The sequence below is a fragment of the Patella vulgata genome, chromosome 3 (assembly GCF_932274485.2).
Source record: "Patella vulgata chromosome 3, xgPatVulg1.2, whole genome shotgun sequence".
NCBI classification, from domain to species: Eukaryota; Metazoa; Mollusca; class Gastropoda; family Patellidae; genus Patella; species Patella vulgata.
The window spans coordinates 47,211,521-47,499,878 of NC_065881.2; the positions used below are offsets into that span (position 1 = coordinate 47,211,521).

Genomic DNA, 288,358 nt, shown 5'->3' on the forward strand with positions numbered 1-288,358 from the left:
AGCAGAGCGATAAGCAGTTTGATTGGTCGAGACTCTGGAGTTCGAAAACTTTGATTGTAATTGAGTGATAGTGGTGAAACTTAGTGTATATTTTTTTATACCTTAAAAAAGTTTGATGCTGGGCATTTTCTTGACAGAGTTTGGTCGTGAACATTTTATGGTTAAACTAAGCATAGATAACCAGTTTGATTACTCGATACTTTGTAAAAAATAAACGTGTAAATAATTAATGTCTCTGTTTATATTGGGATTTCCGCGGGGGATACCAGCCTAACTGTTGGCTTGTTATTATTATGGTGGTAAAGTGTCCAAATGTGTGTATAGAAGGGTCGGCTTCTTTTAAGGCTCAAGATCCGTTAGCGCAGCCAAATTGTTAAAGTATGTTTGTCCAAAAAGGACCTAGTCAGTGGTAAGCGGAGGTTAAATATATTCTTCGCTCTCTCATTCTCCCATGTTGCCAAATACCTTTCAAATAGCAGTTTTTACCTGATGTCCCTAACAGGCTCCCGTAGCTGTATTATAGAATACTGAGACGCCCAATTTGTCAACAATTATAAATCGGTCAAAACTACACCAATAACAATGTTGTTGTTGTGTCAAGCGGATTTTTAAGCGGATACATTATGTTTTGTTATTTACCTTAAGTCCCTAACATTATTACAGCCGCACCTAAATGTCAAAAATTACAAATATGACAGAAATTACGTCGGAATGAATTAGCCAAAATGTTGGTGTCAATAGCAATGTCAAGCCCATTGTCATTTAAAGCGGATACACTGAAACTAGCAATCGGATTGGTCCTAACCAGTTGTATATATATAACAGTAAGTTGTATAGTCCATGTTTTGTGTGAACTTTAAACTGCATGTTTGTGACATAATGAAGTATTTACTATTTGCGTTGTTTTTTGTATGTGGTAAGTGTCCATTTAATACTATATTTTTAAACATTGACTGACAGCTAATAATGTGGAAATTCAATTCCATTTAGGTACTATATATCCGTAAAAGTATAAGTTTTTGGTCATTGGCCGTTATCTTTTAAGACACCGTATACGATATTAAATCATGAAACATTTTCTTAATTTTTCTAGAATATACGAATCAATAACTTTGCCGTAGTGTCACCATATGAGATCACGACTCGATGTTCAAGCCCCACTTAATTCACAAGGTTTAATTCGGCGATATCAGAGAGTTCTACATTTTAAGTTACTCCAATGAACCAATCACAGAATACGAAATAAATATCATTGAAAATACTGCTCACAACCTTTACAATTCAAAACGCAATTTCCGGCGTGGTTTCCCTTTGTCAGTGGCGAAGGAGGGATGCCTGACAAGGACAGCTGTCCGGGCATTCGGATGAAACGAAAAACTGAGCTCCCGTGTACACATTGGCGTGCATGTAAATAATAATCAATAGATCATCAGTAGCTAATCCGTCTGCTAATCTGATTTTAAAAGTATGACCAAGTTTTCGATTTATTTACCCATCATAAAATAGCTTAGCAGACTAATTTGTGTCTTTCTATTTTATAGTGAGATCTCAGGATAACCCACGTTGTCCAAAACCAAGTGGTTTAACAACGATCTGTCTCTTTGATCCTAGGTTCAACTGCTTAAGCGATCGTGAGTGTGACGACGGTAAGTAAATCTATAAATCAATATATTCAATGTAACACAAGGTACAATTTTATGGATACACAATTTTAATACTAAGCGACGTTTCGAAGAGGATATTCTCGTCTTCTATTCATGCAATTTCTATATTAAGACAATGTATAATCCAACTTCTTTTTTTTGTTGAGTGTAAATTTTAATTCTGTTTCATCTTATTTCTATTATTAAGACGAAAAATCTCTACTTTCTTGTCGCTTTACATGTTAAGCATGAAAGTCAAACAAATTTAGAATTTTGATACTTCTACTTAGCAACCATCATTATGACGTCGTTTTGGTGTCGCCACTGTGTGATCGGGACCATTATGTTGATACCAACGACTCTCTCTTTGTCAGTTTGAATGGTTTGGCGGAGTGTTGAAATTGAAAACAACATCGAACGTGACATGGTTTGCAAATTGAAATATGTTGTTTAGCTTGTATTTGAAATAGTATTTGCCAACCATATCACGTTCGATGTTATTTTCAATTTCAGCATCGATTATCGGTTCGGGGGTTGTACGTGACATATATCAAAGAAGATATTCAATGTAGTCAATAAAAGGTTACGGTTTTTTTTTCTTCAAAATAATAATAAAATTAAATCCTTGTATGCACCGACATTTATACTGCTGTATATTTTTATAACATGAGTCCGTTCTTCCATCCTGTCATTAATCACTCTACTGTTCTTTATGGATTTATTTTTACAAATTTGGTCACAAGTACGAACCTTATAATTACACAATTTTTCGGTCGCATGTTTTAGCGTCATCTAGAATTTTAAAACAACAACATCATCTGAACACACCATTCTAAATAAAACAAGAAGTTGAAAATGCCAAGAGTAAAAAACATTTAAGTCTGCCCTAATTTAATTTCTCCGTTCCGTCCATGGCCCATACCGTTTCACTTTGAACAAGGTGTATCCTTATGTAAGAAAGATTATCTGAATAGATTACCAACGTACATGCGTTTTTTAAAGATCAAGCTACTTTGTTCGAAGAAATCTAAACAACCCCATCATAATTAAATTTAATTAAACTCCTTCAAACTATCTGGGAAACGACACAATGGATATGCTATAAACCTGGTGGATACATATTTTACAAATAATTTTCGACTGTACCAACAAGTATGTTGTATGCGATTAGTAGCGCGCAGGTTTATATCATCTAAATTTAAAAAAATATATCAAGATGTATATTCTTAAAAATATTCATATGTCCATTCTTGGCGGAAAATGACCAGTCTGTCGAAAACATGGGAATACGTAGACGGATTAAATCAATTTTCATACTAGCTGTGTTATTTAAATATGTACGTAGACTAATATTCATAACGCAGTAATCATTAATTGTCAATTTCACATCATTGGCAGGGTCTATTAATTATGACTTACTGTCACCTTTTTTGAAATCAGTAACTTTATTTCCAGTAGTGAAATTTTGATAAGGCTTAGAATATACGTTTATTATCATTATAATTAGTCTACTGCAAACTGCAAAATGTTATCTGGAGTTATCAACGGCAACGGAAATGCCATAACATTACAAATATATTATCGAAATTAATAACATGCTCGCTTAAGCTCAAATATATTTAATTAGCCTACAGAAATCAGATTGAATGATCCTTTAAAAGACAATAACATTACTGTTACTGTCATATAATAACTATTCATTATTCGCATACGCATTGGTATTTGCGTCATCGTAAAGTGTTTAGAATGTATATAGTTGCCTCCCTTTAGCTGTAAACCCTATCAAAGTCATGCTAAGTCATTAATGCCATTTGGCCACAGATCACCAAAGAAACGTAAATCTTGTTTTAGTCTGGCACCAATTTATATTTAATATATTTACTTTTCAGGTCAGATTTGTTGTAGGAATGGATGTGGCAAAGTTTGTAAATATCCCAGAAAATCCGAATTGTCAATCGTAAAGGAAGGTTAGATTGTTATTAACATGCTTCTGTTGGTTAATATAATATTCAAAAAAAGTAGGGGATATTTGATTTTGGGGGCATAATACTAAAATATGCAAATGACTACGAAAAAAGTCACTATAGAACCTAACAGAAGAAACATTTCCAGTTACATGTGACGCCCAAACGCACCAATAGCTACCGCATGGAATGCAGGTGATGCTTGGGATCATCATGGGGGTCCAACCCAAGATTTGCACGACTCTGACTTTGAATGTTACAGTCATTGTGGCATTGAATTCCAGGGTGGAAACATCAGTTTAAATGTTTTAGTGACCAGAAAACAAATTTTGATATGCATCGGCTTACCCAAAATGAAAGGTTACGTGCCCTTGGCATGCTACAGATCGGCACAACACAGGCGGTTGTGGCGCGGACGATGAATGTTTCTCAGTCTGTCATAAGCAGGCTATGGTCCAGATACCGTGATACACAATCGGTACAGGACAGACCACGCTCAGGTCGACCAAGGGCGACAACTCAAGCCCAGGATCGATTTATCCGTACCTTGGCCTTGAGAAATCGTGTCATCACAGCAAATCAGATCAGCGCTCGTCTTCAAACAGACACTGGTGTGAGAGTGAGTGGCCAGACGATTCGGAATCGACTGCATAGGGGTCACCTTCGCGCCCGACGTCCTCGCGTGATCCCTTGTTTGAGAGATCATCACATTCAGGCAAGACGTCGTTGGTGTAGGGGTCGTCAACACTGGGATAATCGACGCTGGAGCAATGTGATGTTTTCAGATGAGTCAAGGTTCACTGTTGATTTTTTGGACAGACGTAGGAGGGTGTGGCGTCGTCGAAACGAGCGCTTCCAAGACGTTAACGTCATCAGACATGATCGATTTGGGGGTGGTTCTGTTATGGTGTGGGGAGGCATCACTGTTGCTGGAAGAACGGCTTTACATGTTGTTGCAGGGCGTGTTACAGGCCAGTACTACCGGGACAACATCTTGGCAGTCCATGTTGTGCCGTTCGCACGACGTCATGGCCGCCGTTTCATCTTCCAGGATGACAACGCAAGATGTCACAGGGCCAGGATCGTTACAGGTTACCTCCAACAACAGAACATCACCACATAACCTTGGCCAGCACTGAGTCCCGACCTCGCCCCATCGAGCATGTCTGGGACATGCTTGGACAGAGGTTAAGTCAACGTCAACAACGTCCTGCCAATGTCCAAGAACTTGCTGCTGCGTTGCAACAGGAATGGGACAATCTGGACCAAAATGACCTTAGACGTCTCATTAGGAGTATGCCACGTCGGATCAATGCTTGTTTGGCAAACAGAGGAGGATTTACCCGTTACTGACTTGGTTGTGATGCTGTGGTAACTTTGCTGTTTGACCCCGGGTATCATTTTACCCTTATAATGGTCAGTCTGTGCCTTACTTAGTCTAACGATCATTTGGAATAAATCGATGAATGTGAACTTCATTTCATTTTGTCATTTGTTTCTTCGTCAGTTTCATTAGGTGACTTTAATAACACTTAAAAATCAAATATCCCCTACTTTATTTGAATAGTATATTTGTGAACGAATGGTCTGCAATGGTTAGACCTACTACCATATATTAGACCATACTAACGTCATTTTAAACATGCATTATGCAAGAGCAAAATCTGCTTATTACAAGTCTTTCTTTAGGCCTGAAATGTTATCTAAATTATCAATTAGACATTAATTAACTTTTCCAGACCATAATAAACCCTCGATGTCAAGGCTAGCCTTCGATGTAGGCTGGATTAGATTCCTATATGCCGCTAACGGCCAAAGATAATTAAATCAGAAAAAGTCGATAATCGAGACTATGCTGTTTATATTAATTATTTTAGTAATGATAACCGAGACTATGCAAAAATTTCACCGGCTTCTTTCTCGGCTCATAGTGGATCAATTTGACTGAAATTCTCAGCAAATTACCTTTACATTATCTAGTTTTTAACTATTATAGCGAGAACTGCCATCTCTTTATCTTATCTCCCATAATGTATCTTTAATCAACCGATTAGAATCAGTACACGCTCCCGCTGTTTAATAAGGCTAGGTATTCAACCAATGTTTTGGGCGTAGGGACCGAAAATGCAACAGAACACAAACTCCAACCATAGTTGTAGAGAATGGTAGTCCACCCGTAAGCTAAAAGCTTAAGAGGTCCATCTAACAAAAGTAATAATCTGTTATAGATATTTGGTGCTAAAATGACATATTTAGTAGTAAAATTTGTTACTGCACTTGTAATGGAGTTAAAACCCATAGTGTAATACTTTTACACTAAGCAGTATCATTACTCTAGAGGAAAGGGGGGCAAAATCGCCTTTGGGTGCCTTTAGGCATAGTTACATGTTTTTCAAGCAAGATTATGTCCCCCCTCATAAGTTTGCTATTTTAGACATGCATTGGCATTACCGGTATAATCTTCAATGGTTCTTAATACTGTACAAAAAAATTACAGGTTTCTGCCCGGAATTTGTTGCTGCCAAGTTTCCATGTTATAAATTCGACGAATGCAGTAACGACAGAGATTGTCCTTTTACACAGAAATGTTGTCGACAAGGTTGTGGTTATAGATGTCAACACCCAACAGGTGGTTTCAAACCTACACCTAAACCAGGTAAACATGAGTATATGCTAGTTTGATTCGATTTGTTTTTATGGGTAATTTGGGCTTTCTTATATGTATAGAAAAGATTGTCAAGGTCTGCCATCAGCCTATCTTTCTGTATGTAACCCACAGATCGATCTGGAAATGACCTTGTAGACTACACTATTTTATATATACAAACAAATAAGAATAATGGTATAAAATCAAGAGAACATGATAAACTGGACAATTTTCAAAGTGCTGTTGGTATAATCTTAGATGCCTTATTTTAATGCTGATACACCAACCCCTTTGCAATTCGAGATAAAAACGCAATAAAATATTATAACTAAAAACATTTAATTGATGGGGCTAAATTTTACACTTCAATTTTTAAAGCAATAGTATGCTTTTCCTCCTGTTTTTATTTTCAGTATGCCCTAGACTACCTTGTGCTGGTTTGATAAAGTGTCAGCATGGACAAGAATTAGATAGGAATAATTGTCCAACATGTCGGTGTAAGTATTAGATAAGAATAACTGTCCAACATGTCGGTCGGTTTAAGTAGTGGTTTAGATTTACTGTTTCCGTTTTCTAAAATTCCAATTTAGAAAAAATTATTAGTTATATCATATACTACACCCACAGAAAACGTTGCCTCCATGCAAAATAAGCTCCGATATTGTGCAAAATCTGATTTGAAATCAACACCTCTCCGGACAGTTACATGCTTTGATATTACTTGTAATATCTGTTTCCTGTCTACAGGTTTGTCTTATCGGTTTTGTTTGTGTGTAAGGCGGTCCTCCTACATTTCATATTATAGAGTAGAATTTTTAGCTCTCCATACTGAAGAATGTTCCCATGGGCGGGCATTGTTCCTGTTTACTCAATACACTTTATTTTTTTAATTTTAGCGTTGGCGTGTAGTATTGTCCTCCTGCACTTGCTATTTGCATATGTTATATCATTGGCCGCCTGGTTAGATCGGTGGGTTAATACTATGTTAATGTTACTTACATAGACGTACATAATATGTTCACAGGTAGACAATGTCCTAAAGGCGTGCAGTTGGTGAACTGTTTCATAGATCCATGTAGGTTTGCAAGATGTCCATCTCATCCAAATGCCACATGCGTGTAAGTATAAAAATACTTTTGCAGTATTATTGAAAACACTTTTCGACAAAGACAAATTATTGATAAAGTGCACAGTTTCAAACAAATATAGATTCGCGAGGTTTTTCGAAGAATTCGGCTCAACAAGTTAAAAAAAAGAAAAAATTTAGTAGGAAAACACCATTATAATTGTATATGTCGTTTTCAAACAATCACGTCATTTAGAAATGTACGCTGAATTTTTCACAGCATAACATTCTAGAACATTTAGAATATTTAATATTCGGCAAAATCATTCATTAGAAAAAGGTACATTAACTAATGTAAAAGTGGAACTGATATAATGTTATATTAACTGATTAATTAACTGATATATTGATACATTAACTAACGTAAAGGCACAGGAGCAGGTGTCATATATTGGATTTAATGTATTGGTACATTAATGGTGTCATATATTGATTTTATTTCAACAGCTCTAACTACTGTGGTGGGTGTATAGCAGACTTCTATGAAAATGGTGTTTTAGTAAAGTGTTAGAGAGTGGAAGAAATGCTAAATTTATATACCAACATAAATTTAAAGAAATAAAATTTTCTGTAATTTATTTTCATTTTCTGTTTAATAATTTTGAAACAAAAGGGATCGAGAAGGGGACAATCATTATTGTTTCTGTAAGAAAAAAATAGCCAATTAGTATTGTTAATTTTTGAAAAATTAACAGATAGAATTTCCAATTGGAGATATATAATACAAAAGCAACCTCATCATTAAAATCGTTAGTACTGTTGACGTGAGGATGTGATTAATAAGTAATTAGTCTCCACCCGCCAGATTGTTTTGGAACCAAACCTATATGTGAAATTTGGAAGCTTATCGAAGGTTTTGAACGAAATGGGTCAATCATTCTCACTGCCGTTATCTTGCAAATTAATTTCTCTCAAGTTTGAACAAAAATAATTTCTGAAGATTTTAGATTTTTTGAAAAATGGATCAGCGGCGAACCCGTATAGTCTAAGGGGAACCCTTATTTATAACAGTATAACCGTGTGAAAGCATCCTAATACGGGGATAAGAGTCAAGCAATAGTTTCACAACATCAAGTCGAATTAGCGAAAAACTTTTCCGCCATACATTTGTTAAAATACAACCTAAACTATTAAGTCATAGTTTAAACATATTTTATTACTTTAAAGTAAACGGATCAGACAGGAAATTACTAAAACTTACAAATGAGCTCGCTCCAATACAATATAATTGTTAGAGGTGGTCAGTACTCCTTTGCTCATTATACAGAGGACAATTTTGGAAGTAGTCATATATAGTCTTGTAATAATGTAAGATATTAAGTTTCCTGTTACATGTTCACAGATAATTAGGGGAGGTTTCGGTTTGATCAGATTTACTTATTTTTGATCTGAATACTGCTCTATTATATAGGAGCAACTTTAGTAGACGAATCTAATGAATTTTTAAACCGTGATGTTCGACAAAGCGGCGTCAATAATTGGTTGGTATTTTGTAATGGATATGGCATGTTACTGTTTCTATACTGCTGTAATATATTTATAAGGCATACAAGACAATTATTGTTGTATATATCGTAAAGAAAGTACCAGTTTCTGACTACAACGTCTGGTTAACAGTTTGTCCCCACTCCGTTTCCTGATAAAGGGCTTCTTTACTCGTAAACTTCCAAAAACCAGTAACTACGCGAACACTAGACGAATACTATCATGTTGGCTGCAGTTATCCCAGACCGGTCTAGCATATTCCAAGAACAAGAAATGAACTGAAATGAAATGCGGTTTAACGTCTTACTGTTCTGCTCCGAACTGGGCTAATGAAGACGGGCATACGTCATACAGTGTGTTATGAGGGAAATTTTGCCCGGACAGCGGCACTATGGCCTACTCTTATATCGAATTCCAACTGTCAAGGGATTTTTTACGTGCACGCCAATGTGTACACGGGGCCTCGGTTTTTCGTCCCATTCGTCCTGCATCACTGACAAAGGGAACCACGCCGGAAAATCGGGATGAACATTCTCGGCCAATGCAGGGATCGAACACCCGACCTCCAGGCTAGCGAGCCGGCGTCTTACCCACTTAGCCACCGTGATCCACAAACAAAGAACAAGAACGGCCCCACCATTAATACTTGGTGATATTGGTCTCTAATTTGCAGTTATATATATATATATTTGGATTATATTCGCGAATAACGAACAACGAATCACGCGCTAACTTCACGTCGCTTCAAATCAATATTGCTATAATATACAATCACTTCACAATATTGAGCAATCAAGAAGTTCAACTCCAATTCTACATGATATTGCATTTCAACTGTTGCATAATCAACCTCAAAGAACCAGAGGAAAATATTATATTATTTCGCAGATTATCAGACATAGTTTTGGTGATAGGTGGATAGCAACACTATCGAAGACAATGATATTAAAATCCCAGACTACCATTATGTTTTATAATTTACTCCCCATAAACTTTATGAGCCACTAAACTTCAAGTTCCGACCACGATCGGCATTTTGGTACCCCATAGTGGTTCTTGAATGTCAGTATTTCTTTTATTGTGATCGCTGAAAAATGTATCTTTTAATGTTATCGAACGCCATCGTTCGTGGACACGTCACTGCATCAAACCGGGGGCCACGGTGACTTAGCTGGCTAATTAGGAGGTCCAACAATCAATTACGGAGACATATCCGTACGAGCCTTTGGGGCGGTGGGGCGGTGGGGCGGTGGGGGGGGGGGCTAATTTTCGGGCAATCTGACTTTCCGGCAGACGGGTATTATTATTCCATCTAGTTGGGAAAATAAAGTACTTGAAATCTAATAAAACACTGATTTTACTTTTCTTTTAATTAAATACCACGAATTTGTACTGAATTTACTATGGATTAAAGCATTTTGTCTGGAGCCACGCTACTGGCATAGAGTGGGATTGCGGTTGCAAACCGATATGAAACGTTGAAGATGCTTAATTCACGGGCTAGAATAGCAGAAAAACGCGGTTAAATTTTCAAAATTTTCTCGGGGGAGTCCCCCATACCCCGCGACGATTGATTGGTTGTTTGGGATTTGGGATTCAGGTAAGTCACCTAAGGTAGGCTATATTGGACCACGTTGAAGTTGCTGTATTCACGGGCTGGAATAGCAGGAAAACGTGTTTGCGGCAGTTAAATTTTCAAACATTCATCGAGCTCGTACGCCTATGCATCACGGGACCATTTTTTGTATAAGTTTATCTGATATTTCTAGATTTATCTTGGTAAGGGGACACCGGTGAAACGCGAAACACCCTTCATAAAAGGCTTCGGGTTATTAAAAAATTTAAAAGTCGCGTCATAATCCATGTATACAATTTCACACACCGTCTTCTTTATATTGTATATTATTATTGGCATACTTATTCAATAAGGGCGTTAGGAGCATAAAGGTCTGACTATTCATTTTATTCGTGCAAACCAGTGAGGTGCTACATAGAAACCGTCTTAACGCTAGGTACTATCACTATCACGACTCGCACCATTTCCGGGCATTTCAGGCTCTGCCCCCATTAACATTCATCGAGCCCGTACACCTTGTACGGCGACGGTGGAAAAAGTTCCTCTAGATTTTCCAGCGTTGTTTCCTCTTGTCAGTAGTACTTAACAGTGAGCCTGGCAAGGACAGTATCTATAGTCGTGTGGATGGGACGAAAAACCGAGTTCGTGGACGTGAAAGAATCATTGGCAGTTTTAGTGCGATATAAGAGTAGACTGTAACGCATACGCCCGTCTTGATTAGCCCCATCGGTGCAGGTTAGTAGGAAATGAAATGAAATGAGGTTTAACGTCCTACTGTTCTGCTCCGACTGGGCATACGCCATACAGTGTGCTATGAGGGAAATTTTGTTCGGACAACTGCGCTACGGCCTACTCTTATATCGAATTCCAACTGCCAAGCGATCTTTTACATGCACGTCCGAACGACTAGACAGCTGTCCTTGTCAGGCCCTCCATCCTGCACCACTGACGAGGGAAAACAACGTCGGAAAATCCCGATGAACTTTCTCGGCCAACACCGGGAGCGAACCTGCGACCTCCAGAGTAGGAGCCAGCAGTCTTACTCACTTAGCCACCGTGGTCCCCGCAGGTTAGTAGGACGTTAAACATCATTTCAATCGCAACCTTCGTTTTCAGACATGTCCTCTAATGTTGCTTGCTCATTTTTAATATTTTGTCATCAGTGGACCATAAACTTCCAATCTACATCGCTTTAACAAGATCTAGAAGAAACACAAAAGAAGACATTTATATAAAAGGACAACCTTCAAGATAATATGGTCGTTTAACGTCAGAGACTTGCGCTAAATAACATTTCATACAAGGGAATATCTGACGTCAATGACTAGTGGAATTTACACTTTTATGTTGCATTTCCAGTATTTGAATCTCAACAAACCTTTAAGAATAATATTTTGCTGACTTAACCATTTGTTTATTACTGTAAGGAGGACCACACCACGATGAGACAAAACCTCGGTCAAGGCACACAAACTACACATATATCGCTTGCAATAAACAATAAATCTATATAAATATACTCTTCAAAAAAAGTAGGAGATATTGAAATGCAAATACCTATGCAGGTTGTGATATGACAAATAGCTATGGACATTTGACATGCTTTGAGAGTATGTTCACAGATGAAGAACTTATCGCCCCAACTGAACCACTGAGCTGCACATGCGACACGAAATAGCGCCATACACGTGGAAGGGGTTCATTGTCAAATTTGACACTTAAAGGAAGGGTTGATGAAAACTGCCGCGTAATGGTTTATCTATCCATATTTGCTTTCCTATCGGTTCTTGCATAAGATTTACTGTTTAGCGTATCTTTGCTTTAGTGTGTTACGTTTAATTTGATCGGGGGACGTGTTCGTCGACGTCAACGTCAACCGACAACACTGCAAGAATTGGCCGTGGCACTGCAAGAGGAGTGGGTCAGATTGTCCCAAATCGTGATTGGACGGTTGATTAGGAGCATGCCACGACGAAGTGCTAAATGTCTCAGGATTGGTGGAGCAATTACTCTTTATTAAGACAAAAATCAAAAACGTCTAATTTCCGTTTTGACGGTGTATCTCTTTGCGAGTGAAATGGGGCCGTCAGATAAGCGGCCCATATGAACTGTTTATGTTCATGTATAGGCAATTGGCCGGTTATTAACATACACTGGTTACCTCTAACAGCAGTGCATTTCCACAGTTATGTATTGTTTCTGAATATCCCTTATCTTTTTTTAAGAGTATATATCAAATCAAGATATTTCAATTTTATACAAAAATATTTGAAAGTAAGTTATTATGTATAATGACATTACATTACGTGAAAAGGTGTTATTTATTTTGTATGCTAGGGTTAGTAGGCTACAACTCTTATAGTTACATGGAAGACGCAACGATATGTAATTGTTGACACCTGAACACCGAGGAAGTGTCATTGTGTTACTTCAAGAGGGCATGAGTACGAACGCTATTCGAAGCCACGTTGTAGCCGGTTATTAAGCCGGAACCCTACAAATGCAAAATTAATTTCAACTATGTATTATTCAGATCTAAAAAATTGAAAAGTCAGGGACTACGTACATTTTTTTCTGAGAAAAGGAATCTTAAGTGTTTATGATTTAAGATGAAAATATATGCAATTACTAATCTTGGAACATGAGTGCAATTTACTATACTCATAATTTGCTAATTTACATTACTAGACTTATATTTATCTCCTTTAAGTCCCTGATATATGTTGGCTGATTGGTATCATGTCGTGATGTCCAACCCAACTAAACGATACCACGACACTTTAACCCGACATCACTAGATCCCGACATCCCGACATCGCGATATTTTAAACCCGACAATACGACATTTCTTGGGTAGAAAACGCTGGTGGAAAAAAAAGTTGCTCGAATATTTTCGCTGACGTTTTTTCTCGCGTGAAATATGTGGATGTGGATGTTTACATTCTGATGTACAAACAAGTGTTCTCTTCCACTAAATCAAATCCACAAACCGCTCTTTTTTTGTTTCTGCAAAAAATTGACAGACGTTTTGGAAGGGCGGTGCTATGTTGTATGCCGCACGTATGCTCGCACGTAAAACGAAATAACGGCATTCCCCGCTTTGATTCAATTAACTCGGCCAAAATTTTCAGGGTAAAATCATCGCGCAACGATCACAATATGTTGAAATATTACCTTATTAATATTGCGGTATGTATCGCGCTATTGACTGCTAAACGGTTCCATAGTCGAAGGCTGAAATATCGTTTGTGCCTTACATTCCATTCCATTCAAGGCATAATGTGGCAACTATAATCAGAGGTTGATTTTTCCACAACCTACAACAAAAATACGCGAGACCACTTTTGAATCTACACCAATTTTATACATTATTAACGTTAGGCCTGGCCGTTTTATGGTTCAAATGTTATCTATATTAATTTTTGTCACTGTCGTTTGTTTGTGTGTTTTTCAGTCTGTTATCAAAAGGCCAGTCAACTGGCGTGGTTTCCAAATCCCGGTTGTACGTGACAAGGAGTAGGGTCACCTGTCCAACCTCGTGGGTTTTCTCCGAGGTCCTCCGGTTTCCGCCCACTGCTAAAGACCCCTATTGAAAGCGAATTATTGAAATAAAATTAAACCATATGTTAGTCCCGCAATAACCCTCCCTCTCTCTCTCTATCTCTCTCTCTCTCTTGTCTGTCTGCTCGGGGTTGGCGGCTACACTGGGGCTCTCCCGTGGCTGAAAATTGGTGTATAGCGGCAACTCGGACTGGGGAGTAACATAGGCTTTTTGACGTTGGCCCACCCTTCCGTTTTCGGAGTTATACTACTTTCAACCAGTGTGGTGCCCGGTCATCCGCTAGTATGAACTAATAATAAGACATTTATTTACCAGAAAAGCCTATAATCAACTCTCTAAGCCATTGGCAATTTTGCCCTAACAGTGGCTCTCTCCTAGGAAGAAAAATAGGCTTAAGGTCCACTTGGCATAACCCAAGTTATTTTGGGACTAACATACGGTTCAATTTTATTCGCTTCCGCGTATGAAACTTTAGCAGTGTGTCTGTGTGTGTGTGTGGGAGGGGGGGTATCGGTGACCCATAGAAAACCCACGAGTACAGGCGACCCCTTGTCACACACGAGAAGGGAATCGAAAACACGCCACATAACTCAATACAAACCTTATGATCTAAAGCACGCGATTATGTGGTACTTGTCATAGAGTACGATTACCCAGTACCTCAAGTATGCCTGCACTACTGCCCCAAGAGTGCAAAGACCTTAAAGTATACACGTAATACGAACCTTTCATGTTATATCAGTTCGTCACTTATTAACGTATAGAATTTTTTTTTTAATTGTAGCAATTGAAGTATTGTATAAACATTCGCTAGATTTCCATTTTTTTCTTTGGTGAATTATAGACACCTTCGGTATTATTCTTCATATCTGCCTATGCAATCAATGACGACACATATTTCAAGGTGCGAACTCAAGATAGTTTTTAATTGTAAGAATTAAGAAAAAAAAATATATACTTCAAAACTTAAAAAGAAATCAGTTACTATGACATCAAACGTACAAAAAAATTGTAAGATAAGCGAATTGCATGTAACTATGATGTTATGAAACCGCCCTTAGATCCCCTATAAAAACCTGGAATTATTATGGAGATTCACTCCTGATTCGGAGACAGTCTAGTGAAGATCACAGAAAAAAGATTTTTAAACATGCTGACGTGTGTGGCCCTCTTTTTACTTGCATTGATACAAGTAGATACAGCAACAAGTGTGTGTAAGTAAAAATCAATTTACCCAAATTAAAAAGTATTCATTACAATTTATTTTTTATTTTATTTTTCCACTGTGTAAAATTTCAGATTTTTATCATGAACTAAATAGCTCAAAATGATACTCTCGACAAATAGATGTGTTATTTTCTTTTTAAATAATATTTTATTTTCATTTCTAAGACTAACAATGTTAATAAATTTAATTTTTTTTTCTTTTAATTTCTACAAAGGGATGGGCAATTTTACATAATTTATTTGTTTCAATATTTTAAACTATGTCAATAAACTAGGCGATATTTTACGGTTGGTTAGTTTTGTGCTCTTTTACGGTTGGTTAGTTTTGTGCTCTTAACATATTAAAGTATGTTTTTGGATGATATTGTTACACCAACTATATAAACTGTTATGTCAGATTTTGGGAGACTGGGTTCAATGATGGGTGAAATGAGTACGTCGTGTCCCTTGTACAAATCATTGTAAGTGCAAGTAAACTGCCTTTATATGGTTAGTCATTTTGTAGTTTAGAAGACAATCGGGAATTTAAATCAAATTAAAAAGTTCTTGCAAAAATATAAAAATTTTGTTAACAATTATTTCTTTTCTTATCAATGATTTATTTTTTCATAAGTTTATATTTTCATTAGTTTATCTTTTCATTAGTTTGTTTTTCATTAGTATATTTATGTGACAATTAAACATACATTATGCAAGCGCTAAATCTGCCTATTGCAGGTCTTTCTTTAGGCTTGATATGTTATCTAAATTACTAATTAGACATTAATTAACTTATCCAGACCATAATCAACTCTCCATGCAATCGCTAGCCTGCGATATTTAACAGATTGGAATACATTTTTTGAAAAATAATTAAACGTAAAAAAAAAAGAAAATCGAGATTTTGTTTATTTTCGTACCGACTTTAGTAATGATGATCGAGGCTAGCCTAAAATTCAAAAGCTAATATCTCGGTTCAGGGTGGAGCAATTTGACTGAAATTTTCAGCATATTCTTTTTGCGTTACCTATTTTTTAACTACTATATATTATAGTGAGACCTGTCAGCTCTTTATTTAATCTTCCATAATGCCCTTTTAATAAATGTCATATACATTGCGGAGTATAGAATTAAACAGCAAACATGTTCTTCCAAAATATAGACAATTCATTAAGAATTATTTATATTTTTCATTAGTGGCTCAGTGGGTCGCGGGTTCGCTCCCAGTGTTGTCCGCCAAAGTTCCTCGGAATTTTCCGACGTGGTTCCCCTTGTCAGTGATGCAGAATGCAGGGTCTGACAAGGAAAGCTGTCTAGTCGTACGGATGGGGCGAAAGACTGATGTTCCGCGTGCACGTAAAAGATCCCTTGGAAGTTGGAATTCGATATAACAGTAGGCCGTAGTCCCTCGTAGCACACTGTATGGCGTATGACCGTCCTCATTAGCCCAGTTAGAACAGAACAGTAGGAAATTAAACCCGATTTCACTTTATTTAATTTTCATTATTAAATTTCTAATTGTTTTAATTCTGTAAGAAAACCAATAAATTTATTGGCCTTCCATTGATAATCATTTCTATTTATCCTTCCGCTTATTGGTTAATTTATCGTATGTTTAATATTTACGTTATTTTTTATTCGTTACTATATCCTGGAACATTCGATAAATTTCTAATGGTTTTAATTCTGTAAGAAAACCAATAAATTTATTGGCCTTCCATTGATAATCATTTCTATTTATATTTCCGCTTATTGGTTAATTTATCGTATGTTTAATATTTACGTTATTTTTTATTCGTTACTATATCCTGCAACATTCGATAAATGTCATAATACAATTGTCGAGTAAATGAAATAAGGTACAGTGGAGTTTTAGGGTTGTTTTTTGTTGGTTTTTTTTTCGGTTTTTTTTTTGGGGGGGGGGGCTTGTGAAATGAAAGCTAGTCAATTGGAACAATGTAAATTTGTTATTGGAAATGTGTAGACCGTATCTTTAACATATGGTTGGTATTTCAGGTCGGGATTCTGAAACCATATGAAATTCAAGGGCCTAAGTGCAGGGCCTAAGTGAGAGATGGTTTTGAGTTTTTTGTACCCCTATACGTTTTTGCGCCACGTCGCAAATGGCAAAAACCACGCGGTTTCAATGCGGATTTCAACATTATAATCATAATCATAATGCTTAATCAGTATCAAACATATACCGTGGGTCAGATTTGCTATAATCGACTCTAGAATGTTCCACAAAGTCCGATATTACTCGGCGGCACTGGGAGAAGCTCCCCCCTTCCCCGCACACACATATAAATATTGTTTATTGGGAGCAAGGACGGGATCTTATTCCTCATGCAAACTCACGGGTCACCACTTTTGTTTCATTTTTATATGTTTACATAATCAAGTGGAATTTTTTAAATCACAATTTGATCAAGTTCTGACTAGAATGATCTGCCCAATGGTAGTCATTGGTCACAAGACAGAAAATATAATGAGGAAGGCGAAAATGGCTGCTCAAATAGGCTTAGGCCTAATATCCTAATGAACAGTAACTATCTACAGCTATCTATTCTTCTATGACTGCCAAAATTGACATCAACACATCAGAGCAACCTTTAGATTTCTATAGACATTACATAGATAACAAATGTCATCTCTCAACCCTCCGTGTTTCGAGAAATGAGATGGTCCTATATAGTTCCACGTAGTAAAGCCCAACGCGAATCAGATCGGGCCTCAGTAAGCAAAATTGACAATATTTCTCATCAAAACAACGACTGATTATTGTTATTTATAACATTTCTGCCACATCCAACTACAATTAAGCATATAATCCTACCTGAAACGGATATAAATCATCGTATTTAAAATCAAGGCGTTAAGCCGTTACTAGGATCGCCATTTTAAACGGGAGACGTATGACGCTATGAGATGTATATAAGGCTAAATATAAGGCTTTTATAACAACCAATCAAAAAGGCAATCGCAAGTGGAGAAAATGTAAACAAATATAATGACATCCACCTGTTCTAATCTATCCGCGAATCATTTTGGTAAATAAAATCAAATTACGGCGTTAACGTTGAATTAAAACCCGAACAAGAAATTATTTTGGACCTGATAATAAATGGCAAGAAGGATGTTTTTGCGGTATGGTAAAAGGGGCGTGTAGGGTTTGCGCATGTCTAAAGCATCGTAACTATGAATGAACTTCAATGGCGGTGTATGTCGTAGCTAAAAACAAGCACGTCAGTATATCTCAGTATATTAATTTAAACGCGGATATTTGGAGTTAGGCGATAGCTGTGCCACTACATTGGCCTCTGTAAGTTTAATTAGTCATAATAGTATAAAATTATCTTATTTTTAAGATGTTACATGCATTAATAAACAAATTGAGTTTGCCACTTGTAACTAAAGGCACCCAATCGCAGCTAAAAACAAGCACGTCAGTATATCTCAACGTTTTTAGCTACGTTCTCTTAGCCAGACATTACATTGTTTTACAATGTTTTGCAATTCTCTGAACAAGAACCAGCAAACAAATTGTGATAACGATCTGCAAATAAAATAGTAATGGCTAAAATTTCACCTACTGTTAAGTGTACTGTAATGAAACTTTGACAGCGAAGTCATCTTTGTTGCCAAAACAAAAGTCTCGGTTAGCAAGCCAGAAATATTTCAATCACGCTCAGACGGACGGTCAAAAACACCACAATAAGACTACTTTTTTGCAAGTATTCCAATTCACGTACCAGCGACTCGAGACTCAACCATTTTAAATTTGCAGGAAAGCGAGGACGGCCTAAATCTATTGAGAATATTTTGAAAAATGAACGCAAGCTCGTGGCCAAATAGGTACTCAATTCTTCTAGTAACAATTTGTGCATTATCTCTCTGCGGTGCATTATACCCCTGGCTGGAGCTTTTGACATAAAAACGTCCAGATTCAGATTCTGATCTTCATTTTTCATAATTAATCCATCGCTGAACTGGTGTCAAACAATATACTAGGACTAATACCACAAATGAACTCTACTTCACACCACGGCGCCTTGCTGGGACATTATCATACATTGCAGCATTCATATTCAAATCTTGATGTTTGGAAGAAATGAGATTGACCAAAACTAAAAGAAGGAACATTGGTATTAATGATAGGGTATCAAAAAAGCTGTTCAATATTCACTAACCTTGAATACTTGAATATAATTAACAGTGTTATATAAGTTGTAATAGTGACTGTAATTTATGTAATTATAACTCGTTCTATCACTTCTAATGGGACAAATAAACATTTTAGCTTTTCAAGTGCATGTTGCAATATAAATTGGGGTTTTCAATGACCCAATTCAGTATGTCTACAAAATCTACGTTTACCATAAAAATGATTTTGCATATGCATAACATTTTAATGGTTATTTTTTAATTTCTAAAACTTATTCACCAAATTAAACTGACTTTGTCGAAAGATTTTCAATCAATCAGAAGATTATAATATACGAAAAAGATTTTTGTGTTTAATGGGTTTTACGTTTACATTCACCCGTCTAGTAAACATACTATGTAGATTTGATTACTATATATAATGTATGATATTTATTTTATTTCAGCTTGGGGATATGATAATAATGGTGAGTTATGTTGGCTTTTTTATTGAAGATACTTACATATCACACAATGTATCTTCGACCATCTACGTTCACATTTGATGGATTCCTATATCTTTGAAACGTTTACACAAGCCTTGCTTAACCGAATGAAGTTTTCTGCGTTAAATTTATATTAGTTAACAACAATTACCCGGTATCCTAATATATTTTTGTATTTAAGCATACGATACAGCGATTATATATCAACATGGGGTATAGGAAAAGCCAAATTGAGGCGATAAATTAGATTGGCATGTGAGCTGCAGACGTATTTTCGTTCGTTCTTGGGGCTTAACATCCGCATCCACCTACTTGCGACACCTAGTTTATACCAGTATTGAGTGTAGATGTATGGTCATCTCTAGCCACTCAGAGCATAATGTACTTTCTTTTAAAAAAAATATCAACAGAAAGTACCATCCCTAACAAATCAAAAGGTATAATTAAGAATACATGTAGGGTCCCTTCGGTTCTCACTTCATAGTTTGTTGAAACCGGCATATGCACAATACGAATCTACAGAAACAGCCAATGATTATTGATTGCTGAATTCATAACTTCTCTATTCTTCATAATATTTCAAAACATAAATTAAAAGATGTCTTATACTCGTGGTTTTTAAATTTAGGATTGATATATTTGAATGTTATTGATACTGTGTATGGTCTTAAAATCTGTATTTATATTTTAGTCTGATCATTACAATTTATTACAAATGTTTTGCAGGGCCGTCTACGTGGTCGGATAATTTTCCAATATGTGGTAATAAACGTCAATCACCAATTAATATAGCCAGTTCAGAAGCCAGCGTACAATTAAGCCTAGAAGACATCACAATGACTGGATACGATAAACCAATCGCCATGAGCATAAGAAATAATGGCCATACTGGTAAGATATAATTTTGTCAAATTCTGTCTTGGTTTAGAGTCATGCCAAACAAACTTTAAATTTGCATACAATTATCCATTGCTATCAAATGCTGTTCTATGAAGTTTTTGATTTCTGTAATAATTAAACATACAAGAGCCAAATCTGCCTATTGGAAGTCTTTCTTTGGGCCTGAAATGGTATATAAACTATAAATTAGACATTTATTAACATGAAAAGACCATAATAAACCCTCGATGTCATCTTATGTGTCGGATTTTCACTGGATTTGAATCCGATTTGCTGCTCAACGCTCATTAATGACTTAATCCAAAAATGAATAACCGAGACTATGTTTTTTATCGTAGCAAATTTATGAATGATGATCGAGGCTAGGCCTAAAATTCTAAGGGTAATATCTCGATTCAGAGTGGAGTAATTTAACTGAAATTTTCAGCATATTCCCTTTACATTATCTAGTTTTTAGCTATTATAGTGATAACTCCCAGCTTTTTATCTAATCTTCCATAATGCCCCTTTAAGGATAAAACAATAATTTTAGGCTTCGTAAAATGTGTAGTAAATGTGCATATTTATCAAAAAAGCATACACAATTTTATTTATAGTCGCTGATCGTTATTTTCATTTTCAGGAAAATATATAATTTGTCACGGCTATTAAGAAATCAAAAGTCAAATATCAACGGCACATAATCTCCCTGATTTGATTAAACTGGGTTTAAAAAAAAATTATGAAAAGATTGCCCCGAATATAATGGTGATGACCATTTTTCAGTTCACCATATCTTTGTAAATATTGAACGGAATTGAACTATTTTTGGATTAATATTCCTATTAGAGATTGCTGCCGTCACAAGAATCCCCCAGATAACGATGCAAACATGTTCAAATTGACGCACTTGCTTCGTAAATCGGACTCTTGTCACGATCAATCAACCGATATTCTGAGAACGAGTCCATTCCATTTCAGAGATAATCTTGATCTGAGTTTCCGAGTCTAGAAGAAGTCATATTATCATATTAAAAGTAATAGGAAAGGGGTTATTATTTCAGCCCAGGTAGATATAACAAGTGGTGATGCATTTATTGAGAATGGAGGACTTCCAGGAAAATATAAACTGCTTCAGTTACACTTTCATTGGGGTTCTAATAATGATAAAGGTTCGGAACACACAATTAATGGAGAACAGTTTCCTATGGAAGTAAGTTGAAGTTTAAAAACAATATCCAATTGAGCACACCTGAGTATAAAAGAAAACTTGTACAAGAATGACTTTTACGGTGATGAAAAGAGGTTCAACGTCGTACATTTCTGTACCAAGCGGACTAATGAAGACAGAAGTATGTTATGATGGAACTTCTTCCCGGTCAGCAGGGTTTCAGTTCATCGTATTGAAACGTACTTGCACGGTCGGCTTATAACGAAGGGGTGGTGGTGGTCGAGTGATCGAGATGTCTAAAGACTGCATTTTAGATTATAAGGCCAGTCATTGAGTTTCGATCCCAACCTTGTATGTGATGATGAATATTGTCACATGGCCATTATAGGCTAGGCCTTATCCCATTTTCTTTTTTACTATTCTATAATTTCACAGATTATTCTAGAGGAAAAACGCCCAATTGTATCGCACAGTTAGTTATTTCTATGGTGTTCTCCACATTGTGTAGTCTTTATCTAAAAAATGGCTATTAACATATCTAAATATTCGTTCAATTCTTTTTTTCTTTCATTCTTTTTTCTTTAAAATAAAGACAACATAAAATGAAGAAATATATATAACAAAAACTTGAATTGAAGATAAATACCGGTATGCCTAGTTATAGTAGGCCTATAAAATAACTTTATGCCTGGCCTTGGCACCCGTTTAGATTTTATTACATACTTCGAGAAGGTATTTGTTGAGTAATAAAACCTTCTAGTAGTTTATCGAGGGCTGGCCGTCCTTACCGCACGGTACAAATATTATCACCACTAGAAGCAACAAATTCCAGAACAAGCCAGAACTCATACCATAATGGCCGCTTTATACAAATGAGTATTTAGGCGGCATTATTCATTTCAAAATTGCCGCGATTGTGTTTATCCGATTTTTACCATCACATTTAAATTTTTGTTTTCCTTCCAGATGCATTTGGTCCATTATTTAACTTCAGCGGGAGATGTAGGACAGTCGGTAACACTATCTGAAGGTCTGGCTGTTATTGGATTTATGTTTGAGGTAACTTTAATACATTGATATCGAAAGCTGGACACTATTTTGTATAGGTGTCAGTAACACAACGGAAGACCTAATCGATAATGAATGAATTATATAAAGCCTAATTCATTATATAAACTCGAATGTTAGGTTACCTATGGAAGCGTATAGGGGTCAATAGCGCGAAAGATATCACGATATTAATATGGTACTATGTCTACATATTGTGATTGTTGTGATGATTATATCACTCAAAAGACGGTTTTTGCAGAGTAAATTTTACTAACGCGCTATGTTAGATGTCGCCATTTCGTTTTAAATGCACACGTTTGCGTTATGATATTGCCTTTCGGATATTTTGGCAACATTCCATTATCACCGTGCGCTATGTCGACATATACTTCCACGAAAAGGAATATGACGACTATGCTTCAGAATAGCAATATCTTAACGCAAACGTGTACATTTAGAACTAAAAGACGGCACACAACATGGTGCATTGATTCAATTAACTCAGCAAAAATTGCCTTATCAAAGTTAAAATCATTTCAACAATCAAAATATCTTGACATATTACCATATTAATATCGCGGTATCTTTCGTGATATTGACCCCTATACACTTCCATAGTTACCACTGTCGTGCGATGCGTTACGATAGGATTGTCCCTATTGAGTCCACGATCTTGTACGTGCAGATACGTTCGGATACGTTTCGATACGATCAGCACGATTGCTACGACTAACCGCAATATATGATAAGAAATGATAGGATCACCACGATTAAAACTACGATTTCAATTGTAGCATGAATCGTGATAGTGGGAACCTAGCATTAGGCAATGTTTGTATAGGAAAGCCTGAGATATCTGAATTTATATTAGCCACTTGTATTATTTTGTATTTTTGTAGATTTCTGATGACGATAATGAAAAGTATACTAACATCATCTCTAAACTAACGACGATAACGGAATATAGTAGCGGAAGTAAGTATTTTCGTTGTTTTCTTTGATCGATATCTGTGAACTATCAGCACAATATGCATTTTAGGCAAATAGTATGCAAACTATTCAAACCATAGAGAATCCGCGGGAGTACCCGGTAACCTTTCTTTCATAATATGTACACAATTCGCAATTCATATAACATCCACTGGTGACATTTTATAGCCAATTCGCGACACTTAATTTTGTTAAAATGTATTTAATTCATTTTGTGTGATAAATTGCAGGTAGCGTCAGTGTACAATTGCCGGAGTTTGCTGTGGGGGACTTGCTTCCTAACAATCCACGTCATTTTTACCGATACTTTGGAAGTTTGACAACACCAGGCTGTGACGAGATCGTTGTTTGGTCAGTCTTCAAGGAAAAGATCAAAATCTCAAAACGCCAGGTACGATCAAAAATTGCGTTTTTGATTGTTGTTTTCTAACACTATTTATTCTATAATTAATAACATATTATAAAGACCGAATATGTAATTATTGGACCAGAAAACAAGCCGGAACATATAAAAAATCATCTCCTGTCAGAAATTATTTACAGAAATATACTAGTATAAGATACAAAGGAAAATACGATTATCTGATGTTCATGGGACTAAAAGGTAATGTGACAGAAAGTCAAAAGTCTTTTAAAATGGAACGTGAAACCCTGCTTTCCTATCCGAAGTATAGTGGAGTGATCGGAGTCTGCCAAAGATCTGCCCCGATCGATTTGAATCCTTAGGTCTGTCATTAAATCAAGAATAGTTGTTTCTATCCCAGATGTGTATGTGACAAGGAATAGGTCGGGCAGCCATAATTTCTACGCGAACAATTTATTGAATTAGAAATATTACATAATATCTAAGTACTGAAATTACCTCCTTTGTGTTAACCCGTATCCATTCTAATTAAATATTTCTAGCCCAAAAAGTAGAAGTTTTACAACATAAATTTTAAAAAATCGACCGTAACAATCTTATGAATTATAGTTTTATTTTACGAGATAAATTTGGATTTGTAGACCATGTTGTGCAGACAATGATATATCTTATGTTACATATTATTGAACAACATGATATTCCCGCCACTTATTCTTTCTTCAAATGAATGAATGAATGAAATATTGTTTAATGGCACGTCAGTCCCAACTAGGCTATATTGCGCTAAGCATATGATGATGTTACTCGCAATTTCCTCGACAATGACTACAAAACTGTTAATTAAATCTTTGGTGACCTCGCGTCTCGAATACTGCAACTCGTTGCTCTACAACTTACCAGCATATCAAATTAATAGACTATAAAAGAATCAAAACAAAACTGCGCGAATTGTTACCCACCCTACCAGAAATCTTCGTTCCGAAACTAAGTACCTTATTATATCAGTAACTGCTAACTCTTCTTTCGGTAGACGCTCCTTTGTTTTTGTGGCAGAAGAACTGTGGAATTCTAACGAACTCGCTTTCTTTTAACTGCTGATCACGTACCAATACTAATAATAATAATAATAATAAACAACCAATGGATGTAATCTTCTTATTTTGATATTCAAAACAATATTATTTATTTCAGCTGGGCGAATTCCGTAAATTAATGTCTTCTGAAGGCGGTAATCTCCAGAATAATTTCCGACCTGTTCAACCATTACACGATAGAGTTGTTCGAGCTAATTTTAACGTGGCGGATACAGACGTGAGTATATATAACCGTAACAATTCATATTACTATCTGAATATTTCTATTTAATTATCTAAGAATATATATTAATATACTACCCCATGTGATTCCTTCTCTATTAGTAAGTGCAGCGGGACTGCATCACACACAAATATTTACACAGGACAAATTTACGGACAGGGCATGCGCAGAAATCATAAACAAACGTACATATCAGATGAAGTGAATGAATGCAGGGGCTAGCCGTGGGCGTCATTTTACTACTTCAAAGCCAAATCCCGACATTAAATTCACTGTCTTTTATATTAATATCCAAGCCAATATTAGAAACTATCATAAATGCATATTTTCAGTTTCCCTTCTACTGCTGCAGTATAACACAGGAATCTTAGCTATTCTTAACATGTGCCCATGTATTTACCACAATTCAATTATCTAGCAATTTGTTTTCATAACTTGAGACCTATCCTTGGAACTTTGTAATGTGTCATTCTCTGATAATACCCTGGTTCTTCTTTAATTACTTTCTTTATCCATTCCCACTCAGTGATGCACCCAGTCATTGTTCTAGTTCTGTATACCCGTCTTTCAGTCTTAAATACTGTTGAGCATATTCTCTGAATCTTTTAGCATTTGGAGATATGGTTTCATCAGAAGCCCAACTTTTCACGGTAATTGAGTTGATATGTCGTGTTTGCAATGTCTCAGACTGAGGATGGTATTAAGTTAAAGCTTGGGTCTTTTGTTAAAGGCTTGGCTCCTTTAATGGGTGTTACCCCATGTATGTTATTCAGAAATCATGTCTTCTTTAAATTTCGTTTTTTTAACAGGACTCGGCATCAGAAGAAAAGTAAAATGGCGGAATGGAAAAGGGTGTTGAAGAAGACGAATCTTGGAGTATCGTGTTATGGATGTATACACAAGTAGTAAAATAGAAAATTATCTTCTTTGACAATTTTAATAAACACTTTTCAAAAAAGGTATATTATGCTTTCCGGCCAGATGAATCCCTAACAATACATGCAACTGTATGAACTCAAAATATAGACATAAAACTGATCCGTTTCAATGAGCCTCGACATAATTTCGTAGAAACTTTCGAATAGGACATACTAACTGTCAAGCGTTCGCTTATAATACAGCTTATTATAATGCAAATGAAAATGAAATGAAATGGGGTCTAACGTTATGATCGATTTTGTTCATAATGCTACGGGCATTAAGATGTAATACCGTAATATTGTCAATTTTTAGTATTGGACCCGGAGTTATTTATACATATTTGAAGAGAATAATATTATACTGAAAAGACAATTCGTATAGCAAAGTAATTTTGCTATGTTCTTTGGGTCCCTTTCTAGTCATGGACTTCGCTACATCTAAGATCTGGTTTCCGCTGCCTGGTCTCATTTTAAATACGCCGAAGTTCATATAATATAATGGCATCTATGAAGACAAATATATACAGCTATAAACACAATAATACAACACATTTAACAATAAAACAAAGATTGTTTTGTATTAGAATAAAGCAGTATAGGCAAAAGGATTACGATAATATACTTATTTTGATAGAGTTAGAGAGGGTTTTCGTCGAGGTATTTAAAGTGTGCCAAATACAGACTAAGTTATGGCATAGGTTTCCTATCCAATGGGAAAGTGTTATGATTTGCAAAAGTATTAGTCCTAATTTCTCGAACCATACTACTTACAGCGATAAACACTTGTGGAGATTACACCTCAAGTAAAGAATAATTGACAAGCTTAGGGGTCAGTGATGTTCTCAGAAGACCTGCTTATGTAATTAGATTGACTGGCATTTAACAAAACAATTTAGAACTTCGACGGAATTCCATTTTAATTAAAGCAGTATTTGGCTGGGGAACTGTTTCGTTTAAGTGGCCTACAAAGTATCTCCTAACTTCTATCATGATAAGCAATGGTAAGTATTAGTCGAGATCCACGGTCAAATCTGTTACCAAGGTGCAATACACCAGTAGAAAGAGATGTTGTCGACTAATATGAGGCATGTTTAGATTGTGAATGAACACACACTAAATGATATTGCACACTTCAAGTGTTGTTTATATGTTAAAAAGAGCTCAATAATGGTGTTTTAATTCATATAACTATGTTATAGTAGATTCTTAACCTATCCATTTTAATACGCCCACAGAGAAATGTGGACCTATATTGCCTTCGACCCCGTCCGTCCGCCCGGCCGGCCGTCCATCGTCCACAATTTCTTGTGAACGCTCTAACGCCAAAAGTTATCATCCAGTGATTTTAAAATTGATATATGTTGCTTGCATTAGTGAAATGAAGAAGCCTATTTAATTTCAATAATTTCCGTTTATTACGTCTTGAGTTATGGACCTCGTTTCACTTTGTTGAACCTTGTGAACGCTCTAATGCCAAAAGTTAACATCTGATCTTTGTGAAATTTATATGCAATATTTAAATTAGGGAAACGAAGAAGCCTATTGAATTTCAGCAATTTCCGTTTATTACTTCTAGAGTTATGGCCCTTGTATCACTTTGTTTAACCTTGTGAATGCTCTAACCTCAAAAGTTATTATTGTATCTTTCTGAAATTTATAGGCATTATTTAAATTAGTGAAACAAAGAAGCCTATTGAATTTCAGCCATTTCCGTTTATTACGTCTAGCGTTATGGCCCTTGTTTCATTTTATTGAACCTTGTGAACGCTCTAACGCCAAAAGTTATCACCCAATCTTTGTGAAATTTATATGCATGATTTAAATTAGTGAAACGAAGAAGCCTATTTAAGTTATGGACCTTGTTTCACTTTATTGAACCTTGTGAATACCCTAACGCCAAAAGTTATCATCCGATCTTTCTGAAATTTATATGCATTATTTAAATTAGGGAAACGAAGAAGCCTATTGAATTTCAGCAATTTCCGTTTATTACATCTAGAGTTATGGCCCTTGTTTCACTTTATTGAACATCAAAAGTTATCTGCCGATTTGATGAAATTTGCACGTGCATTTAAATTAGTAAAGAGAAGAATCCTATTGAATTTCACCAATCTCCGTTTACGTTATATACTTCTAGAGTTATGGCCCTTGTTTCACTTTGTTCAACCTTGTTAATGCTCGATTGTTCAAAGTTATCACCCGATAAGTATGAAATTTATATGCATCATTTAAATTTGTGAAACAGAGGTCTATTGAATTTCAGCAATTTCCGTCAATAATTTCTAGGGTTATGGCAGTTGTGAACCATGTGAACGTTTGAATGACAAAAGTGATCATCTGATCTGTATGAAATTTATATGCATTATTAAAATTAGTAAAACGAAAAAGCCTGTCAAATTTCAACAATTTCTGTAGATTACTACCACAGTTGAGACCCTTATTTCAGTTTGTAGAACCTTGTGAACCTACAAATTATAATCTGATCTGTATAGAACTGTCTGGTAAAGGCCCCCAATTACCTACAAAGGAATAAATATGCGAATGTTTCGTTGCATATCCAGATGAATGGAGGGTGTGTGTGTGTGTGTGCGGGGGGGGGGGGATTGGAAAACCGGGAGCGAAGGCTATTGAAGGGGGTACCGGCAGATAATTGTGGCGGGCGCTGCAAGCTAGACTCAAAACCTCTTGTGAATTTAGATCTTTTTTGAGTAGGTGTATAAATGGATGGTCCCTATACCAACCGAGACATGTGTTAAACATGAACACTTGTAAGTATAGGAGTATCATGAATTATATTTATGGTTGTAGTATTTGGATTGAGTCATAATGCTACTTGAGATAGTAGGACTGGGGTCATAATTTAGTGTCCATCCCTGACCTGGCTAAACGAAAAGTTTGTAAATATTTCAAGGACTGCATAAATCTATGTGTGTGATGAAAGCAGTATATTATAACAAAAGATGGACAGAGAAAAGTGATTTTCGTCCAATAAGGGGCCATATAATTATGGATGTTCCAGGCCGACATGCGTCAATATCATAAGGAACCGAGATCTCTGCGATATAAACATACATTTAAAGTTTCATCAAAATCAGATAAAAATTGTGACGTAAAGATGTTCCGAAACCTTGGTATAACATACCTTTACACTGTTTTCGTGCAAGGAGTGTCCACTTTGTCGGGCAGTTTCGGTCCTATAGTCACGAAATTCGAACTCACCGCCATTAGCGTGTAATGGGGATATATCTGAACGGTGTTAAAAATTAGATAAAAATTGTGACTTCTAGACAGTCCACACGCTAAAAACGTGATTTTTAGTACAATCAGGGCCATAATCCGTGAAGTTACGGTCCGATACAAGCCAATATCGAAAGGATAGGACATCTTTGTGAGAAAACCGTATATTTCACCTTTCGTCAAAAACTGATAAAAATTGTGACCTGCATTGTGTCCACAAACATATTCTGGACGGACATGGGCGACGACAATATACGTCCATACCTTAATTGAGGTCCTTTTAGTTTCAGTTTCGCCTGGCCCTACAGAAAGATAACCATAATGCAATACTAATCTATTGCTACGCGTGATGGATGAATTTTCTAATAGCACAGCAAGCGATGTGCCCAGATCGGTATTCTTGGCCAAGGAGTAATCTTGGCGAGTTCACCTCTTAATAGCAGGGGAGTTCGAGGGGATCGGATTGAAAAAGCGCAATCGCGGGACGTTTTTGCGCAGTTTTGCCGTTTTCTTAAATGAACTCTCCGGTAATTTATAATAATTGGAAATTGATTTGCCCGTTTTTCGTTGATACTATGAATAAAAATTACAGAGCTTTACCAAGATAAAATATTTTATGTCGGCGTTGAACACAGTTATGTTTAACCAGCCAGTCGATGAAGGTTGTAATACTTTCAGCTCGGATTCGTTGATTATTTTCTGCACGGACAGAAGAACTGCGGAACTATCGGCACTATAGTCTAGAAATCATATAACTGCCCAAGCACGTCTGTAAACTTTTTTAAGGTAGGGATCAACATTTGCAGATTTATTTTGTGTGCCTTGCAGTGACCTCCAATCGTTTCACATTTTGGTAAATTATCTGGTTGGGCATTTAGCTGTCGGGTTTGAATTTTTTTGTTTACGTACGACTCCATTGACTTGCACAATCATTTCGGTTTCCCCATCAGTGCCAAGTCCTCTTAGTTTATTAAACTCTGATCTCTAAGAAACAGAATATTATAATCATCGTTTGTAACTTTGTAAATTGAATCACTTGTAAACGGCCTATCCCTTTATAAAAGACCAGTGGCTAACAAATTAGTTTTAAAAATCATCATCCGATTTCTGAGAAACAGAATATTATGATCATCGCACGTAATTCTTTAATTTGAATCACTTGTGTACGGCCTATCCCTTTTATAAAGACCAGCAAGTTACATTGTTAACATAGTTTACAATCAATAGAAGGCAAACTTCAATATAGCTTCACGTTTAACCTGCTATATTTACTAAAACGCAATACACTCACAAGTGATAGAAATGAATGAATTTATCAAAAGAATATTTTTATTGTTGGCGTCTTAATATGGACAAATGGGCTGCCATCTGTAATGTTTATGTATATTTATTGACAAACTGTGGCCCACCTGTTACATAATATGAAACCAACCGTGATCTATAAATGAAACGAAATGAAATGAAATGGGGTTTAGCGTCCCACTGTTCTGTCCCAACTGGATTAATGAACACGGGTATACGCCAAGTAGTGTGCTTTGTGGGGACATTTTGCCCGGACAGCGGCGCTACGGCCCACTCTTATCACCAATTCCGACTGCCAATGGTTCTTTAACGTACACGCCAATGTGTATACAGGACCTCTGTTTTCCTCTCATCAGAACGACTATACGTTGTCCACCTCCACGCTTCGGGAACCACATTGGAAAATTCCCATGAGCATTTTCGTTCAGCACAGAAATGGAACACGGAAAACTCAGGTTAGCCAATGTCTTCCTCACAGTGGCTCCCCCTATGATCTAAAGCTGTGGGTTGGATATATATTATAGTCACAGGTATAAATAATTCCAATGCCGAATCTTTAGATTGCGAATAGAACATCACATTAATCATAGTACAAACTCTGTAATTAAATCTCCGTTGATACCTAGTTGAGAAATGTTCAGCTGCACAATGGGGATAGCCATGATAATGTTGATCTTAATTTTTTTAGCGTAAATTATAAATGGTGATTCAAAATCTTTATTGTTTACTTTACCACTTCACGATTTTTACCCTGGTTTATTGTTTATCTTAATCATCTCTGAGTAGAATAGCAGGACGTTAAACACCATTTCATTTCATTTCATTTCATTTCACATAATATATGAATAAAGGTTCTTCCGGCTTTACCTAAACAGCTGTTCGAAATTTGGATCATTGTTCAAATGTATCACACATGATATTATTGTACAAGACACCACCAACAAAAGTTAATCCTGAATAGTGTAAGACTAGTTTTCTATTTGTAAACCCGCCCACAGAAAAACACTTCACTAGTTGTAACACTAATGTCCTTTCAATAAGAATCATAGCGATCTTCAGTCATGTTAATAAATACAAAGATCAAGCTGCCATATTTGCACCATAAACAGTACAATAATACCCCGTTTGGTGTGAGTGTATACTGTAAACTGCAACATTCACAAGCTAAAAATGTTTCAGTTAATTATTAACTGTGCCTTGTTTTTATATTTGATGTCAATCACACCATTTCATTTCACATAATATATGAATAAAGGTTCTTCCGGCTTTACCTAAACAGCTGTTCGAAATTTGGATCATTGTTCAAATGTATCACACATGATATTATTGTACAAGACACCACCAACAAAAGTTAATCCTGAATAGTGTAAGACTAGTTTTCTATTTGTAAACCCGCCCACAGAAAAACACTTCACTAGTTGTAACACTAATGTCCTTTCAATAAGAATCATAGCGATCTTCAGTCATGTTAATAAATACAAAGATCAAGCTGCCATATTTGCACCATAAACAGTACAATAATACCCCGTTTGGTGTGAGTGTTTACTGTAAACTGCAACATTCACAAGCTAAAAATGTTTCAGTTAATTATTAACTGTGCCTTGTTTTTATATTTGATGTCAATCACACCAGGTAAGTTCAATCACTGTATTAAAACAAAGGGTTATTGGAACTAATAAATGAATGGTTACAAATTGTTTTTTTTTTTTGTTTTTTTTTTTAAATTATAATAATAATAATCTATTCATAATGCTCGGAATATCCAACAAACTAGTTGCTCAAGGGCGATATCTACATAAGATATCTTTAAAAGATGAAAATAACCATGACACGATAAACATTTAAACACATTGAAGGAATGAACATAATAAAATGTCCAAACTGGTAAAATTACCATAAACAAAATAGTTATTGACACTAAGGTAAAACAGATTTAAAGAGTTCAGTTTTAAGACATTTCTTAAACGATGTCACGTTTTTAGTCTTTAGTCTTTTTTGACCTTTTTTGATAGCCTATTCCATAATGTTGGGCCACTATGGGCGAAAGTTCTCTCGCCACTATCAGTTTTCACTGGGGACATACGAGAAGGTTCTCATGCTGTGAGCGAAGTGAACGCGAGGGAGTGTAAGGTGCAATAATTTCTTGAAGATATTTAGGAGAGTCGATATTATTCAGCGTATTATATTCAATAACATTTATCTTAAATATTATCCTTTCTCTAAGTGGGAGTCAGTGTAGCTGTTTAAAGATACACTATGGGAGATTTTTATAGAGAGTTGGCCATTGTTGCTATAACAGTTCGAAAGTAGAGGATGAAAGAAGAATATATTGAAAAATTCAGTCAAATTACTTTATTCTGAACATAGTTATCATCGTTGTAATATTTGACTAGAAATGGTAGCGAAATGCGTCTTCACCGTGGCCGATCGTTTGATTGACAGGCGTTAACTCCACCTACATATCTCGATTATCAAGTAAAGTTTTCAATGGCATACGGAAACGCTTTACAGCGGCCTCGCTAAGTACACTCTATCATTTAGCCTCGATCTAACTGACGTATTTTCATCAGGTTGCGCCATATTTGATTTAATCAGTTAGTGAAATCCTATTTCAATCCGAGCTGTAGCCGAGCCATCCGTGGGTCTACAGAGTTGAATTTGGGCTTGTTGTTTAAATAAAGATCTAATTTATAATTTCTATAACATCTGAAGCCTAAATTAAGACTTAGATTTGGCTCTTGCATAATGTATGTTTAAGCACAGGAGAAATATGTTCGCGTGGTTTAGTTTTAGTTACGAGTAAATTTGGACAGGGAACAAACTAAAAAGGCGATTTTCGTACAATAAATTGCCATAATCCTGGATGTTACATTTCGACATGCTTCAATATTAAAAGGAACCGAGATCGTTGGGTAATGAACATACATTTTCAGTTTCATCATAATCGGATAGAACGTGTGTCCTCTAGAGTGTCCACAAGCTAAAAACGTGATTTTTCTTACGAACTAGGACTATATTCCATTAAGTTACGGACCGATACACACCGAAAGGTACTGGGATATAAATACTCTTCAAAAAAGTAGGGGATATTGAAATGCAAATATCTATGCAGGTTGTGATATGATAAATAGTCATGGACACTTGACATGCTTTAAGAGGATGTTCACAGATGAAGAACGTATCGCCCCAACAGAACCACTGAGCTGCACTTGCGACACGCGATAGCACCATACACGTGGGAGCGGTTCATTGTCAAAGTTGACACTTCTTGGAAGGGTTGATGAAAAGTGCCGCGTGCTGGTTTATCCTATCCATGTTTGCTTTCCTATCGGTTCTTGCATAAATTTAACGTTTAGCGTATCTTTGCTTTAGTGTGTTACGTTTAATTTGCAATGAGAAGTCTTCAACATGATGAACGTCTACGTGCTATTGACATGCTTCAAATGGGTTTTACACAGCGAGCAGTAGCCAACATGCTTAATGTGTCACAGACTGTGGAACCGGTACCAACAAACACACAATGTTGATGATACACCTCGTTCAGGTCGACCTAGAGTCACTACACAAGCCCAGGATCGATACATTCGTACACAGGTCCTGCGAAATCGAGGACAAACGGCCAATCAACTTTCTGTAAACTTGATTACAGGAATTCGTGTTATACCCCAAACGATATAGCCCATTGCATGCGCGACGACCGCGTGTTGTGCCTCCATTACATCAGTTATTTCACAATTATGTTTTGGTCTCATACATCTCTTAATGTGTCAACAACTCCCTCATTCATTTGAGTACGTGAGATATGACCTCTTTACAATGCATGTAAGTGAATCCAATAATTAGCCTAAGATATTAATAATATGCCATTAATTTAAAGACCAAAAATTCTAGCAATCTTGCCATACCGTCCACAGCATGTTATGAATGATTTACCTAGAGTTATTCTTTTTCTTATCTCCAACAGTTTGTTATGGATGGTCTATTTGTGAGCGACCAGATAATACCTTCCCACCTCCGAATAATTTTGACCTATTCAAGTGTGACTCTGATTGTTGTGGTCCTGAAGGCGATGAATATTGTTGTGATAATGGTGATAGGAGTGATAATGGTCATAATGGTGGCAATGGTAATACTGGTGATAATGGTGGCAATGGTAATACTGGTTACACAGGTGATGGTCGGTACGACAGAAGATTTATTATCAAATAGTAGTATACCAACACATAGCAACATGGCCGTCATTCGTATTCCAGCTGCCGAAATTTATCGTCCGAATACCAACTTGTCATAGTGAATTCTAAATGGCTCCTTCCATGAGGACCCCAGATTGGGAAAGACTGCACTGCATGATTTTAATGACCTTTAAAACACAAGAGGGGGAGGGGGGCGAATGGTTAACGTGTGCGATTTGCATCATAAGGTCTGTCATTGAGTCAGGTGACGTTGTTTCGGTTTTCCGCTTAAATGTGACAAGGAGTAGGGTTGCCTGTCCAAACTCCTGGGTTTTCTCCTGGTGCTCCGGTTTCCTCCCACTTTTAAAGACCCCTACTCGCAAACGAAATAATGAAATAAAATTGGACCATATGTTAGTTATCGTCGTTTAACAGTGTAGTCTCGATTGTCATTGCTTCGATACTAAACAAAATCTCGATTATTCATTTTTAAATTAAATTATCAACTGCCAATCGTATTTAAATCCGTTGAAAATCAAAACCACCGGAAGTTCTAGAGAGTTGATTATGGGCCTGTCATGTAAATAAATGTCTTATTAATGATTTATAAAACATATGAGGCCAACTGAAAGATTTGCATTTGGCAGATTTAGCTCTTGAAAAATGCCCCTTTAAATAACAAATTCCAATTTTCTTATTCATAACATTGATAGTAAATTGCTTCGTAACTTTTAAATGGTGAACTTCACATTAATTAGGTACGGGTGAATGGTATTCAAAATCAAACTTAAATTGCAAATTCCAATTTTGTTACTCAAAACATTAATTGCAAATTGATCCGTAAACTTTTAAATGGTCTTAATTGACATATGTAGTCTTAATCTGGTATTCAAATGAAAGCCCTAAGAGAGAAGCAGGATTTAACTTTTCTTAAATCTTTATTTATATTTTAAAACATTAATGTGAATGTATCCATCTTCCAGCTCTGGTGAATCAAATTTTCCTTTGGTAATTGTTGGTTGTGTTTTCGGTGTGGGCTTATTGTTTATACTCGTGTGTTGTCTTTGCCGTAAGTATCAACAGGTAACTTGTATTTTACATGCCAGGTCATGGTGGCATAGTGGGGAAGGCATTGGCTCAAGAACCAGACGGCCGGAAGTTCGGTGGGATTGTTCATGGGGGTATCAAAAAGAAACCCGAGGAAATTCAGAATATTTCAATCGTCAATTTCAGAGTTATCTTTGTGTTTACATTTTGACTGTTAAATATTTCGAACGCAAAGCAGAGCATTGTGACCCGTACGGCGTACAACCGGATGGAATTATTCATTTGGGAACATGGAGTTAACACCTTGGTTACATTATTATTTTCATTTATTGTGCTCACCTAAAATGTGCGTTAATTACAGGTTATTGAAACAATGACACCCTCTCCCACCTTTACATTTTTCTACTGAGAATGCCATACTTATTATTGGATGATTATTTGCGTATTAACTCCAATGAGCTTCAGAAAGCATTTTTGTTTTCTGGGCACCAATGTTACAACGCCAAAGTTGAACATTATATTATGAGTTATATTCGTATTCTCGATTAGATGATTAGAACTGCTTAATACATTTTGATTTAACTCCTTTCATCAAACCATGGCAATACTTTATTTTAGGTTTAGCTCGTTAGCATAGTACAAATAATTCTAGAAGAAAGAACACTATCTGGAATGTTGTTTATGAACGGGTCACGAGAACACATTTTCATATGACTATAGAAAACACACTTTATGAACGCAGATCGTAGTGCTGGTTTTCTGTTATAGGTTTTAAATCTGGCTCTGTGTCTCATTTTGATCGATATTTTCTGTTTATCGTATTATATTGCAGCGAAGAGATCTAAGGTTGTTCCTGTAAATCAAAATAATTACCCTTTAAGAACCAGTCAAATAGCACATATTTCAGGAAACACCCCAAGTGCTGTCACAGAATCAGGAAGTACCAATGAAATAGCAGATATACCAGGAAATTATGATACGTTTAAACAACCAACTGCTCCACCGACATGTTCAACTGACCCGCCACCATCTTACGAAAGTGTCATGGCGTCTTATCATTCTTACCAATCATCAGGTAATTAAGACGGTGGTCACTGTTATATTCTTTATTCAAAGATTGCAACTATTTGTTATGTTCTATGAGTGACAATCAACATGGGCTTTCCAGTTCCACTAAATGTCAGGGACTCTTGATTATTTAGAATAACAACGTTTGAAAATGCAAAACTGTCATAAGACAAACTGGTGATAAATTATTTTGAGCATCTTTTTATTCCAAATGAAGGCCTTATATTTTATGTAGAGGTCATAATTGTTTCAAATTTTCATATTTTAGTGCTGATATATCATATAATTATGCATTGAATAAACGCAAGAGACAGTGTTTGTTGTTATTTTGCTGTCCGCCTAGCAATTATTGGATATGCATGTAATGTAGATAACAATTCTTTGCTATTATCGTAAAATATTTATATACTTCAAAATTTCATATGAAACGATCTGGACTCGAATAAAACATTTATTTTCATCAGCAACACCACAACCAACAAAAATAACAAATTTACTCGCCTTAAAGACAGAAAAGTGAGTGTTCTTTTTATAATACACCCACGCCACCTTCCAGCCCACTGTAGACAATAATTAAAGGTGCACAATGTTAGAGCTAATTTTGCCTATTACAAATTTTTATTTTGGCTTCAAATGTTAGATAAACATTTGTAGGAGCCCTAATTTCTTAGCTAGTTAGCCCGTGCAGACGTCACAATAATCAAAATGAGGTTGAATGAAAGAATGATTTGTAACGATTTGTGGGTTAGTCTGCATTTAAGGTACTTTAAACAATTGACACATTTACTGGGGGATTTTCAATATCATTAATTTTTTTTTATTCCATTTGCAATTTCGTTGAAAAGTTAAGCCTAAATGTTTGTGATCAGAGACCTCTTTTATAGGAGTACTATTTAAAGTAAAAGTATAGGTAAAATAGGATTTTGCTTAGTTAATAATAAAATAAAACGAACAATCCAAACCATTAGACAAAATTCGAAGTCCTAAAAAAAGGTATAGGCAAAATAGTGTTAAATCACTTCTAGTGCTTCGTTCTTCAGTGGCTTAAAGGATACCAGCCCATGAGTTTAAATATTTTCCAGGTCACTGTTTAGATTAATTGCACATTGAGTGGGATCATCAATTTTCAGATAAAGGGAAGTATCATCAGCGAAGAGTTGAACATTTGATGTTATATCATTCAGAATGTCATTTATATAAATGAGAAAATGAAGAGGACCGGGGAAATAGTTTTGGGGAAGAGGAGACACCCCAGTAACAACAGACCGCTTTCTTCCCTCTGAATAGTTGTGGAACCATTGAAGGTGTCTCCTCGAAGTTGGTAACATAGTCCCACAGTTCTCTCTCTGGGTTCCACTTTTTCCGCCAATTTTCCATTTTAATTTAATAACCATATTGTTTTCGCCACCCCAAAACAAACCAAAATACGAGCGTATCTATCTGGTTTTTCTCGTATAAATACATAAAATATACCCACGATGTTACAATTTACAAAATTCTTATCTCTTTTCTTCTTTGTTGAGGCCTATTTCTTGAAAGCTTTTGTTTAGTGAACTACGATGTGAATGCATTTATAAAGTTAGCTGATTCACATGTGGAACAAAACATTGTTTTGGTTGCTGCCTCATATCTTAACCAAGGATTTGAACATTTCCAACCATCCCTAAAAGATCCACCCTTTTCCAACTGCTCTTAAAATTTTACGCTTTTCGACATTTTTTTTCTGCTGTAGACTTTTGAGGTAGGGCATGGAATACCCTGTCAAAAACTTTACTCATGTCAAAAAATACTGCTCTCGTGAAGGATATATCGTCGTCCTTCGTATGCGTGCTACCTGTCGCTGATGATATATAGTTGAATTTCGGGAATATTTGAAACTGGATTTCAGGAACTACATATTATATATCATCTTCAATTTGCTATTATATCTCTTCCAGAAAGCCACCTTTATTTGCCCGATCGGAGCAGAACAGTAGGACGTTAAATTCCATTTCATTTCATTTCATCTAGAACAATTCCGCCTTCATTAGCCTAGTCGGAGCAGAACAGTAGAGCGTTAAAGGTCATTTCATTTCTTTTCATTTCCAGAACTCCCCGCCCACGCACCATCTGCTTCAAAATTAAACAGAAAAGAAATCAAATTGCATTTTTTTTTTTTTTTTTAAATTCACTTTCGTAGTTTTCCTTCCACTCTCTAACAGGTTACTAAATTACCATTTTCATAGAAGTCCGCTTTACACCCACCACAGTAGTTAGAGCTGCGGAATATAAAAATATTGGGTAAAGAACAGCTTCTATTCTTTATTGAAATTGCTCGACCCAGTTCGTCGACAAACCACATGGAGTGTCCTTTGCGAAGATATTTTGTCCTTTTCGAAAAGTGTTTTGAATAATATTGCAAAAGTTTTAATAAACGTTTTGTTATACTTACACACATCTGGCATTTGGACGAGACGGACACGTTGCAAACTTACATGGATGTACTAAACAATTCACCAACTGCACGCCTTTAGGACATAATCTACCTGTAAACATGAATATAAGTTAACAATATCATTACCCCATTGGTCGAACCAGGCGAGATATGATGTAACATTAATTGGTACGTAACTTTTACTGAAAGGTTTGTCAAATGTACAGGCTTCCACTGCAAGGAGGTAATGTTTTTTTGGGGTGCAGAATATGGAAAATATAATATGATGATTGAGAAATAAATATAAATACCAATTTTGAGAAATAAGTACATGTGTATTTGATAAGTTGAGTTTTAAGAAAGCAAGTGAAATGTTAACCACTACTTACACCGACATGTTGGAGAATTATACCCATCTAATACTTACACCGACATGTTGGACCATTATTCCTGTCTAATAGTTACACCGACATGTTGGAGAATTATTCTTATCTAATAGTTACACCGACATGTTAGACAATTATTCTTATCTAATACTTACACTGACAAGTTGGACAATTATTCCAATCTAATTCTTGTCCATATTGACACTTTATCAAACCAGCACAAGGTAGTGTAGGGCAAACTGTAATGAATTTTTTATTTTTATTTTACATGGTTTGATCTATAAATGGATTTTTATAAGTGTCTTTTGAAGTATCTGATCGGAACCATGATTTAATTCGAAGATGTTTACCACAATATGAACAAACGGAACAGCCATCTCTAATAGCATACCCTATATATAGTTTGCATAATAGTGCTTGGTGTCACGAATACTTAAACCGAAAAATTGTGCATTCTACAACTGGGCCCACGTGACATTTACCCTATGATGAGTCTCAAAAAAATATCACACCGTGCATTTTCAAATACTGACGTGTTTAACCCATTTCAATATCGACTCGCTTAACTTGGTTCTCCGGGTGATAATTCAAGTTTTGAGTCGACGCAAATAAATACCCGTGAATCAAGTTATTAATATTTATAATGGGTTTCACCACTTTACCTGGTTTGGCCACGCTTTGACATCTATAACCACAACCTTGCCGACAACATTTCTGTGTCAACGGACAATCTCTATCATTTTCACATTCATCAAATTTGTTACAAGGTCGACGAGCAGGAACAAATCTTGGACACACACCTTCAATTGAACAAGTACGAGAACATTTAAGAATTCTATTTGTTACATGATTGACTCGCAGGTACACACCTTCAATTATATAAGGCTGAGAACATTTAAGAATTGAATTCTTGTATAGTTAAGGCATATGTTGTTGGTCCTACAGTTGTATCAAAAGACATATAAATGTTAACATGGTGTGACAAATTATAGAAGAATTAGGGATGGTGTATTTAAATGAGTATATCTATTAACAAGACCTTGATATGGGGTTTGAGGTATTTATACGTTTCTATACTAGCGGGGCTAATATTGACAGACGTACGTCACGCAGTGTATTATGGTGGACATTTTACCCGGATAGCGTAGATTCAGTCCACTTTTCTGACCCATACTCACTACGCCACCACGCGGGCTTGAATAACCTTCGACACCTTTGTTATCTTATCTAGTTTATTTCAGTAGTTGCCTACAATAAACATTTTATATCCACGTGTGATAACATCATAATGGGTTATTGGATAACGCAGAGTGTGTCATGTCATTTTCATTGGCATATACGACCGTATGTATTCTTATTTTACCCGTAACCATTTGCATGACTAATATAAGAATTATCTGACCTGGTTTTGGTCTGACAAGATCGCATCTTCTTCCACAAGGATCTGGACAACATTTAAGGTCATCTCTACAGCCTCTATCATTGCTACATTCATTTGTTATTGGTAGAACACAGCTTGTCGCAGCTAGGTCAGGAGGGGTGGGGCATACTCCTAGAATTAAAACATTATGTAATACATAAATTTATGACAAATAAACACCTAAGTGTTACATGGGCTAATGAAGACGGGCATACGCCATACATTGTGCGATGAGGGAATTTTCTCGGCCTACGCAATACTCCGTGAATGGAAATGTGTTCTGTCTCAGTTAGAACAATCAATTATTCTGATGTCACTACACATTGTAACAAGCAAATTCAAAGGCTGTTAACATGTCTATAATTATCTTACTTGTAAAACATTATATGGTAAAGAATGTTTGAATGAAAAAGAAAATGGACGAAAAAAATCTTGATGTTCAAATAATATTATCGTACTCTCTTCCCAAAAATGTTACACTTGATACAAAATTACAAGAATTTCAAGAATCTATATCCCATATATTAAACAAGACCCCGAAAACATATATAATTCAAACGATTTTTACCTGGTTTTCTTATTGGTGAGTTAGTATTAGCATTAACACATTGTCTACCGCATCCACGTTCACAACATTTCTGTCTTGAAGGACAATCTCCATCATTATCACATCTACTGAATGGTACACATTTGACAAAAAACGCTGATCGTGGTAAGTTGGGGCAAAACCCTGTTGAATATTTTGTATACTTTGCAATTTATGAACATTTTTACGATATTTGGGTTGGGATAAACCACTCGTAATTGGTTCTCCATTTATTCTAAACGTACATGTCAGTAGCCTAAAGGAAGTTACATAATACATGAAGAGCTACTCTCTTAACATCCAAGATAAACCCACAGGTCAGAATGCAAATATATAAGGGGGAGAACTCTACTTTATGTCCTATTCTATGTTATCATTAATAATAAGCGAAATGGATGTTCAATCCGATATATGTTGTACGGTTTTGCAATAATACAAAGTCTTTATAATGAGGTGGTGGTGTGTAATTCTGATTATTTACGTTGTAAGTGTACTTTCACTTTTCTAATTAGATTCTTAGCGGGCTTGTGAAGGTATGGAACTCTATTTTATAACGAATTGGCACTTCTCTCAACTAAAATAATGGATTGGACTTACCCGGTTTGGGCTTAACGAGATCACAAACTCTTCCACAGGTACTTGAACAACATTTTTGATCACCACTACAGTCATCATCAATGTTACATTGGTTAGTTAGTGGTGGAGATGGACAACTTTCAACAGGTGGACCAACAGAAACAGGACATACACCTATAATACAAGTACAAATATGGTACTAACCGATGTATTTCTAAAGTTGAATTTATATTATTCGTAAATATTGATACAGTCAGGTTATGTTTTTAAAACCTAAGAATTGCCAGAAAATTTAGTATAAAATATCGAAAAGAAACTGATACATCCTTTTAAGATAAGTCCTTCAACATTGTCTATGGGTGCACATGGGTGTTTTTCGAACGTTGAAGCAAACCCCTATTGTCATTGTTCGAACACGCCAGGATTCTACATTAAGTATGTTAGTACTATGAATTTGGAGGTATTTCAAATACTTCCAATAATACAGCTATTAGAAACCGGAAATAACCAAATGAACACCACTTGCGACAGTCAGACAGTAGCTTTATAGCTATAACGATTCTTGCTTCCAGAACCATTCGTCGGCAAAAATCAGCCCTCAATCATATGAATTATGCATATTAATCTATACATTCTAACATTTTAAGATCCTGGTCCTGGTTTCACGAAATTTTAACTAAGATAAAATCCAAATTTTAGTAATTTGATTGGATAATATTAGATGATTTTAGTGCTTAGCCAATCAAAATTGAAGTATTTGGATTTTATCTTTAGTTAAGATTTCGAGAAACAGGACCCCGTACTAGCCATGTTCTCTAATAATGTATTTATGGATTGTGAAGGCTTGTTGTATTCAATATTGCCACTTTAAGCGGGTTGTCTCATTAAGTGTTTACCAATCTTCTGGTGAAAACAGTAAGGTGTAAATGTTTAATGATTATTGACCTTCTACTGCATTGTGGTTTTATAGAAATAGTTAATTTCAGTACCTGGTTTGGAAGGAGGTGCAATAACAAGAGCATTTTCACATCGAGTACCACAAGCCTGTTGACAACATTTCTGTGATAAAGGACAATCTCTGTCATTTTTACAATTATCAACTACTAAACAAATTTCAGTGGGTTTCGTTATTCTTGAACAAAAACCTACAAATTATTATAAAACGAATTATATTATAAAGCGTTTATGTAAAATTTCAAATATATTTGTTTAATTCAGTTTAATACCTACATGATATTTACACAGTTCGACCCCGTCACAAAGCGATCAAAACAAATTCAGTCCAAAGTACATATTTTGCAACAGGACGCCTACTTTCTCTACCAGAGTCCGTATCAATTCCTTATTTTCGCGCTACAAACCGCAAAAGGTGACCGACAAGGAAATAATTTTTGCAACAGGACGCCTACTTTCTCTACCAGAGTCCGTATCAATTCCTTATTTTCGCGCTACAAACCGCAAAAGGTGACCGACAAGGAAATAATTTTATCGATATGCATATTCTACTGTTCATTGTTAAATCTAATCTGTTCTTGTCGGTGATTAATAGTACCCCGAAGCCAAACATATATATCGAGTGATTACAATAATGTTTTTGCCAGTTTCAAAATTAAAATATATTTAGGATATAAAATATCTCACCTGGTTTTGGTCTGTCTAGATCGCATCTTCGCCCACAAGGATTTGGACAGCATTTAAGGTCAAGTCTGCAGTTTCCATCATTCCTACATTGGTTTATTATTGGTAAAAGACAACTTACTAGAGCTAAATCTGGAGGTGTTGGGCATGTTCCTGGGAAACGATAAAAACTGGATAGGGTTAAACAGAGTCCAAGATTGACCACTGCATATATACAACACAGATATCGATAATAGTCTCTTATTATAGATTCTCTATATAATTTTACGGAGCCCCTTAATTGAACGACCCCACTCTTAAAATTTTAATTCGTTTAAACAATATGTATTAACGAAATCAATTTTTCGTTTAAACGAATTAATTATTTCGTGCACTTCAGGGGCTCCGTATAATTTGTTTAATTTTAATGTGTATCTGACAAGTACGTATTATTGCACAACTCAGTTGGGTAAAAGAAATTAAGGGAAACCCACGAACCACGAACATACAGCAAATATATCAAAGTTTAATTTGGGGACCAATAAATGAGATACAATTTGTTAATATTGGAAAAAATAACCATTAAGAATTATATTCTTTCGATAATCTACGAATTTGTTATATCGTATCACCTCATACCCTTTAATTTATTACATAGAATAACGGAATGTGTCATTCTTGGTAAAACTACATTATCAACAAATTTAATAACTCTACCTGGTTTTTGGACTGGATCAATCGCAACATCAACACATCGATTACTACACCCAAGTTGACAACATTTCTGGGTTAAAGGGCAGTCTCTGTCATTATCACATTGATCTGATCTTCTTCTACAGAAAGGTGGAGGACGGATACTTGGACACATACCTGTAGCAATTAATATGCATAGAATTAAAGATATTGAATTATACAGGTATGCCCTGTGTATAAGTTTTCCAGATAGACGTGAACGTATGTGGTTAAGTGTCACTTTTATTTATCAATGCAAACATTCAATGTTATTGCATTGCAGTAGTACTAGTGAAATAAACCCACCTGGTTTGGGTTGCGCAAGGTCACAGATGCGTCCACAAGGATTTGAACAGCATTTCAATCTACCACTACAATCATCATCATTGCCACATTCATCAGTAATTGGCGGACGACACCTAACCACGGCTGGATCTATAGATGTAGGACATATTCCTGAATAATAATTACCATAATTAATACACCCGTGGCGCTTTGTCCCCTTTGTGAAAGCACACTCTCTTTAGTAGTGCGAGAAAATAAATTAAACATTAATTCGTTTGGTGAACCAACTCTTTCACATTGACAGGTTCCTGTAAAAATGTTTATAAAAGTTATTGGAACAAAATATAACTCGGTGACGTTTCTCTCCACAATGTAAATTCATAAAAGTTAAACCGTGTTCGTATTTCTAGTAGGATGACCTAATTTTCTGACAATAGCTGGAATAAGGTCTCCAGGTTAAAGTAAATCCAGTGATTACGTTTCTAGTGTAGGGAAAGATTTGTAATATAAGAATCTTCAATGAAAAAAATGGAATTAAACAGTTAGAAGGTTTAATGGATCCATGTGATTTAAAGCGTCGACACATGGATCCAAAATTTTCACAGTCTACAACAGAATACAATACAGAACAGCTGTATTCATCCGCCAAAAAAATAGTACCTAAAATTCATGTACATTATATAGGTTTAAACGTCAAATGAGGTCAAATGAATAGAGACGTCTTTAATATATACTAAATATTCGTATCATCCCAAATCGACAATAAAACAGTGAGAAAAAGGAAAATCTAAGTAATGGCAATCTAATTAACATAAAATTTACGACATAATCGATTCTTCAATGTTTTGATGGTGATCATGAAGAAAATACATCTGTTCTCTGGAATCCGATAAGATTTTCAAAAAAAAGATCACTAGAATTATAGATTGTTATTCCACAAAGTCAAAAGGTATGTTAGATTTTTCATTCAGTCAAGTTAGAGCGAGTTTATTGCCGTCCTTTGAGCTCCAAACCCGATAGAAATGAAGGCGGAAGTGGCCATAATAGTTTTAGAGATCACTACGTGATGGCGCTCCTGCGTCGCGACAAACGGGGCCGATTTGTCTAGAAACTTGGTTTTAAAGGATACGACCTCTTTTAAATTCCAGACCAATAGGCGGAGCCAATATTGAGATGTAACGGAAATTAATATTTAAAAAAATTCCGACTTCCGCATAATCTTTCCAATTGAAAATATAATTGTCGACGGTCTGCCAACAATTACCAAGTTCCTTTTTAGGAGGAAAGGGTCTGAAGACCGGGGGCGTTAACATTTGCCTTTTAATTCGAACTATCTAACTGGGTCATTCCATGTCAAGTGGAACAAATTTCGGAAAGTTGGGACATTACCCCCCCCCCCCCGCAAAAAAAAATATAAAAAAATATATGTTATAGAACATGGACTTAAGCTAACAAATCCAAAACTATTCCTCTCCAGGTCAGAAATTCGCTGAGATATGGTCATTTGAAATTAGGGTACTGATACGGATCATAAATTCAGTATTTTTTTTTTAGGTTTTCGAGTGCTTTAAACGCGCTCTTCTAATAAGAGTGTAGTTTATGAATTTAGCATCACACTCATTGTCCAATGCATACTGTTCGTGCCACCAGGTGGCAAAGTGATTTCCACAACCACTGGCAAAGTCACTGTTGCATACACAACCTCCAAAATTGGCATAGTTAATGTCAGTTTGTCTTATTTCAATTTACAAAAGATTCCGAGTCGATGGGATATAATATACTTTTTTCAAATATTCAGTCTCGTAGTTCAGTGTACACTGAAAACGTACAAAATATACCCATTTTCACCTTCATTTTTGGCCATTTAGAGTGACTTTTTGCATATTAATTACAAATATGTCAGCATTTTGGATGTACATTGTATTGTTCTAATTTTATTTTGCCTCCAAAATGAGAACAAAATGGTTAATACGCTTCACGAATTGGAATAATGGGTTTTGACGATAAGATTAAAATTAGACAAACTGACATTAACTATGTCAATTTTGGAGGTTTTGTATGCAATAGTGACTTTGCCAGGGGCTGTAGAAATCTTGAAAATAAAAGTGAATAATTCATTCTGGTGGCGCAAACAGTATGCATTGGACAATGCGTGTGATGCTAAATTCATCATCTACACCAAAAGTTGTCTCAGATTACAAAGTTAGGGAGTTCTAGTCCTATAAGAAATGTGAGTTTAAAGCATCCGAAAACTGAAAAAAATACTGAATTTATGATCCATTTCAGTGCCCTAATTTTAAATGGCCACATCTCAGCGAGTTTCCAACCTAGAGAGGTAGAATTTAGGATTTCTTAGTTTAAGGCCATATACTATAACATATATTTTTTTATAATTTTTTTGGAGGGGGTCATGTTTCCACCATTGGTCCAGTTGATATGGAATGACCCACTTTAATTACTAAATTACGTAATGTTGTAGTGCCATTTTTTATCAATGAAACAGAAAGTATATTTATAAATTAATAAACATGAAAACACATACATATATATTTAATTTATTTACATTAACCCCAATACACCAAAGAAATATATTTATACAATAAAATAAATACATGTACCTAAGTTATTTACATTAACCTTCATACATCAAAGAAAATGTAAAACTACATTAACATTATTAACAACAAATGCTATAACTCTACCTGGTTTTTGGACTGGATCAATCGCAACATCAACACATCGATTACTACACCAAAGCTGACAACATTTCTGGGTTAAAGGGCAGTCTCTGTCATTATCACATTGATCTGATCTTCTTCTACAGAAAGGTGGACGACGGTTACTTGGACACATACCTGTAGCAATTAATATGCATAGAATTAAAGATATTGAATTATACAGGTATGCCCTGTTTTCCAGATAGACGTGAATATCCATCATTTGTTTTTTGTTTTGTTTTTGTTTTTTTTGTTTTTGATTAAATCATTTGTAGAATATGCATATCTATAACATATCTTTCCTTGTAGGTTTCCTTTTACAATTCGTTGGGTGATATTGACAAAAAGCACTCTTGTCGGTGATTAATAGGACTGCTACAATTGGAACGTCATTTATATTTATAACTGGACTACTAACGATCAGAGAGAAAATGTCACAATATTATGGTCACATGACGTTTTTGTCATCACTTCATTTTGTTTGATGGATTTCCAACCACAACAAATATTATCTGCTAATCGCAGCTTCCATTAATTTCTTTCTTTAGAATTACGAAATATAAGACTAACCTGGCTTTGGTCTAACGAGATCACAAACTCTGCCACAGGGGTTTGGGCAGCATTTAAGATCCCCATGACAGTCGCCATCGGTGTCGCATTGGTTAGTACGGTCTGGTCCACAAAGGATGACAGATGGATCTGGAGAACTGGGACAGGTTCCTGTTTAAAATGTTTATAAAATTCATTTAAGCTAAATATATTTTGAGGACGCTGCTCTCCACAAGGTAAATATTTCAAATACACCAAAGAAATGTATTTATAATTTAATAAAATAAATACATATACCTAACTTCGGTTTTTGGACGGGATCAATCTCAACATCAACACATCGCCTTCCACAAGGCTGTCGGCAACATTTCCTTGATGGTGAACAATCCGCGTCATTATCACATCGGTTAACCTGTAAACATCTGACCCAATAAGCTGAAGGTGATAGGCGTGGACATCTACCTGTTGAATCAAGTACAATGTGTTGTCAACTTGCCATATTTAAACACAGGAAAACCCTTAAAAGGCATAGGTTACATCCATAACCCTATCCTGGATTTTATTGCAGATTCTATACTAATCCTTCTTTCTAATACATATATTTGTGTATAAAATTAGCGGATATACCAGTAAAAAACATGAATATACTTTACCTGGGGAAACGTGTATCGGATTTTTACACACACTACCACAACCTTCTTTGCAGCAAAGCTGACCTAAATATAAATTCAAATACATGTACTGAAAAGTTTGAGCTTGACATACACAGAATGGTGTTTATTTATTTGTTACTCTGGCTGAATCCAACTCTTATATTTACCAAATATTTCGCATTAAGCCTGTTAGTACAAGTCCGAAGCTTTTCTCCGGGCCGACAATGGTGTATCCAGGATTTAATAAAGGGTTAGGGCGGGGAAGAATTTGTCAGTTTATTAAAATGTGCACTAAAGAGGATTGAACATTATGGCAAGTTATATTTATTGCACGGCTTTCATGAGTTAACAGGTGTAAACATTGAGGTGTTATTGCTTAGAAAACCCACCCCACTTCTCTATAATGATTTCTACTAAAACTAATGTAAACCAGCAAAAGAGTGCAATAACATTCAACGAAAAGAACAAAGGAAGATTTCCCGTCCATGTTACAACTTTATATGTTCCATGTCCTGTTTATTTTACCGTAGATATATTACAAATGTGCCGCGCAGAAAATTCTAAGTCCATAAATACAAGATTCACAAAGCACTGAAATAACAGTAACACGTAGTGTTTCCGTGCAAAAGTAATTTCAAGTCTTTCGAAAAGCGTCAGCTGTCACATCATCATTGAAAAATTTCAATTCTTCATATCTATGTAAATACTGAACGAAATTAGTCCATATGTTCCTATTAGAGATTCAGTCAACCTTTACAATATCGCAGTTTGCAAGGGATTCTTATATCGCTAAAATCACACCCTAGGACTTCAATTAAACATAGCTTAGGGGCCTACTGTTAGTATGGTTACACCTTGCTACTATAGAGTCTTATCTCATATCATATTAGCGATACTAAATACACCTGTGTGTCATGTTTTCCAATAAATGATTGATTACCAAGATAGATATAAGATACTATAAAAAAAACTGGTTGTCATGGCAACTGTATATTACTAAACATAATTTAAAATGACTTCAATAAGATAGATTTACATAATGTGTTATGTTATAAGAACTACAGCCGGTGTGATTTTGTTTTCAAACTAGAATAATCAAAGTACAAAACATACCGTTTGAACATTCTGAATCACTTAAACAATTGATTTCAGGTCTAAATACACATGCTCCTGCTAGACCGCTTGGTTCTGGACAGTAGTGAGACTTGCAACTTCTAACTGTCAATACAACATATGCAGATGTACGTATTATGTCAGTGGCGTGGTGGCTGCTGCTTTTGTACGAGGAAATATTATGTTATCTGTGCACTTGAGAAGGCCGACAAAGAAACCAACCCACTAGAGTATGTAGTTTATCAAGCATGTCTTTTTTTTCATTTGAAACCAGCGGCTGCCAGGCAAGAGATGGATAGAGAATAAGCTAAAAACAAAAAACGATTTTTTGTACAATCAGGGGCCATTTTCGAGAAAGTTTAGGTCTGCAATCGGATAAAAATTATGACCTGTAGAGTGTCCACAAACAAATTGTGGACGGACGGACGGACGGACAGGGGCGACAATATATGTCCACATGAAAATGTGGGCGTATAAAAGAATCTAACAATCCATTGTCGATACATGAAAGTTTCTAGAAAAAATTATCTCGAACTCTAACTGAATGTAATAATGTCTCTTTAAGCCAAATTTCAGTAAGTGTAGCCTATCGTTAAAGCATGGACACGGGGTATACATAAACATATTGTATTTGAATGTATATAATACTATTATTCCTGCTGATTTTAAGAATAGCTATTTCCTACCTGTTATTAGCAGCAAAGTGACGACTATTGCCATCATGATTTACAAACTTAAGTCGCATAAATACACCTATACGACCCTGTAAGTGCTTTATATTTAAATCGGTTCTCTCTATGCATGAGAAGTTATAAAACATTTGTCAAAATGATTGATGGGTGACAGTTAATCAATAAAATCCCCCCGTTTTAAAAAAAAAAATCCAGGAAATATCTTTATTCACAAAAATATTGAAGCTTAGAGAAAGAAGACAATGGATTCTTTATAACCATACGAGTCCGTAGGTAATGCTTTGAAAATGACAGTAGAAAATTAAAAAGTACACTGTCCAACAAACAAGCATAACCATTTTCATGTCGATCTTACTTAAATTGTTGAAGCCCTATCCTTTTCAAAGTCTTTTTTCGAAGAGCGTCATATACAAGAAGGAACGTTATCTAACTTGAAACATCCATTTTGGCTTAGTTACTGCCACAATCTGCGGAATATAAGTTTTTAACATTGGCAGGAATTGTTCCTTGTCATCGGGAGGAACCCTGTCAAAATTATGAGACCTCAGATATCTTTTATACAGAATTATTGGACCTGTAACAAGAATGCACCAACCGGGATAATAAATAGGGCATTCGCCATGCATGTGCTACAATGGAAATATATATCCGTTGAGCGACGCTACGACCGCCTATACGAGCTACTTTCATTTCGAATTCCTATACTGCCAAGGGATCTTTTACGTGTACAGTTGGGCCTTGGATTTTCGTCCCATCCAAACGTCTAGGCGCTGTTCGTCGCCGGCCCCAGTCCCTCTGTTTTGCATCACTGAGCAGGGGAAACCACGCCCAGGAACTTTCTCGGCCATTACATAGATGAAAAGCCGGACACCCTCGTTAACAGGCCCGCGTCTTATCTCGGACACGGCAACTCCCCAGTCCCCACGCTCAACAGCTGAAAGCTATAAATTACCTGGGATTGCTTGGCTTGTCCTAAATGCTGTCTTAAATGCCCCACTACCAAAGGCTACGTCTTTTTAAATTTCAATAAAGGGAAGAACTTATCACTAAACCAATTCATGGCCAGTGGTCACAAATAGAAATATTACAAAATCATATTCTAAAAACAGGAAGAAGCTTCGGCTCTCCTAGGTTTTGTCTGCGATACGACTTTAGTGGAAGCAGACGTTAAAGAACTACGGTACTACTACTCATGCGGAGGAAATATATTGACGACTGTCTTGGTCCGTGCATCAAACTCATCTTATCTAGTCTAATAACCATATCCAAATTCAATTTTAGATGGGGCTATTGTCGCTGGAGCAACCTAGCTGGCACATATGATCGGCATGTCAGAGTGTGTGTTTAAACATGCTGGGATTCTTCTAAGCTAATTAATATTACACCAATATTTCATTCTATGTTTTTTTCGGCTTTAAAAGACATTTCTTTATAAAGCGCCTTCAGTAATGCGCCAGATGTGATAGATCGAATTACCAAACAGACAGTTGCCACACCTACATTTTCCAAGACATGGACAGAGAAATTCGACCTCAACCACCATTAGGTTGTAACGGTGATATATTTAAACGGTTTTTAAGATCGGATAAAAAAAATGTGACCATAATTCAGGATGTTATGATCCGACATGCGACAATATCAAAAAGAACCAAGATCTTTGGGATATAAACATATATTTCAAGTTTCATCAAAATCTAATAACAATTGTGACCTCTTGAGTGTCGACAAGCTAAAAAGATGATTTTTTTTTCGTTCAGTCATGAAGTTATGGTCTGATATGCACGAATATTGATAGGGGCTGAGATCTTTGGGATATAAACATACATTTTAAGTTTCATCAAAATCGGATCAAAATTGTGACCTCTAGAGGAGTCATAATCTTGGTATTACATACAAGCTTTTACACTATTTGCGTACAAGGAGCGGCCATTTCGTAGGACTGTAGTGACATATTTGAATGGTTTTAAAAATCGAATAAAATCATAACCCCTAGACGGACCACAAGTTTTAAACGTGATTGTTCTTACAATCAGGGTACATTATCCAAGAAGGTAGCCTACGGTCCGGTATGCACGAATAGCGCCTGTACATGGAGTGGACCAGGCGATTGATGAACGCCATTGGCATCTCGAACCACATTCTCAGAAAACCCTGGCGCAATCCATCTGCTGTGTTTGGTCTCGGTACGGCGTTATTAAGTCTCCTCTGAATTTCATACCAAAGATGTTCAATCGGGTTTAATAAGTACGGCGTTATTAAGTCTCCTCTGAATTTCATACCAAAGATGTTCAATCGGGTTTAATAAGTCCGGACTAAGGGCTGGCCAGTCCATAACGTCGACACTGTTCTGGTGTAGAAAGTCCCGAGTTACTCTGGTGGTGTGGACACGGGCGTTGTCATGCTGGAAATAGAAAACGTTGTTTCGATGACGTGCGAAGTGTGGTATGACGTGGGGTCTGAGAGCTTGATCGATGTAGCGCACTGCTATGATGCCGCCTCCTCTACCTGGACCCACTCTCTGGTTTAGGCCGATTCCACCCCAAACCATTATGCTTGGACCTCCCAATGAGTCTTGTTCCGTGACACATTCATCCGCATAACGCTGAACACGTCGACGCCATATTCTGGTCCTGCCATCTGCAGTTGATACGCAATACGGACTCTTCTCTGTGAACAAAACAGTTCTCCATTGCCTGTGTCGCCAGTTCTGGTTGTTTTGGGCAAACTGTAGACGTTCACGTCGATGGCGAGGGGTGAGGATCGGTGCATGGTAAGATCTACGGCAATGGATGTGCTCTCTGGTTAGACGTCGGCGCACTGTATCGGTACTGATGGGTCTTCCGTGTGTTCCCACTGTCTGCCGTGCTGTCTCGGATGCCTGTGTGAAGGGATTCTGCATGTGCTGTCGCACAGCATGGCGGTCTTGTCGCCTTGTGGTAACCCTTGGTCTACCAGTTCTGGGGCGATCATCCGTGGTGTTGGTGGCCCGAAAGCGTTGCTGAAGCCTGTAGATGGTCCGAACATTGACCTGGAAGTGATTAGCAACGGTTTGGGCAGTGTGACCAGCGTCGAGTCTTCCAAGCGCCTGGTTCCTCTGAGCTGTCGTGAGTCGTGGCATGCTGCTGACGTTGTACTTGTAGTGTGAATGATTCAACCAGGTATGGGGGTGCATTTTTATAGGGCTGGTCCTGGTGAACAGCACGTGCAGCATGAGTTACATGAAAATCATGGAGAACACATTGCCATCTCAGAAGTCATGTTGCGTTTTTGAGAACATTTCCTGGGTTCAATTCTGCTTAGTATACTTTATCCTTTCAGATAATTGCTTTGTTGGAGTCCATATTTAATGAACATTATTGGTAATACTGCGGAAGGATCAGGCAGTTGACCTTAATTTGGGGAATCCCCTCCGAAAAATGATATTCGCAATAAATTTTCATTTGACCGTCATAATATAAAATCTAGTTGTCGAGGCCATCTAGACTTAGATAATCAGGTAATTGATATATTTGTTTTCTAGCAGATCAGATTCTGATGGATGGTTAAGTTGACTATTTCTCTGCCAATCGACATTTCTTAGCCAATAAATTTGTTTTGAACATTCCGATGATCTTAAGAGTGTATCCGCGAAAAGACCAGGCAAAAATTGCAAAAAATGCTAAGATGGGGAAGTCCGAAGTTTTGGACCAAACTTATGCTATGACACCCCATGTGCTGATATGCTGAAGTGGTTTCAACCTGATGTCGCTATAAAGGGTTAGGAAATGGTCATTTGAAGGTTAATTTTTTTTATTTTCACGTATGTATTTTATCACTCTTTTTAAGCACAGATTACATTCTATGGTGAATTCTAAAATTCTGGTTTTGACCCAGACTGAGGAAACTGGTGGTCGACTTCAACTACATAACTAATTTAAAAAAAAAGAATGAGTACAAACACAGATCGTTGTGAACTTGTATTAGGATACCATATCCATATGTTCCGACAGTACCAAACAAGATTTACTGTAACTTGTTCTTTTATGGCCGCAAGTAGGATTGCTTCTGATGGTTTTGTAGTGCTAAGCACATAGTATTAATCAGCGTCAAAATATATTTATATTTAAAATATAAAGCATATTTATTGAAAAGTGTTCAAAACCAGCCTTTGTATATTTTAATTAAAGAAATATCAAACTTGTTAATTTCTCATCCAGGATTTAGTTCGACATAATCTTTCTCGGTCTGTTGTCGATCTTCAGGGTACTATCGACAGGTCAAAATATATTTATATTTAAAATATAAAGCATATTTATTGAAAAGTGCTCAAAACCAGCCTTTGTATATTTTAATTAAAGAAATATCAAACTTGTTAATTTCTCATCCAGGATTTAGTTCGACATAATCTTTCTCGGTCTGTTGTCGATCTTCAGGGTACTATCGACAGGTTCACTACATAAAGCATTATTGTCTGCGAGAACGGAGGTAAGTTTCTTGATCCAGTCTTCTTCCTTACACAGCTGAGTTCTACTGTCACGGTGATGTCGTACCTGTGTTTCACTATCAGTATCATACGAGTTATTCGTCGATTCAGGCTCTTTAGCCAATTCAGTTATCACTGGTGCTGTCACGAAATATTTGAGTAATGTAACTGGATCAGTTGTCATTCCGCTGATCCCACCGCTCCCTTTCAATACTTTGTTTACTTGCTCGTGTGCTTGATCCGAGACCCATGGGCACATAGGGGGCGGAATCGTTGTAATTGACAAGAGATCCGCCATTACATAAATCTTTCCAAGCCTCGTCATCAGATTTTTTTCAAGTCTTGCATCCTCGCGAGAAATTCTACTATGTTCACAGCATAGTCCTGTCGATTGAATTCAAAGAACAGGGGTATAATGTCTTCCAGTGCACCGAGATATTCTTCAAAATTTCCTTCTTGGATAGATCTTTGAAGGCGTAACAACTTCTCTACTTGTTCCATTTGTAATTTACATCACTGGAAGAACGTTGCTGGTAGAAAATATCCATCTTTTTCATACACAGTATTGCAAATTTATGAATTCTTTTTGAGCCGCGTGCAGGTTTACTCTCTTGAAGAAAGCATCGGAAAAGACTATGGATGCCTATTGCATTTTCTCTCGGATCTCTGGTTGAGTTTGGAGAAATAATTTGAACTTGATTTCAAACAGGGTTTGATACGTAACTAGGTGTCCGTGAATAGCTCGTTCATAGTTGCCAGTGTCCAATACTTGTGTTGCATTGCAGTCACGTTCGAATAAATACCAGCTTCCTGCCAGGCCTGATCTATTTCTGTACCCTCCAGCACGTTACCCAGACATTTCAGAACATACAACACTGAATGAAACGTACTTGGGATAATGACACAGGTCCATATCTTTTGATATAATGAGACGTTTTCCAGGACATATTTCTTCATTCGGTTGATCTATGGCTGCCTTTTGCTTTTTCAAGGTTATCAATAGTTGCCCTGTTGCGAACATTTCTCTGAATCTTTGGAGGAACGTATACCCCGTTTCCTTTCATATTGGCAGCAACAAGAGGTCGGAAATATTAAAAAGAGTACATGATAACTATGTACAAACCTGGTCGACTGAAATTAGTTCCACTGCATACGGTGTATATAAAAATCAGTTCATATTTGAATCATAATATTTAAATGAAAACATACCAAACAAATATAAATCGCCACTACTACGTCTTCGGTGTGGCAATCACAGGCTTGAAATAGAGACCGGTCGATGGCAAAATATACAAAAAATAAATAGAATTTGTAAATACTGCTACTCAATAGGCATTGAGGTAGTTGAAAATGAGGCCCATTTTATTGTTAACTGTCCTTTATATCCAAATCTACGAACAAAACTTTTGCTAGAAATTTGCAACAACCGAAAAGATAATATTAGTCAATTTAAATATGTTATGTCAAATGAAAATATGTGCGAAAACCTTGGAAAATACGTATTGAGGAGTATGAGATTAAGAGAAAAATTTATAAAACAAACCTAAAAATTTCTGTATATTATTTATATTTAACAACTTATATTACCGCTCATTGTTTGTATTATATTGATGATATTTGATGTCTTTATTCTTATTTAAACTATTTTATATGATTAACTTTATTATATTATACTATATTATACGTGTACTTTGGGCCGGAGGCCTTTGATACAGAATAAGTTATTATTATATTATTGCCTTCGATATTTGAATAGGCTGGTGTTTGGTCGCATCACTAATCACCAAATCTTCAATATTGGATATCATACTAACGATATCCGAGTTATTGCACACGACATCCTCAATATCTTTTTGATGCAATAGTTCAAGATAGAGCTTTTTAGCCTCAGGTATGGTGATGATCTTCCCTTTATCCAACTCATCGTCAATGATGGCCAGAAATTCCACTTGCGTATCAAAAAACTCCACCGCGGTATCAAATTCTTCTTCGTCGGTCCTAGAAGAGTTGCTAATTTTGAGATGACGTAGTTGACAGGCTTTGTGATAGTAGATACTGCTTCGATCTAACATCATTTAGTCGATATCTCCATAAGTTGTTTTGTGTGCGATCCACTATCTTCAGTATAGTATCGAGCTGAGTGATACCTGCTTTACACAATGTGAGGGGACAACCGTGTCGTCTCTTCTTAGAGCGTTCTTCATATGACAATAAAAACACAAATTATTGTCGAAAAGTGGCGTATTTTTGCGGGTAAGAACGAAACGATTACTTGACTCGAACAATACGGTTGATGACGAACTAGATGGTCTACCTTTCCCGCGGTTAAAGAGGCTACAATCACTTTCTTTAGATGCCTCTTCAAACCGCTTTTTGTCACGTTAACAGTGCTCTTTGTGTGTAACGTCTTTATAACAGGAAATATGCCATATGGCGTCATTCTTTTTGAAATAATCAGCTGTGATGCCGATCAGACTTTTCGCGAGAGAGATATAATCGGGATTACCATCCTTGGCTCGCTCCTGAACCTTCTCTAAGAAATTATCTTTTTACCTTCTTTGCTTTCCTTTACGCGTTTTATTGCAGTAGACTCATCGCCTGATCCGCATCCTATTGTACACTGACACTTGATACATAAATTATAGTTGTGGAACTCAAATGTAAAAAAATGATTATTTTCGCGCCATTTGCAATCGAACATCAAAATGGCCGCCGTTACTATAGAAACCAAAGCCCTGTATAGGGACACTCGGCAAACCTCAGCAGATTCCACTACCCTACATCTAGCCTCGGCTGTATAACGAAGCCCGCCATTGGAACTACTTTCAAATACCCAACGGCGTTGCCCATGACGACGCCTTTGAGGAATGTTTTATCATACAAATACTTCAAAGTCTGAAGCTGTTTTCTTTAAAGTTCCGATTTTCTTCAAACAAGGACAACATTGCACTGAAAATTATACACACGCTTCGAAAGACGCAATTTTGATAACTTCTTTTTAAAAGCGGCAAGTTTTCCTAATAAGTAAACCGGTGCAGCATCGCAATTACATAGACGTAGGTACATATCACTTACCGCCATACAGCCGAGGCTAGATGTAGAGTAACGGAATCTGCCGAGGTTTGCCGAGTGGTATAAGGAAAGTTACGACAACTCATTTACAGGCGCCATTTTGGGTCCCAACACGCCATAAAAACTATGACGTCATGGCGTCATATAGCTTTACCATGGACCGTGTATAGATGGACAGGCAACGCCCATGAAGCCTTTAGAATTCTGTGCCGCGGCAAAAGAGAGACCTGACAATCGTGACTAAATTAAATTAGCTCCCCTCCCGCAAATACCTGTATTAAGTTTAAAAGCAAAGAAACAGAAATCAATTCATAATATTTTTATTAATCTTATTAATTTTTGAAACCCATACATTGATAGACTACTAACTGATGATTGGGGTGTAAATATATCAACACATCGTCTTTGTTTACTTCGGACGCGCCTATGTGAATCCGAAAGAAAAACGTCGAGTTTTTCTTAAAAACAAATCTACTAAAACACTCTTTTAATTTTTACTTCTGCACAATTAATCATCATTCCGGACAGTATTATACCTGAACTTTATTTTCATAATTTTAAAATCCTTCATACATACGGGAATTTGGAGTATTAAGCAAAACCATAATGCTTACAAAACCTACGAAAATATTGAAATCGATAATTTCACAATTTTCAACTGCTGCATTTGGAAATTTCAAAGTTTCAAACTGGACAAATTCGTCACTACCGGATAGGAATACTTATCAGGTTGAAAAATTACCGTGTAACTATAAGAATACCGTAAATTCCAAGGAGGAGTTCGAGAAATTAATCAGTATAAAATCCCGCAATGTCAAAAATCACATCGCTTGATTTGCCGTTGACATTGAGATCTCGCCGTGTCTCGCGCGAGCGGCAGAGAATCCAACAAACGGGACTCGTTGCCTGTCCATCTATACACGGTCCATGGCTTTACTTAACAAAACGCTTTGTTGTTTTTCTTGGTATAACGTTTTACGGGCTACAATTTATCCTAAACAAATTGCAAAAGAAACCAATGCAGTTTGGTTCAATGATAAATATGTGAGACAAAATCATACTCAAAATCGGCCAAGGCAAAATGACATGATTAACAGAATTCAATTTGGCGTTCTTCAGGAATTATCGGAGAGCGATAATCGGCGATATGCCCCGATTCTATTGAATACTAAAACGTTTAATTGACTTAGAGCATTTAGTTTTAGACTACCTGTTTTTTTTATACATTTGTAACATGGACATAAATGTTTCTTTTCTTTTCGAAGAATAAGCAGATAGGTGGAGCTTAACCGTGCAATAACTAGACATGATCAATGTTAATGCACACTTTTGCTGGTTTACACTAGTTTTAGTAGAAATCATATAGAGAAGTGGGGTGGGTTTTCTGTGCAATAACACTAAGCATGTTGAGCAGTTGTCAATGTTACAAGTCATTTATAGCACGCTTCACTCGTTAACAGGTTAACCCCTCGGCCTTCGGTCTCTGGATAAACCTGTTAACTCATGAAAGCCGTGCTATAAATATAACTTAACCTATGTGGTGACTTGTATAGTTAAATTTTACTAGAATGTGCTTACATTCATATTTCGTGTAACATATAGCAGATCATGACTGATACTGGCATTACACAATGGTTTCTCTGGGTTTTATTCCTGATTGTTTTCAAATTTGAGTGACTCTGTATCACTACAGGCCCGGGACTGTACAGCGCAGTGGACGCTTACGACTGGCCCCCGGATCCATTCGCTTGATTTGATATTTGTTTATTTGGCGCAATGTCTATTTTCTGTCTTGTCCCCTGGTTTATCTTGTAGATTTTTGTTTTGCGTGTAGTGCGGTCCTCCTGCAGTTTTTCAGTGGTGGGAGGATAAATAATTTCTTTTTAAATTCCTCAAACACACAGTGGTTATGCAAGCGAAATGTGTCGAAAAATCGAATTTGACAAACATCAATTAAAAAAATATATTTATCATTTGGTGGCAGGCCTTTCTTTCAATATGACTGCCAAATTTGGTAATATAATACCATTTTAAAAAAAAAAAATAAAAATGAAAAAAAAAACAACAACATTAATTTGGTAATAAAAGGGCAGCAATAATCTCAAAAATTAATTTCGAAAATTCTTGATGGTAGAAATTCAAAATGGCCGGCAAAATGAAATCCAAAATGGTGGAATGATAATTAATCACAATTTCTTTACGTTGGCTATGACTTGTAATATGTTGTATATTAATCCCGAAATGACATAGTTACTCTTAAATGCATATATTGTTAACGTGCTTTAAACATCTAGATGCAATAGACTTGGTGTAGAAAAATCTAGGTGCATTGAAATGTTGGCAATAAAGATCCAATCATAGTTTTTAGTTACACACTGTTAACCACCCATAGATGTTTTAATGACAATAAATCATATACTTTTTTCAGCTCGAGGCAAGACTTAAAATGAATAGATGCAGTTCGTTTAACTTGATTGTAGATGTTATATATCTGTGTTGCATATATAGGACCTTTCGGTTGAATCATATCATAGAAGTATCTTATTTCATAGTTTTACTTATTTGTCGCCATTTAGCCTATGCATTTTCTTGTTTAAACATGCATTATGCAGGAGCAAAATCTGCTTATTACAAGTCTTTCTTTAGGCCTGAAATGTTATCTAAATTAGACATTAATTAACTTATCCAGACCATAATAAACTCTCGATGTCAAGGCTAGCCTTCGATGTAGGCTGGATTAGATTCCTATATGCCGCTAACGGCCAAAGATAATTAAATCAGAAAAAGTGGATAATCGAGACTATGCTGTTTATATTAATGATTTTAGTAATGATAACCGAGACTATGCAACAATTTCACCGGCTTCTTTCTCGGCTCATAGTGGATCAATTTGACTGAAATTTTCAACAAATTACCTTTACACTCAATTGCTAAATGCCACTAAAGGATTATATTCATCATCAGTATGGGGATGAGGCAGTTGAGTGTGTACGTCAGCTTAGTAAACTAGAAGGGAAATATATTCAAGTGTGTCACATTGTACATATATATAGACCCTCAAGTTTACTAAATGTCATTGTGCTTGATAACGATAAGAGAATACTTATCGAAACGTTGTGCTTGTGGATAATAAACCAGTGATTGTTGTCCCATATAACTGTGTCAGTTTTGTTACCTTTACACTATCTAGTTTTTAACTATTATAGCGAGAACTGCCATCTCTTTATCTTATCTCCCATAATGTATCTTTAACTTGACTAAACAAAACATTTTGTAGGAATGTAGGCTTTTATAGATTGAACAACAAGCTGATAAATGTTGAGATGTGTGGAACATGCTCGAGGCGATTTGTAACAAACCCTTAGACACGATATATATTTGATACTAGTTGAGCATCAGAACATGATTATTTCATTGGAAATGGGGCGCAAATACCCAAAAGAGTCGGACAAACTCTAAACTAACTGCGTCTCCTTCGCTGGGCCCTTTCAATGTCTGTCTACCTGTGGAATAACATGTACATTATTTGTTTATGTTAAATTTGTGCGGTTTATATTATATTAATATTATTATTTATACATGGGCGGGGAGTGATAACGTCTTACCCCAAACAAATTGCAAAAGAAACCAGAATGTTTCGGAGAGCGATATCTCGTATCACATGTCACTGATAAAACAAACATTTGCCCGAAACACATGTCACTCTAGACACCTTTTATTTAAATTACACTGATTTTACACTGATTTTAAGTTACACTGATTTTAAATATTTTATCCATTAGTCAATTTAAGGAAATGTCTATTTTCGAAAAATTGATGATACAATTAATGGCCGATGACCGGAAACTGACACACAATCCGGAATGGCTCAAGACCAAAAAATCATGGAATTTCAGGCATTTATTTTGCCGGCTAGAAGGAAAAAAGGTCTTATCTCCCAAATTACTATTTAAATTTTAATTTTTCACTTTACCCGTCTGCACAATAATCTGATTTTTAAAAGCGTATGCAAGTTAAATATGATTTAATAGCGCTTTTATTTGGTGTATCTTTTATTTCACTTTCTTATGAATTAGATTATTCTTATAACAATAATGTGCGCTTTTTTTTGTATAATAATAATAATAGTTTGTTCAGCTATACATTTCGTTTAATAAATGTAGGTTTTATCTCTTTTTCGCGGAATTCTATGACATATCTATCTACATCCCTGTCGGGGGCAGCCAACTTCGACAGTACGATAGGACATAAAATAGATAGTGAGTAGGTACAAATACTTGGGAGCAAAGATGGCGTCTTTGTACACTTGTCATATGAAATTTCTGGCTTCACGATTGTCGCTAGACTGGACAACCTGCTCTAAATGACGTCAGGCTGGTTCCTACGTCACTGCGCTAGTCTGACTTCAATATACATGTAGAGACAGGTAGCTGACAGCCATCTTGCCAGGAGGAATTCCTCCCGGCAGTGCGCATCACTTTCTGCGCACATTACCAATGTAAACAAAAACATGACGCTGAAGTGTGCAATAAAGATGTCAACACCAATTAAATGCAGCGGTAGTTTAGGTTTAGCTTGTGGATTAGAGCCGAAACTATGTAATTTTTTCTCAATAATGGAATTTAACGGAACAATAATTAATATTTTGGAATTTGAGAAATACGGCAATAAATCAAATGAAATATGACTATGATAAGCGATTTGCCATGGCAGCCATGTTTTGACGTAGTGTTACTAGAAATAGACGGGTATCCCTAATGATGGCGTTCAGCGTTAAAGTGAGTAAGCTTGAAGATTTGTTAATCTTTTCTTTAATGTCTAAGATTGCTCTAGACAAATTAAACGTTGATCGTGCAACATCTTATTGTTATCTTAAACCCAAACAAAGCGACAGTTTAAAATCAGCTCTTATAATCAGATACAATCGTAGGCCTACCGGCTATGGCAAATCGCTCATATTTCATTTGATTTAGGCCTATTGCCGTATTTCTCAAATTCCAAAATATTAATTATTGTTCCGTTAAATTCCATTTCCTTTCAGTACCATTCAGTCCAATGATACATGGTCCCAAACCACTTACACAACATCGTCTCTACACTTTAAAACAACAGAGGATTGGTCGTGGTTACCATGGCAACCGTATTTAAAATAGTATCTAGGTATACGCGTATAGTATGGATAGTCTCAAGGTACTACAAATGTTTTTTACAATCGAGAAGCATAAAAAAACGTGATCACCAAAACAATATGTCTTATTTCCAGGCTAAAAACGTTGAAATTGATGGTTGCTAAGGCAACAGCTGTAACGGTCACTTTGGCTGAATTTAAAAAATGGCACCGACCGATTCCGAAAAGTTTGGGTCATAACGAACATTTTGGTATACGGTGCCAAGCGGTTACCAATAAAGAATTCAATATATATACAGACTATATTAGACGTTTTCATCATATCGATAACTGTCATTTTTGCCATTGTGGTAGTGTGTATTAGTGTATATTTATTATATATTTGGTATTTGTCGCATTGTCCCTTTAATATATATGTTGGATTGTTCCTTTAAGGTTTCATTTTCAGAAAGGTCACCAAAAATGGCAACAAAATGCTCCATTTCACAGCATGTTTCCACTATTCATTTAGGGAATCATCCAGTGATATCCGGCGTTTGATCGTAGTACAGCACCGTCAGCTACGCCTCCAGGACCCGATATATATTCTAATTAAGAGATACCCTAGTCAATCGGTGTATCTTGATTAGTGAGTCAGCGCCTTACTCACATTTTGATAGTTGGTTACCAATTGGGGCATGACAGCATTGCTATCGATATAACGCGTTGTTTTCGTTCTCTAGTGTATAACTGAATATTAAATTGTGTATAAAATTAGTCTAAATAACTGGTTTGTTCAGAAGTTTTAGAAAATTTCAATACGAAGAACCAAAAGCATCAGACTTTCATCTGCAAAGTATAGCAATTTAACTGTCGATCGAATTCGGTTGGTGGTGCGAATCTCACTTTTAGGTTAATTTTTGTTTGGATTATTTTATTTAAGATAATGTCTATTTGAGAGATTTTGATATTTTTTGTTAAGATCATTTCGTTAAGCAAACCGATAATCCAATGGAAGTTCGTGGATGACTGCGGAAACCAAATCCCGTTAGTGCCAGGCTTTATAAAATTTTTTGATGTAACATATACTAATGTATATTAGAACATGTAATAAAAACGTTGATATTCTTTTGTGATCTGCTACCGTTCATTATGTCCAAAAAAGCTGAATTTCAGGTTAATTTTAATAGGTTATTGTTTCAAGTCGATTCTATTCATTTTTATTTTTGGTATGAAAGGATCTGAGGCTACTTGTTCATGTGAGCATAAATTTTCTAAATCCACTACATGAAAGAAGTAGCTAAAGGGGGTCAAACTTTGGATAACGAAAAATGAGGAATTTAGATATGCAGTCTGTATGCCGATCTCGTTGTCCCGAATAGCCTGAAATTAAGTTTGTAGTACCATCACTATGTCATTTACAAATTGTGTGAGTTTGGTCTTTTTACTACGTTTAGTAAAGGTGCCAGGGTTTGCCAAAATTGATGTTTGAGCAATGTTGTTTTTGGGGTTTTTCTTTTCAATTTTCTCAGTCAGGAATTGAAATATTTATCTGATATTGCACATTTATGTGTTCTGGGACTATCCCAACATAAAAACCAAATTTGGTTAAAATTCGTGACTGAAGCCTTAGCACCTTCTGTCTGGTGCTCTCGTGGAAACACTCTTAATCTCTATAACCACTAAGAGCCAAAAATGTCACAATCATCTGATAAAAATATTGAAGGGGGCTGATCTTTTCATTTTTTGGCTTGGTCTGGTAATTATATATATATAGGCAGTGGCGTCAATTTAGTAGGCGATTTGTCTAATTCATGCCTGTTTACCCCCTCGCGACTCAAAATCATGATTAGTCACCTAAACCTGGCTGAGAGAGAATTGCTATAATTAGAAGAACTATATCCATGGATACTGGTCCTAAATGTTTTAGACCCAGCAAACTCGATTGCCTCCCTTTAACATCGAGCTTAGTTTCATTTCGACACCTTTTACAAATTGAATGCAATGGAGTTTAACGTCTCATCAAAACAATTGTTCGATCATTTGGAGACAAACGTGACGTAAATTATATGGTTACGCGTGTAATGCGATGTAGAAGAACTTTGTCTGTACCGAGGTGTTTCTGTATACACATAGTATAGTGTTGAAATTCCAGGCTCTTTCACCGGCCGTTACGTCTTGGCCTTTTTGATAAAATAATGCTACCTCACACAAAGTAACGCCATGTTCTTATATCATTCACTTGGGGTGTTTTTCAATCCGTATGACGTTAGATCATGTAATTATTTATGTCAAGATTTAATTTGAATTTGCACATTGAGTTTTAATAGATTTACTTCAAACACATTAAATTGTTGTACCATTTTAATATATATAGAACCATGAATGAAAAATTACGGTTAATATACAAAGTTATTAGAAATAATATTAATAAGATGAGTAGAAACAAGACCATGCTGATCTTAATATTAGCGTAAACGTAACTGAAAAAAATACAACCACAATTTTTCTCACAGAGATCTATGCACTCTGACCTATCATTGTATAGGAATTACAACATTTTGAAAGAAAAACAATTATATTCCATTTTATAACATTTTTTTCGTAAAATAGTAAGACTATATAAAGACCAATTTGTTTGCCTTGTCATAAACACGTTAAATAACAAATCAGTCATATGGTACAAAAATACAACAAAAAACAAAAAAAGGGTGTTGTGGGGACTTTTAACCGCGATAAAAATTTGGGCTAACACAGCCTATTCCACACGGTGTTGCACAGCATTTCTTAGAATCCGGACAATTATCATCAGTCTCGCAGTCGTTTTGGTAGATTAAACAATATATTGGTGTGGGTGTGGGTTTAGGTGGACATTGACCTGGAAACATAATTATATTTTCAAAAATTTATTTAGATAAGAACTAATTACGTCATCATATGCAATAATATAATTCATGTGGCATTCCTTTCAGAGGGTCACCCCATTATATACTGTGACAGAAATCAAAGAGATCCTCATTTCGTGAAACAAATTAAGATTATAATTAACTATAGAAATGGGATTAACGTCCTACTTTTCTGCACCAACCAGACTACTGAATGATCTTTTAGAGGCATTTAGTAACTGGATAGAGCAATAAACTATAACACATACTTATGGAAGAACAATTGTTCTTCCATAAGTATGTGTTATAGACTACTGAATATTTCATACAGTGTTTTATGAAAACAAAATGCCTGGACAGTGGGGTGTGGCCTACTATTATTTCTAATTCTAACTTTCGATAGTTCTTTAACGTGCACGCCAATGTATATACGCAATGATACCTCTTGTCAGGCCCTCGGTTTGGCACTACTGACTAGGGAAACCACGCTGGAAAATATATATATATATATATATATATATATATATATATATATATATATATGAAAGATTGGATAGAGTTCTCGGGGCTATATTATATACCGGACACACCGAAAAACACCGGAAAACAACCGGAAAACACAGAGCATGTACAAGAACATCGATAATAACACAGGTATTGAAGCAGTTAGGAAAGCATTTCTTAGGAAACTGCAAGCATCTAGGCCGGACGAAGACGAAGAAATCCTCAAACTACTCGACATTTGTCTGAGTAGGAATGACTTTGCTTTCAACGACCAATTATACCTCCAGTCTTCCGGAACTGCGATGGGAAAACGATTTGCCCGGGTTATGCAAATCTCTTCATGGCGGAGTGGGAAAGGGAAGTTCTGCCGCGCTGCCCATTAAAACCAGATTTCTATGGACGTTTTCTAGACATGACGTTTTCATAGTCTGTACGTACACGCTAGACGAATTTTGGACGTTTTTCAACATTCTGAACAATCATCATCCATCTGTCAAATTAACCGCAAATGTAAGTCATAACAGCATAGATTTCCTTGACACCACCGTCTTTAAAAGTAGCAACCCCAAAAACACAGGCCAAATGGAAACTAAAGTATTTTTCAAAGAAACCGAAAAACATCAATTATTGTTTAAGAGCTCCTTTCACCCCAAACATACCTTCTCTGGCATCATAAAATCTCAGATTCTCCGTTTTCATAGGATATGCACTCAGAAGACCGACTTTGAATCAGTATGTATGCTGGTATTTAGCAAACTAAGAGAAAGGGGATACTCTAAACGTATAAAAAACAACACTCTAGCTGAACATGCAAAATCATAAACATATCCGACCATTTCTATAACAAAACATCTGGCACACAATTAGACCAACTTTCATGCTGTAGTTCAAACATAATTTATCTAATTTCATGTAGACAACGTGACAAACAATACGTAGGGGAGACTCAAAATGCACTTAGGGAAAGAATCAACGGTCACCGGTCACACATAGTCACCAAAAAAGACAAACCGGTCTCAATTCTGATCTCATTGTCACGCCAATAGAAAAGAACAAGAGCGACTTTGAAACTACAGAAGAAATTAAAACGTTTAGGCTAACAAGAGAAACATTCTGGATTGACAAATTGAAAACAACAGCCCCCTAGGTTTGAATATTCATACGGCTAGCGCAATAGCCCCTTTTGTAGTTCTATTTAGCGCAACAGTAGCAAGTGCATCCAAAATCATCAGAAATCACTATACTGATCTCCCAGAAAATCACCCGAAAATCTTCACACAGAAACTTATAATTGCATATTCTATAAATAAAAATCTGAACGACATCCTAGGGCCCAGTAACTTAAATTAAATAAGACCATGCAGTCTCCACCCTAACCCAAAACAAACCATATATCAAATCCTATCCCTAACCGTTAGTAAATAAAATCAACTAGATATTAGAATCCCTAGCCCTAACCCGGTGATGTGGAACAAACACATTTTTAGAAAATCCAATTCGTAGTAGGAAACACACTAATGTGGTGCTCCCCCTAGAGCCTCAAATTTATTCTTTTTTCATCAGAAACAAAAATACCAGAATACCAGAAGCACCATCCAAGGAAGGCCATCAGCGCCACCAAAACCAAAAATCAGTGAAATCACCTTTGTATATAATCTAATGTATTGAATGTATTTTTAATAAAACTAGGAAATATCATGAACTAATTTTTCATCATCCTAGGTCAGTGCTTATGTGGAGACTAACCTCTCCCTCAAATTCTTAAACCTAACCCTACACCCCCACCCCCGCACACAGAGAACCAGGCTCCGGGTTACCTATTTAGGGTGTTTTCCGGTATTTAGTGTGTTTTCCGATATTTAGTGTTTTCCCAATGTTTCCCGGTATTCAGTATAACATGGTGTTTTCCGATAGGTTTTCGGTGTTTTCCGGTATATAGTATTGCCGGAGTTCTCACTATAAATGTTAAAAAAATAAAAAATGTAAAAGGGATATGTTGAAAATTTCAGTAAAATTACTTTAATCTAGTCTGAGTTAAGCCCTAGACTGCTATTGTTACAGTTCTTATTTTAATAACAAAGTCTCGGTTATACACTTTTTCGGTCAATCATCAACGACTGTTGAACCTCAGATTGAATTCAAATCTGTGACAAATCGGACAAATCAGATGGCATCGAGAGTTGATTATGGTCTTGTCATTTTAATTAATGCCGATTTAAAAGTTTATATAACATTTAAGGCTTAAAGAAAGATCTGCAATATGCAGATTAAGCCCTTGCATAATGTCTGTTTAATATAACTTGTTGAAGCATTAAGATACACTGTTGATAATGATCTTTATATAAGCAATGTACTTCAAAAAGGTGGAGGAAAACTAAAACAACAACATTAATCGAAAGTGTTATTCGAATTTGTCACTGCGCTCCTTCATACAATGGATGCTTTCTTGTAATAAGTTCACATCTAACTGCTTTTACTTTCTTTTAAAACAAAAGTTCACGGAAAAGTTTCCCGATTAAATAAGATAACTCTGAAGTCAAGTGCACATAATACACCCGATTCTAAATACAATTTTATTTATTCAACGATAATGAAAGTAATTCAATATTTACATGCAGCAAAGAACCAGAGTTCCAGAGGAGATTCAAAAGAAACAAGCGGACAAAAAAAAAAGCGAGAAGAAAGTTTTTGTGCAGTATAGAGACAATAAAGAACTATGAACCCAAAGGAGGATAAGAGATGCGGGGTGAGGATAGAATTATTAAAGGTCTCATATTAAAGTGATTGTGCAACAAATAACCTAAACTGGAGATAACAGTATCACGTCTAATGCTAGGTTTCCACTATCACGATTCGTGCTATGATTGACGCGTATAACGTATGAGTAGCTGAGCTGAGCTTAGTTCTATTAACAGCATGATCACCATCAGTACTAGTCAAGTGTCTAGCCTACAAATTACTGGAGGGAGTGTTGTCGCCCGACAGTCGCTGAGCTATTAAAAAAAAAACTTAATGTCGAATCCCTTTAAAAAATCTTCGACTTCGACTCGACAGCAATTTTTGGTTTCACTAATGTGTCATTCCAGAGAGTTTATAACCTTTTACCATAGAATTACATCATTTACAGATTTGCAATGTGCACTCCTAAATTTAGTACGTAGATCAATCAGCATGCAGACAGACAGACAGGAAAAGTGTCAAAATCCGAGAAAAACTAATCAAAAATAATGATTAAATTCCAGTCTTTATAATGGTTAAAATCACACCAAATACACCTACGTGTTCTAGGATACACATAGATTCATAAAAACGCTATGGCACAACATTTCAGCGCCTAAAAGTAGCAAAAAAAGCGGTAAAAAGACGACGATGTTGTAGGACCTTTTCGGTATGAAAGCTGTGACATGTATGAGAAATACACACACATTGATGGCGTCACACACAAAATCAATACTGATACGCGATACGGACCAGGAATTTACGCTCGCCAAAAGTCTCTATTAGGGACAACCCTTTCGTAGCGCAAGATAGTGGGAACCCAGCATTACTAGACTGTGATACGGGAAATGTAAATTGGATGAATAGATGTCCATAACTAAGGTGTTAGTAAGTGCTCACAACAAGTGAACCACGTACCTCGCTTTGTTCTTCGAAGTGGTCGCCTACATCGTTTACCGCAGGGGAATTGGCAACATTTTCTGCTGCCTCCACATTGACTATCGTTCTTGCAACGATCTCTTCTTGATCGGCATCTGAACTTGGAGCGAATAGTTCTGCAGACACCTAAGAATTTCAAGAACTGCACTGAACAAAAGATGAAGCAAAACAATAGCTACAAAGATGATCGATAATGCAAAGCTATTGCAGTTTACCTTAATCTTATTCATATAGAAATGTGTTGTTTACCTGGTTTTGGAGTCACTACTGGTGGATCTGCTGTTGCTGTAACACAGCGGTTAAAGAAAAGTTACACGAATAACGGAAAATCCACTATGGTATGATATGGGTGAAATGAAATGAAATGGGGTTTAACGTCCTACTTTTTTGACCCCCCCCCCCATGGATGGCTACTGAAAATTGACTATGATAATGGAAACTATTCACGGTTAAACGAAAAGAGTATGTCATTAATTCTTTACCGTATTTATATTATTAATATACTTCGTCATTTATTAATAATATATATTAACCTAGATCCCCAACGCACACAGAAGCTTTAAACCCAGAGAGTGTCGCGATAACTCCACAATAATGAAAATATTATGGATAACCCAGCCTAAAACAAGCGCATAGCCTTCTGTGCCTTAATATATCAAATTCAATTGGGCGGATAAAAATATATTTAATGTGAGTTGTTAAGTTACACATAATAATGGAGGTCATAAATTTATCGAACGTTAAAAACGGATTCCCGTCTACACCATAGGACTATTTATTCCGTTATAAATATCTCCCTGAATTAGGTGATACCGCCCATATCACAAGACACAGCCAAAATATTGCAGCAAGAGAATCAGATTACCCATTAAATCAACATATTGAGTTTTGAATGTCTACAGATATAAATTCAGTAAATGTTTTATCTGGCATTAGCATCGTTTTCTACACCATAGTCACATGGTCCAGGGAATGGATATGGAAGACAATCGACTAAAACAATAAATAAATTTACTTATATAATATCCCAGACATAATATGAGAGTCTAAAACTTACAAATATATAAACATTGAATTTTATTATAGATTAGTCCATATTGCAGGGTAAATTTTTGACCACTAGTGAGCTAGAGACTATCCATGCCTTGGAATATCAACGCTCTACCGAGGAAAGAAGTTACATAATATGATCTTTGGTAGTATATGTTACTACCCCAATAATGTCCGAGACTTTGAAATCAAAAATGAAATAGTCATTTCCATAACATTGTTTTGAGCCGACGGATTCTTAGAAATGAAAACGCGATTGCCTCTATTCTTTTTATGACCTCTATGGTTACAGGATGGAAGCGCTAGTCATAGAGTTGGCGTATTGATCTTGGAGATATTAAGGGCCCGCCACTTTAAATCCATCAAAAATGCCTTGCCATATAGTGGTAAGCTAAAATTCAGCGTAAAGCTCTGAAACTATCAGATTTGAGTCAAAATAATATACCGAGATGTATCGCAGAATTGAATGATCTGATGTCTTATTTAAATTAATTTTTCCACTTATCATAATACTAAATTTAGTTTGGACTGTCTGTGTCGACAGTGGAACACATACATACTCTGCTATATCTCAATTCCCAAACAAAATCAACCTATAAATTGCAATGCATTGAACTCGACATTTTTTTTCTTTTTACCCATATCAATCACATCAAGATGATTGTTTATTCAGATTAGGTAACTTAGCAAAACATATTTTCTGAAAATTCTAAAATACTTTTAATTTTAACGTTACCCAATTATATAAATAGAAATGTGTTGTTAACCTGGTTTTGTAGGCTCTGGTGGATCTGCTGTTTCTGCTGCAACACAACGGTTACCACAACCTTGTCGACAGCATTTCTGTGTAAATGGACAGTCTCTATCATTTTTACATCTATCAATTGGTAAACATTTGACTAAAAATGCTGATGCGGGTAATTTAGGGCAGTTACCTGTTGAAGAAAATGTACATAAATAACGGCAACTCACTAGGATAATGAATGACATGAAATAAAATGGGGTTTAATATTCTACTTTTCTGCTTCATAATGAAGATGAGCTGTTCTCTGTGTAAACGAAAACAATATACCATCATTCCTTTCCCGAATTTGTTTCGTAAAGTTTCCACGTGATTGTGCAGACAAATCTATTCCGACAGCCTTTGTTAATGTTGTGAGAAATTTGAGTAACATTTTACGAACACAGAATACTATTGCTTTCAGACTTATAAATATAATAGAAATTAAATGATTTACTAATATTTTTATACTTTTGCAGGTTAACTTGTATATTTGTTTCATGGATCATTCTTGTCCTCTTACTTCATAATTGAAAATGACAACTTTGAATATAAGCCACTTTAAAGACATAAATCGTTAACATAAAATTTGACAAAGTGAAACGTTTTACACAAAAGTCTATCAATCATAGTAAAATTTTATGTGGAATTTTTTTTACCTCAAAATCATTGTCAGATAACGCTTTGGCAAGTTTTTAGTTCAGTTTGCACACGACAGCTACGGATGAACTGCGTTCTCAAATTATCTACGTCACATAAACTTTAACCGTGTAAAGTTGACTTTGAGTGAAGGTTAATTGGTCTTAAATATGGAGCCGAATCGTTGCCATATTAAGAGAAAATATAATAGTTAAAATTGACAAACTGTCATAGTCAAAATGGTTAAAAATGGCCATTTTCGAGATTTTTTTACTTGTAAATAAATGTCACATAACACAAAATGATATTATTAGTATCAAAACAAACCAAAAAATCTAGTTATGATTTTTCACTTTCTACTTTTCGCCTTTGCAAATTCACTGTAACTTTTTCATCTTTGCATGTTCAACCATGAGAATTTGGCGTCATAAGACGTCAGTATTTATCGTCTCGGCTAAAATTACTGCTCCATTGAGTTATTCATAACTCTTAAGAATTGTCCGATTTTATTTATTATTTTTTGGAGAAAAAAATGGAATAAAGTGGTTGTCATGTTAAACAACTTTTTGTTTAATGAGTTATATCATCGACCCTTGAGGTTGGTACATTGTCTTAATAGATCGGACGAATCTTTGACAGCACATCAGCATGGATGTGAGCGAATTGCTAGCGTTATATCTGAAAGAGGGGCCTGGCTGCCTTAGTCAATTAAGAAAAGCTCTACAGTTATTAGACAATGTAATAAATTGCAAACAAGACAGTTAGGACATAGTAGAGAGTATCATGTTTCGCCAGGAAGAGTTTATCCTCCAAATTTATTTATTCCATAAGAACAGTTACAATAGTTAATTGATAAAGATATGTAATTTGTAGAAAATAAAAAAAATAAAAAATAAAATATCCCTGAAAAGAGGTATGAATTATAGTAATCACTGGGTCGGTCTGTGTCCCAGAATATTTTAATTTACCTGCAACACATGCAGCAGACAGCAGAGCCTACCTGTCAAGTGTCAATATTAAAATCTAATGAATAATGTATACTGATGTCCAAAAGAAAGTATACACTGTGCATTTTGTCCTGCTTCAAACAAAGTCGTTTTTCCATTGTATGCGGTATTTGGGTACAATGTCCATTTGTTTTGCCATTTATTTGCTTAGAAATATTGAGTGTGGACGCACGAGACATGTTCAATGTAGTTTTTTTTTTAAACAAAACTTAGTCATATTTTTAGTGTGTATACTTTCTTTAAGACATTAGTATAGTTTTCATCAAACATGAAAGTAAAGACATAGATTATTTGTTCTTTCCACATTGACTGGGGTTAAATAATGTGAAACTAGAAACAAAAGTTATATTAATTAAAATACAAGTCGGGCCTAATTAGGCCTATATATGTGACAAGACTCAAGAGTTAAAAAAAATATATTATTGACGGTCGGATGGTATCATGTTAGTAATAGTTATTGAATTTTAATCATTAGCATTTTATACTTTTGCAAAACGGAATTTTTTAAAACAAGTATCCGGTTACCAATATATAGGCGTAATAAGTTTTACGTCGTCTTCAATAAATATAGGCCTACAGATGTGATGTCATCTTTTGATGTTGGCGTACTAGTATTTCAAATAAAGTACACCTCTATGGTACCTACACTTAATCAATTACCTACAAATAACATACGTTAAATATTGTTTTATATAATTAATTAATCAGCAGGTGTTTTTATAAGTCAAAATCCGGTAGGCCTACAGCGCATCCATTCACTTGATTTGATATGTTTGTTGCTTATTGTTTGAAATATATGTGTAGCCTATATTGTGTGTCGTGTCCACGGGTTTGTATTGTGTAATTGTTTATGTCTGATGCGGTCCCCCTGCTCTTATTATTCACTTAGCTAACCGAAGTACTACGAATGCATTAGCTGCTTATATCAACGTAGATTTATGACACAGGGTACAATTTATGACGTCGTGTGCTCATAGTCCTTATCAGGGAGTATTAATTTTAGTCCAGACAAGGTGAGTTAGATTGGAGACATTTTGATAGTCGAAAATGCAATGGAGAAAATCTGATAGTTGAAAATGTAAAAATGAAAAAATTACAGTGAATTCGCCAAGGCGAACAGTAGAGGGTGAAAAACATAACTAGATTTTTACACTGTTAATTCTTGTCGAGCAATTTTTGTTTTGTTTCTAATGGGGATTTTCATGATGTTACATATCCATTAAAATGTATTAAGTGTTATGTGATATTTACAAGTGAAAAATCTCGAAAATGGTAATTTTTACCATTTTAACTATGATAATTTTGCAATTTTAACTATGATATTTTCTCTCTAATATGGCAACGATTCGGCTCCATACTTAAATGGTAATCGAACGGTATTCATCGAAATACTCGAAATAAGATGTACTTTCTCCATCTGCACGCCCAGTGTTAATACTGTTATTAACATTGTTATTGGTAAAGTATTTTCTACGTATAATTTCTTAAGCGAAATCCTATACAGAATTGCAGTCTCAATTGCCGAATGAGTATTTTGAATTTCACAGAATTTCGATTTATAGATATGAATATATTTAGTTTCTGACCTGGTTTTGGTTTATCAAGATCGCAATATTTTCCACACGGATGGGGGCAGCATTTTTTGTCATCATCACAATCACTATCACCACTACACTTATTAGTAATTGGGAAAGCACAGAGAACCAGCGCTGGGTTTGGAGGAGGAGGACAAGTTCCTGTTCATAAAAAAAATATATTGAGACATCTATATAACCATATAAATACAATCATTACACTATGATTAACATGTAGCAGTATTTATGTTGGTCTTTTTTAAAAAAAATAGTATCATCGAATAAAGGTGGAACCTCGGGACGTAAGAAAGCTAGTAATTGGTATCAAGGGATAAAAAAAAGAGAGCAAACCTAGGTCAAAGAACAATAGAACTATTATTTTGACAAAAGCACCTTAATGGTTAAATAATATTAACAATACTATATACCTGGCCTGATGACAGCTGGTCCTGGGTCTGCACAGTATTTTGAACAAGGTCCTTTACAACATTTTTTTGATCCGGAGCAATGGTTATCCTGGGAACATTCATCCCTACTACCAGCAGCACACCTTACTGCTAACCCCAATGGTTGAGTGGGGCAAGTTCCTGATAATTATAATTAAAATACACAGAGAAGTGTTAAATGATAGTATTGTAGTATTGACAGAATGAATTATCAGTTTACTACGAAAAGTACTCATCACGGCTAGAAAATTATCAGGCAACCAATTGTTACATAATGCTAGCAGACATATTTTAGCGGATACTATGGATCATGTTATCGGTTCATGTACATGTATATCAGAATGTACTTGGGGTAAAGCTGCAATGCCACACATGTGTCTAGCAGTAAAAGATAGGGGGTAGCATCTGCACACACATACATATCAAAGCATGTCACACGTGTTCTAGTTCTATTAAGAATGGGTCATGGTAGAGTCGGTATCTGATGCCTGTATGCGCATTCCTGAAAAGGACAACAAACGACCAGTGGGACCCGACATTTTCGAAGGGAAAGCGTGGTCACGACGTTCAACAAATAAGAGTCACATATTAGGTAGGGCGATGTGGATATGGCGATCTTCAACCCACTATGGGGGCCTTTTTGGACACTAACCGTACCTCTGATATGGTATTAAAAGACCCTTTCAGGAACATTCGTTACCAATTCTATTGCATTTAGAAAGCTTCGTTCTAATTTTGTATTAATAATTATTGTTTTACCTGCTTTAGGTTTAACTGTATCTTCGCAGGATTTTGAACAAGGGCCCGTACAGCATTTCTGGACTCCTGGACAATCACCATCTTGTGAACACGTATCAGGAGTCAGAGCACATCTTACAACAACTCCCGGGGGTAATACTCGACAGACACCTGTTGAATTGTGCAAAAAGTGTTAGATTTTATTCCAAGATTTTATTCTCTATTTTCAGTACAGTTTGACCTTTGGGTCCGTATCACGAAACGTGTATTTTTGTGAACAGGTCCCTGTCCTTAAATTGGTTTCCTATTAGTTCAGTTTTAAGAGTCTTGTAAATTACAAATACTTCATTCACGTATCAATCTTGGTGTAACCCCTAAAGATATTTGTGTACAAAGATTACCCCGCATTGTGCTTCAGTATTTGAACGCCTTTTTCGATTGGCCGAACAGATGAAAACGTTTTTGATTTTTGTGTCATAAGTGTGTTGCGATAAGTGTCACCTTTATGTCAAAATGTTTTCCGACAATGATAACGATCGGCGAAATAGGCAATATCAGGAGCGTAGGTAGCTAAGAAGGTGGGGGTGGGGGAGGAGAGATACTCCACCGCGCTCGATTCCAGCATGTCATGAATCTGCCACTCCGCTGTGGTCATATAGTAAATCACACAAAACAGGCAGAATTGACAGGCAGCGCTCTTGATCCTGCCCCATTTCTGATTTGCTCAATCACAGGAATTTGCTCCAGGCAATAACCCCAAATGCCAGGAAATTGACTTCATCGGCAATACAATCTCGCAATTATTTTATGTATACATATTGTTTCTATAAGTTTTAATCTATATGAACAGTTACCTGGACGAATTATTATAGCAGTTGCAGCTGGTGCTAAACACCTATTTCCACAGGACGTCTTACAACATTTCTGGGTTCCTGAACAATCGCCATCTTTATAGCAGTTATCACCCAGTTGATCACATGCCGGCTTAGTATTAGAGGCTGGGCAGGTTCCTGTTATTCAAAATAGATGTTACGCGAGTGTGGTACGATTTTAAGGTGACTTTGATGTGATTATACAACAATATGCATACATGTGAGTGTGAGTGTCCCCAGAATTATCATATTTACTTTAAAATAATGCAGATATTAAGCTAAAAAGGGGTAATCCAAGATAAACGTTAGTGAATAAAAGTATTCAATTAAGGGGAAAAGACCCTTGCAATACAATGTCCTAGTACATTGCAAATATTAGAAGGTAGGTGATATTTTCGAAGAAATACAAACTTTAATTTTCTGTGAGGGGTTGGCCTATACTACGCTGTTAATACTGTTAAGCAAATGTTGCGATCATTTTCAAACGGATCAATATTTTGATTACACGTTTAAGACACGCTAAATGGTCTATGTCGTTACGGAGATAAACCCACTAATATTTCAATGTCCTGTGAAATCTGGAACTTTCCATTCAAATATTCGCTCATCCGCTGCAATCTTTTATATATCTGAATTCAAATAAGCAATGATACATACCTGATTTGGTTTTAACTATATCTTTACAACGTTTTCCACAAGCAGATTTACAACATTTCTGCGTACCGGGACATACACTATCTCCTAAGCATTGATCATTCAATGCACATTTTATTAGAAACCCCGATGCTGGAACTGGGCAACTACCTACAGTATATATGTATTGTCATTTGATTAAGGAAATAAATATTTAACTTTAGTTTTATAAAATAAATTAAATATACAAAAAACTCAATTGCCTATAATTATGAGCAACGTAAAAACAACTTTGTTGATCATTTTGCAATCTTTTCCACGCTATTTTGTTTTTTATTTTGCTCAAATGTGTAAAACCAGTATCTCACTGATTTTCCGCATAAAACTTTTAGTATTGAATTTGGTACTGACAGAATTTGCATTAAAATTAATGTATCTAATTTCTATTTTTAATTTTGGATTTTGTAGAATAATTTTGGATTTTGTAGAATAATTTTGGATTTTGTAAATTAATTTTTAATTTTGTAAATTAATTTTTAATTTTGTAAATTAATTTTTAATTTTGTAAATTAATTTTTAATTTTGTAAATTAATTTCTAATTTTGTAAATTAATTTCTAATTTTGTAAATTAATTTCTAATTTTGTAAAATAATTTATAATTTTGTTTTTCTCGAGGACCATTCGGCAAACCTCGACTGATTCCTTGATCATCATCGTGTCATATTGCTCGCCTGTACGGCGTAGCTTGATGTGCCTCTCCGCTATACGCCTGAGATTGTGGTACGGTCATAGGTTTACTGATTATAAACAGGTGTCGCTTAACAAAAACAGTTCTTAAAAAGGCATGTTAGTCGCAATTTTCTTTAAAGGCAGTGCGTTTGGAAGGTGTGCAGCCGAGGTCAAATAAAAGTATAAAAATAGACGAGGTAGGCCGAATACATGTATATACAAGCGTCTGTTATCAACGAAATGGGAACACTGAATAAAATAAAATGAAATGAAATGGGATTTGACGTCCAATTGTTCTGCTACGACTGGGCTAATGAAGACGGGCATACGCCATACAGTGTGCTACGAGGGAAATTTTGCCCGGGCAGCGGCGCTATACGGCCTACTCTTGTATCGAATTTCAACTGCTAAGGGGTCTTTTACCTGCACGCCAATGGGTGGGCTTTGAGTTTTCGTCGCAACCGAACGATTCAACAGCTGTCTTTGTTAGGCCCTCCGTCCTGCACCATTTACAGGGGGAAACCACGCCTGAAAATACCGATGAACATTCTCGGCCGACAGTGGCTTACTCGCATAGCCACCGTGGGTCCCATGGCGACAGGGAAATGGTTTAACGTCCTACTGTTCTGCTTCGACTAGACTAATGAAGACGGACATACGCCGTACAGTGTACTATGAAGGAAATTTTATCCCGACAGCGACGCTACGGCCTAAACTTATATCGAATTCCAACTGCGAAGAGATCTTTGACGTGCACTCCAATGTGTACACGAGACCTCAATTTTTTGTCCCATCGCAACTACTACCAGTAAGTGAGAGAGAGAGAGAGAGCGAGAGAGAGAGAGAGAGAGAGAGAGAGAGAAATGGGGTTTAACGTCCACTTGACACAAACTAGGTCATTTCGGGACTAACTTAAATTAGGGTTTAATTTTATTTCAATAATTCGCTTGCGCGTAGGGGTCTTTTGCAGTGGGAGGAAACCGGAGGACCTGGAGAAAACCCACGAGGTTGGACAAGATGTAAGTGAACCGGGGCGGTCTGATGGTTCTGAAAACAAATTTACAAAATTAGAAATTATTTTACAAAATTAGAAATTATTTTACAAAATCAGAAATTATTTTACAAAATCAGAAATTATTTTACAAAATTAGAAATTATTTTACAAAATTAGAAATTATTTTACAAAATTGAAAATAAAAAATCAAAATTAAAAATCAAAATTACAAAATTGAAAATTATTGTACAAAATTGAAAATTATTGTACAAAATTGAAAATTATTGTACAAAATTGAAAATTATTGTACAAAATTGAAAATTATTGTACAAAATCGAAAATTAAAAATAGAAATTCGAAATTACTTTTTTTCAAAATTAAAAATTGAAAATAAAAATAGGAAAAGAAATAAACAAAAATAGTTCGTATTTGAGCTTCCGTAGTATTGCTTTAAAATATACTTTGATTAAAACTCATACCTGGCTTGATTACTGGTTCTATCGGAGGAAAAATGGAAGGATCGCCTGGAAAACGAATCGGACGATCGTTATAGTCTAAAGTTTACTGTTTAACTTATAATTTACTACTAGAACACTAACCTTATTTACATTAAAAACAACTAAATATATTGTCGAATGAGCAATGTTTACAGTCTTATTTATTTACAGTCTTCTGGTTGACGACATACATGTAGTATTCAATATTAAAGTATAAATGGTGTCTAGGTCCAAAAACAAATAAGGCCAGCAAAAACAATTTACATTTACATCTCTGAGTTAAATAGATGCTTCACATAAACACTACATTGAGTTCAGCAATCAAACAATTAGTGAATGAAACGAAGATTAACTTGGTAATGGACTGACTATCTTACCTCCAGAACCAACGGGTGCTTGACAACGTTTACCACAAGGATGTTTACAACATAATTGCTCATCCGTGCAATTAGAATTAGTTTGACAAGAATCTGTTATTGGTACCAAACAAGACGTAGCTGCTAGTTCAGGAGGCACTGGACACAATTCTAGCAGAATTAAATATTGAAATTAAATATATTAATCACCATTCTTTTTGCAACTACTGTTGTCTGTGCTCCCTGGATATGAAACTATCTCAGGGAGACAATTATGTGTATTGTTCAAATACCGGAAAGGTGTCACGTGAACGTCTCGACAACACAATCCTGCAATAATTTTCATGTTTTTTGTTGGTTTTTTTTTTTTTTTTTTTTTTTTTGTTGATTATTCTTTTGCAATGTGACATATCGTCCTCTTTTTCAAATTCTGATTGTCTGGAGATCACTTAAGTTGAAATAAAAATATGGTCATGGGACCCCAGATTTACTTCCCAACAGAATCTTACTTTCCGTTGCAGTTTGGCAGACGTTACAAATGGCAAGTGGGGACGCGATCTTTTTGTCTCACAGTAAAACAGTTTTTGTCAAAATTCCAATTATCCATAATATTTTTAATCTTTGTAGGAAATCGGTTACACTTTTGATATGATATGTAGATTAAGCGTATCTATAACATACATGTCCCGGATGGACTGTGGGTCCACTCTAGGGGCTATAAATGGTGCTTTCTAGAGTATACCCCGATGTTTCTAGCGTATGCACAAAATTAACATTTGGCAATCTTACCAATTCATAAAAAACGACGTAAATTCCAGAACCCCTCATCTAAAAATCGGCCCAACACTTATTATCAACGTCTTTAGAGGCCCCGAACCTATCATATATACAAGTTCTTTTTCAGTCCATTCCTGTATATGTCCTCATTGGTAACTTTGAGCAATACTTGTCCGTAATTAGATGGGGCCCACTTGACGATGATAATAAATATAAGATAGTATTAGATTAACACCACAGAGTAGTTGAAATGTATATTGAACTTATAACTTACGTGCATTTGATAAAGGGGTTTTACATTCTTTACCACATCCTTCACTGCAACAAATTTTACCTGAAAAGAACATTATTTTGTTTGCAGAATCATACGAGAATGTCCTAAAGTTGCGGGATAACCCCATTATAAACAACATTTATCCGTTTACATTCGCGGCCGTTAAACCCCATTTCATTTCATTTCAGAAACAGCATTTACGTAGACAAAAGAAAAGAGGCATACAAATTACCATTTCTATTTCTAAATACAAAAAGATCCCCCCCCCACCCCGTACAACGTGCTTAATTTCCGTTGCTTCGTTTGAGCTGATGAGTAGAACGGCGCTAGCACACATCTTCAGTGAGTAGGTAGATCTGTTAACACGATCATGTCTCACACTGAAATGGTGCTTTAACTAGCCCCTTATTTTGTGTAAAGCATATCTTGGTTTCACCAAGGACAAAGAATTACCTAAGACAAACATACCGATATAACACAATATACAGTAACACCTCAAGCAACAAACGCTCATATCAAATCAAGTGAATGTAAATCTCTAACCATATTTAGGCAATCATAGCAAGTTTCACAAATCGCTGTCAGTGAGTGTGCATTACATGATATTAATCAATCTGGGGCCTGTTTCACGAAATTTTAACTAAGATAAAATCCAAATTTTAGTAGATACTTCAATTTTGATTGGCTAATTTTATCTTTTGTTAAAATTTCGTGAAACAGGGCCCTGACCGTTATTATTATCGATCGATTGCAAGTTTTCATATTAGTCATAGTGTGTTCTATAAAATAAAAAAGGTTTGTAATGAAACGGGTTTAATTTACTTACCAGTACCGCAATCTATATCTGTTGTACAACTATTTGGACCAAATACACAGATTCCTAATCGACCGCTCGGTGGTGGGCAAAACTTGTTGGTCTGACTTTGAGCCCTTACTATGAAACAGAATGATTGTATTAAGCAAGATTTAAAGAATGGTTGAAAATAACAGAAAATACATCCATGTCAACCCTAAAGTTAAATAGTACAAAACGACATGGGGTTCATCTTCGTGGTCATCTCTTAAACCATACAGGAGCCGTGGTGGTCAAGCGGTATGGCACTGACATCTCGACTAGAATTCAGGGGGAGTAGTGTGCTTTGTCGTTCGGATCAGAGGTCATCACGTGTACTTGTAAGATCCCCAGTCAGAATGCCCGGACAAAATTCCCCCTTTTTTGTATATTGCACACGTAACCATTTGTTAGTCTGAAAACGACCGAGGTATTGTGTTGATAATTAAAATCGACAATAACACAACATATGGCGATCTGAAATTCCACTACTTTTGTATGCACCGATTTCATGACGTCAGCCCTTCTCTCTTAGAACGTCAGGCTGCTATGAAAAGAATCGCTTCTATCAATGAACACCGATATCTAAAAAAAAAACTTTCAGTGTTTATGTTGAAAATAAAATTAAAAAAAGAAAATGTCAGTTAACATTCTGCTGCATTGACGCATCATCATATTTCACAATTCAACCGTAACTATATTTTGCCTAAAATGTTTGATTGCTTCTATCTGTAAATAAACCGTACTGAATTTCAATAGGTTTGTACTCTTAATGATATTATTATTATTAATCCATTCAGGTTTACAACGTTATGGAAGCAAGGGTCATAACAATATTTATAATCGTGGAAATGCGCCAATTTGGGCTTAGATCTATTCATAGAAGGTTTTTTTTTTAATTTATCTTCTCTGTTTACCAAGTAAATGTAAATGGGTTGACACGCAGAAGGCGAGGTGTGGCATAGCATTTCTAGGGTTCCTAGATTCGACATAATGATTAAAATAATAAAGCGTGGTCTGACAGAGATATAGAACAAAGAATAATGTTAAACCAAATTAATTATTCATGAAACCTTTTTGTACCTGCTACATCACCCGATAAGACTATGAAAGCGGACGTTAAACCTAACAAACATTGTGTGTGGTCAGCCATATTCGGAGTATAATATTTGAATTTGACAAGAATGCAGAGTTCAGCCATTTTTTGCGACGAATTCTACATAAATATGACAATATTCAAAATATATAAAAGAAACCTATAAATATAATATAGTTGCACAAAATACGGCCTGGCCTAATGCTAGGACAAAATTAACAAATTTAAACAAAAATACAATATAAAAAAATATAATTCTACTTGACCAACTGTATATCAGATTGATCACAAGCTAATTCTCTTTTTTAAAATTACACCTAGTTGTACAAAGTAACGCCTGATTCTATTGGGAAACAATTAACAATTTTTTAAATGGTATACATTATAAAACATAATACTACATTGTACTTGACTAATTGTATCTACTTCATCATTAAGTAATACATGTCTTTTTAAAAAGTACACCTAAATATTACCTACCGGCTAAAACCAGCAAAGTAAGTATTACGCACTTCATTGCCACAAGCATGAAGATTAAACCAATAAACTAAATGACATTTAGAACCGTCACTTATTTATATTAATGTTAAACCGGATCTTGGTTTCATTGGCAACCGCACTAAGATATCATTGGTTCAGACGTCACAATGCAACACGGGCCTAGAACTCTTAGCTAAATATAAACGGCAAACGTGTTTTTAGGGCAAGTTAAATGTTAAAGCTAGGAGAAACCAAAATCGTAAATAAATAACATTGCCGAAGAAATGGGGCGTAGCAAATTAATCAGTTTCAAAGTTAAATGTTTTGATGGCTAAGGTGTGACAATCAGACATGTTGCGCATATTGTAAAAACAAGTCATTAAATACGAAAATAGACAAAGACAAGTGACAGACATGTTTCACTTCGTTTTATGCAGTGGTCAAAGTAAATAATGAACATGTCTTGAGGTTGAGGTATATTCTAAAATCGACATTTATCAATTTGACAGTGTGACAGACTAGCTGTTCAAATAATATTTATTAATAAAAATAAATATGTACAGATGTTATGATCTGTCAATAAAAATCGACGTATTAAAAATGAAACCGATATTTTTTACTTTCTTAATAAACAGTCTGGTTAAAGCGTGTGCGTTGGATCAGAAGGTCCGTCATTGAGTCAAGTGACGTGTTTGTGATTCCCCACTTGTACTTGACAAGGAATAGGGTCGCCTGGGTGTTCTCCGGGTCCTCCGGTCTCTCTCCACTGCGAAAGACTCCTACGCGCAAGCGAATTAATGAAATAAAATTGAACCATATGTTAGTCCCGAAATTACCTAGTTTGTATCGAGTGGACGTTAACCCTCCCTCCCTCTCTCTCTCTCTCTCTCTCTCTCTCTCTCTCTCTCTCTCTGTGTGTTTATTTTGAATTACATATGGGGCTCCATCATCGTTTTATAGCTCAGGGCCTCCGAGGAACTCAATCCGACTCTGATCCGATCCTATAACATTAATCTTGACAAATGGGAGTGCTTTAAATTGAATGGAAAAATAGCCCAACTGGGGTCCGCCAAGGCTACGGTCTTTCTCCAACACTGTTTTCCATATCCAATTATTGACGAAACCTACGAACTAATTTCGCGAAAGTTATTATCAATATATATATATATATAGTATAACACCGATGGGTAGGAGAATAAAGCCGATTTTAAGATTAGTGTCTAAATACCTCGTGTTCTACTGGGAACGACTTGAACACAGCTCCGACCACAAGCATGAGCACAACATTTAGATAATCGAGGACAATCAGCATCAGATAAACAGTGATCTCTTCTAGGTAGATTACAATAAACAGTACTGGGCATAGGACAGGTACCTTAACCATAGAAGAAAAAGTAACAATCTGTGAGAAATTAAATCAGCTGCTGCCAGGTAGGATACGCCCACATTTTGCCATTTTGTTGGGCAGTTTCATTTCATTTTTCCCAAAATTCGAATTCAACCTTCAGTATGGTGGAATGGTGATATATTTAAACGGTTTTTAAAATCAGAAAAAAAATTGTGACCTCTAGAGAATCCGCAAGCTAAAAATGTGATTTTTCAAACAATCAGGGGTCATAATCCAGGACGTTACGTTCGGATATGCGCGATTATCAAAAGGAATCAAGATCTTAGTGCTTAATGGTGATATATTCACACTTTTTTTTAAATCGGATAAAAATTGTGACCTCTAAAGGGACCACAAGCTAAAAACGTGATATTTGCGTATGAGGGGTGGCCATTTTATCTGGCAGTTTTGACCCGTTTTTCACGAAATTAGAACTCAACCAACATTACGGTGTAACGGTGATATATTCAAACGTTTTTTTTTTTTAAATCGGATAATAATTATTGTGACCTCTAGAGGTACCACAAGCTAAAAACGCAATTTTTCGTACAATCAGGGGCCATAATTCAGGAAGTTCGAATATCGAAAGGAACCAATATCTTTTTGTTATAAACATGTATTTCAAGTTCCATCAAAATCGGATCAACATTGTGACCTCTAGAGGGTCCACAACCTTGATATACAATTGTTTACACTATTTGCGTACGAGGGGCAGCCATTTTGTCCGGCAGTTTTGGCCCGATTTTCACGAAACCAATATTACGGTGTAACGGGGATATATTTAAACGTTTTTTTTAAATCGGAATAAAATTGTGTCATCCATAGGGTCCACAAGCTAAAAATCTTGATTTTTCGTACAATCAGGGGCCATAATTCAGGAAGTTGCGGTCCGCTATGCGCGAATATCGAAATTAACCAAGATCTTTGGGTTATAAACTTACATTTCAAATTTCAACAAAATCAGACCTCTATAGGGTCCACAAGCTAAAAACGTGAATTTTCGTACAATCAAGGGGCCATAATCCACGAAGTTACGGTCCGATACATGCCAATATCGCAAGGAACTGAGATCTGAGGGTGATAAACCTATATTTCAAGGTTCGTTGAAATCGGATAAAAATTGTGACGCGGACGGACGGGAGGACAGGGGCGACGACAATATACGTCCACATAAAGATGTGGGCGTATAAAAATATATAAAAAGATCTCAAATATTGAAGATTACATGATGCAACACGACTGGGCGTAGGGAAAAGAACCTTAAATATATAAGAACACATAACAATCCACAGTTAATTATTAGAAAATATATTAAACGATTTTAAATGTTGAAAATCGAGTTGTCACATGATGCAACGTGACATTCCATACACATTGATATCGGGTTTAAAGTCTTGCCAATGAAATAATTAATGGTGAATTCGTATTTCTGTGGTCATGTGACCAATGCTAGGGAGTATAACCTGACAGTTGATGCGCCATGTGAACAGGTGGGGACCGGGTTTGATATATTTCGAACCATTTTCGGTGAACATCTCGATTCAAATCCAAGACATTCTAGTCTACAGTCCAATAGCATACTGTCTGACAGTAGACAAATGAATAATGGCGATCTTTAAGTTGGCTAAATGGTTATATGATTTTATTCTTGTCAGTGCATGGACAATACACAGATGGGCGATGGAAATACCTGATTTTAGCAGTAAAGTTCGACTATTGATGTTGGTACACGTTCTTCCACAGGGATGAAAACAGCACTTTAGTGTTCCAGTACAATCAGTGTCCGAGTCACATTTATCACTGACAGCGTTTGGACAACTAATACTATCTCTTCGTAGTGGGATAGGACATAAACCTTTGGAAGATATACATTAGAAGTGATTTCGTATCAGCCATTTCATCTTGTAAAGAAAAGGTCACCAAAAAACGACAACTTAGCAATTTTCCATGATCAATACCGAACTGGTCTTCGTAAAATTATTGTTGAAAATAATTAGTAATTGTTGCCTCTCCCAGAAGCATTTTTATTACAAATCACCGCGTTAGTTGATGGTTGATATATGAGCCTAATACATATATGAGGAAGTGAATTGGTTAAATCACACCAGCAATTATCATTATTCATGACAATATGTGTTAGCTTTATCGATTGCCCCAAAGGCGATGACAAGTGTTATACAAACGGGAAACTTATATTTCCTAAATACTATGTATTAGTGCTACTCTAATCTCTATCTACATTATACCTTGTTTAAGTAGTCTACTTTGAGGGTTAGAGGTCATGCATCGACTTCCACATGGGTGAAAGCAGCATTTTCTATTGTCATCACAATCTGTATCCATATTACATTCATGTTTCATAGGTGGACACATAACCAGGGCAGGTGATGGGACAACTGGACAAAATCCTGAACACGATAAAACATAGTGCTATTGATGACTAAATATTATTCTTCGAATTAACACTATATAGCACTAATATTTAAACACGAGTTATATTTTCAGACTTAGCAATTAGAATTGTTGTATTAATCCATTATCCAGTATAGCAATAAACGGTTGAAAAATTAAAAAAAAGTTTTTACATATTCGGGTTTACAATTATATTGGAGGGATCGGTTACCTGATCGAGCAGCAGTCCTCACAGCTAAATCTGGTTTACATTGTCTTCCACACCCTTCTAGACAACACAGATATCCTGTAAATATATTTGTTCACAATATCATCATCCAACTTTCTCGTTCAGAGATACAAAGAGAGCGATAGATAATCCGCGAACAAATGTATCGGACGGGTCATAAAATTAATAAATGGGAGTAATAGCATCCCCAATACGAGAGTCCCAATACGATATTAGTACATCTTCATTACATATTTGTTATTCAGACAATTCTTTATAGCTCTGGTTCATAAAACGAAACCTTGTATATATGGAAACTTTTAGGTCCAGGTTTAATTCCGATATCATCTTTCTAACCTTAAAACATAATAACACTTTTAAAAATTTATGAAGGCAATTTTGGAAAAAAAGTAAATTCCCAAACTGCGACCTGATCACGTTGTCTTCGATTAGGTCTTCGTTTCTTTTTAACTAGTCATTAAATACATTAACAGGCCCGAATTATCTCAGAAAGTGTCATCTCTGACATATGATTATGAACAGAAACACTGTACATTATATATATTATGTTGTTTGTATTTATATATATATATATATATATATATATACCTGGTCGACATTGTGAGTTAGTCACACATCCGGTCTGTTCGGGACGGACAGGACAAAGTCCAACACGGCGACTTGGTTGAGGACATACTTCTAAGGATACTTGAAAAAAAAATAGATTACTTTTGGTATTGGTACTGATATTTGACAGGATTAAATAAAAGTAAATGTCTCATTTCATTGGGATATTTTTGATATACGGTGACTTGGCTTAACTCGGTTCATATTTATCGGTAACGTTTGTTTCCTGTTTTTACAAGGAATCTTTTACATAACGTACGATAATTCATTTAACACTATTTAAAAGAGTGTCTTTTAGCAATCAAATTATGTGTCGTTATATCTGTTGCATACTGTATTGCATATTAGGCGTGCCTACTGTTTTACTTGCAAAAATGTCATGGCTAAGACAGCTTTTTTGTAACAGTGTACTAAATGATACGGGATATCCAGTCAACCAGAACACATCGTACATATACTGAATAAAGTTACCGGCAATTATTTAAAAACAAATTAAGTGTTTACGAAAACCAATAGAAAGATTGACATAATTCCACGTGGATTACCGAATGCAAATTTAATGAAATTTAAATCTTTCTAAGGAATCTTTTGTACCTAAATCTTGAAGTAAACTGCAACCGGGTATTTATGAGATCCAGTAATTCGGAACAAATTAACGTTTTAAAAGATGATAAAGACTTACTTTGTAAACTCTGAGCTACCGCTAATACCCCGATAAAACCTAACCACATACTGACACTCACCAAATTATCTCAATAACGGCTGTCTCGTTTAACCATGGTGGACATCTCAAATACCACTCTATTGGCGTTTCCACCTTAGTAAATGTCCCGCCCTTTCAACTGGGATCTACGTGAATAGTTTCGTAACCGTGTTAACTAAATTGACTTTTTTCAATTTAAATTATTTCTTTATTTTAGCTTTAAAATATCACAATGGCTAGAATTAGGCAGGATCGACTCGGGTTTAACTAAAATGAAAACCATTTGTAGTTTTTTTCATTCTTGGTGTTAATGAGAAGTTAAGCCTTGAGTAAATTTTGTGATCTCCCCGACATGTTCCATGAAAGAACATATTCGTTATTTAATTTCTGTTTTAGACGTGTTTAAACGGAATTTGATGTATTCGTTCTTTAATCAACTATTTGGTGTCATTACATATTTCCATCAGGTATAGTAACAGATTTCAGTCCAATTTTAAACCTTGTTTGTATTTGACACGGTGGTGTTGTTGAATAATTAGAATCGAGGAAACAAAATCATCCTGTTGTAACCTTGTGTTAGAATACTGATTAGTTATGAATAATTGTGATGTGCTGCATAAGGTTGTCTCGATTAAGTCTGGTAATTGTGTGCTTTTGCAAATCTGTGGGTCCGTTCATTAAACTGACAACGCACAACATGGTCAAAAACAATTTACATAATATTATGATGATCTGTATTATGGACTATATATATATACTGAGAAAAGGCATCACTGATTTGGAAGAACGTGCTGTCCAGAAATAATGTAGCTGAAATGGGATCTTTTGAATTTATAAGCTGGGCATTTACCGACATCAGGAAATAAACAACTCGCGGAGGCCATTAACAACTTTGATTTACAGTGAACTTTCGCAAAAGAGGTAAAAATCGAAGAAAATTCAGTAACATGTGTGTCAACTTCTAGTAGTCACCCAAACACGCCACTTCTTCCAGTGGATCTTGAACTCACCCCTTTTTAATTAACACAATGACGCGTTCTCGGTGTTCAGGTGCCATCCTTGTCGTATCATTGCGTCTTCCACAGAACTGTCGGAGTTGTACTTATGGAAGAGTATAGGGGTCAGTTTTATGCGCCATATATGTACCATAACATCGTGATTTTCAACACTCCCATTCTCTTTCCGCGATCGTGAAAACATCATTCTCGTGTGCTGATTTGATTTTGTTACATTCAGAATTACAAGACTAACACATTGTCTATACATAGATCTGTATTTGGGGGTTAGGGGGTGACTTGAGGAAACTATAGAAGCGTATAGTATGGGTCAATAGCGTGACAGATATCGCGATGTCAATAATGCAATATATCTACATTGATCTATGTTGTATGCTGCCATTTCATTATAAATTTGCACGATTGCGTTTTTATATTGCTATTCTGAAATTTTGTCAACATATTCCATTTATCCGATCGCCATGAGTTATGTCGACATATATTGCAGCGAAATGGATTATGTTGACAATCACTCAGAATAGCAATATCTTAACGCAAGCGTGTGCATTTCAAACAAAATGACGACACACTACATGGTGCGTTCAGTGGCGGATTAAGCTCCACCAAGGCCTGAGGCGGCAGTTGCTGGAGGGCCTATTTAGTTTTTAAAGTTAGAGCCAAGGTAGTTCCTGACATTAAAAACGTAATGTAACTTTATATGCCCATAAATGACGTCACGTGGATACAATATATAGGGCAAGACATAACCGAAAACTTACAAGAATTTAACGTACATTGTAGGCCTACGTTTAAAAAATAAGATCAGATCTCCAAACAATAGGGCCTATTTAAAATGGCGTGGGCCTAATTAATTTCGGGTCAGGGCCTATGTTGATTCCCGTTGGGCCTAAACCCCACCCCCCTAACATTCATTGTCTATGCGTTTTTAATCGTATCAGACAAGTCTAAAAAAAATTTTTTTTACAAAATCTTTGGGCCTGAGGCTGCAGCCTCATCCGCCTCACTGATAATCCGCTACTGGGTGCGTTGATTCAATTAACTCAGCAAAATTGCTTTTTTAGGGCTAAAATGATCACAATGCGTTGACATATTACCTTATTGATATCATGACATCTTTTGCGCTATTGACCCCTATACGCTTCCATGGTATGTTAATGTTGTATGCCGTCATTTCGTTTTACGTGCACACGTTTGCGCTAAGATAAAGCTTTATCAATATTTTCCATTTCGCTGCAGTATATAATATATCGACATATTTTACGAACATCGTATAGTGTTAAATCGACAACCCGTCAGAATAGCAATATCTCTAAGGGCGTACAAGGCTCTATTCTTTGGATCCTCAAAATAGACGAAATGGGTCTAAAAGCACTTATTAATGTAATACGAATGAATATAAAGTGATTTATATTGTAATTTTTAACCTATTACGTTAAGTGAAATACCTGAACAGTCCAAATTGAACGACAGTCGTTTGAGCCTGTTTAGTCTATGCTACAAGGATCTTTTTGTTATTATTTTTAATTACCCACACGTTGTCTTCCGGGGTATGTTTTCCTTTTTTCATTTCAAACGGAGCTAAAACCCATTATATCCGTAGAATACATGACTCGCGTACCGATTATAAAATGTTCATTGTGTCTTAAATATTGAATATTACGACCCTATATTTTCATTGAAAGATAACAACATCAATATTGATTGAAATGGATCAATGTTGAATTATAATTCGTGTTTTTAATTTCGACTATTTCAACGCAAACGTACACAGTTAAAACGAAATGACGACATATAACATGGCCCTTTTGACTCAGTTAACTCGGCAAAAATTGTCTTTTCAGGGGAAAATCGTCTCAACGATCACAATCTGTTGATATATTACCAATTAATACATATCGCGGTATCTACCACTCTATTGGCCCTTATACTTCCATATAAAACCCCAGAAATTTGGTTAAATTTGTGAAATATATATTTACTGTATAGTAAGTTCGGCAATATAACTGATGATCATATCACAAGCCCACAGTGCAGTGATTGGTCAGAATTCAAGAAGACGTCTAATAAATTTTGTAAAGTATAAATTGTATTTGTATACACCTTACTTAATATTGGGTGGAATTAGGTATTTTTTAATGTTTCTCTCTGGGTATCGTGGCTGAATAGTAATTAGTGTCTACTTACCATCTTATGTAACGTCAATACAACAGTGTGAACTATTAGTTTAAGTTTGTTTTCACACACCTGTAAAAAAACCAAATGACCTTCGGGTTTGTTTGATATGGTTCAAGCTGAACTTCAACCTTGATTGCAAACATCTGGGGTTTTTAAGGTTATCGTAAATACATATGTATATCTATATACTAACGGAGATCTAGTTTACATTATTTTAAGGTAAGAGCAAGCACAAAGAATATTGTTGGGTCATTAATGTAAAATTTTCATAAAGAAATCCATAACGTGAATATGGCGTTTTGATCTTCAGTGGCTTACAAAATGACTGTACTTTACCGACTTCTTCGTGTAATCGAATTTATTTATTTGTGATAGTAAATACACATTCTCTATTCAATTACCAAACAAATAAATAAATAAATGAATAAAATTTGTCATTTACAACGAATCGGGGGGGGGGGGGGGTAGCTGGGCTAGTGGTTGAATCATTAGGTCTGTCAATGAGTCAAGTGGCGTGGTTTCGATTCCCCGCTTGTACATGACAAGGAGTAGAGTCGCCTGTCCAACCTTGTCGAGTTTTCTTCTGGTCCTCGGTTTCCTCCCAGTGCTAAAGACCCCTACGCCCAAGCGAATTATCGAAATAAAATTGAACCATATGGCCTATGTTAGTCTCGAAATGGCCTAGTTTGTGTCGAGTGGGCGTTAAACATTATAAATCTGAAAATTTGTTAAGTTGTAACGGTTTTATCAATTGGAATAGGTACAGACGTCGTTGTTCGCGTAAATTTGATTGTTGGTTCGCACACCCACTCATATATCAATAGTATGTGACACTACAATAGACCTAATATTCTCATAAAATATATACGTTCGGCAAACCGTTAACTCGGTTATTGACAAAGGGTGTTCCAAATACACGATATCTCCTGACCTACAAATATATATAAATGTATTTAGTAGTAGCTATTTTAGGTTGTAAATAATTGTGAATATATTATAAGATCAACTTATGATTATAACTAACAATTTCTTTGGGGGCAACGGTAAACAAAATGTTTGGATGATTATTGAATTACAGAAAAGAAACCGGTTTATGCTGGATTGCTCCGCAATTGACGACTCACCGCTTACTATATTGACTGTGGTGTAATCTTATATTATATCCCGCTCGTTTCCCAATTAGTTATTGTGTTTTACATTACTTGCACAGTTTTGTTCACGGCAATTGTAGAAACAAAAAATAACCCAAAACAACATAAAGCATTATTCTAATTCTGAATATATAGTAGACTGCATGTCTATTTGACATATTCACAAGATTTGTTAAGAGAGGGAGTGGGGGGGGATGAGAGAGAGAGAGAGAGAGAGAGAGAGAGAGGGGGGGGTTAACGTCCACTCGACACAAGCTAGGTCATTTCGGGACTAACATATGGATTAATTTTATTTCAATAATTCGCTTGCGCGTAGGGGTCTTTAGCAGTGGAAGGAAACCGAAGGACCCAGAGAAAACCCACAAGGTTGGAAAGGCGACCCTACTCCTTGTCACATACAACCGGGGATTCGAAACCACGCCAGTTGACTCAATGACAGACCTTATGATACAGCACGCACGTGCTAACAATTCGGCCATCCAACCCCCCCGGGGGGGGGGGGGCATTTCGGGACTATAGTAATATGATTGCGCATAGGAGTCATTAGCATTAGCAGTGAGATGAAACCGGAAAACCCCACAAGGTTTGATCCAAGCTTGCATGGATCAAAATCACGTCAGTTGCCTCATTGACAGAATTTCTGATCTACATGTCCAAAAACGTCAGTTGGTGCTTATTTCAAATGCGCCATTAGATCGTCTCGACATACCGAATAGTGTGCATTCGGAGTTCAACAGAATGGCCCTTATTAATAATTGTTGACATCATTGTTTAACCCTTTTAAGATTAAATGGAGCCTCTGTTATTCAGTGAGTTAGGCACTGGTTCCATTCCCATGTTGGCCGAGAAAGTGCGACTTGTGCAGGGCGTATGGCCTGGCAAGGAACGGTGTCTAGTCGTACGTAATAATGTAAGTTAAATAATCTTTGACAGTTGAAATTCAATGACGAATGGATGGAAACGACGCTGTCCGAGCAAAATAATTCACCCCATGGCACACAACATAGTGCATGCTTGTGTTCATTGGCCCTTTTTCGGCAGATGTGTAGGACGTTAGGCCCTATGTTATGTATGGTTAAGCGTACCGTTTCAACAACAACCTCACCTCCTGATATTTAATGACGTCCTATATAACTATTTACTATAGTAACAATGGCACGACGTGTCATAGAGGATGTCTGGACGGTTAGGTCTAGATCACCTGTTCAGATGGTTTTATTATTACTATTATTATTACAGTATATTTACAGTGCGCCAATTTCATATAACATGTTCAGGGGCACTTTACAAAGTGACAATGTAATCATAAATAAACAACAAGATTATGGACATGTTAACGATTGTATACAGAGTCAGTTAAAGCCTGATTAAATAAATTTAAATTTTTTTTTTTAAAGAATATAGAGATGTACAACATCTTAAACTAAATGGTAGATTATTCCATAACACAGGTGCTTGATAACTAAAAGAGCGCTGACCATAAGAGACTAGTTGAACAGCTTGGGGCTTTAAAAGTAGTTTATCTGATGTACGTAATGTTTGGCCAGGTGTGTAAAGTTCTAAAAGATCCCAGGACGGAGGGGCTGACAAGGAAAGCTGTCTAGTCGTTCGGATGGGAGGAAAAACCGAGGTCCCGTGTACACATTGGCGTGCACGTAAAAGATCCCTTGGCAGTTGGAATTCGATATAAGAGTAGGCCGTAGTGCCGCTGTCCGGGCAAAATTTCCCTCATAGCACACTGTTTGGCGTATGCCCGTCTTCATTAGCCCAGGTTAGGAGCAGAAAAGTAGGACATTAAACTCCATTTCATTTCATTTCATTTTTCTAAAAGATCCGAGAGGTAAACAGGAGCTAAATTATTTAAACATTTAAAAGTAAGTAATAAAATCTTAAAATCAATTCGATATTTAACAGGTAACCAGTGTAAATTATATAAAACAGGAGTTATGTGGTCACATTTCTTAGTTAAAGTAACAAGTCTAGCTGCAGTATTCTGCACTTTTTGTAATTTATCTATAAGCTTTAAAGGTAAACCAACTAAAAGTGAATTAAATTTATCTAATCGAGAAGTGACCAGAGAATTAACAAGTGACTTAGTGGCCTCTACAGTTAAACATTTGCGTATTTTACCTACATTTCTGATATTAAAATAGGACAATTTACAAATATTATTTGCCTAGGCTCCCATAAGCATAAAACTATCAAAAATTGCGCCAATATTAGGAGCAGAATAAGATGAAAATATATCACAATTACCAATTACAACAGGGGGGTTATAATAATGTGCAAATTTACTTAATTGATGCCTTGAGCCTGATAACAATTATTCGGTTTTATCATCATTCAATTTTAGAAAGTTCTTTGACATCCATTTTCTAATTTCACTAATACAGTTCTCAATTTGCAATTTTGATAAATTGAAAGAAGATGGACAATTAGGTGTAAATGAAATATATAATTGAGTATCATCGGCATACAAATAAAAGCTGAGACCATATTTTCTGACAATATCACCTAATGGTGAATGTTAATGGTGATCTAACAGTTTTGTCTATCTGTGTATTTTGTACCTCACTACCCTTATATATTGTATTTTACTACCTTTATATGTTGTACTTTACTTCCTTTATACTTTGTGTATATTGTTTATTATATTTGGGGGGATCACGTGGCTAAGTGGGTAAGACGCTAACTCGCTAGCCTGCATTGGCCGAGAAAGTTCATCCAGATTTTCCGGCGTGGTTCTCCCTTGTCAGTGATGCAGGACGAGGGGGGGGGGGTTACAAGGAAAGCTGTCTAATCGTTCGGATGGGACGAAAAACCGAGGTCCCGTGTACACATTGGCGTGCACGTAAAAGATCCCTTGGCAGTTGGAATTCGATATAAGAGTAGGCCGTAGTGCCGCTGTCCGGGCAAACTTTCCCTCATAGCACACTGTATGGCGTATGCCCGTCTTCATTAGCCCAGGTTAGGAGCAGAAAAGTAGGACGTTAAACTCCATTTCATTTCATTTCATTTATTATATTTGCATTGTGTTGTACGTGTATACTATTGATTTAAATCAACGCTGTGCATATTTCTAAGTGCTAAGTGGCAAAATACGATCATATTGACCGAATAAGCTCTTGTTTGTGAAATGATTTGTGTGAACTCAACACGTGTGACAAATCTGTGTTACCATACGGTCTAATATTTGTTAAAGATACATTATGGGAGATTCGATAACGAGTTGGCAGTTCTCACTATAATAGTTAAAAACTAGATAATGTAAAGTCAATTTGCTGAAAAGTTCATTCAAATTGATCCACCAAGAACTAAGCGGTTGAAATTTCCGGCTAGCCTTGATCATCATTACTAAAGTCAGTACGATAAACAGCATAGTCTCGATTATCCATTTAATCTTAAATCGTGAAGGAAAGTTATGCAGTAAATCGGCTCAAATTCCACTAAAGATCGCAGGCTAGCGATGCCATCTAGAGTTGATTATGGTCTGGATAGGTGAATTAATGTCTAATTAATAATTTAGATAACATTTCAGGCCTAAAGAAAGACTTGCAATAGACAGATTTAGCTCATGCATAATGTGTGTTTAAGGCAATAATAAATAATATATAATAAATAAAAATGTCGGTGATTTCCTATAAAGTACAAAACGTCATAATGCGTTCGACTCGTGTCGTGTTTACTGTAATCAAGAGTTTTAAATGGCTTCGATATATATACTATACTAGGCAGGAGACTCTTCTTGTGACCTTTAGCCACGGTGATATCTTAAACCCTACAGCACTTGAAAGTACTGTAGCGCTCTCAAATCGGTGTACTGGAACCCGTTAGAGTCCTTCTCACCCTTTCCCGTTTACCCCCTTTTTTCATTGATATTTTCTTTATTTGTTGTTGTGTTTTTCAATATGCATGATTTTCAGACGGAACGATAACAGAGTTAAGATGTTTGTTGCGTTGAAATATGTTCTTAAAAGATAACAAAATTAGCCTAAACATTTGTCAGTCAAAAGAAATTTTGACTTTCTCCACATATAAAGGTCACATACTATAGTATCTGAAGGTCACTAATGTGGTTCGTTTTTGTGAAACATTCCTACAGGTTCTACTAGTAGCGTATCTTGATATACCCGAGATTTACACATTAAAGGAGCTAAATCGCTAATATTTCGGACCTAGAATTTGACACAAATGGGTCGCAACGCATATAATATGGAATATGTCTAGCCTCGTTCTTCGAGTCACTTGTTACAAATAGCGCTGAAACGCATTATGGTACACGAATCGTGTACCAATGGTAAAAGATTTATTTTGTCTTAAATAGTGGATATCAGAAGCCCATCTTTTCCCGGTGAGACCACAATATCAATGTTGATTTAAATTGACAAATCATTCGTGTTTTCAATGTCGAAGACTTTGGATGATATTGAGATAGAGAATTAGCTACTTTAAACTTCACAAAAAATAGCAATGTTTAAAAAGATTGTAACGCTAAGCATTAGTATTTACAAAAGCAGGTTCTAGAATCAACGACGAGTCTCGTGTAAGCTTCTGTAGAAAAAATGCAATTTATATCAATGAATCAGATGCTGCTACCGTTACGTTTACCTAAAAAAAAATTCGATAGACCACTTGCACATGCAAAACGTAAATCTAAAGAAAACTAACTATTTGGCAATTTGGTGTACTATTCCGAAGAAAGAAAGTAATGACGCTCATCAAAGTTTGTAAATGTACATAGTATTGCTACTAGATTGGCGGAAGAATAATGGGCGAGCGGACGCCCCATCTCCCATATTAGGTTTCTTTAAGTGCAATCTTCAAAGGTCTTCAATAATCATCAATATCAAAAGATAACTTTTTAAAACTATTTTATAAAAATCCTAAATTTGCATAGAATTATTGTGGGTAAATTGACATTGTTATAGTAAATACAGCAACCACATTATGGAAGATAGCCACACAGCTGCTGTGTATCGATAAAAAGAGAACAATAGACATAACTTTGATATTTTTTGTGTTCACATGATCTTCCCGACACGTAATATGTCTCTGGAACAAAATGTCCTAGAATGCTTAAAATCAACAGGGTTCTACCTCTCCGATCCCAATGCTTCACGCCACATGTCAAATCCAATAGGGTTTTACCTCGCACAGTCCTAATACTTAACACAAAATTTCAAAGAAAAAAACATTAAATTTGCAAGGTTTTCATAAAGACGTGGGATCTGGGTAACTCCGGGACGATGTGGCAATTAAGTGTTTTTTGAAATATCGATGTTGTAGCGATTCTCAGGATTCAAACTACCAAATCTAATAAGATTGAATTTTTTAAAATGAATCCAGATCAATCCAGATTAAAATTCATTTATTGTTGTTGGATTATACGCATCTAATATTGCAGTCCGAAAATAGTATGAATGTAACAGCTTGTATTAAATGAATCAATGAACGCATTATACAAATACGTATTTCCTTTATAGATTAATACTTTCAAATATGTTAATATATAACTAATTCTGCTTTATTATGTCCCGATTATCTTACTTCAAGTATGAAATTTATTTATTATGTATTTTCTTACCTAAGCAGTAAAAATGATTTTCAAATCAACTAATATGTATAAACGGGTTTACTTTCTCGACAAGAAACCAAATCGCCCATAATTGTTTTTAAATAATACGTCGGCTATCAACCGTTTTGAAAGCTAAAAACTCAGTAGTTTACAAATACTACGGAGGGTGAAGAAATCCCAAAGACAAAATCCAAAATGGTTCTCGCTAATTATATTTCTAAAATGGTGTAAATAATGATCGTGATGTATTTGGGTGAGGATTCGATTACATAATATTTCGTACAAATACCGAATAGCTATAGCCGAATCATCACGAATCGTTGATACTTCTATGGAACTATTGTTAAGAATGCTTTACAGTTACTGGCGATTGTTCCACTGTAAAGTAAGATTACTGTAAGGAAAGTCAAGAATAACCAAGGATTACATAAGATTACTGTAAGGAAAGCCAAGAATACCAATGATTACATAAGATTGGTCACGTTTTACGTACGACTGTATTTTTTGATAAAATTATGATGGGTTAGAGAATGTGAGAGTTAACCAGGATTGGTCTATATTTCGTAGAATTACGGGAGATTTGGTAGCATCAGTAGTAGTAGTAGCAGTAGTAATAGCAGAACAACCACTTAGTATTATTTGCAGCAGTAGTTGTTGTTGTAACCAGATTGATCTTGAGAAATGTAACCCAATTTGTAGTAATTGCCGCTGATTTATTGTAGCACGTCCATATCAGTCGTATACAGTACGTAGGGACCCGTAGAGCATTCGTACAGAGTATGTGGGACAGCTGTGGTAATAAACCGTAGTGGACAGAAATCGCAAGGGTGTGACAGGGGTCTTAAAAGTTCTGTATCGACTTAACTCATTAGTGGATACTCTTGGTCTGGTAAACATACTATAACACAGTGCTGTTTACACCATAATATCTATATACATCTAATAAGCTGAGAGGGATAACGTTTGTTTCAACCAAAACAAATTGCAAAAGAAACCAAAGCAGTTTGGTTGAATGATACATAATGTCAGACAACATCATATACTCAAATTCGGCATAGTGGTAATTTTGTCCGCGATTTGGAGATTAACCTCCAGCTATCTCCCTATACTAATAACTCTGCTTCTAATTGAGGTAGAGTGATAAAACTTGGTGTATAGTTCATTAGGTGAATGGCTTGACTCAGTTCCATTGTGCTCATTTTCTGCTTAGGCCAAGCAATTTAAAGGGCAATATTGGTGCCAGTCATTATCACATATGTGATAGAACTGTTCAAACACGTTCCAAATATTATTTTATCACAGAGATCATTCTTACGATAGATGATTAATCAATGTTTCAACAATAGGAAGTGACGAACCCCAAACGAAAAAACGACGTAATCCCCCTATATAACTGGCTGAAGTGACGGGTGATAACAGATACGTGGGCGAATTTCTGCTCACTAAAAATTCCTTCGAAGACCAAAAGTTGTTATATGAGACTGTAAGAGTATATCTGATAATTCAAAAAAGTAATTGAATGTCATTAGATAAGAGAACACGAGACAAATAGAAACAGTCCTTACATTCACGGGTGTTTATTCATTCTATACTTATAAAAACATGGTAATGCACGGACTTTTTCTATTTTTCTTTCATGTTCATCTAGTGACAGTCAATTTTGTTTATGAATTGTCAGACATTACACAGTCCCATACAACAACTTTTGGTCTTCGAAGGAATTATTAGAGAGCAGAAATTCGCCCATGTATCTGTTATCACTCGTCACTTCAGTCAGTTATATAAAGGGATAACTCGTGTTTTCCTTTTGCTTTCGTCACTTCCTATTGTTGAAACATTGATTACTCATCTATAGCAGCAATGATCTCTGTGTTAAAATTATATTTGGAACGTGTTTAACCAGTTCTAACACATATGTGATAATGACTGGCACCAATATTGTCCTTTAATTAGGCAAGACTCTAGGCAAGGCTTTTAATTGGGGTAGAATGTTCATTACATGTTTAATTCCAATGTTATTTGTGTCAAAATGTGGTTTTTCTATATGATCACATCTGCAGAGTTTTGGCACTTGCATGATACTGTATGTACGCTTTAGAGTTCATTTATTTGCCGATTTTCATAAGTGGTTTTTTTTTCAGATACAGGTGACATTATTGGGTAACTCTTTCATTTATAGTAATGGTATTTTTCTAATTCTGCATTGCTACTTATCATTTAGTTTATTGTGCATTTTTAAGATTATTTTACAATGGTTTCCGCAACACAGAGGGGAACATTAATGGGATGATTACTGGAAGCAGTGCCATGCGTTCGTAGAGTAATTGACCTTCACATGTTTTATTAATCCAACAATGATTGTACAGTCGGTCAACATTTTTTGGCCGGAGGTTTTTGAGTTCTCAGACGGACTAGAAATTCCCCCCCCCCCATTAACTTCAGTGTTAAATCCATGTTCTTGAGCTATAACATTCCGATGATCTTAATCTTTATAACCACAACGAGCCCAACATACTATATTTGAATAGAATATTGAAGGTGGAAAATGATCATTTTGGTAGACGATCAGCCTAATTCATGTTTACTTCATGATCGTTCCGCCTTAAAACCATGAATGTCTACAAACGCCTGGCAGAAACTGACATGCAAAAGGAGAGGGGTAGTAAAAAGAGAAAATTGCTAGAAATCAACACACTGCATTCTGAGATCAGGGGAAGGGATTGCTAGTCTTATTCCTGACAATAAGGATGCAGACCACCATTAGATTCGCCATTGAATTTAATGTTAATTCTTGTCTCTGTGCCCCCTAAATTTCCTCGGCATACAGGGACAGCAATGGAAATGTCTTTGTATCAAAGTTTGTATTAGTTTGACCTCTGAAATCTTCAGATACAAAAACTTAAAGTAGGTTATTATAAACATGTAACTACCCGCCGTACATATCACCGTAACAAACCACATTGTCCGGGTAACCTTCCATCTCTAAACCATGACGTTGATATCGAAATTGAGCTGGAGGATTTATCATGACATGATAAATCTCGATTGGTAAATTTAACAATTTACGACAACGCCCTTCAGGTTAATGTCATTAGGTTGGCAACCCGTGTTATTATTTTTGATTAGATCTTCGTTCAGCAGTACATATGATTAATAAAATGTGACCTAATGTTTAGTTGGTTGGTAGTCAAGTAGTTAGATACCTGGATTCTTGACTAGAAAAACCGTTTTGACGAGAAGTTCATCTCCCTTTCCCTTCGTTACTAAGGGAAGATAATAACGAAATGGCCATTATTTCATTTAAGTACATACGTGTTTGGATAATCTAAAAACACTACAACCAAACTGTTTACAAGTATATAGTTTATGTGAGTGTTATGCAAAGGACATTTATGGTCCACTTATCGAAAATAGGTGAGTCATATCAATAAGGATTATATAACACTACAGACGGCAGTGTTAGTCTTATTTTGCACACGGCACTCAACTTCATTGATTAGGGGACCACAAATTCACCCATGGGGGTTTAACTGGCAAAATACAATTTCTATATAATTTGTGATCGCCAAAACCGAAAAACTTGTTTATGTTTTGTTTACACTGTAAATAATAACAGATTTGGTAGTTATGTCTGCTGTGTCCATATGAAGAAGCGGGTCAGGTGGAAATTTTATGTATAGGTCCAAACAGACTCTGGAGTTAAGCTGTTGGTTTAATTTGTTAGATAATTATAAAAGTCCTTACTAGACTAAGTCTGTACTAAACTTAAAAAGTAGCAGCAGAGGTCTTTGATATCGGGGGGGGGGGGGGGGGCGAATGGTTAGCACGTGCGTGCTGTATCATAAAGCCTGTCATTGAGTCAACTGGCGTGGTTTCGAATCCCCGGTTGTACGTGACAAGGAGTAGGGTCGAATGTCCAACCTCGTGCGTTTTCTTCGGGTCCTCTGGTTTCCTCCCACTGCTAAAGACCCCTACGCGCAAGCAAATTATTGAAATAAAGTTAAACCATATGTTAGTCCCGAAATGACCTAGTTTGTGTCGAGTGGACGTTAAACCCTCTCTCTCTCTCTCTCTCTCTCTCTCTCTCGGGTGGAATAAATTGAATCCGAATAAGCTGCAAGTGACGCTATAGGGTACATAATGAAATACTTCAGAATCTATAGGGATGTTAGAATGCATTTGCTGGAACGGTATCATCTGTGATAGGTGCAGTGTTATGTGTATCAGTTGAAGGGGATATTTAATGTCCACATGCAAGATGTTTTCGATATAAAGAAGCATATACTATACACAGTCCCAATGACAAATATTAAGACAAACAATACAGGTAACAAATATTATGACAAACAATACAGGTAACAAATATTATGACAAACAATACAGGTAACAAAATATCACTATTTTGTGTTTAGAAAACATACAGTGGATTTCATGTAATCTTTATTGCCAATTAACAATATGAATGCACTTTATATTACCCCATCGCTTACATTGGATAATCTGCAAATAAATTAAATTAATTATAAATGTAAAAAACAAAACCATAGTTTTTCGTTTTCGTATAAAAATAAAATTAGAAGCCCAAAAATCTAGAAGCGAAGTTTCACAGCAGTTTAACCAGAATATAGGTAATGGGTTGGGTGAACACAGCTAACACCACAAGCCGTTGAACAGCATTTGCTTTTACCAGGACAATCTTTATCTGATCGACAGTCATTTTGCCACCTAACACATCGAAATTCTCTCGATACTTGTGGACAAATACCTAGAAATAAAAGAGACCTATAAAGCTGAATTATCCCCCAGTTGTGTAACTGTTAAAATACAGATCTATATTTCGTTTCGTTTTTTATACTTTCGATGGCCTATACTACATGAAGATCTGACCGGTTGTTGCGATAAATCACGTCAGAGGTCATACGAGCAGCAAGTGAGCAAATGACGTCAGACATTTGATTAACCAATCAGCATTAGTGTTACTAATGGATTACCCACAGTTCCGTGCAAAACACTCCTAAAGCTCGCCGTAACAGACCGTTTCATTGGCTAATACCTCTAACTATTCAGAACACGTCAATGATAACAACTCTTCCAGATCCTAGTGTAGTAAAGACAAGTAAAAAGAAATTTTGAACTATAAAAACGAAACGAAATAGGATCTGTGTTTTAATCAGATTGCCTATAAAGGGATATTGTCAGCTATTACAGTCGTGTTTAACCGTACAAAATGACTTCAGTACAAGGGCTGATTAAGCTGTAAATTCCAAAAGCATTCGTAGGTTTTCATCCTTATTCGGATTGAAGCCAATTTTCCCGGACCAATTTATCCTTGTATATCACACCACGCGCCTGGTTAATCAAGGTAATTTTTTTTTATCAGCTATGAAGATGCCAAATGTACTCCCGATAAAGATGTAATATTTTGAAATCTGATTGATACGTTAAGAACTTGTTATTTTCATTGTGCTGTGCAGTTTAAAGTCAATATCAAAATTTATTCAAGGTTCCAATATGTGTCAATACCCTTTTAAATTGTTCCAAAACAAATTATTGCGTTATATTTGGAAATTCTTTTAGGGTTAGAGTAACATACCGGCCATGCTCTCTAATATTCGCCTCCACCCCCGCCTCTCCCATCAGTCCTTTACAGACTTGATGATCACCCCGTAACCACAGGAAATCATTTTATATGTTTTCATATGTTATTTTTTCCAATCAGTAACTTGAAATTACCGTAAACATGGCATATTTTGAACGTGGCATTGTGTGTGTATGACATTCACAATCCTCACAATCAAATCGTTTACATAATTCATTTCGAAAGCCAGACTGTAATAAAAAAATAAAAATATATACCTGGTTTGGGTGGGGCAGCTGTGTTTCGACACTGGTTACCACAAGGGTGATTACAACATTTTTGTAAACCTGGACAATCGCCATCTTTATGACACTTATCATTTTTTGTAATACAGTACACAGCCGAAGGGCTTGGTGGTGCTTCACAGTGACCTAATAAAAGCGAAAACAGTTGGGGAATTAATTGCCGGGTTGGTTGTAACCAAGAAGAGGAAATTCAAAGTAGAAAATTATAAAACAAAATCCAAACCAAAGTCCATAAGGGTTTCTACAACATATCAAAGGCAATAGTTGTGCTATTCCAGACGATGCGCGCATAATCGTCAAATTTAAAAAGAAATGGGGTTCAATTGCAGGGCCGTATTTAGCGGGTGTGCAGCGGGTACATTGCACCCCCAGAAAAATATGGCGCCCCGAGAAATTGCGCCTCACCCCATCCAATAAAAATAAAAAATTATTTGACAATCTTTCAATTATAAAATAATGAACTTGATTATGATCACACAGTGATGCTCGAAACTTTCTTATATCACATACGTGGAGGCTATGGCGCCCCTCCACTCTGCTGCACCCCCACTTTTAAAATCCTACATACGGCCCTGTACCACTGCTATATATCGCATGATTATGGTACAATATTTTAGAACGTTTTATAGTGTGTTATTCCTACCTGGTTTAGCAGTAACAGCCCATATACATTGTTTACCACATGGATGATTACAGCATTTAGCAGTACCACGACAATCTCCATCATCTGTACATTTATTTACAACTCTACATTTATTCCATATACCAGATGGTGGTAGAGGGCACGTTCCTATTGAAAGGCGTTAAAAAATATATTAAATCAACACTAGATGCATAAGCACTGAAAGGAAAAATAGCCGTTTTCGTGCAGTTTCAGAAAACGCCAATATCTTTAGCGCAAAATATAAATCCATATGGAAATGGTCATCAAACAGTTTAGAGACGTTACGTAACCCATTCAGAGCGAGTGACTTGTATTTCTATGAGTGACCGACCTGATAACCGCAACTATTGATACTATTTGTAGACGTTACCAAGGGAAAAATTATAACAAAGCAATAAACTACAATAAATGGTATTACTCGATGAGAATAAACATTAAAGTAGGCATAAAACCGTTTTTATCCGTCATGTTAGTGTTTTATGTGATATATTTTGAAAATAATTTATTTTAAAAATGGTTTGTAAGAACAATAGGCTCGTTGATTATCTGTGAGTGTTTGAAATAATGTAACACATTATACGAGGGAATATCGGTGAAAAACATTTTGGACGGTCAGGTGAAAGTATCCAAAAACACCGATTAGCGACCAAGTAACCCTCGAATAACACCCAATAACATCCTGAACTACGAACTATTGTAGAAAACTAATTTATTCAATAATTATTATAAAATTTGGAGCTATGTCAGTTTCGGTCGTCAGCATACATTCAAACAAGAGCAAATAACTGGAAACTTGCAGATCATATGTTTGGGCTATTTTGGAGGCCAAGAACACGAGTTGTTTTCTGGTATTTATTTTCTATATTCATCAAAATAAAAAAAAAGAATGTAAATTAATAGCAAATATTCTTATTTACCTGATTTTGTTATATGAACCCGTTTACATCTATAAGCGCAGGGATCTCTACAACATTTATAATTAGCACCACAGTGGTTACTGCTGAAACAGCTATAGGCCAACGGTCTTTTACAGGTTACATACATATTAACATACGGACATTTACCTGAAAATTCATCAAAACCTTAATGTAATTAAATGTATTTAAAAGCACATTAAAACTAATTATGAAAATTAATAAGCATTATTACTGGTTTATTAACATGTAACGTTTGGACGATGATTCTGTCTGTAAATGCACGGAAGTCTTCTATTCATGATATTATTGTCTTAGGCGACAGGCTCGTTGGTAATTATACAGTTCTCTGTCTCTGGTTAAACGTGTAACAAACATTCGCTTCAAATTTTGTGAAGTGAATGTTAACTGTAACCTGTCGCCTTTCCCTTAGTGTACTAGCATATAGAGTATGACAAATTTCAACATTTTAAATGTGTGTGATTTACTAATGAGAATTATAGAGGGTGAAATTTGCAGAGTTTAATGCCTCGTCACACAAAATATATACTTAGATAATTTTGAGATATACATATGGTGATGGAATTATATTTCGATGGTACGAGACTAACTCGAGGTAGGAGAATTTTTCCCGGATACTTCTTCGTTGAATTCTAACGGACGAGGGTTATTTAAAAGTATCAAAGGTAAATTTGAAATATTACGAACGTTCTTCTTGGTCAACTTACCTCACTGCTCGATTACCACAAACTCTTTTATTTAAATTTAAACAAGGGTTTATATCTATATAAGAGCAAATATGTATTTTGGTCAGAATACCCAAACGCAGAATCGATAACATTTCTAGGTTTGTCTGAACAGATTCAATACATTACCTTTGTGTATCGTAACGGGTCGAGGTATAGGTGGTTCGGGGAGTGGTGTTGAGCTTGCTGTGGGAATGGGTGTTTTGCAAACTTTGCCACATCCTTCATTACAGCACAGCTGACCTATAATAATTATCAATAAATTATTGGTTTTTTAGTATCAAATTTTCAAAAATCAAGAAAGTGTGATTTTGCAGCGTTTGGTGTGGACAACCTTACCCGACTTTCAGATCGAGAAGTTAAACAGTGTTTGCACCGTCACTACTCCATGTCGGACTTTTAGGAATTTGTTTAAAATGTTTTAATCATATAAAATATATTCGGTCTATTTGGATAAAAGCAGCGATATTGACCAAATATTCAGATCGTATTCAGATTGTACACGCCATATGATAAAAAAAAGCAGCAAAAAACCAAAAAAAACCCAAATTACCTGGATCACAATCAGTATTTTCAAAACACGTTCCTTTAGCTGTTATAAATAAACAAAGTGTACCCAATCCATGTGGTATAGGACACACACCTGGTTTAATATAAAGAAAAGTTGAGAGTAATAATACTTACATTAATTGTTGCTAGGTTAAGGGGGAAAGAAAGGCTTGGATATATCAGAGACTGAAATATGGTCGTATCTATCTACAAAAGAATTTTCGCTAAAATAGTGGCTTTCTTGGTGCACTAACAAGCGAACACGGGGGCCACAGATTTCCAATCTAACCGTGTCACCAGAACCGCGTCGAATCATATTATAACAAAGTACTAATGATTCAAAAGTCTAAGCCAATCTGGATGCCTTTCATTGTCCAAACAAATTACCCGAAAAGGGGATGCTGAAAATTCCTGAACAAGTTCGTGAGATTGTGATAAAGATAACAGGAAAAATGAAACTACGCTTCGTTGATTCGTTAGTACGGGATATGTGAATACGATCTACGCACCGAAATGTGCTTAATATTAACAATATATGTTGACGTACCGGTTGTTGTTGGGACTAAGGTTGGAGCTGCGGTCGCCGGGGATTGTGCCTGGGATATTGTAGTATTTTGACAAATTGTTCCACAACCATCATCACAACATAACCTGCCTGAAAACATAAAACAAACCGTCGTCATCAATTTATCTCATATTATATAGCTATCCATGCAACGAAACAGTCGTCCATGGGCGGCTAAATCCCTCTTGGTTGTACAATAGATGTTGATTACATAGTGACTCTTGGATTTAATGAGTCGTGTCTTATGATAAGCTGAACAATTCTTGTACGTTCATGATATTCACAGTAGAATGTAATATAGGTCTATATTGGTCTTTGAATATTCTTATAAGAAATATGTGACCATATTGCCAGAAAATGCAGCACGTATATATGTTGCATATTCTGATTCGTTTCAAGTTAAAACATTTGTTAATCAAGCGCAGTTTGATGGCGACAATTTCGTTCAACCCAACAACAGGGCTTTTCTTGGCGTTCCAAAGAAAATGAAAAGGGCCTTATAGTTTATACCTTGCAAGCAAATGCAGTATCCAGAACCTTCCAAAGGCACCATAATCCGTCAACAATTAGTGTTTTTATTTTGTTTTTTTGTGTATTCGAGGTTGTTAGTACTTGTTTACATTATTCATTTATTGCCCAAGGACCTCATATTCATATTACAGGATTCACACTACGCATTATTTAAATTGAGGGTCGTTTTAATACGCCATAAAAGATGTGTGTGAAACGTAAACATGTGTTATTATCGTAATTTTAAACGCAGAAACTTCGCCTCTTAATAGTTTTAAAATAAAAAAAAACAATAACACACAGTTAACTGTTAAATGAAGAGTATGAAAAATGAGTACTAATTTTAAAAGGCAAAAGGACATGTTACGCGACAATTAAATATTAAGGCAATTAGACTGAAAAAATGCGCAGCGGATTTTGTATATGAATCTGACCACTAGAGGCGGGTGTGCCCCGCTTCAATTCTCACTCGTGCATTTATTTTTATACATCATCTGACAACCAATTTGCTTATCTCTCTGCTTAACCTGAGCAGAAAATGTTTATTATTATCGAATCTAGACAAGGTGTGATATAACCACAACCTTAGGTGCGTCGATCACGGTACCACTTAATTAAGAGTATGTAATATATCATAACCTCATTAATTAAAAAGATATTTTAATACTGGATAACATATTTACAGGTACATATGAACATCATTTGGTTGGGTATAGTAACGTCCGGGCCGAATTCCCTCTAGGTCTCTAAAGGTCTCTCTCCAGGTCTGCCTTCGTCTCCAATATCTGTCGCGTCAGATAGGCACGCCATAGTTAATAGCATTAGTAATCAGAACAATGAAAATTAATTATTAAGATTCACACATCTTAGCTCAAGACAAAAGGTGTCAATACGTGTTAAGCCTAAATCTTATATCATATAGACACTCCGAGTATACATGTTTGACAAACCCATTACATCTTACATAATAGTCAACACCCCACACCTGATATAGATTGAATCTTACAATTAATCTGTCACTTAATATATGTCCAAAATGTGTTACAAATAAAATATGAATTCAGAATACAATATTAAAATTTAGATCCCAAATGATATTGTATTACATTCCTCCCTTAACCACAATTTTAAAATAGTGGAAGATATAAAATAATTTATGAAACGATTTTAAAACAATAAAAGATTAAAGCATTATACAATAATTGAAGCATCCAAAAGCAGATGGAATTATTGTCTGTGGTAAAAAAAAAAATGTTCAGTAGTCCACGGAGTAACGCCGGGGTAAATATATTGTCATGGCGGACATATTTCGTAAAAGTTATATACAACATGTAACACAACATCGAAACTAAAAAAGATTCACAAAAGTACAAGAGTCATTGGTCACATTACGCGATTAGTCCTAGATCAGTATATTCTATTAATAACGACACACACTACGTGGGAACACCGTACGCGGAAAAAATCGTCACGCAAATGAATGTCATAAAAATGATAAATGAACGCACAAACATAATCATAACTAGAACTGCGATGCAGTAATGACGGGTTTCACCGGTGCCACGTTACCCTAAACATATGTCACTTCCGGTACCAATGAAACCATTAAACAGGTTTCCACCTCATCATTGCACACATCAAATAAAATGGACGCCGAATCAACCAAATCCAGCAATATCAATTCATTTTATATATTTGTTACATGTAAGTGTACAGTACTTCCGGTGATAATGAAAATATTCCATTAGTTTTATGAAATCAGAAATGGCATAAGGCATCACATGGTGAAAATTTTATGTAAATCGAATAATAATTGCCACTTTTATAGACCAAAAACCTTAAAATGTGACTTGTAGAAAACCGTCAATTCCTCTGCAACCATACAAGTTAGAAACCATTTTCTGGAATCTGTATGATCGTATGGGTTTATTCTATTTGTTGATTGGAATCAAATATCATAATTTTAAAAACATAACAACTCAGACTCATTTGAATAAAATATCTGTTTTGAAAGCTAAAAATACAGTTTTTGCCAAAATGACGTTACTTCCGGTGATAATGAAAATCTTAAATTACTTGTATGAAATCGTAAATAGCATTAGGTATCACATAGTGAAAATTTCATGAAAATCGAATAATAACTGACACTTTTATGGACAAAAAACCTTGAAAAGTGACCTGTTGAAAATTACCTATTTCTCTACAACTGAACAAGTTAGAAACCATTTTGTGATACCTATATGATCGTATGGGTTCATTCTATTAGTTCATTAGAATCAAATATCAAAATATTAAACAAACAACAAATACGACTCATTTCAATAAATTATTTGTTTCTAAGGCTATAAATACAGTTTTTACCCAAATTTCGTCATTTCCGGTGACATGGAAAATGTTAAATTGAGTTGAACTAGTCACAATTGACATTATGCATCAAATGGTGTCACTTTTATGAAAATCCAATAATAATTGACTCTTTTACAGACACAATAGCGTAAAGAGTGACTCATGCAAAATTGACCATTTCTCGGCAACTGCTCATATTACAAACTAATTTTGAGATAGATTCTCTTCGTATGGATTAATGCTACAAGTTTATGAAAGTTGCGAAGAAATATTTTAAAATATGAAAAGCCTGAATGGGTTGTAAATAGCTCATTTTTTCACCTTTTTTCACCTTTAAAATCAAAATGACCCGAAAACGAAATCGAAATTAAAAAAACTGAGCCCGATGTTTTCTGCGCCTTTACAGGGCACACACTTTCAGTCATACCAGATTTGAAAAAAATAATATTTGCTTTCAAAAAGTGGTACCGAACTGTCAAAATTGTAGTTTTTGCTAAATTTACGTCACTTCCGTTGCCGAAAGGTAACTTTACCGGTAACAAAAAAAATGACATTTTGGATTACGGAGCATATGAACTTTGTTTTATACAAATCGAGCAATAAATAATTAATCCAGGACTGAAAAACTGAATTAGCCAATGGGGGTCAAGGAAATTTACGATGACAAAAAATGGTGCCATTTTTGGTCAAATCAGATGACTCTTTAACCCTGGGTAAAATACCACATTAAAATATTCATGAATAAAAAAGTTTTTTGTAAAAATTTAAATTTTCAAAATTTGGCGCCTAATATCTCCGACGATTCGTGGAAAATCAAAAATCTAAAGAACCGTGGCTATGTGCCTTGTCTCTGGCACCATCAGATAATAACTTTAAGATACCAGACCATAGCCTACAAATGGTTCTGAAGGTTTTTATAAATCTTTCCAACAAATATGGTAAATATCAGCCATTTAAATTGGAGGAAAGAAAAACAAACACAATTTGCAAGAGATGGATAGAGAAGAAAGTTAAACAAGAAAGTTTTTTCATACAATAATATAATTCAGGAAGTAACAATCTGATATGAGCTAATTACCACAGGAACCAACATCTTTTGGTAATCAATTCATTTTATACATTTAGTGATCCTGACGAAATTACATTATATGCAGTGATAATGATAAAGATAAATTAGTTTTTTTAAAATCAGAAATGGCAAAGACCCAAAACCTTGAAAAGTGACTTGTAGAAAATCGTCTATTTCTCTACAACCGTACAAGTTAGAAACCATTTTGCGGTATATGTATGATCATATGTGTTCAATATATTTGTTGAGCGGAATCAAAAATCATAATTGTAAAAACATTACAAATCAGACTCATTTGACCAAAATATCTGTTTTGAAGGCTACAAATACAGTTTTTGCCAAATTGACGTTACTTCCGGTGATAATGAAAATCTGAAATTACTTGTATGAAATCATAATTGGTAAAAGGTATCAAACAGTGAAAATTTTATGAAAATCGAATAATAATTGACAGCTGTATGGTCCAAAAACCTTGAAAAGTGACCTGTTCAAAATCGTCTATTTCTCCGCAATTGACCAAGTTAGAAAGGAATTTGTGATATCTATATGATCGTATGGGTTCATTCTATTAGTTCATTAGAATCAAATATCAAAATTTTAAACGAATAACAAATACAACTCATTTGAATAAATTATTTGTTTCGAAGGCTATAAATACGGTTTTTGCCCAAATTACGTAATTTCCGGTGATATTGGTAATGTTGAATTGGTTTGACCTAGTTAAAATTGACATTACGCACCAAATGGTGTAACTTTTATGAAAATCCAGTAATGATTGACTCTTTTACAGGCAAACTAGCGTAAAAAGTGACTCATGCAAAATTGCCCATTTCTCGGCAACTGCTCATATTACAAACTATTTTTCACATACATTCTCTTCGTATGGGTTATTTCTACAAGTTTATGAACGTATCAAAGAAATATTTTAATATATGAAGGCGCTGGATGGGTTGTAAATAGCTTATTTTTACCCCTTTTTTTACCTTTTAATCGAAATGGCCCGAAAACGAAATCGAAATTAAAAAAACTGAGTCCGAGATTTTGTGCACCTTAACAGTGCGCATCTTTTGGATAATATCAGATTTGTAAAAAATAATATTTGCTTTCAAAAAGTGGTACCGAACTGTCAATATTGTAGTTTTTGCTAAATTTACTCGTCTTCCGGTTCCGACAGGAAACTTTACCGGTAACAAAAAAAATGACATTTTGAACCACGGAACATATGAACTAGGTTTTATACAAATCGAACAATAAATAATTAATGTAGGACTGAAAAACTGAATTAGCCAATGGCGGCCAAGGAAAATTACGGAAACAAAAAATGTTGACATTTTTGTTCAAATCAGATGACTCTTTAACCTTGGTTAAAATGTCATATAAAAATATTAATAAATAAAAAGGTTTTTTGTAAAAATTTAAATTTTAGAAATTTGGCGCCTAATATCTTCCAAGATTTGTCGAAAATCAAAAATCAAAAGTAACATAGCTATGTCCCCTGTTTCTGGCTATGTCAAAATGCCTCATATGCTAAAATCCAATGATTATTGTTAATATTACGGCAATATTTCAAAAAACGACATTTTCGGTGATTTCGGACATTTCGCAATGTCGCAGAATGCCGGGAATAGCTTTAATCTCTAAGTCACACCCACTTTCCCAGTAAAACTGAAGACATTGTATCGATCCGACAAGAAGTTGCTGAGATATAAGCAAATTGGAAAAAAAAAAATAATAATAACTAGAACTGCGATGCAGTAATGACGGGTTTCACCGGTGCCACTTTACCCTAAACATGTTACTTCCCGTACCAATGAAACCATTAAACAGGTTTCCACATAAGCATTGCACACATCAAATAAAATGGACGCCGAATCAACAAAATCCAGCAATATCAATTCATTTTATACATTTGTTACATGTAAGTGTACTGTACTTCCGGTGATAATGAAAATGTTCAATTACTTTTATGAAATCAGAAATGACATAGGGCATCACATGGTGAAAATTGTATGTAAATCGAATAACAATTGCCACTTTTATAGACCAAAAACCTTGAAAAGTGACTTGTAGAAAATCGCCTATTTCTCTGCAACCGTACAAGTTAGAAACCATTTTCTGGTATCTGTATGATCGTATGGGTTCAATCTATTTGCTGATTGGAATCAAATATCATAATTTTAAAAACAATACAAATAAGACTCATTTGAAAAAAATATCTGTTTTGAAGGCTAAAAATACAGTTTTTGCCAAAATGACGTTACTTCCGGTGATAATGAAAATGTTAAATTAGTTCTATGAAATCATAAATGACACAAGATATCATATGGTGAAAATTTTATGAAAATCGAATAATAACTGACACTTTTATAGACCAAAAACCTTGAAAAGTGACTTAAGGAAAATCGCCCATTTCTCTGCAACCGTACAAGTTAGAAACCATTTTGTGGTATCTGTATGATCGTATGGGTTCAATCTATTTGATCAATAGAATCAAATATCATAATTTGAAAAAAATAACAAATACGAATCATTTGAATAAAATATTGTTTTTTGAAGGCTAAAATTTAAGTTTTGAGCAAATGACGTCATTTCCGGTGGCAGCGCAAGGGGTAAAATGGTTTGACATAGTCCACTATGGCATTAGGCATCCAATGGCGAAAGAAAATTAAAAATCGAATAATAATTGATTCTTTTACAGCCAAAATTACGTGAAAAGTGACTCATGCAAAATTGCCTATTTCTCGGCAACTGCTTATATTACAAACTAATTTTCACATACATTCTCTTCGTATGGATTATAGCTACAAGTTTATAAAAGTTACGTAAAAATATTTTAAAATCTGAAAAGCCTGAATGAGTTGTAAATAGGTCAATTTTACGCCTTTTTTCACCTCTTAATCCAATTTGCTAGAAAATGAAAAAGAAATTAAAAAAACTGCTTCCGACATTTTTTGCGCCTTTAAAGGACACACTCTTTGAGTCATATAATTTTTCAAAAAAATAATATTTGTTTTCAAAAAATGGTACCTAACTGTCAAAATTGTAGTTTTTGGTAAAATTATGCCACTTCCGGTGCCGACAGATAACACTTTTGGTAATAAAAAAAATGACAATTGAGACAACGAAGCATATGAACTTTGTTTTATACAAATCGAACAATAAAAAATTAAGCTAGGACTGAAAAACTGAATTAGCCAATGGAGGCCAAGGAAAATTACTGAGACAAAAATTTTTAACATTTTTGCGCAAGTCAGATGACTCTTTAATTCTGTGCACAACACGAGTAAAAAATATTCATCAATAAAAAATTTTTTTGTAAAATTTTAAATTTCCGAAATTTGGCGCCTAATATCTTCGAATTTTTGCTGAAAATCAAAAATCGAAAGTAGCGCAGCTATGTGCCCTGTCTCCAGCTATGCCAAAATGTATCGAAAGTTAAAATCCCATGATTATTGTTAAAATTACCGCAATATTTGTAAAAACGATAACTTCGGTGATTTCGGACATTTCGCATTGTCGCAGAACGTTCAAAATAGCTTTATCCTCTAAGTCACACCGACTTTCCCAGTAAAACCGAAGAAATCGTAACGATGCGACAAGTAGTTGCTGAGATCTACTCAAAACAAAAGAAGAATAATAATAATAATAATAATAAGAACTAGAACTGCGAAGCAGTAATGACGGGTTTCACCGGTGCCACGTTACCCTTGAACTTATGTCACTTACGGTACCAATGAAACCGTTAAACAGGTTTCCACATAAGCATTGCACACATGAAATAAACAACCAAATCCAGCAATCAATTCATTTGCTACATGTCAGTGATCCTGTCAAAATTACATTACTTCCGGTGATAATGAAAATGTTAAATTGGTTTATGAAATCAGAAATAGCATCATCACATGGTGAAAATTTTATGTAAATCCTATAATAATTGCCACCTTTATAGACCAAAAACCTTGAAAAATGACTTGTAGAAAATCGCCTATTTCTCTGCAACCGTACAAGTTAGAAACCATTTTGAGGTATCTGTATGATCGAATGAGTTCATTCTATTTGTTGATTGGAATCAAATATCATAATTTTAAAAACATTACAAATCTGATTCATTTGAATAAAATATCTGTTTTGAAGGCTAAAAATACAGTTTTTGCCAAAATGACGTTACTCCCGGTGATAATGAAAATCTTATATTACTTGTATGAAATCGTAAATGGCATTATGTATCACACAGTGAAAATTTCATGAAAATCGAATAATAATTGACACTTTTATTGACAAAAAACCTTAAAAAGTGACCTGTTGAAAATTGCCTATTTCTCCGCAACTGAACAAGTTAGAAACCATTTTGTGATATCTATATGATCGTAAGGGTTCATTGTATTAGTTGATTTGAATCAAATATCAAAATTTTAAACAAATAACAAATATGACTCATTTGAATAAATTACTGGTTTCGAAGGCTATAAATACAATTTTTGCCCAAATTACGTCATTTCCGGTGATATTGAAAATGTTAAATTGGTTTGACCTAGTTAAAATTGACATTACACATCAAATGGTGTCACTTTTATGAAAATCGAATAATAATTGACTCTTTTACAGGCAAAGTAGCGTAAAAAGTGACTCATGCATAATTGCCCATTTCTCGGCAACTGCGCATATTACAAATTAATTTTCACATACATTCTCTCCGTATAGATTATTGCTACGAGTTTATGAAAGTTACGAAGTAATATTTTAAAATATGAAAACGCTGGATGGGTTGTAAATAGCTTAATTTTACACCTTTTTTCACCTTTTAATCGAAATAGCCCGAAAACGGAATCGAAATTAAAAAAACTGGTCCCAACATTTTGTGCGCCTTTAAAGGGCGCACAATTTCAGTTATACCAGATTTGAAAAAAATAATATTTGCTTTCGAAAAATGGTACCTAACTGTCAAAATTGTAGTTTTTTGTCAATTTACGCCACTTCCGGTGCCGACAGATAACACTATTGGTAACAAAAAAAATGACAATTGAGACAACGGACATATGAACTTTGTTTTATACAAATCGAACAATAAATAATTAATCTAGGACTGAAAAACTGAATTAGCCAATGGGGGCCAAGGAAAATTACCGAGACAAAAAAATTTCACATTTTTGCCCAAGTCAGAGGACTCGTTATATTTGTGTAAAACACGACTAAAAAATATTCATAAATAAAAAAGTTTTTTGTAAAAATTTAAATTTTCTAAATTTAGCGCCTAATATCTGCGAAGATTTGCCGAAAATCAAAAATCAAAAGTAGCGTAGCTATGTGCCCCGTCTCCGGCTATGCCAAAATGCATCGAAAGTTAAAATCCAATGATTATTGTTAAAATTACTGCAATATTTCTAAAAACGATAGCTTCGGTGATTTCGGACATTTCGCATTGTCGCAGAACGTTCAAAATAGCTTTATCCTCTAAGTCACACCCACTTTTCCGATAAAACCGAAGAAATCGTAACGATCCGACAATCAGTTGCTGAGATCTACTCAAAACAAAAGAAGAATAATAATAATAAGAACTAGAACTGCGAAGCAGTAATGACGGGTTTCACCGGTGCCACGTTACCCTTGAACTTATGTCACTTCCGGTACCAATGAAACCGTTAAACAGGTTTCCACATAAGCATTGCACACATGAAATAAAATGGACGCAGAAACAACCAAATCCAGCAATCAATTCATTTGCTACATGTCAGTGATCCTGTCAAAATTACATTACTTCCGGTGATAATGAAAATGTTAAATTGGTTTATGAAATCAGAAATAGCATCATCACATGTTGAAAATTTTATGTAAATCCTATAATAATTGCCACCTTTATAGACCAAAAACCTTGAAAAATGACTTGTAGAAAATCGCCTATTTCTCTGCAACCGTACAAGTTAGAAACCATTTTGAGGTATCTGTATGATCGAATGAGTTCATTCTATTTGTTGATTGGAATCAAATATCATAATTTTAAAAACATTACAAATCTGATTCATTTGAATAAAATATCTGTTTTGAAGGCTAAAAATACAGTTTTTGCCAAAATGACGTTACTTCCGGTGATAATGAAAATCTTAAATTACTTGTATGATATCGTAAATGGCATTATGTATCACACAGTGAAAATTTCATGAAAATCGAATAATAATTGACACTTTTATTGACAAAAAAACCTTAAAAAGTGACCTGTTGAAAATTGCCTATTTCTCCGCAACTGAACAAGTTAGAAACCATTTTGTGATATCTATATGATCGTAAGGGTTCATTGTATTAGTTGATTTGAATCAAATATCAAAATTTTAAACAAATAACAAATATGACTCATTTGAATAAATTACTGGTTTCGAAGGCTATAAATACAATTTTTGCCCAAATTACGTCATTTCCGGTGATATTGAAAATGTTAAATTGGTTTGACCTAGTTAAAATTGACATTACACATCAAATGGTGTCACTTTTATGAAAATCGAATAATAATTGACTCTTTTACAGGCAAACTAGCGTAAAAAGTGACTCATGCAAAATTGCCCATTTCTCGGCAACTGCGCATATTACAAATTAATTTTCACATACATTCTCTCCGTATAGATTATTGCTACGAGTTTATGAAAGTTACGAAGTAATATTTTAAAATATGAAAACGCTGGATGGGTTGTAAATAGCTTAATTTTACACCTTTTTTCACCTTTTAATCGAAATAGCCCGAAAACGGAATCGAAATTAAAAAAAATGGTCACAACATTTTGTGCGCCTTTAAAGGGCGCACAATTTCAGTTATACCAGATTTGAAAAAAATAATATTTGCTTTCGAAAAATGGTACCTAACTGTCAAAATTGTAGTTTTTTGTCAATTTACACCACTTCCGGTGCCGACAGATAACACTATTGGTAACAAAAAAAATGACAATTGAGACAACGGGGCATATGAACTTTGTTTTATACAAATCGAACAATAAATGATTAATCTAGGACTGAAAAACTGAATTAGCCAATGGGGGCCAAGGAAAATTACCGAGACAAAAAATTTTCACATTTTTGCCCAAGTCAGAGGACTCGTTATATTTGTGTAAAACACGATTAAAAAATATTCATAAATAAAAAAGTTTTTTGTAAAAATTTAAATTTTCTAAATTTAGCGCCTAATATCTGCGAAGATTTGCCGAAAATCAAAAATCAAAAGTAGCGTAGCTATGTGCCCCGTCTCCGGCTATGCCAAAATGCATCGAAAGTTAAAATCCAATGATTATTGTTAAAATTACTGCAATATTTCTAAAAACGATAGCTTCGGTGATTTCGGACATTTCGCATTGTCGCAGAACGTTCAAAATAGCTTTATCCTCTAAGTCACACCCACTTTTCCGATAAAACCGAAGAAATCGTAACGATCCGACAATCAGTTGCTGAGATCTACTCAAAACAAAAGAAGAATAATAATAATAAGAATAATAATTTTAACAAAAACAATAGTGTTTCACACAAGCTACGCAGTGTGAAACCCTAATAAGAACTAGAACTGCGAAGCAGTAATGACGGGTTTCACCGGTGCCACGTTACCCTTGAACTTATGTCACTTCCGGTACCAATGAAACCGTTAAACAGGTTTCCACATAAGCATTGCACACATGAAATAAAATGGACACAGAAACAACCAAATCCAGCAACCAATTCATTTGCTACATGTCAGTGATCCTGTCAAAATTACATTACTTCCGGTGATAATGAAAATGTTAAATTGGTTTATGAAATCAGAAATAGCATCATCACATGTTGAAAATTTTATGTAAATCCTATAATAATTGCCACCTTTATAGACCAAAAACCTTGAAAAATGACTTGTAGAAAATCGCCTATTTCTCTGCAACCGTACAAGTTAGAAACCATTTTGAGGTATCTGTATGATCGAATGAGTTCATTCTATTTGTTGATTGGAATCAAATATCATAATTTTAAAAACATTACAAATCTGATTCATTTGAATAAAATATCTGTTTTGAAGGCTAAAAATACAGTTTTTGCCAAAATGACGTTACTTCCGGTGATAATGAAAATCTTAAATTACTTGTATGAAATCGTAAATGGCATTATGTATCACACAGTGAAAATTTCATGAAAATCGAATAATAATTGACACTTTTATTGACAAAAAAACCTTAAAAAGTGACCTGTTGAAAATTGCCTATTTCTCCGCAACTGAACAAGTTAGAAACCATTTTGTGATATCTATATGATCGTAAGGGTTCATTGTATTAGTTGATTTGAATCAAATATCAAAATTTTAAACAAATAACAAATATGACTCATTTGAATAAATTACTGGTTTCGAAGGCTATAAATACAATTTTTGCCCAAATTACGTCATTTCCGGTGATATTGAAAATGTTAAATTGGTTTGACCTAGTTAAAATTGACATTACACATCAAATGGTGTCACTTTTATGAAAATCGAATAATAATTGACTCTTTTACAGGCAAACTAGCGTAAAAAGTGACTCATGCAAAATTGCCCATTTCTCGGCAACTGCGCATATTACAAATTAATTTTTACATACATTCTCTCCGTATAGATTATTGCTACGAGTTTATGAAAGTTACGAAGTAATATTTTAAAATATGAAAACGCTGGATGGGTTGTAAATAGCTTAATTTTACACCTTTTTTCACCTTTTAATCGAAATAGCCCGAAAACGGAATCGAAATTAAAAAAAATGGTCCCAACATTTTGTGCGCCTTTAAAGGGCGCACAATTTCAGTTATACCAGATTTGAAAAAAATAATATTTGCTTTCGAAAAATGGTACCTAACTGTCAAAATTGTAGTTTTTTGTCAATTTACGCCACTTCCGGTGCCGACAGATAACACTATTGGTAACAAAAAAAATGACAATTGAGACAACGGGGCATATGAACTTTGTTTTATACAAATCGAACAATAAATAATTAATCTAGGACTGAAAAACTGAATTAGCCAATGGGGGCCAAGGAAAATTACCGAGACAAAAAATTTTCACATTTTTGCCCAAGTCAGAGGACTCGTTATATTTGTGTAAAACACGATTAAAAAATATTCATAAATAAAAAAGTTTTTTGTAAAAATTTAAATTTTCTAAATTTAGCGCCTAATATCTGCGAAGATTTGCCGAAAATCAAAAATCAAAAGTAGCGTAGCTATGTGCCCCGTCTCCGGCTATGCCAAAATGCATCGAAAGTTAAAATCCAATGATTATTGTTAAAATTACTGCAATATTTCTAAAAACGATAGCTTCGGTGATTTCGGACATTTCGCATTGTCGCAGAACGTTCAAAATAGCTTTATCCTCTAAGTCACACCCACTTTTCCGATAAAACCGAAGAAATCGTAACGATCCGACAATCAGTTGCTGAGATCTACTCAAAACAAAAGAAGAATAATAATAATAAGAACTAGAACTGCGAAGCAGTAATGACGGGTTTCACCGGTGCCACGTTACCCTTGAACTTATGTCACTTCCGGTACCAATGAAACCGTTAAACAGGTTTCCACATAAGCATTGCACACATGAAATAAAATGGACGCAGAAACAACCAAATCCAGCAATCAATTCATTTGCTACATGTCAGTGATCCTGTCAAAATTACATTACTTCCGGTGATAATGAAAATGTTAAATTGGTTTATGAAATCAGAAATAGCATCATCACATGGTGAAAATTTTATGTAAATCCTATAATAATTGCCACCTTTATAGACCAAAAACCTTGAAAAATGACTTGTAGAAAATCGCCTATTTCTCTGCAACCGTACAAGTTAGAAACCATTTTGAGGTATCTGTATGATCGAATGAGTTCATTCTATTTGTTGATTGGAATCAAATATCATAATTTTAAAAACATTACAAATCTGATTCATTTGAATAAAATATCTGTTTTGAAGGCTAAAAATACAGTTTTTGCCAAAATGACGTTACTTCCGGTGATAATGAAAATCTTAAATTACTTGTATGAAATCGTAAATGGCATTATGTATCACACAGTGAAAATTTCGTGAAAATCGAATAATAATTGACACTTTTATTGACAAAAAACATTAAAAAGTGACCTGTTGAAAATTGCCTATTTCTCCGCAACTGAACAAGTTAGAAACCATTTTGTGATATCTATATGATCGTAAGGGTTCATTGTATTAGTTGATTTGAATCAAATATCAAAATTTTAAACAAATAACAAATATGACTCATTTGAATAAATTACTGGTTTCGAAGGCTATAAATACAATTTTTGCCCAAATTACGTCATTTCTGGTGATATTGAAAATGTTAAATTGGTTTGACCTAGTTAAAATTGACATTACACATCAAATGGTGTCACTTTTATGAAAATCGAATAATAATTGACTCTTTTACAGGCAAACTAGCGTAAAAAGTGACTCATGCAAAATTGCCCATTTCTCGGCAACTGCGCATATTACAAATTAATTTTCACATACATTCTCTCCGTATAGATTATTGCTACGAGTTTATGAAAGTTACGAAGTAATATTTTAAAATATGAAAACGCTGGATGGGTTGTAAATAGCTTAATTTTACACCTTTTTTCACCTTTTAATCGAAATAGCCCGAAAACGGAATCGAAATTAAAAAAACTGGTCCCAACATTTTGTGCGCCTTTAAAGGGCGCACAATTTCAATTATACCAGATTTGAAAAAAATAATATTTGCTTTCGAAAAATGGTACCTAACTGTCAAAATTGTAGTTTTTTGTCAATTTACGCCACTTCCGGTGCCGACAGATAACACTATTGGTAACAAAAAAAATGACAATTGAGACAACGGAGCATATGAACTTTGTTTTATACAAATCGAACAATAAATAATTAATCTAGGACTGAAAAACTGAATTAGCCAATGGGGGCCAAGGAAAATTACCGAGACAAAAAATTTTCACATTTTTGCCCAAGTCAGAGGACTCGTTATATTTGTGTAAAACACGACTAAAAAAATATTCATAAATAAAAAAGTTTTTTGTAAAAATTTAAATTTTCTAAATTTAGCGCCTAATATCTGCGAAGATTTGCTGAAAATCAAAAATCAAAAGTAGCGTAGCTATGTGCCCCGTCTCCGGCTATGCCAAAATGCATCGAAAGTTAAAATCCAATGATTATTGTTAAAATTACTGCAATATTTCTAAAAACGATAGCTTCGGTGATTTCGGACATTTCGCATTGTCGCAGAACGTTCAAAATAGCTTTATCCTCTAAGTCACACCCACTTTTCCGATAAAACCGAAGAAATCGTAACGATCCGACAATCAGTTGCTGAGATCTACTCAAAACAAAAGAAGAATAATAATAATAAGAATAACTAGAACTGCGAAGCAGTAATGACGGGTTTCACCGGTGCCACGTTACCCTTGAACTTATGTCACTTCCGGTACCAAAATTACATTACTTCCGGTGATAATGAAAATGTTAAATTGGTTTATGAAATCAGAAATAGCATCATCACATGGTGAAAATTTTATGTAAATCCTATAATAGTTGCCACCTTTATAGACCAAAAACCTTGAAAAATGACTTGTAGAAAATCGCCTATTTCTCTGCAACCGTACAAGTTAGAAACCATTTTGAGGTATCTGTATGATCGAATGAGTTCATTCTATTTGTTGATTGGAATCAAATATCATAATTTTAAAAACATTACAAATCTGATTCATTTGAATAAAATATCTGTTTTGAAGGCTAAAAATACAGTTTTTGCCAAAATGACGTTACTTCCGGTGATAATGAAAATCTTAAATTACTTGTATGAAATCGTAAATGGCATTAGGTATCACACAATGAAAATTTCATGAAAATCGAATAATAATTGACACTTTTATTGACAAAAAACCTTAAAAAGTGACCTGTTGAAAATTGCCTATTTCTCCGCAACTGAACAAGTTAGAAACCATTTTGTGATATCTATATGATCGTAAGGGTTCATTGTATTAGTTCATTTGAATCAAATATCAAAATTTTAAACAAATAACAAATATGACTCATTTGAATAAATTACTGGTTTCGAAGGCTATAAATACAATTTTTGCCCAAATTACGTCATTTCCGGTGATATTGAAAATGTTAAATTGGTTTGACCTAGTTAAAATTGACATTACACATCAAATGGTGTCACTTTTATGAAAATCGAATAATAATTGACTCTTTTACAGGCAAACTAGCGTAAAAAGTGACTCATGCAAAATTGCCCATTTCTCGGCAACTGCGCATATTACAAATTAATTTTCACATACATTCTCTCCGTATAGATTATTGCTACGAGTTTATGAAAGTTACGAAGTAATATTTTAAAATATGAAAACGCTGGATGGGTTGTAAATAGCTTAATTTTACACCTTTTTTCACCTTTTAATCGAAATAGCCCGAAAACGGAATCGAAATTAAAAAAACTGGTTCCAACATTTTGTGCGCCTTTAAAGGGCGCACAATTTCAGTTATACCAGATTTGAAAAAAATAATATTTGCTTTCGAAAAATGGTACCTAACTGTCAAAATTGTAGTTTTTTGTCAATTTACGCCACTTCCGGTGCCGACAGATAACACTATTGGTAACAAAAAAAATGACAATTGAGACAACGGAGCATATGAACTTTGTTTTATACAAATCGAACAATAAATAATTAATCTAGGACTGAAAAACTGAATTAGCCAATTGGGGCCAAGGAAAATTACCGAGACAAAAATTTTTCACATTTTTGCCCAAGTCAGAGGACTCGTTATATTTGTGTAAAACACGACTAAAAAATATTCATAAATAAAAAAGTTTTTTGTAAAAATTTAAATTTTCTAAATTTAGCGCCTAATATCTGCGAAGATTTGCCGAAAATCAAAAATCAAAAGTAGCGTAGCTATGTGCCCCGTCTCCGGCTATGCCAAAATGCATCGAAAGTTAAAATCCAATGATTATTGTTAAAATTACTGCAATATTTCTAAAAACGATAGCTTCGGTGATTTCGGACATTTCGCATTGTCGCAGAACGTTCAAAATAGCTTTATCCTCTAAGTCACACCCACTTTTTCAGTAAAACTGAAGAAATCGTAACGATCCGACAATCAGTTGCTGAGATCTACTCAAAACAAAAGAAGAATAATAATAATAATAAGAATAATAATTTTAACAAAAACAATAGTGTTTCACACAAGCTACGCAGTGTGAAACCCTAATAATTTTAACAAAAACAATAGTGTTTCACACAAGCTACGCAGTGTGAAACCCTAACTAGAACTGCGAAGCAGTAATGACGGGTTTCACCGGTGCCACGTTACCCTTGAACTTATGTCACTTCCGGTACCAATGAAACCGTTAAACAGGTTTCCACATAAGCATTGCACACATGAAATAAAATGGACGCAGAAACAACCAAATCCAGCAATCAATTCATTTGCTACATGTCAGTAATCCTGTCAAAATTACATTACTTCCGGTGATAATGAAAATGTTAAATTGGTTTATGAAATCAGAAATAGCATCATCACATGGTGAAAATTTTATGTAAATCCTATAATAATTGCCACCTTTATAGACCAAAAACCTTGAAAAATGACTTGTAGAAAATCGCCTATTTCTCTGCAACCGTACAAGTTAGAAACCATTTTGAGGTATCTGTATGATCGAATGAGTTCATTCTATTTGTTGATTGGAATCAAATATCATAATTTTAAAAACATTACAAATCTGATTCATTCGAATAAAATATCTGTTTTGAAGGCTAAAAATACAGTTTTTGCCAAAATGACGTTACTTCCGGTGATAATGAAATCGTAAATGGCATTATGTATCACACAGTGAAAATTTCATGAAAATCGAATAATAATTGACACTTTTATTGACAAAAAACCTTAAAAAGTGACCTGTTGAAAATTGCCTATTTCTCCGCAACTGAACAAGTTAGAAACCATTTTGTGATATCTATATGATCGTAAGGGTTCATTGTATTAGTTGATTTGAATCAAATATCAAAATTTTAAACAAATAACAAATATGACTCATTTGAATAAATTACTGGTTTCGAAGGCTATAAATACAATTTTTGCCCAAATTACGTCATTTCCGGTGATATTGAAAATGTTAAATTGGTTTGACCTAGTTAAAATTGACATTACACATCAAATGGTGTCACTTTTATGAAAATCGAATAATAATTGACTCTTTTACAGGCAAACTAGCGTAAAAAGTGACTCATGCATAATTGCCCATTTCTCGGCAACTGCGCATATTACAAATTAATTTTCAAATACATTCTCTTCGTATAGATTATTGCTACGAGTTTATGAAAGTTATGAAGTAATATTTTTAAATATGAAAACGCTGGATGGGTTGTAAATAGCTTAATTTTACACCTTTTTTCACCTTTTAATCGAAATAGCCCGAAAACGGAATCGAAATTAAAAAAACTGGTCCCAACATTTTGTGCGCCTTTAAAGGGCGCACAATTTCAGTTATACCATATTTGAAAAAAATAATATTTGCTTTCGAAAAATGGTACCTAACTGTCAAAATTGTAGTTTTTTGTCAATTTACGCCACTTCCGGTGCCGACAGATAACACTATTGGTAACCAAAAAAATGACAATTGAGACAACGGAGCATATGAACTTTGTTTTATACAAATCGAACAATAAATAATTAATCTAGGACTGAAAAACTGAATTAGCCAATGGGGGCCAAGGAAAATTACCGAGACAAAAAATTTTCACATTTTTGCCCAAGTCAGAGGACTCGTTATATTTGTGTAAAACACGACTAAAAAATATTCATAAATAAAAAAGTTTTTTGTAAAAATTTAAATTTTCTAAATTTAGCGCCTAATATCTGCGAAGATTTGCCGAAAATCAAAAATCAAAAGTAGCGTAGCTATGTGCCCCGTCTCCGGCTATGCCAAAATGCATCGAAAGTTAAAATCCAATGATTATTGTTAAAATTACTGCAATATTTCTAAAAACGATAGCTTCGGTGATTTCGGACATTTCGCATTGTCGCAGAACGTTCAAAATAGCTTTATCCTCTAAGTCACACCCACTTTTCCGATAAAACCGAAGAAATCGTAACGATCCGACAATCAGTTGCTGAGATCTACTCAAAACAAAAGAAGAATAATAATAATAAGAACTAGAACTGCGAAGCAGTAATGACGGGTTTCACCGGTGCCACGTTACCCTTGAACTTATGTCACTTCCGGTACCAATGAAACCGTTAAACAGGTTTCCACATAAGCATTGCACACATGAAATAAAATGGACGCAGAAACAACCAAATCCAGCAATCAATTCATTTGCTACATGTCAGTGATCCTGTCAAAATTACATTACTTCCGGTGATAATGAAAATGTTAAATTGGTTTATGAAATCAGAAATAGCATCATCACATGTTGAAAATTTTATGTAAATCCTATAATAATTGCCACCTTTATAGACCAAAAACCCTGAAAAATGACTTGTAGAAAATCGCCTATTTCTCTGCAACCGTACAAGTTAGAAACCATTTTGAGGTATCTGTATGATCGAATGAGTTCATTCTATTTGTTGATTGGAATCAAATATCATAATTTTAAAAACATTACAAATCTGATTCATTTGAATAAAATATCTGTTTTGAAGGCTAAAAATACAGTTTTTGCCAAAATGACGTTACTTCCGGTGATAATGAAAATCTTAAATTACTTGTATGATATCGTAAATGGCATTATGTATCACACAGTGAAAATTTCATGAAAATCGAATAATAATTGACACTTTTTTTGACAAAAAAACCTTAAAAAGTGACCTGTTGAAAATTGCCTATTTCTCCGCAACTGAACAAGTTAGAAACCATTTTGTGATATCTATATGATCGTAAGGGTTCATTGTATTAGTTGATTTGAATCAAATATCAAAAATTTAAACAAATAACAAATATGACTCATTTGAATAAATTACTGGTTTCGAAGGCTATAAATACAATTTTTGCCCAAATTACGTCATTTCCGGTGATATTGAAAATGTTAAATTGGTTTGACCTAGTTAAAATTGACATTACACATCAAATGGTGTCACTTTTATGAAAATCGAATAATAATTGACTCTTTTACAGGCAAACTAGCGTAAAAAGTGACTCATGCAAAATTGCCCATTTCTCGGCAACTGCGCATATTACAAATTAATTTTCACATACATTCTCTCCGTATAGATTATTGCTACGAGTTTATGAAAGTTACGAAGTAATATTTTAAAATATGAAAACGCTGAATGGGTTGTAAATAGCTTAATTTTACACCTTTTTTCACCTTTTAATCGAAATAGCCCGAAAACGGAATCGAAATTAAAAAAAATGGTCCCAACATTTTGTGCGCCTTTAAAGGGCGCACAATTTCAGTTATACCAGATTTGAACAAAATAATATTTGCTTTCGAAAAATGGTACCTAACTGTCAAAATTGTAGTTTTTTGTCAATTTACGCCACTTCCGGTGCCGACAGATAACACTATTGGTAACAAAAAAAATGACAATTGAGACAACGGGGCATATGAACTTTGTTTTATACAAATCGAACAATAAATAATTAATCTAGGACTGAAAAACTGAATTAGCCAATGGGGGCCAAGGAAAATTACCGAGACAAAAAATTTTCACATTTTTGCCCAAGTCAGAGGACTCGTTATATTTGTGTAAAACACGATTAAAGAATATTTATAAATAAAAAAGTTTTTTGTAAAAATTTAAATTTTCTAAATTTAGCGCCTAATATCTGCGAAGATTTGCCGAAAATCAAAAATCAAAAGTAGCGTAGCTATGTGCCCCGTCTCCGGCTATGCCAAAATGCATCGAAAGTTAAAATCCAATGATTATTGTTAAAATTACTGCAATATTTCTAAAAACGATAGCTTCGGTGATTTCGGACATTTCGCATTGTCGCAGAACGTTCAAAATAGCTTTATCCTCTAAGTCACACCCACTTTTCCGATAAAACCGAAGAAATCGTAACGATCCGACAATCAGTTGCTGAGATCTACTCAAAACAAAAGAAGAATAATAATAATAAGAATAATAATTTTAACAAAAACAATAGTGTTTCACACAAGCTACGCAGTGTGAAACCCTAATAATAATTTTAACAAAAACAATAGTGTTTCACACAAGCTACGCAGTGTGAAACCCTAACTAGAACTGCGATGCAGTAATGACGGGTTTCACCGGTGCCACTTTACCCTAAACATGTTACTTCCCGTACCAATGAAACCATTAAACAGGTTTCCACATAAGCATTGCACACATCAAATAAAATGGACGCCGAATCAACAAAATCCAGCAATATCAATTCATTTTATACATTTGTTACATGTAAGTGTACTGTACTTCCGGTGATAATGAAAATGTTCAATTACTTTTATGAAATCAGAAATGACATAGGGCATCACATGGTGAAAATTGTATGTAAATCGAATAACAATTGCCACTTTTATAGACCAAAAACCTTGAAAAGTGACTTGTAGAAAATCGCCTATTTCTCTGCAACCGTACAAGTTAGAAACCATTTTCTGGTATCTGTATGATCGTATGGGTTCAATCTATTTGCTGATTGGAATCAAATATCATAATTTTAAAAACAATACAAATAAGACTCATTTGAAAAAAATATCTGTTTTGAAGGCTAAAAATACAGTTTTTGCCAAAATGACGTTACTTCCGGTGATAATGAAAATGTTAAATTAGTTCTATGAAATCATAAATGACACAAGATATCATATGGTGAAAATTTTATGAAAATCGAATAATAACTGACACTTTTATAGCCCAAAATCTTGAAAAGTGACTTAAGGAAAATCGCCCATTTCTCTGCAACCGTACAAGTTAGAAACCATTTTGTGGTATCTGTATGATCGTATGGGTTCAATCTATTTGATCAATAGAATCAAATATCATAATTTGAAAAAAATAACAAATACGAATCATTTGAATAAAATATTGTTTTTTGAAGGCTAAAATTTAAGTTTTGAGCAAATGACGTCATTTCCGGTGGCAGCGCAAGGGGTAAAATGGTTTGACATAGTCCACTATGGCATTAGGCATCCAATGGCGAAAGAAAATTGAAAATCGAATAATAATTGATTCTTTTACAGCCAAAATTACGTGAAAAGTGACTCATGCAAAATTGCCTATTTCTCGGCAACTGCTTATATTACAAACTAATTTTCACATACATTCTCTTCGTATGGATTATAGCTACAAGTTTATAAAAGTTACGTAAAAATATTTTAAAATCTGAAAAGCCTGAATGAGTTGTAAATAGGTCAATTTTACGCCTTTTTTCACCTCTTAATCCAATTTGCTAGAAAATGAAAAAGAAATTAAAAAAACTGCTTCCGACATTTTTTGCGCCTTTAAAGGACACACTCTTTGAGTCATATAATTTTTCAAAAAAATAATATTTGTTTTCAAAAAATGGTACCTAACTGTCAAAATTGTAGTTTTTGGTAAAATTATGCCACTTCCGGTGCCGACAGATAACACTTTTGGTAATAAAAAAAATGACAATTGAGACAACGAAGCATATGAACTTTGTTTTATACAAATCGAACAATAAAAAATTAAGCTAGGACTGAAAAACTGAATTAGCCAATGGAGGCCAAGGAAAATTACTGAGACAAAAAATTTTAACATTTTTGCGCAAGTCAGATGACTCTTTAATTCTGTGCACAACACGAGTAAAAAATATTCATCAATAAAAAAGTTTTTTGTAAAATTTTAAATTTCCGAAATTTGGCGCCTAATATCTTCGAATTTTTGCTGAAAATCAAAAATCGAAAGTAGCGCAGCTATGTGCCCTGTCTCCAGCTATGCCAAAATGTATCGAAAGTTAAAATCCCATGATTATTGTTAAAATTACCGCAATATTTGTAAAAACGATAACTTCGGTGATTTCGGACATTTCGCATTGTCGCAGAACGTTCAAAATAGCTTTATCCTCTAAGTCACACCCACTTTCCCAGTAAAACCGAAGAAATCGTAACGATGCGACAAGTAGTTGCTGAGATCTACTCAAAACAAAAGAATAATAATAATAATAACTAGAACTGCGAAGCAGTAATGACGGGTTTCACCGGTGCCACGTTACCCTTGAACTTATGTCACTTCCGGTACCAATGAAACCGTTAAACAGGTTTCCACATAAGCATTGCACACATGAAATAAAATGGACGCAGAAACAACCAAATCCAGCAATCAATTCATTTGCTACATGTCAGTGATCCTGTCAAAATTACATTACTTCCGGTGATAATGAAAATGTTAAATTGGTTTATGAAATCAGAAATAGCATCATCACATGTTGAAAATTTTATGTAAATCCTATAATAATTGCCACCTTTATAGACCAAAAACCTTGAAAAATGACTTGTAGAAAATCGCCTATTTCTCTGCAACCGTACAAGTTAGAAACCATTTTGAGGTATCTGTATGATCGAATGAGTTCATTCTATTTGTTGATTGGAATCAAATATCATAATTTTAAAAACATTACAAATCTGATTCATTTGAATAAAATATCTGTTTTGAAGGCTAAAAATACAGTTTTTGCCAAAATGACGTTACTTCCGGTGATAATGAAAATCTTAAAATACTTGTATGATATCGTAAATGGCATTATGTATCACACAGTGAAAATTTCATGAAAATCGAATAATAATTGACACTTTTTTTGACAAAAAAACCTTAAAAAGTGACCTGTTGAAAATTGCCTATTTCTCCGCAACTGAACAAGTTAGAAACCATTTTGTGATATCTATATGATCGTAAGGGTTCATTGTATTAGTTGATTTGAATCAAATATCAAAATTTTAAACAAATAACAAATATGACTCATTTGAATAAATTACTGGTTTCGAAGGCTATAAATACAATTTTTGCCCAAATTACGTCATTTCCGGTGATATTGAAAATGTTAAATTGGTTTGACCTAGTTAAAATTGACATTACACATCAAATGGTGTCACTTTTATGAAAATCGAATAATAATTGACTCTTTTACAGGCAAACTAGCGTAAAAAGTGACTCATGCAAAATTGCCCATTTCTCGGCAACTGCGCATATTACAAATTAATTTTCACATACATTCTCTCCGTATAGATTATTGCTACGAGTTTATGAAAGTTACGAAGTAATATTTTAAAATATGAAAACGCTGAATGGGTTGTAAATAGCTTAATTTTACACCTTTTTTCACCTTTTAATCGAAAAAGCCCGAAAACGGAATCGAAATTAAAAAAAATGGTCCCAACATTTTGTGCGCCTTTAAAGGGCGCACAATTTCAGTTATACCAGATTTGAAAAAAATAATATTTGCTTTCGAAAAATGGTACCTAACTGTCAAAATTGTAGTTTTTTGTCAATTTACGCCACTTCCGGTGCCGACAGATAACACTATTGGTAACAAAAAAAATGACAATTGAGACAACGGGGCATATGAACTTTGTTTTATACAAATCGAACAATAAATAATTAATCTAGGACTGAAAAACTGAATTAGCCAATGGGGGCCAAGGAAAATTACCGAGACAAAAAATTTTCACATTTTTGCCCAAGTCAGAGGACTCTTTATATTTGTGTAAAACACGATTAAAAAATATTTATAAATAAAAAAGTTTTTTGTAAAAATTTAAATTTTCTAAATTTAGCGCCTAATATCTGCGAAGATTTGCCGAAAATCAAAAATCAAAAGTAGCGAAGCTATGTGCCCCGTCTCCGGCTATGCCAAAATGCATCGAAAGTTAAAATCCAATGATTATTGTTAAAATTACTGCAATATTTCTAAAAACGATAGCTTCGGTGATTTCGGACATTTCGCATTGTCGCAGAACGTTCAAAATAGCTTTATCCTCTAAGTCACACCCACTTTTCCGATAAAACCGAAGAAATCGTAACGATCCGACAATCAGTTGCTGAGATCTACTCAAAACAAAAGAAGAATAATAATAATAAGAATAATAATTTTAACAAAAACAATAGTGTTTCACACAAGCTACGCAGTGTGAAACCCTAATAAGAATAATAATTTTAACAAAAACAATAGTGTTTCACACAAGCTTCGCAGTGTGAAACCCTAATAACTAGAACTGCGAAGCAGTAATGACGGGTTTCACCTGTGCCACGTTACCCTTGAACTTATGTCACTTCCGGTACCAATGAAACCGTTAAACAGGTTTCCACATAAGCATTGCACACATGAAATAAAATGGACACAGAAACAACCAAATCCAGCAATCAATTCATTTGCTACATGTCAGTGATCCTGTCAAAATGACATTACTTCCGGTGATATTGAAAATGTTAAATTGGTTTATGAAATCAGAAATAGCATCATCACATGGTGAAAATTTTATGTAAATCCTATAATAATTGCCACCTTTATAGACCAAAAACCTTGAAAAATGACTTGTAGAAAATCGCCTATTTCTCTGCAACCGTACAAGTTAGAAACCATTTTGAGGTATCTGTATGATCGAATGAGTTCATTCTATTTGTTGATTGGAATCAAATATCATAATTTTAAAAACATTACAAATCTGATTCATTTGAATAAAATATCTGTTTTGAAGGCTAAAAATACAGTTTTTGCCAAAATGACGTTACTTCCGGTGATAATGAAAATCTTAAATTACTTGTATGAAATCGTAAATGGCATTATGTATCACACAGTGAAAATTTCATGAAAATCGAATAATAATTGACACTTTTATTGACAAAAAACCTTAAAAAGTGACCTGTTGAAAATTGCATATTTCTCCGCAACTGAACAAGTTACAAACCATTTTGTGATATCTATATGATCGTAAGGGTTCATTGTATTAGTTGATTTGAATCAAATATCAAAATTTTAAACAAATAACAAATATGACTCATTTGAATAAATTACTGGTTTCGAAGGCTATAAATACAATTTTTGCCCAAATTACGTCATTTCCGGTGATATTGAAAATGTTAAATTGGTTTGACCTAGTTAAAATTGACATTACACATCAAATGGTGTCACTTTTATGAAAATCAAATAATAATTGACTCTTTTACAGGCAAACTAGCGTAAAAAGTGACTCATGCATAATTGCCCATTTCTCGGCAACTGCACATATTACAAATTAATTTTCAAATACATTCTCTCCGTATAGATTATTGCTACGAGTTTATGAAAGTTACGAAGTAATATTTTAAAATATGAAAACGCTGGATGGGTTGTAAATAGCTTAATTTTATACCTTTTTTCACCTTTTAATCGAAATAGCCCGAAAACGGAATCGAAATTAAAAAAACTGGTCCCAACATTTTGTGCGCCTTTAAAGGGCGCACAATTTCAGTTATACCAGATTTGAAAAAAATAATATTTGCTTTCGAAAAATGGTACCTAACTGTCAAAATTGTAGTTTTTTGTCAATTTATGCCACTTCCGGTGCCGACAGATAACACTATTGGTAACAAAAAAAATGACAATTGAGACAACGGAGCATATGAACTTTGTTTTATACAAATCGAACAATAAATAATTAATCTAGGACTGAAAAATTGAATTAGCCAATGGGGGCCAAGGAAAATTACCGAGACAAAATTTTTTCACATTTTTGCCCAAGTCAGAGGATTCATTGTATTTGTGTAGAACACGACTAAAAAATATTCATAAATAAAAAAGTTTTTTGTAAAAATTTTAATTTTCTAAATTTAGCGCCTAATATCTGCGAAGATTTGCTGAAAATCAAAAATCAAAAGTAGCGTAGCTATGTGCCCCGTCTCCGGCTATGCCAAAATGCATCGAAAGTTAAAATCCAATGATTATTGTTAAAATTACTGCAATATTTCTAAAAACGATAGCTTCGGTGATTTCGGACATTTCGCATTGTCGCAGAACGTTCAAAATAGCTTTATCCTCTAAGTCACACCCACTTTTCCGATAAAACCGAAGAAATCGTAACGATCCGACAATCAGTTGCTGAGATCTACTCAAAACAAAAGAAGAATAATAATAATAAGAACTAGAACTGCGAAGCAGTAATGACGGGTTTCACCGGTGCCACGTTACCCTTGAACTTATGTCACTTCCGGTACCAATGAAACCGTTAAACAGGTTTCCACATAAGCATTGCACACATGAAATAAAATGGACACAGAAACAACCAAATCCAGCAACCAATTCATTTGCTACATGTCAGTGATCCTGTCAAAATTACATTACTTCCGGTGATAATGAAAATGTTAAATTGGTTTATGAAATCAGAAATAGCATCATCACATGTTGAAAATTTTATGTAAATCCTATAATAATTGCCACCTTTATAGACCAAAAACCTTGAAAAATGACTTGTAGAAAATCGCCTATTTCTCTGCAACCGTACAAGTTAGAAACCATTTTGAGGTATCTGTATGATCGAATGAGTTCATTCTATTTGTTGATTGGAATCAAATATCATAATTTTAAAAAAATTACAAATCTGATTCATTTGAATAAAATATCTGTTTTGAAGGCTAAAAATACAGTTTTTGCCAAAATGACGTTACTTCCGGTGATAATGAAAATCTTAAATTACTTGTATGAAATCGTAAATGGCATTATGTATCACACAGTGAAAATTTCATGAAAATCGAATAATAATTGACACTTTTATTGACAAAAAAACCTTAAAAAGTGACCTGTTGAAAATTGCCTATTTCTCCGCAACTGAACAAGTTAGAAACCATTTTGTGATATCTATATGATCGTAAGGGTTCATTGTATTAGTTGATTTGAATCAAATATCAAAATTTTAAACAAATAACAAATATGACTCATTTGAATAAATTACTGGTTTCGAAGGCTATAAATACAATTTTTGCCCAAATTACGTCATTTCCGGTGATATTGAAAATGTTAAATTGGTTTGACCTAGTTAAAATTGACATTACACATCAAATGGTGTCACTTTTATGAAAATCGAATAATAATTGACTCTTTTACAGGCAAACTAGCGTAAAAAGTGACTCATGCAAAATTGCCCATTTCTCGGCAACTGCGCATATTACAAATTAATTTTCACATACATTCTCTCCGTATAGATTATTGCTACGAGTTTATGAAAGTTACGAAGTAATATTTTAAAATATGAAAACGCTGGATGGGTTGTAAATAGCTTAATTTTACACCTTTTTTCACCTTTTAATCGAAATAGCCCGAAAACGGAATCGAAATTAAAAAAAATGGTCCCAACATTTTGTGCGCCTTTAAAGGGCGCACAATTTCAGTTATACCAGATTTGAAAAAAATAATATTTGCTTTCGAAAAATGGTACCTAACTGTCAAAATTGTAGTTTTTTGTCAATTTACGCCACTTCCGGTGCCGACAGATAACACTATTGGTAACAAAAAAAATGACAATTGAGACAACGGGGCATATGAACTTTGTTTTATACAAATCGAACAATAAATAATTAATCTAGGACTGAAAAACTGAATTAGCCAATGGGGGCCAAGGAAAATTACCGAGACAAAAAATTTTCACATTTTTGCCCAAGTCAGAGGACTCGTTATATTTGTGTAAAACACGATTAAAAAATATTCATAAATAAAAAAGTTTTTTGTAAAAATTTAAATTTTCTAAATTTAGCGCCTAATATCTGCGAAGATTTGCCGAAAATCAAAAATCAAAAGTAGCGTAGCTATGTGCCCCGTCTCCGGCTATGCCAAAATGCATCGAAAGTTAAAATCCAATGATTATTGTTAAAATTACTGCAATATTTCTAAAAACGATAGCTTCGGTGATTTCGGACATTTTGCATTGTCGCAGAACGTTCAAAATAGCTTTATCCTCTAAGTCACACCCACTTTTCCGATAAAACCGAAGAAATCGTAACGATCCGACAATCAGTTGCTGAGATCTACTCAAAACAAAAGAAGAACTAGAACTGCGAAGCAGTAATGACGGGTTTCACCGGTGCCACGTTACCCTTGAACTTATGTCACTTCCGGTACCAATGAAACCGTTAAACAGGTTTCCACATAAGCATTGCACACATGAAATAAAATGGACGCAGAAACAACCAAATCCAGCAATCAATTCATTTGCTACATGTCAGTGATCCTGTCAAAATTACATTACTTCCGGTGATAATGAAAATGTTAAATTGGTTTATGAAATCAGAAATAGCATCATCACATGTTGAAAATTTTATGTAAATCCTATAATAATTGCCACCTTTATAGACCAAAAACCTTGAAAGATGACTTGTAGAAAATCGCCTATTTCTCTGCAACCGTACAAGTTAGAAACCATTTTGAGGTATCTGTATGATCGAATGAGTTCATTCTATTTGTTGATTGGAATCAAATATCATAATTTTAAAAACATTACAAATCTGATTCATTTGAATAAAATATCTGTTTTGAAGGCTAAAAATACAGTTTTTGCCAAAATGACGTTACTTCCGGTGATAATGAAAATCTTAAATTACTTGTATGATATCGTAAATGGCATTATGTATCACACAGTGAAAATTTCATGAAAATCGAATAATAATTGACACTTTTATTGACAAAAAAACCTTAAAAAGTGACCTGTTGAAAATTGCCTATTTCTCCGCAACTGAACAAGTTAGAAACCATTTTGTGATATCTATATGATCGTAAGGGTTCATTGTATTAGTTGATTTGAATCAAATATCAAAATTTTAAACAAATAACAAATATGACTCATTTGAATAAATTACTGGTTTCGAAGGCTATAAATACAATTTTTGCCCAAATTACGTCATTTCCGGTGATATTGAAAATGTTAAATTGGTTTGACCTAGTTAAAATTGACATTACACATCAAATGGTGTCACTTTTATGAAAATCGAATAATAATTGACTCTTTTACAGGCAAACTAGCGTAAAAAGTGACTCATGCAAAATTGCCCATTTCTCGGCAACTGCGCATATTACAAATTAATTTTCACATACATTCTCTCCGTATAGATTATTGCTACGAGTTTATGAAAGTTACGAAGTAATATTTTAAAATATGAAAACGCTGGATGGGTTGTAAATAGCTTAATTTTACACCTTTTTTCACCTTTTAATCGAAATAGCCCGAAAACGGAATCGAAATTTAAAAAAATGGTCCCAACATTTTGTGCGCCTTTAAAGGGCGCACAATTTCAGTTATACCAGATTTGAAAAAAATAATATTTGCTTTCGAAAAATGGTACCTAACTGTCAAAATTGTAGTTTTTTGTCAATTTACGCCACTTCCGGTGCCGACAGATAACACTATTGGTAACAAAAAAAATGACAATTGAGACAACGGGGCATATGAACTTTGTTTTATACAAATCGAACAATAAATAATTAATCTAGGACTGAAAAACTGAATTAGCCAATGGGGGCCAAGGAAAATTACCGAGACAAAATTTTTTCACATTTTTGCCCAAGTCAGAGGACTCGTTATATTTGTGTAAAACACGATTAAAAAATATTCATAAATAAAAAAGTTTTTTGTAAAAATTTAAATTTTCTAAATTTAGCGCCTAATATCTGCGAAGATTTGCCGAAAATCAAAAATCAAAAGTAGCGTAGCTATGTGCCCCGTCTCCGGCTATGCCAAAATGCATCGAAAGTTAAAATCCAATGATTATTGTTAAAATTACTGCAATATTTCTAAAAACGATAGCTTCGGTGATTTCGGACATTTCGCATTGTCGCAGAACGTTCAAAATAGCTTTATCCTCTAAGTCACACCCACTTTTTCGATAAAACCGAAGAAATCGTAACGATCCGACAATCAGTTGCTGAGATCTACTCAAAACAAAAGAAGAATAATAATAATAAGAATAATAATTTTAACAAAAACAATAGTGTTTCACACAAGCTACGCAGTGTGAAACCCTAATAATAATAATAAGAACTAGAACTGCGATGCAGTAATGACGGGTTTCACCGGTGCCACTTTACCCTAAACATGTTACTTCCCGTACCAATGAAACCATTAAACAGGTTTCCACATAAGCATTGCACACATCAAATAAAATGGACGCCGAATCAACAAAATCCAGCAATATCAATTCATTTTATACATTTGTTACAGGTAAGTGTACTGTACTTCCGGTGATAATGAAAATGTTCAATTACTTTTATGAAATCAGAAATGACATAGGGCATCACATGGTGAAAATTGTATGTAAATCGAATAACAATTGCCACTTTTATAGACCAAAAACCTTGAAAAGTGACTTGTAGAAAATCGCCTATTTCTCTGCAACCGTACAAGTTAGAAACCATTTTCTGGTATCTGTATGATCGTATGGGTTCAATCTATTTGCTGATTGGAATCAAATATCATAATTTTAAAAACAATACAAATAAGACTCATTTGAAAAAAATATCTGTTTTGAAGGCTAAAAATACAGTTTTTGCCAAAATGACGTTACTTCCGGTGATAATGAAAATGTTAAATTAGTTCTATGAAATCATAAATGACACAAGATATCATATGGTGAAAATTTTATGAAAATCGAATAATAACTGACACTTTTATAGACCAAAAACCTTGAAAAGTGACTTAAGGAAAATCGCCCATTTCTCTGCAACCGTACAAGTTAGAAACCATTTTGTGGTATCTGTATGATCGTATGGGTTCAATCTATTTGATCAATAGAATCAAATATCATAATTTGAAAAAAATAACAAATACGAATCATTTGAATAAAATATTGTTTTTTGAAGGCTAAAATTTAAGTTTTGAGCAAATGACGTCATTTCCGGTGGCAGCGCAAGGGGTAAAATGGTTTGACATAGTCCACTATGGCATTAGGCATCCAATGGCGAAAGAAAATTGAAAATCGAATAATAATTGATTCTTTTACAGCCAAAATTACGTGAAAAGTGACTCATGCAAAATTGCCTATTTCTCGGCAACTGCTTATATTACAAACTAATTTTCACATACATTCTCTTCGTATGGATTATAGCTACAAGTTTATAAAAGTTACGTAAAAATATTTTAAAATCTGAAAAGCCTGAATGAGTTGTAAATAGGTCAATTTTACGCCTTTTTTCACCTCTTAATCCAATTTGCTAGAAAATGAAAAAGAAATTAAAAAAACTGCTTCCGACATTTTTTGCGCCTTTAAAGGACACACTCTTTGAGTCATATAATTTTTCAAAAAAATAATATTTGTTTTCAAAAAATGGTACCTAACTGTCAAAATTGTAGTTTTTGGTAAAATTATGCCACTTCCGGTGCCGACAGATAACACTTTTGGTAATAAAAAAAATGACAATTGAGACAACGAAGCATATGAACTTTGTTTTATACAAATCGAACAATAAAAAATTAAGCTAGGACTGAAAAACTGAATTAGCCAATGGAGGCCAAGGAAAATTACTGAGACAAAAAATTTTAACATTTTTGCGCAAGTCAGATGACTCTTTAATTCTGTGCACAACACGAGTAAAAAATATTCATCAATAAAAAAGTTTTTTGTAAAATTTTAAATTTCCGAAATTTGGCGCCTAATATCTTCGAATTTTTGCTGAAAATCAAAAATCGAAAGTAGCGCAGCTATGTGCCCTGTCTCCAGCTATGCCAAAATGTATCGAAAGTTAAAATCCCATGATTATTGTTAAAATTACCGCAATATTTGTAAAAACGATAACTTCGGTGATTTCGGACATTTCGCATTGTCGCAGAACGTTCAAAATAGCTTTATCCTCTAAGTCACACCCACTTTCCCAGTAAAACCGAAGAAATCGTAACGATGCGACAAGTAGTTGCTGAGATCTACTCAAAACAAAAGAAGAATAATAATAATAAGAATAATAATTTTAACAAAAACAATAGTGTTTCACACAAGCTACGCAGTGTGAAACCCTAATAATAATTTTAACAAAAACAATAGTGTTTCACACAAGCTACGCAGTGTGAAACCCTAATAATAAGAACTAGAACTGCGAAGCAGTAATGACGGGTTTCACCGGTGCCACGTTACCCTTGAACTTATGTCACTTCCGGTACCAATGAAACCGTTAAACAGGTTTCCACATAAGCATTGCACACATGAAATAAAATGGACACAGAAACAACCAAATCCAGCAACCAATTCATTTGCTACATGTCAGTGATCCTGTCAAAATTACATTACTTCCGGTGATAATGAAAATGTTAAATTGGTTTATGAAATCAGAAATAGCATCATCACATGTTGAAAATTTTATGTAAATCCTATAATAATTGCCACCTTTATAGACCAAAAACCTTGAAAAATGACTTGTAGAAAATCGCCTATTTCTCTGCAACCGTACAAGTTAGAAACCATTTTGAGGTATCTGTATGATCGAATGAGTTCATTCTATTTGTTGATTGGAATCAAATATCATAATTTTAAAAACATTACAAATCTGATTCATTTGAATAAAATATCTGTTTTGAAGGCTAAAAATACAGTTTTTGCCAAAATGACGTTACTTCCGGTGATAATGAAAATCTTAAATTACTTGTATGAAATCGTAAATGGCATTATGTATCACACAGTGAAAATTTCATGAAAATCGAATAATAATTGACACTTTTATTGACAAAAAAACATTAAAAAGTGACCTGTTGAAAATTGCCTATTTCTCCGCAACTGAACAAGTTAGAAACCATTTTGTGATATCTATATGATCGTAAGGGTTCATTGTATTAGTTGATTTGAATCAAATATCAAAATTTTAAACAAATAACAAATATGACTCATTTGAATAAATTACTGGTTTCGAAGTCTATAAATACAATTTTTGCCCAAATTACGTCATTTCCGGTGATATTGAAAATGTTAAATTGGTTTGACCTAGTTAAAATTGACATTACACATCAAATGGTGTCACTTTTATGAAAATCGAATAATAATTGACTCTTTTACAGGCAAACTAGCGTAAAAAGTGACTCATGCAAAATTGCCCATTTCTCGGCAACTGCGCATATTACAAATTAATTTTCACATACATTCTCTCCGTATAGATTATTGCTACGAGTTTATGAAAGTTACGAAGTAATATTTTAAAATATGAAAACGCTGGATGGGTTGTAAATAGCTTAATTTTACACCTTTTTTCACCTTTTAATCGAAATAGCCCGAAAACGGAATCGAAATTAAAAAACATGGTCCCAACATTTTGTGCGCCTTTAAAAGGCGCACAATTTCAGTTATACCAGATTTGAAAAAAATAATATTTGCTTTCGAAAAATGGTACCTAACTGTCAAAATTGTAGTTTTTTGTCAATTTACGCCACTTCCGGTGCCGACAGGCAAACTAGCGTAAAAAGTGACTCATGCAAAATTGCCCATTTCTCGGCAACTGCGCATATTACAAATTAATTTTCACATACATTCTCTCCGTATAGATTATTGCTACGAGTTTATGAAAGTTACGAAGTAATATTTTAAAATATGAAAACGCTGGATGGGTTGTAAATAGCTTAATTTTACACCTTTTTTCACCTTTTAATCGAAATAGCCCGAAAACGGAATCGAAATTAAAAAACATGGTCCCAACATTTTGTGCGCCTTTAAAAGGCGCACAATTTCAGTTATACCAGATTTGAAAAAAATAATATTTGCTTTCGAAAAATGGTACCTAACTGTCAAAATTGTAGTTTTTTGTCAATTTACGCCACTTCCGGTGCCGACAGATAACACTATTGGTAACAAAAAAAATGACAATTGAGACAACGGGGCATATGAACTTTGTTTTATACAAATCGAACAATAAATAATTAATCTAGGACTGAAAAACTGAATTAGCCAATGGGGGCCAAGGAAAATTACCGAGACAAAAAATTTTCACATTTTTGCCCAAGTCAGAGGACTCGTTATATTTGTGTAAAACACGATTAAAAAATATTCATAAATAAAAAAGTTTTTTGTAAAAATTTAAATTTTCTAAATTTAGCGCCTAATATCTGCGAAGATTTGCCGAAAATCAAAAATCAAAAGTAGCGTAGCTATGTGCCCCGTCTCCGGCTATGCCAAAATGCATCGAAAGTTAAAATCCAATGATTATTGTTAAAATTACTGCAATATTTCTAAAAACGATAACTTCGGTGATTTCGGACATTTCGCATTGTCGCAGAACGTTCAAAATAGCTTTATCCTCTAAGTCACACCCACTTTTCCGATAAAACCGAAGAAATCGTAACGATCCGACAATCAGTTGCTGAGATCTACTCAAAACAAAAGAAGAATAATAATAATAATAAGAACTAGAACTGCGAAGCAGTAATGACGGGTTTCACCGGTGCCACGTTACCCTTGAACTTATGTCACTTCCGGTACCAAAATTACATTACTTCCGGTGATAATGAAAATGTTAAATTGGTTTATGAAATCAGAAATAGCATCATCACATGGTGAAAATTTTATGTAAATCCTATAATAGTTGCCACCTTTATAGACCAAAAACCTTGAAAAATGACTTGTAGAAAATCGCCTATTTCTCTGCAACCGTACAAGTTAGAAACCATTTTGAGGTATCTGTATGATCGAATGAGTTCATTCTATTTGTTGATTGGAATCAAATATCATAATTTTAAAAACATTACAAATCTGATTCATTTGAATAAAATATCTGTTTTGAAGGCTAAAAATACAGTTTTTGCCAAAATGACGTTACTTCCGGTGATAATGAAAATCTTAAATTACTTGTATGAAATCGTAAATGGCATTAGGTATCACACAATGAAAATTTCATGAAAATCGAATAATAATTGACACTTTTATTGACAAAAAACCTTAAAAAGTGACCTGTTGAAAATTGCCTATTTCTCCGCAACTGAACAAGTTAGAAACCATTTTGTGATATCTATATGATCGTAAGGGTTCATTGTATTAGTTCATTTGAATCAAATATCAAAATTTTAAACAAATAACAAATATGACTCATTTGAATAAATTACTGGTTTCGAAGGCTATAAATACAATTTTTGCCCAAATTACGTCATTTCCGGTGATATTGAAAATGTTAAATTGGTTTGACCTAGTTAAAATTGACATTACACATCAAATGGTGTCACTTTTATGAAAATCGAATAATAATTGACTCTTTTACAGGCAAACTAGCGTAAAAAGTGACTCATGCAAAATTGCCCATTTCTCGGCAACTGCGCATATTACAAATTAATTTTCACATACATTCTCTCCGTATAGATTATTGCTACGAGTTTATGAAAGTTACGAAGTAATATTTTAAAATATGAAAACGCTGGATGGGTTGTAAATAGCTTAATTTTACACCTTTTTTCACCTTTTAATCGAAATAGCCCGAAAACGGAATCGAAATTAAAAAAACTGGTTCCAACATTTTGTGCGCCTTTAAAGGGCGCACAATTTCAGTTATACCAGATTTGAAAAAAATAATATTTGCTTTCGAAAAATGGTACCTAACTGTCAAAATTGTAGTTTTTTGTCAATTTACGCCACTTCCGGTGCCGACAGATAACACTATTGGTAACAAAAAAAATGACAATTGAGACAACGGAGCATATGAACTTTGTTTTATACAAATCGAACAATAAATAATTAATCTAGGACTGAAAAACTGAATTAGCCAATTGGGGCCAAGGAAAATTACCGAGACAAAATTTTTTCACATTTTTGCCCAAGTCAGAGGACTCGTTATATTTGTGTAAAACACGACTAAAAAATATTCATAAATAAAAAAGTTTTTTGTAAAAATTTAAATTTTCTAAATTTAGCGCCTAATATCTGCGAAGATTTGCCGAAAATCAAAAATCAAAAGTAGCGTAGCTATGTGCCCCGTCTCCGGCTATGCCAAAATGCATCGAAAGTTAAAATCCAATGATTATTGTTAAAATTACTGCAATATTTCTAAAAACGATAGCTTCGGTGATTTCGGACATTTCGCATTGTCGCAGAACGTTCAAAATAGCTTTATCCTCTAAGTCACACCCACTTTTTCAGTAAAACTGAAGAAATCGTAACGATCCGACAATCAGTTGCTGAGATCTACTCAAAACAAAAGAAGAATAATAATAATAATAAGAACTAGAACTGCGAAGCAGTAATGACGGGTTTCACCGGTGCCACGTTACCCTTGAACTTATGTCACTTCCGGTACCAATGAAACCGTTAAACAGGTTTCCACATAAGCATTGCACACATGAAATAAAATGGACGCAGAAACAACCAAATCCAGCAATCAATTCATTTGCTACATGTCAGTGATCCTGTCAAAATTACATTACTTCCGGTGATAATGAAAATGTTAAATTGGTTTATGAAATCAGAAATAGCATCATCACATGTTGAAAATTTTATGTAAATCCTATAATAATTGCCACCTTTATAGACCAAAAACCTTGAAAAGTGACTTGTAGAAAATCGCCTATTTCTCTGCAACCGTACAAGTTAGAAACCATTTTCTGGTATCTGTATGATCGTATGGGTTCAATCTATTTGCTGATTGGAATCAAATATCATAATTTTAAAAACAATACAAATAAGACTCATTTGAAAAAAATATCTGTTTTGAAGGCTAAAAATACAGTTTTTGCCAAAATGACGTTACTTCCGGTGATAATGAAAATGTTAAATTAGTTCTATGAAATCATAAATGACACAAGATATCATATGGTGAAAATTTTATGAAAATCGAATAATAACTGACACTTTTATAGACCAAAAACCTTGAAAAGTGACTTAAGGAAAATCGCCCATTTCTCTGCAACCGTACAAGTTAGAAACCATTTTGTGGTATCTGTATGATCGTATGGGTTCAATCTATTTGATCAATAGAATCAAATATCATAATTTGAAAAAAATAACAAATACGAATCATTTGAATAAAATATTGTTTTTTGAAGGCTAAAATTTAAGTTTTGAGCAAATGACGTCATTTCCGGTGGCAGCGCAAGGGGTAAAATGGTTTGACATAGTCCACTATGGCATTAGGCATCCAATGGCGAAAGAAAATTGAAAATCGAATAATAATTGATTCTTTTACAGCCAAAATTACGTGAAAAGTGACTCATGCAAAATTGCCTATTTCTCGGCAACTGCTTATATTACAAACTAATTTTCACATACATTCTCTTCGTATGGATTATAGCTACAAGTTTATAAAAGTTACGTAAAAATATTTTAAAATCTGAAAAGCCTGAATGAGTTGTAAATAGGTCAATTTTACGCCTTTTTTCACCTCTTAATCCAATTTGCTAGAAAATGAAAAAGAAATTAAAAAAACTGCTTCCGACATTTTTTGCGCCTTTAAAGGACACACTCTTTGAGTCATATAATTTTTCAAAAAAATAATATTTGTTTTCAAAAAATGGTACCTAACTGTCAAAATTGTAGTTTTTGGTAAAATTATGCCACTTCCGGTGCCGACAGATAACACTTTTGGTAATAAAAAAAATGACAATTGAGACAACGAAGCATATGAACTTTGTTTTATACAAATCGAACAATAAAAAATTAAGCTAGGACTGAAAAACTGAATTAGCCAATGGAGGCCAAGGAAAATTACTGAGACAAAAAATTTTAACATTTTTGCGCAAGTCAGATGACTCTTTAATTCTGTGCACAACACGAGTAAAAAATATTCATCAATAAAAAAGTTTTTTGTAAAATTTTAAATTTCCGAAATTTGGCGCCTAATATCTTCGAATTTTTGCTGAAAATCAAAAATCGAAAGTAGCGCAGCTATGTGCCCTGTCTCCAGCTATGCCAAAATGTATCGAAAGTTAAAATCCCATGATTATTGTTAAAATTACCGCAATATTTGTAAAAACGATAACTTCGGTGATTTCGGACATTTCGCATTGTCGCAGAACGTTCAAAATAGCTTTATCCTCTAAGTCACACCCACTTTCCCAGTAAAACCGAAGAAATCGTAACGATGCGACAAGTAGTTGCTGAGATCTACTCAAAACAAAAGAATAATAATAATAATAACTAGAACTGCGAAGCAGTAATGACGGGTTTCACCGGTGCCACGTTACCCTTGAACTTATGTCACTTCCGGTACCAATGAAACCGTTAAACAGGTTTCCACATAAGCATTGCACACATGAAATAAAATGGACGCAGAAACAACCAAATCCAGCAATCAATTCATTTGCTACATGTCAGTGATCCTGTCAAAATTACATTACTTCCGGTGATAATGAAAATGTTAAATTGGTTTATGAAATCAGAAATAGCATCATCACATGTTGAAAATTTTATGTAAATCCTATAATAATTGCCACCTTTATAGACCAAAAACCTTGAAAAATGACTTGTAGAAAATCGCCTATTTCTCTGCAACCGTACAAGTTAGAAACCATTTTGAGGTATCTGTATGATCGAATGAGTTCATTCTATTTGTTGATTGGAATCAAATATCATAATTTTAAAAACATTACAAATCTGATTCATTTGAATAAAATATCTGTTTTGAAGGCTAAAAATACAGTTTTTGCCAAAATGACGTTACTTCCGGTGATAATGAAAATCTTAAAATACTTGTATGATATCGTAAATGGCATTATGTATCACACAGTGAAAATTTCATGAAAATCGAATAATAATTGACACTTTTTTTGACAAAAAAACCTTAAAAAGTGACCTGTTGAAAATTGCCTATTTCTCCGCAACTGAACAAGTTAGAAACCATTTTGTGATATCTATATGATCGTAAGGGTTCATTGTATTAGTTGATTTGAATCAAATATCAAAATTTTAAACAAATAACAAATATGACTCATTTGAATAAATTACTGGTTTCGAAGGCTATAAATACAATTTTTGCCCAAATTACGTCATTTCCGGTGATATTGAAAATGTTAAATTGGTTTGACCTAGTTAAAATTGACATTACACATCAAATGGTGTCACTTTTATGAAAATCGAATAATAATTGACTCTTTTACAGGCAAACTAGCGTAAAAAGTGACTCATGCAAAATTGCCCATTTCTCGGCAACTGCGCATATTACAAATTAATTTTCACATACATTCTCTCCGTATAGATTATTGCTACGAGTTTATGAAAGTTACGAAGTAATATTTTAAAATATGAAAACGCTGAATGGGTTGTAAATAGCTTAATTTTACACCTTTTTTCACCTTTTAATCGAAAAAGCCCGAAAACGGAATCGAAATTAAAAAAAATGGTCCCAACATTTTGTGCGCCTTTAAAGGGCGCACAATTTCAGTTATACCAGATTTGAAAAAAATAATATTTGCTTTCGAAAAATGGTACCTAACTGTCAAAATTGTAGTTTTTTGTCAATTTACGCCACTTCCGGTGCCGACAGATAACACTATTGGTAACAAAAAAAATGACAATTGAGACAACGGGGCATATGAACTTTGTTTTATACAAATCGAACAATAAATAATTAATCTAGGACTGAAAAACTGAATTAGCCAATGGGGGCCAAGGAAAATTACCGAGACAAAAAATTTTCACATTTTTGCCCAAGTCAGAGGACTCTTTATATTTGTGTAAAACACGATTAAAAAATATTTATAAATAAAAAAGTTTTTTGTAAAAATTTAAATTTTCTAAATTTAGCGCCTAATATCTGCGAAGATTTGCCGAAAATCAAAAATCAAAAGTAGCGAAGCTATGTGCCCCGTCTCCGGCTATGCCAAAATGCATCGAAAGTTAAAATCCAATGATTATTGTTAAAATTACTGCAATATTTCTAAAAACGATAGCTTCGGTGATTTCGGACATTTCGCATTGTCGCAGAACGTTCAAAATAGCTTTATCCTCTAAGTCACACCCACTTTTCCGATAAAACCGAAGAAATCGTAACGATCCGACAATCAGTTGCTGAGATCTACTCAAAACAAAAGAAGAATAATAATAATAAGAATAATAATTTTAACAAAAACAATAGTGTTTCACACAAGCTACGCAGTGTGAAACCCTAATAAGAATAATAATTTTAACAAAAACAATAGTGTTTCACACAAGCTTCGCAGTGTGAAACCCTAATAACTAGAACTGCGAAGCAGTAATGACGGGTTTCACCTGTGCCACGTTACCCTTGAACTTATGTCACTTCCGGTACCAATGAAACCGTTAAACAGGTTTCCACATAAGCATTGCACACATGAAATAAAATGGACACAGAAACAACCAAATCCAGCAATCAATTCATTTGCTACATGTCAGTGATCCTGTCAAAATGACATTACTTCCGGTGATATTGAAAATGTTAAATTGGTTTATGAAATCAGAAATAGCATCATCACATGGTGAAAATTTTATGTAAATCCTATAATAATTGCCACCTTTATAGACCAAAAACCTTGAAAAATGACTTGTAGAAAATCGCCTATTTCTCTGCAACCGTACAAGTTAGAAACCATTTTGAGGTATCTGTATGATCGAATGAGTTCATTCTATTTGTTGATTGGAATCAAATATCATAATTTTAAAAACATTACAAATCTGATTCATTTGAATAAAATATCTGTTTTGAAGGCTAAAAATACAGTTTTTGCCAAAATGACGTTACTTCCGGTGATAATGAAAATCTTAAATTACTTGTATGAAATCGTAAATGGCATTATGTATCACACAGTGAAAATTTCATGAAAATCGAATAATAATTGACACTTTTATTGACAAAAAACCTTAAAAAGTGACCTGTTGAAAATTGCATATTTCTCCGCAACTGAACAAGTTACAAACCATTTTGTGATATCTATATGATCGTAAGGGTTCATTGTATTAGTTGATTTGAATCAAATATCAAAATTTTAAACAAATAACAAATATGACTCATTTGAATAAATTACTGGTTTCGAAGGCTATAAATACAATTTTTGCCCAAATTACGTCATTTCCGGTGATATTGAAAATGTTAAATTGGTTTGACCTAGTTAAAATTGACATTACACATCAAATGGTGTCACTTTTATGAAAATCAAATAATAATTGACTCTTTTACAGGCAAACTAGCGTAAAAAGTGACTCATGCATAATTGCCCATTTCTCGGCAACTGCACATATTACAAATTAATTTTCAAATACATTCTCTCCGTATAGATTATTGCTACGAGTTTATGAAAGTTACGAAGTAATATTTTAAAATATGAAAACGCTGGATGGGTTGTAAATAGCTTAATTTTATACCTTTTTTCACCTTTTAATCGAAATAGCCCGAAAACGGAATCGAAATTAAAAAAACTGGTCCCAACATTTTGTGCGCCTTTAAAGGGCGCACAATTTCAGTTATACCAGATTTGAAAAAAATAATATTTGCTTTCGAAAAATGGTACCTAACTGTCAAAATTGTAGTTTTTTGTCAATTTATGCCACTTCCGGTGCCGACAGATAACACTATTGGTAACAAAAAAAATGACAATTGAGACAACGGAGCATATGAACTTTGTTTTATACAAATCGAACAATAAATAATTAATCTAGGACTGAAAAATTGAATTAGCCAATGGGGGCCAAGGAAAATTACCGAGACAAAATTTTTTCACATTTTTGCCCAAGTCAGAGGATTCATTGTATTTGTGTAGAACACGACTAAAAAATATTCATAAATAAAAAAGTTTTTTGTAAAAATTTTAATTTTCTAAATTTAGCGCCTAATATCTGCGAAGATTTGCTGAAAATCAAAAATCAAAAGTAGCGTAGCTATGTGCCCCGTCTCCGGCTATGCCAAAATGCATCGAAAGTTAAAATCCAATGATTATTGTTAAAATTACTGCAATATTTCTAAAAACGATAGCTTCGGTGATTTCGGACATTTCGCATTGTCGCAGAACGTTCAAAATAGCTTTATCCTCTAAGTCACACCCACTTTTCCGATAAAACCGAAGAAATCGTAACGATCCGACAATCAGTTGCTGAGATCTACTCAAAACAAAAGAAGAATAATAATAATAAGAACTAGAACTGCGAAGCAGTAATGACGGGTTTCACCGGTGCCACGTTACCCTTGAACTTATGTCACTTCCGGTACCAATGAAACCGTTAAACAGGTTTCCACATAAGCATTGCACACATGAAATAAAATGGACACAGAAACAACCAAATCCAGCAACCAATTCATTTGCTACATGTCAGTGATCCTGTCAAAATTACATTACTTCCGGTGATAATGAAAATGTTAAATTGGTTTATGAAATCAGAAATAGCATCATCACATGTTGAAAATTTTATGTAAATCCTATAATAATTGCCACCTTTATAGACCAAAAACCTTGAAAAATGACTTGTAGAAAATCGCCTATTTCTCTGCAACCGTACAAGTTAGAAACCATTTTGAGGTATCTGTATGATCGAATGAGTTCATTCTATTTGTTGATTGGAATCAAATATCATAATTTTAAAAAAATTACAAATCTGATTCATTTGAATAAAATATCTGTTTTGAAGGCTAAAAATACAGTTTTTGCCAAAATGACGTTACTTCCGGTGATAATGAAAATCTTAAATTACTTGTATGAAATCGTAAATGGCATTATGTATCACACAGTGAAAATTTCATGAAAATCGAATAATAATTGACACTTTTATTGACAAAAAAACCTTAAAAAGTGACCTGTTGAAAATTGCCTATTTCTCCGCAACTGAACAAGTTAGAAACCATTTTGTGATATCTATATGATCGTAAGGGTTCATTGTATTAGTTGATTTGAATCAAATATCAAAATTTTAAACAAATAACAAATATGACTCATTTGAATAAATTACTGGTTTCGAAGGCTATAAATACAATTTTTGCCCAAATTACGTCATTTCCGGTGATATTGAAAATGTTAAATTGGTTTGACCTAGTTAAAATTGACATTACACATCAAATGGTGTCACTTTTATGAAAATCGAATAATAATTGACTCTTTTACAGGCAAACTAGCGTAAAAAGTGACTCATGCAAAATTGCCCATTTCTCGGCAACTGCGCATATTACAAATTAATTTTCACATACATTCTCTCCGTATAGATTATTGCTACGAGTTTATGAAAGTTACGAAGTAATATTTTAAAATATGAAAACGCTGGATGGGTTGTAAATAGCTTAATTTTACACCTTTTTTCACCTTTTAATCGAAATAGCCCGAAAACGGAATCGAAATTAAAAAAAATGGTCCCAACATTTTGTGCGCCTTTAAAGGGCGCACAATTTCAGTTATACCAGATTTGAAAAAAATAATATTTGCTTTCGAAAAATGGTACCTAACTGTCAAAATTGTAGTTTTTTGTCAATTTACGCCACTTCCGGTGCCGACAGATAACACTATTGGTAACAAAAAAAATGACAATTGAGACAACGGGGCATATGAACTTTGTTTTATACAAATCGAACAATAAATAATTAATCTAGGACTGAAAAACTGAATTAGCCAATGGGGGCCAAGGAAAATTACCGAGACAAAAAAATTTCACATTTTTGCCCAAGTCAGAGGACTCGTTATATTTGTGTAAAACACGATTAAAAAATATTCATAAATAAAAAAGTTTTTTGTAAAAATTTAAATTTTCTAAATTTAGCGCCTAATATCTGCGAAGATTTGCCGAAAATCAAAAATCAAAAGTAGCGTAGCTATGTGCCCCGTCTCCGGCTATGCCAAAATGCATCGAAAGTTAAAATCCAATGATTATTGTTAAAATTACTGCAATATTTCTAAAAACGATAGCTTCGGTGATTTCGGACATTTTGCATTGTCGCAGAACGTTCAAAATAGCTTTATCCTCTAAGTCACACCCACTTTTCCGATAAAACCGAAGAAATCGTAACGATCCGACAATCAGTTGCTGAGATCTACTCAAAACAAAAGAAGAATAATAATAATAAGAACTAGAACTGCGATGCAGTAATGACGGGTTTCACCGGTGCCACTTTACCCTAAACATGTTACTTCCCGTACCAATGAAACCATTAAACAGGTTTCCACATAAGCATTGCACACATCAAATAAAATGGACGCCGAATCAACAAAATCCAGCAATATCAATTCATTTTATACATTTGTTACAGGTAAGTGTACTGTACTTCCGGTGATAATGAAAATGTTCAATTACTTTTATGAAATCAGAAATGACATAGGGCATCACATGGTGAAAATTGTATGTAAATCGAATAACAATTGCCACTTTTATAGACCAAAAACCTTGAAAAGTGACTTGTAGAAAATCGCCTATTTCTCTGCAACCGTACAAGTTAGAAACCATTTTCTGGTATCTGTATGATCGTATGGGTTCAATCTATTTGCTGATTGGAATCAAATATCATAATTTTAAAAACAATACAAATAAGACTCATTTGAAAAAAATATCTGTTTTGAAGGCTAAAAATACAGTTTTTGCCAAAATGACGTTACTTCCGGTGATAATGAAAATGTTAAATTAGTTCTATGAAATCATAAATGACACAAGATATCATATGGTGAAAATTTTATGAAAATCGAATAATAACTGACACTTTTATAGACCAAAAACCTTGAAAAGTGACTTAAGGAAAATCGCCCATTTCTCTGCAACCGTACAAGTTAGAAACCATTTTGTGGTATCTGTATGATCGTATGGGTTCAATCTATTTGATCAATAGAATCAAATATCATAATTTGAAAAAAATAACAAATACGAATCATTTGAATAAAATATTGTTTTTTGAAGGCTAAAATTTAAGTTTTGAGCAAATGACGTCATTTCCGGTGGCAGCGCAAGGGGTAAAATGGTTTGACATAGTCCACTATGGCATTAGGCATCCAATGGCGAAAGAAAATTGAAAATCGAATAATAATTGATTCTTTTACAGCCAAAATTACGTGAAAAGTGACTCATGCAAAATTGCCTATTTCTCGGCAACTGCTTATATTACAAACTAATTTTCACATACATTCTCTTCGTATGGATTATAGCTACAAGTTTATAAAAGTTACGTAAAAATATTTTAAAATCTGAAAAGCCTGAATGAGTTGTAAATAGGTCAATTTTACGCCTTTTTTCACCTCTTAATCCAATTTGCTAGAAAATGAAAAAGAAATTAAAAAAACTGCTTCCGACATTTTTTGCGCCTTTAAAGGACACACTCTTTGAGTCATATAATTTTTCAAAAAAATAATATTTGTTTTCAAAAAATGGTACCTAACTGTCAAAATTGTAGTTTTTGGTAAAATTATGCCACTTCCGGTGCCGACAGATAACACTTTTGGTAATAAAAAAAATGACAATTGAGACAACGAAGCATATGAACTTTGTTTTATACAAATCGAACAATAAAAAATTAAGCTAGGACTGAAAAACTGAATTAGCCAATGGAGGCCAAGGAAAATTACTGAGACAAAAAATTTTAACATTTTTGCGCAAGTCAGATGACTCTTTAATTCTGTGCACAACACGAGTAAAAAATATTCATCAATAAAAAAGTTTTTTGTAAAATTTTAAATTTCCGAAATTTGGCGCCTAATATCTTCGAATTTTTGCTGAAAATCAAAAATCGAAAGTAGCGCAGCTATGTGCCCTGTCTCCAGCTATGCCAAAATGTATCGAAAGTTAAAATCCCATGATTATTGTTAAAATTACCGCAATATTTGTAAAAACGATAACTTCGGTGATTTCGGACATTTCGCATTGTCGCAGAACGTTCAAAATAGCTTTATCCTCTAAGTCACACCCACTTTCCCAGTAAAACCGAAGAAATCGTAACGATGCGACAAGTAGTTGCTGAGATCTACTCAAAACAAAAGAAGAATAATAATAATAAGAATAATAATTTTAACAAAAACAATAGTGTTTCACACAAGCTACGCAGTGTGAAACCCTAATAATAATTTTAACAAAAACAATAGTGTTTCACACAAGCTACGCAGTGTGAAACCCTAATAATAAGAACTAGAACTGCGAAGCAGTAATGACGGGTTTCACCGGTGCCACGTTACCCTTGAACTTATGTCACTTCCGGTACCAATGAAACCGTTAAACAGGTTTCCACATAAGCATTGCACACATGAAATAAAATGGACACAGAAACAACCAAATCCAGCAACCAATTCATTTGCTACATGTCAGTGATCCTGTCAAAATTACATTACTTCCGGTGATAATGAAAATGTTAAATTGGTTTATGAAATCAGAAATAGCATCATCACATGTTGAAAATTTTATGTAAATCCTATAATAATTGCCACCTTTATAGACCAAAAACCTTGAAAAATGACTTGTAGAAAATCGCCTATTTCTCTGCAACCGTACAAGTTAGAAACCATTTTGAGGTATCTGTATGATCGAATGAGTTCATTCTATTTGTTGATTGGAATCAAATATCATAATTTTAAAAACATTACAAATCTGATTCATTTGAATAAAATATCTGTTTTGAAGGCTAAAAATACAGTTTTTGCCAAAATGACGTTACTTCCGGTGATAATGAAAATCTTAAATTACTTGTATGAAATCGTAAATGGCATTATGTATCACACAGTGAAAATTTCATGAAAATCGAATAATAATTGACACTTTTATTGACAAAAAAACATTAAAAAGTGACCTGTTGAAAATTGCCTATTTCTCCGCAACTGAACAAGTTAGAAACCATTTTGTGATATCTATATGATCGTAAGGGTTCATTGTATTAGTTGATTTGAATCAAATATCAAAATTTTAAACAAATAACAAATATGACTCATTTGAATAAATTACTGGTTTCGAAGTCTATAAATACAATTTTTGCCCAAATTACGTCATTTCCGGTGATATTGAAAATGTTAAATTGGTTTGACCTAGTTAAAATTGACATTACACATCAAATGGTGTCACTTTTATGAAAATCGAATAATAATTGACTCTTTTACAGGCAAACTAGCGTAAAAAGTGACTCATGCAAAATTGCCCATTTCTCGGCAACTGCGCATATTACAAATTAATTTTCACATACATTCTCTCCGTATAGATTATTGCTACGAGTTTATGAAAGTTACGAAGTAATATTTTAAAATATGAAAACGCTGGATGGGTTGTAAATAGCTTAATTTTACACCTTTTTTCACCTTTTAATCGAAATAGCCCGAAAACGGAATCGAAATTAAAAAACATGGTCCCAACATTTTGTGCGCCTTTAAAAGGCGCACAATTTCAGTTATACCAGATTTGAAAAAAATAATATTTGCTTTCGAAAAATGGTACCTAACTGTCAAAATTGTAGTTTTTTGTCAATTTACGCCACTTCCGGTGCCGACAGATAACACTATTGGTAACAAAAAAAATGACAATTGAGACAACGGGGCATATGAACTTTGTTTTATACAAATCGAACAATAAATAATTAATCTAGGACTGAAAAACTGAATTAGCCAATGGGGGCCAAGGAAAATTACCGAGACAAAAAATTTTCACATTTTTGCCCAAGTCAGAGGACTCGTTATATTTGTGTAAAACACGATTAAAAAATATTCATAAATAAAAAAGTTTTTTGTAAAAATTTAAATTTTCTAAATTTAGCGCCTAATATCTGCGAAGATTTGCCGAAAATCAAAAATCAAAAGTAGCGTAGCTATGTGCCCCGTCTCCGGCTATGCCAAAATGCATCGAAAGTTAAAATCCAATGATTATTGTTAAAATTACTGCAATATTTCTAAAAACGATAACTTCGGTGATTTCGGACATTTCGCATTGTCGCAGAACGTTCAAAATAGCTTTATCCTCTAAGTCACACCCACTTTTCCGATAAAACCGAAGAAATCGTAACGATCCGACAATCAGTTGCTGAGATCTACTCAAAACAAAAGAAGAATAATAATAATAATAAGAACTAGAACTGCGAAGCAGTAATGACGGGTTTCACCGGTGCCACGTTACCCTTGAACTTATGTCACTTCCGGTACCAATGAAACCGTTAAACAGGTTTCCACATAAGCATTGCACACATGAAATAAAATGGACGCAGAAACAACCAAATCCAGCAATCAATTCATTTGCTACATGTCAGTGATCCTGTCAAAATTACATTACTTCCGGTGATAATGAAAATGTTAAATTGGTTTATGAAATCAGAAATAGCATGATCACATGGTGAAAATTTTATGTAAATCCTATAATAATTGCCACCTTTATAGACCAAAAACCTTGAAAAATGACTTGTAGAAAATCGCCTATTTCTCTGCAACCGTACAAGTTAGAAACCATTTTGAGGTATCTGTATGATCGAAGGAGTTCATTCTATTTGTTGATTGGAATCAAATATCATAATTTTAAAAACATTACAAATCTGATTCATTTGAATAAAATATCTGTTTTGAAGGCTAAAAATACAGTTTTTGCCAAAATGACGTTACTTCCGGTGATAATGAAAATCTGAAATTACTTGTATGAAATCGTAAATGGCATTATGTATCACACAGTGAAAATTTCATGAAAATCGAATAATAATTGAGACTTTTATTGACAAAAAACCTTAAAAAGTGACCTGTTGAAAATTGCTTATTTCTCCGCAACTGAACAAGTTAGAAACCATTTTGTGATATCTATATGATCGTAAGGGGTCATTGTATTAGTTGATTTGAATCAAATATCAAAATTTTAAACAAATAACAAATATGACTCATTTGAATAAATTACTGGTTTCGAAGGCTATAAATACAATTTTTGCCCAAATTACGTCATTTCCGGTGATATTGAAAGGGTTAATTTGGTTTGACCTAGTTAAAATTGACATTACACATCAAATGGTGTCACTTTTATGAAAATCGAATAATAATTGACTCTTTTACAGGCAAACTAGCGTAAAAAGTGACTCATGCAAAATTGCCCATTTCTCGGCAACTGCGCATATTACAAATTAATTTTCACATACATTCTCTCCGTATAGATTATTGCTACGAGTTTATGAAAGTTACGAAGTAATATTTTAAAATATGAAAACGCTGGATGGGTTGTAAATAGCTTAATTTTACACCTTTTTTCACCTTTTAATCGAAATAGCCCGAAAACGGAATCGAAATTAAAAAAACTGGTCCCAACATTTTGTGCGCCTTTAAAGGGCGCACAATTTCAGTTATACCAGATTTGAAAACAATAATATTTGCTTTCGAAAAATGGTACCTAACTGTCAAAATTGTAGTTTTTTGTCAATTTACGCCACTTCCGGTGCCGACAGATAACACTATTGGTAACAAAAAAAATGACAATTGAGACAACGGAGCATATGAACTTTGTTTTATACAAATCGAACAATAAATAATTAATCTAGGACTGAAAAACTGAATTAGCCAATGGGGGCCAAGGAAAATTACCGAGACAAAAAATTTTCACATTTTTGCCCAAGTCAGAGGGCTCGTTATATTTGTGTAAAACACGACTAAAAAATATTCATAAATAAAAAAGTTTTTTGTAAAAATTTAAATTTTCTAAATTTAGCGCCTAATATCTGCGAAGATTTGCCGAAAATCAAAAATCAAAAGTAGCGCAGCTATGTGCCCTGTCTCCAGCTATGCCAAAATGTATCGAAAGTTAAAATCCCATGATTATTGTTAAAATTACCGCAATATTTGTAAAAACGATAACTTCGGTGATTTCGGACATTTCGCATTGTCGCAGAACGTTCAAAATAGCTTTATCCTCTAAGTCACACCCACTTTCCCAGTAAAACCGAAGAAATCGTAACGATGCGACAAGTAGTTGCTGAGATCTACTCAAAACAAAAGAAGAATAATAATAATAATAAGAACTAGAACTGCGAAGCAGTAATGACGGGTTTCACCGGTGCCACGTTACCCTTGAACTTATGTCACTTCCGGTACCAATGAAACCGTTAAACAGGTTTCCACATAAGCATTGCACACATGAAATAAAATGGACGCAGAAACAACCAAATCCAGCAATCAATTCATTTGCTACATGTCAGTGATCCTGTCAAAATTACATTACTTCCGGTGATAATGAAAATGTTAAATTGGTTTATGAAATCAGAAATAGCATCATCACATGTTGAAAATTTTATGTAAATCCTATAATAATTGCCACCTTTATAGACCAAAAACCTTGAAAAATGACTTGTAGAAAATCGCCTATTTCTCTGCAACCGTACAAGTTAGAAACCATTTTGAGGTATCTGTATGATCGAATGAGTTCATTCTATTTGTTGATTGGAATCAAATATCATAATTTTAAAAACATTACAAATCTGATTCATTTGAATAAAATATCTGTTTTGAAGGCTAGAAATACAGTTTTTGCCAAAATGACGTTACTTCCGGTGATAATGAAAATCTTAAATTACTTGTATGATATCGTAAATGGCATTATGTATCACACAGTGAAAATTTCATGAAAATCGAATAATAATTGACACTTTTATTGACAAAAAAACCTTAAAAAGTGACCTGTTGAAAATTGCCTATTTCTCCGCAACTGAACAAGTTAGAAACCATTTTGTGATATCTATATGATCGTAAGGGTTCATTGTATTAGTTGATTTGAATCAAATATCAAAATTTTAAACAAATAACAAATATGACTCATTTGAATAAATTACTGGTTTCGAAGGCTATAAATACAATTTTTGCCCAAATTACGTCATTTCCGGTGATATTGAAAATGTTAAATTGGTTTGACCTAGTTAAAATTGACATTACACATCAAATGGTGTCACTTTTATGAAAATCGAATAATAATTGACTCTTTTACAGGCAAACTAGCGTAAAAAGTGACTCATGCAAAATTGCCCATTTCTCGGCAACTGCGCATATTACAAATTAATTTTCACATACATTCTCTCCGTATAGATTATTGCTACGAGTTTATGAAAGTTACGAAGTAATATTTTAAAATATGAAAACGCTGGATGGGTTGTAAATAGCTTAATTTTACACCTTTTTTCACCTTTTAATCGAAATAGCCCAAAAACGGAATCGAAATTAAAAAAAATGGTCCCAACATTTTGTGCGCCTTTAAAGGGCGCACAATTTCAGTTATACCAGATTTGAAAAAAATAATATTTGCTTTCGAAAAATGGTACCTAACTGTCAAAATTGTAGTTTTTTGTCAATTTACGCCACTTCCGGTGCCGACAGATAACACTATTGGTAACAAAAAAAATGACAATTGAGACAACGGGGCATATGAACTTTGTTTTATACAAATCGAACAATAAATAATTAATCTAGGACTGAAAAACTGAATTAGCCAATGGGGGCCAAGGAAAATTACCGAGACAAAAAATTTTCACATTTTTGCCCAAGTCAGAGGACTCGTTATATTTGTGTAAAACACGATTAAAAAATATTCATAAATAAAAAAGTTTTTTGTAAAAATTTAAATTTTCTAAATTTAGCGCCTAATATCTGCGAAGATTTGCCGAAAATCAAAAATCAAAAGTAGCGTAGCTATGTGCCCCGTCTCCGGCTATGCCAAAATGCATCGAAAGTTAAAATCCAATGATTATTGTTAAAATTACTGCAATATTTCTAAAAACGATAGCTTCGGTGATTTCGGACATTTCGCATTGTCGCAGAACGTTCAAAATAGCTTTATCCTCTAAGTCACACCCACTTTTCCGATAAAACCGAAGAAATCGTAACGATCCGACAATCAGTTGCTGAGATCTACTCAAAACAAAAGAAGAATAATAATAATAAGAATAATAATTTTAACAAAAACAATAGTGTTTCACACAAGCTTCGCAGTGTGAAACCCTAATAATAATTTTAACAAAAACAATAGTGTTTCACACAAGCTACGCAGTGTGAAACCCTAATAATAATTTTAACAAAAACAATAGTGTTTCACACAAGCTACGCAGTGTGAAACCCTAATAATAATTTTAACAAAAACAATAGTGTTTCACACAAGCTACGCAGTGTGAAACCCTAATAATTTTAACAAAAACAATAGTGTTTCACACAAGCTACGCAGTGTGAAACCCTAATAACTAGAACTGCGATGCAGTAATGACGGGTTTCACCGGTGCCACTTTACCCTAAACATGTTACTTCCCGTACCAATGAAACCATTAAACAGGTTTCCACATAAGCATTGCACACATCAAATAAAATGGACGCCGAATCAACAAAATCCAGCAATATCAATTCATTTTATACATTTGTTACATGTAAGTGTACTGTACTTCCGGTGATAATGAAAATGTTCAATTACTTTTATGAAATCAGAAATGACATAGGGCATCACATGGTGAAAATTGTATGTAAATCGAATAACAATTGCCACTTTTATAGACCAAAAACCTTGAAAAGTGACTTGTAGAAAATCGCCTATTTCTCTGCAACCGTACAAGTTAGAAACCATTTTCTGGTATCTGTATGATCGTATGGGTTCAATCTATTTGCTGATTGGAATCAAATATCATAATTTTAAAAACAATACAAATAAGACTCATTTGAAAAAAATATCTGTTTTGAAGGCTAAAAATACAGTTTTTGCCAAAATGACGTTACTTCCGGTGATAATGAAAATGTTAAATTAGTTCTATGAAATCATAAATGACACAAGATATCATATGGTGAAAATTTTATGAAAATCGAATAATAACTGACACTTTTATAGACCAAAAACCTTGAAAAGTGACTTAAGGAAAATCGCCCATTTCTCTGCAACCGTACAAGTTAGAAACCATTTTGTGGTATCTGTATGATCGTATGGGTTCAATCTATTTGATCAATAGAATCAAATATCATAATTTGAAAAAAATAACAAATACGAATCATTTGAATAAAATATTGTTTTTTGAAGGCTAAAATTTAAGTTTTGAGCAAATGACGTCATTTCCGGTGGCAGCGCAAGGGGTAAAATGGTTTGACATAGTCCACTATGGCATTAGGCATCCAATGGCGAAAGAAAATTGAAAATCGAATAATAATTGATTCTTTTACAGCCAAAATTACGTGAAAAGTGACTCATGCAAAATTGCCTATTTCTCGGCAACTGCTTATATTACAAACTAATTTTCACATACATTCTCTTCGTATGGATTATAGCTACAAGTTTATAAAAGTTACGTAAAAATATTTTAAAATCTGAAAAGCCTGAATGAGTTGTAAATAGGTCAATTTTACGCCTTTTTTCACCTCTTAATCCAATTTGCTAGAAAATGAAAAAGAAATTAAAAAAACTGCTTCCGACATTTTTTGCGCCTTTAAAGGACACACTCTTTGAGTCATATAATTTTTCAAAAAAATAATATTTGTTTTCAAAAAATGGTACCTAACTGTCAAAATTGTAGTTTTTGGTAAAATTATGCCACTTCCGGTGCCGACAGATAACACTTTTGGTAATAAAAAAAATGACAATTGAGACAACGAAGCATATGAACTTTGTTTTATACAAATCGAACAATAAAAAATTAAGCTAGGACTGAAAAACTGAATTAGCCAATGGAGGCCAAGGAAAATTACTGAGACAAAAAATTTTAACATTTTTGCGCAAGTCAGATGACTCTTTAATTCTGTGCACAACACGAGTAAAAAATATTCATCAATAAAAAAGTTTTTTGTAAAATTTTAAATTTCCGAAATTTGGCGCCTAATATCTTCGAATTTTTGCTGAAAATCAAAAATCGAAAGTAGCGCAGCTATGTGCCCTGTCTCCAGCTATGCCAAAATGTATCGAAAGTTAAAATCCCATGATTATTGTTAAAATTACCGCAATATTTGTAAAAACGATAACTTCGGTGATTTCGGACATTTCGCATTGTCGCAGAACGTTCAAAATAGCTTTATCCTCTAAGTCACACCCACTTTCCCAGTAAAACCGAAGAAATCGTAACGATGCGACAAGTAGTTGCTGAGATCTACTCAAAACAAAAGAAGAATAATAATAATAATAATAACTAGAACTGCGAAGCAGTAATGACGGGTTTCACCGGTGCCACGTTACCCTTGAACTTATGTCACTTCCGGTACCAATGAAACCGTTAAACAGGTTTCCACATAAGCATTGCACAAATGAAATAAAATGGACGCAGAAACAACCAAATCCAGCAATCAATTCATTTGCTACATGTCAGTGATCCTGTCAAAATTACATTACTTCCGGTGATAATGAAAATGTTAAATTGGTTTATGAAATCAGAAATAGCATCATCACATGTTGAAAATTTTATGTAAATCCTATAATAATTGCCACCTTTATAGACCAAAAACCTTGAAAAATGACTTGTAGAAAATCGCCTATTTCTCTGCAACCGTACAAGTTAGAAACCATTTTGAGGTATCTGTATGATCGAATGAGTTCATTCTATTTGTTGATTGGAATCAAATATCATAATTTTAAAAACATTACAAATCTGATTCATTTGAATAAAATATCTGTTTTGAAGGCTAAAAATACAGTTTTTGCCAAAATGTCGTTACTTCCGGTGATAATGAAAATCTTAAATTACTTGTATGATATCGTAAATGGCATTATGTATCACACAGTGAAAATTTCATGAAAATCGAATAATAATTGACACTTTTTTTGACAAAAAAACCTTAAAAAGTGACCTGTTGAAAATTGCCTATTTCTCCGCAACTGAACAAGTTAGAAACCATTTTGTGATATCTATATGATCGTAAGGGTTCATTGTATTAGTTGATTTGAATCAAATATCAAAATTTTAAACAAATAACAAATATGACTCATTTGAATAAATTACTGGTTTCGAAGGCTATAAATACAATTTTTGCCCAAATTACGTCATTTCCGGTGATATTGAAAATGTTAAATTGGTTTGACCTAGTTAAAATTGACATTACACATCAAATGGTGTCACTTTTATGAAAATCGAATAATAATTGACTCTTTTACAGGCAAACTAGCGTAAAAAGTGACTCATGCAAAATTGCCCATTTCTCGGCAACTGCGCATATTACAAATTAATTTTCACATACATTCTCTCCGTATAGATTATTGCTACGAGTTTATGAAAGTTACGAAGTAATATTTTAAAATATGAAAACGCTGAATGGGTTGTAAATAGCTTAATTTTACACCTTTTTTCACCTTTTAATCGAAATAGCCCGAAAACGGAATCGAAATTAAAAAAAATGGTCCCAACATTTTGTGCGCCTTTAAAGGGCGCACAATTTCAGTTATACCAGATTTGAATAAAATAATATTTGCTTTCGAAAAATGGTACCTAACTGTCAAAATTGTAGTTTTTTGTCAATTTACGCCACTTCCGGTGCCGACAGATAACACTATTGGTAACAAAAAAAATGACAATTGAGACAACGGGGCATATGAACTTTGTTTTATACAAATCGAACAATAAATAATTAATCTAGGACTGAAAAACTGAATTAGCCAATGGGGGCCAAGGAAAATTACCGAGACAAAAAATTTTCACATTTTTGCCCAAGTCAGAGGACTCGTTATATTTGTGTAAAACACGATTAAAAAATATTCATAAATAAAAAAGTTTTTTGTAAAAATTTAAATTTTCTAAATTTAGCGCCTAATATCTGCGAAGATTTGCCGAAAATCAAAAATCAAAAGTAGCGTAGCTATGTGCCCCGTCTCCGGCTATGCCAAAATGCATCGAAAGTTAAAATCCAATGATTATTGTTAAAATTACTGCAATATTTCTAAAAACGATAGCTTCGGTGATTTCGGACATTTCGCATTGTCGCAGAACGTTCAAAATAGCTTTATCCTCTAAGTCACACCCACTTTTCCGATAAAACCGAAGAAATCGTAACGATCCGACAATCAGTTGCTGAGATCTACTCAAAACAAAAGAAGAATAATAATAATAAGAACTAGAACTGCGAAGCAGTAATGACGGGTTTCACCGGTGCCACGTTACCCTTCAACTTATGTCACTTCCGGTACCAATGAAACCGTTAAACAGGTTTCCACATAAGCATTGCACACATGAAATAAAATGGACGCAGAAACAACCAAATCCAGCAATCAATTCATTTGCTACATGTCAGTGATCCTGTCAAAATTACATTACTTCCGGTGATAATGAAAATGTTAAATTGGTTTATGAAATCAGAAATAGCATCATCACATGGTGAAAATTTTATGTAAATCCTATAATAATTGCCACCTTTATAGACCAAAAACCTTGAAAAATGACTTGTAGAAAATCGCCTATTTCTCTGCAACCGTACAAGTTAGAAACCATTTTGAGGTATCTGTATGATCGAATGAGTTCATTCTATTTGTTGATTGGAATCAAATATCATAATTTTAAAAACATTACAAATCTGATTCATTTGAATAAAATATCTGTTTTGAAGGCTAAAAATACAGTTTTTGCCAAAATGACGTTACTTCCGGTGATAATGAAAATCTTAAATTACTTGTATGATATCGTAAATGGCATTATGTATCACACAGTGAAAATTTCATGAAAATCGAATAATAATTGACACTTTTATTGACAAAAAAACCTTAAAAAGTGACCTGTTGAAAATTGCCTATTTCTCCGCAACTGAACAAGTTAGAAACCATTTTGTGATATCTATATGATCGTAAGGGTTCATTGTATTAGTTCATTTGAATCAAATATCAAAATTTTAAACAAATAACAAATATGACTCATTTGAATAAATTACTGGTTTCGAAGGCTATAAATACAATTTTTGCCCAAATTACGTCATTTCCGGTGATATTGAAAATGTTAAATTGGTTTGACCTAGTTAAAATTGACATTACACATCAAATGGTGTCACTTTTATGAAAATCGAATAATAATTGACTCTTTTACAGGCAAACTAGCGTAAAAAGTGACTCATGCAAAATTACCCATTTCTCGGCAACTGCGCATATTACAAATTAATTTTCACATACATTCTCTCCGTATAGATTATTGCTACGAGTTTATGAAAGTTACGAAGTAATATTTTAAAATATGAAAACGCTGGATGGGTTGTAAATAGCTTAATTTTACACCTTTTTTCACCTTTTAATCGAAATAGCCCGAAAACGGAATCGAAATTTAAAAAAATGGTCCCAACATTTTGTGCGCCTTTAAAGGGCGCACAATTTCAGTTATACCAGATTTGAAAAAAATAATATTTGCTTTCGAAAAATGGTACCTAACTGTCAAAATTGTAGTTTTTTGTCAATTTACGCCACTTCCGGTGCCGACAGATAACACTATTGGTAACAAAAAAAATGACAATTGAGACAACGGGGCATATGAACTTTGTTTTATACAAATCGAACAATAAATAATTAATCTAGGACTGAAAAACTGAATTAGCCAATGGGGGCCAAGGAAAATTACCGAGACAAAAATTTTTCACATTTTTGCCCAAGTCAGAGGACTCGTTATATTTGTGTAAAACACGATTAAAAAATATTCATAAATAAAAAAGTTTTTTGTAAAAATTTAAATTTTCTAAATTTAGCGCCTAATATCTGCGAAGATTTGCCGAAAATCAAAAATCAAAAGTAGCGTAGCTATGTGCCCCGTCTCCGGCTATGCCAAAATGCATCGAAAGTTAAAATCCAATGATTATTGTTAAAATTACTGCAATATTTCTAAAAACGATAGCTTCGGTGATTTCGGACATTTCGCATTGTCGCAGAACGTTCAAAATAGCTTTATCCTCTAAGTCACACCCACTTTTCCGATAAAACCGAAGAAATCGTAACGATCCGACAATCAGTTGCTGAGATCTACTCAAAACAAAAGAAGAATAATAACTAGAACTGCGAAGCAGTAATGACAGGTTTCACTGGTGCCACGTTACCCTTGAACTTATGTCACTTCCGGTACCAATGAAACCGTTAAACAGGTTTCCACATAAGCATTGCACACATGAAATAAAATGGACGCAGAAACAACCAAATCCAGCAATCAATTCATTTGCTACATGTCAGTGATCCTGTCAAAATTACATTACTTCCGGTGATAATGAAAATGTTAAATTGGTTTATGAAATCAGAAATAGCATCATCACATGGTGAAAATTTTATGTAAATCCTATAATAATTGCCACCTTTATAGACCAAAAACCTTGAAAAATGACTTGTAGAAAATCGCCTATTTCTCTGCAACCGTACAAGTTAGAAACCATTTTGAGGTATCTGTATGATCGAATGAGTTCATTCTATTTGTTGATTGGAATCAAATATCATAATTTTAAAAACATTACAAATCTGATTCATTTGAATAAAATATCTGTTTTGAAGGCTAAAAATACAGTTTTTGCCAAAATGACGTTACTTCAGGTGATAATGAAAATCTTAAATTACTTGTATGAAATCGTAAATGGCATTATGTATCACACAGTGAAAATTTCATGAAAATCGAATAATAATTGACACTTTTATTGACAAAAAACCTTAAAAAGTGACCTGTTGAAAATTGCCTATTTCTCCGCAACTGAACAAGTTAGAAACCATTTTGTGATATCTATATGATCGTAAGGGTTCATTGTATTAGTTGATTTGAATCAAATATCACAATTTTAAACAAATAACAAATATGACTCATTTGAATAAATTACTGGTTTCGAAGGCTATAAATACAATTTTTGCCCAAATTACGTCATTTCCGGTGATATTGAAAATGTTAAATTGGTTTGACCTAGTTAAAATTGACATTACACATCAAATGGTGTCACTTTTATGAAAATCGAATAATAATTGACTCTTTTACAGGCAAACTAGCGTAAAAAGTGACTCATGCAAAATTGCCCATTTCTCGGCAACTGCGCATATTACAAATTAATTTTCACATACATTCTCTCCGTATAGATTATTGCTACGAGTTTATGAAAGTTACGAAGTAATATTTTAAAATATGAAAACGCTGGATGGGTTGTAAATAGCTTAATTTTACACCTTTTTTCACCTTTTAATCGAAATAGCCCGAAAACGGAATCGAAATTAAAAAAACTGGTCCCAACATTTTGTGCGCCTTTAAAGAGCGCACAATTTCAGTTATACCAGATTTGAAAAAAAAAAAATTTGCTTTCGAAAAATGGTGCCGACAGATAACACTATTGGTAACAAAAAAAATGGCAATTGAGACAACGGAGCATATGAACTTTGTTTTATACAAATCGAACAATAAATAATTAATCTAGGACTGAAAAACTGAATTAGCCAATGGGGGCCAAGGAAAATTACCGAGACAAAATTTTTTCACATTTTTGCCCAAGTCAGAGGACTCGTTATATTTGTGTAAAACACGACCAAAAAATATTCATAAATAAAAAAGTTTTTTGTAAAAATTTAAATTTTCTAAATTTAGCGCCTAATATCTGCGAAGATTTGCCGAAAATTATAAATCAAAAGTAGCGTAGCTATGTGCCCCGTCTCCGGCTATGCCAAAATGCATCGAAAGTTAAAATCCAATGATTATTGTTAAAATTACTGCAATATTTCTAAAAACGATAGCTTCGGTGATTTCGGACATTTCGCATTGTCGCAGAACGTTCAAAATAGCTTTATCCTCTAAGTCACACCCACTTTTCCGATAAAACCGAAGAAATCGTAACGATCCGACAATCAATTGCTGAGATCTACTCAAAACAAAAGAAGAATAATAATAATAATAAGAACTAGAACTGCGAAGCAGTAATGACGGGTTTCACCGGTGCCACGTTACCCTTGAACTTATGTCACTTCCGGTACCAAAATTACATTACTTCCGGTGATAATGAAAATGTTAAATTGGTTTATGAAATCAGAAATAGCATCATCACATGGTGAAAATTTTATGTAAATCCTATAATAGTTGCCACCTTTATAGACCAAAAACCTTGAAAAATGACTTGTAGAAAATCGCCTATTTCTCTGCAACCGTACAAGTTAGAAACCATTTTGAGGTATCTGTATGATCGAATGAGTTCATTCTATTTGTTGATTGGAATCAAATATCATAATTTTAAAAACATTACAAATCTGATTCATTTGAATAAAATATCTGTTTTGAAGGCTAAAAATACAGTTTTTGCCAAAATGACGTTACTTCCGGTGATAATGAAAATCTTAAATTACTTGTATGAAATCGTAAATGGCATTAGGTATCACACAATGAAAATTTCATGAAAATCGAATAATAATTGACACTTTTATTGACAAAAAACCTTAAAAAGTGACCTGTTGAAAATTGCCTATTTCTCCGCAACTGAACAAGTTAGAAACCATTTTGTGATATCTATATGATCGTAAGGGTTCATTGTATTAGTTGATTTGAATCAAATATCAAAATTTTAAACAAATAACAAATATGACTCATTTGAATAAATTACTGGTTTCGAAGGCTATAAATACAATTTTTGCCCAAATTACGTCATTTCCGGTGATATTGAAAATGTTAAATTGGTTTGACCTAGTTAAAATTGACATTACACATCAAATGGTGTCACTTTTATGAAAATCGAATAATAATTGACTCTTTTACAGGCAAACTAGCGTAAAAAGTGACTCATGCAAAATTGCCCATTTCTCGGCAACTGCGCATATTACAAATTAATTTTCACATACATTCTCTCCGTATAGATTATTGCTACGAGTTTATGAAAGTTACGAAGTAATATTTTAAAATATGAAAACGCTGGATGGGTTGTAAATAGCTTAATTTTACACCTTTTTTCACCTTTTAATCGAAATAGCCCGAAAACGGAATCGAAATTAAAAAAACTGGTTCCAACATTTTGTGCGCCTTTAAAGGGCGCACAATTTCAGTTATACCAGATTTGAAAAAAATAATATTTGCTTTCGAAAAATGGTACCTAACTGTCAAAATTGTAGTTTTTTGTCAATTTACGCCACTTCCGGTGCCGACAGATAACACTATTGGTAACAAAAAAAATGACAATTGAGACAACGGAGCATATGAACTTTGTTTTATACAAATCGAACAATAAATAATTAATCTAGGACTGAAAAACTGAATTAGCCAATTGGGGCCAAGCAAAATTACCGAGACAAAAATTTTTCACATTTTTGCCCAAGTCAGAGGACTCGTTATATTTGTGTAAAACACGACTAAAAAATATTCATAAATAAAAAAGTTTTTTGTAAAAATTTAAATTTTCTAAATTTAGCGCCTAATATCTGCGAAGATTTGCCGAAAATCAAAAATCAAAAGTAGCGTAGCTATGTGCCCCGTCTCCGGCTATGCCAAAATGCATCGAAAGTTAAAATCCAATGATTATTGTTAAAATTACTGCAATATTTCTAAAAACGATAGCTTCGGTGATTTCGGACATTTCGCATTGTCGCAGAACGTTCAAAATAGCTTTATCCTCTAAGTCACACACACTTTTTCAGTAAAACTGAAGAAATCGTAACGATCCGACAATCAGTTGCTGAGATCTACTCAAAACAAAAGAAGAATAATAATAATAATAAGAACTAGAACTGCGAAGCAGTAATGACGGGTTTCACCGGTGCCACGTTACCCTTGAACTTATGTCACTTCCGGTACCAATGAAACCGTTAAACAGGTTTCCACATAAGCATTGCACACATGAAATAAAATGGACACAGAAACAACCAAATCCAGCAACCAATTCATTTGCTACATGTCAGTGATCCTGTCAAAATTACATTACTTCCGGTGATAATGAAAATGTTAAATTGGTTTATGAAATCAGAAATAGCATCATCACATGTTGAAAATTTTATGTAAATCCTATAATAATTGCCACCTTTATAGACCAAAAACCTTGAAAAATGACTTGTAGAAAATCGCCTATTTCTCTGCAACCGTACAAGTTAGAAACCATTTTGAGGTATCTGTATGATCGAATGAGTTCATTCTATTTGTTGATTGGAATCAAATATCATAATTTTAAAAACATTACAAATCTGATTCATTTGAATAAAATATCTGTTTTGAAGGCTAAAAATACAGTTTTTGCCAAAATGACGTTACTTCCGGTGATAATGAAAATCTTAAATTACTTGTATGAAATCGTAAATGGCATTATGTATCACACAGTGAAAATTTCATGAAAATCGAATAATAATTGACACTTTTATTGACAAAAAAACCTTAAAAAGTGACCTGTTGAAAATTGCCTATTTCTCCGCAACTGAACAAGTTAGAAACCATTTTGTGATATCTATATGATCGTAAGGGTTCATTGTATTAGTTGATTTGAATCAAATATCAAAATTTTAAACAAATAACAAATATGACTCATTTGAATAAATTACTGGTTTCGAAGGCTATAAATACAATTTTTGCCCAAATTACGTCATTTCCGGTGATATTGAAAATGTTAAATTGGTTTGACCTAGTTAAAATTGACATTACACATCAAATGGTGTCACTTTTATGAAAATCGAATAATAATTCACTCTTTTACAGGCAAACTAGCGTAAAAAGTGACTCATGCAAAATTGCCCATTTCTCGGCAACTGCGCATATTACAAATTAATTTTCACATACATTCTCTCCGTATAGATTATTGCTACGAGTTTATGAAAGTTACGAAGTAATATTTTAAAATATGAAAACGCTGGATGGGTTGTAAATAGCTTAATTTTACACCTTTTTTCACCTTTTAATCGAAATAGCCCGAAAACGGAATCGAAATTAAAAAACATGGTCCCAACATTTTGTGCGCCTTTAAAAGGCGCACAATTTCAGTTATACCAGATTTGAAAAAAATAATATTTGCTTTCGAAAAATGGTACCTAACTGTCAAAATTGTAGTTTTTTGTCAATTTACGCCACTTCCGGTGCCGACAGATAACACTATTGGTAACAAAAAAAATGACAATTGAGACAACGGGGCATATGAACTTTGTTTTATACAAATCGAACAATAAATAATTAATCTAGGACTGAAAAACTGAATTAGCCAATGGGGGCCAAGGAAAATTACCGAGACAAAAAATTTTCACATTTTTGCCCAAGTCAGAGGACTCGTTATATTTGTGTAAAACACGATTAAAAAATATTCATAAATAAAAAAGTTTTTTGTAAAAATTTAAATTTTCTAAATTTAGCGCCTAATATCTGCGAAGATTTGCCGAAAATCAAAAATCAAAAGTAGCGTAGCTATGTGCCCCGTCTCCGGCTATGCCAAAATGCATCGAAAGTTAAAATCCAATGATTATTGTTAAAATTACTGCAATATTTCTAAAAACGATAGCTTCGGTGATTTCGGAAATTTCGCATTGTCGCAGAACGTTCAAAATAGCTTTATCCTCTAAGTCACACCCACTTTTCCGATAAAACCGAAGAAATCGTAACGATCCGACAATCAGTTGCTGAGATCTACTCAAAACAAAAGAAGAATAATAATAATAATAAGAACTAGAACTGCGAAGCAGTAATGACGGGTTTCACCGGTGCCACGTTACCCTTGAACTTATGTCACTTCCGGTACCAATGAAACCGTTAAACAGGTTTCCACATAAGCATTGCACACATGAAATAAAATGGACGCAGAAACAACCAAATCCAGCAATCAATTCATTTGCTACATGTCAGTGATCCTGTCAAAATTACATTACTTCCGGTGATAATGAAAATGTTAAATTGGTTTATGAAATCAGAAATAGCATCATCACATGTTGAAAATTTTATGTAAATCCTATAATAATTGCCACCTTTATAGACCAAAAACCTTGAAAAATGACTTGTAGAAAATCGCCTATTTCTCTGCAACCGTACAAGTTAGAAACCATTTTGAGGTATCTGTATGATCGAATGAGTTCATTCTATTTGTTGATTGGAATCAAATATCATAATTTTAAAAACATTACAAATCTGATTCATTTGAATAAAATATCTGTTTTGAAGGCTAAAAATACAGTTTTTGCCAAAATGACGTTACTTCCGGTGATAATGAAAATCTTAAATTACTTGTATGATATCGTAAATGGCATTATGTATCACACAGTGAAAATTTCATGAAAATCGAATAATAATTGACACTTTTATTGACAAAAAAACCTTAAAAAGTGACCTGTTGAAAATTGCCTATTTCTCCGCAACTGAACAAGTTAGAAACCATTTTGTGATATCTATATGATCGTAAGGGTTCATTGTATTAGTTGATTTGAATCAAATATCAAAATTTTAAACAAATAACAAATATGACTCATTTGAATAAATTACTGGTTTCGAAGGCTATAAATACAATTTTTGCCCAAATTACGTCATTTCCGGTGATATTGAAAATGTTAAATTGGTTTGACCTAGTTAAAATTGACATTACACATCAAATGGTGTCACTTTTATGAAAATCGAATAATAATTGACTCTTTTACAGGCAAACCAGCGTAAAAAGTGACTCATGCAAAATTGCCCATTTCTCGGCAACTGCGCATATTACAAATTAATTTTCACATACATTCTCTCCGTATAGATTATTGCTACGAGTTTATGAAAGTTACGAAGTAATATTTTAAAATATGAAAACGCTGGATGGGTTGTAAATAGCTTAATTTTACACCTTTTTTCACCTTTTAATCGAAATAGCCCGAAAACGGAATCGAAATTAAAAAAAATGGTCCCAACATTTTGTGCGCCTTTAAAGGGCGCACAATTTCAGTTATACCAGATTTGAAAAAAATAATATTTGCTTTCGAAAAATGGTACCTAACTGTCAAAATTGTAGTTTTTTGTCAATTTACGCCACTTCCGGTGCCGACAGATAACACTATTGGTAACAAAAAAAATGACAATTGAGACAACGGGGCATATGAACTTTGTTTTATACAAATCGAACAATAAATAATTAATCTAGGACTGAAAAACTGAATTAGCCAATGGGGGCCAAGGAAAATTACCGAGACAAAAAATTTTCACATTTTTGCCCAAGTCAGAGGACTCGTTATATTTGTGTAAAACACGATTAAAAAATATTCATAAATAAAAAAGTTTTTTGTAAAAATTTAAATTTTCTAAATTTAGCGCCTAATATCTGCGAAGATTTGCCGAAAATCAAAAATCAAAAGTAGCGTAGCTATGTGCCCCGTCTCCGGCTATGCCAAAATGCATCGAAAGTTAAAATCCAATGATTATTGTTAAAATTACTGCAATATTTCTAAAAACGATAGCTTCGGTGATTTCGGACATTTCGCATTGTCGCAGAACGTTCAAAATAGCTTTATCCTCTAAGTCACACCCACTTTTCCGATAAAACCGAAGAAATCGTAACGATCCGACAATCAGTTGCTGAGATCTACTCAAAACAAAAGAAGAATAATAATAATAAGAATAATAATTTTAACAAAAACAATAGTGTTTCACACAAGCTACGCAGTGTGAAACCCTAATAATAATTTTAACAAAAACAATAGTGTTTCACACAAGCTACGCAGTGTGAAACCCTAATAATAATTTTAACAAAAACAATAGTGTTTCACACAAGCTACGCAGTGTGAAACCCTAATAAGAACTAGAACTGCGAAGCAGTAATGACGGGTTTCACCGGTGCCACGTTACCCTTGAACTTATGTCACTTCCGGTACCAATGAAACCGTTAAACAGGTTTCCACATAAGCATTGCACACATGAAATAAAATGGACGCAGAAACAACCAAATCCAACAATCAATTCATTTGCTACATGTCAGTGATCCTGTCAAAATTAGATTACTTCCGGTGATAATGAAAATGTTAAATTGGTTTATGAAATCAGAAATAGCATCATCACATGGTGAAAATTTTATGTAAATCCTATAATAATTGCCACCTTTATAGACCAAAAACCTTGAAAAATGACTTGTAGAAAATCGCCTATTTCTCTGCAACCGTACAAGTTAGAAACCATTTTGAGGTATCTGTATGATCGAATGAGTTCATTCTATTTGTTGATTGGAATCAAATATCATAATTTTAAAAACATTACAAATCTGATTCATTTGAATAAAATATCTGTTTTGAAGGCTAAAAATACAGTTTTTGCCAAAATGACGTTACTTCCGGTGATAATGAAAATCTTAAATTACTTGTATGAAATCGTAAATGGCATTAGGTATCACACAATGAAAATTTCATGAAAATCGAATAATAATTGACACTTTTATTGACAAAAAACCTTAAAAAGTGACCTGTTGAAAATTGCCTATTTCTCCGCAACTGAACAAGTTAGAAACCATTTTGTGATATCTATATGATCGTAAGGGTTCATTGTATTAGTTCATTTGAATCAAATATCAAAATTTTAAACAAATAACAAATATGACTCATTTGAATAAATTACTGGTTTCGAAGGCTATAAATACAATTTTTGCCCAAATTACGTCATTTCCGGTGATATTGAAAATGTTAAATTGGTTTGACCTAGTTAAAATTGACATTACACATCAAATGGTGTCACTTTTATGAAAATCGAATAATAATTGACTCTTTTACAGGCAAACTAGCGTAAAAAGTGACTCATGCAAAATTGCCCATTTCTCGGCAACTGCGCATATTACAAATTAATTTTCACATACATTCTCTCCGTATAGATTATTGCTACGAGTTTATGAAAGTTACGAAGTAATATTTTAAAATATGAAAACGCTGGATGGGTTGAAAATAGCTTAATTTTACACCTTTTTTCACCTTTTAATCGAAATAGCCCGAAAACGGAATCGAAATTAAAAAAACTGGTTCCAACATTTTGTGCGCCTTTAAAGGGCGCACAATTTCAGTTATACCAGATTTGAAAAAAATAATATTTGCTTTCGAAAAATGGTACCTAACTGTCAAAATTGTAGTTTTTTGTCAATTTACGCCACTTCCGGTGCCGACAGATAACACTATTGGTAACAAAAAAAATGACAATTGAGACAACGGAGCATATGAACTTTGTTTTATACAAATCGAACAATAAATAATTAATCTAGGACTGAAAAACTGAATTAGCCAATTGGGGCCAAGGAAAATTACCGAGACAAAAATTTTTCACATTTTTGCCCAAGTCAGAGGACTCGTTATATTTGTGTAAAACACGACTAAAAAATATTCATAAATAAAAAAGTTTTTTGTAAAAATTTAAATTTTCTAAATTTAGCGCCTAATATCTGCGAAGATTTGCCGAAAATCAAAAATCAAAAGTAGCGTAGCTATGTGCCCCGTCTCCGGCTATGCCAAAATGCATCGAAAGTTAAAATCCAATGATTATTGTTAAAATTACTGCAATATTTCTAAAAACGATAGCTTCGGTGATTTCGGACATTTCGCATTGTCGCAGAACGTTCAAAATAGCTTTATCCTCTAAGTCACACCCACTTTTTCAGTAAAACTGAAGAAATCGTAACGATCCGACAATCAGTTGCTGAGATCTACTCAAAACAAAAGAAGAACTAGAACTGCGAAGCAGTAATGACGGGTTTCACCGGTGCCACGTTACCCTTGAACTTATGTCACTTCCGGTACCAATGAAACCGTTAAACAGGTTTCCACATAAGCATTGCACACATGAAATAAAATGGACGCAGAAACAACCAAATCCAGCAATCAATTCATTTGCTACATGTCAGTGATCCTGTCAAAATTAAATTACTTCCGGTGATAATGAAAATGTTAAATTGGTTTATGAAATCAGAAATAGCATCATCACATGGTGAAAATTTTATGTAAATCCTATAATAATTGCCACCTTTATAGACCAAAAACCTTGAAAAATGACTTGTAGAAAATCGCCTATTTCTCTGCAACCGTACAAGTTAGAAACCATTTTGAGGTATCTGTATGATCGAAGGAGTTCATTCTATTTGTTGATTGGAATCAAATATCATAATTTTAAAAACATTACAAATCTGATTCATTTGAATAAAATATCTGTTTTGAAGGCTAAAAATACAGTTTTTGCCAAAATGACGTTACTTCCGGTGATAATGAAAATCTGAAATTACTTGTATGAAATCGTAAATGGCATTATGTATCACACAGTGAAAATTTCATGAAAATCGAATAATAATTGAGACTTTTATTGACAAAAAACCTTAAAAAGTGACCTGTTGAAAATTGCTTATTTCTCCGCAACTGAACAAGTTAGAAACCATTTTGTGATATCTATATGATCGTAAGGGGTCATTGTATTAGTTGATTTGAATCAAATATCAAAATTTTAAACAAATAACAAATATGACTCATTTGAATAAATTACTGGTTTCGAAGGCTATAAATACAATTTTTGCCCAAATTACGTCATTTCCGGTGATATTGAAAGTGTTAATTTGGTTTGACCTAGTTAAAATTGACATTACACATCAAATGGTGTCACTTTTATGAAAATCGAATAATAATTGACTCTTTTACAGGCAAACTAGCGTAAAAAGTGACTCATGCAAAATTGCCCATTTCTCGGCAACTGCGCATATTACAAATTAATTTTCACATACATTCTCTCCGTATAGATTATTGCTACGAGTTTATGAAAGTTACGAAGTAATATTTTAAAATATGAAAACGCTGGATGGGTTGTAAATAGCTTAATTTTACACCTTTTTTCACCTTTTAATCGAAATAGCCCGAAAACGGAATCGAAATTAAAAAAACTGGTCCCAACATTTTGTGCGCCTTTAAAGGGCGCACAATTTCAGTTATACCAGATTTGAAAACAATAATATTTGCTTTCGAAAAATGGTACCTAACTGTCAAAATTGTAGTTTTTTGTCAATTTACGCCACTTCCGGTGCCGACAGATAACACTATTGGTAACAAAAAAAATGACAATTGAGACAACGGAGCATATGAACTTTGTTTTATACAAATCGAACAATAAATAATTAATCTAGGACTGAAAAACTGAATTAGCCAATGGGGGCCAAGGAAAATTACCGAGACAAAAAATTTTCACATTTTTGCCCAAGTCAGAGGGCTCGTTATATTTGTGTAAAACACGACTAAAAAATATTCATAAATAAAAAAGTTTTTTGTAAAAATTTAAATTTTCTAAATTTAGCGCCTAATATCTGCGAAGATTTGCCGAAAATCAAAAATCAAAAGTAGCGTAGCTATGTGCCCCGTCTCCGGCTATGCCAAAATGCATCGAAAGTTAAAATCCAATGATTATTGTTAAAATTACTGCAATATTTCTAAAAACGATAGCTTCGGTGATTTCGGACATTTCGCATTGTCGCAGAACGTTCAAAATAGCTTTATCCTCTAAGTCACACCCACTTTTTCAGTAAAACTGAAGAAATCGTAACGATCCGACAATCAGTTGCTGAGATCTACTCAAAACAAAAGAAGAATAATAATAATAATAAGAACTAGAACTGCGATGCAGTAATGACGGGTTTCACCGGTGCCACTTTACCCTAAACATGTTACTTCCCGTACCAATGAAACCATTAAACAGGTTTCCACATAAGCATTGCACACATCAAATAAAATGGACGCCGAATCAACAAAATCCAGCAATATCAATTCATTTTATACATTTGTTACATGTAAGTGTACTGTACTTCCGGTGATAATGAAAATGTTCAATTACTTTTATGAAATCAGAAATGACATAGGGCATCACATGGTGAAAATTGTATGTAAATCGAATAACAATTGCCACTTTTATAGACCAAAAACCTTGAAAAGTGACTTGTAGAAAATCGCCTATTTCTCTGCAACCGTACAAGTTAGAAACCATTTTCTGGTATCTGTATGATCGTATGGGTTCAATCTATTTGCTGATTGGAATCAAATATCATAATTTTAAAAACAATACAAATAAGACTCATTTGAAAAAAATATCTGTTTTGAAGGCTAAAAATACAGTTTTTGCCAAAATGACGTTACTTCCGGTGATAATGAAAATGTTAAATTAGTTCTATGAAATCATAAATGACACAAGATATCATATGGTGAAAATTTTATGAAAATCGAATAATAACTGACACTTTTATAGACCAAAAACCTTGAAAAGTGACTTAAGGAAAATCGCCCATTTCTCTGCAACCGTACAAGTTAGAAACCATTTTGTGGTATCTGTATGATCGTATGGGTTCAATCTATTTGATCAATAGAATCAAATATCATAATTTGAAAAAAATAACAAATACGAATCATTTGAATAAAATATTGTTTTTTGAAGGCTAAAATTTAAGTTTTGAGCAAATGACGTCATTTCCGGTGGCAGCGCAAGGGGTAAAATGGTTTGACATAGTCCACTATGGCATTAGGCATCCAATGGCGAAAGAAAATTGAAAATCGAATAATAATTGATTCTTTTACAGCCAAAATTACGTGAAAAGTGACTCATGCAAAATTGCCTATTTCTCGGCAACTGCTTATATTACAAACTAATTTTCACATACATTCTCTTCGTATGGATTATAGCTACAAGTTTATAAAAGTTACGTAAAAATATTTTAAAATCTGAAAAGCCTGAATGAGTTGTAAATAGGTCAATTTTACGCCTTTTTTCACCTCTTAATCCAATTTGCTAGAAAATGAAAAAGAAATTAAAAAAACTGCTTCCGACATTTTTTGCGCCTTTAAAGGACACACTCTTTGAGTCATATAATTTTTCAAAAAAATAATATTTGTTTTCAAAAAATGGTACCTAACTGTCAAAATTGTAGTTTTTGGTAAAATTATGCCACTTCCGGTGCCGACAGATAACACTTTTGGTAATAAAAAAAATGACAATTGAGACAACGAAGCATATGAACTTTGTTTTATACAAATCGAACAATAAAAAATTAAGCTAGGACTGAAAAACTGAATTAGCCAATGGAGGCCAAGGAAAATTACTGAGACAAAAAATTTTAACATTTTTGCGCAAGTCAGATGACTCTTTAATTCTGTGCACAACACGAGTAAAAAATATTCATCAATAAAAAAGTTTTTTGTAAAATTTTAAATTTCCGAAATTTGGCGCCTAATATCTTCGAATTTTTGCTGAAAATCAAAAATCGAAAGTAGCGCAGCTATGTGCCCTGTCTCCAGCTATGCCAAAATGTATCGAAAGTTAAAATCCCATGATTATTGTTAAAATTACCGCAATATTTGTAAAAACGATAACTTCGGTGATTTCGGACATTTCGCATTGTCGCAGAACGTTCAAAATAGCTTTATCCTCTAAGTCACACCCACTTTCCCAGTAGAACCGAAGAAATCGTAACGATGCGACAAGTAGTTGCTGAGATCTACTCAAAACAAAAGAAGAATAATAATAATAATAAGAACTAGAACTGCGAAGCAGTAATGACGGGTTTCACTGGTGCCACGTTACCCTTGAACTTATGTCACTTCCGGTACCAATGAAACCGTTAAACAGGTTTCCACATAAGCATTGCACACATGAAATAAAATGGACGCAGAAACAACCAAATCCAGCAATCAATTCATTTGCTACATGTCAGTGATCCTGTCAAAATTACATTACTTCCGGTGATAATGAAAATGTTAAATTGGTTTATGAAATCAGAAATAGCATCATCACATGGTGAAAATTTTATGTAAATCCTATAATAATTGCCACCTTTATAGACCAAAAACCTTGAAAAATGACTTGTAGAAAATCGCCTATTTCTCTGCAACCGTACAAGTTAGAAACCATTTTGAGGTATCTGTATGATCGAATGAGTTCATTCTATTTGTTGATTGGAATCAAATATCATAATTTTAAAAACATTACAAATCTGATTCATTTGAATAAAATATCTGTTTTGAAGGCTAAAAATACAGTTTTTGCCAAAATGACGTTACTTCAGGTGATAATGAAAATCTTAAATTACTTGTATGAAATCGTAAATGGCATTATGTATCACACAGTGAAAATTTCATGAAAATCGAATAATAATTGACACTTTTATTGACAAAAAACCTTAAAAAGTGACCTGTTGAAAATTGCCTATTTCTCCGCAACTGAACAAGTTAGAAACCATTTTGTGATATCTATATGATCGTAAGGGTTCATTGTATTAGTTGATTTGAATCAAATATCACAATTTTAAACAAATAACAAATATGACTCATTTGAATAAATTACTGGTTTCGAAGGCTATAAATACAATTTTTGCCCAAATTACGTCATTTCCGGTGATATTGAAAATGTTAAATTGGTTTGACCTAGTTAAAATTGACATTACACATCAAATGGTGTCACTTTTATGAAAATCGAATAATAATTGACTCTTTTACAGGCAAACTAGCGTAAAAAGTGACTCATGCAAAATTGCCCATTTCTCGGCAACTGCGCATATTACAAATTAATTTTCACATACATTCTCTCCGTATAGATTATTGCTACGAGTTTATGAAAGTTACGAAGTAATATTTTAAAATATGAAAACGCTGGATGGGTTGTAAATAGCTTAATTTTACACCTTTTTTCACCTTTTAATCGAAATAGCCCGAAAACGGAATCGAAATTAAAAAAACTGGTCCCAACATTTTGTGCGCCTTTAAAGAGCGCACAATTTCAGTTATACCAGATTTGAAAAAAAAAAATTTGCTTTCGAAAAATGGTACCTAACTGTCAAAATTGTAGTTTTTTGTCAATTTACGCCACTTCCGGTGCCGACAGATAACACTATTGGTAACAAAAAAAATGACAATTGAGACAACGGAGCATATGAACTTTGTTTTATACAAATCGAACAATAAATAATTAATCTAGGACTGAAAAACTGAATTAGCCAATGGGGGCCAAGGAAAATTACCGAGACAAAATTTTTTCACATTTTTGCCCAAGTCAGAGGACTCGTTATATTTGTGTGAAACACGACCAAAAAATATTCATAAATAAAAAAGTTTTTTGTAAAAATTTAAATTTTCTAAATTTAGCGCCTAATATCTGCGAAGATTTGCCGAAAATTATAAATCAAAAGTAGCGTAGCTATGTGCCCCGTCTCCGGCTATGCCAAAATGCATCCAAAGTTAAAATCCAATGATTATTGTTAAAATTACTGCAATATTTCTAAAAACGATAGCTTCGGTGATTTCGGACATTTCGCATTGTCGCAGAACGTTCAAAATAGCTTTATCCTCTAAGTCACACCCACTTTTCCAATAAAACCGAAGAAATCGTAACGATCCGACAATCAATTGCTGAGATCTACTCAAAACAAAAGAAGAATAATAATAATAAGAACTAGAACTGCGAAGCAGTAATGACGGGTTTCACCGGTGCCACGTTACCCTTGAACTTATGTCACTTCCGGTACCAATGAAACCGTTAAACAGGTTTCCACATAAGCATTGCACACATGAAATAAAATGGACGCAGAAACAACCAAATCCAGCAATCAATTCATTTGCTACATGTCAGTGATCCTGTCAAAATTACATTACTTCCGGTGATAATGAAAATGTTAAATTGGTTTATGAAATCAGAAATAGCATCATCACATGTTGAAAATTTTATGTAAATCCTATAATAATTGCCACCTTTATAGACCAAAAACCTTGAAAAATGACTTGTAGAAAATCGCCTATTTCTCTGCAACCGTACAAGTTAGAAACCATTTTGAGGTATCTGTATGATCGAATGAGTTCATTCTATTTGTTGATTGGAATCAAATATCATAATTTTAAAAACATTACAAATCTGATTCATTTGAATAAAATATCTGTTTTGAAGGCTAAAAATACAGTTTTTGCCAAAATGTCGTTACTTCCGGTGATAATGAAAATCTTAAATTACTTGTATGATATCGTAAATGGCATTATGTATCACACAGTGAAAATTTCATGAAAATCGAATAATAATTGACACTTTTTTTGACAAAAAAACCTTAAAAAGTGACCTGTTGAAAATTGCCTATTTCTCCGCAACTGAACAAGTTAGAAACCATTTTGTGATATCTATATGATCGTAAGGGTTCATTGTATTAGTTGATTTGAATCAAATATCAAAATTTTAAACAAATAACAAATATGACTCATTTGAATAAATTACTGGTTTCGAAGGCTATAAATACAATTTTTGCCCAAATTACGTCATTTCCGGTGATATTGAAAATGTTAAATTGGTTTGACCTAGTTAAAATTGACATTACACATCAAATGGTGTCACTTTTATGAAAATCGAATAATAATTGACTCTTTTACAGGCAAACTAGCGTAAAAAGTGACTCATGCAAAATTGCCCATTTCTCGGCAACTGCGCATATTACAAATTAATTTTCACATACATTCTCTCCGTATAGATTATTGCTACGAGTTTATGAAAGTTACGAAGTAATATTTTAAAATATGAAAACGCTGAATGGGTTGTAAATAGCTTAATTTTACACCTTTTTTCACCTTTTAATCGAAATAGCCCGAAAACGGAATCGAAATTAAAAAAAATGGTCCCAACATTTTGTGCGCCTTTAAAGGGCGCACAATTTCAGTTATACCAGATTTGAAAAAAATAATATTTGCTTTCGAAAAATGGTACCTAACTGTCAAAATTGTAGTTTTTTGTCAATTTACGCCACTTCCGGTGCCGACAGATAACACTATTGGTAACAAAAAAAATGACAATTGAGACAACGGGGCATATGAACTTTGTTTTATACAAATCGAACAATAAATAATTAATCTAGGACTGAAAAACTGAATTAGCCAATGGGGGCCAAGGAAAATTACCGAGACAAAAATTTTTCACATTTTTGCCCAAGTCAGAGGACTCGTTATATTTGTGTAAAACACGATTAAAAAATATTCATAAATAAAAAAGTTTTTTGTAAAAATTTAAATTTTCTAAATTTAGCGCCTAATATCTGCGAAGATTTGCCGAAAATCAAAAATCAAAAGTAGCGTAGCTATGTGCCCCGTCTCCGGCTATGCCAAAATGCATCGAAAGTTAAAATCCAATGATTATTGTTAAAATTACTGCAATATTTCTAAAAACGATAGCTTCGGTGATTTCGGACATTTCGCATTGTCGCAGAACGTTCAAAATAGCTTTATCCTCTAAGTCACACCCACTTTTCCGATAAAACCGAAGAAATCGTAACGATCCGACAATCAGTTGCTGAGATCTACTCAAAACAAAAGAAGAATAATAATAATAAGAATAATAATTTTAACAAAAACAATAGTGTTTCACACAAGCTACGCAGTGTGAAACCCTAATAATAATTTTAACAAAAACAATAGTGTTTCACACAAGCTTCGCAGTGTGAAACCCTAATAATAATTTTAACAAAAACAATAGTGTTTCACACAAGCTATGCAGTGTGAAACCCTAATAAGAATAATAATTTTAACAAAAACAATAGTGTTTCACACAAGCTACGCAGTGTGAAACCCTAATAACTAGACAAAATCCAGCAATATCAATTCATTTTATACATTTGTTACATGTAAGTGTACTGTACTTCCGGTGATAATGAAAATGTTCAATTACTTTTATGAAATCAGAAATGACATAGGGCATCACATGGTGAAAATTGTATGTAAATCGAATAACAATTGCCACTTTTATAGACCAAAAACCTTGAAAAGTGACTTGTAGAAAATCGCCTATTTCTCTGCAACCGTACAAGTTAGAAACCATTTTCTGGTATCTGTATGATCGTATGGGTTCAATCTATTTGCTGATTGGAATCAAATATCATAATTTTAAAAACAATACAAATAAGACTCATTTGAAAAAAATATCTGTTTTGAAGGCTAAAAATACAGTTTTTGCCAAAATGACGTTACTTCCGGTGATAATGAAAATGTTAAATTAGTTCTATGAAATCATAAATGACACAAGATATCATATGGTGAAAATTTTATGAAAATCGAATAATAACTGACACTTTTATAGACCAAAAACCTTGAAAAGTGACTTAAGGAAAATCGCCCATTTCTCTGCAACCGTACAAGTTAGAAACCATTTTGTGGTATCTGTATGATCGTATGGGTTCAATCTATTTGATCAATAGAATCAAATATCATAATTTGAAAAAAATAACAAATACGAATCATTTGAATAAAATATTGTTTTTTGAAGGCTAAAATTTAAGTTTTGAGCAAATGACGTCATTTCCGGTGGCAGCGCAAGGGGTAAAATGGTTTGGCATAGTCCACTATGGCATTAGGCATCCAATGGCGAAAGAAAATTGAAAATCGAATAATAATTGATTCTTTTACAGCCAAAATTACGTGAAAAGTGACTCATGCAAAATTGCCTATTTCTCGGCAACTGCTTATATTACAAACTAATTTTCACATACATTCTCTTCGTATGGATTATAGCTACAAGTTTATAAAAGTTACGTAAAAATATTTTAAAATCTGAAAAGCCTGAATGAGTTGTAAATAGGTCAATTTTACGCCTTTTTTCACCTCTTAATCCAATTTGCTAGAAAATGAAAAAGAAATTAAAAAAACTGCTTCCGACATTTTTTGCGCCTTTAAAGGACACACTCTTTGAGTCATATAATTTTTCAAAAAAATAATATTTGTTTTCAAAAAATGGTACCTAACTGTCAAAATTGTAGTTTTTGGTAAAATTATGCCACTTCCGGTGCCGACAGATAACACTTTTGGTAATAAAAAAAATGACAATTGAGACAACGAAGCATATGAACTTTGTTTTATACAAATCGAACAATAAAAAATTAAGCTAGGACTGAAAAACTGAATTAGCCAATGGAGGCCAAGGAAAATTACTGAGACAAAAAATTTTAACATTTTTGCGCAAGTCAGATGACTCTTTAATTCTGTGCACAACACGAGTAAAAAATATTCATCAATAAAAAAGTTTTTTGTAAAATTTTAAATTTCCGAAATTTGGCGCCTAATATCTTCGAATTTTTGCCGAAAATCAAAAATCGAAAGTAGCGCAGCTATGTGCCCTGTCTCCAGCTATGCCAAAATGTATCGAAAGTTAAAATCCCATGATTATTGTTAAAATTACCGCAATATTTGTAAAAACGATAACTTCGGTGATTTCGGACATTTCGCATTGTCGCAGAACGTTCAAAATAGCTTTATCCTCTAAGTCACACCCACTTTCCCAGTAAAACCGAAGAAATCGTAACGATGCGACAAGTAGTTGCTGAGATCTACTCAAAACAAAAGAAGAATAATAATAATAATAAGAACTAGAACTGCGAAGCAGTAATGACGGGTTTCACCGGTGCCACGTTACCCTTGAACTTTTGTCACTTCCGGTACCAATGAAACCGTTAAACAGGTTTCCACATAAGCATTGCACACATGAAATAAAATGGACGCAGAAACAACCAAATCCAGCAATCAATTCATTTGCTACATGTCAGTGATCCTGTCAAAATTACATTACTTCCGGTGATAATGAAAATGTTAAATTGGTTTATGAAATCAGAAATAGCATCATCACATGTTGAAAATTTTATGTAAATCCTATAATAATTGCCACCTTTATAGACCAAAAACCTTGAAAAATGACTTGTAGAAAATCGCCTATTTCTCTGCAACCGTACAAGTTAGAAACCATTTTGAGGTATCTGTATGATCGAATGAGTTTATTCTATTTGTTGATTGGAATCAAATATCATAATTTTAAAAACATTACAAATCTGATTCATTTGAATAAAATATCTGTTTTGAAGGCTAAAAATACAGTTTTTGCCAAAATGACGTTACTTCCGGTGATAATGAAAATCTTAAATTACTTGTATGATATCGTAAATGGCATTATGTATCACACAGTGAAAATTTCATGAAAATCGAATAATAATTGACACTTTTATTGACAAAAAAACCTTAAAAAGTGACCTGTTGAAAATTGCCTATTTCTCCGCAACTGAACAAGTTAGAAACCATTTTGTGATATCTATATGATCGTAAGGGTTCATTGTATTAGTTGATTTGAATCAAATATCAAAATTTTAAACAAATAACAAATATGACTCATTTGAATAAATTACTGGTTTCGAAGGCTATAAATACAATTTTTGCCCAAATTACGTCATTTCCGGTGATATTGAAAATGTTAAATTGGTTTGACCTAGTTAAAATTGACATTACACATCAAATGGTGTCACTTTTATGAAAATCGAATAATAATTGACTCTTTTACAGGCAAACTAGCGTAAAAAGTGACTCATGCAAAATTGCCCATTTCTCGGCAACTGCGCATATTACAAATTAATTTTCACATACATTCTCTCCGTATAGATTATTGCTACGAGTTTATGAAAGTTACGAAGTAATATTTTAAAATATGAAAACGCTGGATGGGTTGTAAATAGCTTAATTTTACACCTTTTTTCACCTTTTAATCGAAATAGCCCGAAAACGGAATCGAAATTAAAAAAAATGGTCCCAACATTTTGTGCGCCTTTAAAAGGCGCACAATTTCAGTTATACCAGATTTGAAAAAAATAATATTTGCTTTCGAAAAATGGTACCTAACTGTCAAAATTGTAGTTTTTTGTCAATTTACGCCACTTCCGGTGCCGACAGATAACACTATTGGTAACAAAAAAAATGACAATTGAGACAACGGGGCATATGAACTTTGTTTTATACAAATCGAACAATAAATAATTAATCTAGGACTGAAAAACTGAATTAGCCAATGGGGGCCAAGGAAAATTACCGAGACAAAAAATTTTCACATTTTTGCCCAAGTCAGAGGACTCGTTATATTTGTGTAAAACACGATTAAAAAATATTCATAAATAAAAAAGTTTTTTGTAAAAATTTAAATTTTCTAAATTTAGCGCCTAATATCTGCGAAGATTTGCCGAAAATCAAAAATCAAAAGTAGCGTAGCTATGTGCCCCGTCTCCGGCTATGCCAAAATGCATCGAAAGTTAAAATCCAATGATTATTGTTAAAATTACTGCAATATTTCTAAAAACGATAGCTTCGGTGATTTCGGACATTTCGCATTGTCGCAGAACGTTCAAAATAGCTTTATCCTCTAAGTCACACCCACTTTTCCGATAAAACCGAAGAAATCGTTACGATCCGACAATCAGTTGCTGAGATCTACTCAAAACAAAAGAAGAATAATAATAATAAGAATAATAATTTTAACAAAAACAATAGTGTTTCACACAAGCTACGCAGTGTGAAACCCTAATAATAATTTTAACAAAAACAATAGTGTTTCACACAAGCTTCGCAGTGTGAAACCCTAATAATAAGAATAATAATTTTAACAAAAACAATAGTGTTTCACACAAGCTTCGCAGTGTGAAACCCTAATAATTTTAACAAAAACAATAGTGTTTCACACAAGCTTCGCAGTGTGAAACCCTAATAAGAAGAATAATAATAAGAACTAGAACTGCGAAGCAGTAATGACGGGTTTCACCAGTGCCACGTTACCCTTGAACTTATGTCACTTCCGGTACCAATGAAACCGTTAAACAGGTTTCCACATAAGCATTGCACACATGAAATAAAATGGACGCAGAAACAACCAAATCCAGCAATCAATTCATTTGCTACATGTCAGTGATCCTGTCAAAATTACATTACTTCCGGTGATAATGAAAATGTTAAATTGGTTTATGAAATCAGAAATAGCATGATCACATGGTGAAAATTTTATGTAAATCCTATAATAATTGCCACCTTTATAGACCAAAAACCTTGAAAAATGACTTGTAGAAAATCGCCTATTTCTCTGCAACCGTACAAGTTAGAAACCATTTTGAGGTATCTGTATGATCGAAGGAGTTCATTCTATTTGTTGATTGGAATCAAATATCATAATTTTAAAAACATTACAAATCTGATTCATTTGAATAAAATATCTGTTTTGAAGGCTAAAAATACAGTTTTTGCCAAAATGACGTTACTTCCGGTGATAATGAAAATCTGAAATTACTTGTATGAAATCGTAAATGGCATTATGTATCACACAGTGAAAATTTCATGAAAATCGAATAATAATTGAGACTTTTATTGACAAAAAACCTTAAAAAGTGACCTGTTGAAAATTGCTTATTTCTCCGCAACTGAACAAGTTAGAAACCATTTTGTGATATCTATATGATCGTAAGGGGTCATTGTATTAGTTGATTTGAATCAAATATCAAAATTTTAAACAAATAACAAATATGACTCATTTGAATAAATTACTGGTTTCGAAGGCTATAAATACAATTTTTGCCCAAATTACGTCATTTCCGGTGATATTGAAAGGGTTAATTTGGTTTGACCTAGTTAAAATTGACATTACACATCAAATGGTGTCACTTTTATGAAAATCGAATAATAATTGACTCTTTTACAGGCAAACTAGCGTAAAAAGTGACTCATGCAAAATTGCCCATTTCTCGGCAACTGCGCATATTACAAATTAATTTTCACATACATTCTCTCCGTATAGATTATTGCTACGAGTTTATGAAAGTTACGAAGTAATATTTTAAAATATGAAAACGCTGGATGGGTTGTAAATAGCTTAATTTTACACCTTTTTTCACCTTTTAATCGAAATAGCCCGAAAACGGAATCGAAATTAAAAAAACTGGTCCCAACATTTTGTGCGCCTTTAAAGGGCGCACAATTTCAGTTATACCAGATTTGAAAACAATAATATTTGCTTTCGAAAAATGGTACCTAACTGTCAAAATTGTAGTTTTTTGTCAATTTACGCCACTTCCGGTGCCGACAGATAACACTATTGGTAACAAAAAAAATGACAATTGAGACAACGGAGCATATGAACTTTGTTTTATACAAATCGAACAATAAATAATTAATCTAGGACTGAAAAACTGAATTAGCCAATGGGGGCCAAGGAAAATTACCGAGACAAAAAATTTTCACATTTTTGCCCAAGTCAGAGGGCTCGTTATATTTGTGTAAAACACGACTAAAAAATATTCATAAATAAAAAAGTTTTTTGTAAAAATTTAAATTTTCTAAATTTAGCGCCTAATATCTGCGAAGATTTGCCGAAAATCAAAAATCAAAAGTAGCGCAGCTATGTGCCCTGTCTCCAGCTATGCCAAAATGTATCGAAAGTTAAAATCCCATGATTATTGTTAAAATTACCGCAATATTTGTAAAAACGATAACTTCGGTGATTTCGGACATTTCGCATTGTCGCAGAACGTTCAAAATAGCTTTATCCTCTAAGTCACACCCACTTTCCCAGTAAAACCGAAGAAATCGTAACGATGCGACAAGTAGTTGCTGAGATCTACTCAAAACAAAAGAAGAATAATAATAATAATAAGAACTAGAACTGCGATGCAGTAATGACGGGTTTCACCGGTGCCACTTTACCCTAAACATGTTACTTCCCGTACCAATGAAACCATTAAACAGGTTTCCACATAAGCATTGCACACATCAAATAAAATGGACGCCGAATCAACAAAATCCAGCAATATCAATTCATTTTATACATTTGTTACATGTAAGTGTACTGTACTTCCGGTGATAATGAAAATGTTCAATTACTTTTATGAAATCAGAAATGACATAGGGCATCACATGGTGAAAATTGTATGTAAATCGAATAACAATTGCCACTTTTATAGACCAAAAACCTTGAAAAGTGACTTGTAGAAAATCGCCTATTTCTCTGCAACCGTACAAGTTAGAAACCATTTTCTGGTATCTGTATGATCGTATGGGTTCAATCTATTTGCTGATTGGAATCAAATATCATAATTTTAAAAACAATACAAATAAGACTCATTTGAAAAAAATATCTGTTTTGAAGGCTAAAAATACAGTTTTTGCCAAAATGACGTTACTTCCGGTGATAATGAAAATGTTAAATTAGTTCTATGAAATCATAAATGACACAAGATATCATATGGTGAAAATTTTATGAAAATCGAATAATAACTGACACTTTTATAGACCAAAAACCTTGAAAAGTGACTTAAGGAAAATCGCCCATTTCTCTGCAACCGTACAAGTTAGAAACCATTTTGTGGTATCTGTATGATCGTATGGGTTCAATCTATTTGATCAATAGAATCAAATATCATAATTTGAAAAAAATAACAAATACGAATCATTTGAATAAAATATTGTTTTTTGAAGGCTAAAATTTAAGTTTTGAGCAAATGACGTCATTTCCGGTGGCAGCGCAAGGGGTAAAATGGTTTGACATAGTCCACTATGGCATTAGGCATCCAATGGCGAAAGAAAATTGAAAATCGAATAATAATTGATTCTTTTACAGCCAAAATTACGTGAAAAGTGACTCATGCAAAATTGCCTATTTCTCGGCAACTGCTTATATTACAAACTAATTTTCACATACATTCTCTTCGTATGGATTATAGCTACAAGTTTATAAAAGTTACGTAAAAATATTTTAAAATCTGAAAAGCCTGAATGAGTTGTAAATAGGTCAATTTTACGCCTTTTTTCACCTCTTAATCCAATTTGCTAGAAAATGAAAAAGAAATTAAAAAAACTGCTTCCGACATTTTTTGCGCCTTTAAAGGACACACTCTTTGAGTCATATAATTTTTCAAAAAAATAATATTTGTTTTCAAAAAATGGTACCTAACTGTCAAAATTGTAGTTTTTGGTAAAATTATGCCACTTCCGGTGCCGACAGATAACACTTTTGGTAATAAAAAAAATGACAATTGAGACAACGAAGCATATGAACTTTGTTTTATACAAATCGAACAATAAAAAATTAAGCTAGGACTGAAAAACTGAATTAGCCAATGGGGGCCAAGGAAAATTACCGAGACAAAAAATTTTCACATTTTTGCCCAAGTCAGAGGACTCGTTATATTTGTGTAAAACACGATTAAAAAATATTTATAAATAAAAAAGTTTTTTGTAAAAATTTAAATTTTCTAAATTTAGCGCCTAATATCTGCGAAGATTTGCCGAAAATCAAAAATCAAAAGTAGCGTAGCTATGTGCCCCGTCTCCGGCTATGCCAAAATGCATCGAAAGTTAAAATCCAATGATTATTGTTAAAATTACTGCAATATTTCTAAAAACGATAGCTTCGGTGATTTCGGACATTTCGCATTGTCGCAGAACGTTCAAAATAGCTTTATCCTCTAAGTCACACCCACTTTTCCGATAAAACCGAAGAAATCGTAACGATCCGACAATCAGTTGCTGAGATCTACTCAAAACAAAAGAAGAATAATAATAATAAGAATAATAATTTTAACAAAAACAATAGTGTTTCACACAAGCTACGCAGTGTGAAACCCTAATAATAATTTTAACAAAAACAATAGTGTTTCACACAAGCTTCGCAGTGTGAAACCCTAATAATTTTAACAAAAACAATAGTGTTTCACACAAGCTACGCAGTGTGAAACCCTAATCACACGCGATCCAAATTTGAAAATATTCTCCATTAATTATCGATAGATGGATATCTTATCCACCAATTATGCATATACTACCCACCATGTATGTATATATTTTCCACCAATTATACACATAGTATCCACCTATTATGCATATATTCTCCATCATGTAAGCATATATTGTCCACCATGTATGCATCACCATGTATGCATATATTCTCTATCGTGTCAGCATATATGTTCCACCATGTCAGCATATATTTCCACCATGTATGCATCACCATATGTATGCATATATTCTCCATCATGTCAGTGAATGGGTAATTTCTCCATTTTCAAGCTTACTGCCGCTTGTGGCTTTTAGCCGTCACCATCTTCTTCAACACTCTATACTCGATATCGTCACCTATTTGTTTATTGGCCGCTATTATTATTCTTGGCGGTTAGTCTTTTTTCCTTTCCATACCTGCTGGCCAAACGGTGCTTAATGACATGTCGTGTCATGAAAAATATTATAACTGCCATACGTGCCCAAGTTTTATCATCTGCTTATTATATCATGGAGTGAACTCAATTAACTTTTAATCAAATTAGTAAGTGGAACAGACTATTTTAAAATATTGACATTAGAATTGACATAAACCAAATTGAAAGTAGGAGGTCATATTTCTTTACCGCAGGCTAAATTATAATGAATGATTTGAACACAATGAAATGAAATGAAATGGAGTTTAACGTCCTACTGTTCTGCTCCTAACCTGGGCTAATGAAGACGGGCATACGCCACACAGTGTGCTATGAGGGAAATTTTGCCCGGACAGCGGCACTACGGCCTACTCTTATATCGAATTCCAACTGCCAAGGGATCTTTTACGTGCACGCCAATGTGTACACGAGACCTCGGTTTTTCGTCCCATCTGAACGACTAGACAGCTTTCCTTGTCAGCCCCTCCGTCCTGCATCACTGACAAGGGAGAACCACGCCGGAAAATCTGGATGAACTTTCTCGGCCAATTGATTTGAACACTTTTCACTAATCTTAAATAAGATATTTGGAAAGAACCTATCAAAATTAACAGTGGTTTTATCTCTATAATTTTTTAAACAAAACACAAAACAATACATCACATTCGCTCTTAATTCCGAGCAAGACCCTCGCTGGGGTGAAACCAATTCCGCCTTATAGGAATTTCACACAAAACCTCTCCCGTAACATCTCGAGCTTCCCAATCGCATATTATTGGGGTTAATACAAATAAATCTCTCCCGTAAAACCCGGGGAAAAACGAATCCCAACTTATAGGAATTTCACATAAAACTTTTCCCGTAACATCTCGGGCATTATTGTGGTTATCACAAATAAAACCTCTCCCGTAAAACCCGGGGCAAAATATATATAGACAAAACAAAAAAATATAATAGATATACCGTGTGAATATTTATGAGTTATATCTTTCAATTAGGATACTCTTAACTCGATTCCAAACAATCATAAAACATTTCACTTCGAATTATAGGCATTTAATAGTTACTACTAATTTTAAGCCAAAATATGTGTTCAAAACAAACAATTATAATTTACATATTATTTAAAAAATCAACATAACTCATTGTAAAACAAACAAAATAGATGTTTGTTTTAGTAATTTTCATACAAATAGTTGAGTACTGTTCCACTACTAGCAATATATTTAATTTTTGAATAAGATACAACAGATGAAAGGTCATATTTCTTCACACTAGAAAATGGTTGAGCTAATTGAGTTACTACATAATGTTAAAGCGTTGAAGACAAACCACTTATTTCGGCAGTTGAATTATTAAACATAACATATCAGCATTAACCGAGGCCATAATCAGGATCAGAAAATGACTTACCTCTTAATAAAATGCTTCCATCTTCTAGTGGTCAGGACTTCGAAAACGTTGGTCTGGTATACGGAACCCATTAAGAATATGTAATATATCATAACCTCAGGTTCATCGATCACGGCACCACTTAAGAGTATGTGATATAACCACAACCTCAGGTTCGTCGATCACGGCACAACTTAAGAGTATGTAATATATCATAACCTCATTAATTAAAAAGATATTTTAATACTGGATAACATATTTACAGGTACATATGAACATCATTGGTTGGGTATAGTAACGTCTAGCTATAGCTGCTTCCCTTAGGCCTCACAGGACCCCTCTTCTCCGGGGTCAAGGGCAGGCCCTCTCCCGAGATCCGGGCCGAATTCCCTCTAGGCCTCTCCAGGTCTCTCTCCAGGTCTGCCTGTCTGCCTTCGTCTCCAACCTGATTCTCAACTAGGCTTTTTATACGTGCAGCAATATCTGTCGCGTCAGATAGACACGCCATAGTTAATAGCATTAGTAATCAGAACAATGAAAAGTAATTATTAAGATTCACACATCTTAGCTCAAGACAAAAGGTGTCAATACGTGTTAAGCCTAAATCTTATATCATATAGACACTCCGAGTATACATGTTTGACAAACCCATTACATCTTACATAATAGTCAACACCCCACACCTGATATAGATTAAATCTTACAGTTAATCTGTCACTTAATATATGTCCAAAATGAGTTACAAATAAAATATGAATTCAGAATACAATATTAAAATTTAGATCCCAAATGATATTGTATTACAAAGGTATTGATGCAATAAAACTATTCACCAAGTTCTATCATTCTCACTCAATCCAGTTTAGCGTGTTCCAACCCCTCAGCCAACCAAATTATATATCACTATGCTTAACGTTCAAAGAACATGCTCATTAGCAGGGCCCGCGGAAGCAATTCTTGATTGGGGGTGGGGGCTACTATTCTAGGACTTTAAGCGAGGGTCCGTCCAGGGGCCGCCTTGGGGTCTAGATCGTCAGAGATGATCATTACTCAGCAATGAAGTGACATTTTATTTCTTTTCTAAATCCCTTGCCATGCAAACACAATCGATGGTGGTTTCCTGCGATGGTGAACTTGACAAATATATGCACAATAATACCAAGGTTGTGGACACTCTAAGAGGTCACAATTTTTATACGATTTTTTTCAAACTGACAATGTATGTTTATAACCGAAAGATCTCGGTTTCTTTCGATACTGGCGCACATAGGACCGTCACTTCATAAAAATACATGTTTAGCTTGTGGATCATTTAAAGCTCACATAAAAATCACCGTTACACCATCATTACGACTGGGTTCAAATGTCGGGAAATTCGGACAGAAACTGCCTGACAAAATGGCCGCTACCCTTAAAAGCATGTAAAAGCCAGGTTGTGGGTTCTCCAGAGGTTCGAATTTTCATCTAATTTTAAAATCACAACGTCTGGGTTCCTTTCGATATTGGCGCGTATTGGACCGTAACTTTCTGGATTATGACTCCTGATTGTACGAAATATCACGTTTTAGCTTGTGGATCCTCTAGGGCTCACCATTTTTTTTTTATCTTACTTTCAAAACCGTTTAAATATCACCGTTACATCATAATTATAGCCGAGTCTGAATTTCCAGAAAATCGGACCGAAACTTTCAGTCAAATGGCCGCTCCCCTTTAAGCAAATAGTATAAAAGCATGTAATGCCCAGTTGTGGACCATCTAAAAGTTACAATTTTTATCCGATTTAGAGGAAACTTAAAACAAGTATCACAAGCTCTTGGATGAGTTCAGTTTTGGTGCGCATTGGCCCCTTTTACGTAATACATGAAACATGAATGAAGTTTATTGACCTTCCTGAGGCGACAATTTTTTGTCCGCTTCATGAGATGAAACTTAAACTATGTGTTAAGGATCAAAAGTTCTTGGATGAGTTCTACTTTAATGCTCGTCAGACCTTCCATTGTAAAGCTATATCCCCTGGTTTTTACGACAAATGTGAAATATGTATGAATTTTGTAGGCCCTCCAGGGGAGCTACAATTGTTGTCCCATTTTGATGAAACTTAACACATATATGTTAAGGATCCAAAGATTTTGAATGAGAGGATGAGCCCTATTGATTTTACCTCTTCCCTATACAGTTCTTGCAAAATATAGGCGTATCTTGTATGGTAAGCGCTTAATTACTTGCGTGCAATAACCCGGAGAAAGGAGTACTTGCAGCGCCACTTCACCGGGCCTGCTCATTACTGAACGCTGTAATAGAACTATGGGCCAAGTTTTATCGCTCAATTGGCATCAATGTTATCGTGTCCAAAAGCAAATTGCTTATCTCTGCTTAGCCTTAACAGAAAATACTCATCATCGAACTCGTTTCATAGATATATAATTTTTTATTATGTTATTTAGAGGGGGGCCCCTATCTGGATCGACCAATGATTCGGTGTTTGTATCTGTCAAACATTTAAACCAGTAAGGCCATTTGACGGCAGAGTTCTTTAGTTGAATATGTTTGATATAGGAGAAAAGCGACGGACAATAAACATACATCATTGTCAAATGTTTTGTTTTACAAAACACGGTAATGGACGTCAGGTTTTAAAGAGAAAAACTATTTAGATAATAAATATACTGACAAGTTTTATCACGATGACACGGGCGTCAAGTCTAAAATTAAGTTGTGTAATTTCGTTGTATTTCCGTAATAAGCTGTTCTTGAATTATGAAATCCTTCTTGAATTCTTAAAGACCTAACACCTGGTATCACCTCATTATTGTTTTTAAATTCGTTATAAACTTTACAACCGATTATAGATAAATTAAATCTTAGATAATTTATTTAAGTAATCTTTAGCTTTTTTAACAAATATTGTGTCTACGGTGGACAGTACGCTTTTTTTTCAAAATATATAATCATGTTTACATAAATGATCCGATCGATATACTGTTCTCTTTTCTTCAAAAAAATTGTCTGCCAGTGCTATAGACTGCGCAGTTTTATTTCATGTTTATTAACTGCGATGAATAGTACGATTTCTTGGAACAGTTACCACAACATATATGTTTGTAATTGCCTTTATAATAAACATACACTAGCCATTTTATTTATTTATTTATTTATTTATTTATTTATTTATTTATTATTTTATTTTATTTTATTTTATTTTATTTTATTTTATTTTATTTTATTTTATTTATATTATTTTATTTACATGTATTTTGATTATTTAATTTATTATTTAATTTTATTTTATTTTATCTTATCTTATCTATATTCTTATTTTATTTTTGCAGTAGCTGAAGAAAGTAGCTACTTATATTGGAACGAACTGGAAGATATGAGCACTATTAAAGATGAATGGTTCCAGGTGAGGTCTTTTAAAATACTGTAACTTATGCTAAAACACAACTTCAACATATTATCATTCCCAAACCCGCTTATAATTCTGTGGTTTTTATACGCCCACATTTTCATGTGGACGTATATTGTCGTCGCCCCTGTCCGTCCGGACGTCCGTTCGTCCACAATTTGTTTGTGGACTCTCTACAGGTCACAATTCTTGTCCGATTTTGACGAAACTTGAAATATAGGTTTATTACCAAAAGATCTCGGCTGCTTTCGATATTGGCATGTATCGGATCGAAACTTCATGGGTTATGGCCCCTGTTTGTACGAAAAATCACGTTTTTAGCTTGTGAACCCTATAGAGGTCATAATTTTTATCCGATTGTGTTGAAACTTGAAATGTAAGTTTATAACACAAAGATCTCGGTTCCTTTCGATATTTGCGCATATCGGACCGTAACTTCCTGAATTATGGCCCCTGATTTTACGAAAAATCACGTTTTTAGCTTGTGAACCCTATAGAGGTCATAATTTTTATCCGATTTTGTTGAAACTTGAAATGTAAGTTTATAACCCAAAGATCTCGGTTCCTTTCGATATTCGCGCATATCGGACCGTAACTTCCTGAATTATGGCCCCTGATTGTACGAAAAATCGTATTTTTAGCTTGTGGACCCTATAGAGGTCATAATTTTCATCCAATTTAAAAAAAACCGTATTATTATTACACCGTTACACCCTAAGGACAGCTGAGTTCGAATGTCGTGAAAATCGGCCCAAAACTGACAGACAAAATGGCTGCCCTTCGTTCTCAAATAGTGTAAGAATATGGTATATCAAGGTTGTAGACCCTATAGAGGTCACAATTTTTATCCGATTTTGTTGAAACTTGAAATGTAAGTTTATAGCCCAAAGATCTTGGTTTTTTTCGATATTCGCGCATATTGAATTTTTATTTCCTGAATTATGGCCCTTGATTGTAGGAAAAATCACTTTCTTCTTAGCTTGTTCTCTATCCATCTCTCGAAAATGTGGGCGTATCCTGCCTGGCAGCCGCTGGTTAACTGTTCTAGTCTCATTTGAAACAAATTAAATCAACTCGGCGTTCCACTATGATGCAGAAGTGATTAGGCAATTTTAAAGGTGACTTGATAGTACTGACTCTTTAACGCAATTACTAATTTGATTAAAATTTAATGAACAGCAATTTGAATTTGATATTTGACATACATTGCTAACCATTGCGCATTCAGTGATTTGAGAGTATACGTTTTTGTTTAATCTACACTCTATATTCAAATAAATAGATAAATAAATCATGCTTTTTTTAAAAATATATAATTCAACTTCAATGTTAACTTGGCATATTCGAGGGAGCTAAGGGACTGAACAGGTACCCATATACTTAAGTGCGTCAGGGCTATACATGGATATATTTTTAAATTATGTTACTGCGCGGTATAATAAAAGGGTTCTTCTGAATATACTGAAGAGTACAATCTGTATTCGCTAGAATATAAACAGATAGGTTAGTTGATGGACGATGAAACATACGCCCAAAGCACCTAATTCGGCTGTCATTCCACAGCGATTCTCCCATATTTATTCTATGCTAGGTAACGTGAGAATTGTCACAACCCATAAATTAATTATTCTTCTAGTGTATAAGTTTCAAATCAATGGGATCATAATTAACTAGAGCCTGTACCAGATTATATCCCGGACAATCAGTGGGTATAACTATCAACTACATTATCCTCTAGAACGCTCACATCAAATTGTGGACAATGGATTGGGGTTGACGTAGACAAATTGAATCACACGCGTAGAGCATAGAATCTTATTGGGTAGAAACATTAGAAATAAAATAAAACCAAGTACGAACAATCCAAACCATAAGACAGAATTCGAAGTCCTAAAAAACGTTATAGGCAAAATAGTGTATTCAAGCAAAATAGTGTAATCAGCAAATGGACTGCTCCTCGTGTACAAAATACGCGACAAACAGTGGTAACAGGTGTCCGGATGGGCTCAATAGATATCCCATAACAAATTTGCAGTCACTGACTATGGATTGTCTTTTATTTATCTTACCCATTGGACAGTCGCCTTCTTCCTCACATTGACCTCGTGTTGGATCATATGGACATTTTCCTGGTGGATGTCTTCCAACCTTACATGGTAAAGCATCAGAAGCTGCACTTGCTGAAACCATAAAGACTATTCTTATAAACGAATCACTGTTGTGGCAAAGATGATAATATCATTGTCATTAACATCATAAATTTTTATCTTAATTTGTTTTGTAAAATCAAACCGGGAAATACGAAAGAAAATATCTGATGACGTTTTTTTTCAGATATTTATTGTAAAGCCGCTCACATAATAGGGGTTGGGCTCAATCCCCAGCGAAAGGTATTTCGGGATTAAATATGCTGCCATAAATATTTATCCATTTATCCACAGTAACCGCATTAACCAAAAAGTCACAACTTAACTCTTACAGTAGGCCCTTGGGTCCATTTCACTTGATTTGGGCATTTCTTTTTTAATGGCTTACAAAATTGGAACATTTTACCATTTGAATTGAATGGTTCACAATCATACAGAGACAATCCAGAAATTGGGTTTTCAGTTTGAAGCTAAAAGAAAAGGTGATTATAAGACGAGAGCCTCTAATAAAAGCATTTTACTTTTTTGAACCCCATTTGTATAAGACACCTCACATATTACATACTTAACAATACATAAGTAATTAAATTCTTACCTAATTGTCCTAAAGACAAAAGTATAGTGACTGTGAACAGCTTCAGCATGGCGGTTGATCTCTGTGGTGTGCTCGAACCGGATGTTACAAGATGGTGTTACAGTCTTCTCAAAAATATACCATATTTAAATAATGAGGAGAGTTCCGAACTATAAACTAGTCGTTTTGACCCTTGACAAAAACTGACGGATAATCATTGGTCGAGATATCACGATTTTTTTTAGGGATCTGACGTGGTTGATAGTTTTGGTGTTAAAGGTAAATGATGATATAAGCATTAATGTCAATAGAGTATCCATGAATATGAGAAGGTGACATATATGTAAAGTACATATACAAGGGTGGCCACGATTTAACTATAAATTATGACGGGTCATTTCATTCCTTTACGCTTTTAGGTATATTTGGGATTAGAGACCGCCCAAAATTATTTATTATGCTATCATTGCAGGAATATTTTTCAAAAATAGATAATGAAAATATGAATATGTGGAAAATATCAGACAAATTACTTTATTCTGAGTTACGTTATGAATGGCTCCTATTTTTGCATTTCATAGAGCGGATGCAATTAAATTTATATTAGATTTGTATTATCTTTAATCCAAATACGATTTTTAATATATACTACGTATAGCTCTATGATCAGTTGGAACATTTCGCTTTATCCCCCCCCCCCCCCGCCCCATATACTCGTTTAACGCAGATGTAGCAGGCATTGGCTGATCCACTCAGTATCGGAGAAAATAATTACCATTGGTTTAAACCCACCTAGCTCCCTTTAACCAAAATAGACCGGATATAAAGTGAAAGTAAGGTACATTGTTTGCCTATATATTGTCGGAATATTTCAGCTAGGCTGCCATATTTAGTGTTTAACGCCGATATTGAAGGCATTGTCTAATTACCAATATTCCATCCCTATTTAACTATTAAACCAAGACAGGCTCGATATATAATGAAAATACATGGAAGATATATATTTCTTACTGTTAAAGTTTCGTATTATTTTCTTTTAAACTATGTTGTATATCAGAGTTCATAAATATTTTATTTTTGCACTCTTTTTTTTTAATCCACCAATACATGACGTACATGCTTGCGATTGTCCCTAGATTGCATCCCAGTACTGATACTGACATTAAATCGTGTATATTTAAACAAGCATAACACATCGGTATAATGCGAAAACAGAATTAAATCAAAACCTGAATGTTTTGACGTGAATTATTGTGTTCGTGACCATTACATGTATAAAAGTTTTTAACAGATAATTACCATTCATCATGGTTAGTTTACAACATGTTGCACATTATCATTTATGTATTTTATTTATTTTGTACAGGACAAAAGGGAAGCATTTAACGTTGAGAGATAGACAAAAAAACTTGATATTTACATCATAGAACTATCATTATGATAAACGACAATATGTCAAATACAAAGGCGTGATATATCAAATTTGACAGCACAATTTACATTAAATCTTGAAGATATTTATTATCATTTGTCTGTTGCCGTCAGCATAATAACTATACCGATTATAACACACATTACGAATTTAAAACACTTTCTTAAAAGGAAACTCGGTCTAGATTTTTTTTTAAATTGTAGGTCCTTTAGTTCATCGGCAAAATAAAAAAACATACTGATGAATTAATTGTTCAACTTTTTTAAAAATCAGTTGAGATTTTTATTACCCGCACAATGTAATAAAAATTCTAATTTTGATTTCGTTTCACTTTCAATGTTAAATTAAATCGTAATCGAAATCTGGTTTTTATTAACTGTCACTCAGATATTAACGTCTGAACTGTCGTTTTACTTGTCATACAATTCAGTTGTTAGTGGTTTTCTAGACGAACGTTTGGCTATAAGTACCTTACTCTAAGTCAACCAGTGCTTGGATAGGCGTTAATATAGAATCTATGATAAATTTTGGCGAGTGAAAATGTCCTTTAAACCTGATTTATATAACATTATAATTTGTTGACTTCTTTCTTTTTTGATGAAATATCGTTTAAACAAGATTTGTTCGTTTTATCCACTGGCCAATTACTCTATTTTACCGAGATTTTGTCTAATGGCCTGGATGCAGCTATGTCAGGTGTGGTGCCAGGTGAACAGTCCATTTGCTGTTTACATTATTTTGTATAATGGTCTGGATTGTTCGTACTTGGTTTTCTTTTATTGTTTTACACGTCGATTAAAATGGAATGCAGTTACGTTTCGATTTTGTGCATATTCAAACTTTAACTGAAATACTTTATTTAGGCGACCCGTAATTAACATGTCATTGTGTGTAAAGTTTAGAATAAATTTTAAAAATTACTCTAAAGATTGGAGGAGATGTCATATTCAATCAATTTATATCAGATCATATTTTATCTATGTATATTATAGTCTGGACATCGTTTTGGTTCAGTTGGTCGTAAATTTGAGTCTATTCAATCAATCAGTGTTGGACATATATGTATTTGTTTACTTATCACTTATTGATATTTTGTATGCCCGCAATCTAATTAAAATTACATCTTCATTTCATTATGTCTTTATGATATACTGATTTTCTACACATCATTCAAGTTCTATAATCTTTATTTCGTTTTGTCTTTATGATTCTGATTTTCTACACTGTACTAAAATTGTATCTTTATTTCATTTCACCTATATTGTTCCGATATTTTTTTTACACAATATTAAAATTATATCTTTATTTTGTTTCGTCTTCATAGTTCTGATTTGCTACACAACATTACAATTTATAATTATTTGGTTTTGTCTTTATTTTTCTGATTCCTACGCTGCATTAAAATTGTATTTCTATTTCCTTTCTTTTTTATGATTTTGATTTACTAAATCAGTGGAAGCTCTTCATATGGTTGCATTTTTCAGGAGACTTTAGTGAGTTTTTAAATAGATAAGTGGCTGTTTATAGTGCATAACTAAGAACACGACACAGACAATGATAAAACTGTTCTGATATTAAGTAAACTTGAACTCGGTATACGGAAACAAAGAATGGATTGAAAACAATTTTTTTTAAATCAAATTATAAAGTTTGTCTGCTATCATTACATTTATCAAAATGTGTACATATATTCCTTCTGATAGTTATCAAAATGTGTAAATATATTCCTTCTGATAGTTATTGTAATCAATCCATTAAAAATGAAACCACAAACATTGTTTATTGTATCATGACACCATATTATGTCTTTGTTAATGACAAAAACTGATGCAAAGTATAGTTTTCTTTATTACAACGATTTCTAAACCATTTACAAATAACTACAATTTTGGCTTACACAATATTTTATTGCAATGTTTACAATTAATTATCTAACTAAATTACAGTGTCCAAGATTTGAAAACATTGATTTGTGTCACTGACGTCTAAATAAGGGAATGGAAATCGAAGTACCACCCATTTTTTGGAAATCTACAGACGGTACCACATTTGCTTCGACAACATTTACTTCTCCCTCTACAGTCAATATCTGATTTACACTGATTATGTGTAGTAGAACATGCGCCAAATGTTATTATCAATGGACAGAAACCTGGAAAATAAAATGATAATGTTCTATGAACGGACAACCGGGGCTGAATTTAGACATAACGCCGCTGGACAGTTAGTGCAATACTAAGTGTATAGGTTTCTTGTGATATTGGGTTGCTATGTAATCGCTATAGCAATGGTATTATTAATAACTATCGTTTGGTGCCGCGTTACAAGTTTATAACCCTTAATTGGAAGTGGTACTGCAGCACCATCTGACCTATGTCATTCGATGTCATCATCTGCCCTTATACCCCAAATTTCAGAGTGTGTATATATGTATTACAGAAACCCCAATATAGGTAATAGAGGCTTTTACTGGAAGATAACTCCGGTACTACAACGCGATAGGGCCTATGCAGCTCTGCGCCACAAGTTGTCCTTGTTGGTGGTTGGTGCACAAACCCCCCAAAATAGGTAGTAGGGGCGATTACTGGAAGAAAAACTCTAATCTACGCAGTTTGGATAAAATTTGGAACTGAACTCGACATTAGGCGTAGTGTTGAAACATGGTGCTTATTAAATATTAGACTCCTTTTGTTCTTTATTAACTTACCTGGTTTATCATATGGTATTTCCTCAATGGTACCAGCACAATATTTACCACATGGATTATCACAGCATTTTCCATCTTCATCACAGTCTTCGTCAGTTGCACATGAGTCTATTATGGGTAGAGAACATAATGTTGTTCTCGGATCTGGTGGTACGGGACAGAAATCTGTCAAAATAAAGAACTTTTATTTTACTATCTTTACATAAAATGCAACCAAGGAGAAAGACCAGGTTATTTCCGTCTATTCATTCTTCTTCGTGTGTCAGTGGGTATAGTTTGGTATGTCGTACCGTCAACTCGACGTAAGATGGTTTCTGTGTCGGCCTCACCGAAAATATCTCTGACCAGTATAAACCTAGTAATACTGACTTTCCTTTATGTGGAAACATATCGGGCAATAGTCAGGCTTTAGTTTGGGTGAACACTATAACTGAAAAATAGACGACCACCTCACCGTTCTTGAAGGACTTCTGAATTTACCTTCTCTTGTTACTCGCGTTTGGGAGGGACTGGGCTAACCGGAGCTTCTATTTATTATGTAGAAATAATTCGTTTGATACAACCTGAAAAAGGGCAACGCCTATACCTCGAATTGTAAATGGGGTAATCCAACCTTTGTGTTAAAGTTTCACAAAAAGCATCTATAAAACTGTATTTCAGAAAATGTACCATTTCTGGGTATAAATGAGGGTTCTGGTCGAACTGGAAAGGCACAATATTTTCCACATGGATTGCTACAGCATCTTAAACCTTCTCTGCATTCATTATCATGTTGACAGGAATCGGTGATGGGTGTAGAACATACAATCTGTAATGGGTCAGGAGCTCTGGGACAATCGCCTGGAGCAGTTGACGCAGTTGAAACTGAATAAAAGAAGGGCTTTTATTTAGATATAGAACGTAATTATTCCTTCACGAGTGGGGGCCACATTCGCTAATCTGGAGAGCCCATGTTCCTTCCCGGTGTTGACCGAGACAGTTCATCGCAATTTTCTAGCCTAGATCCCCATTGTCAGTGGCACAGGACGGAGGGCCAGAGAAGAACAGTGTCTAGCCGTTCGAATATTACCAAAAGCTGAGGTCCCGTGTACCCTTTGCCGTGCACGTAAAAGAACCATTCATTGACAGTCAGGTTCCATTTGCTGTCTGGGCAAAATGTCCCTCAAAACACACTGTATGACGTATGTTCGTCTTCATTAGGCTGGTTAGTGTTGAAGAATAGGTCGTTAAACCCCATTCCATTTCATTCATTAATTCACGCATACTTGGATATCACATCGTACTGTAATACAGCATTCGGAAAATTTTCAGAACTGATATTAAATTGCTGAAAATTCTGAATAAGGAAATTAAGACTACTTTGGGTTATACGAACCTGGTATATGTAGTCCGACAGCTGGCAGGTGAGGTGTAGCACAATATTTACCACATGGGTTGGAACAACATTTTAAATTTCCCGAACATTCACCATCATGGCTACACGAATCTTTACTGTTTCTAGCACAGAAAACGGTGTGTGGATCGAATGGGGTCGGACATATACCTATTTAAATTAAATTAAATAGATTGTCCTTGCATTAATATTCATAGGTTAAACATGTTCAGCGTGGTTACCACTAGTGCTTGGAATTCGACTTTTTACACGAAGAGATAGAAATAAAACATTGACTTTCTTTTTATAATTATTATAGCTATTTACTATTCAAGACGCCGAAAATATAATCAGAATTGGCTTTGGAATCGATTGTGCTTATTGACGAAACATTACTTCAGAAGCAAGTCATATATTTCATATTTTCTGTTCAATAGGCTTAATGTATTTAAATAAGGGTTAATGTCAAGTTACGTGATGTATTTTAAGACAGTTTGATTAATATACACTTTCGATATGAAATTCTATCACTAAAATTCGTTTAACGGACTTTAACAGCTACTTTCGATATCAGAAAATATTTCTTCCGAACTCAAAATTTATTCACCAACCAATTCTTATTTAGTTAATGAATATGGAGACTTATTGGAGGTCGTCTTAAATAATATATAAACTAATTGATATAAATAGACTAATCCTGCCAACGGTGAACCATACTCGCCTGGTTTGGATGCAGCAAGATGTTTTGATGGAGGAGCACAATATTTTCCGCAAGGATTTACACAACACTTATCGTCTCCTTGACAATCCACATCCTGATAACATTCATCAATCGTAGGTGTAATACAAGACACTCCACCAGCATCTAATAATGCCGGACAAATTCCTGTAAATAGATTATGGAATTGTGATGACCGTGTAAAATATATCTTGAAGACGAATTGCACGTCGAGACAGCGGCGGACGCAGGACATTAATTGGTTGGGTGACCACATTAACCAAATAAACAAACGTTAAAATGTACACGTTTCATAGAAACAGATTATGCCAAATGCTGTCGATATATAATTACGGTGAGTGGCCCGGGGGGGGGGGAGCCCACGCCTTGATTGGCCTCTGCGTTGAGAGATCAGGGCCTTATTTGTAATGTATTTAACAGCACTCGATTCAAAGACAAAATAATGTTAAAACACAGCTGTGGTATCTCCCTTTTATTCCTCTGTCAATTAACGGGCGGGGGGGGGGGGGGTGCGGTTGATCAGTTACTGCGTCAATAGGTCGGAGCTTTGTTTTAGTGCATTTAATATCACTCAATGTATTGCTTTGTAGGGGGCTGCGTCGAGAGCCAAGATGTGTTATCTCCCTTTTATTGTTAGTTTTCCTTCACTTGTTAATAGATTCGACAGCAGGTTTATTTTTATATTAAACGAATTGTAAAACTTACCTGGTTTCTCGGTGATAAATGGCATGGTCGTATTAGCACAATATTTACCACATGGGTTGTCACAGCATTTTACATCTTCATCACAATCACTATCATTTCTACATGAATCGGTGATAGGTGGGGCACAAAATGTTGTCTTATTGTCTACAACAACTGAACAAGCGCCTATATAAAATTACATATATCATTAAATCGTTTAGGTTTTTGCAATATCTACACAGACAAGTATGTCATTTGGTTTTGGTATATCAAAAACGGAATAGAAAAATATTCCTATATATTTTTGGAACCACGGATGTTGCGTCTGACTTACTGACAAGAAAAGTAATACCAATGACCCATCCTCCAGCCATTTGGAAGTGGACATGGTGTTTAATTTCAGTTGATGAATATATAAATGTATATTCAAGATCCTTGGTTAGCTAATTGTATATTTTATAGTCTTATTATCTGAACATAAACCATACCTTGTGTCTTAAAAGTTAAATCTTCCATGTTTTGATATTCTTGGCAATCTGGAATAAAGATAATCGATAATCTCCAAAATTCAACTATAATATAGTTTAACCATTCATGAAATAACAATTATTTTGTTTAATCATTCATGAAATAACAATTTTTTGTGACCTTAGAAATTAATTTTCAACGTCTTGCTTTTCTACATCAACCATTTCTATAGGAGGAAAATGTTGCGCTACTGTTACTTAAAGGGACAATAACACTCTTGGTGGCTTGACAGCTCTAGTAAATAAATATCAGCCTTATTCTAAGTATTAGATGTTTAATTGTCCTACTTGTTGTGTAAATTATCCATTACATCCTATTTTATATGTCAAGAGGGTTCGAAAATATTTTTAAATCCAAGTCACATTTAAAAAGGTTTACGTTAGGCTTTTCAGATCATTTAGTTGAATTTTTCCAATTTTTTAAATTAGGTGTGTTAAGATGAAATTTGTATCATCAATTAATTGGAATATTGTAAAATAGTACAATTTGTTGACCAGAATAAAGATTGAGACATATTATTCTGTTGTTACAACAAGAGTGGTATTGAGCCTTTAAAGAATAATATAACTCAATTGGATATATAATTCGAGATGTAACATTCGGAAAGGACAGAATGTTGTTTTATAGGGGGGGGGGGGATTTCTAGTATGTAATTAGAGCACGGTCCTCTTCATTTCTTTCTTTCTTAAATTGTGTTTTTCTCCGAGGTAGCGCCTGTCATGCTTATAAATAGTGAAATGAAATGAAACTGAGTTTAACTTCCTACTGTTCTGTTCCGACTCGTCTAATGAAGACAGGCATACGCCATACACTGTGCTATGAGGGGAGTTTTGGCCTACTCTCATATCGAATTCCAATTGACAAGGGATCTTTTACGTGCATGCCAATGTGTACACGGGGCCTCGTTTTTTTTGTCCACCCGAATGACTAGACAGCTGTCCTTGTCAGGCCCTCTCTGTCCTGCACCTAAGACATGGGGAAACCACGCCGAAAAATCGCGATGAACGTTCTCGGCCAAGACCGGGAGCGAACCCGCGATCCCCAGGCTAGCGAGCCATTGTCTTACTCACTGATCCATCGTGGTTCCCTGCTTAAAAATAAAGCACTGTTCGAATATCATACAAATCAAGAATGATAGGGGGTAACGCTGCTTTTCGGTCAAAATTCTCTATTCTGGCATTACAAAGAAAATTTTAACAAAAGGTTAGTTTCCAAATGTGCGGTTATGTAATGACAAGCAATTTGAACGCATTCCTTTCCTTTTCATTGATTTTTATGTCTACTTACCCACTGAAACAAATACAAGGGCTGCAACCCCCACCACCAATTGCCACCATGTCACCACCATGTTTCCCGGTTGTAAACTAGATACTACTAAAGAAGAAAGATCTCATTCTTTCGACATATCTAATTAGTCGAAAAATGTCACGACTTGTTGGGTATGTAAAAACTACATATTCAGATATTACCCATTTTTACTTTCAAAGAAGAAACACATGCAGGATTGTGGTCACTGTATCGTTCATTGTAGTCTGACCCCAACAGGAATGCACCTTAAATGTCGAAAGTCAATATAACGTACACTAAGTACCTATACATTTTGTCTAATACATCAACACAAACGTTTGTGGATTAGGTGACGGACACGACTACGCTATTGCTTATCTAGGGACACCAGTCGAGTATAATAATATGACCCGCGTAAATCTTTATGGACATTCAATATGTTGGTTTATGGAGCATAGAATATACGAAAATATTCTTATAGTAACAGATTTGTATTGAGAGGCCTTCGATAAAGAAACAGGCAAGATTTACCATTTGGGATTTATGTACAAATTATTCCAAAAATATCCTATAACATATTAAACCACTGTCATTTTTGACTGCATTAGAAATCAATCCTGTTCATTAACTGGTTTCGTTTTTATACTGTATTCAAGCACTGTTTGTTAGAAACACATTACGTTTCTATCAACTAATCAGTATATTAACTGAATTCTTTGCAAACTGTTTGATGGACTAAATAAATATCTTTAAAGGCCATTTAGTGATAACGATAAACAGCTTTTTGGATAACATGTACTAGGTGTATTAACTTCAACGTTTCAATGAGGATACTCTCACCGCTATTGCTCGATAACGATGAGAGTATCCTCATTGAAACGTTGCAGTTAAAAGTTGTCTGATGGATTAAATAAACAGTGTTTATTCAAAGTCGATTAACGTTTTTCAAATTATTTTCTCCGGAAATATTTATTTCCGAGTGAAAAACGTATTTTTATTATGTCGTTTAATAGGATTATTTTCTCCAGAAAAATTTATTTCCGGGTGGTAAACATACCTTTTTATGTTGTTATATTCAATAGGATCATTTTCTTTTGAAATAATAGACTTCGGTCATGGCATGTTAACTCCAAAAGTGTATTGAATAAGAAATTATTCCGATAATCTTTATAACGACAAGTAGTCCACTATAGCACAATCATATGATAAAAGCATTCAAATGGATTGACCATTTAGATTTTCTGCTAGACCTGGTCAAAGGAATTTATAGACCAAGAATCAACAAAATTTGCCATGCAAAAGGATATGGGGGAGAGAATTGCTAGAGGAACTACACATCGTCGAGATAAGGGCGTTAATTACTAGTCATAAATTCTAGGTCCCAAGTCTTTTTCCAATCAAACTGCCAAAGAAACTTAATAGTATAATAGTATGAAAATAGATAATGTAAAATGAATAATTTGAAAATTTCATTCAAATTACTCTATTGCCAGCGAAAATATAAGTCTTTAAAGGGACAATAACACTCTTGCTGGCTTGACAGCCCCAGAAAATAAAAAAATAGCCTTATTCTAAGTACTAGATGTGTTAGTGTCCTACCTGTTGTGTAAATTATCCATTAAATCCTATTTTACTTGTCCACAGGGTTCAAAAATATTTTTAAATCCAAGTCAGGCTTTTCAAATCATTTAGTTGAATTTTTCCAATTTTTTAAATTAGTTGTGTTAAGATGAAATTTGTATCATCAATTAATTGGAATATTGTAAAATAGTACAATTTGTTGACCAGAATAAAGATTGGGACATATTATTCAGTTACAACAAGAGTGGTATTGAGCCTTTAAAGGTTTGACAAGACGTGTGCAATAATTTCAACCATGGTATTGGTTGTTCGAAGCTAAGTCTCGCTCCTCCATTTTTAGCTTAAATCAAAATATGGCTGAACTGTCCTAATCTATTTAATATCGGAGAAATCCTATGCCATCCAGAGTTGATTATGCCATCCAGGTAAGCTAATTAATGTCTAATTAATAATTTAGAAAATAGTTCAGGCCTAAAGAAAGACCCGCAATAGGCAGATTTACCTCTTGCATAATGTATGTTTAAGGATACAATTCGTCTGTCTTATTCCAGTTATTTCTTTGCCGCCGTTTGCATGGTAATTTATGAGGATTATATGTAAATTTACATTCTTTTGATGTATATTCGCGATTTTGTCATCCTCACAACTAAGTGAAATCGTACCTTTGAAAATGTGCAATGTAATAAACAAACTTTATATTTTCGTGGCGAAGCAATCATATACGTATAATTAATAATAATGTCAATATGAAGGCACTTAGTTTAGTGGTTGTCTGTAAACAATATGACTATGATTTTTAATGGGTCCCACGAATATTAATGACAAAGAGTTGGATCGATTGCCTAAACACGTAATGTTTTTTCACCCAACCAAGCGGAACTCAATTTGTTCATATGGAAGAATCACGTCTTTTAGATTGTATTTCTGTCAGTTCTGTCAGTTCATGAATAATGAGCCTGGTTGTCGAACAAATTCAACCACGAGAGGGTACGGGCGAATGATTTAACGCGCCGCGTTAGATAAAAAGGTCTGTCATTGAGTCAAGTGAAATGGTTTCGACTCCCCGTTTGTACATGACAATGAGTAGGGTCTCATGTTCATCCTCGTGGGTTGTCTCCCGGTCCTCCTGTTTCAATCCCATTGCTAGAGACCCCTACGCGCAAGCGAATTATTGAAGCTAAATTGAACCATACATTACAAAATGGCGATATACCACATAGCTATTTATTTAATTAACTCGGCAAAAATTGTATTTTAGAGATAAAATCATCAGAACAATCATAATATGTTGACATATTAGCAACTTAATATTGCGGAATCTCTCGCGCTACTGACCCCTATACCCTTCCATAATAATCAACTCTCGGTGCCATCGGGTTCTCTACATTTTCAACGCATTTAAACACGTCGCTCAGAATGAAGTATTTTGACCGAAATGTTCAAGATATTCCCTTTTCATTATCTAGTTTCAACTGTTATAGCGCTTTAAATAAATCTTACTTTATGCATCTTTAAGTGGACTAATAATTTACTTTGCCGACGAGACAACAAAACGTCGCTAAAATGGCAATCCTGGCCTTTTTGATCGACAGGTTGTCATTCCAGACGATATTATTTATTAGCTCAATATGTGCAATTTGCGCAAACAAAATTCAAACATTACATCACTGCTTGATAAGTATTGGTGTAACCTTTCATTTCATTGGCTTATTATGTTCAGCTTGCCATGCACTTATTATACATACGTTATGTTAATAAACACATGACAAGGGGGATTGGTTCGTATGGGAGTATTACTCAGCTAATTTATACTGTCTATTCTTGACGATATCTAATAAACGGGTCAACAGGATCTAAGTTTATTCATCCGTTTAAAATTTATATTAAAGTTTGAATTAATATTTATTTACAAACACCTGTAACTATTACTCATATCATATATTGCGATTATTCAGATTCAAAATGAACGATTTTTAAATTATTCAGAAAATTCATTTATCCATTCTTTAATAGCGAGAGAGAGAGAGAAATGGGGTTTAACTTCCACTCGACACAAACTAGGTCATTTCGGGACTAACACAAGGTTCAATTTATTTCATTAGTTCGCTTGCGCGTAGGGGTCTTTAGCAGTGGGAGGAAACCGGAGGACACCCACGAGGTTGGACAGGCGACCCAATTCCACGTACAACCGGGGAATCGAAACCACGCCAATTGACTCAATGACAGACTTTACGATACAGCACGCACGTGCTCACCATTCGGCCACCCCTCCCTTCTTTGTGGTAGTTGTGGCGGGGGGGGGGGGGGTAAATGATATTCACTATTTATGGAAACATTGGCGGAAAATAATTAGTGTTACAGACATATAAGTGTTACAAAATATGTATTAATATAGATTAATATTGGCCATCAATAGTTACTCAAAGTGTGTCCAAAGTAAATTGAAATATATTGTTTGAATTCGATATTAGATCTTTTCGGATTGTATGAATAAATCGTGATCACACTGATCATGTTACACGACATGAAAGTCAACGTTTTAATATTCCAACAAACCACCTAGATACCGGTCCATAGAATTTTGGTTCATTTTTGCCATAGTTTGTACATTCAGACAACTATATATATAATTCGCATGTCAGACGACCATTAAGACAGGAGAGTGTAGCTTTCACTGTTCACACGCATTATAAGAAATGCCACCATTAATAATATTCCACTGAAACCTATTGATATACCTATGCCCTAAGAATGCAAATGCCTGCAATTGAAGCCAAACCATTCAGATGGCCACGATAAACCAGCTAATATGCCTTTCAAGTTACGCTGCTTTCTAAAAAAAGCCGGTGATCGCTAAACTTAGTCGTAACTCTGAACGCAAGCATAGGGCAAATAAACCAGTTTAAATATCCCAGCTCGCTACCTGTGATTAATAATCAGAATCACAAGTAAATAAACAAGAAAATAGCAATAATATTTGGATAAATAAGAACATTAAAATTTTATGGAATCAGGTTATATTTATTTTTTGCCACTGATGAAAACCGATGAACGTAAAATTGGTCCGCAACTTCTTGTTCCACACCGGTTTCTACAGCATTTTCTGGAAGTGCTACAGTCACCATCCTGTGTACACTGTCCACTACAGCTTATACTGCGTGCTCGATCACAGACTCCTGAAAAGATATCAACATTCAAATAAAATATGATTGTCTGTTAGTGTGTCAGCTTTTTGTTCAGAACTTGCAAAAAGAGAGTTAGATACGGAGTTTAATATCATATTCATACTAATATTCATAATAATCAAAAGCACTCGTATTGAAACTAACATGAAATCGTTTTTATTATTCTACAGACTGAGCTTATGAAGACATACAGTGTGCTATGAAGGCAGTTTTGCCCGGACAACGGCACTGCGGCATACTCTTATATTGGATGCAAGCGGTCAAGGTTTCTTTTACGTACACGCCAATGTGTATACGGAACCTTGTTTTTTTTGTCCCATCCGAACGAATATACGTTGGAATCACGCCTTAAAATCCTGATCGACCACCGGGATCGAACACGGGAACTCCAGTTTAGCAAGCCAACTTCTTATTCACTGAACCACGGCGGCACCTTCTTATTGAAACAGAAATATTCTGTTAAAATAAACATTGGCCATTTTAAGTTTACATGGATTTACATGGATTTTACACGCCATTTTCGTAACTAAGACAGATGTACATACATCTGTGTGTATCTGAATAACAATAGCAACGGGTTTTATTATCAAAATATATATTATAAGTAATTTTTGTGGCTACAGATTTGTAAAGTACAGCACAGCACTGTATAGAAGGTTACTTCATAATTTTGGGAAATTCCACCTTTCGGAAACTATAATGCATGCAATTTTCGCATACACATTACTGCTGATTTAAGATCGAAATTAATGTAATTTCGCTTAACCATACAATAATATCGAAACGAGTATAAGCTTCGACATGTTTTTTTTGTTTGTTTTTTTTTGAAAAAAAAACACGTCGAAGCTAATACTCGTTTTTGAAAAAAAAAAAAAAAAAAAAAACCCCAACAATATTTGTATTCAGCTTACACACACAATATTATCTTGAATATTCAAAGGGTTAACCTCTAGAACATTTTAGAATTCAAAAGCTTCTTAAAATAGTACATATTATGGATGTCTGTATTGTATACATTTATTCTGGTAAATATTAAATGGGCTATTCATATCAATAAATTCAAGTATAAAAGAATTATTGTTATGTTGTTACCAACTGCCCATTGCTTATGTTTCTGAATAATCTAAATTTAATTTTAAACCTTTATTTCATATCTTTATGTCGTCAGATCGAAAAATATAGAAGGCTACTATCGATAGGGATCCCTATTAGTCAGTATATTAATTAAATCGTTACCCATAAATAAAAACGTATCGTCTTTATTTGTACTTGAAAACGATAAGAGAATACTCGTCAAAACGTCGTGCTATATGTCTATCCTAAAGTTTTTATTATAATAATAATCTATCTTGTATAGCGCTGGTACATTCAGTAGAACTGCTCAGTGGCGCACAAATTAATAACTTAAAACACTCCTTAAAATTTAAAAGTAAAACTGAGTTTAAAAAGTTAATGATTAATAGCACTATAAAAACATTTAAATCACTGATTAAAAGCCATATTAAAATAGTGTGTTTTGAGATTCTTCTTAAAACTTGAGGCAGAACAACTTTGTTTAATGGAAAGGGGCAATTTATTCCATTCTTGGAGGGAGGCGAAACAGAAAGCTCTTTCTCCAAATTTTGTGTTTGTTTTGTGTGTTTTGAGTTGTAGTTGATTGGATGACCGGAGGGAACGTTGGGGAATGTATAGATGGATTAGATCTTTAAGGTATTCCGGAGAATTAGGATTGTTGAGGCAGTTATAGGTGAGGGTGTTGATTTTGAAACATATTCTGTAATTCATAGGTAGCCAGTGTAGATCTGCAAGGATTGGAGTTATGTGTTCTCTAATGTTGGTTCTTGTGATAATTCGGGCTGCTTTATTTTGAATAGACTGTAGTTGGTGGATGAGATATGATGGTTGAATTTGAGTAGTCTAGTGTAGATGTTACGAAGGCATTAATGAGCAATTTTGTAGTATCAATGTCTAAAACGTTTCCGATTCTGCCGATCCTATAGAGATGGAAGTTCGCTTTCTTGCAAATGGTAGAAACATGTCTTTTCATTTTCAAATTTTCATCCAAGAGCACTCCAAGATTACGGACACAGTCTGTAGTTTCAATGTGTACATCACCAACCAGCACAGAGTTGTGCAAAGACAGTTTTGTTTTTGAAAAGAAGATAGCCTCCGTTTTGTCATCATTTAGCTTGAGGAAGTTGGACTTCATCCAGTTACGAAGGTCTTCTATACATGCCTCCAGTTTCGCAAGGTTTTTGTTGTTAGCATCTACCTCAACATAAAGTTGAGTGTCATCTGCGTACATGTGGTGCTCAAGATCGTGACGTCGCATTATGTCAGCAACTGGTGTAGTGTAGGAAGTAAACAGCAGTGGGCCGAGTATGTTATTAAATATATAAATTACATATTGTCGAAGGAGTAAACCAAGTGAAATTTCACGAAAATATTTTAAAAATGCCGATAATCCCCAATTTTGAAACTGACTGGGTATCCAACTTAATCCCCACAATCCGATTGTGAATATGTCTGGCCTAAACAGGAAGTCCTGCACAATTCAGCTACACCTCTGGCTGATTATCATTTAAGAGACAACCTACGTTGCTTACTTTTAAGAAATCAGATGAATGACATTAACATTAGGTGTTCTATTTACCTGAACGTGTTATTGTTACTGGTATTTGAAAGGATTGTGAAGCAGATTGGATGGATGGTGTGGTTTGACGATTCGTACCATCAACATCAACCACAGTTCTAGCAGTAGTAGTAGTAGTGGTAGTAGTAGTAGTAGTTGTACCAACTTGGTTGTTTGCATGTACTAAGTTCTTTCTTCTAATATAGAATGGAAACCAATTGTAGTAATTAAAGGGCTGGTAAGGAGTACGACAATATCGGCCTGGACACCACCCTACCTTGCAGCACATTTTTCCTACAAAGATTCAAAAGGGTAATTTTAATGCATATATTTATTTTATTTCGGAAAATACTCTTAGGATATTTTTTATTCGCTTGTACGTAAGGGTCTTTGACCGGTGGGTGGGTTAGTTGGGTTAGACATGCGACAGTATAAACTTATTATTAAACCTTTGACCTGGATGCCCCCATTTATTAACAGCCGTCCCAACCAACGGACACACTGAAGTATTTTGTCCCATCGAATCTCGTTATCTCGAAAAAATCCGTTGGTATATAAAATAATATAAGAATGGCGATAGAATGTTATTTAACAGATACATACCACTACCACATCTATTTTTATCTCCGCATCGTTGGAGTGAACTGCTCCCACAATGTGGGAGCCTATTAAACCATCTATTGGGACATCTTTTGCCCCACCAGGCTACAAAACAATTTAACAATAAAAAATTCGGTATCTATATATCCAATTTCTTCTTACCATATCCAAGTTTTAATCAACCTCTTATATGAGCGTATTTTGGGATTTCTTAAAATTTAAGATGCATTATGCAAGAGCTACGCCTGTTTACTTCATGAATTTTACTGGCTTCAAATGATGTATAAATTAATTATTATTTAAACATCTTCTCACATGACAAGCCCATACTTAATGCATATGTACTAATTTAGATGGTGTGTAGTATTTAACCAGCATATTTATATTTATAATTAAGATCAGATTTTTGAGTTGATATCTTTATCGAAGTTATAAACACTCTTATTATAAGTACTAAAACCAGTTGTGTATAATTAGATATTGTCTTATATTATTCGAAAGCTAAAAGTACCATACGTGTTCTATGTATACTGAGGCTATTGAAAACTTAAACAAAATGAATGACTGTAATGAGGTTTAACTCTCTACTGTTCTCGTGGGCATACGTCATGAATTGTTCTATGAAGGAATTTTACCTGGACAGTAATTGAATTCCAACTGGCGATGGTTATTTTACTTGAACGTTAAGGTGTACAGGGACCTTCGTTTTTTGTCTTATCCGAACGACTAGACTTCATCGGCCAACACCAGTATCGAACCCCAGACTCGGCTAATGAGCCACTGTGACTGTGATTATTTACAAATCAGAAGAATATTTAAAAATATGTTACCTGATGTTGATACGACAAACACTGCTAACAATACACAACAAACAATAATTTTCATATCCATCGGGTATGTATGTTATGACAACTCGGTCTGTTAAACTTCTCACTGCAAACGGATGTTATGTATGCACAAGACTATATAACAATGTCATTTATATACCTTCGACCCGATACGCCAGCATGACAAACAAAATTTACACCTACTAGCTAATACTCGTCATCGTCAGCCCAGTGTTAAAAATACTTTCCCACAAAAGCATTTATCGGGTGGTTATTTCCAATAAAATTATGGCAAATTTGGTATATATCGAAAGTAGAAACATCCAATCTTACTAGAAAAATACTGGATTCCCTGAAAACACCCATGGAGCGCATACAGGACAAATATGTAAGGGTTTCCCTAACCGGCAACCTGCTCAAGTGACGTCAAAGGTTGCACGCGAAGATTGGCTGCTCGCTCAGCGTTAGGGAGCTCTTGATGTATATGTTGATAAACTTGATAGTGACCGAACTAGGAAAAAGCGAAAGACTTAAACGTACAGCAGTTCCTGAGATAAAAACAACGGAAAAAGAAGTGGGCAGTGGATAATCCGAGAATTTAATTAGGCTACGATATTTATTGCAAACGGCCAGCGATTGAAGACAATATCGTCTTGTATATGCAATGAATTTTCCCCAGGCTTCGCACCCGCTGCTAGTTTCCGTGTCAGCCAAGTTACGTGATACAAAGATGACTTCTTTTACTAGATCTTTTAATACTATAACACATACTTATGGAAAAAGGCTACTATTTATTTTGGGCGACGTAACACAGGCACCTGTAACGTGGAAATATTTCAAAAATAACATTAAGCTATCACTAAGTATATGTCTAAAGTCTGTTACGTCCATGTTCGTAATCGAGATTATCAAATAACTGGTCTGATTCCAATTTCTAACTAGGGGCAAATGACTCGCCTGAAACCCATTCTCTTTCAGTAGATATAATAATATCAAGGTGAGAAACGGGTTCACGACTCTAGATTCCGTCAACCAGACATAGTCACTAAATTTCGCTAGGTATACAATCGAGTCTACGATGACTTTTTAAAATTATCCACGTGACCCTCTTTAAGGAGACTTTTTTGGGGTGTGTGTGTGTGGGGGGGGGGTAGATTAGAGATACAACAAATTCTTTGTCCTTGTTCTATAGTTTTTTTTGTGGTGGAAGTATTTAGGCTGACGTGGAATGCTTTTCAAATACTAGTAGTTTCGCGGGGCATTCTAGATATTGCAGATGTTTTATGAGAATGACAATTTAATAGTTGATCTAATTCGCCAAACTGTTCATAAATCGGTCCCGTAATGTCTTTATCTTTAGCAATGGCAAAAGTAAAGGTACGACACAGTACTACTGAGGTGACGTACGCCTTTTTAAAAACATTCTCATAAAATGTAAACTAAGATGACGGGAAATTACAGTTATTCTGCCCGTCTTTCACCCATTATGCTTTTAGTGAACGTATTTGAAACTTTTTTCCGTTACCTCTCGGATTATTTTCTCGCACACTAAAAACGACTTCATCTAACACAGTGTTTCCAAAATGGGCGATAATAAGATATGAGGGACTGGTGACGAAAAGGTAAGGGCGCAATATATTTAAACTAGACCATTTGTAGTAACATTGGTACCTCAAATACTGACAGAGATACGCTCTCTTGAATATCGAAAAAATGTTGGAGAAAACTTTCGCAAATCTATGATGCTAAAACTAATCGAACGAACTTCCGAATTTCGAAAAACTGTCAGCGAGAGGCCCTATGGGATTCGTCAAAAGAATCCAAAAATGAAAACCCAACGAAGATCCGTTGAGAAATAACCGAGATATGGCCATCTTTCGTCCTGTCCGTAATACTATTCCTGTTTGTCAAAAATAACCCAATTTATATTCAATAAATAGATCCATGGAGGTCAACTTCATCTACGTTGGAAGAATGTTTGCACCATGTACAGTTTTGGCAGCAAACTCTGACTAAATTCCACAAAACAATTAATACAGACACTTACGAAAACAATGATTATCTCTTCAATTCATTATTGTTCGTTTGTCTAGTATACCGTTGTTTGTAACCCTACTACTTGCCACGTACAAGCAGTGGTGGCGCCATGGGGGGGGGGGGTATTTGCCCTCCCATAAATCTGGTCTGCCCTCTGTTTGCCCCCCCCCCCAATAATTTAAAGACATAAAACAAAATATTTGTGATATGTTTCGCTAATCAATACCTTCTACATACGCTGATTAAATCCCACATTCCCACTCGGTCATAAACTTGCATGTTGTAGAGATTTCTTACCGAGCCCATCCTGTTGTAAACCTACTATAAACAATAGCACGTGAACCAATCAATGTCAGAAGTGCTTTTTCCGATCCTCAAAGGTTTTAGGGTATGGGTTCAAAGCGGCAAGAACATTCATTCACTTTGCTTCACTCACTCCGTTCGTTTGACACCCCCCTCTCTATTAGAATAAGCTAGTGATTTGTCGTCAGGCGGTATCTGATCAGCTCTATTTATCTCGACGAGCAGTGCCTAAAATACTTATAGACTGTAAAACATTTCTGGGGGAGGACCCCATATCTCTAGTTAAGCTTGCGCCTTTGCCGCCTTAACCTTGGACTTTGCCCGAGCTTTGCCACTCCTACCACCGACAGCTGACACCGCCACTGCGTACGAGTATGCCTAGAAACCACGCCACTTGACTCAAGGAAATAGCTTGTGATCTAGAGCAGCCCCCCCCCCCCCAGTTCCACCGGGTAATATTGGGCTGTGTGGAACATGCTAGAGTCGATTTGTAGCATACCTGACCGGTTTGGCATTATGATTATAATGTTGAAAACCGCATTGAAACCGTGTGATTTTTTGCCATTTGCGATGGGTGCAAAAATTCAGGAGGGGGGCTCAAAAACTCAAAACCATGACGCAAAGCTGGTCATTGCGACCCTCTCGCTTAGCCCCACTTCTTGTGAGGTGCAGGTAATGAGAGTACTAAAGCCTAGCTCACAACCCGCCGTACGTGCTACTACGGGATCACCCTCAATATCCCCAGTGGTCTCATTCCGTTCCACTCCAATAACCCCTTGGTTAATCTATGGAGGAGACACGTATTTTAATTGATGTTTGCGCCATTTGTATCGACTAATAAAATAAATCGTTAAATACATAAAAAAAAGTGAAATAAAAACAGCAACTTTCCCATCACAGAGTTTTGTTTACATGTTACTTTTTTCATATTAAATTCTCATTATCGAGCGAACAAGACGCTATGTTGTTGACGACGTCAACCATCTTCAATAGAAGGCTTGATCTCGCTTTAACTACGTACATCTTATCAAGGCCTTCACGTAATACCCTACATATTTCAGCACTAATTTCCATTGGGTGCAAGCCCAACTTTTGAGCCTATCAGATTCCCCGATCGTCGCGAATACCAAGTCTCGGTGTTTCAAGCTAAAATGTCTACCTGTGATAATCGAGTTGCAAAGTTCAAGGTTCATTCAATGTCAAGGTTTCCGTGGAGGTTGCGATGTCACAACCTCTTATTGAACGCTACTTCTCACGTGTCTGTAGATAACATAGCTATAAGTTCGGGAATTGTGAAGTAAACAAGCAACGGCCAGATGTTGTGAAACTCGCAGTCGTTGCTTCAGGAACATGATACCCGTCACCACACGATTAGCAGACATCATGTTGGCACGTTATAAGAAATTCGCTGGACGACCATGACTGCAATGAAATTTGAGTAAACCCGTGCATGAGACTTTCGCGTCAATTTTCAGCCAATTTCTTGCGGCTTGTCGGCGAGCTGCCAAAAACGTTCAACAGTTGTGAGCTATAGGCTTACGCTTAGGGTTCTTTAGCAGTGGGAGGCAATGGGAAACTCCACGAAGTTGGACACGCGATGCAAACGAAATCTGAGGGTTTTTTGAAAAAAGCTTTTATTGAACATAATATAAAACATTATCAATTGCCGGCATGCTACATTCATATAAAATAACTTAAACATAGTGCAAGATAGTTTACAAAATAAATACTACATGGATATGAATTTTATATACAATATTAAATGTATAATATACAAAAACAATAATCATAAAAATATACATAAATTACGAAACGAAACAGTTTTCATAAAGTAAACCTTTCTTAATTGAAATCCACATTTAGAAATTAAAAGCTATCGTAATCTAAATCATTTCCAATCTGAAATCAGTTGGGGTGGGTTCAAGTCAAAAGAAATGTATGTTACAAAAAGCAAAGCTGACTAGTAGATGGAGCATTTCTGATGAAATATTAATTTTGAAGAATGCAATTCCTCAATCTTTTGAGTCGGTTTTATTTTGGTTAGAATGAATACACCGACCCACTAAATACCCATACTTATATATTGCTGAGAGAATTATCAAACACAATATATGTAAATGAACACCAATAAGGTTAAATCAAATATGGATTGACAAGAACGTCAGGTTCGTTCAAATTTTCTAGACTCAAAACCACAAATATCAATCGACAATCTTTATTTTTTTATTTTTTACCGGGAAAGAAAATCGAAGATCGTAGAATTGGAGAACAGGTTCGTCTTCCACATCCGTTTAGACAGCATTTTTTAGCAGAAGGACAGTCACCGTCCTGTTTGCAACTGTTGCCCTTACACTCTCTATTTCGACCACATCGTCCTGAAATTCAAGGAAGAACATTTATAATTAAAAATTATTTGACTTATATTCTCTTGGCTATTGAAGCGGTATTTTTGTTTATACCAAAGGCAATATAAGCTCTTGCATACCTAAACACATTACCGTTTCGCAGACATACAAAAATTTAGTTGCGCTCCGAAATGGCAACAGTGACGCTCGCGCATTGGATCTCTTACTGGTGCAATCGATAAAAACATCATGTTGCTAAGTTTGTGATACTTGTGTGACGTTCTGTAATTTCTCAGGCTGTTAAAGTTTACCATAACCAGTTGACGCTGGCAGTAACACTATATACAGTTGATTACGTACAGCATACGCAGATCTCTATTATTAATACTTGTGTATGGTAACCCGAATACGCATATGTCTAATCGAATTTAAACCTAATACATTTTGTGTGCTGAATATTAAAAAGTATGTTATACAAAGTTTATAAAGTAAATTGAATAATAGTATTATAAGGTTACAGATTGGTTATTGCATTCTAAATAGTCCTTATCGTTAAAGAGGGCCGCGGTAGCTCTGTGAGTAAGTCGTTGCCTCGCTAACCTGGAGGACCCGTGTTCGATCCATGCGTTGGCCGAGAAAGTTCATTTGGATCATTTGGTTCCCCCTTGTCAGTGGCGTAGGACGAAGGGCCATGCAATGGACAATGTATAGTCGATGGGATGGTACGAAAAGCCGAGGCCCAATGTACACATTGGGTACACGTAAAATAACCCTTAACAGTTGGAATTCAGAATAAGAGTAGGCGGTGGCGCCACTGCCCGGACAAAGATTTCCACATGGCACACTGCATGGCGTATGCCCATCTTCATGCCCAGTCGGATCAGAACAGTAGGGCGTTAAATCCCATTTAATTTTATCGATAAACGTTTCTCGCATACTAGATTGTATTGTGTAGATTGATACATCACGACATCATATAGTTTGTATACGTCTTACTGGGTTTATTTAAATAATGTTCAATTTTCTTAATTACCTGGACGTCTTTCTTCTTCTTGCTGTTGGGCTAGTGTGTTAACAGTTGGTACTGCTTGTTGTTGAACTGGTTCTGTAACAGTTGGTACTGCTTGCTGTTGAACTGGTGTCTGAACAATCGGTGTAGTACTAAAACCATCTGTATTAACTCTGTTGTTGTTATTTACTTGTACTTGAATTGGATTGATAGATTTCCGACAATATCTCAACCCCCAACAGCGTCGAACCACGCAGCATTCTTGATCTGCAGAAAAATGTATGTTTATCTATTTATCGGGGTTTTTATGTATTCAATGTAAAAAGAAAAGAATAGATTTAAACTGAAAGAAGAATGGGATGAGCGGTAATATGAATAAGAAATCTCCTATGTTTACTCAGAGAAAACATGAGAGTGTAAGATATGTATATACCTCTTTGATTATGGTAGAAGCAGAGCGTTAGTTCGTTAAAGAACAATATTGGTGTCAGTCATTGTCACATATGTGATAGAACTAGTTAAACACGTTGCAAATATCATTTTAATACAGAGATCATTGCCACGATATATGTATGCGTTATGAAGATTTCAGGAAAGGGAAGTGGCGAACGCAAAAGAAAACACGAGTTATCCTTCTATATAACTGACTGAAATGACGAGTGATAACAGATACACGGGTGAATTTCTGCTCACTAATAATTTCTTCGAAGACCAAAAGTTGTTATTTTACGTGAATGCTAATGTGTACACGGGAATACACTGGAAAATTTTGTGAAAGCCTGGGTCGAACACCGGACCTTCTGGTTAGTGGACGATAAGGGATCGGACAAGAGCTATATAATTAAATTTCACACAATCAGTATCTCATCATTGGATCTACCTTAAGGCGGGAAATTTTAAATGTAAACCTTATACCCGAGAAGAAAAGCAAATCAACACTGCCATTTATTTTTTTTTCAACTAATTCAAAGAAGCTTAGTTAGTCTAAATAAATTTTGTCGTAGTTGAAGATCAAAACAGAAGAACAACAAGAGTATAGTACATCACAGCGTCGATTTATGCAAATTTTGATTTATTAGGTAAATATATAATTTTAAATGTAGAAGATAAGACAGTAATAAAATGCGATATATCAATGTTAAGGGATTATGTGTTAACATAATGTACTTACCATCAAGACAGTCAGAGGTTTGATAACATCGTGAACCCCAGCTTCGCCAACAACCTGATGGCAAACTAGACCTGGCTGACGGACATGTAGCTACAAACATTAAAATAAAAATAATCAATAATTGAAAAAAAATATTTGTTAGGATTTCTGGTTATATCAATTAACAATCCTGAACTAAGATAAGTACAAGTATATTTGGAAAGTACAAGTATAAGGTAACCCTTGCAATTTATTTGCAAGCGAACAACAAAGTTATTCGCGAGAATTGGTACCAGGAGCTCTAGAGGGAGAGACATGACCTGCCTGATGCATGGCATTTCTCATTTCCCAAAGCTAACCAGAGAGATACTTTAGGCACAACTGGTTTCGGATCGGATGTCGAAGGCCACCACCTTACAAGCAACTTGTACAACAAAAAATTGTAAGAAAACGAGAAGTGATGGCAGGTTCTCTGTACAGATCAAGCATACCCTGCATCGTTTAAACGGAATATCAGACTCAAAATGTAACCTGGTCATAAACGGAATGCCATGAAAAAATAATTGAACCTATTTCAGTAACGATCACCTGGTACAGAAATGACTGACGTCGCCGTTTTAACACCACATGACGTTTGGGTCAATCATGTGACATCAACGTCGATCTCTTTTAAACATATGTTGGTCGGTTGCATTAAACATTCTTCGTTTGCGGGAAATTTAAAAAGGGTATAAAACATTTACTTTGGTAGACGCCAATAATTAATGTTAGTCGGTCTGCGGCGGACTTAAATGTAAAATAGTATATGCACATATCAATTGCATATAACGCGTTTGATCCTTGTTTTAGGAATGAATTTAGACATGGAATTATGACGATAATATATTATACAACTTATCGTGACGTGTATGTGTAATAACTTACAGCAAATATAATAATTACATTATAGATATATCGCTTGTGTGATAATTATATTTATTTATTTGTGCGTGTAAGAAAGGGTTGGGTAATAAGTAAACTCTTCTATTAATATCAAACCAGGCGATACGTTTCAAGTCAGTAGCTTGAAGCGTATATATGGTATTAGTGTCAGTGGCCTGTCGCACGAAGTAACAGTATATTGTCGCATACATAATATATTATGTCAACGCTTGGGCGATATAATATATTATGTCAACGCTTGGGCGATATAATATATTATGTCAACGCTTGGAACTAGGATGGAGGTGACTAGGCATGAACTTGCAACGATAGATTTAATTGGCGCTTTGATAACCAATGAATGCTTTGGAGACATATTTTGGCGGTATTTTCCATCATGGAATCGGTAAGTTTCGATTGTTTTTTTCTTTTCTGTTTTTTCTCTCTTTTCTGTGTCCTAACCCTAACCCTAACCCTAATCCGAAAGAAAAGTGCCCTTTTTTGAAATTCTGACATCACAGGTGCCCTTTTTCTGATAAGGATGCCCTCTTTTATTTACAGGGACACTTTCTATTGTTAAGGGGGTGGACCGGTCCCCATGGTCCAACCCCTGGATCCGCTCTGATGACGCGTACATTCCACTGAGTCTACAGGTTTAATATGCTAACACGCTTGGAGCGTCAACACAATATATTATGTCGCCCAAGCGTTGACATAATATATTATGTATGCGACAATATACTGTTACTTCGTGCCACAAGCCACTGACACTAATACCATATATACGCTTCAAGCTACTGACTTGAAACGTGCAGGGTGATCAAACAATATCAGCACTCGTCGATAAAGTAAAAAAAAACTCGGCAAAACCTCGTTCTTTATTTACATTATCGACAAAGACTCATAGGAGATTCTCTATATCCGTGGCTAATACAATCAATTATTGTACTTATATATCATTGTTTCTGGATGATAAAAGTAAAATAATATATTAAATAAAATAAGCAATTACCTCTTGCTGATTCGGTGAATACGGCTAACAATACAAAACTTAAGACACGTTTTCCTTCCATCTGAATGTTATGAGGTTGACTTTGAGTTTTGCTAAACTTTTGACAGATGATAGAGTTTAAGAATTTTATGTTTAACAGACGCTCGTATGAAACTTTCTTATATACTGTAGCCCACCTACGTCACCATGACAAGCCAAATCTAAGAGAACACCATGATTTAAAGTATTTGTGATTTGCCTGTTATGTGGGCCTTGCCCAAGGGCCATGATGAAGTAAATTTATCTTTATCAGACTAATCACGATTTTTGATGATAAAATCTATTATTTTGTTTACGTTTTTTTATAAAGGCGCCATATTTCTCAAACTAATATTTATCTTTTAAAATCTGTCATCTGTGACCTATGAAATATGGCAACTGTCATCCATCACCAAATATTTTACTTAAACATGCATCATTCAAGAACTAAATCTGCCCATTGCAGGTCTTACTTTATGCGTGAAATGATATATAAATTATTAATTAGACATTAATTAACTTACCAAGACCATAATCAACCCTTGATTCCATCGGATACTCTAGATTTTCAACAGATTTAAATATAATTTGCAGGTGATGATTTAATTTAAAATGAATAATCGAGACTTTTTTATTATCGTGATGACAATCGAGTCTACCCGATTCTTCTAACGGCGATAACTCGGCTCCGAGTGAGGTAATTTGACTGAAATATTCAACATATTCCCTGTTATTATCTAGTTTCAACTATTGTGGCGAGAACTGTCAGCTCTTTATCTTTATACCCCCGTCAGACCTGGGTGGCGTCCTTATTGCGCTGCTACGGCGACGGAAAATGGTCTCAGAGCGCGCAAGATCGCCATAAAGTGCTAAAAGCGTGGTGGAAACGCCAGATATCGTGCTGTGATCTCCATAGTCTCCAATGATCGCCCTGTCACGACGATTGCTTTGAGCATGTACAAAACAAACGCCAAGGTTCTCCGATCTGACCTGTAGAGCTGTGAGAACGCGGCTTTTTTCAAGTTTGTAATTTTTGGGACATTGTCTTGCGTTGTGTTTACTTTTGCCGGCGACCTTGTGCATAAAACTATAAATTATGACAGTTATAGATAAACTGCTTTTGAAAAATTTTTGCTTGAACTTTTGTATGTGTATAGATACTTATCTGCGAAAAATAATTATCATATCTTAAAAATCTAAACCGTCTCCCTTTGAAGACAGCTTTTTGGCTTATAAACTCGGTAATAATAAAGATTGACATAACATTTTGAATTGTTAGAAAAAAACGTTGATTTGTGGCTTTTTCTGATCACATTTAGGGTTAAAAATATTATTTGATCTAAGCATAGCTTGATATATTGTCAAAGGAAAATAACCGTTTCACTTTTTAATAGTTATTCTTATCTTTCATAAACCTAATATCAATACATTTGGCGTTTGTAGGTTTTCATGCCCATAAAAATATCAAATTATTGTTTTGTCTTTATCAAATTTGCACCATATGATACCTACAGATGTGACCAATTAAATTTATACATGTCAACATGCGTGATATCAAACATTTTCTTCCCAAATAGCAAATAGGCCTGCCTCTATATTTGTCTAAATCGTCTTTTGTAATCTCCCCCACCCACCCAGTAGTAACAGTTTACTTTGTTACTTTCATAACAGAGTTTCATTTCTATAAACTGTTATTATATCCAATTAATCAAATAATTGCCGGAAGTGACGCGATTCTGAAAAAAAATTTTTTACCTTTAAAACAAATATCTTATTCCAAAGAATATTGTATTCGTTATCTTTTAGAACAAATATTTACTAACTTAGTCATTCTTTGCTTGATAAAGAAGGGAGAACCCTCGTCGAAACGTCGCTGAAATAAATTCTTCAAGTAATTTGTATTTCATATAATTGTGTCATGTGTTATTTGCATCCAGTTCTAAACCTGTAACGGGTTATTCTTCCAGGGTGGCTTTTTCTTTCCAATCTGGTTAAAACACAGATCCTATTTCGTTTCGTTTTTATAGTTCAAAATTTCGTTTTACTTGTCTTTACTACACTTGGATCTGGAAGAGTTGTTATTTAACTCGTGTTCTGAATGGTGTCAGGGATAAGCCAATGAAACGGTCTGTTACGGCGAGCTTTATGAGTGTTTTTCACGGAACTGTGGGTAATCCACTAGTAACATCAATGCTGATTAGTTAATCAAATGTCTGACGTCATAGGGTCATAAGTCGGTCTTTTGATCCCTGACGTGACCTATCGCTATAACTGGTCAGATCTTCATGTAGTGTAGGCCATCGAAAGTATAAAAAAACGAAACGAATTATAGATCTGTATTTCTGATTGTTTTTTTCCATAAGAAGACATGATATAATAAGGTTTTTCTTACGGGAATTCTGGGATATTCTCATTTTGCGTATAGACGGTTTATAAGCAAGATAAAGTCCTCGACTTCGGTTATGCTGGGGAAGACCTCGGCCTGCTGGCCTCGGTTTTTTCCTTTTCTCAGGTTATTTTCTTCAGTCTTTCTTCCCCCAGCATTACCCCAGTCTCATGCTTTATCCTACACTTAGAATCTACCTGGTAATCTGAATGATGTCTGTTGGTATGTTTTCTCCTAGGAACTCCGAATAATGTCCAAAGAAACTTAAATCCCGCACGTTTTTATAAAGAGGATACGTGCATGGGTCATATACTGACGTCTGACACCCAGGAAAGTGGTCAAGTACACCTTTATCTGATTGGTCAGCTGCTCAGACGCTACCCCGGATTTAAACTCAGTGTACTAATATGGGCACAAGGAGGACGGTTGTCAAGATTAATTATGATGTCATTGCCCGATTTTGATCTACCTTGTTAGCCTAGATCTCGTTGTCACTGGTTCTAGCTAACGACTTCAATACATTAACCAGGGCATCTCTTAGAAAACTTAAATAACCTGTACAGTATATAGGCCCTTGGTATTAAATAGTATGCTGAAGTTGTTAGTTTAATATGACCGGGGGAATAGTCTGATTGACCTTAAAGGGCCAATCCCGATAATATTTTGGAGAATAAAAATGTTTAATTTTGTGTTAAAATCCCTTAAAATCCTCTACCTAAGAGCCGAGCAGCTAACTCAATATTTGTCATACGTTTTCAAACAACTTAAACCCATCAGTCTTCATCTGGAAATGGAGACCAGTGTCCAAACTGTATTATACGGTGTCTGGATAAAACCAGACTTTTGTTTTATAAAAATAATGTATAGGTGACATTTACCCTTCGTTATGAAGTACAGCACACGGGGCATTCACTGTATAGACTTCTAAAGTAACGGGAATCGATTATCAGGTCGCCCAACGAAAAAATTGACCAGAAATCTTAAAAGGGTTACGTGTCCGGATAAGCATTTTTGACTTTCACGTCCATACGGCTCAATATTTTGAGCTGAAATTTTGAGACAAGGTAAATACACCATTTCTCTATATTTGGGTGCTTAAATTTCATACGTACTCGGACTTTTATTTTTGAGACTCTGTTCCAATCGGGATAGTACCTTTAAATAATTATGCTATTTGGATATTGTTAAATAAAGTTGGGTAAGGTATTAAACCAGAATAACAACTTTTAGCATTACGATTCGCATTTAATATTGGGTTCCGTAGGTAAGGGTCATATAGAAGTATAACACGAAAGCTGAACTATAGTTTGAAAATCACAATCATGCTGTTAGACAAAATATCGTCGATGTCCGGGATGTATCGTATAAAATTTAAATATTCAGGGCCATGAAGAAAATTAAATTATTTTGCACAATTTTGTAAATGTGGAGGTCATAAAACTAGTTCTAAACTGAAAGTATTTCTGTGGACAAATATTTACATCTGTATAAGTAGTTATATATTAAATATTAATAAAAATGTTATTTTCATTTCTGATTGCCTAATCACGGAAGCTATAACCTATAAATCAATCATTATTATCATAATCTAATGACATTTTTTGTAACGTGCTCTCGGCTACTTGTCAATTGAAACTGCTATATCATGAACTGCCAAACATATCTAAATATTTCTAAAACATGTTATATTAAATTAATTACATGTAAGTTAAATGTGAGATCCGGGATTTATGCATTTTTCGGGGAGGTAGAATAAAAAGAGTATATAGAAGTTTTATATAGAATCCTTTGATATTTGAAAAGATTTTGACACCCATCCCCTGAACAAAAATAGTTATTTCTTGATTATATGAACCAATTTGTGGTATCTCCATTATTGCGTTTTGATCTTTTATTAAAGATTATATTTCGTGATAGTCAAGAATGTCAGGGATACTAATCTTTGGGATGTTTCAAATACGCTCCCACTTGTCGCAGAGTATCGCCATTCGAGGTCGACAAGTATAAGCTGTTGTCTATAGTCGTTCGGGTGAAGCTCTGGTTACACTTGTTGGGAGTTTCATTTGAAAAAAAAGTAATCTATGGTGTAAATTTTACATTCGCCAATTTCAAAAATCAAGGAGAAAGAGCAGTTTTTATGTGAATCCACAGCTCTAGCATCCTTATTCAAGATATCTTTAGTTCGTTTTTTGAAAACTTATTTAATCAGATGTGTTTTGGAGACATTCTCTAAAGATACGTCCATCAAATCTACGTTTTTGAGATTCAAGATTGAATATGGAAAAAAGGGTAGCTCCTTTTTCGACATTCGCCAATATCAAAAAACAAAGAGAAGGTGCAGTTTTTATGTGAATTCACTGATCAGACAACTTCATTTATTATATCTTTAGAAAACTGTGTTTTGTAGACATTTTTTAAGATAAAACATCTGTTCTTTTTGAGAACTACGTTTGAATATCGGAAAACGACTTGCTCGTTTTTCGGCATTCGCCAATATTACAAAAAGCAAGGAGAAAGTGCAGTTTTAACAATCTGATCCTATTTCGTTTCGTTTTTTTATAGTTAAAATTTTCGTTTTACTTGTTTTTATAGCACTGGGATCTCGATGAGTTGTTGTATAATCCGCGTTCTGGATAATATGAGGGATTAGTCAATGAAACGGTCTCTTACGGCGAGTTTTTGGCGTGAGGTGTACGGAACTGTGGGTAACCCACTAGAAACATGAACGCTGATTGACTAATCAAATATCTTACGTCATAGGGTCAAAAGGCGCTCGAATGACCTCGGACCCGACCGTCCACTACAACCGGTCACATCTGCATGTAGTGTAGGACATCGAAAGTATAAAAAAACGAAACGAAGTATATATCTGTATTTTAATCAGAATCAGTTTTTATGTAAATCCATTGCTCCGACATCCCCATTTATGGTATCTTTAGTTCAATTTAGAAAATTGATTTAATAAAATGTGCTTTGGAGACATTCGGTAGATATACATAATTAAAATCTACTTTTTTGAGATTCAAGGTTGAATATCCGACATTTGCAAATAACAAATAACAAGGAGAAAGTGCTGTTTTTATGTGAATCCACTGCTCGGGCATTCTCATTTATAATATCTTTAGTTCGTTTTAGAAAACGTAATTAATCAGATGTGTTTTGGAGACATTCTGTAGATATACATCCATCAAATCTGCTTTTTTGAGATTAAGGTCTGAATATCAAAAAACGAGTAACTCGTTTTTCGACATCCGCCAATATCAATAAACAAGGAGAAAGTGCAGTTTTGATGTGCATCCACTGCTCAGATATCTTCTTTTATGATATTTTTAGTACGTTGGAGACATTCTGTAGATATACATCCAATCAATCTGCTTTTTTTAAGATTTAAGTTTGAATATCGAAAAAGGAGCAGCTCGTTTCTTTGTTATTGGCCAATATCGAAAAACGAGCTGCTTGTTTTTCGTTATTCACCAGTTAGGTGATCCTTTATTGGCGATCATTTCTAAATGGCTCGTTGTTTTAAACTGCATCTTTCAGACAATAAACGTAAAATACCCTGTGAAATTAAAATAGGACCTCGCTCTATTTTTGGAAATCCTGCTGTGTATATGTGTCTCAATGTCGCCGTATTTTTGTTTGTTATTTTGGTATCATTGTTCATTCTTTTTTTTTTCTTTTTAAAATGTATATCAATTTACATAAGAATCGCTGAATAATACAGAAAATGATTACAGCTGAGCTGCACCTTAACGCTATTAACTAAATAAACAATGACAGGCGAAGCTGTTTGTTGTGATCCTCGTGAGATATCAACAAATTTCTCACAATCACATGCTATATGAATTGTTTCAATGGCATTTAGTAATTGAACTGGAGTATACAGGTCACAATGGAATACTGCTTATAACTGAGCGACGTTTCGACTAGGCTCCTCTAGTCATTATCAAGCAATGATAAAATATGAAATGCTATAGTGATTTGGAAAGGCAGGATTTAAATTATTAAGTGCATTGAATTTCGACAACAGCAGCCCTCAAAAGCTAAAATAGTAGCCAATTATTAAAATTCATTTTTTATTTACAGTTATTTATTCAAGTGTTCAGTTACAGCTGAGTTGTTGGTTGCTGATTTCGACTTGTGGTCATCTATCCTTTTATTTAATGGACGTTTTGAAGCCATTCAAATACGAAGACAGAAGCCAACGATAAACAGAGATCAAGGAGTGTTCCTCCCCAGGGCGTATGATATTCTTATTACATAATCATTGGCTAAGCACAATAATTTTTAATTGTTAATACTTAACAATATGCTAGTAATAATCTAAGTTTGTAATAATTACTATAATTTGTAAAAAAATGAAAATTAATAATTGGCTACTATTTTTGCTTTTCAGGGCTGCTGTAATTCAATGCACTAAATAGTTCAAATCCTGCCTTTCCAAATCACTATAACATCAAGTGAAAATACTACTCACTAATTCAAATAGTCGGCCCTCGGGGGACCATTGTTCATTTGTGCCGTCATTGTTCTAAGTATTTGTCGTATATTAGCGGAATAACTTACAACAACAAGCATATATCAACATTTTTCGTTATAATACCAATCAAATCTCATCCTTTTAGGGTGTTGTGGGTATTAAAACCTGATCAAATCATTGTAAATACTCCACAACTAGCTATACATTAATCATTTGTGTTTATTTCAGGTAAAGTGGTCATTGATCACATTTTGTCAAATTTCTTCTTCTTTGATCGTCTGTCATTATTAAAACATAATAATCATTCTATATATTCCATAATAAGTTATCCATTAATCAATTAATCAATTTGTGTTAATTTTCAGGTAAATTGGTCTAATTGAATGTTGTTATTAGCATTAAACTTTGTAATCCTTTATTACATTAGATTCCCTTTGGGTACATGTAATTAATGTTGGTCAGCATTAACTAAGTATTGTTCAGCACATGTATATATTGTCCTGTCATATTTTCATATTTTATCATTCTTTAATAATGACTAGAGAAGCCTAGTCGAAACGACGCTCAGTTATAATCAGTAATTGTATTCGATAGAATTGTGACATGGATACATGCTATATGATAGCATATCATTATCAAACTGTGGCGAAACATTCCCACGAAATGATGTCCTGTTTCATTGTTGTTGTTTTGTTTTTTAAATAATATGTGTTTTGGTTATTTAACCCCGAAATTAGCAAATTTCCCAATTCCCCCTCTCTCATGTGATGGCTAATTAAAACTTGTTAAAGAAGCAAAACCTCTAACTCAATATTATCCATAAAATTCGAAAAGTCAGACTTTATACCATTTGTTTGCTCAACCGGGGATATATTGTACGTTCCTGAATTTTTAAAAGAGACATATACTATTCAAAAAAAGTAGGGGATATTTGATTTTTAAGTGTTATTAAAGTCACCTAATGAAACTGACGAAGAAACAAATGACAAAATGAAATGAAGTTCACATTCATCGATTTATTCCAAATGATCGTTAGACTAAGTAAGGCACAGACTGACCATTATAAGGGTAAAATGATACCCGGGGTCAAACAGCAAAGTTACCACAGCATCACAACCAAGTCAGCAACGGGTAAATCCTCCTCTGTTTGCCAAACAAGCATTGATCCGACGTGGCATACTCCTAATGAGACGTCTAAGGTCATTTTGGTCCAGATTGTCCCATTCCTGTTGCAACGCAGCAGCAAGTTCTTGGACATTGGCAGGACGTTGTTGACGTTGACGTAACCTCTGTCCAAGCATGTCCCAGACATGCTCGATGGGGGAGAGGTCGGGACTCAGTGCTGGCCAAGGTAATGTGGTGATGTTCTGTTGTTGGAGGTAACCTGTAACGATCCTGGCCCTGTGACATCTTGCGTTGTCATCCTGGAAGATGAAACGGCGGCCATGACGTCGTGCGAACGGCACAACATGGACTGCCAAGATGTTGTCCCGGTAGTACTGGCCTGTAACACGCCCTGCAACAACATGTAAAGCCGTTCTTCCAGCAACAGTGATGCCTCCCCACACCATAACAGAACCACCCCCAAATCGATCATGTCTGATGACGTTAACGTCTTGGAAGCGCTCGTTTCGACGACGCCACACCCTCCTACGTCTGTCCAAAAAATCAACAGTGAACCTTGACTCATCTGAAAACATCACATTGCTCCAGCGTCGATTATCCCAGTGTTGACGATCCCTACACCAACGACGTCTTGCCTGAATGTGATGATCTCTCAAACAAGGGATCACGCGAGGACGTCGATCGCGAAGGTGACCCCTATGCAGTCGATTCCGAATCGTCTGGCCACTCACTCTCACACCAGTGTCTGTTTGAAGACGAGCGCTGATCTGATTTGCTGTGTTGACACGATTTCTCTAGGCCAAGGTACGGATAAATCGATCCTGGGCTTGAGTTGTTGCCCTTGGTCGACCTGAGCGTGGTCTGTCCTGTACAGATTGTGTATCAATGTATCTTGACCATAGCCTGCTTATGACAGACTGAGAAACATTCATCGTCCGCGCCACAACCGCCTGTGTTGTGCCGATCTGTAGCATGCCAAGGGCACGTAACCTTTCATTTTGGGTAAGCCGACGCAGATCAAAATTTGTTTTCTGGTCACTAAAACAATTAAACTGATGTTTCCACCCTGGAATTCAATGCCACAATGACTGTAACATTCAAAGACAGAGTCGTGCAAATCTTGGGTTGGACCCCCATGGTGATCCCAAGCATCACCTGCATTCCATGCGGTAGCTATTGGTGCGTTTGGGCGTCACATGTAACTGGAAATGTTTCTTCTGTTAGGTTCTATAGTGACTTTTTTCGTAGTCATTTGCATATTTTAGTATTATGCCCCCAAAATCAAATATCCCCTACTTTTTTTGAATAGTATATTATTATAAGTTTTGACTTAATTTTAATTGTTTATATTCATAAAGTATTTGATATTTATTTTTATACGTCCACATGTATTGCCGTCGCCCCTGTCCGTCGGGACGTCCGTCCACAATTTGTTTGTGGACACTCACAATTCTTATCCGATTTGGACGAAACTTGAATTATATTATAGATTTATCTTCAAAAGATCTTGGTTCCTCTCAATGCTGGCATGTATCGGACCGAAACTTCATGAATAATGATGAATGAGTTCGAATTTCGTGGAAATCGGACCGAAACTGCCAGACAAAATGGCCGCTCTATGTACCGTACGCAAATAGTATTAAAGTATGTAATATCAAGGTTGTGGACCCTCTAGAGGTTACAATTTTGATCCGATTTGATGAAACTTTACACATGTGTTTATGTCCCATAGATCTCGGTTCCTTTCGACCATAACTTCCTGGATTATGTTCCTTGATTATATGAAAAATCGCTTTCTTTTTATCTTGTTTTCTGTCCATCTCTTGCAAAATGTGGCGTATCTTGCATGACAACCGCTTGTTAATTTTATGTTACCTGTAATATTTAGTTTTCTTTATGGATATAAATATATTTCTGTGGTTTCTTTTATTTTGTTTTATATGATTGACGCAAATCGGCCCAGTTGGATCTGATATGTCACAAAACTTGTCATTCATTCTTATTGTGAAGATAAAGGATCCTAATAGCCAGTATTACAGACACAATGCATATCTTAAGACCAGTACACGACTCGTGTATTATGGACATACTGGTTTTGAGCACCATTAGTAATGAACAAAGAACAACATACACCAGAAGACAGTGAGGAAGTAATTGAAATTTGTTGATTCACAAACGACAAAAAAAAAATAATAAAAATGAAAAACCGAGTAGAAATGACTAAGCAGGCACAAGCCAATGCCGTTGAATTTTAACAGTTCGCATATTTCACCGAACATAATTGATTACAGTTTGTAATATTATTTTAGACTGATATTGCATCAAGATCAAGATTCATTACTAAATCTGATTAAATCGTGTTCATGGTTACTAAATAAATCAGTAATTGTTCTTCCATAAGTAAGAACACTAGTATTTTTTTAAAAAAATATTCAATGACCGACTTGAACTCCATAGACAAAAAAGGATGGCCATAAATCTTAAAATATATTGAAAAGTATAATTTAAATACTATTACTTTACGGACTCTTTATCAACAAAATTATGTATAGGTTTCCATTTCCATGAAAGACGCGCGTGTTACAGTAGTACTAGGGGTGTATTCCCACGAAGGCGCAGTTACAGAGCGTGACCAAAATTAATCCTTCCCACGAAGGCGCAGATATCGACTTGTTGGCTTTCGTTTGAAGAGAGGCATGTTGCTAAAGATTTTATGAATTTATGTTCACTCTGAACCAACAACACACTGGAAGGATGGCATGCAAGAATCAAGAAGCTAGTTGGAAAAGCCCATCCGAATGTTTTTGAAATGATCACATTTTTACAACAAGAACAAAATATTAACCACCAAGGAAGATATATAAATATGCTCAAATCCAAAGCCAGCTCCAGGAATTAAGAGGAAGACACGAGGAAGAGGAATTGACTTTAGTCGACTATTTAGACAGGGTGTCTTATTTGGCGAAATTAAATTAATTTTTGTTATAGTTTAGTTTTGTTTTCGTTTCTTATGCCAAAAATGATGCTAAAATGTTGATTAAGGCCCGGTCCCAGTGGCCGATGGACACAAAACGTATGCAAAAAGGACACAGCGGACGAGCAAACTTGAGGGGGTGGCTCCATCCGTTTTCATCCGCTCCAGAAATGGACAAAATTGACGAAAATTTGCGAAAACAGAACGGAAAAGAACGAACGTGGGAAGTATGTATAGCGGGGATGTTAAATGGATGTTCATCGGAAGCCTAGCGGATGAACGCGGATGGAAGTGGATGACAGCTCCGAAGGGGTTAGGCAAACTCCAGATATCCTTCAATATACCAGATACATCCCAGATACAAACGCTTTGTCCGTTTTGAAAACTTTATATACGAGATGCATACGCTTACATCCTTTCTATTTCCGTGCTACTAACGATGTATAGACGTTCTATGTACCTTATCTTTCCTCACTCTTTCCGTTTTCAGCTGGAGCGGATGTGAGTTGTGAATGTGAGGATGCCCAGAGGATGCAGAGAGGATACAGTGGACGTTTAACGGATGATAACGGACATGGCACGTTTGGTGCTCATATATGTCGCGCATTTACATCGTACACGACAGAAAGTTCAGCTCAAAACTTTTTGCGCGGATGAAATCAAAGTGAACGGAGGCTCGATAGATAGAGCGTATGAAACACTTATGCAATGAGTACACAACGGATGCATGGCGTTTTCAAACGGAGGGCACGTTTTATCACCGTTTTACATCCTCTTTGCACCCGTAAGTGCAGTGGGACCGGGCCTTTCATTAGTTACTTTGGGGATTATGAAAGTGTAAATTCTTATCATAACAACCTATAACACCACTGTTACGATTTGAATCCATTTTAATCCCTAGGAGCTGGATTCCCACGAAGTCGTCGAAAACGACCTCGTTTAATCCGTTACGGTCAATAACTGCGCCTTCGTGGGAATAAACCGTACTAGGTAGACACCGTATTTTTAACAACAAAGTGTCTTTGTTCGCATTTTTAGATCCGGGTTTTTATCGAAACATATAAAATGACTCTGCTGTTTACGCCTTACTGCCCAATTTTGCAATAACGTTTTAAAGTATTATCTTGAAATCTCCTATATAGAAAAAAATAATGAGCACGAGGGATGTATTTATTGGTGATGTATAATAAGCATGCCAAGTTTCATATCGACCGTACTTTAATTGGCGGAACCATGTGCATTTTTCGAAGAGCGTCGCTCCCAATAAAAACAGTAAGAAGAAGAAATGAGTAGCGCTTAGGGCTCAATCCCTGGTCATTTTCTTAAATTTGTAGTGAATGGTGTTTTATATTCATCAGGCAAGATTTTTAAAGCGCATAATGATATTATTATCCGTTTTGAAATTGGGAAAGGCCCTTTATTTGTGTCAGTTCATTAATCGGATTTAGATATTTCTCACTTGGCGAAATGTGCTGTGTCTTTTATGAACTACAGGGGGTCACGATGGCTAAGTCGGTAAGACGCTGGCTCGCTAGCCTGGAGATCGGGTGTTCGATCCGAGAAAGTTCATCCAGATTTCCCCCCTTGTCAGTGATACGGGACGGAGGGCCTGACAAGGACAGCCTCTAGTCGTTCAGATGGGACGAAACCCGAGGTCCCGTGTACATATTAGCGTGCACTTAAAAGATCCCTTGACAGTTGGAATTCGATATAAAAGTAGGCCGTGGTGCCGCTGTCCGGGAAATATTTTTCCCCATAGCACATTGTAAGGCGTATGCCCGTCTCCATTAGCCAAGTTCGGAGCAGAACAGTAGGACGGTAAACTCCGTTTCATTTCATTTCATTATGAACTACAGGGTGGGCCATTCTGATTGTACACTACAGTTTTAAATGTGAGTACTTTAATATTTTATTTTCAGCAAAATGTCACAGAAGCATGGAGTTTTTATTGGATACTAATATATAGTCTTCTATTTTGTCACTATTTTTGAATAAGGTTCAATAATTAATGACATGCACAATACATGAAACCCTTCTCTGAATTACGATCAAGTTAAGAACCCTGATGCTTTGGGAAATTCCGACAAAGCATCAGCTAGGGCGTTTAGCTCTATCGCGTGACTGGTCGCCACAAGTAATCTTTTGTGCGCTGGCCTTGTGTCCTTAAAACCAGGGAGGATAAAATCTATTGCAATATCTCAATTAAAGCGTCAATTCCGTTCATTTTCTTTATCTAAGTCTTTAATATTTCGACCACGGTTAAAAAAATTCTTTTGGACCCGTTGACTAAACATTAAATCGACACTTTGTAAGACTTGATGTTATTGTCTAGAGCTAGACCTTTTTAATTAAAGTCAAAATATACTATTGAATTGAGTTGGTCTGACGTGTCGTGTCAATTGGTGAAGGGTCAAAACTAAATCCGATTCAACTTTCAGCGACAGTGTGGACAGTAGAATACAAACTCGGTTATATTACTTTATCTAAACACTGGCTTTATCCACAGAAGTGCAGTTTTTTTTAGTGAAGACAGATTGTCACAAATAACATTCAAAATCAAAACCAATCAACTATATAATTCATTATGATTCACAACCAAACGGTTCTAGCCATTTTAAACGTAAGACGGGATGATTTAAAATGTCATCGTTGACATCGAGGGTGGGATCGGTTTGATAATTGCATGTTTTTATGTGGAGTATGTTTAATCACCCAACCGCGCTGATATACATTATCATCTAGGATTAGAAGCTATTAAAAGATACTCAAATGACAGCCCTTCGTGTAACACTAGATCATGGGAATATACCATGTGCATGAATCACAAATAAATCTTATATGAACACAGTTATAATTTCTGAGATTATATCTTGCCAAATTTTATCGAAATGCACCATCCATCACATTATGTTTATGACTTTCTTCCAAAGATAACACCCTGTCCTATAGTAAGTGCAGGAAGACCACACTACACGCAAAACAAAACCGACAAGACAAACCTGTCATCGTTCTCTTTTTACCACTAACCTAATTCTTTCACAGGTTTATAGGATATCACGTTATCAAAATTGTGATTGGGTTTGGCGTTATAGGGCTTTCAAAACAAGAGCTTCACCTACGTATTATGCATTAATTTTCTGTCACGGTGTTAAATGACATCCAAATAACATTTTTTTTAACAATCTGTGAGCAACATTGAGCAACATAAGCTTAGGACTGCACTGGTTTCGTTTTAGTTCCGTAATGTGCAAGGAACGTAAAATTGAGCTAGAAATTATGGCTAAAGGCTTAACGCATGCAATCGTATACACCCCATTTTCAGATAACAAGATTTCGAATTCAGATTGTATTCTTTAGATCAATAAAATCAACAGTAAGGAGAATAACTTGGACTTTGAACGGTGAAATGATAAAATGGGGTTTGACGTCGTTGTTTGTTCTTTTTATTATTATTATTTATTAACTAAATTGACTAATACGGGTGGGACTTTTTAATGGTTAAACGAAAAGAATACATTACCACACCCTGAATTTACATTAAATTTATCACTTTGTTGACAATTGTCGTCTGTGTAACTATCAATGCTAGGTTCAGATAAACCTGATTATAATATTAACTCCCTTAAGGGCTAACATCCGAAATCATAAAAAAAATCATAAAATGGTCTGCGCTCTTCTCACGGGAATTTACATTATTTAAACGTAAACATGTTTTAAAGAAGAAAGCAAAACAACAAACTGAGTCTTTAGAGATTATTTACAATACATTTATTTTGCCCTTATTCGACTACGCTGACGTGGTTTGGGACAACTGTAACAAATTTGAGTCATTAAAATTAGAAAATCTCCATCTAGATGCATTGAGAACGATAACAGGTCTTGTTCGAGGCACTTCCCATAATGTACTTTACTATGAATCCGGATATAACCCACTATCAACAAGACGTATAAGGCACAAGCTTATCCTTATGTATAAAATGGTTAATAAATTGGTTCCCCCTTTCTTAAGTCTTCTAGTACCACCTAAAATCTCCGAAGTAAATCCTTACCCTGTTCGTAATAACAGTAAATTAAAAAATATATCTTCTAACACTAATTACTATAAAAACTCATTTTTACCTTCAACAGTTGACCTTTGGAACAGCCTTTCTTACGATACGCAAAACGCCTCCACTGTTCAAAATTTCAAAATTAAGATAAGTGTGAACGATCATAAAATACCTAAATATTATTACTATGGATAACGTAAATTTCAGATTATACATTCCAGACTTCGTAATTGTAAAAGTGCTCTAAACTTCCATAGATTTTTAATGCATATTTCACAAAATCCGACATGCAGATGTGGACATACTCAAGAAGACAGCGACCATTACTTTTTGCACTGCCCAAATTATTTGTCTCAGCGTATATCAACATTAAATACCCTTCCATTTAAATCCATACATACAAAAGCGTTCCTATATGGCGATCCCAACGAAAGCAACTCGTACAACGAAATGATTTTTAGTAAAGGTCACAGGTATTTAAGACTAACCAAGCGCTTTGAATAGAATGTCAGGCGACGGCGATTAATGTTAAATAATGGTGATGATGGTGATGATGACGATGATGATGACCATGAAGATGATTTATTTATTTATATGTTTATTTATATTAATTTAATTATTTATTTATTTATTTATTTATTTATTTATAAAAATGTAAGATATAATACCTTTGAAATTTGTACATTTTAGTAATGTTATTGAATTTTACAATTTACATGGAGATGAATTTATATAAGCTATGGCTTGTTTTCAGATCCACAATATGAGTATTGTAAATAATCATGAAATAATAGAAATAAAATATTGTTTAAATCAAACTGATTATTGTTAGAGACAGCAGCTTATCCGAAAGGACAACTTCCGCATTCACCAAATTTGATACAGCATACAAGCTTTTCTGTACCCCTAATATATCGCTGCGACAGACGACAAACCTTCCTGAATATAAATGTAAAACAAATATTTTCTATAATTCTTTCATACCATCGTCAACTAGAGAATGGAAGAAATTAAGTGCAGACACAAAAAATTCTATATCTCAAAATATTTTCAATTCGAAACATATAGCTCAAGATTCAACACCACCAGAAACTTTTTCGTTTGGATCCCGCACAAGCCAAATCATTCATTCTAAACTGCGCCACTCTTGCAGCAATCTAAACAGACATAAATTTTTACGTCACATTTCTGACAATCCATGCTGTAAATGTGGTCATCACTTCGAAGATACACTGAACACTTTTTATTGAATTGCTCCTTATATCCAGATGCCCGAAATAAACAATAAATAATTTACCGGCTACCCATCGAAACAATACTGTCTTATTGCACGGAATTGACGAAACGGAAAACTCATTCAATACTTTTAAAACGGTCCACCCGTTTTTCGAAATACCAGACGATTCAAGGGACAACCATAAATACATTTTCACATGTACATTGCTTGATTATTTCTATAATGTAAATCCATTCCAGAGACAACTTTATCCCTATGCAGATACAAATCTGAATAAAAATATAGCTTATAAAAACAAAAGAAATGTCCTAGAATGCTGAAAGTAGGCGGGGTTCAAGCCAAATCTTAAACCCAATAGATTTCACCCTAATGCTTCAGACCAAACGTGATATAAATACGATAAAAACTCAATCTCGTTCACGGGGTTATGTAAAACGGTTGGTGCACTTGTAGTTGTGGATTGGGTGGGTTTGGGGTGTGTGTGTGTGGGTCAACTCGGGCACGATAGTGTTCGTCCATTAATGACCAGTATTCGGGACGATAAAATCAATAGGGCTTGATACGTCACACCAAATTTTCAAAAAATATCATTCAAAGGTCCCGTGATCCCAATGCTTCACGCAAATTTGAAAATGTCTGTTAAAAACAGTTGCTATTTGTTGAATTTCATCGGATTCAGAAGACCAAGTAACTTAGATGGGAGTCGTTATTTTGATTATTACATGTCACTGGAACGCTTCAATACAATCTTCTTTGTTTGCGTTTATCATTCAGCTTTGCGACTTATTACTTTTGGTCGCCGTACAGTAGCTAATTATTTGCCGTTATTATTTTATTTAATTGAATCATACAGGACGCAATTAAATGGACTATTACAGAGCGACGTGTCGAATAGACTTTTTAAGTCTCTATCGCGAAATTGAACCAGTATAATGATGGGACAAACAACAATACCAATGTAATTAATTGTTTACATATGCCCAATCATGTTTTTATAATTGTTTTGTGTGCTTGATAAAGACTATAGAAGTATGGTCCGCTTAGGCCATCTACTGGTGAAGGTTTCTTCGGTGAGATATAAGTAAGGAAGAATCCTGTTGAAATACACCAATTTCATACGGATGTTTTGTTCTATTGGTTTTTTGTTGGGTTTTTTTTTTGGGGGGGGGGCAAAAAAAATGCACAACCCGAAATATAATAATCCATTTTGACTTTAAAGCTCCCCAACCACACACACCCAACGCTGTAAGCATGTGCTTATAAGGATACATAATAAGAACGTCATTGACTCGACTGTCTGAAAACAGTGGTGTCTGAAAACAGTGGTCAGTAGTTTCCCCACTGAATGTCAGATATCTTAATTTCCTTATTAAAATTGAAATGATTCCCATTTCTCTTTTTGCATGGTTGAAACTATTTTAATATTAGATAATTAATAAAATTTAATTATATGGCAACAACTGGAATTCTTCGTCAACAGATCAATAATTATTACAGATTAACGAAATCCACTGGAAACAACAATCCACAAAGAAGACTGTACAAAGATGTATATCATCTTGAAATTCTATAGAAAGTAAAAAGTTAATACATATCTTCTGCCAACAGATAATTTTAGTTGTGTTTAAAGATTTTATTGGTGATATGAATCTGTACATCCCCGATCTGGAGTTACTTTTTGCCATTGAAACTGAATCTGAAAATATCGGTGCTGCCGGTTACACATTTCTTGCCACAACCTTGGCTACAACAGATCTTGTTACCAGTACTATGTTAGGAGGACAGACTGTGGCATTCAGATCTGAAGAAGATAAGAACAAAAAATCTTTTTTTTCAGTTCCAGTTTCATTTCTAAATATCAGATATATATGTGAATGCAAAAATACATGTGAATGTGTTAAATTTTACCAGCTGCATCCCTATATACTTGGTAACAATCACAGATTTCCTTACAAATTTGTATAATGGCTAATGGATTTAATGAATTCTGATATGTTTTTCGTAATTTATTGTTACATTTTTTTAAAAAAAAAATTGTCCTATTAATTGTGACAGCAAGTTGTGAATTCTCCTATCGCTATTGCTCTAACAGCATCAGAAATATCGAACATATTACAGCTAGTAATGAACTATAGTGATAATTGGAGCGCCGATGTCTGACCCAACTAATTTTGAAATATTAATATTGGTATTTAATTTATATATTACCCCCTATTTCTGTTTTTATGCAAACATTTAATTTATCACCTTGGGTTTTTTAAAAACAACAACAAAAAAACACACATCTGAATGTATTGTTGAATTATTGTAATAACATAACTCACCAGTGGGCAATCCGATATATCAAAAATTCGGGCTTTTGATCGGAAAAAGATCCCTGTGGCCATTCATTTTCTAATCCCCAATAAGAAACTTGGAATAACATTAGATATACACGATATATCTGTGTGTTTTCAAAATTCGGCATTAAGCTGGTATTTTCATCAATCAATATCGGCTGTTAAAAACATTAGGTTACTTATAAGTAACGGTTCACATGCGCGGTTCACATGCACGAGGAATCGACCTAAATTGCGTACCGAATCAATCTGCGGCACCAAAAATATGTTAATTAAAAAAAGATTGTATATAAAATAGAATTTATATAACAATAAAGCCATGTATTTTTGTTGTTAAAGCCATTTGTTCTGTGTAGGATAAAGCACGAGACTGGGGTTATGCTGGGGAAAGAAAGACTGAAGAAAATAACCCGAGAGAAAGAAAAACCGAGGTCTGCAGGCCGAGGGTTTTCTGTCGAGGGTTTTTTTCTGAAGTGTTGCTTCCCCAGCATAACCAAAGTCGAGGACTTTATCTTGCTTATAAACCGTCTATGTTTACATGTACGCAAGATGTGAATATCCCAGAATTCCCACTAGAAGAATACCCTGGAAGAATAACCCGTTACAGGTTTAAAGAAAAACTTTCAGAAGAATAACCCCCAATCTAAATTGTTTAAATGGCATTTAGTAACTGAATGAGAATAACACATGACACAATTATATGGAATACAAGTTACTTAAAGAGTTTATTACCGCGACGTTTCGACGAGGGTTCTCCCGTCTTTGTCAAGCAAAGAATGAGCATCATAGGGCAATGAGGATATATATACAAAATATGGAACAAAGACAAACATCTATATACAATCAGAGATAATCATTTGGAAACCATCAAAGGGGTGGGAAGCCATAAGGGTGGGTATAGTTAACTATTTTCTAAGAAAACATGATAATAAAGACAGCTAGATTGGGCGGTGACTATGCTTTCACAGAACGAACCCGCTAAAGGACCATATAGAGAAGCCATATTGTGAAATAACATGAGATTATCCGGTACAAATCAATGAGGCATTTAAAAAAGTTAAATGCATGGTTTTAAAAAAATTCGATATACATAAATTGTCTTTAAAAAAATCCATAATGTTTGTTCCATATTTTGTATATATATCCTCATTGGACTATGATGGTCATTGATTCAGCGCATTACAGAATGTCATCCAGTGTCCGCTTTGTGCCTTCCGGATGGTGTTTCTTGCGGCGTATTTCAACTTCAGGTGGTTTTTGTGATTGACTTCGTTGTAGTGGCGTTTCCGTAGGCGTAGTGCCTTCTTTCTTTCGTTAACCGCCTTCTGACATTCTGGTGACCACCAAGGTTTTCTAATCCTTGATTGCCCTCCAGATGTCTTGGGAATGGAGTTGTCTGCGGCACCTATAATAGCACTCGTGATGTTGGCTGCGTACACGTCGATGTTGGCATCGATGATGTCTTCTTCTTCCACCCAAGGCAGCCTACACCTACACGGAAGTTAGCCCAATCAGCCTCTTTTATTTTCCAATTGGGTTTCCCGTTATAGACTTCCCTGGTTGTTTCACATTGGATGCAGAGTTCTATCAGTAGATGGTCGCTGCCAAGTGTTTCATCTTCGTGTACTTGCCAGTCGCAGCGGTTTGCCATACCAAGCGTACAGAGCGTGAGATCCAGGTGTGAAGGTCGGACATTTCCTCCAACAAAAGTAGGGCTCTCGTCGTTCAGTACGCATAGGTCGTTCTCTTCTATTATTGAGCATAGGCTAATCCCCCGACAGTCATTCCTCGGTGACCCCCACAGGACGTGTTTTGCGTTGAAATCCCCGCAAAACACAAATTCGCCCTGCGGAAGCTGGTCGAGAAGTGACTGGAAGTCAACTGGTTTTCTCGTGACATCTGGGGGTACATAGACATAACTATTGTCAATTTTGTATTATTGCTCAATGTGATGGCTATGCCCATTGCTTCTAGAGGGTCCTCTACGTCCAGCGAAACAGAAATATAATTTAAGCTATAACTGACGTAGATGGCAACTGCCCGGTCTGTCCCTTCTCTGACAAGTGTATTTTGCCGAGTAGGTTTGTCATCTTGGTAGTTTGGTCCTCACTGGACACGGCCACCCTGAGGAACTCGATCATGAAGTTCATGAAGCCACTTTCCGTTTTAAATTTAGGAATGAAGTGTGATTCATGAACATTCGTTTTTGGTTCCTCTTCCTTCTTGAATTTGGTCTTGTTCTTTGGTGTTGGTTTGTCTTTTTGGTTGGGTGCCGTGGTGGGTTTTTTCGGCGTTGTTTGGGATGTCGATGGAATCGGCTCCGGAGTAGGTTTTGCAACCGGAGCCCTATTCCTGACATCTTTTGTCTTCCCTTCCTTCTTTTTTCAGCATCAATGAGGCTTCGTTGAAACTTACTTTCTCTTTTACCTGGATCTTTAGAGTTTCCTTGGTGTTCTGGATTTTCGGGCATTCGGGAGAGTTCGCTGCGTGACTGCCTTTGCAGTTCGAACATTTTTTTTGAATGCCCGCCCTGCAGTCGGTCGCCGCATGACTCCCCCCACACTGGACTCGGCATCTAAACACTATTCCACCAAAAACAGACACCAAACCTACAGAGTGGGATAGTGGAGTAAGGGGAGGTCACGATAAGACGGGCCTTGCACCTAAACACAAACCCCACAAAGATGACATCTACCAAACTAGCAGGATAGTGGAGTAAGGGGGAGTTACGGTCAGACGAACTTGGCACCTAACCACTATTCCGCAAATAAAACTGATACCAAACCCAGAGAGTGGGATAGTGGAGTAAGGGGAGGCCACGATAAGACGGGCCTGGCACCTAAACACTAACCCCAAACGATGACATCTACCAATCCAGAAGCAGACGAGATCATCTACCAAACGATATGTTTTATATTAAATAAAGGGAAGAACTTCCGACTAAACCAAATCCATGGCCTAATTGTGACAAACAATTAAATCTATAATGAGTAAATAATCACTTTGACGGGAAGTTAATTGAGTATCGGACACTAGCTGTTAATTGTGTTGGTGCACGCTAATGGGATTGTTGTAAAGCCGCGTCAAAAATCTTATCAGGTGTGTATTGATATTTATCTAATCTTTTAAAACGTAATTATTTTTAATACACAGGGTGTCGATGCACAGATACATTGGGACAGAAACCCGTTTCGGTGATTTTTCACAAAATTTGTTTTCTTTTTGTTCTTCTTATTTTTCTATTTGTCGTTAAATCATGTCATACCCCTGATTTGTAATAAAGGAGAAAGTTGGGACGCTTTTCTGTTGACATTATTTTCTCCATGAGATATCTTCCACACTACATGTATTTGTTTCAAAATCATACGACTGTCCTATCAGCGACTTGATTTCTTTCGATATAGATTCCTTTCAATAAAAACACATTTTTATTTCAAATATTTAAAACATTGCTATGTCTGTTTATTTGCCATAAATCACAAGCTACCTGATAGACTAAAGGGCGTATGGAACCGTAAATGAGTCTAAAAGCACATATTAATGTAATATTAGTGAGTATAAAGTGATTTACATTCAGTTTTTTTTTTTTTAAAATTGTAATTTCTAATCAATTCTGTTCGGTGAAATACATGAACAATCCAAACGGAATGACAGTCTCGTTTACGCCGGCTTCGTCCGTTCTAAAGGTTTTTTTTCTTTAGTATTATTTTATCATTTGTGGATCAGCCATTACTGTTTACTGCCGCATTGTAATTTAGGATCTGTCTTTCTTTGTTCATTCGCTTTGTTCATTGTGTCTTAAATATTGAATATTAGGATCCCACATTTTCACGGCAACATAACAACATCAATATTGAAATTGATCAATATTGAATTCTTATTGTGTTTTAAATTTCGATTATTATAAAAAATACTGAGATAGAGACATAGCTCCTTTAACCATGTTTGTACTGAAAAGTAGGACGTTAAACCCCATTTCATTCCATTCCTTTATCAGCTTTTGTGGTCCTCGATCCGACGGCCAATCCGCTCGTCATTTATAAATATAAACATGAAATGTATCCATATCAAGTTTCAAATGATATGAAATGGGGTTTAACGTCCTACTGTTCTGCTCCTATACTGGGCTAATAAAGACGGGCATACGCCATACAGTGTGCTATGAGGGAAATTGTGCCCGGGCAGCGGCACTATGACCTACTCTATATCGAATTCCATCTGCCAAGTGATCTTTTACGTGCACGCCAATGTATACAGCGGGCCTCGGTTTTTCGTCACATCCGAACGACTAGACAGCTGTCCTTTACAGGCTCTCCGTCCTGCACCACTGACAAGGGGAAACCATATCGGAAAATGCCGATGAACTTTCTCGGACAAAGCAGGGATCGAACACGCGATCTTTAGACTAGCGAGCCAGCGATCAAGTTTCAAGAAAATTGTCTTAATGTACTGTCTTTGGTTGACCTAACTTATTTTGTACCTCGATACGCTCGGCAAAATCATATATCTACCCCTGAACAATAATATATAACCTATAACATTAAATAATTGCTGCGTCACAAGCTCGTGATAATCAGTGGGAATAGGGTGCATAATTTATGTTCGTGCAATCCTATTTCATAATAAGCAAATCTTGCATATAAAGACGGTTCATGTTAAGGTTTGTCAAAGATGTGTGTGACAAGCTGTGAAACGCGTCATAAGTTCTACCCCTATGACTAACCAAAGGGAGAGAGAGAAATGGGGTTTAACGTCCACTCGACACAAACTAGGTCATTTCGGGACTAACATATGGTTTAATTTTATTTCAATAATTCGCTTGTGCGTAGGAGTCTTTAGCAGTCGGAGGAAACCGGAGGACCCGGAGAAAACCCACGAGGTTGGACAGGCGACCCTACTCCTTGTCACGTACAACTGGGAATTCGAAACCACGCCAGTAGACTCAATGACAGACTTTAAAATACAGCGCGCACACGCTAACCATTCAGCCATCCAACCCCCTACTAACCAAAGGAAATGCTGGGAATCCTCAAAAATTTGTAAAAGACCCTCACCCGAAAATATACCCTTTCCGTTGTTAATATTTTATCACACGTTGGGAACGTTTTTAAAAAAAAAACATGTAGTAACATGTTGACGACATCACGGGCCACAAATCATGCGATGATGTTTATTATGACTATATCCGGGTTCTATAACCCAAGGTCGTCACCTAAGCGTATATAAATAGCAATAGTACGATTTGTGTTTGTTAACGTAGATGGAAATATAAACGTATTCAATATCGTTAAATTTATGTCTGTATAAATACGCGACACACATTCTGGTTGAAACTATATAATAATTAAATAAAAAATGTGAATATTTAACATATGTATAATTTCAATTTTTTGTACATTCTTTTAAAACAAACTTTTGGTTACTCTATCTGCGCGTAACAATCTACTCGTTGTTCTTTCAAAAAAGTATATATCGATACGTTTACTGTACTGCACTGCCCTTCCTATATATTCGTAGCTCTGTTTATTTCACAGGTTTTAGTTTTATAAATTGAAAACTTGGGTTAATCTCAAATTATTTCTTGGTGTATTTCAGTGTCGGCCTCGGGTATCTTACAAACTTTTCCACAGCCTTCAGTACAACACTTCATGTCCTCAGAACACATAAAATCTCCTAGACAGTTTACACCTGGAATAAAACTACAGGGACCTGGGTATGGACTTGGTGGAGGGCAGATACCCGGATGTTCCTCGTTATCAACGCTTCTTGCTGAAACAGTAACATAAAGAGTTATAATACAACGATTTGCTGTTCAGTGGCGGTATTACATTATATGTTTAACACAGTCACATTAGATTAAATATTACCAAACATACCAACATACTATGTCTACATTATGTAATACTTTTCTATTTTCATAACCTTAAATGTAATTATAATGTATATCTAAACATTGCACTCCAAAAATGTATATATGTTTGTAACTCACTACCTATACATATGTCCACCATTGTTTACTGTAAACATAAGATTAAACTATTTTATATGTTTGGAGAGAGCACATATAGGCCTTTGCCTGTTGTTCAATCCATTTCAGTTTATTGAATAAAATATTGTTTAAATTAACATACTTTAAAGGGTCAATCTCGATTATGTTTTGAAGAATAAAACTGCCTAATTTTGTGTTAAAAGTCCTTTTAAAATCGTCTACCTTAGGGCCGAGCAGCTAACTCAATATACGTGATACGTTTTCAAACAACTTAAACCCGTTGTTGGAAATGGAGACCGGTGTCCCAAGCTGTGTCATACGGTGACAGGATAAAACCAGACTTTTATTTCAAAAAATAACGTGTAGATGAAATGTACCCTTCGTTATCAAGTACAACACGTGGGTCATACACTTTATAGACCTCTAAAGGAGCGGCACTAGGTTATCAGGTCTCCCAACGAAAAAACTGACACCAAAATCTTATAAGCGGTTTTTACGTTCACGTCCAAACAATTCAATGTTTTGAGCTGAAATTTTTAGAGAAGGTAAATACACCAATTCTCTATATTTTGGCGCCTAAAATTAAATTTAATACGCACACAGACTTTTATTTCTGAGACTTTATTAAAATCGGGATGGTCCCTTTAAATATAATGGGGGCAAATGTTGCACAAAAACATAATTTGTCAAATTCATGGTTATCTTCCTATTCATTAAAAAAGTGCAAACGCTGATAAATAGAGGAATGCCATCGATCTAATTCATATTCAATGAAGGAGGTCATCAAAACGTTAATATGCTGCTTGAAAGATTTACAGACTGAGGTCCTTCAATGAACCTCTATGCTCTCAGTGGCTGTTCCGCTGTCACTTAAAGACTGTGCGGGATTTAAACGTTTTAGAATCCCCTGCAAACTACAATATTGTGAAAGTGGAATTTCCAATAAATATGAGTTCATAGCGTGGATTAATCCGTGAGAAATTTGATGTTTTTCGAAAAATGCAAATAATATATCGTTATTTCAATAATATACATAATCGCGTTTGTAGATTTCCCCATACATAATTAATGGCCATTACTAACTCTTGGCCAGCGTTCATAGCCGTGAACCAAAAAGTAATCCCTTTGATGATTTTTACCTTAAACTCTTGGAGACATAAAAATATATAGCATATACTTACCTGAAATCATGGCAACAGCCAAAAAAAGTATAAAAACGAACTGCATGGTTCTGGCACTTTTTGTTCACTGAACTAACACAATTCGATGCTCTACTATTGATAGGCCTACATGCGGATGAAGGCAAGTAGGCTTAATTGGGCTTAGCCGTGTTTACGACAATATTTTGAAGCGGACACAAACATGTTTGTTATTGTTATTTGGGTTTGACCCTGCTGCGTAATACTTATTCTAACGGTAATAACAACATACAACTTTTAGAAAAGCGTTCAAATTACCTATGACTTCTCATATTTTAAGCGAGACAGAGAGAGAAATCGGGTTTAACGCCCACTCAACACAAACTAAGTCATTTTGGGACTAACATATGGTTCAATTTAATTTCAATAATTCGCTTGCGCGAAAGAGTCTTTAGCAGTCAGAGGAAACCGGAGGACCTGGAGAAAACCGACGAAGTTAGAAAGGCTGCCCAACTTTAACGCGCACACTTTGGACCACTAGACACCCACCCCTCCACCTTTTAAGCAGAATTGGAAAAATTTAAATGACAATCCCAAAGCTCATCACCAACAGATTTCTGTTAAAATACCATAAAGATGATAATAAACATACAATCTAGGGAAGTGTTTCATTATATAAATCAAATTCTTGGTTTGCTTGAATATTGGAAATAGTATGATTACATTAACTGAAAGAAAGTAAGATTGTTAAGATTTCTAAAACATCCTTGGTAGACGTGAATATATGTGAAGAAAAAAGACAAATATTTCCGTTTCTTTTTTAAATTGTATTATTGAGATAAATACAAACAACAGTAGAACATGTTTTCATGGATTTTCTTTATCAACAGCTTGATTAATTAGCCGGGATGGTGGAAGCTGAAATCATAAAAAAAAAAATCATAAAATGGCCTACATTTTGTTATACAACTTTTGATCAACGGTGTTTAACCCATAATGTATCATACATAATTTTTGGACTAAGAAGACAAAAAAAACCTCTACAAACTTTGGTTATTGTTATGAAATACAGTGGAAACTCATTGTCTCGAACTCGATAAACTGTACGACTTGGTATACAGGGAATTATAATCCATTTATGGGAACGCAAGCTATTATCCGAACATTTTTTTTTTTTTGGGGGGGGGGGGTAATTTGTTAATTTATTGGCATTGGTCTAATTGGCGTGGGGAGCTGCGATGGCTCAATGAGTAAGACGTTGGCTCGCAAACCAGGAGGTCTCACGTTCGCTTCCTGTGTTGGCCCATAAAGTTCATCGGGGTTTCCGGCGTTGTTCCCCGCTAAAAAGTGGTGCGGGGCGTAAGGCCTGGCAAAGGACGACGTATAGTCGTTAAAATAGGACAATAAACCGATGCCCGTGTACGTATTTGCGTGCACGTAAAAGAACCCTTGTCAGTTGAGATTTGAATAGAGCTGCAGTCCGGGCAAACTTTTGCTCGTAGCAGACTGCATTTGCGTTTATGCGTCTTCATTAGCCCAGTCTATGCAGAAAAGTGGGACGTTAAACCCCATTTAATTCATCTAATTGTCGTGATTATTTTCTTCAAAATTACAAGAAGCCATAAGAAAAACCTTACCAACATTTTGTTATGTCATGGCTAATTTACAGACACGACCACATCCTTCAGAGCAGCATTTATGACCTGTTAAATCAATAAACTAAACGTCAAGTAAAAACAAACCTTGGTCAATATCAATTCATTAAACATACATTATACAAGAGCTAAATCTGCATATTGCAGGTCTTTCTTTAGACATTAGACATTAATTAACTTATCCAGACCATAATCAACCCTCGATCTCATCGCTAGCCTGTGATATTTACTGGATTAGGATCCGAGTTGCAGCTCAACTTTCATTCATGATTTAATCATGAAATGAAATGGGGTTTAACGTCCTACTGTTCTGCTCCTATACTGGGCTAATGAAGACGGGCATATGCCATACAGTGTGCTATGAGGGAAATTTTGCCCGGGCAGCGGCACTATCGCCTACTCTTATATCGAATTCCAACTGCCAAGGGATCTTTTACGTGCATTCCAATGTATACACGGGACACGGTTTTTCGTCTCATCCGAAGGACTAGACAGCTGTCCTTGTCAGGCCCTCCGTTCTGCACCACTGACAGATGAACTTTCTCGGCCAATGCAGGGATCGAACACCCGACCTCCAGGCTAGCGAGCCAGCGTCTTAACCAACCAGCCACCGTGGCTCCCATTTAATCATGAAATTGATAATCGAGACTATGTTCTTTTATTGTACCGACTTTGGTAATGATGATCGAGGCTAGGCCGAAAATTCAATCGCTAAATTCTCGGTTCAGAGTGGATCATTTTGAATGAAATTTTCAGCAAATTCCCTTTACATTATCTAGTTTTTAACTATTATAGTGAGAACTGCCAACGCTTTATCTAATCTCCCATAATGTATCTTTAAGAAAAAATATCATTTATGCAGTAGTGGATAAAATGAAGCAGGCGTTCTAGAAATTGTAATCATACCGATCCAATGCTCTCACTTGTATTTGTGAATTTATCGGGGTTTTATTCTGCAGACTTTACTCACCTGATTGACATTCTGAATCTGATAAACAATTGTATCCTGGTCTAAAAACACAGAATCCCACCATTCCACTGGGTGGTGGACATTGTCCTTCTTTTTCTTTCACAACAGGAGCTACATAAATATAGTATAATGATTATAATAAACCACACACTTTTCTCATCCACCATGACTCAAGAGGCAACACAAAAACAGTTTGCTATACTCCCGCACCCCCATTTCTGAATTGACAACGTTATATTTTTTTGTAAGAAACTATATAAGTTTTTGACATGGACGGTTCGTAAACTCTATTCTTACATTCCGGATTTTGTCAGAAAACGTCAGAAAAAAAACTTACCAGCTTCTTGTTTTGTCATGGCTAATTTACAGACACGACCACATCCTTCAGAGCAGCATTTATGATCTGTTAATACAATAAAATACACGTTTTGTGAAGAACTTAAATCTTGCTGACCTTGACCAATATCAATAATATTGCAAAAAACATGTTAATTGGTGTCGTACTTTTAGAAACCATAATAATACCGTGCCTAATGTACGACCGTCACTACTACTAGGTTACTACTGTGATAGGTACTGGGCTGCTTTAGAATATTTTGTATAGGAATAATATTTGGTGAGGTCAGCGATGCAAGTGTTGTGTTTCCATCTCACGCTTTACGTGACAAGAAATATTAGAGACTTTTGGCAAGTTGAATTTTTCCCACCCGTATCGCGTATCCTTATAGTCACGTGATACGTTGCGTCAATGTAGTTTTAGACTTTTGGCAGATTTTCGCGCCGCGTACGTATGGGTAGCTGAGCTGAGCGTAGTTCTATTACAGCATGATGGCAGTTATCTACCAAGATCAACATCAGTACTAGTCAAGTACCTAGCCCACAATTTCCTGGAGGGAGTGAAGTAGCTCGACTTTGACTCGACAGCAATTTTTATTTTCACTAATGTATCATTTCAGAAAGTTTATCCCCCTCTACGATAGAATCACATCATTTACAGATTTGCAAGGTCCCACCTCCCTAAATTTAGCACGTAGATCAACCAGCGTGCAGACAGACAGGAAAAATATGAAAATTCCGCGAAAAGTTTATCAAAAATAATGATTAAATTCCAGTCTTTATCATCGTTAAAATCACATCAAATATACACCTTCGTGTTCTAGATACACATAGATTCATAAAAACGCTACGGCACAACATTTCAGCGTCTAAAAGTAGCAAATAATACGGTAAAAAGACGACAATGTTATACGGACCTTTTCCGTATAAAAGCTGTTCGATACGTGCTGCCGTATCCATGTGCCGTATCATGTATGGGAAATACACACGCATTGGTGACGTCACACGCAAAATCGTTTCGGATACGCGATACGGACCAGGAATTTACGCTTGCCAAAAGTCTCTATAGTCAACTACCAAAACGTAGGTTCTCATTATCAAATATCGCTGTGCGGACGCGAATTATTCAATATATTCCACCCCTAACATATTATGTTAGTGCTAAAACGACTCAAGTGGCCGTTAAACCAAAACTCATTTATTTATCTATGTGTATATAGACAGTAGACAGTATTAAAAGTTCACCTGATTGACATTCTGAATCTGCTAAACAATTGTATCCTGGTCTGAAAACACAGATTCCCGCCATTCCACTGGATGGTGGACATTGTCCTTCATTTTGTGTAACAGCACGAGCTACATAAATATAGTATATATAGTATAGTAATGATCATTTAAACTTGTGCCTATCACCAACTACATAAATGTAGTATAGTAATTATGATCATATAAACTTGTCTCTGTCATCAACTACACTCAATATGGAGAATCGTTTAATATTTGGCTTTCACAGACATTTGGTAGTAAACTTCTAATTCAATAAAGAATATTCCTTTTAATAATTATTATTTAAGCAGATTAGCCTCCATCGTCTTAGGCTTGAGTCCAAACGGATAACCCATCCGCACCGAAGGAGTAAGAAATGTTAACACATTTCCGTTATTGATACAATAATGGCCTACTACACAGGACTACTATCGGCACGATTCGGGTGCCATCTTTTTAAAAATTACTATGTGCGTATAAATTTTATAGTCCACCTGTCTGAATTGACAATATTATTCAAGAAGGAATACGTATATTTAGATACATACCTGATACAGCAACCACAATACAGGAGAGCACAATAAACCTCATTATGTTAAAATAACTTATAATATTAACTGTTTATCTTTGACCCTTCCTTATTTCAACAAATGGTTATTTTCACACCGTATCTTGAAATCTGGTTAAATCCAATATCTTGCTGGTCATAATATAGTCTCCAGGTCTCATTGTTGAAAATCCCCAATGTGCAGGTGCTACAACACTTTTCGTTCGGGTCTTCTCATTAGGAACTACCTTTCGCATACTTGCCCAATAGATAATTATATAATTAAAATTATATGATTTTAAGGGCAAGGTGAAGTGACACCATCTTGTCGCAAACTAGCCTCTACACCAACTGGGATGAACATACTATTTTCCAGCACAGAATAGTGGCCCTTGGATACAAAAGTCCAAAACAATATAAATTACTCACGATACTCTTGCTCACTGCCAGTACCCTTGTAAATCATATACCTGTGTGTTATCAAGTAAGCGAAATTTTCAATTTTATCATTTTCGTTCCCAATTTACATTACACCTACAGATCAAACAATAAAAAATGAGGACTATTACATTATCTCAATTGATACCCTGATCTACGTATTACAGTAGTCGAGTCTTAGGTTTTCGATTTGTCTTTCTGTTTTCATGTTGTGTGGGATTTCCGCGTCTTTAGTACTATGTGTTTAGGCTCCCCCAGTTTTTCTATTCAAACTTCAAAATTACCCTTCATATCTTTAGACGCGCGATGCAAATAATCGTTGAACTGGCAAAGTTTAGTGGGGCATTATATCGATATGTAAGGGTGGAATTTACATCACCATAACACCCACTTCGTTTAGTAATTTAACGTGTCTTCTTCCCCAATTTCAAACGTATTAATTTTAAATACATCTCTTTTGAATATTTAATTCAAACAACTACGGAATTAGATTAATTCATATTAGAATCCAAATGATGGTGTGTCATGTACGTGATTTGATATAATTAAAAAATAAATCATTCATGAACGTATGCAGCACTTCCCGTGAAGCCGTAAAAGGTTATAGAAAGGTAAATTAAGATGCAGTATTTACTTTTTGACTTATACTATCACAATTATTTATTGTGTTGGGTGTGACTGAACAATGAATAAAATAATTGCAAATATTTTACTGTAAAACTTAGTCATAACAAATGATAACAATGTGTATTCAATGCAAAAATAGCTTAACACATAAGCAGTTTCAGGGACATGTTCATGTTGTTTTACTATTTTCCATATAGACACTGGATATTCAATCCAGATGATTTTTATGATGGTACTCCATACAAAAATTCTGAAAGTAGTCCCTTGAAAAAAATATAAAAGTTTAATTATATGGACATGGTGTGCTAAAACAAAGATAGTTTTCAAGCTTTGAAGTCTTGATGGTTGTAGTGTATATATTCAGGTATCTCTGTGAGACTTTGTGATTTCCCATGTTGTGTGTTTTAGCCTGTAGCTGCATAGTGCTGAATGGTACATTTGTTTCATATTTTCCAAAGTTACAAATTTCAAAGTCATTGTTTTTGATTCTTATTGTTCACTTTCATTTCAAACACATTTAGATACCAAAATATAGGTACTAAAACTGGTGTGAATGTCGTTGTGGGACCCCCACCCGACCCATTCCAGGTGTTGTGAAAATTTGTTTTTGATTTTTATTGTTCAGTTTCATTTCAAACTCATTTAGATACCAAAATATAGGAACTAAAACTGGTTTGAATGTCGATGTAAGGACCCCCACCCGACCCATTCCAGGTGTTGTGAAAATTTGTCTCTTTACCTTGCTACTAAAATGTCTATAAGTTTATTCGGGGCGATGGCATGAATTTGGATGAAAACTCGTCGTAAGAGGTTATATCAACCATCGTGGAATGTTATTCGTTTTGTTCTAGTATGGTTTTTGATGGGGTTTCTTCTCTTTGCTGCTTAGTTTTACAGCAGAGCTAGCGTTGTGTCGACATCTCAACCAGACTATGGAGCTACCCTGGAAAACCCGTCAAAAATTAAAAAACATTTAATATCTTTATGGGTCAGTCGATTATATTTGTGTCTTATTAGCACAAATTAGTGAACATCAATCTATCAACATTTTTTGTTCCAATTAACTAATTAGAGAACGGTGGTTGGTTTTGTGAATGATGCAAATTAATGATCAATCGACATATTTTGGCGCTTATAATTTATTAAATCTTAGAAACTTCTACCCTAGTCCCTTACTATCTGAAGCTCTGTTGTGATTTATCGCAACAATACAGTCAGTTTTATTTTTGATTATACCGTTGAGGGACATGAGTTCTTTAAATTGAAATTGTATTGATTAAAACAAAAACCTTATGCATTTTGGAGTCTGAATTGCAATGGATACTCTAAGGGACATTGTGCTTCCTCTTTAATCTAATTCATATATCGGAAACAATGGTATTTTTATTTAGTAATACGACATACCAAGCAATCGGTGATATATTACTATTAAAAATGTAGGCTCTTTATGTATCTGTGTTTCCTGGAGTAATGATTGTTCTTGTACAGGAACTGATTTATTCACTTTCCTCTGGAACAATTTACTGGCCCATCGGCTTCTGATGTTCTGTACTCTGATGTGTTATTAAATGTAGTTAGACTTAATAAACAATAACACATGGAAACAGCTACTAGTATAAGCTAATGCTCATCGAAAAGTCGACAGTACGACAGCAAGCCAAAATGTCAGGTCGCTAATAGCGCGATGTGTTTATTTCCTAATTTCTACTTTTCGAGTAGCATTATGGCTTGATATGCGTGTTGGCACCTTCTTACTGACATCATTAAATACAAAAATATGACTAAGTCGAAAGTCGACAAGACGGTACACAAGCCAAAATGTAAGTCGAAAATAAGAAATTAGGAAAAAACGAGGGGCGTTATTATCGCAGTGTATTATTTCTTAATTTCCTATTTTCGAGTCGATTTTGGCTTGTATAGCTTGCTGTCGCCTCACATTTTGTCGTAACTTCTACTTTTCGACTATCGTGTTTTGAAGGGGCGAAAAGTAGAAATTATGAATCGTAATTATAGGCTTTCATAAATATGACAATGTCCCTCTAATTAGTACGTTATCGTGGGGATAATTAGCATTGTGCAAATAACGGCCCGCGAGACGTGTGTCAAGCCAATAAATGACTGTTCGAATTTACAAATTGGTTTATAACTTTATTTCTAGGCCTAAATAATCATGATTTAAAATTTAATAACTCGTGCTAATAAATAAATAACAATATTATATCACTTCTTAACATAAGGTTTACCATTTGAATTTTACTTAAAAATTATAACTTTTGCATAATAAATAAAAGTATTATATATATATATATATATATATCCGCAATGCATCCTAGTTCAAGCCATGTCTTGTATAATATCAACGATATCCATAATAGCTTCAATCTCCTCTGGGGTGGGGTCGTATGTTTCCAGTCGACCATCAGGATGTACCATCATACCGGGAATAAATTTATTAGTGTTATCACGAATCATAGCTCCGGGGGTCAGAAACCTTTTCACAAAGTGCAAAATACAGGGACATATTATTAAACAACAAGGACTGCCTGTACCGAAAGCTATTATACAGCTCTTTGGGTCGGTCAGGAAACAGAAAGCGACGACCGAGAAACCTAGAACTGCTAACAAGGTTAAACCTAAATACTTCAAAATACTCTTTACTCTCTGTTTTCTGCCTCTAAGGATATCCTCTTCAGATATAATCTGAAAATAAACATATATCATTTTAATTCAAGTGTCAGATATGTTTATCTCATGTATAGACTAACATCTGCCTTGTTCAATTACGAGCTGTAATTATGATAACTTTTTGTTTTTTGAGTATCAGAGAATTCATATAAGCGTCCCCAGCCCCCCGCCCCTACTGCGTATATTTTGAAATAAAATAATGTGTGTTAATATTGCAAATGTAAACTTTACAATGCAAGCTTGGATTCGCAAAACATAAACGCTGATACTTAAAGTAATTTACTAACTGGACACAACTACATGATAGAGATTGAAACGAATTTAACTGTGTAAAAACTGGAAATATTCTCGGAAACTTGTCAGCTTTATCGTTAACTAACAATCCATCCATTGCAGAGGAACTTCAATTATTTTCCAACTCGATTTATGTCTTTTCGATATTAAAACATTAGTCCCATATCATTATACAAATGCAACGGTGCGTACCCATAGATTGTTCACTTAACTCTAACCATATTATTATATTCTGCCAGAAACCCGTCGTAGCAAAAACATATGATTAAGCAGCAATCGACCCAGATCGACAAAAAAGCAAACGAACTGTGTTTCAAAGAGACTCTGGCAATTGTCAATCGGGATATACGTATTATTTTTATACACTGCATACAAAACCAACCTCAAAATCTGACAATTCTTGGGCTTGTTGAGTATCGACGTGTGTTGGAGAACCTTGAATATTTTTGTTGGCTAACTGTGCCAGGTTGGCATTCCTTTTATGAAGTTTATGGCTGTCTGTATCCTCTGGATGCGGTGTGTCTTTATAATAAGTAATTGTAGTTGAGGTATGGTATCGATTATCAGATGTTTTTATCGAATCATCTACTGAACCATTAACTGATTTAGGTATTGTTGGTAATTTGGCAACCTCTGAGGCCTTTTGAAACTCCTTCAAACTATCTTCAAGTTGCTGTCTGACGTCCACATCAATGTTATTTAGTTTAATTGTTTCTTGGGGTTCATAATCTGAAAAAGGTTCCATTAAAAACACATTTATTCTAATAATACAATTTTTGAGTCGTTTACCATATGATCGTGAACTATTTCGTAAAATTTACAAACATTATTGAATCTTACAAATCACCGACTTGAACCGACAAGAGTGGATGTGAGTGGAGTGTGAGTGTCGGTGTGTGGGGGCAAAAGTGTCCAAGGTGCTCGCCGACAAGGATTCCTCTGTAATTGTAGACTGAACCTACCTAGTTTCTTTTATGATTTTTATCTCAGTGGCCTAGGTCATGCATATTCTATTATTAATTGTCTTTGTGGAGTATACATGTTGTTAAAATAGAAATATTATGACACACCCACGGGCAGTGGTGCAATGAAGGACATTTTTCGGTGGGGGGGGGTGTAATTGGACAAATTTCAGGGGTCCTTAAATTTGGGCCCTCCACATTTAGGATTGAGTACAAGATCAAAAGTTCCATTGGATGATTGAGATATTCTAATTTAGATTAGAGAATATGAAGGTCACCCTCAAATCGCGACGAAAGCTTCTAAATGAATCACTGGGGTTCGTAATTTGATCGACTTTTGATTAAAGGTTTCTCATTGGTGACTGTCTGTCTTTTAAAAGGACTGGATGGGATTCGTAACTTGATTGAAGTATGAAACTTATGTTCTAATACAAAAATTTCAATATTTCCATTTTATTTAACTAACTTGTGTTGCTCGCCCAGAATATACCTCGAATCGAATCTACTTTTCAAAATTTTATTTTGACCTTAATACCCCAGCCCCGATTGACTTGTCCAACAAGGGTAGATTAAAAAGATATAATTATCAAATTGAAATCGTTTAAATATGATAATCGGTCAATAAAGGAAACACAACTTTAAATATGAAAACAATAAATGATATAAGCATTATTATATTATAATGTGTCATTTTATCGTTAAGCTTCGTTATAAAAACAAATCCGTAACAACCCATTGATAAAATTGCATTATGGATATGATAATTATTTACATAATCAAATTCTTATAATATTACTTATTACGAATGTAAAATAAGGTGAGCATAGAAAAGGTTATTGTAACCATCAACGATTCCAACTAATGGTTCCCCCAAAAAAACTGTATTTTGTCCTATATTATTTCTTTTCTTTGAATGCAAAGATACGTCTCTAAATGCCCTAATGGGTGTCGAAAGCAAGAAAAGAAATAAATTACCATCAACTGCAAATTTATAATCGTGTGAAACTACTATGTTTATACTTCTTGCTTCCATACAACCTGTAAGAAAAAAAACCCTATACGTCAGCCTGTAGGTTGAGGGTGACAAATGTGGGGTGGGTGGGATGTGTAGCGCTATTTTTTAACAACATTGTATCACAATGATTGCTAAAACAGTAGGCCCTCGGATGGTTGTTTGATGTGAGACTGCTCTCTCTCTCTCTCTCTCTCTCTATCTCTATCTCTCTCTCTCTCTCTCTGTTTATTTAACCATCAGAATCTGAAGAGAGACAAAACTGTCTTATCAATCTCGCCCTGTCCTGGCCGTAAAGCACCAAAATAGTCATACTGAGGTAAGGGCGAGGGGAGTCAAATATTTCGAACTATACGTGGACAACTTCTAGCCTATTTGGCGATAACAGAAAATTGATGCCTCAGATGGCCTGTTCTACCGTAGTCTAACTGAAACTAACGTTCTGCACAAATGAAGAAAATATAGAGTAGGCGAACTCAGTATGTCACGGTACTTAGCTATAATCTGAATACATTCGATCATACATGCATGTCAGATCAACAACTCTTTTAGTCCAATATTTTGAAAAATAGGTTATCTCACTGACTATAGCCTGCCTATATCGGAATAAATGTACCGTAGCCCACTGCCGTCAGTGTTATGTAGCCTATTAGTAATATTAGTAAATGCCAAGTGATCGCGCCACGCATAAACCAGTACACAAGACAAACCCACGGGCCTAGAAAAAAGACGTCAAACATTCAGACTTGAGACCAAGTGAATGGTTCTTGTATTTGTAATTGACTTTCTAGTCTTATAAGTTATTATTTAGGCCTGTTTTATCATGAATGCTAATTGTAACTTGAACTTGATTGGAGTAACCATTTATAGAGACCCACCAAAAAGGCCTTCTAAATAAAAAAAGGGAAATTCTTATAGTTCGTAGACAAATCAGATTTTGTTTCTTAATCTTAGAATGCGATCATGCACTTCAGTTAAGGGGAGACTAATCCATTTCGTTTGAGTTTTTCGTGACAGACAGCAGCAGTGCCAGTGGATGAAATTAATAATCTTTACATATTTAAGTTAATTTCCTACTATAAATAATATTGAACATGGACATAGTAAGAACCACTGCTGGAAAGGAACCAAACTCACTAACTCAAACTGTCTCGTCTGACTTGTTTTGGACTATTTGGAGGACTTGAGGGGCTTGAGCAGAATTAGTTTCGATAAATGGAGATATTTCCCTTAAAACATAAAACTACCAATTTTACCTGAGAAAAGAAGCGGTATCAGGCAGTTGATTAACAAAATGCATGTTTGTGAATGCATTAGATTTTACTTCCATTAGCTTATTCTTTCGTAGACAGTCTAAGACAAAGAAGGTTGTTTCTATTTTCGTCCATTTTGGGTTTAGAATGACAGCGTGACGATATTGATGACGTATGAAAGGGTCTTTCGAACACTAGAGGGCGCTACACCATAGGTAAACATGTCAAGCATGGCGAAACAGGTCTGTGGAAGGGCTGCCGGTAGGTTTTTAACAGTTTATTAGCGTTAGTCTTCTTATATTGTATTTCCCAATAAATTTACCAGCACTCTCTGTAATTCTGTATAATTACACTGTTGTCCTTGAGTAGTATGACCTTGTGTTTGTCTGTTACTGTAATAATTTAAGGTTACATAACATTCCATTTGTTGACATTTTTCTTAACCGCTCTCAGTCTCAGCCGTTCTAAAATTTCGTCTGCTACTGTTAAAGACTCCAAATGGCATTCTCTCAGCTATCGGCCACATGTGACCTTCATATGTGTTATACAATGTATTTAAAGCTACATCTAAGGTTTAAATAAAGGCCTGTTTACAGAAACTATTATTTTCTGTCTATTTGTAGAGCCAACAAACAATTTTTTTTCCTAAACTACATAAAGAAAAGAAATAAAATAAATTTGTTGATCATGTCCTTTCCTTTTAACTTTTGGGCACTGGTCAGTATAATATTTTTATTATACTGACTTATAGTCTATTTATTGAACATCCAAATAGTCACATTTATTTTTTTTTAAAATAAGAATGTACCGTAATTATGATTTTACTATGCATGCAAAACTAAATAGCTTGCAAAATAAGTGTGCTTAGTCATTATTATACTATTGAAAATTTTATGACTATTGAATAATATGTAGACTAATAAAACGTAACAGGCAGATATATTACGATGCACTTTGAAATTATAGAGGCATTCTGCAAGAGCTAACATTTAGATATTTATTCACATGACAATGGTATAAATTATAAGTGACTCTGATGACCATCAGATGGTTTAGATTTTGAGTTGATTAGACAATGCACACCATATCGAGAAATGAACTGTCAATCAGCAATCAGTGGGTTGGACACAATTTAGGTTATTTCTTGTCAAAACTTCAAACATTCATAACTTTACTCAGAATTAAGTACTGTAATTTGACTGAAATTTTCAGTATATGTATTCATTTTTTATTATCTATTTTTAAACTATTACAAGAAGAACAGTCAGCTCTTACATAACACCTCTTGTGCTTGGTTTTGTGGTTGTGCTCTTGCACTGAAGTGAGCTGTGTTTTAAATTCTATATTATTATTATTTCTCTTTTACCATCTGACATATTAAATAAACGTTGTTGAATGAGTGTGAACTTTTTATATTTCAGGTGTTTTGATTTCAAGTTTTCGAAGTCTACCCCATTCTCCATTGTCAGGCTGTCATGGAGCATCTGTTACTGCTTGTCAAAATAGATATGCCAGTACAAGGTTTGATATGTTAACAATAAACAATGCATGTATTGTACTCTCTCAAACTTCATAGACCAACTGTAATGATTGACCTATATATGGGAAATTAACAATGGATCAGAAAAGGCTTTAGTTTTAACTTTTTAAGTAACTCTATTAGAAAATAAAACATTAGGATATAAGCTTACATGAAGAAGAAGAAGATCTGTTTTATTTATGTATCACACATTGTACAGTAAAAATATAATTTAAAAGATCTAGCCTTTAAGGCCAACGAGACACAATAAAAATGATAAATCATTTACATGTGAAGATAATAAATAAATAAAAATTTGAAACGAACCAACAATAACATTTTACTATTACATGCCCTATAATATGCTATCAATCACGATATAATCATTTGAAATAAGAAAGCAATAAGTAATTAAAAACAAATAGGCATAATAAATGGCTGATAATAGTAATCAAAATCTCATTGTATATAACATTTAACAGTGGCAGCTGGTATTTTTACAAGGTGCGACTTGCTCAGGGAACACAACTGGTGAGTGTCAATGTTATGGCATTCCATGACATTAGTCTCAAAGTAGCATTCTGCATGTACACAAGAAGTGGGTCTCATCCTCTATATTTGACGTGTGGCAATAATTACATTTTCTGTCTGTTAATAATGTCACTGTAATAGTACAATTTGCTAGTGTTAAAAAGTTTATACAATTATGTTGATTGTTATTTTTTAGTTCAAAACCAAAAACTGGTATTCTCATGTTGAATATGGGAGGTCCAGAAACAACGGATGACGTACATGACTTTCTCTTAAGACTTTTCTTAGATAAAGATTTGATTCCTTTACCGGCACAGAGGTTAGTAATATTATTCTGTAAATAATATTGAATCATTGTCATGAGTATATATATCTTGTACGTAAGAATATGGTACTATAAGTATTCAGTATGAGGTTTTTTGTAGATATGCTACCAACTGTTAAGGAGTTGGGAACAAGTCTTGGCACCTTGAGTCCATGTCAAGTCCCTGACTTTAATACCTGTTCAAGTTGCCAGTTGATCAAATGATTCAGTAAATCAACATAGCCCATAATTTTGCCACTTATTATGACAATATATAATATAATACAATCGGATCTATCAGCTGCCTTTGAAAAAAATATGTCTTTACGTAGATAGGTCATCGATGTTAGCTCTTTCATGTCGCGAGTTGCCATGACTGACAAGTCTCATTCCAATCTCGAGGTGTGATAAATATTTCAAGTAGAGCCACGTTTGATGTGGCTTAAGTCTGACTGGAGTCTCAGGACATAAGTTCCCACCTCTAATTTATTGAGTAATATGTGTAAACTGTTGGGTGGCATGCTGATTGCATCGCACAGTAGCCTTAGCTGTATTTGATGTGGGGATCGAATAGTTTGACAAATTCATTTTAGATCATAAATTGTCATATTGAGTCAAGTGTGTGGTTTTGATTCTAGTCATCAAGGAGTAGGATTATCTGTCTAAATTACCAGTCATTTCAAATATAACCTAGTTTATGTTGAATAGATATACTAAACCCTATTTCTTTCTCTCTGTGTCTTCGATACTATATATCATAGGAAGGTACTTGCAGTATCTGATCTCACTGGAAGTCTAATGAACCAGTTGCCACTCTTGACTGGTTAGAATACTGTTCTTATTCCTTAAAATTACAATCCTAATAACCATATCAGGTGTATACCTCTATTTTTTCTGGTAATTAGAAAGATCATATTCTCAACCTCACCAAGACATATCTTTATGTGTGGTTAAATATTCAGTCTACTTTAGCAAATATATTTTGCTCTTAAACAGTGCGATTTCAATGTAGATTAAGACAGGTTATTAAGATTAATTTTCACTTTTATTGTTCTAGTCGTTTGGCTCCATGGATTGCAAAGAGAAGAACCCCATCTATTCAAGATCAGTATAGAAAAATTGGAGGAGGATCACCAATTAAAAAATGGACTGAAAAACAAGGCCAGGGCATGGTGGAATTGCTTGATAAAATTAGTCCAGAAACAGGTGAATTTTGTAACTTACAATATTGCTGCGTCATGACTTAAAGAATGAACATCAGTTGTTGATCGTTTCAACTACTTTTCAGTACCATAGTTTATGAAGTGGTAATGGCAAGGAAACTTTGTAGTAGAGAGAGAAACAGAGAGAAATGGGGTTTTACGTCTACACTAGACATGAACTAGGTCATTTTGGGATTAACATGGTTCAAATTTATTTCAATAATTGGCTTGCGTGCAGGGGTCTTTAGCAGTGGGAGGAAACCCATGAGATTGGACAAGCAACCTTATTCCTTGTCACATACAAGCAAGGGGGTTGAAACCATGCCACTTGACTCCATGACAGACCCTTCATACTAATGGGGGTTCTGATTAATTTGCTCATGTGTTTCACATAGATTGCTTTTTTCTTTAAAGACAATTACATATAAATTTACGTATAGTTTTATTTTATTTTCAGCACCACACAAATTTTATGTAGGTTTTCGTTATGTAAATCCTTTAACAGAAGATTCTATTGAACAGATGGAAAGGTAAGACAAGTTTAATGGAAAGTCTATCAACATTGTACATTAAGGGCTGCATGTTCCATTATTTTGCACCTATCATAGTATTATTCAATTTAATTATACCATTGACAGGGATGGTTTAGAAAGAGCTGTTGCCTTCACACAATACCCACAATACAGTTGCTCTACAACAGGAAGTAGTTTAAATGCTGTATATAAACATTATGCAAAGAGGGGTGTACCAAGTGACCTTATATGGAGTGTGATTGATAGATGGCCGACACATAAAGGTCTGGTCAAGGTATGATTATTATATTTCTCATCTTGAAATTCTCTCATATGTTTTTGGATTTTCAATCCATGGTTAGATTGGTATTATTAGTTCTAATGTTCTAATAAGGTGAGGGGGGGGTCGAACGAATAGCGCATGTGCTTTGCATCATAAGGTCTGTCATTGAGTCAACTGGCATGGTTTCGATTCCCCCGGTTGTACGTGACAAGGAGTAGGGTCACCAGTTCAACTTCGTGGGTTTTCTCCGGGTCCTCCAGTTTCCTCCCACTGCTAAAGACCCCTACACAGATCCAAATTATTGAAATAAAATTGAACCATATGTTAGTCCTGAAATGACCTAGTTTCTCTCTCTCTCTCTCTAATAAAGTATCGGTCAAATTTTAACTGAGACTAAATGTTTACACCCCAATGAGTAGTGATATTGTTCTTTCTGGCAATATTTATATATTCATATTTGTCTTTTTTAGGCTTTTGCTGATAATATTCGTAAAGAGATCGCCAGATTTCCAAAAGAGGACAGAGATGATATTGTTATTCTTTTCTCCGCCCATTCATTGCCAATGAAAGTAAGTTTTTCCAAATTGGTACGATTATTTCATTGTCAAGGTCAGATGTTCGCACAATTATATTCATTACGGAAAGCCAACTATCAAGGCATCTAGTTAGTGACCAATTTCAAAAGAACTTATTTTGTTCAAAACAAAATGGGCTTGGGAAACGCTCTCAAATGGCCAGGGTATAATGTCCGAGATGAGGCAAACAATTTTCACAAAGTCATAGATTATCCTAGATTATATGTGGTAATTATATTGTAATCACAATGTTGTTAATTTTGATCCATGATTAATTTTAATTTATTCAAAATGACACCTACAAATTTAAAAAAATGTGTAAATAAAAAGGCAGAGAGAAATTGTATTTTACTCTCCACAAAAGTTCTGTATTATTTTATTCAATTGTAATTATATACAGGTGTTGAAATTGTATAAAACTATATCTGTTAAGTGGTTAATTGAACAGACATTATTTCTGATGCATATCTGAATACAGTATGACAGATGTGTTTTATTTAATAATTCATTTTAAAATATTCAGATGTCGGTTTCTCCAATTTTATTCAAATTAAAGTTTATCCTGAAACTTTTTGAAAATGTTTGTGTTTACATATTTCAAGCAAGAAATTAGCGAACAGAACGAGTGGGTTTAATTACAACTTCAAAATGATGTTTAATACGAATCATAATTACCAGTACAACAACTGACTTCCACTTTTCAGCCAAATTAAGGTCAAATAAAGGGTACGATGGACGTATTTGTCCGGGAGGCCATTTCAGAAGGGCCATGGTTCGACGTGACTCAGATCGTTAACTGAAATTGATTGTTCCACAGAAAGCTTATACAATTTGCTACCAGATGGCACCGTTAACTGGGGTTCGTTGAAAAAGTGACTTAGATCGTTCTTCCCCGGGGCTCTTCATATATATCTTACATGATATTTTAACATGCTGTTTGATTGACAAAAGTGGAATTCATAAAATTGTAGGTTGTAATGATATTTGTTGACCATTTATATCCTTTCTTACAGTTTCCACTAAAAAAGTAGTGAATTATTCGGTATAAGTATTGTTTTATAAGAAACTTTTGAAGATTGTCATTTTTTTGTGAGAATAGCTGTAATCTTAGATTTGATATCTTTACAACGACGTGATTAGAATATACAGAATTTGTGATCTACAAGTGAAAGGTTAACTTATGAACTTAGGGAACTCTTTGCATGGTGTTGGTTATTTTGAGAGCGCCCCTCAAAGCCCATCTTTTTTTTATATAGAAAATTGGTCACAGATTCCTACTAATTTCCTCAACTAATAGAATTGCTCTCTAGGATAGAGCCAAAATTTCCACTGATTTTTTTTACAGGTGGTTAATCGTGGAGATCCTTATCCTACCGAAGTAGCGTCAACTGTACAACGAGTAATGGAAGAATTAGGTCATAGTCATTCTTACAGACTTGTATGGCAATCAAAGGTACATGTTGTTTTCATTTGTTTGTTTCCTTATTCAGTATGATTTGAATAGAGATTTAGGTCAGACTGAATCTATGTAAATTTCCTGTACCTCTTCATGATATCATATTGAATTTAACAGGCTATATATATTTTTTCATCATCTATAGTTTAGTTGAGGTTATTTAACCATATTAGTAATAATCACTAATATTATTAAAAAATAAATATAACACTGTATTGAATGATTCTTGTTAATCATCAGATTATCCATTAAATATTAAAAGAATTAGAAATATGATTACAAATATGGTAATCTATCTTTTCATTATCAAATATATTATTTAGGTGGGACCACAGCCTTGGTTAAGTCCACAAACTGATGAAGCCATTAAAGGTTTATCAGCTAGAGGAAAGAAAAATCTACTATTAGTGCCTATTGCCTTTACTAGTGACCACATAGAAACATTGTATGAATTAGATCTGGAATATGCCCAACATTTGGGAGCTGAGGTTGGTATATTAAATTGATCGTAAATTGTAATTTATCAATGCCTAGTTACTAGTATGTCTAATAAAAAGAAATTCACATGAATTTAATATTATATAAATCTGTTGTTATTTTCTAAGTTGATAAGAAGAAGCTATTTCTATTTTAAATGTAAAAAATATCAGTAGGATTGACTACTCTTAAAATGGTTAGTAGTTTACTTTTTGACAACAACAAAAATGTATACCGTTAGTTTTAAGTTCAACAAGATGGATCATGATTTTGTCACATCAACAATAAAATACTATTTTATTATTACAGTGTGGAATAAAAAACATAAGAAGAGCAGCATCTCTGAATGATAATCCAATATTTATTGAAGTATGTTCATGTTTATATATTCAATTATTTAGTTACTTAGGTATTCTATATAATATAGCAACATCAAAGATAGGTGTCCAGATGATGGTCTGTGTAAAAGATAACCAAAATGTCAGAGAGCCCCCGACATTAGGGACGAATATATGAGTTGTCTGTGTGTCCGCCCCAAATTCTTTACCAGCACACATCTGTTTATGAAACTTTGTACACATCAACAAATTTCTCTGATTTAATCATTTTTGTTTTTCTGTTCGTTGTTGATTTTCCAATAATACAGACATATGTATCACTGTTATTTTCAAAATGGTTAAAACATGAACAATTGATCAAAAAATCTGTCATTGAGTGATTTCCCGCTTGTACAAGATAAGGAGTTGGGTTGCCTGTTCAACCTCGTGGTTTCCCTTCGGGTCCTCCGGTTTCAGCCCACAGCTAGCGAATTAATGAAATAGAATTGAACCATTTGTTTGTCCTGAAATGACATAGTTTGTGTCGAATAGACATTAAACCCCCATTTCTCTCTCCCTCTTTCTCTCTCTCTTTCCAAAACATGTTTTGGTGTGTTGGATGTTGATGACTGAGTCTTCTTTTTAGATTTAAAACTTCTATTAAGAAACCAAGAGCTTAAACTCACCTACCCCAGAAAAGTTATCCATATATAAAGCAAATATTTCCTTAAAATACAACAGAAAAATTATTATAAACTGTATTAGTTTAAATTTATCATGCTTTTGGTTGACAATATTTGACTTTCTAATTGTGCTATGAATTATAACAATATCACATTCTTTTTGTTACCTGGTAATTAAATATTGAATGTAATTTTGTGTTTCAGGCATTAGCAGATATAGTGAAGACCCATCTTCATTCCAATAATGTCTGTTCACGCCAGTTATTATTAAGATGTCCGATGTGTACTAACCCAACATGTGGACAGACCAAGGAATTTTTCTCTTCCCAACAAGAATACTTAGATGTTCTAGTAGAAGAGTCAAGTGGTCTCAAACGGTCTCAGTCCACATAAAAGAATCTGAATATTGAATAACAAGTGCTATTTTTTCTGAAAAGAAGAATCATTGAATTCCTGTCTTCCACAATCTATTCATATTATTATATGGCATTACGCTTGGTTAAAGGTTAGGATTGAGTATGGCTCTCAACAGTATTATAGCTTAGAATATATAAGATTCTGATAATAATAAGGGTGTGATCTGTGGAAGTCAATGTTAGTGCTTTAATTAAGCCCTGGTGTACTGTTTATTTATATGTTTTACTGGGAGACATGGCTACAGACTGATATTTTTGGGTTAAACAGGGATGTTAAAATTCTAGGTAAAATTCTTTGATTATTTGCATTTAGTAGGTGCAGATGAGGTTGCATTATAGCAAGTACTTGTATTAAGAAAGACATTTTTGACTATTGTTTGAAAATTTTTGAAAGATAACAAATTGTATATGTTGTTGGTATATTATGCATTTTCTTTCTACTTTCTGAAGTCAAATATTTAATGAAACCTAATCTATTTCTACCTCTATCTTTGTGTGTTTCTTTCTTTCAAGGAATAATGGGGAATTTGTTGTATTTTTGTTTTTGTTGAGAATTGTTAGAATAAATGAGTCATACATATTAAGTCATTGAAAGAGGATGTAGCTGCATGATTGCTTATATAAGTTCTAAAAATGAATCTTTATTTAAATTATACATGGTTAGCTAGTAACTACCTATCTGTGCATGTTATTTTACTTATATTATTGTTATACATGACACTGTCAATCAAACTGACATAAAACCATATACAATCAAATGATGCACAGATGTTTTTTTTATGATAATGAAGTGAGTTTAGATCAAGATATGATAACGAATTGTGTAATAACTGGTACTGTTTTAGATATTAAAAACTATTATAATGTTCTTTTTTAAAATATAAAATTAAGCTTAAATAAATATTTATATTAATATTGTGTGGTTTGTCCTATTTTGTAGAACATAAGAGAGACATTTTACTGAGAAAAACTTGGAAATGATGTACAAAACATTGGCTTATGAGTTCATTTCATTGATAGGGTCATCTGTTAGACCATTTGTATGGGGTTAATCAAATATATTTTATTCAGACAATAATCTTATTACAATGTCAGCATTTCTATTGGGCTGTCAAAATATGTAGTTTACATTAGATAGATCTACTATATTCAGGGAAAAAGGATGTGGCAAGGACTTGGTGTGTCACAATTATAATATCATGAAGGGTCCTTTTCACAGAGCACATGTACCACAAGTACATGTACTTATGCAAATATAATCGAAAAGTAACTCTATTAACTTAAGGATACATTATGGTAGATAAGATAAAGAGCTGGCAGTTCTCACTATAATAGTTAAAAACTAGGTAATGTAAAGGCAATTTGCTGAAAATTTCAGTCCAATTGATCCACTAAGAACTGAGAATTAAGCAATTGAAATTTCAGCCTAGCCTCGATCATCATTACTAAAGTCTGTACATAAAAAAACATTTTCTCGATCATCCATTTCATGATTAAATAATGAATGGAAGTCAAACAGCAAATCGGAACCTAATCCAATAAACATCGCAGGCTAGGGATGCCATCGAGAGTTGATTATGGTCTGGATAAGTCTAATTAATAATTTAGATAACATTTCAGGCCTAAATAAAGACGTGCAATTGGCAGATTTAGCTCTTGCATAATGTACGTAACTTTATATGTTTTTCATCATCATGGTCCAAACAAAAATTCCACAGACTGTAAACTATATGTGTATACCTGTACTATAGGACTTGCCCGGTGGGAATTCTTTTGACTAATTGAGAAAGTGTATATCTCTTCAGTACTGGTTGTCAGGGGTTCAAATTCCAACATCTACATTTAAAGAAGCTTAGTCTTTAACTCAATATCATCCAAAATCTTCAACATTGAAAACACGATTTATTTGTCAATATAAATCAACATTCATGTTGTGATCTTACCGGGAAAAGATGGCCTTCTGATATCCAATATTTAAGACAAAATAAACATTTTACCATTGGTACACGAATTGTGTACCATAATGCGCTTCAGCCCCAGTTGTATCAAGAGACTCGTGGGACGAGGCTAGACACATTGCACCAAATCAAACGGCGTATGTAGACTGGAATAACCAGACGCTACAAAATTTGCACTCGCTTGAGACTGCTGGCTTATTTCGCCGAACATAACTGATTTGAAATTGGAGTAAAAACGGAAACCATTGAATGTAAATCAGTTTATATACATTCATATTACAGTATTATATGCGTTGCGACCCACTTTTGCCAATTTCTAGGTCCCAAATGTTAGCGATGTGTCTAGTCATTTTGATGAAACAAAAAAAACCCAAGGTCCAATATACCCATGGGCATGCAGATAACAGAACCCTTGAAAGTTGGAATTAGAAATAAGAGTAGGCCATAGCACTGCTGACTAGCCAAAATTTCCCTCAAAATTAAGCAATCCACTTTCATCGTCAAAAACTCACATGAAAAGGCTTTTATCAATTTCTGTTATTAAAAGAGCTCATGAAATTTTCTTTGGAGGCGATCTAATCTAAAACCAATTGACCGTATTTTTGAAAACATCATGCACATGTATTCATGGAGCACTTGTTTTAAATCATTTTACCCTTATTTCAGTATGTTTACTTTTTAGGAAGAGTTATTTCCCTTTAACTACTTCCCTGGAATATGATTAGATTCGTATAATTACTTAAAAGTACATTAAAATGTTTGATTAGGCCCCGAGTTCACAAAGCATTAAGTTAAGAATTTACTCAAAATTGTGGGCATTATTTTAACTAAAATATTGCCCTTTATAAAACTTTTGTTGTTTTAATGTATCAAATACATCAATAAGAAACTATGTGCAACGTTATGTGTTTCTGGATCAATGATATTTTTCATAAACAGTGATAGAAAGTTGAGTAAATTCTTGATTTAAGTTTAAGAATGCTTTGTGAATGCCTGATTTATTTTATCAGCTAAAGGTACAACAAATGTTTGATTAGATTCATTTTATCAGCTAATAGTAAGTACAGCAAATGTTTGGTATCTGTGTCTTGTGTGCAGAACTGTACATGATTAAGAAGTCTGTGCAAAGTCTGTTCAAATTTATTGATGGGGGTAGTACATTTGGTCGAAAATGTTATATTTGCCAGAAAATGCATTTTGTTTGACAAGCCGGGATGTCATTTGTCAGGAGTGGCTATATTATATTTAAACACCACAAATGAGAAATAGTAGCGATCAGGTGTTTACAAACCAAATGCATACCATATTTCATGCATAACATCCGCCATCGCTAGACAGTTTGTGTCTGGATTTCAGAAGACAAAAGTACTGGTTGAGGGCATATTTGGTGCTTATATATAGTGTGTATAGTTTATTCACATGGAATATTCTTTGGCAGTTGGTAGTATACGTGAAATATCCCTTGGTAGTTAGAATTCGGGGAAAAGTGGGCGGAAACACCACTAACATAGTAAAACTTCCACTGCATTGCATACACAATTGTTAGTCTCAAAATGACATAAGTAAAGTGTTGGTGAGATTTTAATCACCATTCAATTCAAACTGTTAACTATGTGAGCTCTTAAACTGATAAGTGGTATCAGCTGTTCTATAACGTGGGTGCTTCAGATCATAAGGTTGATCCAAGTGGCATACGTTTTCCCGGGGTTTTTTGGTTTCCTCTACATGCTAAAGACCATTTTGAAATGACTATGACCTAGTTTGTGTTGAGAGGACGTACAATACTTTTACCGCATATGATGATTATCATTTTTCGCCCAGTCTGTGCAGAAAAGTAGGAAGTTAAAGCCCAGTTTTCGTTAAGTGCTAACCATTGTTACATCTACTATAATAGTGATGTGGGGCTTGTGGCGGTTTTGGGAAGTTAAATTAGGAACCGGTTCATGTCATTTCATTTGCAGTGTCAATATGTCACCATGCTAACTGAATAATCCAACCTCTGACAGTTCACACTGATCAGCAGTGAATATTCACTCGGTCGCTTTCGTAATACTCTGTCTGATACTTCTCTACCTGAGACTGAAGACTGTACTGGAGGTTTCGTATTAAAATTTTACGAAAAATAAATATTTAGAACATTAATATCAATATTTCTTTGTTGCACATCAATCATTTACATTTATTTAATTTTTTTTACCATCACGATGTTTTTACATCGCCGAAGGCCTAAGTTTTAAATTCTCATAATATGACCAGGCTTAAATTTATATGTTTCCTGTTGTCAGATTTGTGAAATATTTCAAACAATAGTTAAAAATATAATAACGATTTATTTGACGTTAAGATATATAAATGTTGGCATAAGATATCAAAATGTAATTCATTATGTTCAATGGCCGCTGTTAAACGATCTATTAAAGTGGTTTTATGTCAAGTACAGGTAATGCTAACAAATCTTTATTCCCTTCAAGGACTTCTTCGTGTCTTATCGCGTCAGCAAATAAGCCTTAACGATGTAAATGTTTCTAAGAAAAAAATCCGATAAAAGTGATAGGATGACTCTATTATTCACAATTCTTCTGCTAAATTGAACAAAATCGTTTCAATGCATGGATGCTAGCAGAATATGGCGCCAGCGAGTCGCTCGTACGCTAATTGCAGACTGTTATTATTGACCGCACGTTAGATTGAAAGGAAGGCAAGAACAGAATGTGATTTCCCGAATGACTTGAAATGATTGACGTTCATATCCCATACGTAAAAAAAGATACAAAAAATGACAAAATTACCTTAGTTCTTGTTCCTGCTGATTGAACTTTGTTTTGATTTAATTTTTTGAATGAGTAAAATTTTCCATTTAAAGCAGCAATCAATCACGCGAGACAGTGAAATGGGTTTAAAATTGCATAAAGAATAATCTTCCTATTATTACGCACAATAAGACACCGATTTAAATGCTGACATAAAATCACAAAGCAAATAAAATTAAAGACTACATGCAGCATTGTTTTTATAGTCAATGTAAATTAAAGAAAAAATTGATAAACACAAGAAGGAAAGATTTGCGTTCGTGTATCTGACTATCAAACTGGTCTTACAAAAGAATCCATGGGTTCGAATGGTATCGTCAACACCATACTATACTGTCATTTGGACATTGGAGACAATGATGTAGGAGTACTTAGCACGAACATATGACATTGTGTATCTCCTTATTCGATCCATTCATACGAGTATGGAAAATGTTCCCGAAGATTTTGCTCGGATTCGAACCCGGATAATCTGACATATGCAGCATGCTTGAATTTCTTTTGATCATCAACAATATTAGAAATTGTACAGTCTTGGAAGTCCAACGGCCAAATGGGGTATTCAATCCAAATGACTACACGCAACAATTATGGACCGGGCTTGGAAGACAAAGTGCCTGGTTTCTGTTGGGCACACGTTGGAATTCAATCGTAGGGATATTCTTGTTGTGAAAACACACCCCCTGACTACTGAGACAGAAACCCAATCATGGCCACCTCTCCAGTCCCTTGTCATTTGCCCATGCACCTACGCAACCGTTGCCCACTTTGTCAGCGATAAATATTATGTAGCATGCTTCGTAATTCATACTTACCCCTAGGAGTCAAATTATCTGTGTGTCGATAGATAGAAGCTCTTACAACTTAAAGAAAACAAAGATTATGGCTGAAATAATAGAAAAGTCAAAAGTTAATTTTAAAGAGACAGACAAAAGAAAGGAAGAACAAATAAAGGCAACTATAATTACATTTCAGCACGTACATGGCCAGACATTCCGCACTAGTTGACCCTACAACTATTACAGATAAAAGTGTGAGTTATTTCTATAAAACGTAGACAGAAATAACTTATGTCTAGCCCCTCGCACGTCCAGAATTTGAAAACAGTGTACGAATCTTTTCTAGTACAGAAACTTGCAAGCTGTCACGCCCAAATTATAACGGTCTATAAACGAAACGGCCATCTGACAATTAAAAAAGCATCTATGAAGCTTAAAATGAAATGAAATGGAGCATACAGGTTTACTTTTCTGTACCAACCGGGTGGTGTGCTAAGGGGGATATTTGAGTTTGACACAACAGCTTGTTCTTATTTCGATTTCCAACTCTTGGCATTCCAACGTTTGGCATGTCTTCACCTAAGGTTTTCGCCCCATCCGAACAGCTTGACGCGTTTCCCCGCAAGAGAAAAAAATCCCGACACCGTAATCGAACAAGGGACCTTCTGTTTAGTGTGCCAGTGCTATTCTCTCTGAGCTGGGAAGTAAAAGAGAGATAAATGAGTGCCCCTGAAAATCATCACCCTTGTGTCAATTAGATATATACAGAACGAAGCTAACCAAGCAATCTAAATTCATTGATCATAATTTTGGAACAGATCAGTGCAACGCAGAAGTCAAAGAATATATCATAATATCGAGACAGAAAATATAACGGTACACTAATTATATCTACTAATCAAACCTAAGGACAGACATAAAGGCGTCGCTAAAATCAAGGATATCAAAAGTATTTTGGTTATCGTATCTGTTCTTTAAGATGAGAAGTGTTATTTGCTGTTGATAGGATATGATTTATTAAAATTACCAATAATTTCGACATATCTATCTGACCAACGGTGACACGAGATGCCGACAGGAAATCGAATAAAGGTAACCGTGCTTGGAATTAAGAATTGATATCCGGAATCTTGGAAGTCGTTCAATTGGTCGCTGATCCTTTTATCGACCAATCAATAATTAGCATTTATTTACTCCAGATTAGCGAGTTGATTATGGCGCCAGACTGTCGTCTGCTGTAACATTATATAGATTTAGGGTGAAAAGAAAAGTTGTTTAACCAAGAATCTTGTGTTTATATTTCCCATAAAAAGTTCAAAGACAAATTTGATTGACCTGTCCTAATGTCAACACATAAAATCAATATGAAATTTTTACATCGCCACTTTCAAACAAGAGTAATGCAGTCTATAGTTGTCCGACAGTGTGTTTGCCAGTGAAGTTTTTGGCGCTATTAGTAACGGCCATAATTTAATGTTTTCTGATTGAATTCTTTGAATTCAGAATCAAATTTACAAAAACATTATAAAACGAAGATATTTAAATCATAGAAAACTCCCTTAAATTACAGCAAATAACAGAAAACTCTCTTAAATTACAGAAGCTCTCTAAGCGAAATACGGAAACAAACTCTTTAAAAGGTGCTATACAAATTGATGCAAAATACAAAGGTCTTTGACTGTAAAAATGATAGCATCTGCCAGTAAAAATTACAGTATTTAACTAAATATTACAGCACCCGACTGTAAGTATTATAGAATGTGACTATAGATTACAGCAATTGACCGAAACAATAACAGTCTGTGACTAAAAATACAATGGCATATGACTGTAAAAATGCAACATATGACTGTAAATATTACATGTGACTATAAATTACGGCATATGACTGTAAAAGTTACATATTATAGGCTATCTCTAAACATTACAATTTAGTGCTGTATAAATATAATCCATGGCTGTGGAAAATATAAAACTGTTATGTTAAAACTACATATGTAAATTGACAGAATAGCTGTTTACGTTTTAAACAATATTCTGTACCCAGATTCGTATTCTTTGTTAATCAGCTTCAGGAGAATTGCCATCAAAATTACAAAACCGACAAACTAAAACGATGAACAAATACCATAATATACGGTATTCTTGCATTCTTATTTGCAATATGTTGTCTATATGAATCAGTTGATTTGACAGGAACTAAAAGATCAATTTTACGAGGACAGTTGTTTATCAACACAGATCTCATGCGGTTGGTTTGTTCGAAACACGGTTCATTGATTTTTCATTATTAGATTCATTTGAATTAATTGGGACTTTTTTAAGATCCGTATCTGAATCATGTTGCACAATACATTTCATACCATCTGTAATCAATGGTGACTGATCAAGTCGTCAATTTTGGTACGCGTTGGCATCTACTCTTTGGTGGGGATTTAGAAGAACAAAATAACGGTACGCCTTTCTATTATAGTAGTCATTTACATCAAGACAAGATAGCAGTTTATACTGACGGCTCGCATCTCACATAACACGCAAATAAATGACACGGCATTAAATCGTTGAAATAAAACACAACATCAAAGATGGCGTGGATAATGGCGGGAATCTCATAATTAGAGCCCGTCTGTTCACATCGCTGCCACCTTAGAAACCTAGCTGAAATGGACACCACAAGAAATTGGCGTTTTATGGACGAAAAGAATTTCGCTGACATGTCAGCACGCGTTAGACACATGTCATTGTTAATGAAGCCCTTGTCTTTTGTTGTACCAGACGTGCGGTTGTTGACAAAACGCACTCGCGGCCATTATAAAAAAGGGTTTTCTAAATCAGATCTTTACGTGCTTAAAAATGCCAATTACGATTTGTAAAATTTCCCTAAACCATGGTAGAGATTGTTCTGACCTGGGGGTATTTGTGGTATGGTGGCACTGAATGAAATGGTTTGGGTTATTGGGTAATTCTAGACTATAACATTACCATCGATTTATTTTTAACAGAAGAAACTTGGTAAGAGACAAGCCACTGATTACTGTTGATTTCTGATCGTAACAACCCAACCATTAATTCCGATGAAATAAATCTGATAATAAGCTTATTAAGCGATGAGCATGAATCATTCTAATCGCTAACGATAAAACGGCGATGAAATCAGAAAAGTTTCTTTTTATTCTATTCTCTTGATACCTTTATTGCATTTTGCTTAGAGTATTATGTTAAACTATATTTGACGTATTGTACAGACGTAATTATTGGCACCCTTCAGTGATTTCTTTGATAAAATCCTCGCGTCCTTGCAACGCTTTTACATGCTAATGGATTTTCACACATCTTTCTGATTATGTATCCTGTAATTTCATTCATACATGCACTTTTAAACTTATATACACATTAACTTCATTTACCAGGCATAGTATATACAAGTAAATCAGATCTATGTTATCTACAATGTTAATAACTATGTACATTCTGAATAAGAATATAACATAAAGCAATACATACTGCAAAAGCCAGCCAGTGTCCACTGGAAGCAAACTTACTAAAACGAAAGTAGTAATTCTGTGGGGTCGTACACGTATATGATTAAGAATCTAACATATTTTTTAGGTGACGGATTATTCCACCTTTTAAATGCCAGTAACTTAGTTTGTGGGTTATTAGTTTCAGGTACAGACCCATATAATTACGAAACTTATACAGCAGAATTCCTAATGACGATCATGATGACTAACGTTCTTGCTTTAATACAAAAGTTCAATAATCTACTAACACGTCATTCATCACTAAAATGTGGCTTGATTTAATTAGTACTGTAACATTTCGCCAATGGTACCGATGCCTAGTCATCAACTATACTTAGATTACACCCGGTCCCTTGTCACATGACCAATAAACACCGACATTGTGTCATGGGCTTTGAATTTTATCATTAGTCAAATTTTACAACTAATGTAAACAAATCGTCCTGAATTCGGCCATTAATGTCACAAACCAGTAGTCAATTAACCACAATTAAAGCCTTTCAATCCATTGGCGAAAGTGCATAACATTATCTTATTCGTAAAATAAATGACCTAAATCTGAGATTGGAAAAAAAGGCAGATGATGATGATGCAAAGGAAAGTTCAGAAGTCTAGCCTCAGTTCAACTTGGACGGTCTTCCCAGGAGAGATTATTCCTTTAAGTTAATTGCATTGTCTGTCACATGCGCTTGCATGTGGGCTCTAAAAAACGACAATTTTATCACCGGCGCTCGTGAAGTTCATCGCCAAAACAAAGGGCAATCTGGGGCGTTTTATTGAGCTAATGGACGCGCTTTTAATCCGATAGTAATCTAATAATAATCAATACCCAGCTCCTTTGAATACAAATTACGTTATTTATTCCTTTCATTTTGAAAAACAATATCCATGATGGCTTTGTTCCTCTTGTAATAATAATGTATCACAAAATAAATTCAATTTCTTCTCTAGAAACATTATACACAGCACCCCTGAGCTTTTCTTGAAAACAAAAGCCACTTTAAAACTCCAAACACATAAGAACATGAAAGGAAGTTGCTTAGAAGAACCATATTTTTTTCACAAAGAGAATCATTTAATACGAAATCGCTTGAACGGAACGATAATAATTTTGCGAATTTCACCAAAACTTGGTATAAAATATAAACAGAAAGCATGCAGTCATGTGTGTGGGAATGTTTTTTGGATATCATTTGAAAACTTCTTCGCATTTCTGGTATATTCAATATTCTCATCATAACAGTTTCATTTTCATTCCTTTGCCATATTATATTATGTATCGTACGAATACACATGGAACTCATAAGAGATAACGATCATATTAAGAGATAACGATCATATTATGTCATGTATACTGGAGCTTTTTTATGCATTGTGTATAAATTTTATGAAAAGCAACAGCTGCTCTCCAGAGAGAACAAAAACAGAAACAAATCAATCAATGCACGTACATGCATTTTATATGTAACTGATCACGTTTAGTTTGTATTTTATGGTCATGCACCTGTACCAATTCCTGCAACAAACAAGCACGTGCCTAATTTTAAAACTCTGAATCATCATTTCAAAGGTTCAAAAACTGAATTATTTATAACTCTAGATTAAAGGCTTAAAAGATTAAATGTACCCATACAAATAAATGAAATGAAACGGTGTTTATTGGCTCGTCAGCACCAACTGGGATATAAATAGAAATCAATAACGCTTTGAAGGTTCAATGTTTAACTCAATATCATCGTCACAGTCTTCGACATTGCAAACAAGGCTTATTGGTCAATTTAAATCAACATTGATGTTGTTATCTTACCGTTAAAAGATGGGTTTCTGATATCCAATATTGAAGCCATTTGTAATGAAACGACTCGATGAACGAGGCCCAACATACCCCACCGGAGAATACTACCGGTGTACGCTGGAATAACCAGACGCCAAAGACAGAAATGATTGAATGGAAATCAGTTTGTATACATTATAATATGCGTTGCGACTCATTTCTAGGTGCCAAAGAATAGGGATTTAGCTCCTTTAATGTTTTATTTATATATTTTGTTGAGAGGGGAAGGGGCGAGGTATCTGGTTGAGTCTGTTTTTATGGGACGTTTTGGGGGTTCGGTAACGGGGATATATATTTTGTCTAATTAAATAAATCTAAAGTATGAAAGAATATCTTTAACGCGTTGCTGATTTGTTTGATGAATTGTCCGCTAAAAGATTAAAGGTGGCTAACTATTGTGATACGAAATTCAATTAAGATCGAGGGCTAATTTATTTTCACTAAAACGCTTCACCATGACCAAGAAACTTAATTTCGTTTCGTTTCATTATTAGTCATACTGATGAAATATTGAGTAAAACGTTTCTGGTTTCAAAAGCACGTGTAAAAAACATGACCTGACCTCAAACTCAATATTTGCCTTATTGATCTTACACATCATCGATACTTTAAGAGCACGTGTAATATCGTGGAAGCATTTTTTTGTTCAAAAGAATGGTCATATTCGGGATGAAGTTTTTCGGGAGCGGTTTTTATCAATTACAATTTTATCAAGAAGATTTTTTTTTTATCAAACCTATGTTTTTTTTACAATACAAACCGCAGATCACAGCAAAACATCGAAGAAATATTGTAAAACTCATCATTACCGTGTAAATTAATTCCGTAATAAAACCATGGAATAGATAATTAATTGTATATTGTCTGTGTTGCATTTCGTCACCGTTTGTCCCTTTTATGTTTTGTTGTGCTACAGTTATTACAGCTAGCTTTATACGAAGCATTTAGTTTTCATCTACATGTATATTTATAAAAGTTACAACAATTCAGCATGCTAAACAACGGACCAAAATAATATCCTGAGTTTATTAAACACCTGATATACATGTATGTTATTCTGAACATTTTTGGATATTTTTTATTTATTTACTTTATTATCAGAAACAATTAAGGGTGGAGGCGATGTCCTATGACTTTACACCATGTTTTTATCCCAATTTTTTTTATATTTTAAGACTCGCTTCTTCTGTGTAAAGCTAGTAAGACGTTAAACCCAGTTTCATTTAACTGGTCTGTAAAGCATGCCGAGCAACAGATATAAATAAACAAATAATGGTTTTAACTTTCCTGGCAGAGATGAGTCTAGTCAAAGTTGTCTAATCAACAAAAAAACAAATCATGCAGAGTAAAAACAATTAGACGTAATCACTGGTTGCCACTTGACAAATTCCAGCCATTTTAATACCATTTTACAGCAGCGAATAAAGTGGCCATTCCGTTGCGGATAATCATAAAAGTCAACCGATTAAAGTCAGTTACGGAAATTGGCGATGATGCCAATTTCAGCCCCGTACTCAAACGAACAATCGGGATAAAGCCAGGCATTAAAATTACATTCCATGACATGTAAATGGGAGAAAATGTGTGCATTGCGTCACTTTAGGAGAGTGAGTCACTTGATTGGAAATTGAAAAGCCGCTAATCATTAATATTTAAAGTTCGACCCAGAGAATGGTTCTTCTAATTAAATATGAATAAAACACTATAATTTATGTGAATGGAAATAATGGACGTCTGTTGATTAAATTATTTTGATATCAGTGTTGTAAAATATAATCAATTAGATAAAGATAGTGCAGAATAACTGGGTGCCTCTGGGGATTAGCGGAGACAAAAGATATTTTAAAACATTTTCACTCGAAACTTTCACGTTGATTTTATCATCCTTTTGTTAAATGCACGTTCATTTCGAATTATTGTCTGTATAATCGCATGTCTTTCGTTTTTCAGGTAACCCCTAATCAACAGATGGAGACGAATTGGTTATATACCATTAGTGGAGAATCTAATTACTATAGTATAAATGTCGACCTCCCTGTAGGAAAGACCTTCAACATATTCCATTTTTGATCGATGAATATAACTGAAAATAACACTCTCTTGAACGAATTTACTGACGAATAATGGCAGACAATAGTAATAGGGTATTTTTGTCTTGAAATGATATTTGATACCCGAAAACTGGTCTTTGCGGCAATATTAAGGAGTGATGTAGCCCGCATCTACTCCCACATAATAGACTTACGCATGTGCAAGGCATATATAGACAGAAGCATCACTGAGTAAGAAATAACATCGCCAACACAGAGATCACAAAAAAATATTTTAACAAAACACATGCTTTCACAGACGCAGGGCCAACGAGTCATTTTTGATTCATTGTGAAATTTCCAGCAAATAAGATTTATTTCATCACAGAGCAATACCAGTTGTGATCTTACAGATAACAACTAGAAAGTTTTTGCAACCTTGGCCCGTTTTTTCAACGATAAAATCCAGAGGCGCCGGACATGTCCCGGAATTGTCGCACTGCCCTTACATTATTTTGCCGACTGTGATTTAAAATGTATTTCGTCAGCCAGCTCATGATTTGAACAACATGACTTAAAGATAGTCAAAAGCCTAGAAAGGGTAATAACTGGCGGTATAAACGGAGATCGAAGATCAGAATAATAATGCCAAGTACAGCAAAATACTAGAGCTGTCTTAACTCAAACAGGAACTGAAAGACCTTCCTGTTCTTTTAAAACTCTCGGAAATAAAATCCCTTTAAACAGAGAGAATAGTCTGGGATATGACTTCTTCTTCTAGTACTAAAAATAGCCCCCCCCCCCCCCTCCTCCGTACAATCTACAAACTGCTGGAAAACATTCCATTGCGCTAAACTCTGCCTCAACCGAGTGGGACGTCACTGCATTACCAATATATGACAACTACATGTTTGCTTCTATTCATAAAAATGGTATGGAAGATGCAGAATTACTATGTCATGGAAAGATACGATGCATATATTTTAATATTTCCGATGAAATTCTATTATTTCTAGTGATCTGTCTGGTCTGGTGTGGTTTAGATGAAACCGACTAGAAGACGTCAGGATCGTTTTTGAATCAGAATTGTCCCTAGTACCCCCTCAACCCAGGTAGAAAGAGATCCCAACAGCTGTCCAACCCCCCACCCCCCACACACACCCACTCGCGGACGTTCGGGTGATCTCGATAAAACTCAATGTCATAAAAAAAAATCATTACGTCGACGGTCCACGGGACTAATTCTAAAAGAAACATCTGAACTAGCGACATAAAAACTAGCGACCCCAGACATAAATTGTTTTTTTGGATGCATAATTTTATTCGAACTACAGCTTCATATAAAGATTGAATAATAATCAATCAGAGTAAAAACAAATATTTGAGGTATCAACAGTGACGATATGAATTATAATTCATTTTTGAAACCATACAAATCTACAAATAACATAATTGTCATTTCCATGTAGAATCGTCTTTTGATGAGGTTGGTAGAGTACCTAGATTTGCCTTCAGATCTAGATTACTAGAATGACTAACACAGTATCATCAGTAAGAAAGATTCCAAACACAAAGCTAGCACCGAACACAAAACAAATTAGACACCTGAAACCTGCAAAATGTTGAAAGGAAAGGGAAGGGGGTCCACAAGACCCCTTGTTTCCGATAATGTAATATTCGTAGTTTCTTGTCAAATGATGAATGTTGCCACTGCCTCACTTCCGTTCTATTTGTAGCATTATACTCGACATTAAGTAGCTAACAATGTATAAAATTCTCTCTAGACAATTATGAACCAGTTCCTCACAAACGTTAAGGATATGGTCGTGGGGTCCCAAAATACCCCGTGTATACGCACAAGGGTTAAGGTTTTCTATGCTATGGCACACGTAACAGTATTTACAGCGACAACAGAAAGGTGTAATGATCAACCAA

General features: G+C 34.6%; 10 protein-coding genes and 2 long non-coding RNA genes across 18 annotated transcripts; 4 read left to right on the forward strand and 8 right to left on the reverse strand.

The window, feature by feature from the left end:
* Positions 1–609: 609 nt before the first annotated feature.
* LOC126817028 (WAP four-disulfide core domain protein 3) lies at positions 610–7,958 on the forward strand. Its single transcript, XM_050543843.2, has 7 exons — positions 610–916; positions 1,542–1,646; positions 3,533–3,610; positions 6,105–6,263; positions 6,668–6,751; positions 7,279–7,372; positions 7,828–7,958. Exons 1-7 carry the CDS (start codon positions 841–843, stop codon positions 7,889–7,891), a joined length of 660 nt encoding a protein of 219 aa, XP_050399800.2. The 5' UTR covers positions 610–840; the 3' UTR covers positions 7,892–7,958.
* A 10,174-nt stretch (positions 7,959–18,132) lies between these two features.
* On the forward strand, positions 18,133–26,529 carry LOC126817027 (carbonic anhydrase 4-like). The gene is made up of 8 exons (XM_050543842.2): positions 18,133–18,139; positions 20,585–20,749; positions 21,802–21,950; positions 22,875–22,967; positions 23,858–23,933; positions 24,179–24,339; positions 25,504–25,623; positions 26,439–26,529. Exons 1-8 carry the CDS (start codon positions 18,133–18,135, stop codon positions 26,460–26,462), a joined length of 795 nt encoding a protein of 264 aa, XP_050399799.2. The 3' UTR covers positions 26,463–26,529.
* A 6,031-nt stretch (positions 26,530–32,560) lies between these two features.
* LOC126817029 (uncharacterized) lies at positions 32,561–37,689 on the forward strand. The gene is made up of 4 exons (XR_007678726.2): positions 32,561–32,720; positions 35,053–35,269; positions 36,244–36,329; positions 37,140–37,689. It is a non-coding gene; the product is annotated as an uncharacterized LOC126817029 (long non-coding RNA).
* A 1,822-nt stretch (positions 37,690–39,511) lies between these two features.
* LOC126815206 (keratin-associated protein 10-7) lies at positions 39,512–50,524 on the reverse strand. The gene is made up of 16 exons (XM_056099513.1): positions 50,423–50,524; positions 49,310–49,372; positions 48,954–49,118; positions 48,678–48,827; positions 48,093–48,245; positions 45,412–45,561; positions 45,091–45,243; positions 44,398–44,547; positions 43,746–43,901; positions 42,778–42,930; positions 42,163–42,324; positions 41,577–41,726; positions 40,837–40,974; positions 40,330–40,413; positions 39,807–39,900; positions 39,512–39,633 (listed from the first exon to the last, which is right to left on the reverse strand). The coding sequence occupies exons 5-16, from the start codon at positions 48,241–48,243 to the stop codon at positions 39,570–39,572; spliced, it is 1,605 nt and encodes a 534-aa protein (XP_055955488.1). The 5' UTR covers positions 48,244–48,245; positions 48,678–48,827; positions 48,954–49,118; positions 49,310–49,372; positions 50,423–50,524; the 3' UTR covers positions 39,512–39,569.
* A 15,577-nt stretch (positions 50,525–66,101) lies between these two features.
* On the reverse strand, positions 66,102–89,966 carry LOC126817026 (progranulin). 5 transcript variants are annotated; one of them, XM_050543838.2, is made up of 18 exons: positions 89,894–89,964; positions 89,194–89,292; positions 88,588–88,662; positions 87,655–87,819; positions 85,806–85,952; positions 82,996–83,103; positions 82,170–82,229; positions 81,140–81,289; positions 80,745–80,789; positions 78,566–78,712; positions 77,891–78,046; positions 77,058–77,207; positions 76,281–76,439; positions 75,865–76,014; positions 72,619–72,786; positions 71,051–71,086; positions 70,781–70,927; positions 66,102–66,633 (listed from the first exon to the last, which is right to left on the reverse strand). In XM_050543838.2, the coding sequence occupies exons 1-18, from the start codon at positions 89,940–89,942 to the stop codon at positions 66,482–66,484; spliced, it is 2,163 nt and encodes a 720-aa protein (XP_050399795.1). In that variant the 5' UTR covers positions 89,943–89,964; the 3' UTR covers positions 66,102–66,481. The 5 variants fall into 5 exon arrangements, with proteins under 5 accessions (XP_050399795.1, XP_055955490.1, XP_055955489.1 ...); XM_056099515.1 differs by lacking the exon at positions 70,781–70,927; XM_056099514.1 differs by lacking the exon at positions 71,051–71,086 and having other exon boundaries at positions 89,894–89,962.
* Positions 89,967–104,260: 14,294 nt separating this feature from the next.
* On the reverse strand, positions 104,261–201,334 carry LOC126815684 (WAP four-disulfide core domain protein 3). The gene is made up of 9 exons (XM_050541550.2): positions 201,103–201,334; positions 200,430–200,540; positions 109,135–109,242; positions 108,592–108,681; positions 108,168–108,281; positions 107,296–107,442; positions 106,358–106,504; positions 105,688–105,840; positions 104,261–104,596 (listed from the first exon to the last, which is right to left on the reverse strand). The coding sequence occupies exons 1-9, from the start codon at positions 201,149–201,151 to the stop codon at positions 104,445–104,447; spliced, it is 1,071 nt and encodes a 356-aa protein (XP_050397507.2). The 5' UTR covers positions 201,152–201,334; the 3' UTR covers positions 104,261–104,444.
* A 3,009-nt stretch (positions 201,335–204,343) lies between these two features.
* LOC126815683 (whey acidic protein) lies at positions 204,344–209,985 on the reverse strand. 2 transcript variants are annotated; one of them, XM_050541549.2, is made up of 8 exons: positions 209,831–209,984; positions 208,504–208,551; positions 208,037–208,201; positions 207,314–207,478; positions 206,596–206,763; positions 205,890–206,084; positions 205,221–205,385; positions 204,344–204,665 (listed from the first exon to the last, which is right to left on the reverse strand). In XM_050541549.2, the coding sequence occupies exons 1-8, from the start codon at positions 209,889–209,891 to the stop codon at positions 204,499–204,501; spliced, it is 1,134 nt and encodes a 377-aa protein (XP_050397506.2). In that variant the 5' UTR covers positions 209,892–209,984; the 3' UTR covers positions 204,344–204,498. The 2 variants fall into 2 exon arrangements, with proteins under 2 accessions (XP_050397506.2, XP_055955734.1); XM_056099759.1 differs by lacking the exons at positions 205,890–206,084; positions 206,596–206,763 and having other exon boundaries at positions 209,831–209,985.
* Positions 209,986–214,411: 4,426 nt separating this feature from the next.
* LOC126815573 (uncharacterized) lies at positions 214,412–218,850 on the reverse strand. Its single transcript, XR_007677983.2, has 4 exons — positions 218,659–218,850; positions 217,832–217,933; positions 217,250–217,522; positions 214,412–214,587 (listed from the first exon to the last, which is right to left on the reverse strand). It is a non-coding gene; the product is annotated as an uncharacterized LOC126815573 (long non-coding RNA).
* Positions 218,851–222,704: 3,854 nt separating this feature from the next.
* Positions 222,705–227,548, reverse strand: LOC126815572 (uncharacterized). Its single transcript, XM_056099757.1, has 4 exons — positions 227,433–227,548; positions 225,521–225,610; positions 224,374–224,616; positions 222,705–223,370 (listed from the first exon to the last, which is right to left on the reverse strand). Exons 1-4 carry the CDS (start codon positions 227,491–227,493, stop codon positions 223,219–223,221), a joined length of 546 nt encoding a protein of 181 aa, XP_055955732.1. The 5' UTR covers positions 227,494–227,548; the 3' UTR covers positions 222,705–223,218.
* A 26,479-nt stretch (positions 227,549–254,027) lies between these two features.
* LOC126815307 (WAP four-disulfide core domain protein 3-like) lies at positions 254,028–258,267 on the reverse strand. The gene is made up of 6 exons (XM_056099805.1): positions 257,944–258,267; positions 257,375–257,485; positions 256,131–256,196; positions 255,794–255,904; positions 254,806–254,871; positions 254,028–254,086 (listed from the first exon to the last, which is right to left on the reverse strand). Exons 1-5 carry the CDS (start codon positions 257,984–257,986, stop codon positions 254,816–254,818), a joined length of 387 nt encoding a protein of 128 aa, XP_055955780.1. The 5' UTR covers positions 257,987–258,267; the 3' UTR covers positions 254,028–254,086; positions 254,806–254,815.
* A 2,780-nt stretch (positions 258,268–261,047) lies between these two features.
* LOC126815473 (uncharacterized) lies at positions 261,048–279,139 on the reverse strand. Of its 2 annotated transcripts, none has more exons than XM_050541133.2 (4): positions 279,072–279,139; positions 263,924–263,986; positions 262,369–262,715; positions 261,048–261,707 (listed from the first exon to the last, which is right to left on the reverse strand). In XM_050541133.2, exons 2-4 carry the CDS (start codon positions 263,979–263,981, stop codon positions 261,342–261,344), a joined length of 771 nt encoding a protein of 256 aa, XP_050397090.2. In that variant the 5' UTR covers positions 263,982–263,986; positions 279,072–279,139; the 3' UTR covers positions 261,048–261,341. The 2 variants fall into 2 exon arrangements, with proteins under 2 accessions (XP_050397090.2, XP_050397089.2); XM_050541132.2 differs by lacking the exon at positions 279,072–279,139 and adding an exon at positions 265,217–265,354 and having other exon boundaries at positions 261,055–261,707.
* Positions 265,311–274,380, forward strand: LOC126815472 (ferrochelatase, mitochondrial). The gene is made up of 11 exons (XM_050541131.2): positions 265,311–265,474; positions 266,635–266,734; positions 267,460–267,582; positions 268,625–268,773; positions 269,227–269,299; positions 269,408–269,576; positions 270,035–270,133; positions 271,485–271,592; positions 271,919–272,083; positions 272,382–272,441; positions 273,277–274,380. The coding sequence occupies exons 1-11, from the start codon at positions 265,435–265,437 to the stop codon at positions 273,463–273,465; spliced, it is 1,275 nt and encodes a 424-aa protein (XP_050397088.1). The 5' UTR covers positions 265,311–265,434; the 3' UTR covers positions 273,466–274,380.
* Positions 279,140–288,358: the final 9,219 nt, after the last annotated feature.

Excerpts from the sequence above, each read along its gene's own strand:
- LOC126817028 (XM_050543843.2), top strand. The coding sequence starts at position 841 with ATGTTTTGTGTGAACTTTAAACTGCATGTTTGTGACATAATGAAGTAT. Across the intron at positions 917-1,541 it reads TGCGTTGTTTTTTGTATGTG|TGAGATCTCAGGATAACCCA; the intron begins GTAAGTGTCCAT and ends TCTATTTTATAG. Across the intron at positions 7,373-7,827 it reads CATCCAAATGCCACATGCGT|CTCTAACTACTGTGGTGGGT; the intron begins GTAAGTATAAAA and ends TTATTTCAACAG.
- LOC126817027 (XM_050543842.2), top strand. Across the intron at positions 21,951-22,874 it reads GAGAACAGTTTCCTATGGAA|ATGCATTTGGTCCATTATTT; the intron begins GTAAGTTGAAGT and ends TTTTCCTTCCAG. Across the intron at positions 23,934-24,178 it reads AACGGAATATAGTAGCGGAA|GTAGCGTCAGTGTACAATTG; the intron begins GTAAGTATTTTC and ends GATAAATTGCAG.
- LOC126815206 (XM_056099513.1), bottom strand. The coding sequence starts at position 48,243 with ATGTGTCCAAGTAACCGTCGTCCACCTTTCTGTAGAAGAAGATCAGAT. Across the intron at positions 45,244-45,411 it reads CCTTGCGCAACCCAAACCAG|GTATGTGTCCAAGTATCCGT; the intron begins GTGGGTTTATTT and ends TAATTGCTACAG. Across the intron at positions 42,325-42,777 it reads TCTCGTTAAGCCCAAACCGG|GGTTTTGCCCCAACTTACCA; the intron begins GTAAGTCCAATC and ends AATATTCAACAG.
- LOC126817026 (XM_050543838.2), bottom strand. The coding sequence starts at position 89,942 with ATGTGGTTAGGTTTTATCGGGGTATTAGCGGTAGCTCAGAGTTTACAA. Across the intron at positions 88,663-89,193 it reads TAACTCACAATGTCGACCAG|GATATCTGTGTTGTCTAGAA; the intron begins GTATATATATAT and ends ATATATTTACAG. Across the intron at positions 77,208-77,890 it reads TGCTATAATAATTCGTCCAG|GTGTCTGTCGAGTATTACCC; the intron begins GTAACTGTTCAT and ends ACAATTCAACAG.
- LOC126815684 (XM_050541550.2), bottom strand. The coding sequence starts at position 201,151 with ATGCTGAAGCTGTTCACAGTCACTATACTTTTGTCTTTAGGACAATTA. Across the intron at positions 109,243-200,429 it reads AGAAGGCGACTGTCCAATGG|GCAGGTTATGTTGTGATGAT; the intron begins GTAAGATAAATA and ends TTATGTTTTCAG. Across the intron at positions 106,505-107,295 it reads GGTTCATATAACAAAATCAG|GAACGTGCCCTCTACCACCA; the intron begins GTAAATAAGAAT and ends GCCTTTCAATAG.
- LOC126815683 (XM_050541549.2), bottom strand. The coding sequence starts at position 209,891 with ATGGTGGTGACATGGTGGCAATTGGTGGTGGGGGTTGCAGCCCTTGTA. Across the intron at positions 208,552-209,830 it reads CCTTGTATTTGTTTCAGTGG|ATTGCCAAGAATATCAAAAC; the intron begins GTAAGTAGACAT and ends TCTTTATTCCAG. Across the intron at positions 208,202-208,503 it reads TTTAACTTTTAAGACACAAG|GCGCTTGTTCAGTTGTTGTA; the intron begins GTATGGTTTATG and ends AATTTTATATAG.
- LOC126815572 (XM_056099757.1), bottom strand. The coding sequence starts at position 227,493 with ATGGAAGGAAAACGTGTCTTAAGTTTTGTATTGTTAGCCGTATTCACC. Across the intron at positions 225,611-227,432 it reads ATTCACCGAATCAGCAAGAG|CTACATGTCCGTCAGCCAGG; the intron begins GTAATTGCTTAT and ends TAATGTTTGTAG. Across the intron at positions 223,371-224,373 it reads AGAAGAAGAAAGACGTCCAG|GACGATGTGGTCGAAATAGA; the intron begins GTAATTAAGAAA and ends CTTGAATTTCAG.
- LOC126815307 (XM_056099805.1), bottom strand. The coding sequence starts at position 257,986 with ATGAGGTTTATTGTGCTCTCCTGTATTGTGGTTGCTGTATCAG. Across the intron at positions 257,486-257,943 it reads TATTGTGGTTGCTGTATCAG|CTCGTGCTGTTACACAAAAT; the intron begins GTATGTATCTAA and ends ATATTTATGTAG. Across the intron at positions 255,905-256,130 it reads CATGACAAAACAAGAAGCTG|CTCCTGTTGTGAAAGAAAAA; the intron begins GTAAGTTTTTTT and ends ATATTTATGTAG.
- LOC126815473 (XM_050541132.2), bottom strand. The coding sequence starts at position 265,274 with ATGCATTCACAAACATGCATTTTGTTAATCAACTGCCTGATACCGCTT. Across the intron at positions 263,987-265,216 it reads GATACCGCTTCTTTTCTCAG|GTTGTATGGAAGCAAGAAGT; the intron begins GTAAAATTGGTA and ends TTTTTCTTACAG. Across the intron at positions 261,708-262,368 it reads AAGAATTGTCAGATTTTGAG|ATTATATCTGAAGAGGATAT; the intron begins GTTGGTTTTGTA and ends GTTTATTTTCAG.
- LOC126815472 (XM_050541131.2), top strand. The coding sequence starts at position 265,435 with ATGTCAAGCATGGCGAAACAGGTCTGTGGAAGGGCTGCCG. Across the intron at positions 269,300-269,407 it reads TCTATTGAACAGATGGAAAG|GGATGGTTTAGAAAGAGCTG; the intron begins GTAAGACAAGTT and ends TACCATTGACAG. Across the intron at positions 269,577-270,034 it reads CACATAAAGGTCTGGTCAAG|GCTTTTGCTGATAATATTCG; the intron begins GTATGATTATTA and ends TGTCTTTTTTAG.